Here is a 269,687-nt window from a genome sequence, read left to right as displayed (position 1 = left end):
TGCCTTACAAAACTATAGATTGAGCTTATTACTAGCTTAACGTTACAAGTGATAACAAAATAAAGTTTAAAACATTGTTAATTAATCAAGAACAACAACAATTACAAAAACATGAGTACAGCAAGCAATTCCCTGGAAAGAGAATACCACAAGAAAACAACCTACCAGTTTCACAATCGAAACCAAGCAGAAAATCACAAATTCAGTGCCCGTAATTTACAACTTTTACTTTTCACTTTACACAAACACTAATCGTCTTCTTAAATGACTTGATACCAGAAGGGAATCTATCAAAGACTGCTGCAGGTAATTTATTCCAATTCCTTATGGTCCTGTTGACGAAGTAAAACTTGCCCACGTCCGTATGCTGGTTTCAGGCCCTAATTTTATGCTTATGATAATTTCTCGATAAGTATGAGGGAGGTTCTAACCTATTCCTAATACAACTCCAAGCAGCCCTTCCCGTATAGCTCTTATAAAGACCACACAGGCGAGCTCTAGTCCTTCTAGATTCAAGACTTTCCCAATTAATGGTAATCCTCTATTCCCAGTTACGAAACGCATCGCTCTTCTTTGAACTTTCTCTAGGGAATTTATTTAACCCATCCTGTTCGCATCCCAGCGTGCAGATCCATATTCGAGAATGGGTCTTACGAAGCATTTAATTTAAACCTACTAGGGTGGTGAACACATAAATAAGAATTTCAATGAAAGTATTTTCCTTCTGGACCTTCATGCCGAACAGATGTTTTTTAAAACAAATTTTTATCACTATAATATGATTTATCTATAGAGCGAAACCGCTATGCAGTGTGCGTCTCATAGCTATCGAGATGGAATTTGTAATGTACTATGTATCTGTAGAGCCTATATATAAGACTTTTTACAATTACCTCTGAAGTGAATTTCAGCTGTGTGACAACGCTAAAAAGACTATGAACTTCGAGATTGGCATTCCTGAAGAGGGTTTTCTGCACTTTCCCATTTTCACACATTGATTCTAGAGTCTGTATTGGCTTGTGACAAAACCACTGTATTCTTCCGAAAACCACTGATAGGGACAGGTTTGTTTGTGATCCACCGAGAACAAATTAAAATGACCGGTTAGGTTGTGATCCACCAAAAACCACTGATTGTCGCAGAGTTAGGTTAGGTTCGAAAGGATTTGTAATTGAGCGACCGTTGACATTGAAAGCACTGTCGTGACGACTGAAGGCAATAAACATAAAACTGAATCCATTGGTCTACAAAGTTTTCATTCAGTAGATACGCTAGGAAGTGACGAACCAACACCGTACATACAAAGTTTACAGGAATCAACAAAACAGGATATTAATTCGTAGTACTCACTGTTCATTAAAGAAAAGAAATATCCAGTCAACAATAGCTTCAGTGAACGTGGTTTTTCACTATTATTGTCCGGCCCCATGGCTAAATGGTTAGCGTGCTGGCCTTTGGTCACAGTGTGTGGGTTTGATTCCCGACAGGGTGGGGAATTTGAACCACCGTTGGTTAATTTCTCTGGCACGGGGGCTGGCTGTATGTCGTCTTCATCAACATTAAACTATTATTGTGTAAAATAGAAACGTACTAGTTTTGACAAGTACAGAATGTTCAACAGCAACTCATGAATGATGACGGGCAGGATGTCCAACCTCACTAATCTATGTTCCAGACTATTTCTACTTAAAAAATTGTATTTGTCCTCTAATGTGATTTTGCAATTTTTGCTGAATATTTATGTGGGTGAAATGAAGGTGGATAAGCTACATGGTCATCTTTTTATCGGAGTAATGTATCGAGGAAATGAAACTCAATTTCGGTTTCATGTACATTACAGTTTCTCTAAAGGCCGGTCTCCACTGATTAACATTTAACAACAACATGTTAAATGTTAAAAGTGTTAAATGTTAACTGGTGACACCATTAGCATGTTAAATGTTAAATGTCAAAAACTGTTTCATTTAACATTGTGTCCACACTTAATAAACATGTTAAACTTGACATCCTTTGTTTATATACAGGTAGTTCATCATATCAGTTTATGGTAATACATTTAGATGGTGTCTAGTATTTTTAAATAAGGACAATGGACTCAGATGAAGAGGAATTGGCCTTTGTTATTGCCACTGTTGCTTCTTGTTATGATTTAGAAATGCAGTTTTATTAGGCACATTTTCTCCCCTCACTCTGCTCATTGCTTCAAAAGCAAACCACTTTGAAGTATAAACTTCGTCCGCTCCCGACTACCGTTTTTTCTGAACTTTCTGCAATTCTCGACTGTACTGGGAGCGGAGGGACGCTAGTTTTTTTTTTTTTTCGATTTACTCGCGGGAACAATTATAGATATTTTCGAGTTCCAGGAAACTGTCGGCTTTCTTCGCTTTATATCTGTATTCCTCTGATGAGATATCCCACAAATAAGGCCTTTCTATTATATCATTAATTAAGTCCAGAGTAATCTCCTTGCTCTACTCCATTTCTGACTATACATTTTAGTATAGTGCAGAGAGAACGACACACGTGCGTGTACTGTATTTGTAGCTTATAACAAAGAGAAGGAGTGTTGCGGAGTGTTGTAATTATAATCCTACTATATGAGGAGCACGTCGTTTGCGTCGTTTAGGTTATGTGTTGGTATGGAAACATCATGGAAGTTGCCGAAGCTGTGTCGACATCGCACGAACAACGAATTGACTTGACATGTTTTCCACTTGGAGCGGAAAACACGCCAACATGTTAAAAGTGTTAACTCAACATTCTGAGTTTACATGCAAAGTCAATTGGAAGACACAATCACAATATACATGTCAACTGTAACATGTTAAATTTAACATGTTAGTGTTAAATGTTAAACAGTGGAGACCGGCCTTAAGATATATTGATAGTAACTCAGTTATGTACGACGACGATGTATTTCGTAGTAAAGACAGCTGCCTCTGTGGATCACTGGTAGAGTGACGGCCTCTGGATCCCAAGATAGCGGGTTCAAACCCGGCAGAGGTAGTCGGATTTTTGAAGGGCGGAAAAAGTCCATTCGACACTTCATGTCGTATGATGTCGGCATGTAAAAGATCTCTGGTGACACATTTGGTGTTTACCCGACAAAAGTAATTAAATCTCAGCCATAGACGCCCAAGAGATTTTCGGTTTCCTCAGTCTGCCATCTAGTCGGCCCAGAGTAAAACGGAACATCAAAATTGACGAGCAGACAGTCCGATGGCGTCAACTTCAAATGTCTGCACACGGTAGCTGAGGCCATGCGATTATTATTATTATTATTATTATTATTATTATTATTATTATTATTATTATTATTATTATTATTATTATTATTATTATTATTATTATTATTATTATTATTATTATTATTATTATTGTAAAGGCGAATTACTTTGCAATGCTATCTATCTTAATGGTAATGTGCTATGTACCTGTACTAGTGTAGGCTACTTAGTGCATGATTCGAAGCAGTGTATCGATTCATTCAAGTGTCCGAGTGAATCGATTCACAGGAACGCCAAGCTCATGCACAATCACGGCTCACTGAGCCACACGACTCATATGTTTCAAATGTCATCAGTACCTGCGGTGCAGTGAACATCGTTCCTCAGCTGACGTGTGCTTCAGTGTAGTATAGTTAGTGGGGAGTGAAGTGTGTTAAATGGAGAAAGCAGTTGGAGGCGGTGGCACCAACCGTCCCCCGAATCTGGACATGGATTTGGAGGTCGACCACGAAGAAGAAATTCCTGCAAAGAATGAACAGGTAGCAGTGAACTCTAACGATGAAAGGCCTCCAGCTGACAAAACTCTCTCAAAAAGCGACAATACCTCATCACCTACAGAATTGTATCCACGTACTCATAGGGGTCCTTATTTGATTAATGTTGAACCTGTGGGTAATAATAATACAGGCAATTTGCATCCTATGGCCTTAGGTGACTTTTTATGACAATAAAATCAGTGGCATAAAAACTGTTAGTCGCAAAGGTGCTCGCCGGATTCAAATTGCATTTAAGTCTGGTCAACACGCCAATAGTTTTTTGCATCATCCAATCTTACCAGAAACGAAACTAAAAGCCTACATTCCATCTTCCAGCATTTATCGTATCGGAATTATTCGTGGTGTGGATAAAAATTTATCCAACGAAGACATACTGCAATTCATTGACTCTGCCGAACCCCTTAAACAAGTGCAGCGAATGAACAGAAGGATTAGTGTTGGTGATAAAATAGATTACGTGCCTACTGGTTCCGTGAAAGTAACCTTCAGATCTCAAAACCTACCGGATCATGTATCTATTTTTAATGTGCTCTTAGAGGTTGAAGTATTTATTTATAATCCTATTATATGTCAAAATTGTCAACGATATGGACACATTGATAAAAATTGTAGGGCCAGCAATTCTCGTTGTGGGAGATGTTCTCTATCCCATTCAACACGAGAATGTCAGCAAACAGCAATTTTAATCATTCAGTGGGATCACATTTATGCGAAGTTCATAACTAACAAGTTACTATTAAAAAATTATGTGGATTCAAAATATATCTTTCGAAGAGGCACAAAATCGAGTACAGCCGAAGGCATATAACCCACTTTCTGTAACGCAGCAATTTCCCACATTACACTCTTCCGAATCAAACCAAACAGTCGAGCTTCCTAAAAAAAGAAAATTTACGGAAGTTATCTATCGTGAACCTCGGGTCACACCTCCCCCTGGTTATGATAGGGTCGGTTACCTTCAAATAATTGGACCCACCAGAACAGAACATCGTACATCTCCCATAACTAATACTACCCACGCGCCGAGTGGTTCAGGGATTCGGTCTACAGTGTCATCCTCTAATAATGAACCAGGAAGTAGTTTCCAGAAGGATAATTCATTATCCTTTAACCCAAGTAAACTACAATCGGCACTACGTGCTGAGTTTTTAATACTCATGGAATTATTAGGTGGTAACCCACAATGGAGTCACTTGGTTAAGAGTATAAATGACAAAGTCAATAGTCTCATCGAACATGGCAATTTCGATTCTCCAGTGGAATTGTACAAGCATACTAGGTAAGAGACATGAGTTAGTTAAATTTATTAATGAATATCATCCCAATATAATATTAATTCAAGAATCCTGGTTGAAACCCATGTATACTTTTCGATTTGCGGGTTATAAAATGGAACGAATGGATGGTGGTGGATATGGCGGCGTACTAATGCTTATTGCCAATGGAATAACATATCAACGGTTGGAGGTTGCCCATCATATGACAGGCACCCTTTTTGTAGCAGTGAAAATTAATGAACTGGTCATTGTGAATCTTTATTGTCCCCCTCGTATACAGGGTACAGCTACACAATGGTATAATTTTTTCTCTCAGTGTACTCCTTATCCTCATTTTATAATTGGCGGAGATATGAATGCCCATCACACCGCATGGGTATCTCAGCACATTTCTGCTAAGGGTAGGAAAATTCTTAATGTAACGCAGACCCTAGACTTACTAATATTAAATGATGGATCTCCTACACGACTCACAGCACCGGGGCAAGCTAAAAGCGCTGTCGATCTTTCTATTTGTAGTATCTCATTGGGTCACCGTAGTTTTTGGCAAACAAATAAAGATACCTATCTCAGTGACAATTTCCCCATATTTCTTTCACTTAGTGGGAATATTAGCTCTATAAATTTCGATTCTTCTACAAATAACCAACACCGGCTCGACAGGTCACTCCATGATTTTGATTTTGATATGTTTCATAGCTATTTACATGCCAAGCTCAAACTCAGTTCTTCCCCTATCATGCAATATTCATCATTTCTTACTTCAATTACCGAATATCTCAATATGTACCATCCTATTCACCCAAAAACATTCACGTCCAAGCCTGAACAAATTGTAATAAGATGGTGGGATAAACAAGGTGATGCAATGGTCAAACGCCGCAAAATTTTCTTTCGACAACTTCGAACTAACTTCACATATTATCACTATATCCTTTACCAGAAGTATACTGCACTTATGAAATGCACCTTTAATCATAAATGAAAGGAATCCTGGAAAAAATTCATCTCTACTATTCATAGAAATACTAATCCACAAATTATTTGGTCTGCTATTCGATCCCTAGGTCGCATTCAACGACGACACAATACTGTTACCATTCATCCTGATAATCTACAGACATTTTATAATGAACTAACTCCAGATTTCGTGATACCCCAATTTCCGCTGTCTTCGTCCGTACATAATGTTCAATTTGAAACACTTATGCAACCCATTGAACTAACAATTTCTCACCGCTGTTGAAGGTAAGACTTCCACTTCCCCGGGTCCGGATTGCATTACTTACAAAATGATACAACGTCTTCCACATAGAGCTCAAAAAATTATAATCACGTACTTCAATTCGGTTTTAACGTCCGCCACAACTCCACAGGATTGGAATCAATTTCTCCTAGTGCCATTAGAGAAACCACCAACTGAAGGACATGTATATCCACGGTACCGAGGCATAACCTTGGGATCCTGTATTAGGAAGATTTTTCTTCGTATACTGCTCAGTCGCCTACTATGGTGCTTGGAATATTATAATTTATTGCCAAAATACCAATTTGCTTTTATCAAGGGAAGAAGTACTTTTGACGCTATAAACATTTTCTTAACGGATCATACTTTAGCTAGATTTCGAAAACAAGATACTCTTACCATTTTCATAGACATCAAACAGGCATATGATAATGTTAATATTCATGTATTACTCCAAAAATTAACGGATATGCAATTTCCTCCCAATTTTATAACTATCATAGGGCAACTTTTATACTATCAATGCCTACACGTTAAATCATCATGGCAGCCTCCTAACATTCGTTATAGTTCCAAGGGCTTACCTCAAGGTGACGTACTAAGTGTTATATTATTTGCAATATACCTAAAGGATCTAGAAACACTCATTAATGGTGATGCTCGCATAATTACGTACGCGGATGATGTCCTAATATACGTTACTAAAAGTACCGTATTGGAAGCCAGACAAACCATCTCGCAAGCACTAGACAACGCAAATAATTGGTTCAATAACCATGGATTCGAAGTTTCGGAGAATAAGTGTGCTACCATGGTAGTCACCAATAAACGAAGTTATGATCAATCACCAATACAAAGTAGTACTTTAATCATCCCGATTCGTACAACCTATAAATATTTAGGTATATATTTAGATAATAAGTTAACCTGGAAATATCATTTTAAATCCCTACACTATAAAACAAATAACTTTTCAAATATTCTCAAAGCTATCGTAAGGAGGAACTGGGGGGCGGACCCAGTCATGGCGTTGACAATTTATAAGAATACCATACGATCAAGGTTAGATTACGGATGCTTCTTTTTTAACATGGCATCTGCCACCCTTGTCCATAAATTAGACGTTATTCATTACAAAGTGATACGACTATGCATTGGTGCATTGCAATCAACCCCCACTAACGCGTTGCTGGTTGAAACTGGAGAAATGCCGTTGTTCTTACGGAGAAAGTTTCTAGCAAACAAGTTCTTACTAAGAAAAATCTCGCTTACCTCCTATTTGTTATTTCCTAAATTACAACTTTTCTCGGAATATTTTCAAAAATACCCTAATACTAAATTAAAACCGCCTGACCTCTTAACAGCCTCATTATTCCTTCCAATACTCTGTATCATTGTATAAACCACAACTTGGTATATCCCAATTCGGATTCAATACCAAACAAAGCATACAATCTTCTCATATTATTACCTTTCCATTCCCAGTATGCCTATCTCCTCATCAGGATACATTAAGTATTTACACGGATGGTTCTCGAAATGACCAAGGTGTCGGAGCAGCCTACTATATACCTTCATCTAAAACCTCCGGTAAATTCACACTACCAAAACATGCTTCTATCTCTACTGCAGAAGCATTCGCCATTCGGCAGGCCCTATTATATGTCAAACGTCATGCTATACCCAAAGCCATCATATTTTCAGATTCACAGAGTGTTCTAAAATGCATACAATCAACTCAAAGTCCAAGTTCGTGGTATGTCCTCAATATTAAAAACTATTATTTAACCTAGACCAGAACCATCAGGATATAACGTTGGTCTGGATTCCAGGCCATTCTAATATTAATGGCAATCTTAAAGCTGATTTACTTGCCAAAGACTCTGCTTTAGGAAATGGGTTCAACTGTAACATCGCTATTCCCGCTACCGATATTCAACCTCTCATAAAACATGCACTTTGTCAGGAATGGCAGGACGATTGGAAAGGATCTGCGATTTTAAAGGGTGGTTTTTATTTTAATGTGCAACCTTCTATCTGTTTACGGCCATGGTTTGCTAAAGGGAAATACACACGTCGGCATGTTACCACTATCATTCGCCTTCGTTTTAACCATGTACTCACACCTACCTATAAATTTAGATTTCAGTTAAATGACTCACCGTTATGTAATTGTGGCAACGCTATCGGGGATGCTAATCACATTATTCTCCAATGTAAAACATGTAACTCACAACGAAACATTCTCTTTCAACGTTTATTAGAACAACAGGTTGCCTTTCCCACATGTGTCTCTTGCCTAGTATCCATTCCACACCGGAAATTGTGCTGGCCATCACGGACTACTTAAATCAATGTAACATTTGTCTTTGAATACTCTCAACAATTGATATTACTCAATGTGATGTATCTAGTTCTTCGTAATTTCAACATATATTCTCCTGACAATAATGACGAATCGTTCTATACGCATACATGTGACATTCATATAATAAAAAATAGAGACTACAGTGTTCAAGCGAGTGTACATTTGGTGACTGGGTAAATTGCGTGTGTGCAGCGCCCAACAACACAAAAGCAGAAGGAGGAGAAGAAGAAGAAGCCACACGACTCCTTATCGGCACACTGGACACTGGCGGGGAGCCGAGCTTCCGCTGCAGCGAGACACAGTGAATCATAGCACACTGAAAGAATCGTACGCAGTCACGGATCAGTGAGACACAACACACACACAGTTCATTATCGGTACACTGGACATTGGCGGGGAGCCGAACTTCCTCTGAAGCAATACATACAGAGTCATGGTACACTGAAAAAAATCGTATGCTATAATGGACTCTCGAACTCAGATCATTTGAAAATAATACCCATTCGCATTCACTATTCTCTTCTTACAGGGAGTTTTAGATAATAGATGGATTTATTTGCAGTGTTAAAAAGATAGAACACAATTGCAAAGTACCTAGGTTGTAAGTAGGTAGGCAATTAGGTTATTCTAATTACCGCATTAGTTTAATCAATCAGTATTTTTATAACTAGTTGACGTTCGGCAATTACTTAAACTCAGCTCTCTAGCCTCCACGCCTGGCTGAGTGGCTCAGACAGTCGAGGCGATGGCCTTCTGAACCTAACTTGGCAGGGCCGAGCTCAGTGCGGTGGTATTTGAAAGTCCTCAGCCTCGTGTCAGTAGATTTACTGGCACATAAAAGAGCTCCTGCAGGACTAAATTCCAGCACTTCGACGTCTCGAAAAAAAAACATAAAAGTTGTTAGTGGGACATAAAGCCAATAACATTATTATTTAGCGTACCCTATGACTATGAGTTATGCTCGTGTCCACTCGAAATTGCCTGTTTTATATTTGGAAGACCTACTCGGTATTCTCTTAGTTTGTATGTCGCATCATTGCATAATACTTCAATAATCGAATCACGAGGTTACCGGTGTACGTGGACAGTGAGTATGTAAGAAGACTGATGCAAAAGCTTAAATAAATGATGTTTAATCAGAAAACCAGTAGGCTACTGTACATCTCCTTTAGCCTATACAAAATATGACGATATTAAAAAAGCCTCTGCTGATAGAAAAATACATTTTCAAAGATGACCGATTTAGTTGGCCGTGCGTTTAGGGTCGTGTAGCTATGAGCTTGCATTCGGGGAATGGTGGGTTCGAATCCTACCGTCGGCAGCCGTTAAAATGGTTTTCGGTGGTTTCCCATGTTCACACCAGACACATGCTTGTGCTGTACCTTAATTAAGACCACGGCCGCTTCCTTCGCGCTTCTAGCCCTTTCCTGTCTCTTCTATCCTCTTTTTCGCCATAAGACCTATCTGTGTTGTGCAACGTAAAGAAAATTATTTTATTTATATTTAATATGTGGGCTACTTATTGTGGACAAAGGTATTTTTATATGTAATTCTCTCTCTCTCTCTCTCTCTCTCTCTATATATATATATATATATATATATATATATATATATATATATTGTACCCGATGCATTTACTGGACGTATTCAAAATGGCGCCTACGGAAGGTAGAGGCTACCCAAGGCAAAGAAATGTATAACAAGATATCGATATTGATGTATGCTAGGAGGCCTTGACTAACTAGAACCTACCACTATGAAGGCGGTGTACAATGGTGCAGAATCGATAGAATTGTTTTTAAAAAAATAGGAAGGATAAACAGATTATTACTAAAACTGACTTGAAAAATTGACGTGGTGAGAACAAGACGTTCTGAACTTCGCACTCTAAGATAAGCAATATTAGCAACATTTTGCGAGAAGTATTACGCTGAAAACAAGGAAATTCTGAGCGAATCGTGTAGATAAGCGTTAAATTACTGGAAAGAGCAAGTAAAATCTTGAAGCTTAAAATAATACGTCCAGTTACTCAGACGCAAAGCCGTTTGAAAAAAGGAACTTGATTGAGACGAAAGAGCTCGAGATTAAGCCACTCTGAGTGAAAATAATTACTAGAAAAACAAAATAAGGAAGCAATCATCATAAAATATATATTCTACGCAGAGCTATGATGAGCTTATATTTTTCAGAGTCATCGCATTTTCTCTACTGTCTTGCTGAGCAGATGATGGCTTGCTAAATCGGCATAGACCAACCTGGAGGGAGATGTCGTCCTGGCCGTTAAAACCACCCGACCCGTGCGGAGGAGATCATTCTACCTGACATCCCACTGGTGGAATTTCTGCCCAGTTCCTGACCCAAGGACTACGACCGCACCGAGAAGCAACTAAGGCCCGAGATATTGAATGGCGAGCTAAGTAATAGTATTAAGTAATATAATTTCTTATGTGGAGTATTACCAGTATATACAGTAGATCTGAATAGCCTAAGCATGTGATAATTAAGTGTGCTTATGAATATAAGAAAGTGCAATGTGAAATACTTAAGTTGACATCTCGTTATGAGGTGATAGCGTGTTACTACATTATTTTATCCAAGGATGAAGGAATACCATTTAAAAATACGACATAGTGCAACAGCTATTTTCAAGGAATCCCGGTTAGTTAGGAAGGTCCATGCGTGATGTAGTAATAGTCGAACCCGGTTACGTCACAGAGGGACTCACGTTAAATTGATTAAGACTAGTTACCATATTCTTTGCTGTATGATTTTATTGAAAGGAAAGATATTGAATTTGGGGTTATATACGGAATTGCAAGATTAAGAAATGCGTTCTGAGGAACGAATTCTGCGCTATTCATGGGATACATATGATTGTATAATTAAGTATTGGAGGCTAAACGCGCTAGTTGTGAATGCTAAATGTGTTAAATAAGAATTGAATTGGAGGTTAATGGTGAGATAATAGAAGTATGTATAATATTTGAAATGATATATTGCGCAGAATAATAGGAAGGAAAGCGTATTTGATATGTTTAATATGTGATGTTGGAGCACATGCAGTGCCATTACAGAATATAAGTATACCCCAGCGAGGAACTACAGCAAGGTACGAACAATAATATTTCGTATATTTTAATGATGTGTGAAAGTGGTTTGACTGAAATAACAACCGGTGATGAATAAATGATACGTAATTATGTCATATACTGAATGAATGGATATTGCATGGTAGAATAAGCGTGTATGCATGTAATAACGTAATGTAGTATTGAAATATCCTTATGTTGGCATTGGCACATATATATATGGTAAATGCTTACTGGCTGTATGTATATTGAGTTGGTATACGATACATAAGAAATTATTAGCTAGAATAGGGAATTTATGTGACATTTACGTAGGATATCATCGATGTTTTGTTAATACGGAATATTATTAGAGCGAATACTTAGTTAGGAGCCGTAATTTAATTGGCAATAGGACCGAGGAACTTAGTGCGTCATTCAATATTTCATTTTCGTCACGCTAACCTGCAACAACGAACTCAGATACTTTTCAACATAACATAGGTCACTGATATTTGAACTCAAGACATATTATTCAAATTCAATTCTTTTTCGTAGAGTCTTGAACAACGTGATGGTTATATTTTTAATGAGCTATATAATTATACCGTGATTGATGGAATGATTTATTGGAATAATGAATTTCGACCGTCGCCAAAGGACTGTGATATGACATATTTAAGTAACCATATGTAATTTTTAGAAAGGAAGATAATTCATTTCAGGAATACGTTACTCAATGTATTCAGATGAAAGCTTAGTTTAGGGAATAGGCAGCGCTGACCTAACATATTTGATTCATTGATTAAAATATTAATTGATTAAGTTGATAATTGAAGATTATAAGTCATACCTGATTTTAACCATTTCTTTTGCGAAACTTGACAATTTAATAAATGTGTTTCTTGATTAGTTTCTTATATAAGGAAGTGAGTTTTCATTTATATTGGTAGTTAATAGTTTTATTTAGTATGTAAGATTCTCGTTATGCGAATATATACTTTTATTTCTAAATGGATGACTGAAACTTGCATTTACGAAACAACTACTGAGTGTTGGATATCGTTACTTTCTCTACACCGCACATGGCATCGTTACTTTTTCTGAGCTGCTTATGGTACCGGTATTTCTCCTCGGACACACGTAACACCAGACATAGAAAAATTAACCATTTTTCTGGAGGCAAGGAAACCCTGAGATGTGTTCTACTGACTAGTTGGGAATTACTGTGGTTACCCTGACCCGTAGGGTGCAATATATATATAATATATATACAGTATATGTGAGTTGTGCTTTCAGAGAACTGTGGAAAACCATTAGATAGTGTTTAAAATTTGAGTTATGTCAGTAATTATTATTATTATTAACTAAGTAAGTTTTGTGCTGTAATATAATAAGCAAGTGTAGTACTGAATCTGATAGTTAGATGACGCATAGGAAAGCAGTTCACAGAATGATGACCAGATGGCAGCAGCAAGCATTGAATGTTCTTGCTGCTGTCTTATCAGTTCACACTACAAAGATGTAATAGGATCGATGATTCTAATGAGCTGGGAATCGGCTCACTGTATCGATATGATATGTAAGTCCCAGGGCATAGGTTTTGGGTATTATGTATTGCAGATGTAATTGTGTGTATGATAACGAATTATGTATCATAAGTGCTACACCATCAAATCCTGGCCCGTCATGGCGTTCAATAGTATAAGCTGGAAAATAAAAGTAAGTTTTATGGGAAAGCCAAGTTCCTTGTAGAGCGACTATATGAGGAGATGTTTCCTGTATTAGAACTTCTAGTTCGTATTGTTTATTTCGTAGGCTCCTAGCATTTCGTTGAAGAATGCCTACTACCATTATAAAAGATAAGGTGTAAACTTTTTCGTAGTTGACTAATAACTGGTATAATATTGGGGTGATCTCCAGTTAGTTGTGTAAGTTGCATTAGAAGATTAAGAACACTCTGTTGAACATGTTCCCGCTGTGGGAGTGTGTTACCAGTTTGTTGTTGATGCTGTGCGGGTTGCATAGTGGTTAATTGGTTTTATATTGATGGAGCTGGCTGAATGTGTTGTATGGGGTACTGATGATACTGAGATTGTAAGGGGCGGGAGGATTGAGTGGGTTGCACGATTTGCAGATATCCAGCTCTATCATAGCTGGGAGGAGGCTTAGATGGCAAATCCTTGACGACCACTTGAGTGAATTTACGTTTGCCTGGCATTTCTGGTATTGGAGGGGAGTGTTGAATGGGTAGGGGAGGAAATTGTTGAATGCTACTATAATCAGAATAAATAGGTGGGAATAGTCTCGCGGAAGCTTCCGAAAAGGAGACATTATCAATGCACATGAGTTTCTTGATCTCTACTGTCTCTGATGGACAGCACAGTCAGATGAGCCCGTTTCATGCTCCCAATTTCAATGTAAACATAATTAGACATTGGCAAGGCATAGTTAAAACATATTTGCGACAACGAAAGTTTTTAGACTGGCAGTTGCGTATGGTGTGACAATAACGACTTAGGCGATGAACAGAGGTGAACTTTGACGTCACTCTTATGTAAAGTAAGAATATCTGATTCAGTTAACTCTTTGTCTACACCTCGTATAATGCTTACTCGGAAGATATTGGAGTGAGGTATAAATTCATGTAGCTTGTGTGTATCAAGAAACGTATTCTTCAAAAAGTCATTAGCATGATTAGGCTGAATCCGATTACGGCCTTTATATTGAATGGAATTGACAGGAAAGTTACGTTCATGTAGTAAACGCCCAATAGCCATAGGGTGAAGGTTACCATTGTTATTACCGTTTTTTGATGAAACAAAAACAATATACAGAACCAGGTGGTTAAATGGGTAAAAAATACATGTAATATTGTTAGTAGGCTGAGCAGAAGGTGTAGTGCTATTATTGCATTGGGTTGAGTTTTGCAAAGAAGATGTATTATGAGAACTCTCAGTCACACTTCTTATCGTTTAACAATATTATTTGATGTGGGATTAGAGTCCTCATCAACTCCACTGTCGGTACTCACGTCACCACTTCACAAAATCACACGCAAGCTATCACTCGAAACAAGGCGTAAGTTCTGGAAAGATCAAGACACGGAACACGATACCTCGAACACTTCCAACCGTACAATACGATGTCGCGAACGAGACTGATGATTAGGGATGTGCCACTCGATCGCCTGCTCGAGCAGGCTCGAGTGCTGACGTCACGAACATGTGTGTCGAGCTTGGTTGAGCAAGATCGAGCAGCACAGAATTCCCGCGTGACGTAGGCTTGCATGCGCTCTAAGCAGGACGTGTGTGTTGAGACTCAAACTACAATTCTATCTTCACTCATTCTCTTTGGTCTTCACATTCCAGCATTACACTATAGTAGAGTAATTAGCGACCATTCTACAGAAGTACGGACGAACAACAAGTCGCAGTGGATGCATCACTTTATTAAACCCATATATGCCCAGAATAAATTGTTGTTATCAAATTTAATTGACTATTCGACATGAAGATGAGCTCTGCATAGTGATAATATTTCTATGGTTTTCCTGTCGTTATTTGGTCTTTACTTCAATTTATGGTTCTTCTGATCATTGGATGTATCATTTTATTAACATATACTTTTCAGTTTTATTATAGTGTTATAATACTACTTCTCCTACACAAAGACTTGTTTATATAGAATACATCATTGCATTTTTTATTGCTATGACGGGACCTTCGATATTTAATTTGTACCAATTCAATTTATAAATATTTTGCTGCCGTATATGCTAATTAGGAAAACAAGAAGAAGAAGAAAACTTATTTTATTACCACGAACATGCTGTATTTGACATCAAAGAGCAAAGAAGATTGCCACGCAACTGACTTAGTGTAAGGAAATCACTCATAGGTGGCGGGCCTTCCTTCAGTTCGAGTACTGCTCGAACTGAATCGAGCTATGACGTCATCAGCTCGAGCTGCTCGAGCTACGCTCAAGCCCAACCCTACTGATGATGACTACGAGTAAAATGTAAACAGAACGCTGAAATGATCTTCAACTGTTATCTACACTCGTATAGCCAAGGCCTCACATCGCTCGCTGCGCAGAAGCGTGTGACTGGGGAAGATATGTCCATGCGCGTACCGCCATGTTGCGGGCGTTCCACAGCTTGACGCGGAGATAGTATGTAATTCATGTATATTATACTTACATTTCGCACACATGAAAACATTCGCCTTATAAAATTAATGACAGCCTACGCCGACTACCGTATACACGCGCAATAAATATACATAATAACAAAACTGTGGTAATATTAAAATATATCTCTGTATAAAAACTGAACAATCTACACAAATACTTTGGATAGCCTATAGGTGGCGCACCTAAAAAAAGAAACCTTTAGCAGACTGAATAAGACTGAAAAATACACTAGCGATACCTCGAAAATGATCGTGTCGCTCACTTTAATATAAGTTTTAGGCCCGGTTTCATCAACACATGTTAAATATATACTAACAAGTAGTTAGTTAATACGGAGTTAAAATTTTAACATCTTGCTAGGTTTCTTGCGTTTCATCAAACTTTTCTTGTGAAATGTTAACTAATCGACTGTTAACTCTCGCAATATTGCGAACTGGTGCGAATCAAGGAGGCAGTGGTACGAACATGCTGTTTTACAGCGCGCTCCGATGCGTTTTTGTTTGCGTACAGCTGTAAAATATGGCGCGAGAAGTGAAACGGAATCGTAGTTCTAATTTTTCCTCCTTCGAAAAAGAGTTGTTAATTTAATTAGTTAGTAAATGTATATAAGTTATTGAGTGCAAGCGCACGGATGGCTTGACGATAAAAGAAAAGGACGAGGCGTGGGAGAAAGTCCGCGATGGTTTCAGTGGGGTTAACAGATACTTTTTTAGCGGGTATCCACTGTCACCTAACAAAATCACTTCGTTAATTGTCCAACTTCAAACTGTGCTCCGATATGGGAGTTATTAAATATTGTAGTGTCGTGTGCAGAACCAGACCACCTAGCAAGTATTCGTCAACAACCTTAGCAACGACTGTTTTCGATAACCTGTACCTATGAAGAAATTTCGGATCCGTCAAATTTTGAAATTCATTACGTCGCTGAACTTTTCTTCGATCAGGACTGTTTTGTAAAAGATCTAAATAGAGCAATTCCGCCTCGAAAGCGAGATTCACAGCAGCCATTTTGGAACAGGTTGCTAAATCCTAATGTTAGCCATTTAACATTGGAAATGGCTGATGTTAACTTTAATATGCAGTTTAACATTTGTTAATGTTAACATTTGTTGATGAAACGCAAATTTTCTTAAATCGTATGTTAAAATGATTTAACACCTTGTTAAGTACTAACATGTGTTGATGAAACCGGGCCTAAGGGTCATATTTGTAACTGATGCGTTTGAACATTGTACTTATGGCAAGAAGGCCAGAATCAAAGGACGAGAATCACGTGGCAATCTGTCTCTTGAGAAACCTAGGATCAAATATTATTTAGCTTTATTGAAAATATGAAGACATGTTCAAAAAGCGGTCTACAACTTAGGTATGATTACTGATTACATATCGTGAGATAAACATTACCTGTCTCTCAGCAGCCTGGAGAACACATACATTTAATATTTACAAACTCCTGTACCGATAACAATAATCTTCAATATCAACAAAAAAGGAAATCTGTGAAAAAAAATCATTACAGCAAATTTCACTCAGTTATCTGAACAAATTGTTTAAAAGTACATGACTGCAGAAATCATTCTAAAATAATCAGATACATGTTTTATCATTTTCTGAATATGAAGGTGTAGGAGTAGCATGTCTTAGTGCTGGTTTGAGGTCCACTCAGCATACGTTATTACAATTTCGGACCTATCTGACGGTGACATAACGGCTGAGAGGATTCGCCGTGCTGACCACATGACACCTCGTAATCTGCAGGCCTTCAAGCTGGGCAGCGGTCGTTTGGTAGGCCATGGCCTTTCGGGCCTGTTGTGTCAAGGGGTTTGGTTTGGTTTGGATGTAAAATAACGTAATTGAAAGAGTAGAAGCTAAATTATAATGTTTACGTGATTTATATTTAGGTAAATGCTGGCTGACATTCGTTACACTTGTGCTAGTCTCTATTGTGTATTTTTTTAAAGGAAATTAATGTCTAGGGTTAGTTTGAGTTTCTCTGCGTGGTTCAGGCTTAAGTTTCATTTTTTACAATTTGCTTTACGTCACACCGGCACAGATAGGTCTTATGGCGACGATGGGATAGCAAAGGCCTAGGAATGGGAAGGAAGAGCCCGTGGTCTTAATTAAAAGTAGAGCCCCAGCACTTGCCTGGTGTGAAAATGGGAAAATACGGAAATCCATCTTCAGAGTTGCCGGCAGTGGGGTTCGAACCCACTATATCCCGGATGCTAGCTTACAGCTGCGCGGTCCTACCCGCACGGCCAAGTCGCCCGGTTAGGCGTAAGTAAGAATGTTATCATTTAATTTGTAAAACCCTCCTCATAATATTATCTTCTTAAATATTACTGCTTTTACAAACTCATTCTGAATTAACAACATCCGAGCACACAAAAATTGAAAGTGTGTTCTAATTTTTCTCTAATATGAGCACCATGATTTACACTAGAAATAAAATAAAATGAAATTGAAAGTAAAGCTCTTGCAAACAAATAAAATTAATATCATAGTGAAAATTTAATTTGGTTAGCGTTTTCTAATGCAGAATAAGATTGACAAGATTTTTATGAGATTTGTTTAGACTTTATATTGCCAGATATTTTGGAATAGCGTATTAACAATTGTATTCTTTTATAATAAAGCAAGTGGGAAAAATTGGAGAATTTAAGACATACCATAGTAATAAAACATTTTTCAGGTAATAGATAATTTGAAGCAATACCTTTCCCTAATATTAGAAGGTTTTGTCAATCACATTTTACGGATTCTAGGCCCAGGTTTATCAAATGTGTAATACCGTTACACAGTTTGTATGAAAAACATGTAGTCTTTTTCAGAACAGCTTTTCAGTTCTAAACAATTATCCCCGATGAATTGGAAAAAGGAAAACAAGAAAAAGAACCCTAAATATTCTAAATTTCATGTCCATACGTTCTCTGAATCAACCACCCTATAACCTGTTTAGTTCTCGATTATGGTAAATGAAAGTTATCTTTTAACAGTTCAATTTCTGCTCACGTGTGAAAAGAAATACCAGATCCCTTCTGATAACAGTCTGTACAAATGAGGGTTGCACACGAATTCACCCTCGTGAATATCTTTCCACTCCACAGGTAATGCCTAACTTTAGGCCTAATATTGCCGATTAATTTAACTAACGTAATGTATCAGCTAACACATTCCTTGAAAATATTTGACAATATATTATGACTCCGTCACATATAATACCAAACCGATCCACTATCGGGCATGATTCAAATCGAAAACATGCAAGGGTCTGTAAACATTACCACGTGCTAGCCATGCATTCGGAACTGAAGCGCCCGCAACATGGCCATGCGCGATAGTGTTCAATATTCCGCATAGCATCAGCGCGCTTTGTGAGTCTAGATAAGTAATATTAAAGTCTTTGCGTATAGCATCAGAGCATCGCCCTCTACTATGGCTGCGCTAATACGCCTTCCCAATACAGCGATATGAGCGATATGGGCCTAGTTCCCATTTTAACCGCGGAGCGCTGTCTCGCTGGCATTCAAACACGATTGTTCATTACAGCACATGTAAAGTAATTTTTATATATCTCTTTTTAAATATTTAGCCAATCACTCGGTGAACATATTTAAATCACACCTTACATCTTAATTAATAATTCAGTGAAGAGCCTGTCTCTCAGCAGCGAAAAAAGCCGTCAAAATAACGTCAACGGTACCACAGGAAAGATACAAACACCTGTCTGTATGATAGCTACAAACGCAGCATCTTTTTGTTTAATGGTTTTTTAGTTCAAGTATTTCGGTCTTTCAAAGATCTCTGTTGTTGATGTGGCTATGTTATTTAAAATACAGGAATAGCACACTCGCAAATAACTTCACTAATTAACTGTGAATGTGCGATTTCAGGACAAATGAAGTGAGGAGAATCCCGCAAAACAGGCACTGAAGATTCGCACTTAGACGCACCCAGGATTTTTATGCATAAACGGTTGTGCTTTCAATACAAAATCATTAATAATTTTCAAAATCGACAGCAGCCTGCTGTTTTCATCTCTTTTATAAATCAAGTCCATTAGCACTGATGAACACCTCGGTCTTGTCAAAAGAATCAAACAGAAGTCACACTTGATTTTTAGGAGTGCTTTTCGAACAATAAAACCTCCTATATACGACATCCATGCTAACTTCATAGATGGGTAGCCCAGATCTGAAAGAGAACATTTTCGGGTTTTAAATCGTGCCTCAGACCAACAATAAAGAAATAGTCATTGTACAATATAATTAAACATTAGCTACCGTAAGTATAGAAGTAACTTACCAGGGGACATGTGCATATCCTCAAGGATACGCGTAACTTGATCTGGTAAATGGACTACATTGCGTTGACCTTGGGACGTGTTTGGATCTCTCTCTTCCGCATTTCCGATCACAGAAGTGCCAGACTCCACCTCCACGTTACTGCTTGCAGGAATAGCTAAGATTCCCATTTTCAAAATTCGGTTCAGACTGAAAATGACAACTCTAGCATCCAGCATGTCATTGCTGCCTGAGATTTGCCGCAGAGCGCTAAAAACCATCTCAATAGGGTCACTGTTAAATGCTCGGGTCAGTACGAAATGAAATCCTGGCTGAAGAAGGTACTTGACACAACCCACTGTTGATGCTGTCGTTAATAGAATGGCCTCATACGTCTCCTTGCTGAGAAATTGCTTTCCGGTTTTCTCACTGGCGGTCTTAAGTTCCTTGAGGTATTGGGGAAAATCATTTTCCAGCCACTCCAATCTTTCGTCATCCAAGCTGAAGAAATGCATCTTGTCCGGCTGCAATGTTGCTACATGTGGGCTACTGGTATCATGTATATCAAACCATTTCTTGATTGATATCATGTATTTATTAGTGGCACCTGCGTTAACAAAATCGCACGCATCTTTATGATATGAATGGTCTTTTAAGTATTCTAGGGCTGTTATTACTTCAGTCGAAAAAATATCTTTCGCGCGCCGCACAATCATTTTTTCAAAGTTAGACGGCTCAATGTGCTTGCGAGTAAGGAAAAGAACTGATTTCTTCACAGTTTCTTTTGATTGAATCTCATACAGTTTCTTTATAAAATCACCCCTTATGTCTTGGAAACCATCAAACATAGATTTTTCAAGTAAAGAATTTCTTACGTCTTTTAGAATGTGTCATTGATCGAAAGCAAGAAAAAGAGGCCTTTCACAATCAACAGAATGACAGATATTCGGTTTGATTTCTTTTGAAGAAGAAATTCTTCTCATCATGCTGACATTTGTCTTATGATTATCACTCACAATGCACAACACGAAAAAGCCACAAGCTTCAACTTCCTTTATTGTTGTGAGTGTTAAAGTATGTAGCTCTGTACCTGAAAGCCTCTTAGAGAAGAAGAATGCTGCTGGTAGTCTGTATTTAGTAGTCACACCAGAAATAAAAAAACAGAGAAGGTTATTGGCCAGGGTAACTTGATTTCTCTTTTCACATGCATGACAGTCATACTGAGTGGTTTTTACTTGCTCAACATGGAATGAAGTGTCTTTCTGCCAAAAGAAGGTGTCGAGTTTCTTGTCGTATAACATCTGCTGCTTGATGGACATTTCATCGACTACCAAAGAACACAATCTCTCCGCTTCATTTAGGCGCTGGCTCTCAGCTAAGAGGCGCTCCTTTATTAAGGGTGTTATTCCAGTCTCACAGTTTATATCTCCTACATAGCGCGAAAATGTAGATTTACTCGGTATGGCGAGCATATAGTTTCTCGCAAATCTGTAGCCTTTAGGAGAGACAGATTGAAAAATCACGCATTGTTTTATCATATTCTCGGGCCATCTTGGTAGTTTTTTGCGAAAATTCTCCAGCATGTCTAGCAAAATGCATGCTTTGAGATCAGAGTTTTTGGCGTCATTTTGCTGTGCTTCAATTACGGAGGTTAAAGAATCGTAATACTTATTCTGATATTGTTGTAGCTTATTATGTGCTAACTTTAGTCTGTCCTCCGCCACAATTTCATTCGAAGGTTTGCTTTCTATTTACCCGCCTTATACAACCTACTCTCAATGTCAGAATTTGTCTGTGTCCCTACTGAACAATAACTGACAGTCAGCTGAATTTCATTTTCACGTAAATCCTCGCCCAGTCCGCCAGTGGATTCAGAGCCTTCATCACACTTCCTTTTCTTGCTTCTGTGAGTAATTGGTGACTTTTCAGCAGGAAACTTGTCAGGTGGATAGGCGGGGAAAAGCGCTAGGAACAACATTGGGTGTCAGACGCCTTACTTTTAAACCAGGACAAAAGCACTTTCCAGAAAGTGTACACTACAAACTATCGATGATCTTGGAGTGAAATTCAGCGAGAAATCCTTCCTTGAAATAATATTTAACCATTCTTGACGTTGTTGCTCGTTGAGAGGAAATTCATGAAATGAAATCCCATTTCCCGATGTGCTTTCTCTTTTACATAAAGGCACACAACAGTAAGCCATATTATGAACATAAGCATAAGGCGGTCCACGAACAAAGAAAACCACAAAGTAACATAAACACAGGCTCAAATTACTCCGGCACTTTTAGCAATGATCGCTGAAATAGTCTCGTAAAGCAGACTAATGCCAGCTTCTCAGCGCCCCAAGCGCCTTAACTGATAATTACGCCGTGTTCGCTCGTTTACATGTATAGCTGGGCGAATGAGAAGGCGTATTAGCCGTTGCCTACGCTATAATACAAGGCCTTGAAATTCACTCGTGGAAACGGGTTGCTTCCTAGTTCACCATTTAGCCGCTAGGATCTCGGTCTTGCCCCTTGTATTCGCATGGCCGTATATGTCAATAAGTAAAGTATATCCTAAATAAAAAGAACTGAATGCTTTTGCGAGTATTGACAGTACTTTATTTATAGAGAGGTGCTGCATTGGCTTGGATATGTCATTGAAGTTTCAAAACTTTCCTTCTGAGGGGCTTCTTATCAAGTTTCAAAACTTCCTCTCTTCTACTTGAGTGGCTAAAGGTAATGTTGTCTAACAGAGGTCCCAGAAATTTTCATAGTAGAAAAAGAGGTGGTTTGTCGCCTTTACACTTTCCACACTTAATTTCACTGTTGAACATGTCTTTCGAAAAAATAAACGTACACCATTTAGTAACTCTCTTCGGGACTAGTACTGCGTAGCGGAAGTGACAAATTCCGCCGTTCACTGCAGAAGTGTCACAGACGATTTTCGGTATCTGAGGGCTCCTCGATCTTGAAAACGAATAAGACACAATGTTGGACTTTGAGTAGCTGGAGAACAGATATGTTTTAAACAGCCTTTACAGTCTGTTTTTTCTTTTGCCACACGAACCATAATGTCATTTTATTCCGCTTGGCGTGTTAGGTACGTAGCTGAAGAAGAGCTCGATGTCATAGCTCGTTAGGTTCCTCATCAATGCATAATGCAAATGTATACTTATGAGGTATTTTACGCAGGCCACAGTGGACTGGGTAGTCAAGATCTATGCCTGATATATTTCTCTCATGATTCTTTTTTACTTTCTCTGAATGCATTTTAAGTTTCTTAATATATGGCAGGAAATCATTAATTAACCAACTGAGGAGTTCACCTTCAGTACTAAAAGATGCTTTATTTGCTAGTGACTTTACATCGCACCGACACAAGTAGGTATTATGGCGACGATGGGATAGGAAAGGCCTAGGAGTTGGAAGGAAGCGGCCGTGGCCTTAATTAAGGTACAGCCCCAGCATTCGCCTGGTGTCAAAATGGGAAACCACGGAAAACCATCTTTAGGGCTGCCGACAGTGGGATTCGAACCCACTATCTCCCGGATGCAAGCTCACAGCCGTGTGCCCCTAACCGTACGACCAACTCGCCCTGTTAAAAGATGCTCGTTTGTTCTCGTTCCTGAATATGTCCCATATTGTGAGGTGTTGCAGACGTTATGTGCATTGAACAATTTAATACAATACTCCATAAAACAAATGGCTTATTTTAAACTGTATTTTATGCTCTCGGGACAAAACCACCTCCATACTTTATAAACCGGAGATTGTTTCAGGGAATATATATATATATATATATATAGCTCTTGCTACACTCATTTTCGTGAAATTTGTTGGGCAAATTATTTTCCTCGTTGGTTTCCTAATTTAAGATTTCTGAGTTTGAAGATGCCTCTCAAATGATTGCCAGTCACGGTAGCATAGTTTAAAAAATGACCAGTGACAAATTTTGGTTTCGTCCGATTCTTATGACGTAACTCGGATCAAAACTTAGGAACAGAGGCCTACTTCGATCAGCTTGAAGTCGTAGCTAATGCGTAATACTTCCTCTGTATAATGTTTCGAACATTGAACATTCACTGGAAACTTGTGAAACGAAATTCCACTACCTTTATTTTCTCGTGAATAAACCATGACTGGAACTGCGAATGCTTAACATCAGACAAATACATAATACATTCACAACCAAATCAGTTAATGAACACGTTTAAAGGCGTGAGCCTGGTAGACAGGGGGCAAGATAGAGATCCTAGCGGCCCGCCATTGAACTTCAGTGTAACCACTTCCATAGCGTTTTACGGGCTCTATTTCCAGGCCTTGTATTATAACGTAGGCAACGCGTATTAGCGCAGTCCACTGCCCGCTCGATCTGCATCCGATGGCTGCTTATACTGCCTGCTCATTACAACATTTTAACATGGCACTAAATGAAACACTCCGTTTACAAATACCCACAGCAGGTGGCAGCACCAACCGGCTCCAGACCTGTCGGAATGAAATAGCGGGAAATAGGGTAGTACTGTACTTGTTTTCAGTGAAAATGGTGTACTGCTGCGTGCCTTTCTGCAAATCAAAGAAAGGGAAACCAGATGCCGTGGTGTTTCATAAATACCTTCAAGTACGGAATTGCGTCGAAAGTGGTTAAGTATTATATCCAGGGAAGGAAACAGCAAAGGAAATAAATGGACAGTATCCAGTATTCGGGAGATAGTAGGTTAGAACCACACTGAAAATGGTTTTCCTTGTTTTCCCATTTTCACACCAGGCAAATGCTGGGGCTGTACCTTAATTAAGGCCACGGCTGCTTCCTTCCCACTCCTAGCCCTCTCTTGTCCCATCGTCGTCATAAGACCTATCTGTGTCAGTGCGACGTAAAGCAACTAGCAAAAATAAAAAATTCTGGGGACAATTGCACTGTTAATATGAAGGTACAAAACAGAATAATATGCTGTCATATATTCCATTACAAGTCCTTTGTTAGTAGTATAAAATACCGGTCGAGTTGGCCGTGCGCGTAGTGGCGCGCGGCTGTGAGCTTGCATCCGGGAGATAGTAGGTTCGAATCCCACTATCGACAGCCGTGAAGATGGTTTTCCGTGGTTTCCCATTTTCACACCAGGCAAATGCTGGGGCTGTACCTTAATTAAGGCCACGGCCGGTTCCTTCCAAATCCTAGCCCTTTCCTATCCCATCTTCGCCATAAGACCTATCTGTGTCAGTGCGACGTAAAGCAACTAGCAAAAAAAAAATCTGGGGACAATTGCACTGTTAATATGAAGGTACAAAACAGAATAATATGCTGTCATATATTCCATTACAAGTCCTTTGTTAGTAGTATAAAATACCGGGCGAGTTGGCCGTGCGCGTAGTAGCGCGCGGCTGTGAGCTTGCATCCGGGAGATAGTAGGTTTGAATCCCACCATCGGCAGCCATGAAGATGGTTTACCGTTGTTTCCCATTTTCACACCAGGCAAATGCTTGGGCTGTACCTTAATTAAGGCCACGGCCGGTTCCTTCCAAATCCTAGGCCTTTCCTGTCCCATCGTCTCCATAAGACCTATCTGTGTCGGTGCGACGTAAAGCCCCTAGCAAAAAGAAACCAGTGTTGCTCCCTGAGTATGTACTTGATTTACTAGAAGATATTCGTGAGCCCCCTGAGTCAGTGTGTGTCACTTTGGAAACTGCATCCCAGGCATTGGTGTGTGGTTATTTAGTGCGGATAATCGAAGAAAAAACAGAATGCAGTACGTGCTTGAATAACGTTTCCACCTCAGTTAACGCTTCCCCATTGATGCACTTAATCAGACAGTCGGATAGAGGAGGCCTGCGCTATCCCCAGCAAAGATTTATTTGCCTAATTATAGGGCTACAGAATTTTGTTGAGGCGGCTCTACCGTACTGCAAGAAATCTGCAAGTCTGCTCCAGACTATAAAAACTATGTTCTACCTTCTTTGTGCCAGTGTAACATTTTAAAGTGTTTTAGTAACAATAAGCACCAGGAACTTGTGTCGGAAGCTGTGGTTGCCAAATTCGTGAAACCTCTACTTAGTAATGTAGGGAAGTACCATACAGAAAAAGTTTCAAGGTTTTCTTGTTCGTCAAAACCTCTTTCTCGAAAAGTCTTAAAGCTATAACTCTCTAGAGCAGCACTTTATACGGAAAATTCTTTAATTTTTCTGTTACTGTTGTACGCTTGTATGCTTATCTAGTTGCATTCACGCGATAATTGGGTACGGTTGGTGCTACCATCTAACTGCAGATCGATTGTAAGTCGTGTTACACGTTTGAACATGGAATGAGCAGGCAGTATAAGCAGCCATCGGATGCAGATCGAGCAGGCAGTGGCGCAGTCATAGTAGAGGGCGATGATCAGAGTAACCAACACAGACACACATTCCCGAGCGAGCGAGCGGAGAAGAAGGAGCTCAGAGAAGAGAAGAAGAGGTACGCTCTGATTGGAGCGCAGCCAGCAGCAACCAGCAGCGAGGACAAGGCCGCCCTAGCGCCTTTCCCCGCAGTGTCGCAGCAGTCAACGGAGCTGTAGGGTGGGCTTGCCTACCCTACATCCAAAAAGAGCAAATTGTCTGTCCCGCGGTGTTCTGTCGCAGTGTCCGCTTGCTTCTTGCCGGGGAGACACCCCTCAAAAAACTGTTGCCTGAAGCAACGGCTCTGAGCAGGCACACTCTCTTGCCTTGTCCGAGGTCCGCCTACGGGCGTTTGACCTGCCCTCCCCTGCTATCAGACCGGCCCCGTGCCCTTGGTCATATCGATAGCTCGTAGAGCGTGCAATCTAGGTAGGATTACACAACCTGGTGCACACCACTCACCTACACTGCTAAGCCATGTCAGGCCGCACTCACCAGAACAACACCTCCGGCAAACCTGGCCGGTCTGGGGTGGATCGAGTAGCCTCGGGCCGTTCTAGTTCTGTCGGAAATCCACCAACACCAGGCTCACACCTAGCCCGTAAACTCGAGGTACGCAATCAGTACTACAATCAGCCTCCGAGGGACCCCAGATTGAAATCTGCCCTGCTGACAGTAGATGAAGCACTAGGCTCGAGTATCGACCAGTTAGCCGAGTCATTGAAACCGTACTTCGAAATGGCGCCGCCGCACCCCAGGCTAAAACCTGCACCGCTGACCACTGACTCCCCCCAGTGGGAAGACGAGGACGACTACGAGTCTGTAGGCGAAGGATGCGAGGTTTATCTAGGGGATGAACCCTCGCACAACCTAGTCAACCTCATCCACGAGAAGAAGAAGAAGAAGAAGAAGAAATCAAGTACACCTGCACCTACGGCCGAAAGACAACAGCAGACCCCGGTATCAGAAGAAGTACCGAAGCCGAGAACAGAGACACAGGGCCCTACCACCTCGACCCAGGGTGAAGCAGGAACGCCCTCTACCATGAAGAAAAGGACCTTGGCCGACACGTCACCGGTCATCACCGAGGAATCTACACTTCAAACCAAAAGAGTCCATACCACTACGGACGCAGATGGATTCATAACGCCACCGAACAGAAAAACTGCCCAGCCGAAGGAAAAAACCGCTCCAAAGCCAGTACCCGTAAATAACAGGTACGAACAGTTAGAGAAAATGCCTGAAGAAATAAACATGGACACAACCAGTAGAACAGCAAGGCGAAAACCTCCTCCCATCATCATCAGAGAGGACGCCATGCCATACTCAGGCCGAAGAGACTTCATGAAATCGTGTATTAACGGACAATTCACTGCGCGGGTAGTCCGAAATAACGTAGTCAAATATCTGCTGTCTACTATGGAAGACTACCACGCGTTAGTGAAGGCACTAAAGGACCAAGGGGTGGCATTCTACACCCACCCAGTCGAACCGAGCGGCAAAATTCAGGCAATCATCAGAAACTTGCCACTTGACACGAAACCGGAAGACATAACTAGCGAGCTGACAGAAAAAGGATACCCAGTCTGTCAGACAGTACAACTGAGCAAAACCTATAATATAAGAAAACGTACAGAGAACGGCACAGAGGAAGAGGTAATTAGAGAGGGAAAGCCCATCCCACTGTTCGCCGTAACACTCCAATACTCCGAAAAATCCAGACAGATATTCAACGAGTATACACTGATGGATTTGATTATAAAAGTCGAAAGACCGAAAAAACCCGTAGGACCGCCACAGTGCAAACGCTGCCAGCGCACAGGGCACACGCACAAAAGCTGTAACCTTTTGCCGCGTTGTGTCAAGTGCCCGGGGGCACATAGCACTGCAGAATGTACCCTCACAGACAGTAAACAGTTTACCTGTGTCAACTGTAAGGGCAACCACACTGCTAACTACGGTGGCTGTCCCGTAATAATCCGAGCCAAGGAAGGGCAGACCCTCAGGAAGAAGAAGGAGAAAGAGGCTCCCGGCACATCCACCGCACAGACGTTCCAGCTGAGACTGACAGACTTCCCCCCACTACCTCAACCAGAAGAGGAGGAAAAGTCTCAGCCGGAGAAACAAATGCAAAGAAAGAAGAAACAGGCAGACTACGCCTACCAGACACGAACAATGCCCCCAACCCGAGAGGAGGCGCTAGAAATGCTATCTCAAGTACCGCCGGAGGAAAGGCACACAATACTAATGAACCACATCCAATCCAGCGGTATTGCAGACAGAATATCGAACATGTTACTAGACATAATATACCCGCCCAAAGGAATGACCCTGGAGGCAGTCGTCTATCGCCATCTGTTTACTCGTCAGTAAACGAAGGCGATCGAATCTGAAAAGGGCCGAATACGAACTACTTCAAGGAACATACATGTATATAGTTACCATGTCACATATACACACTGACAATTAATGTTAATTATTAAGCTAAATTTAATTCGTAGGCTTAGATTAATGTTAGGTTAGACTGTAAATATACCATAGAACACTCCTGAACTCCAGGAAAGAATTACTGTAGCAATTTAATTTAATATAAATTATTCTAATACCAAACACTATCATGAGTTGCACGCTCTACGAGCCTCATATTAAAATGGAATATAAGGACCCAATCGGTCGGGAATTCCAATAGAACCACAGAACGCGAGGCTCAGGCTCAGAGTAACCAACATGAAGAGCATTGGTCAAAGAATAAAAGAGTGCAAAGTCAAAGAATGTCTGCTGCGACCGCGATAAACACACGTGAAAGCACTACATACGTGCGAACTTTGTGAATGCTATCACGTACTTAAGTGTTAACTGAGAATATAATCCTTAATAAAATTCTGTACAGACGACTGCTCATAAGATTTTTTTTCCATGCACATTTGTGCGCAATAAAACATTTATTACTACAGACGACAGATGGGGGCCTGGCATACGTGTCGTTGTTTTGAAAATGTTCCCTCCTTCGTATGAGTATGCTGCAAACATGCAAAAACCCTATATATTTGTGTTCAGGAAGGACTGGGGTATAACTTAAAGCAATATATATATATATATTAATATTTCGACGGATTTTCACTTCCTCGTTCCCTTAAAGAGTTGGGTGGATGAGGAACATTTTTTGGGGATGGAATTTCACTTGAGTGCTTATGTCATTTCCCCTCTTCTATTCATACTACGGTTCATCAAAATGTTATCAGAAGAAGATACACAATGGAACCTACAAATAAAAAAATCTTTCAGGTAAACATATAATTCTTCAGGAATAATTTCATTGCAATAACTTAGTAACTTCGAATAAGGCGGAGTTATAAGTGAGTTGCCATTTATCACGTCTCTATTTTTTTGCTGAATTCACTGAGCCCACCATCGCCTATTACTAGGAGGCGAAGCACTCTAATCGTGCCAGTTGATTTTTTTCTCACAATTTGGTGTAGCAGAATATCCCACTTTTCTTAAGAATGCAAATATATTTCACATTATCACATAGGGTTCGCCCACTACATAAAGTTGCTTGAGACTCAATATGGCCACTTCAGTGAAGCATTGTTGTAGGGTGTCCAGACCTTACTACACTGACCTTGTTTCCCGTTTCAATCTACAAGAGGTCCTCATCTTCTTGGTTGTGGACAATTTGAGCTGTATACTTGAAGATCCTTGACGTACTTGTCATTCGTTCCTGACAGGTTTTCCCAATAATTTATTTTGGTTTGAAATCGAAGTGATTGTCTGGGCTGTTTATACGACAGCAGTGTATTTGTAAGTTTTTTTAATTGTTTTTAGTTTTTCTTTTATTCGAAATTCATTTGCGGCACACGTTCATCTGTGGGATTAGGGAATATTCTGGTCCTATGCAGTTCCGTAGGAGTCGTCATAACCTTTACAAATCACTTCTGACTTCCAATTTTTGTGTTATATTGTATATCTGTGTTTTACAGCAATCATAGTACTGTCATTTCCACATGATGTCCTACTCTGCTGTTTGGTGTTCACTTTTGGTTATGTTTTAGTCTAAAGTTGAGAGTATCTAATAAAGGATTTTTACCTTTTAAAATCGCATGATGTGCTTCGGTCGTAGCTGAGGTTTGAGAACCGCACATGCTAACTTAATTTGTGGAGAATATAGAAAATACAATGTCATGTTAACCATGATATCCCATAGCCTATCAGGTGAATAGATCATCAGCACTTGTCATGTTATTGGTTTTACCTGACAGTGCAGCCAATGTATTTTAGAGTTTATGATGATTCGGTCTGTGTCAAGTTTGGACAGTTTTATTTATTTTATAGCCTACATGATTATCTTAACTTATTGGATACAGTTCACAGTTTAGGTATATCTAATAACAAAATTGTAAGTGGTGATGGTGGTATTGTTTGGGATGTTAATCCATAGACTGGTGTGATGTAGCTGACCGGGTCACCCTGTCCTATGCTAACCTTTTCATTTCTATGTAACTACTACATCTTACATGTACTCTAATCTTAGTGTAATATTTATACCTTGGTCCACCCCTGACGTTTTTACCACCTACACTTCCCTCAAAAACTAACTTAACAAGTCCTGGGTGTCTTTAGATGTGTCCTATCTCTCTATCTCTTCTGGTGAAATTTTGTGAAATCATTCTCTTATCACCAATTCCATTCGGTATTTTTTTGTGTTTTGTTCTGCCGATCTCATCTTTAGCATTCTTCTGTAACACCACATGTCAAGAGGTTCTATTCTCTTTCTTTCTGAGCTAGTTATGGTCCACGTTTCATTTCCATACAGTGCTACGCACCAGACGAATGTTTTCAAAAATATTTTTTAATTCCTATAACAATGTTTGAAGTGACCAGATTTCTTTTAATTTTGTTTATTTTACATTAGCAGGAACTGTGTTTGTGTTAGATATCTAAAACCTTGCTGCATATTATTTAGTCATATATAATTGTATTGTTATGGATAAATTTGGCACTCTTGTGGTGAATATAGGCTATTATTTTGCAACTGTGATACTTCAGCTAAGTAACTCTTCCTTTCAGTGTGTTGCTATTATGCGCGTACTTTTTAGTGATAGATTTTTGTACTGGGTTGAGGAGTAAGGAGAGAGCACTGCTGGTTCCAGTAATACTGCCAACTGAATGGAAATGAAATCAGAATTGAATCGATAATATGGTCGATCAATATGAATTTTCTAAACCTTTATTATCTTAAGCCAAGAACTGTGTCACACACACACACACACACACACACACACACACACACACACACACACACACACACACATTATATAACATATGACATTTCTCGATGCAAATCTTGTTCCTAGCATGAATTCTATAGTTTGGCTTTGCTGTGTAATCGACAACAGTACGACTACGTAAAGTGAACGCCAGATGTCGCGTAGCGATGCATAAGCGATTCTTAGTTCGTGTTTCAAAGCTTGCCAATACGAATCCCGAAGATAACCGAGCTCGACGGATTCAGCACTAGGGTGTCCATCTATCACTAAAAGGTGCACGCACTATATGTATGTGACAATAATTTTTTTCCTTTAAGTTGTTTTGTTTCACCAACATACAGTAGATAGGTTTTGTGGCGTCGATGGGATAGGAAAGTGCTAGGAGTGGGAAGGAAGTGGGCGTGAGCTTAATTAAGGTACATCCCCAGCATTTGCCTGGTGTAAAAATGGGAAACCATGGATAACCATCTTGAGGGCTTCTGACAATGGGGCTTGAACCCATTCCCAAATACTCGCTCACTCCGTAGGCTTCTGAGGTGCGTAAAGTTCCTGTGCCAATCTCACAATCCTCTTCCATTCTTTTCGATCTTGAGCCTGCTCTTCCCAGTTATCAATTTGGAGGGTCCGGCATACCTTATTGATCTCCTTCTTCCAGGTGTTTCGGTGTCTTCCTGAAGGTCTTTTCCCATTGAGAGATCCCGTGTATAGATCTACTGGTGCTCTGTTATCCTGCCTCCTAAGTACATGTCCAGCCCAGCGCAGTCTCTTGGATTATTATACATTACATTATACATTATAGTGTGTTGTTGAGAGACGGTATAAATCTCATAATTAGATTTTTTCTGCCAGCTTTGAGAGATAGGATCGAACCATGGGCGAAATATTTTTCTATAAATTTTATTCTCAAACACTTGCAACTGCTGCTGCTCTTTCTTGGTTATACTCCATGCCTCGGAACCATACAGAAGTACTGGTTGAATGATTATATTGTAGATAATAATTTTTGTACTCCTTGTTACTTGGAGCCTAATATAGGGCTTGTAGAGTAAAATGCCTTATTTGCATTCTTAATTCTAGCTTTTTGTTCCTGTTGCCTTCGGTTTTGCTCATCGATTAATACACCAAGGAATTTAAACGCATTTACTCTTTTATATTTTTTTAAGCAATAGAGCCGTTTACCCTATGTGCAACCTCCAACCTGGAGGGCCAGAGGCTTTTCGTCAGGGTTGCCATACCTTAGCCGAGTAGTCCCAGTTTCAAGGCGCCAGGTACTCGCCCTCATCCCTTGTATTAGAATAGGATTTGTAGGTTATAATGTATAGCAGTTTTTAAGATATAAGTATTCTCATAAAAAGTAATTCAATTGTTTTTCACTTTTCACCCCTGTGAAGTGCTTTCTCCGAAAACAAAAACGTACAGGTTCCTGTATTTTTAAAGGACTTTTCATCCAAATACCAAGTTTCTTGTCTCTAACATTTAAAAAATTCACCCGCTTTTCCACTTCTTTTCATTCCCTTAACTGGATGTTCCAAAAACCAAAAAAGTCTCATTACTTTTAAAGGAGATTCCATATACCAGTTTTCATGTCTACATCTGTAACACCTTCAGTTTTTTAGATAAATGTATACTCGTAAGAATTCTTCTTCTTCTTCACTCCCCCGCCCTTCTCCTGCCTTAAGTGGACTTTCCGAAAATAAAAATGTGTGTTTATTTTGTTAGGAAACTCAAAATACCAACTTTCACGTCTGTAACAGCTTCAGTTTTTAAGATAAAGTATCCTCATAAACATATTTGAACTCCTTATTTACATATTTTTCAACCCCACACCCCTTACGTCGATTTTCCGAAAAAAAAACAACAAATGTGTGCTTCTTTATTTTTTTTTAAGGTGATTCCAAATACAAATTTTCACGTGTGTAACCTTACGTATTTGAGATATAAGTTTCTCCAGAAAAGGAAATTACATTTTTTACTTCCTTTCACCCTCCCCCCAAGTGAATTTCCCGAAAACCGTAAAAACTTGTTTCTTTATTTATAAAGGACCTTCCGAATGGCAATTATCAGGAATGTTATGTCTTCAGTTTTGAGATATATGTATCCTCATAAAAAGGAATTAAACTCCCTTTCCACTGCCCCCACCCCAAGTTCATTCCCTCCCCCCCAAATGCATGTTTATTTTTAAAGGAGATCCCAAACACGTTCGCAACATCTTTAGTTATTGAAATATAGGTATACTCATACAAAGAATTCAACTAATTTTCCAGTTATGAATCCCCTCCCTTAAGCAGATTTTCCAAAGACAAAAGATTACGTGTTTCTTTACAATGAAAGAAAATTCCAAATACAAATTTTCACGTCTGTAACATCTTATGGTTTTGAGATATAAGTATCCTCATGAAAAGAATTCAACTACTTTTTCACTCCACCCCCTCCCGTTAAGTTGATTTCCCCACACCCAAAAATGAGTGTTTCTTTATTTTTAAACGAGATTCCAAATACCAATTTCCACGTCCGTAACCTTCAGTTTTAAGATATAAGTTTCTCCTGAAAATGATTTTGTTTTTTTACTTTCACACTCCCCACTCAAGTGAATTTTCCAAAAAAAACAGTACCCGTTTCCTTAAAAGCGCTTCCAAATACCAATTATCACGACTGTAACATCTTCAGATTTTGAGATATAAGTATCCTCGTAAAAGGAATTCATCTCAGTTTTCATATCCCCCCCATACCAAGTTGATTGTCCCACCAAATGCGTGTTTCTTTATTTTTAAAAGAGATTCCAAATACCAGTTTCACGTTTGTAACATCTTTAGTTATTTTGGTGTATATATACATTCTCATACAAATAATTCAACTAATTTTTCAATTCTTTCACCTCCCCCCCCCCCCTCTTTAAGGGTTTTTTTCCCGAAAACGAAAGAATACGTGTTTCCTTATTTTTAAAGGAGATTCCAAATACCAACGTTCACGTCTGCAACATGTTAAGTTTTTGAGATATACTGTAGATACACTAATTTAAAAAAAAACGCCCCCTTCTTCACTTCTCTTTAAATGGATTTTCCTAAAAAATATTAATGTTTCTTTACTTTTACAGGAAATTCCAAATACCAGTTTTCAGATCTGTAATATGTTACGTGTCTGAGATAATTTGCGGATATAGTCTTTTTAAAACCATGCTGTTTGTCACTCCTGTTCCCTTATCCATCGGATTATCCAAAAATGCAAAAAAATACGTGTTACTTTATTTTCAAGGGAGATTCCAAATTTCAATTTTCATATCTGTAACATCTTCAGTTTTTGAGATATAAGTCTCCTCATAAAAGGTGTTGAACCACTTTTCTCCCTTTTTCACTCCACTTAATGGGATTTTCGGAAAACAAAAAAAATTACGCGTTTCCTTATTTTTAAAGGAGATTCCAAATACTAATTTTCATGTCAGTAACATCTTTAGTTTTTGAGATATATATATCCACATACAAAGAATTCAATTCATTTTTCAGTTAATTCACCCCCCCCCCCCCTTAAGTGGATTTTCCAAAGACGAAAGATTACGTGTTTCTTTACTTTGAAAGAAAATTCCAAGTACAAATTTTCATGTCTGTAACATCTTTCAGTTTTTGAGATATAAGTATCCTCATGAAAAGTATTAGACTCCTTTTTTCACTCCACCCCCACCCGTTAAGTTGGTTTCCCCCACCCAAAAATGCATGCTTCTTTATTTTTAAATGAGATTCTGAATGCCAGTTTTCACGTTTGTAACATCTTTATATATTTTATGTGTATATACATTCTCATACAAATAATTCGACTAATTTTTCAATTCTTTCACCCCACTCCCAGTTAAGTGTTTTACCGAAAACCAAAGAATACATATTTCCTTATTTTTAAAGGAGATTCCAAATACCAATGTTCACGTCTGCAACATGAGTGTTGAGATATACTGTAGATACTCTAATTTTAAAAATTCACCCCCCCCCCCCCCACTTTCAGTTCCCCTTAACTGGATTTTCCTAAAAAAATATTTGTTTCTTTACTTTTACGGGAAATTCCAAATACCAGTTTTCAAATCTGTAAAATGTTACATGTCTGAGATAATTCGCAGATAGTCTTTTAAAAATTCACCCCGTTTGTCCTGTTCACCCCCTATCTATCGGATTATCCAAAAAAGCAAAAATACGTGTTTATTTTCAAAGGAGATTCCAAATTTCAATTTTCATGTCTGTAACATCTTCAGTTTTTGAGATATAAGTCTCTTCATAAAAGGTGTTCAACCACTTTTCCCCCTTTTTTCACTCCCCTTAATAAGATTTTCCAAAAACAAAAACATACATGTTTCTTTATTTTTAAAGGAGATTCCAAACACCAATTTTTACGTCTGTAAACTTTTAAGTTTTTGAGATGTAGATGTCCTCATTTTAGAAATTCACCACCCTTTTTACCCCGTTAGTGATGGAATATCCAAAAATCCTCCCTTAGTGAGCACCTACATGTTAATATGAATGTATCCCAAAAATCCTTGAATGGAAAGGAGCTGCAAGTGAAGCCCATGAACAGAAACTGGCAAATAAGTTAATTTGGGAGGGAGGATTTACACAAGTAGTACAAGAACCGACTCGTCTCAATAACTTACTAGATGTATTCTTGGTTAAACCATGGGAAATTGTTGATAAAACTGAGGTAATTGAAGGAATAGGAGACCATAAGGCTGTAATAATGGATGTAGGACTCGTACCAAAAAGGCTTAATAAGAGGGTTACACAAGACAAGAAATTGTACAGAAATACTAAAGTTGATGAATTTGGGACTTACCTTAAATCACAATTCAGTTGTTGGATAAGTGAAGGGAGTAACGTGGATACACTTTGGGCTAAATTTAAAGGAATTATTTGGGAAGGAGAGAAGAGATTTGTACCTGTTAAGAAGGGTAAAATGACCTCAGACCCTGTTTATTATACAAGGGAAATAAGAAAATTAAAAAGAAAATGTAGAATAGTAAACAGGAAAATCAAAGAGGGTAGGGAGAGTAGAGAAACTAGAAAACAGCTAATGAGGGAACTGAATAGAGTGAAAAAGGAAGCAAAAGAGAATTATATGAATGGCATACTTCAAGAGGGTAATGACCACAAAGGGAAATGGAAAAAGCTGTATTCATATATCAGGAATCAAAAAGGAAAAGGAGTCCAAATTCCTACAATGGTGGGAGAAGGGGGTGAACACTATTTAACAGATACTGAGAAAGCAAACCTATTTAGTAGGGAATTTAGAGATTCAGTAGATGATTGTCAAGAGTTGGAAACTGAAACAGAAGATAGGGAGAGAGACAGAGGGAAACAAGAAGCTTCTCATTCACAAACGAAGATATTTTCAGAGAAATCCAACTGCTTCAGCAAGGAAAAGCTGCAGGAAGTGATCAAATTACTGGGGAGGTATTAAAGACAATGGGGTGGTACATAGTGCCTTATTTAAAATTTCTCTTTGACTATGTCATAAATAATAGTGTAATACCAAAGGAATGGAAGGAATCTATAATAATACCAATTTATAAAGGAAAGGGTGATAAAAGGAAACCAGAGAACTACAGACCAATCAGCCTGACCAGTATAGTTTGTAAAATTCTGGAGAGTTTAATATCGAAGTACATCAGAGGGATATGTGATGATAAAAATTGGTTCATGAGGAGCCAGTATGGATTTAGAAAGAAATTTTCTTGTGAGGCACAACTGGTGGGATTTCAGCAGGACATATCAGATCAGTTGGATTCAGGAGGTCAGTTAGATTGCATAGCCATAGATCTTTCCAAAGCCTTTGATAGAGTGGAACATGGAATATTATTAAAGAAATTGGAGGGAATAGGATTGGATGTAAGGGTTACACGTTGGATAAAAGCATTTCTAAATTCAAGGGTTCAGAAAGTCAAAGTAGGAAATAATGTATCGCAGGAAGAGAAAGTTTGGAAGGGAATTGCACAGGGTAGTATAATCGGTCCGTTACTTTTCTTAATATACGCAAATGATTTAGGGAACAATATAACATCAAAAATAAGATTGTATGCAGATGACATAATTGTTTATAGAGAAATAAACAACATTGAGGATTGTTCAGAATTACAAAGGGACCTTGAAAGTATCCAACAATGGGTTGAAGAAAATAATATGAAGGTTAATGGAGGCAAATCAACTGTTACAACTTTTACAAACAGGAGCTTTAAAACTGAATTTGAATATACTTTGGATGAGGTAGTTATCCCAAAAGATGGCAAGTGCAAATACTTAGGTGTGAGATTTGAAAGTAATTTGCACTGGAAGGGTCATATTGATGACATTGTTGGGAAAGCATACAGATCATTACATGTCATAATGAGGCTACTTAAAGGATGCAACAAAGAATTAAAAGAAAAAAGTTACTTGAGTATGGTTCGTCCATTATTGGAATATGCAAACAGTGTTTGGGATCCTCACCAAGAATACCTAATAAAAGAAATAGATAGTGTGCAGAGGAAAGCAGCAAGATTTGTAACAGGGGATTTCAGGAGAAAGAGTAGTGTATCAGAAATGTTAAAGGAACTTGGGTGGGAAACTTTAAGTAAGAGAAGGGAGAAAACTAGACTTACAGGATTATATAGAGCCTATACAGGAGAAGAAGCATGGGGAGATATCCGTGAGAGGCTTCAGTTGGAAAATAATTATATCGGCAGGACTGACCACAAATATAAAATTAGAAGGAATTTTAGCAGAAGCGATTGGGGTAAATTTTCATTCATTGGGAAGGGTGTGAAGGAGTGGAACAGTTTACCAGGGGTAGTGTTTGATCCTTTTCCAAAATCTGTACAGATATTCAAGAAGAGAATAAACAGCAACAGAGAAAATAAATGAAGTGTTAGAGGGCATTCGACCGGTGCAGGTTATTGTAAAAAAAAAAAAAAAATGTGTGTGAATAAATTAATTCCATCCCCTGGTCTAAGGAGTTTGGACAGCCAAAGTAGGGGACTGCCTGTAGGGGTGAAGTATAGTGGGGACTTCGAGGGCCCTGGGACCGCTACGGTAGCTGTGAAGGCCCTTCAGGAACTCTGAAAAGTGGTGGCAAAAGGGGCTCTGGTTAAGACGCAGCAGGTCGTTATGCTACTTAGGATCCAGAACGGGTAAAACAAAATAGTGAATAAATAAATGCAATATAAATATTAATGTTATACCAGTTTTATAGTATCATTTGAAGCAATTCCACATACTGTATATCAGTTGACTATATTTGTAAGTAGTACAGGAGATATTATAATTAGAATTTTGTAAACAATATAAATTTATTAAGGATGAGCTGTGTGTTTAATAGAAAACATTGTTAGCGTAAATTGTGTAATATTGTATTATAGGAAAAATTTTCTTCTCTTGTTAATTTAATATTTAGTGCTTGACAATAATGTATTTTAGTGTACCATTTGCCACCGAGGTAGACGCCTCATTTGCAAATAAAGAGATTTTGATTTGATTTGATTTGATTTGAAATTTCATTTCTTTATGTCCAGTAGTTTTGGCTCGGCGATGACGAATCAGTCAGTCGGGACATGTTATTTTATATTATATAGATACTGATTTTTAATGATGTGCTGCATTTCAGCCATGAGGAAGCTAGCGTTGTGTGCAGTAAATGTTTGGATTATTCTGAAACAGGAAGAGTTTCTGGTCATAAATTCCTATGTAGGTTACTCATTGCTTTTCTTTCTTTCTTTCTTTCTTTCTTTCTTATTTGCTCCATGTGTTTGTTACAAGTATGTAAGTAGTTGAATTATAGGCTGTGCCTAGATCTTTTATAATTGGGAAGTATGTTTGCTAAGTTATTCTAAAATTTATCACCTTCCAACTTTATTAAAATGAATCATGAAGAAAGTCTCTTATGTTGATGACTAGGTAGTGTTCATTGCTGGTTGTGAAACATTATTCAATCTAATCTGGATATTTTACAATCTTCCTACGTTTTGAAGTGATTCGAATTGAAATCTTTTGAAAATAAAATTAATGTGACATGTAAGTGAGTAGAGACAAAAGCTGGGAGTTTGAAGAAATTACTATTACTTACAGTTGCAAGCTACAGTTTCACATCAAATCTACGTCTGGCTCCATGGCTAAATGGTTAGCATGCTGGCCTTTGGTCACGGGTCCCGGGTTCGATTCCCGGCAGGGTCAGGAATTTTAACCATCATTGGTTAATTTCGCTGGCACTCGGGCTGGGTGTATTTTTTGTCTTGATCATCATTTCATCTTCATCACGACGCGCAGGTCACCTACGGCCGTCAAATCAAAAGACCTGCACCTGGCGAGCCGAACATGTCCTCGGACACTCCCAACACTAAAAGCCATACGCCATTTCATTTTACATCAAATCTACAAACTACTGGCATCTGACTTTTCATTCCAGAAATCGTGTTTGGTTTGGCTCGGATTTGAGCCACGGGCACCTTGCTGAGATGCCTCTTTGTCCGGAAGTGTAAAGTCTCTGCGTTTCTAATAAATGAAAGTTTTAGCAAAATATAACTTTAAAGCTTTTCAGTCTGTCAAAACCACTAATTGTAATGCATATAACACTATGATATGCCTGAAAAATTTGTTACAATCTATTAAAGAATGGCATGTTTCATTCTACAAGAACAGACTCAGACTCTATCAAATCACCTTAAGTCATGTTCATATATGTACTATATTGTTTATGTTGTGTAAACTTGTCAATGGTAATGAATTGGTGATGTCATGAACGAGTTAAAACAATAATGATTGTAATCATTGTTACATTAGTCCTCACTGTCACTCTAGTAACTTATAGAAATTTTTATCTACGTATCTCAGCTGCTATCGTCCATTTACCTTCAACCACATTGTTTGGACTGAAGCCAATTTCTTTGTTCTGGTCGTGTCTTGGTAGCTGAGTAGGATGGTGAAGGGAAATTCTGTAGTTAATGATTCAGTTTTGTGGACAGGGGAGGGGAAGTAGCGGTTTGAGGGGAATGTTGTGCGCTTCAACTCTGAAGAGTGGAGGGAAAGTGCTGCCTCTTCAAACTTATAATGTACACGCATTTTTGTGTATTAGGGAGTAAATGGTTTTGATGAAATGAAAGTATTGAATTGAATTAAAGAGTATCTTGTTAGACATTAGTTTTAGTGATAAAAATCTACCGGTACTTAGATGTCTTGAGTGGCGAGGATGCTGCATAAATTTAGAGAATTTACTACAGATAATAATATCCTAACCCACATTTCTGACATTTAATTCAGAGAAGCCTCCTGTGGGATTCATTAAGCTCTGAAGCAAACAGTGTGAAAGTTCGGCAAAAGTTGACACGTTATTGCCCAAGGTTTGTAACATTATAAGGAAGTATAAATTATGCAAATTTGAAATTTCTTTCAGAGGAGAGATATGTTCATTGCAATGTCTAGGAACCCACCAGCCCATCCCCAGAAGTACATTTAATTTATAACCTAATAAAAAGCAGCACCGCCATTCTGCATTGCTGAAGTAGCTACTTGCGTTCTTGTTGGATAACATGAAAAGGAATGTGGCATCATTCCCATCATTGATGTTTTTAAAAAAAATGCTATTTGTTCGGGGCGGCAACCCATGTGGATCTTTTGCCCCCTATCAGTGATGATAATTAGATTGTGTTATCAACCCCGACAGAATAAAAGCGCAGTGGAACCCTGTTTATCCAAAATAAAGGGGGCGGAGCCACTTCAGTTGACGTGGCTTTTCAGATGACACATGGTAAATATTTTGGAAGTCAAATGTAGAAATAAAAATGCATAAACTCTGTTATTAAAATTATAAAATTCTTTTATTAACAACCACCTACTCAATACAATATAATACACTCATTGAATTATAAAATAATCATGAGGTGTCTTAAAAATGGCTTAAATAACGGAACATGTTTCGTTCGGCATTGCGAACATCATCAGCCGTTAGTACAAAGACTAAGGTCAGGGCCCTGAACTTAAGTGATTAAAATTGTTAAAAGAATAACAATGTCGTAATAAAAAGTAATATGATAACATTAGACTTAATTAGTAACAGTATGTACAGATCAACAGCAAGAATTTATGGTGAAATACATTGAACGATGGCAGTCTGTGAAGTTAAAAACAATCATGGGGTTGTTAAAGTAAAAAACAAAAATAGATATTGTAGACAATTAAAATATACGTCAATGTGTGAAGCGTGGATTAATTATTGACGTTGGAGTTCTTACAATTGTGCGAAAACAAAAGTTGAATTAGAGTTAATTGAACAGTACGAGTCAAATAGAACCAGTCAAAAGGCGCATGACGACGTAACCAAGGATGATATGACGTGATCACCGGTAATTGCAAATTATGTAGGAGAGAGAATCATAATGCCAGAAGGAAATACAAGTTGAACTAGTCCACATTCACGCGCTAGCATAAAATTAAAAACGTATACAATGTAGAACATCAATGATGAACTCATTAAGGAGTAACTGTGATCTTGAATAAGGAAGAGTTCAGGCAATTCGTAGATGAATGAAGCAGATTATGGCACAATTGGAGTTTGAAATCTGGAATGAAAGAAAAGGGAGGAAAATGAAATTGTGTTATAATGGAAAATGAAGAAGGAGAAAAGAAAAAATTGAAAGAGGAGGCTTACCCTTGGGACTAGTGAGGTGTCCGCTAGTGTTAGCTGTGTGAAGTAAACTGGCGAGTAGCTTTATTGCTGCTTCTAGTGTTATATGTATGTATATGTAGAGGCGGGGAGTGAGGCGGAGGGGCGACCGATTCTTTGGGCGGGTCGAATGTTCGTGGAGGGGGTGTTGCATGAAGGGGCACTGGAGCAGTAGTTGTTGTTACAGAAGAAATATTATTAGCGGTTGTATACTTAAAGATTCTCGTAAAGTTATTATTATTTATATTGAAAAGAGAAGGTAGTTCTGGAATTTTTTCGATTATTGGACTTTTAATTTCTGAAGTATCATTTAGATTTTGATTTCTATTAAAATACTGGTCTAAGAATATATAAATGTTCTCAAACTCTGTCATAAGGTTACTTTTATTGACGTATTTCAAGATTTGAAGGTCTTTTTCAATTGTAAAACTGTGGCCAGTTTCTTCCATATGGGTGCTCATGGCGGAATACTTTTTATATTTCGAAGCGTTGTAGTGTTCAAGGTATCTGGTCAAAAAGCTACGTCCGGTCTGTCCGATATAAGAAAAACCACAATGGGTGCATTTAAGCCTATAGATACCAGAGTTTGAGAATTTATTGTGGTTAATGTTAACTATATTTGAATTGAAGAATATATTACGGTTCGTATATCGGGTTCTATAAGCGATATTAATATCGTATTTCTTTAGAGGGTTAGTAACTTGAAATAAGCCTGGGTTCGTGTAGGTAAAGGGAGCATATTTAGTTTTTTTAGTCTTGTCTGGAATCAGTTTCGTTGCGGTTTTTAATTTTATTTTGTTGATGATTTTATTAATCATCAAGGGATTATAGCCATTAATTCTGGCCAAATCCTTGATAAAGTTTAGTTCTCTTTTGCGATTTTCAGTTGTAAGCGGGATTTTTAATGCTCTATAGACAAGACTAAAAAATGCAGCCTGTTTATGAGATTGCGGATGTAAGGAATTGTTTCTTATAGTGATGGGGGCACAAGAAGGCTTTCTAAATATTTGAAAAATGAATTTATTATTCTCTCTTGAAACGTTTAAATCCAAAAAGTTTAGGGAACCATTGATCTCGTCTTCCTTAGTGAATTTGGCATCATTGTCAAGTTCATTAAGGGATGTTAGCACGCTGTGACTATCATTTTTCTGTGTATCTATAATGGCAAAAGTGTCATCCACATACCTTAACCATAATTGAAGACCGTTGATATTATTGATTATTTTGTACTAACGGCTGATGATGTTCGCAATGCCGAACAAAACATGTTCCGTTATTTAAGCCATTTTTAAGACACCTCATGATTATTTTATAATTCAATGAGTGTATTATATTGTATTGAGTAGGTGGTTGTTAATAAAAGAATTTTATAATTTTAATATATTATCCTCAATACGGTTCCATTATGAGATTAATTACATGTAAACTCTGTTAAGCAAAGGTGCATACTATATATTAACATTGAAATGTTTACATAATGTCACTCGTATAAAATCAGTAATTTTCTTCTGAATTTTCTCGGTGCAGCGCTGGTGCACAGCTATGTCGCACCACCGTTTAATCAACAATACATGAGCTGGTGTAGATTCATTGCTTTGTTCAACAAAGCGCAAAGCGATCTGAAATAATTTTAATTTTTTTTTTGTTACTACTGAACTGAATACTGTGTACAGTAATTTTATTACAGTAGGCCTACTGTAATTAAAGCATGTGGTACTGTATTTTAATAACAATTCAAAATCAATCTTACCTCCAATGCATTAAATCTGCTGTAACTCGATTCTCAGAACTGCTATTTTCAAGGTTGGAGTTGTCTGCATAATCTTCATGACTAATAATACAGTAATAATAATAATAATAATAATAATAATAATAATAATAATAATAATAATAATAATAATAATAATACAGTAATAATAATTCCTGCTTGTTCAAGAAAAATGTATCATGGAACAAACTCGAGGGTAAGAAACTGTTTTGTTTTATGCTACACGTACATTCTAGTATAAGACATAATATAGAGATAGGGTTTGCCTAGTAGCTCTCATGATATATAGCAAGAGAATTACTAATATCAATGGCTAAGAACGAGAGGATAAAAACAAAATATTAAAATACAATTTTGCCAGAGCATTTCGGTTAAGCCGGGTTTCGGTTAAGTGAAGTTCGGTTAAGCAGGGTTCTACTGTACAAATAAATAGAACCTGTAAAGGAAACAATTTGGAATACAGAACAGGAATCCAATCTGTCATGAGAACAGTGGCTCCTTTGGGGCCACACTCCTTTTGAGAGGCATTTGTCTATAGCTGTGGCGCACACTGTCCACACGGCAAGAAAAATAGTTGGAATTCACCTATGGAATTAGTGCTATTGCCCTATGCCAATTTCTGTCATGAGAACAGTGGCCCCTTTGAGTCCCTACTCCCTTTGAGAGGCTTTAATGAAATGAAAGTAATTAATTGAATTAAAGAGTATCTTGTTAGACATTATTTTTAGTGATATATAATAACCTACTAAGACGTCTTGAGTGGCGAAGATGCTGCATAACTTCAGAGAATTTACTACAGATAAGAATATCCTAACCCACATTGGTGACATTGGTGACCGCCCAACCACGTCCTCCACGAGAAGTAAACAAAGGATAGTCATTTCGTGCGTACCTTTAGACCTTGTTTTTTGGAAATATTAGCTATTTTGCATGTGTTCTCATTCATGTAGTTGAGGACAATGTACTTTCCTCTTTTGTGTGTGGTTTTTCTGGAGTTTTTCTTTAGTTTACATAATAGTTCTATCTACTGTGTCAGGAGGGTGGTGGTTTTCTTTTGTGATTTGTTTTATTTGTATTTCTTTATTGAAATCGTTGTGCTCATTGGTATGGAAATTGCTCTGTGTGTGATTGTATTCAGTCCTAATTTAAATGGCTGGCCTATGGGTTAGGAAATTCTTACCTGTAGTAAATTCTCTGAATTTATGCAGCATTTTTGCTACTCGAAATGTTTTAGTATGGCATTATTAGGGTTTGGATGTACAGGATGTGTCTAATCTTTCCTTTTCCTGTCTTTTGTTTTGACTATTTCTTGGAATTAAGCACGAATTGGGCATTTCTGAGCATATTCAGCCTTATTATGTAGGGCCTATAAATGCATATTTTACCATTTTTTAATTGTTTGGTCATCTTTGTCATTTTAGTTGTTTTTAGATCATAGTTTGATTCTATTTTGCACGAATAAAATGCTCTGCATTTTGAATGTTATGTCTGATGTTGCTCGTGTAAACGTGTTTGTGGAATTGTGGTGAAACTTGAAGCTTGGCTTCGAAAAGATGAATAGTTGACGCTTATTGTATCGCCTGAATTTATACCTCTAGATTTAAAATAACTTTCTTTACTGTGGGGTGGGTATTTATGTCCACTGGAATGTCACCCTGCAGTCCCTGTGGTGTAGCGATAGTATGCCTGCCTCTTACCCGGAGGCCCTGGGTTCGATTCCCGGCCAGGAGGGGATTTTTACCTGGATCTGAGGCCTGATTCGAGGTCCAGCCTTACGTGATTACAGTTGAGGAATTATTTGACGGTGAGATTTTGGCCCTGGTTTAGGAAGCCAAGAATAACAGCCAAGAGGATTTGCCGTGCTGACAACAAAACACTTCATGATCTGCAGGCCTTCAGGCTGAGCAGTGGTTGCTTGGTAGGCCATGGCCCTTTGGGGCTGTTGCGCCATGGGATTTGGTTTGGTTTTTGGAATGTCACCCTTGTTATGAGCCAAGACTGTACCATAAGGGTTTATCTTCCAATCTGTCTTATACTTGTGGCTGGTGACCACTTCAGGTAGTGCCTGAATTACCTTTTTCTCCTCACCTTTCTTTAAAATTTCAATGGAGACAATTTTCAAAGCTTCATAGTTGCATTAACAGTGATAAGAGCTAATATTAAGGATACATAAAAGAAAGTGGTACGTAAAGAGTTTGGGAAGGAATGCTTCTCTACCAAAAAAGTGTGCGAAGTTAAATTAATGCTATAAACCATTTTAATGTCCAGCAGCATTGCAAAAAAAAAAAAAAAAAAAAAAAAAAAAAACTGAGATGAGTAGGGAATAAGAGATACTTATTTCTTTGTATATTTTACTTCAATTAAATATTTTATGTCCTCGGCAATTGTTGGCGCATTCTGAATTCTGATAACTAAACCGATATTCAGTGGTTTGCAGGAACAGCGATGTGGTCTCTGTCACCATTGTGTAAGATGTACAATTGGCTTTGTGTTGCACCGGCACAGGTTTTATGGTGATGATGGAATAGGAAAGTCTAGGAGTAGGAAGGAAGTGGCTGTGGCCTTAATAAAGGTACAGCCCCAGCATTTGCCTGGTGTGAAAATGGGAAACCATGAAAAACCATCTTCAGGGCTGCTGACAATGGGGTTCAAAACCACTAGCTCCTGAATATAAGCTCACTGCTGCGCACCCCTAACTGCACGACCAACTCGCTCAGTTTGTGTAAGACTGCAGTATTGATTAAAATATATTCAGTACTGGCCACAGTTTAACGATTGATGTATTTATATTAGGGACGAGTGGAATTAAATTTAAAATCTACTAAGGAAATTAATCAGAGTAGTGCAATAAGTTTGCATAATTAATTTTACATTTAATAGAAATCGTTCATTGGATGTACATATGTTTGATCATATTTTCCATTTGTGGGTCATATTTGGCTTTGTTTAAGGGCATATTTGCCTGCATAATTGGGTGATTTTAGATCTTAAACATCCAGTCCCTCCTTATTCTTCTTTTCCTACCGCTTTTCCCATACCTGTGGGGTTGCGGGTGCGAGCTGCGTTGCACGTGTGGATTTGGCCCTGTTTTATTGACGGATGCCCTTCCTGACGCCGACCCTATATGGAGGGATGTAATCACTATTGCGTGCTTCTGTGGTTTGTCAAAAATTTCAGTTTTGGTCCGTATTGAAACTAAATTTACAATCAAAGATAAAGGTAGGGTTTTCCACCTGTTCAATACTACAAAATAGTGAAATTATTAAAACATCACATTTTTGTTATTTTTGGTACTGGTTTCGGCAACTTTATTTGGCATCATCAGCCTAGGAGATTGTGCAGGACATTTTGATAGCTACATTAAAATACATATGTATGTACAGTACATAAACAGAACCTTCTAAAATAAGTAGTATTATGTAGAATTGCGTGTATACCGTAAAACATATGTAGTTGAAAAAGAGAGACTAAATCACTCCTTATGAGGTTCTAGAAAAGTCATAAAAAATTTCTATATACAATCCTGTGAATGTACATCTTGCGTTGTCAACTGTTTGCGACTATACATAAAATTAATTATAACACCAAGTTTCAGATAAAATTTCCTTTTTATAAGTGTATCATATTCAGCTGTTAAAGATGTACAACTAGCCTTGAAGAGGTATAAAAACCTTTTTAAAACATTTTTGTCATGAGCGATCTTTACAATAATACATAGCAGCTGGTTTCATTCTAGGGTATTGTTGTAAAGTAGGTAGAAGACCATTTTCAGTGACCAATTTCTGTGGTGGTTGGTAGTATGGTATGTTGTCTGAATATGATGAGGAGAGTGTTGGGACGGACACATACACCCAGTCCCTGAGCCATAAGAATTAATCAGAAGCAGTTAAAATCCCCGTCCCAGCCGGGAATCGAACCGGGGATCCTCTGAACCGAAGGTCAGTACACTGACCATTCAGCCAATGAGTCGGGCCCAATCTCTGGTTATTATTCATCACTAAAAATAATATCTAACAAGATACTCTTTAATTCAATTCCTTACTTTCATTTCATCAAAATCATTAACTTACATTTACTCCCCAATTCACTAAAATACATTATAAGATTGAAGAAGCAGCATTTCCCCTCCACTCTCTAATGAACCATTTCTAAGCCCACAATATTCTCAACTCACTGCTTCCATTCCTTTCTCCACAAAACAGTATTCCCTCTCCCCCTCCTCACCCATTTCTTACCTACCGAGAACAAGACTGGAGCAAATAAACTGACTTCAATCCAGATGAAGTCGCTAAAGGTAACGGACGATAGGATCTTAGCTAAGTACATTGAATTTGCTCAAAGTTACTAAGGTGACAGTGGAGGACTACTACAATCATATTTTGTCTCACTTGTTCATAACATCACCAATTCACAATCATTGACATGTTTATGCAACGTAAACTATATTGTACATATATGCGCATAATTTAAAGTGATTTGATAGAATCTGAAGATGTTCTTATAGAAAGAAACATATTCTTTTTTAATAGCAAGGTATGTTAAATGTTATAATTAGTGTTTTTGACAGACTGAAAAGCTTTAAAGTTACATTAACTGAGTCATTACAGAAAAGTATGGCTTCCTTCTTGATAAATAATCTGATAATAGGCTTCAAATGCACAGAGAACTAAATTTAGCATGTAGGAATATTTTTAGATCAATAGTACACATACATTCTTTCAAGTAGTCGCAGTAGGAACGAGCTGCTGCAATCCACATACCTGCATCTGGTCAGTACAGGCTCAGGAAGCATGTCTTTAGGTGCTTTCAGAGACACTTCTTTTACAACCAAAATCAGATTGATTTTTGGAAATCAAAAATTCATTTCTTCTACTCTGTGTAATCCATAGGCTAAACAAGTTACATACACAAGATTTGGGTGAAGCTCTTCCAAAGCCTTACCTGCCATGATCATATAAGCTATGACATCCATTACCATAATCAGGAGTTTTTACTTTCTTCTGAATGCCACAGCAGTCCTAAAATAATAAGTGGGCCGATGACCTTCGATGTTAGGCCCCTTAAAACAACAAGCAAGCAACAACAAAATAATCAGTACTAAGTTGATTGAGTTGGTTTAAAAGTGTAGTTCCTAAATCACTGATGTGACATAAGAAAAAAGGAGTTCAATGACTCCAGTTTAAGCTTAAGTCATTAACCTCTTCAGTCCCGAACCTGTTTTTGCTTTTGATGTGTTATGTTTTACTGAAAAACTTTTAAAAATCCACCAAGGAAAATTAGTATGTTTCACTAAGTTGTTTCATGTCGTGTAGCATATATGCTACATATGGACTCAGAGTTGACTTTCCTACCATTATTATTTTTACTTTAAATTGTTTTGTATTATTGTAGGTAAACAAAACCAAGTGTAGAGCATATGCTACATATGGACTGAGGAGATCAATGAGGGGCAGTGACAAAAAAGTTTAAAAAGTTGAATATTAATAAATTAAAATCACTTACTTACTCCGTCCTAGCCCGCTTGGTGGCCATGTTCGTTACGGTGTGAGGTCAGTAAATGATCTGACACCATGGTTAGCTGGTTCGCTCCGTTGGTCGAAAAAATTGTCACCATCAGAATGTTGGCCGGCAGGGTAGGGGATGTGGTGGTATACAATTTCTAATTACTAGAGTGCGTGCCAAAAGCCTGGATTAAATTCCATACATCCCCACAGTGCTCATATTGTGTGATGGCATATGCTGTCGTTGATGGTGATTCGTCCATTGGATGGGGACGTAAAGCCTAGAGCAGACTCCTTGGTGCTATTCGACAGGAGTAGGCTATGTGGAAGCACCAGGTTTCACCCTCTCCCTTCTTACTATCATATATCATGTCATTCGTTTCATCTCATTAACTCCTGTTATGAGGTTGACATCAGGGAAGGCATCCTGTCCTAAAAACCAGCGACGAGGATTCATCTCGCTTCATATCCGAGCCTGAACAGAAGCGGGTTAGACATACTTAATTAATCCATCCCAAACAACCTTAGCAACAGTTCAGTGGTCTGTCTGTTGCAACTCTTTGGATAAAATTAAATGTGGAGTGCCTGGTTCACATTCATCTAACTTCACCATAGTGATATTGCAAATATATCTTGCACAAGGGTCAGTATTCATCAACTGATAACCAAATGTAAACATTTCCATTATCTGTCCTTATGCTTTCCAAACACTACATACTAGGCTGATTAGCTCAGGAGGTAGAGCGCTGGCCTTCTGAGCTCAAGTTGGCAAGATCGATCTGGCCCATTCTGGCAGTATTTGAAAATGCTCAAATCAGTCAGCATCATGTCGGTAGATTTACTGGTACGTTAAATAATTCCTGAAAATGAAAATGAAAACCTACAACCTGTGAAGTCGCTAAAGGTAACGGATGATAGGATCTTAGATAAGTACATTGAACTTGTTCAAAGTTAGTAAGGTGACAGTGGAGGACTACTACAAGGATATTTTGTCTCACTTGTTCATAACATCACAGCACAAATCTCACATGGAGTGACCAGGATTTGAACCACGGCATCCAGCGGTGAGAGGCCGACACTCTGCCGTCAGAGCCACGGAGGGTTGGTATTAACACTGAACCCATTCATAATGGCTATCTTCTGTGTATCGTAATTCCATTTTTCTTTCTGTATGAGATCAAGGTAAATTGAAGGCTCGATAAACCATACTGAATTAGGCAGTCCTCTTATGACTCCCAGGATGTAAAGAATAATTTTTAATGGTCACTGGAGTAGACGTATCCTTTCTGTATACTTTATAAGATAACTTGCCTGGTTACCTGTTAACGGTTACATCCAAGAAATTCAAAGCATTGTCCTTCTCATTTTCAAGTGTAAATTTTATTCTTTCATCTAATGAATTTAAAAACTGTAAGATATTGTTACTATTATTACAATGCTTATCTATTATTACAAAGGTATCATCCACAAATCGTGTCCAAAAATCCAAATCTGGAATATGTCCTATTATAAAACCATAAAGGTAGTTAGTGGAACTTAAAACCATTATTATTATTATTATTATTATTATTATTATTATTAAGTCTACAAAAGAATGCATGTTTAAAAACTTAACTTTGCTTTTTTGATGTGGTTATGTAGAAAGATAATAATTTTACTGTCTCAAGTAAGTATTATTTCAAAGTATTGTACTGAAAATGAAAACACAGCCTGCTTCCCCACATTCGACAGGGTCGGGAATGTAATGATGTCCTCATCTAGTGGCGAGGATAGGAATTGTGCCGCCTGCCAAAACCTGTCGCACTCCTGGGGCAATGATTATGAAATGATATTGGAGAATGTTGCTGGACTGAAATATGACAGGGAAAACCAGAGTTCCTGGAGGAAAAACTGTCCCACCTGTGCTTCGTACAGCACAAATCTCGCATGGATTGACTAGTATTTGAACTACGGAACCCAGTGGTGAGAAGCAGGCATTCTGCCATCTGAACCACGGAGGCTCTAAAGTATTGTAGTAAGATATGAAATATGTTTAAAACAATATGGATAAACTTAATAGTTAAATCATCAACCTGCCTCTAAATAAAGATAATTTAGATAATTTTTCTTTAAAGTTGATTAGTCAGGAATTTTTCTCTTGCATTACAGTAGAAACATGATTATCCAAGGTAATGTGTACCAATGGAACCTTGGATAACTGAAAACTCGGATAATATGGACGGCTGTGGCCATTTCAGATACAGATTACTTATGAGTTTATGAAACTTTGAAGGAATTCATATGATAAAGTATCTTTTTAGAGCCTCTTTTCATACCTTAGTGAATTTAATGTTGTATAAAAACAAAGAACAATACACATTCACACATGTTTGTATTATGGCTTTCTGTATACAGTACACTTATGTGTACGTAGATTTAAGTTACAGTAGGCAAACTGTTGTACAACAGTTACATTTTAGTATGAGTGATTTATCTCTCATTGAAGGTAAACATAAAATGACAAAAGGTAATCATTTTGGGCAGGCATACATGTTAATTTCCTTGCTTCTTTGCCGTGATGTTCTGTAGTTTCCTCAGTGTCACAATGTCGGCAAGTGTAGTGTCTTCCTCCTATTCATTGTATGATAGTGCTGTTTCGATGGCATTTGCAGATTATCCTTGGATTGTCGGGGTTCTACTGTACTTCTCTAGTACTTCTTGAAAATTCTTGTTATTTCTTTTAGTGCTGTATGTGAAGATCTTTTGTAAAAAGAAAAGACCTGTTGTCCTATTTTCTCTCATTGAGGCAGTAATTTCAAACATAGCCTATATTGTTTATATGTAATGGTTTTGGATACATTCCTCTGTTGCATTGACATTTCAACATGTTGCTTTATTTAGAATCATTTTTTACACAGTACCTACATTAATAGGAATAAGTATTGGTATTAATAAAACTAAATAATGATCGTAGAGACATAGACTTATTTATACAGATTGTAAATAAACCTGAATGTCATTAAAATTAAATTTTAATTTCATTATTTGAATAAGAGGCAAGATACTACCTACGTTTTTATTTCAGACATGACAAATAACAACCTGCCCATCAGTCGTTAAAGTTACATCTCTGCCAACCCATTGCTTAAGCAGTATACTTGATACATTTATCCTTGGGCACCATTGGAATACAAATTACTTGTAACTGTTCTAGAATGCACTCTACACACTGTTAACATTTCTCTGACCTGTCACCGCAATTAAATGAAATATTTTGATTTTCCATGTTAGGAAGCAAAAAGCAAAATATTTAGTTAGGAAGCCTGAATTTTTGTTCACAGGTGGCAGAATTTGGGTTTAATGATATAGAGAAGCGCGATGATCATATTCCAGTGTTCTTGTGACAACAATCAAACTCTTGCAAAGTAGATAATAAGGCGACTTCTTGCTTTAATTAGCTGTTCTTTTAATCTCAACTTTCATGGATGTTCAAACAAAATCTTGCTGATGACCAATTTATTTATTTATTTATTTATTTATTTATTTATTTATTTATTTATTTATTTATTTATTCACGAAGCACAAGATACTGCTACACTGAGCAAATTTCACTTGTACTGTCAACAGACTAATTAACAAGTTTAAACTTTCATGGTAAAATATACCAAACCTAACAAGAGATAACAAGATCAGGTACACAGCCTACTAATAACAACTGTTCAAATTGAAAACCATGAGAATGTCCATGTTCATAGCCAAGTCGTCGTGGGTCAAAATGGCGGTATAACCACTTCACAATCAACTTAGCCTTAAGGAACTGTTTACACACCTCTCAAATATACTTTTACTTGATGCTATATTAAGCTCTTGTCTCCTATTAATATTGTTAAAGAGAGTTGGGAGGTGCCTTAGGAAAGATCATTGAAGTATTGAGTGCTGTGTATGGGGAATGTGGAGAAGGTCTTTGTTTCTGGTGGAGCGTGAAGGAACACGGAGAGAGAAGTGTGAGACAAGATGTTCCGAGCAGTAATGCCCGTTTAAGACCCTGTGGGGGAAACTCAGGTCAGCTACCTGTCGCCTGATGTGCAGCGGTGACACATTTATTGACCCTAATACCTGCTGAGCTTGGGGTTTCTGTTCCTAACAGTTGCAGCAAAGGAGGACACTGCTCTGTCTAACTGGTTAATATTGGAGGGGGGGCTGTTGTCCAAATCAGGGAGCAGGAGTTCAAGAGAGGTTGAATGATCGTGAGGAAGAAGTGACGAAGAGCAGTAGGATCAGAAATTTCTGTGAAGCGGTAGAGAAGTCCTAGTAATTTCATTGCCTTGGTTTTATGTGCTTCTGTGTGTTTCTTGAATTGTAATTTTGTATTGAATATTACACATAAGTCACGCTATTGCATAATGACGGTGATGGGCTTGTCGAGTAGGTAATATGATTAAAAAATAATAAAGGTGTTCACTAATCCACCTATTCAATATTTTATTTCCACTTCAAGTGGTTACATAAACACAATAACACTTATTTGGGACATGTTTTGCCCTTAATTTAGGGCATCTTCAGCCTAAAGTACATATAATAATACAAATAGAAGCTAAAAGATTAGCTAGTTACTGAAATTTGGTACATACAATGTGAATATTGATACATTAATAAAAACATGTTAATGGAACACTGTCAATGATCATACTAAAACTATCTTGTCAGAGACTTAAAACTTCCTCCATTAAAAATACGTAGTTCTAATTAAAATGGTCCAAATAGAAATGTTTGTGGATTCACCAATGTGATAAAGCATATATTGCCAACAAAATGAGGGTGTAAACATAAGCACAAAAACGTATGCCATGTACACAATATGTTCAAGGCCTCTATTAAAGTCGTAAGCATGAAGGTATTAAAACATTCAAAGGTAGATATATGGAAAGGCAAAACTGAAACATCAGTTGAAACATTGTAGAAGAAGTGGCCCTTTGTACAGGTAGGAAATATTGTCAGAGACCTTTGTCGAGAATGCTGGTAGATTCTGGAATAATGTTCCGTGTTTGTAGTACGTTGTTACTTGTTATCTATCGTTGTGTTATTAACCGCCCTTCTGTTGGCTCTGAGTCTCGTTTTGTAACTATGCTGCAGAGGCAGTAGCGAACTCCAGGTTAGATTTTTATCTAACACGATACCTAGGTGCAGTGCCTCTTCTTCATATATATATCTTGCCCAAAGAGCTTTAGTGATCTCATTCCCTCTAATTTCCTCCTTCTTGTAAAAGGGACCAGGGTTATCTTGTTCGGGTTGACTGATAGTTGTTCTTCCCGACACCATTTCTCCACAAGGTTAAGTGATCTTTGCATGAGGTCCTGGATAACATCACCTTACCTCGTACCACAATCACTAGGACATCTGCGTATCCTTGTGTATAAAGACCTTGTTCGTTGAGCATAGCTATGATTTTGTTCACCACGAGGTTCCACAGCAGAGGAGAATGAACTCCTCCCTGAGCACAGCCTCGGTTGGCCCTAACCGTCACCGTTTCTTCAAACAGGGTTGCTTTTATCTTCCTTCCGTCTGACATGGATTTAATCCATTTGACGACTGTTTTACTCAGCTTGCTCTTTTCCAATGCTTTGATCATAGTCATAGGTTGTATTGCTGAAGACTCCTTCTGTATATAGAAATGCTGCCAGTGCAATTTCTTTATATTGTAGGATTTCCTCTAGTTTACAAACCGACTGGTGGAGTGCTACTTCAATGGATCTGCCAGGTCTATATGCAAACTGATTTTCATGTAACGTTGAGTTCAGTTGCACCGTTCTTCTGATATATTTATCCAGAATTTTCTCCATTGTTTTCAGCATGAAGGAAGTTAATGGTCTGTATGCTTTTGCTTGGACATAATTTGCCCTTCCAGTTTTAGGTATGAATACTGCTTTTGCTTCAGACCATGATTTCGGCACGTACCCTAAAGCTAGACTAGCTCTGAAAAGGTCCGTTAGGGCATTGACGAGTATCTCCCGTCCTTCCTGTAGGAGTATCAGAAGTATCTCATCTGGCCCCGGAGCCTTTATAGGATGAAACGTGTCGATTGCCCATTTTACATGGTTATGTTTTATTATTCTGTTGGCACAGTTCCAGTCTGTTCTTCGAGCTCTGGTCTCTGTTCCAACCGTTTCTTCTTCTGTCATCTCTCATCCTCAGGAAAGTTACATGCCATTAGTATCTCCAGCGTGTCCCTCCCCCCCTGAGTAAGTGACCCATCTGGTTTCTCCAGTGTCCCCACTTGATTTATATGGGTTGCTCTCAGAACCTTCTTGAGACTTGCTGTTTCAGTGTGTGATTCCACTTTCACACAGAACAGTCTCAAAGATTTTCTTTTAGCTTTCCGTATTTCTAGGTTATAATCGGTGAGTTTCCTGTGATATACGTCCCACATACGATTTCTAGATTATATTCTATACAACATCCTAACCTCTTTTTTCATTTTGGCTAGTTTGTTGTTCCACCACCTTACTTTTTTGGTGTTTTTCTTTTCTTTGAGAAGAGAGTTTTCATGGAATGAGTCTATAATGGCCTCTTCTAATAGTTACACTGCCTCATTCGAATCTTTGTCCTCTCACGTTAGTTGGGATTTTTTGTACAGCCTTCCCTAGAACTTCTCTGTATCTGTCCCAGTTAGTTCTTTTTGGGTCTCTGTACATCTCAATCCCACATAGTCTCGCATCTATTGCAAATTGGATGTGCTGGTGGTCTACCAATGATGGTTCCTCCAGCACCTTCCAGTCTTTAATAAATTTTGCAATATGCGTAATGCTTAGTGTAACGTCTGTTACCTCCCTACGATTTTTATTTATAAATGTAGGCTTGTTTCCTAGGTTTAGTATCGTCAGCTCAGTTCCAATAATAAACTCTAGTAAAGACTCACCTCTTGCATTGCAGTTTGTGCTGCCCCATGCCGTGTGGTGTAAATTTGCATCTGCTCCAAGGACTAGGTGTTTGTCTTTCCTCTTTGCATTGCAAATTAGGTTCTCAACTTCTGATGGGGGCAGATTAGTTGAGTCATATGGGGAGGTTTGCAGAGCCTATGTTTATTTCTATGGGTCCCTCCCTATTTCCAAGTAATCTTGGCCACGGTTAAGTCCCGTGAACAGTGTTCATGCAACATAAGACATTTTAATTTCCTGTTCACAAGAAGACATGTTCTGGGTATTTCCGATGTTGTATCGTACTTCAGCTTACCTCCAGATTCTGCCAGTCCTGCTATTCTGCCCTTGACTACCCATGGCTCTTGAATAAGGGCCACGTCAATAGCCTCTGCCTTGAACTTCCTGGAGTAATTGGCCACAGCTGCTTTTTTTTTGCTGAAGATTGGCCTGAAGGACCTTCAGTCCATCTTTATCAACATTGAGTTTCGTTTTTCCCTTGACGACTTGAAACTTGATCTGCCCAAGTCCGAGCTTAGCCTTAAGGCTTCTCTTTTTGAGCTCTTCAAAGTCTCTTTCACCAAGGGCTAAAACGACTGTCCTTCCTGTCTTATCGATTGAAGTGCCATTCAGCACTCTCCACTCTTATGTTAGAAGTTTGGTATCGTGCTGATTGATTCTGACAGCAGTCTGCTCTAATGGAGCTTCTGTTGCCATTTCTTGTTTTGAGTCGGTGACAGCCTGTCTTATTGAGACTTCTGTCTCCATTTTTTCATCTTGGGCTTGCTTCTGGATCTGCTCTACTGGAGCTTCCTTGGCTTCTCTTGATATCGAAACTTTTGAAATTGGTTCTTTATAAGCATTCATATTTCAGTCAATCATAGGGTTTTTGCCCCTTCTCGGGTCCTGAGCGTTGTTCTCACCATCCGTGGTGAGGCATACAGCCAGGCATTGTCCTCCCGCAACTCAGGCTCTACTTAGCAGAGACCACGCCCCTCAGTCGTCCATCCAGCGGTCCGCCCCTGGCCCAAACCTAGGCCTACTCACGTGGTCTCCACTTGGCATTATCATGACTTAGTTCACAGCCATGACTTTCCCCCTAGGTTGGGATCGCCCTTTTCCCAACCTGCGGCTCGTCCAGGCTACGTAGAGCAAAGTGATGTGTTGGTTCCAGCACCCCGCAGTGAGGCTTCCTGTCAATCACCGGCCCCACTTCACCTGAACCACCGTATCACCCATGTGGAGGAACCATGGATGCCTCTCTAGCATGTGTGGGCGAGGCCTCCACTTCCAAGCCTTGACTTGGACTAGTAACAAGGGGCTTCGCTTAATAAATTTCAAACATTTTACATTGTGCTGAATCGTGGAACATCCCTCAAGTCCTATTGTATTAGTTATTCGTCAACACAGAAAAGAAAATCATAACCTATGACAGTAAGGTTAACCATTGAACAATTTGCTGAGTATCAGATATCTTTGTATGTATTTTACACTGATTTTGAAATGGCCTTTGATTCTGTTAACCAGAGGAAAATTTTGAGGGCTATGGAAAAATTCGGAATCCCACAAAAGATAGTCCGCCTTACACAGGCTATGTACGATGGACGTACTTGTCAAGCAGAACATAAACGGAAGCTATCTGAACCTTTTGCTGTGAAATCTGGAGTAAGACTAGAATGTCTCCTGTTGCCAGTCTTGTTTATCATTACATTGGATTGTATGTTGACAGAGGCAACGAATAGAAAGTGGGTCATTCACTGAAGATTAAATAACCGATTGGAAGCACAGGATTATATGGATGACCTCCGTCATCTTGCAGAATGTTTTTGGGGCATGGAAATCATACTGAACAACTTAAAAAAAAAGTCTACCTCTGTTGTGCAACTGTTGACACAATTAGCTGCCATCCTCAGAGGCCTGGGTTGATTTCTGGTACTGTCAGAAACGTAAGAATGGCAGGAGGGTTGGTATGCGGGTAAAATGGTACTATATATGCAGCTCACTGCCATTGGGGGTGTGCCTAAAAAGAGCTGCACTACCTTGGGATGAGGACAAAAGTTTACTTGCTTAAAAATAGATGCTAAAGAAGTAGGCTTAAAGATAAATAAGAAAAAGGCTAAGGAAATGAGCATAGACCATCACAACAATTCTAGCATGACTAGATGGAATGGATATAGAAAGGGTACAGGAATGTTATTACTTAGGAAGCATGTTCAGCCAGAATGGAGGTGCTTTTAGAAATGTGGTGACTCGTATAATAAAAATGAGGCTACGAATATTCAGTTCACCGGGCGAGTTGGCCGTGCGGTTAGGAGCTTGCAGCTGTGAGCTTGTATCCGAGAGATAGTTTGTTTGAGCCCCACTGTTGGCAGCCCTGAAGGTGGTTTTCCGTGGTTTCCCATTTTCACACCAGGCAAATGCTGGGGCTGTACTTTAATTAAGGCCACAGCCGCTTCCTTCCCACTCCTAGTCCTTTCCTATCCCACCGTCGCCATGAGACCTATCTGTGTTGGTGCGATGTAAAGCAACTAGCAAAAAAAAAAAATCAGTTCAAACGTTAAATCTGTTTTACTGTATGGAAGTGAGACCTGGAAAGTGACCAAACACATTAAATGCAAGGTTACAGACTCTTATAAATTGTTGCTTGAGGTACATTCTGAGAATATGGTGGCCAAAGACCATCTCAAACAAAACTATATGGGAGGCCTCAAGTCAAAGTCCTGTATAGCAACAGATAATGAAGAGAAAATAGAGGTGGATCGGCCACATCCTGACAAGACCACAAGAAAGTATCACAGGCAGGCATTGAAATGGAATCCGCAAGGTTGTCACAGGCAAGGCAGACTGTTGATCATCTGGAAGAGAATGATAGATCGGTGGCTGGAGTCAACAAGACATGGAGGGAGGTAAATGCATTCCAGTAGATAGAACAGGCTGGAGAAATTTTGTCCATCCTATGCTCCATGTGGGAATTAAAGGAAAATGAATCAAATAATTTAATTAAGGCTACGGTTGCTTCCTTCCCACTCCTAGCTGTTTCCTATCCCATTGTTTCCATAAGATCTGTGTAAGTATGAAATATAGGAAATTGGGAAAATATTACTGTGTACGGTGGAGATAGCTGTGTATGAAAGACCTAAACATAGATTGGAATGAGGAACATAAATATTAATGACACTGAAAAAAATAAAGAAGCCAGAGATCTGGAAAGGACTCTGTCAGGGATCCTCTCCATAACCACACTTCTTTGAAATATTTTTAATTTACTAATTCAAGGAGCCCCAAATGAATGAGAATTAAAATTACAGGAATGAATATCAGTGGGCATTGATTCACTGTATCAGGTCTGAAGATTTCTCCCTGTAATTTGAAACAAGTGCTATTAAAATTAGAATATATCTTGCAATATATATGTATAAAATAGGAGTTTTTTCTGTATTGCTCAGAATTTAAAAAGTGATATTTCTGTATCGGTTATGTCCACAGTAACAAGGAATTGCATATTTTAATTTTCTCTCATCTCTGTATGTATTGTATGTACGTGTACGTACGCGTATCATGAGAAAATGGCTGAAGACAATTTCATGAAAATCGGCATGTAAAGTCAGGGAATGAGACACTACGATCTAGGCTTAAAATAATTGAAGTGATGCGTCAAATAGGGATCTAACCACCAAAATCTCTATTATGAGTTAATTGCGAAAAATGCCATCTTCGACTGGAGTTAGATCCCTTTACCTCGCGAGACAGAAGTTCTCCACCCACTAGCACAGCAACAAGTTCCGAATTCTTCCACATGGCTATGCCACTATGCAGGAACTTCCATGTAGATCCTTATTCTGATGAAACCTCACTTTCGGTAAAATTATCAGTTACATCCCTTTTCGGTGCATCGCTTCAATTTTATTCACGTTTAGTGAAATGGTAGTTCAGGGAAAGGCCTAACATTTAATTCTCAAATGTCTATATATTGGTGGTCCTCATATGATATAAACTTCATCATGATCCATACTGACAAACATTCATATTAATAAGAAACTCCAGTTTTTTCTTTTCAGATTTATTTGCTCAGCACGAAACTTTTTGACAAACAGCTGGGCAGTTATGATTTTGACTCCAGTCCTTTTGGTTTTGTAAGGTCCTTTCTATAATATAACTCAGTCGAACCATCTCAAGTCTACTCATTGGGTGAAGTGAATTAAAGGTAAAATCTCCCTAGTAGAATGTAATGCCTAGGCTTAACAACAACTAATTTTGAAGTGAGTAAACCTAAGCTAAATCTAGTTAGTTGGAAAAGAAGTAAGATACACCTTGGTTTCCGCTTGCGACCTGTCAACAACACTTCACCGTCCCTCTTTCCTCTGTCCCTGTCATATAATACAGCACAGCTGGTAGTTGATAGTTCATATGGCTGGGATAACACACAGCACGCAAATTCACAACTGCAGCATGTCCTCCAGTGAAGGTGAAGGTTGTGATAAAAACTATGGAATATTTGTTAAAATATTATCCAAACATATTGATGTTCTTGAAAAATCTAGAGTACCTAAGTTAGCGCAAGAAAAAAATAATGTATGGGATAGTATTGCGGAGCAATACGCCCATCCAGTGGGTAAAAACGTTAGTATATTGCTCAGTTGAATAAACTATTCATAAATATGAATAGCCAGGTAAAGAAGAAAACGGACATAAAGGCAACCAGCAATAAACCCAGTTTTTTCCCAGAAATGTTCGTCATCTGGGTGGCAGGAATGAGTAGCCAAGCGGGGTAAACAACGTAAAAAATAAATATGATAAAGTTCAAATGTATTCCCCTCTGGGCATTAACAGTATTATCAGGCAAGTAAACATTAACTACATAATTGAACTATTTTAGTGTTATCACGAACAAGACATAAAAGTATTTTGAACTTCTAGTGTTCCACAGCTCGTTTAGAATCATGTAACACTGGGGCTTACCACCCAGTTGCTGTGGAGTACCATACAGGTTTGAAAAGTCGTGCAGAATCGAGTGCTCACTTGCGATTCCACACTACTCCAGACATCTTTAGCGCACAACACAACATGATAGTCAAGTTAAAACTGATGCAGTTACACTGACAATAATGAAGAATTGTCATTTAAATAAACTGTTTTCCAGTATTTACGTTTTAATTTGGAACAGCCATTTATTCAATCATGCATTTATATTATGTAACTGCACATATCTAGGTTATGTTAGCCGGGCAGTCTGTAAAAGTGGCAGGGCGGTGCGCCCATTAAAAAGGTCCTAGGGAGAACACTGAAACCAATTAAGGTAAAGGACTGGGAAAAAGACCTTTTGTCATTACTTTCCAAAGAAGAAAACCCTGTGTTCAACAAAGTGCCAGGAAGTGCTTCATTAGGTGCCAAACAAGACTCAGCAACCGAAGTGATCAGTCCTGGTAATGCAAACAGGCAAAAGTGTTGGTAATTTATCAGTGAATACAACCAACCATAGCAACATCCAAAACCACACCTACAATAAACTCATATGATAGACCTGGTGTGAAAAAAGCTGATGTCCAATGAAACAGACAAAACAAAATACACTGACTGACAGAGCAAATGCAACACCAAGAAGGAGTGGTTCGAAAGGGATGAAAGTTGGGGAAAAAAACAGAGACGGCACGGACGAATAATTGATGTTTATTTCAAACCGATATGTAGGTTACACAATGCGCACGGCATCGACTCAGTAGGATGTAGGACCACCGCGAGCGGCGATGCACGCAGAAACACGTCGAGGTACAGATTCAATAAGAGTGCGGATGGTGTCCTGAGGGATGGTTCTCCATTCTCTGTCAACCATTTGCCACAGTTGGTCGTCCGTACGAGGCTGGGGCAGAGTTTGCAAACGGCGTCCAATGAGATCCCACACGTGTTCGATTGGTGAGAGATCCGGAGAGTACGCTGGCCACGGAAGCATCTGTACACCTCGTAGAGCCTGTTGGGAGATGCGAGCAGTGTGTGGGCGGGCATTATCCTGCTGAAACAGAGCATTGGGCAGCCCCTGAAGATACGGGAGTGCCACCGGCCGCAGCACATGCTGCACGTAGCGGTGGGCATTTAACGTGCCTTGAATACGCACTAGAGGTGACGTGGAATCATACGCAATAGCGCCCCAAACCATGATGCCGCGTTGTCTAGCGGTAGGGCGCTCCACAGTTACTGCCGGATTTGACCTTTCTCCACGTCGACGCCACACTCGTCTGCGGTGACTATCACTGACAGAACAGAAGCGTGACTCATCGGAGAACACGACGTTCCGCTATTCCCTCATCCAAGTCGCTCTAGCCCGGCACCATGCCAGGCGTGCACGTCTATGGTGTGGAGTCAATGGTAGTCTTCTGAGCGGATGCCGGGAGTGCAGGCCTCCTTCAACCAATCGACAGGAAATTGTTCTGGTCGATATTGGAACAGCCAGGGTGTCTTGCACATGCTGAAGAATGGCGGTTTTCGTGGCGTGCGGGGCTGCCACCGCTTGGCGGCGGATGCGCCGATCCTCGCGTGCTGACGTCACTCGGGCTGCGCCTGGACCCCTCGCACGTGCCACATGTCCCTGCGCCAACCATCTTCGCCACAGGCGCTGCACCGTGGACACATCCCTATGGGTATCGGCTGCGATTTGACGAAGCGACCAACCTGCCCTTCTCAGCCCGATCACCATACCCCTCGTAAAGTCGTCTGTCTGCTGGAAATGCCTCCGTTGACGGCGGCCTGGCATTCTTAGCTATACACGTGTCCTGTGGCACACGACAACACGTTCTATAATGACTGTCGGCTGAGAAATCACGGTACGAAGTGGGCCATTCGCCAACGCCGTGTCCCATTTATGGTTCGCTACGTGCGCAGCACAGCGGCGCATTTCACATCATGAGCATACCTCAGTGACGTCAGTCCACCCTGCAATTGGCATAAAGTTCTGACCACTCCTTCTTGGTGTTGCATTTGCTCTGTCAGTCAGTGTATTTGTCACTTCCTCAGCTGCAAAGGCTTGTGTTACTTCAGCAGTTGAAATTGCAGGAAATTGAAATTAAAAAAGAGACAAAAGATCTTCAGAAACTGAGCGAAACTTCAGTGGACAGTTCGAATGAAACAGATGACCATTACAACTACCAAGAATGATATCAAAATGTACAATATAATCATTCTCGTCCTCTGCTTCTTCTTTGTCTTCCAAGTCATCCTCAAATGGGTCATTCAAGTGCTTAGCAATGTTGTGTAGCACGGCACACGTGACAATTACTTCGGGGATTCTTTCCAGGGCAACTAGGACACAATTACCAAAGATCGGAAACCTTTATTTTAAATGACCAAAGATTCTTTCCACTATTACTCTCTTTCTCTCTGGCATGAGTCAATTTGAAACTGCATTTAATAGCATTTCGTGCTGGCTTAGACTGAGTGATAAGACATGGTGATATTCCATATCCCGAATCGTCAAGTAAGCAAGCGTTACTGTCGAACGCTTGAAATTGCAGGAAATTGAAATTAAAAAAGAGACAAAAGATCTTCAGAAACTGAGCGAAACTTCAGTGGACAGTTCGAATGAAACAGATGACCATTACATTTGCTCACATCTTTTCGAACACTGTGTTTTCTCTTGTTTAACCGGCATGAACGTTGCTATGTTGAGAACTGACAAGCAGCGAGGAAAAAGCTAGCATGCCCACCACTGTCTTTTAAAAATTAAGATGCATCTAAACAAAATAAGTAGAATTCACACTTTAATCACAACCAGAAAAAAGCAAGATACATCTAGGTGTACTAGTAGGTCCTATTCTTCTTATTTGCATGAAACAGAGATACATCTTTAAAAATGTTTAATCCTTAGCTTCAACTAGTTTTTATTCACTTCCACTCATTGTGTGTATACTTGTTTTAACACAACAGTGTTGCATTTGACACAACTCTCATCGATACATGTTACTCAACAAGACAGACTTTTACCAAGTAAGCACACAAGATGGTTATTTTAATCTTCAACACCAGTGTAAGAGCTCAGCTCCAATTTTAATATTGTGTGTGTAACAGTTCAGGTCCAATTTTAATATTTTTAATTGTACATGTACAGGTTTTTTTTATTTATTAGGAATTTTAGATTAATAACAGTGGCAATGTTATATATGACAAAATTCAACTATTGGACATTAGATTCACTAATTACAGTGTTGTAGACTGAGAATTTTTTTGCCTCTTTTGTAAAATAATTTGTAATATGTACATAATCTTTCTAAAGTGTTAACTTGATTGTATTTGCACTATTTTTTGTCAATTTTTAATCCATGGCTGAAGATGACCCATAATGGGGTTGAAACCGGTCCCATTGTATAAGTGATTTGACATCATATTAAATGGTATTGAATAGGTGGACCTTCATTTTCATTTCTTATTAATGCATATTAGTGGTCTTATTGATAAATACTACATAACTATAGTTCTAGAGAATTTAATGTCCAATCATTTGTGTTTCATACACTTTTTCCCTACCGGCTGTGATAACAGAGATATTCATGAATGTCGATATTTATTGCTAAGTACATATCAAGGCTGAACCATGAGAAAATAAGTGGACAGAATTTAATGAAAATCCGTATATAAAGTTGAGGAATAAGGCACTACAGTCTTGGCTATAAATAATGGCAGTTTAGGGGAAGGCACATAAAATTTAATTTTTAAATACCTACATTCTTGGTCTTATCAAAAAGTACTAAGTAACAAAAGTTATAAAGAATACAATTTCCGATCATTTATGTCTTGTAGAGTTTTACTTACTTTGATAATAGAATTGATGAATTTAGACTTTCGTTTCTTAGTCCATATCAAGTATTGCTAACATAGAAATAGCGTTCAATTGTGTTAACTGGAGATGGTTTTTGTCATGATTGTCTTAAGTTGTTAAACTGCATGGTCATCGGTACATATCAACAAGGGAAATTGTGAAGATGGTCATAAAAAATGAGAGAGAACCATGAACGATCAATCACTTGAAGAATAAAGCAAAAGGGAGTCATGAAAGAAGGAAGGACTTCACATTTGATGCCCTAATATCATTGTTTCCTATCCCATCGTTGCCATGAGACCTATCTGTGTAGGTTTGACTTATAGCAAATTGAGAAAAAAAAAAAAAATGACTGAACAGTGGAGATAGCAGTATATGAAAGACCTAAACATAGATTGGAATGAGGAGGATAAATATTAAAGACAGTGAAAATAATTTAAAAAACAGAGAACTGTAATGGAATCATTCAGAGATCCTCTCCATAACCACACTTCTTTAAACTATTGTTAATCTATTAATTCAAGGAGCTCCAAATGAATGAGGATTAAAATTACAGGAATGAACGTCAGTGAGCATTGATTCACTGCATCAAGTTTGAAGACTCAGTGTAATTTGAAACAAGTGCTATTAAAATTGGACCCTATTTTGCAAAATTGTTGTAGAAATACAAAGAAGAAAAATCATAGTTCTTAGCTAGAATACAACAGAGTAGAGTCGACAGTCAAATTCAGAAGCTTCCAGGTTGAACTAGTTGAAACTGAAGTTGTGAAGAAATAAGTTCACATCTGCCAAAATTTCATGTATCGTTACAAGAAACCTGAATGAAAATCTTGATCTGGAAAAAAATCAAAGCCTTAAAATGAAATAAAAACTTACATCTGGAGTGTTTCGCCTAACTTGGCAGATTTGATCATGGTATGGTGGTGTTTGAAGGTGCTCAAATACAGTAGCCTCGTGTCAATACGTGTACTGGCACTAAAAGAACTCCTGCAGGACAAAATTCCTTCACCTCGGTTTCTCCACAAACTGTAGAAGTAGCTAGTGGGACGTAAACTATCACTGTATTATTATCTATATATATAAAATAAGTTTTGTCTGTACATTGCTCAGAATTTGAAAAGAATGGTATTTCTGTATCGGTCATGTCCACAGTAACAAGAAAATGTTCTTTTTACTTTTCCGTAATTTCTGTCTGCCTGTCTGTATGTACAAGCATTCCTAGAAAACGGTTTAAGAGAATTTAATGAAAATCGGTATGCAAAGTCAAGGAATAAGTTGCTACAATCTAGGCTATAAATGATTTTTTTCATGCTGAGTGAAATGGTAGTTTAGGGGAAGGCCTAAAACTTGTTTCTTAAATATCTACCCTGCTTGAAAATTGGTATGCAAAGTTGGAGAATGATCCAATATAATCTAGGCTATAAATAATTTATTTCACGCTGAGTGAAATGGTAGTTTAGTGGAAGGCCTAAAATGTAATACTCAAATATTTATATTATTAGTGGTCGTATTGATAAATATACATCACCAAAGATATATAGAATTAAATTTCCAACCATTTATGTCTTACACCTTTTCACCGTACCAGCTATGATAACACAGATATTCATGAATTTGTATTTTTGTTGCTAAGTCCATACCAACGCCTAGCCACGAGAAAATGGGTTAACAGAATTTAATGAAAATCCGTATAAGTCGGGGAATAAGAAACTACAGTCCAAGCTATAAACAATTTTATTCACCCTGGATGAAATTGTAGCTTAGGGGAAGGCGCCTAAAATGTAATTTTTAAATACCTATGTTATTGGTCCTATCGAAAAGTACTACATAACAAAAGTTTTAGAGAATACAATTTCTGGTCATTTATGTTTTATTCAGTTTTAACGTACCGACTATGATAAGAGTGGTATTTTAGAGTCGGAAGAAAACTAAATGTGAAGGCCTACAATATCGAAAGCGCATAACATTGTTCAACAATAACATTATATTGACCATTGTTTGTTGTGATGTTCTTTGTCTCTTATGCTGCCTCTCAACTCCGATAGATGGGATTACTGCTGTGTACCGAGTATAATAGCCTGACTGAATATTGGCAGGAAATAGCCGGGGAATTAGCGTTCTTCTTTAGCATGCCATTCCTCTGGTTCATACATTTTCTGATACAGCTAGGCTGGTTCATCTTAGTAACACACTGGTTCATCTTAGTATTCTTAGTATTCGATCCCTATTCTGACACGCTGTTTTGAATGAGCAGTGGGCATACTTAAAGCAAAGGCTCACTTAGTATAGTAGTAGTAGTATGGCCTGGTCTAGAATAACAATTAGGACTATTCCAAACTATAGCTCGACAATTCACTAAATAACTCAAAATTCAACCCTGAAAAGAGACGTTTCTTAATAAAAGCTTCTTGCTCTTCATTTTTATTAAATTCTACATTCATTTTATTCCAAATTAGCAGTGAAGAGGGGTTTCTCCTCTGGCTTGGAGGGAAAATTTGCCTTCAAGTCAGATAGATTTTTCCGCCGCCAGTATAGTGAATTGATACTTTCCGACTTATCGCGTACTCCTTGGAAACAGATCAGTAAAAGAGCTTAGTTTTTACCCTGGGAGTCACCACTATTCGAACCCCCCCCGCCGTAAACGGATGAAGAGTGTTCACGGCTCACGGCAGTCTGCGGCTTCGTCATTCCAGCTCTGGAAATTTGGGCTGTTAGATTGGCAGCTTAGTCAAGTGAGAAAATGTGTGATTTTCCATTTGATCGAGTATTTCATATGAGAGCATTGCTTTTAATCGCGCCCTACCTACTGACGTCATTGTAATGTATGTTCATTTCAGTTGGGTAAACCACTAAGACAGTCTTTTTGAGGATGTAAAAAGGCAGGTGAAGAGTGAGTGTCTACCATTATAATGAAAGCTCCCCAACCTGATTGTGACTGATGGTATGCAAGCGGGTCTACCATTACAGTGAAAATTCCCTAACTCAGTCTTCATATGAGAAAAGATGTTTGGTGACTTCCCCGTTGTGTTTCTAGGATAACGTTAAGAGCTATGCTATTTCATACAGTCTTGCTCACAATGTGTACCGGTACACTACCTAACCTAGAATTCTGTATACATTGTAGAATTCCGTAGCGAAGCACGGGTACATCAGCTAGTTAATACTACATCTGGAGTGTCTGCTATATGACCGTGAAAACCGGATGGTCTTGAAATAAGACAAAAGTTCTGAGATGAGCGGGAAATATCTCTCGTGGACACAAGTGAGAAATGAAATGAATTTCACAAATTATTGAAGGGATGTAGAGAACAAAGATTATTCTGTTATCATTGTAGAAAGAAAAACACAGTGTGTTGTGTATGAGTGTATCCTGTGTTGATTAAATTATCAAGTACACTGAATAAATTTCAGTTATTGATCAAGTAAAAGTTGTGCAGTAAGTATATTAGTCAGGAATGAAGTGTTGCCTTTGATTGTAGTATTAGAATTTGGATACATTTCTTGTTTGAACATTAATATTTTCCATCAGTCAATCACTCATCATTGATCTGCATTTAAGACTGTTGGCCTGGTGGCAGATTCCATATCAGTTGTTTACCTAGTTTTTCTTAAATGATTCCAAAGGATTTGGAAATTTACCAAACATTTCCTTTGATAAAATGATTCCTCTTCCTATATAAATGTACGAGTATATTAGCCCTAATTTGACCTCCTTGAATTCCAAATTTATATGTATTATCTTACCTTCCTTTAAAAGCTCCACTCAAGCTTATTTGTCTACTAATACCATTCCATGCCATCTCTCCACTGACAGCTGTGAGCATGTTGCTTAGTCGAGTTGCTCGTCTCCTTACTCCCAAGTCTTCCCAGCCCAGAGTTTGCAACATTCTCGTAACAATACTCTTTTGTTGAAAATCGTCAGAAACAAATCTTGCTGCTTTCCTTTGTATCTTTTCCAGTTCTCATATCAAGAAATCATAGCGTAGGTCCCACACACTGGAGTCATACTCTTAATTGGGGTCTTACCAGTGACTTGCATGCTCTTTCTCCCTTCCTTACTAAAACCTCTAAATAACAAGTGAGGTGGCCATTCAGTTAGGGGCGCGCAGCTACGAGCTTGCATTCGGGAGATAGTGGGTTCAAACCCCCTGTCGGCAGCCCTGAAGGTGGTCTTCTGTGGTTTCCAATTTTCACACCAGGCAAATGTTGCGGCTGTATCTTAAGGCCACGGCTGCTTACTTCCAACTGCTAAGCCTTTCCCCCTCCTATTGTTGCCATAAGACCTATCTGTGTCAATGTGACGTAAAGCCAATTGTAAAAAAAAAAAAAAAAAAAAAAAAAAAAAAAAAAAAAAACCCTCATAACCATATGAAGAAAACTTTATTTTACAACCTTGTTAATGCGATTACCCTGATGAAGATCCTTCTATTAACCCCTTAAGCGGGGATCTCGGTACACACTAGCTCACTCTCAGGTGGGGAGCGATTTCTCTGATTAAAGAAAATATTTAATTACCTGATTAAAAACAATCTTAGACTAAAATGAACTATTGAAGGGCCAACAGAGAAATATTTACTTGAATATAATGTATTTAATTGTTGAAAAATTCGATTATTTTAATTTTTCAATACTTTGTGCAAAAACGTACTAAGTGCTTTCACACTGTGAAATCGAGATTGCTTCTTCCTAACAGCAAAGCTCTGGTTTTTGTTTATACAGTAACTTTCACCTGAATATTTTAGGCAGTTTGCTATCAATCTCTGCCTGTAAATAAATGTTTCTGTATATGTAAATTGTAGATTTACAAAGTTTACATGTACTTAAAAGATGTACAATTGAATAGATTATAACACTCTTGAAATTTTCTGTTATGTTGATTAGCGCTTACGAGGGATCAAGTTTATATCGCCTCCCTACAATTCATAAGTGACATACATGGACTACATTACACTACGATACAGGTAATACAGTATTTACAGTCTTCACAGTGTTACGTCTCTCACAGCTGTTCATTATGATACACAATGAAGCAGGTCATGTTATGCCTTCGCATAATTTATATAATTCCATTCCGAAACGCGATCGTTTTCTTATTATGTAAACCTTCCACCCTAGCCACCCTTTCCATAGCAAGAGGTTCTCATCAATTGACATTTTGCCATCAGGGGTATAAGCTTCCGAAAATTTTGCTAACAGGTGGTCAAATACTGGATTTATCTCGTATATTTTTGGAGGAAGTTGTGTATTATTCACCTCATTGTCAGAGATATGTATAAAGCTGTGGAGCAATATCTGATAATAATAATAATACTAATAATAATAATAATAATGTTATTGGCTTCACGTACCACTAACTATTTTTACAGTTTTCGGAGACACTGAGGTGCCGGAAATTAGTCCCGCAGGAGTTCTTTTGCATGCCAGTAAGTCTACTTACAAGAGGCCGACGTATTTGAGCACCCTCAAATACCACCGGTCTGAGCCAGAATCGAACCTGCTAAGTTGGGGTCAGGAGGCCGGCCAGGCCACTCATCTGGCGAGAAAAAATCTCTTCTGTGTCATCAGCTTATAGAAAATAGGCGTAGTGAACAAGCGATTGCAAGAAATAGTGTCCTAATTTAGGTTTCTGTACAATCCCCTGCGGCAACAGTATGGCGATAAGAAACTTTATTTTGTCCGTATTTGCCCGGACACGGTCTTGATCTCGATTCCTTCCTTTCGTCTTACTAAACTGGTTTTTATGTGCGATTTCCTGCTCGGCATCTTTTGTCTGTTCAGCTATGTTCTGGCATATCTCGTCATAAAAAGGTAATTAAAATATTTCACTCAGTTTTGTTTCCCCGAAAAACACTCTTTACATCACGATGGAAATTTGGATGAAAGCGGGAATTTCTTTGTCCATTTTCAGTATAAGTTGACGGAGAACTTGCACTGGTTGGATGGTTATCGGTATTATCGTCACAACTGTCACTGTCATGATCGCTACTTGAACTGGAATCGAACACGTGTCATCTCTTCTGCGACTGCTGAACATTCGCATCAGCTACGCCCAAACCCTGTATATTCGAGCTTGCAGTACATTTTCCATGAAAATTCCTGTCACTTACGAATTCCCCTTCGGCAGAACTTACTTCACTAATATCACAATTCTCCAAACTAAATTCCAACATTTCGTTTATCATGACCCGTAAATCATCTTTCTCTAACTGTGGGGGCCGGTAATTCGTTATAGATATTTTAGCGGAAAAATGTAAGAAAAAGGATCGAATAGAACCCTGGTCTCAGCAGTTTGGACGGAAATCATAAAATATGACTGTATTACGGACGCGTATGATAATAAAATGTTGTGTAACTTGCGGTAAACACACACTCCAGTCGTGAAGGAAGAACTCAAGACGGTATAATAAATCAGGTCACAGTTCTAAAATGTCATAAGGGAGGTCTGTTCAGTGTCATAATCTCTAGAAACCCCCTTCTACAGCAATATTATTACATCCAAGGGACGATTAGGCGATGAGCTAAAGCTTCAGCGCGGAGCTATTAAGCCTTAGGTCGTTCTTGCCCGGACGTCAGTTGCGTTCTTTATGTTGCAACTCTTGGCTGACACATTGGTACTGGGAGAACATAGTTGAAAAAATTCACATCAGAGGGCAGACTAATCCAGAATACGCTGCTGAAAAGGAAATAAACCCCTTTAGGCAGGCAACTGAGAAAAAAAATTATAATTTGAATCATCGGATATAACCGCGTTCCCCACCGAGCAAGCGACTTGTAGCCGCGGATCTCGCCGCATCGCCCACCGAACGGGTTAACACCTAGGTACTTCCAATCCCCATGAGGCACTACCAGCCCAACAACATTGTTATTAAATCTGAGGGGACTTTTCCTCTTGGTGAAACAATTTGAATTTTCATCCCATTTGCCATCATATCATTGGCTGCTGTCCATCTCACATTGTCGAGGTCATTTTCCAGTCGTTCACAATCCTTTAACTTACTTTAACATACAGTATAACATCATCATCTGCAAAAAGTCTTACCTGTAATTACTCAAATCATATATATACACTTATGAAGACATGAAAACTGAGCTGGATAACTGCAGTCGCTTAAGTGCGGCCAGTATCCAGTATTCGGGAGATAGTAGGTTCGAACCCCACTGTCAGCAGCCCTGAAAATGGTTTTCCATGGTTTCCCGTTTTCATAACAAGCAAATGCTGGGGCTGTACCTTAATTAAGGCCACGGCCGCTTCCTTCCCACTCCTAGCTCTTTTCTGTCACATTGTCGCCATAAGACCTATCTCTGTCGGTGCGACGTAAAGCAAAAAAAAAAAGACATGAATGTCCAGTAATACTGCCTTGTGTGACTCCCCACTCATGGCAGGATCAGACAATGCTTCGCCTACTATAATTCTGTGAGTTCTGCTTTCTAGAAGTTTAGCCACCCATTCAATCACTCTTTGTCTAGTCAAATAGCGCCCTAATATTTGTCAGAAGTCTCACATGATCGAACCTATCTAAAGTCTTGTATAGGTCACTAGCAATACAGTCCACTTGACCAGAATCTAAAATATCTGCTATATCTTGCTGGAATCCTGCAAGTTGTGCTTCACTGGAATAACCTTTCCTAATCCTGAACTGCCTTCTATCAAACCAGTTAGTACTTTTGCAGATGTGTCTTACTATTATCAGGAAGAATGCTACGCTTTGTACATGAGGGGCTATTGTAGCAACTCTCCATTCACATGGTATGTGCCCTTCATGCAGACAGTAAACAGTAATGTTTCCCCAGAAATCTTACCAATCCCAGCTGGTTTTCTAGCTTTCAGCTTGTGCATTTTTTAAAATGTGTTTATCATAGGTGAATTTCAGTACTTCACTAGTAGTAGTTACCACCTCAACTTGGATATTATTCTTATATCTAACTATCTCTACAGCCGGCCCCGTGATGTAGGGGTAGCGTGCCTGCCTCTTACCCGGAGGCCCCGGGTTCGATTCCCAGCCAGGTCAGGGATTTTTAACTGGACTTGAGGGCTGGTTCGAGGTCCACTCAGCCTACGTGATTAGAATTGAGGAGCTATCTGACGGTGAGATGGCGGCACCGGTCTAGAAAGCCAAGAATAACGGCCGAGAGGATTCATCGTGCTGACCACACGACACCTCGTAATCTGCAGGTCTTCAGGCTGAGCAGCGGTCGCTTGGTAGGCCAAGGCCCTTCAAGGGCTCTAGTGCCATGGGGTTAGTTTTTAGCTATCTCTTCATACTGCTTATTGATTACTCCTGCCTTCTTTAACTCCCCACAAACATACTACGCTGGCGTTGCAGGGGGAGAGGTGATACTCCCACGTGAGGTGTCCAAGGTGGTGGATAGGGGGGTCCTAACCGGCTTGCGTGGTGGACTTGAGCGAAATAAAATAGCTCTCGCAGACCAAACACACAACCCCCTGTGGGTGGGGCATGCCGACAAAGAATACACCTACGGTATCCCCTGCCTATCATAAGAGGCGACTAAAAGGGACGACAAAGGGATGATCGAATTAGAATCATGAGAATACTTGTAATTAGTACCATGGGTCACTTTTACTTGTGCGTAGTACCACTAAGTTACTGCAGGTACACAATAGGTTTGTGATTAGTAGTGACAGTGTGTGAATCAGGATGGGTTTTACAGTATCTGTGATTAGTACCAGTATCTGAGCGACACCATGGGTTTGCCTTGCCTGTGATTAGTACCCACTATGTGAGGAACACCACGGGATAGTATGAGTCCCTGTGGTTAGTACACCTATGTGAGGAACACCATAGGTTTGTGTTGCCTGTAAATGGTGCCGCAATGTGAGAAACGCCATAGGTCTTTGTTACATGTGCGCATTACATTACCTGTGAGTAGTACGATAATGTGTGGAATACTGTGAGTCTACGCTACTTTTGATTAGCACCACAACATGAGAAATACCATGGTTCTACTTTCCTAGCGATAAGTACGATTATGAGGGGCCGATGACCTGGATTTTAGACCCCTTTAGACTACAAGCATCATCGATTCAGTATTGTGCTTTAGAAGCAGCCCCTGGTCAGTAATGCTATTGTTTAACGCTAGTTACTGGGAGTGTGGGGTATTGCGGGTCGGATCCACTGATTGTTTTAAATTCATATCCGTCCATTCGTTCTTCGTCCTCAGGTTTTGAATTCCAGTCAGTGGATAATTTTGTACTTTTAAGTTGTCATTACATTTCGTACCATTAGGGGCTGATGACCTAGATGTTAGGCCCCTTTAAACAACAATCATTATCATTATCATCATCATCTTTAAGCCCTTACATACACTGATGAGCAATTGAATTAGAGATACCTGGATAGTAGCATGTAGCACTCCCTTTCGCCTTGATGATGGCAGTGACGAGGTATGACATGGACTCCACAGAGTACCCATGATCTGAACAGGACAGCTCCTCCAGGGTCTGAAACCTTCTCGATATATTCCTAGTTTTTTCTCAAGTTGTAAACTTATCCTGTTAAGGATGATTATTGAAAATATTTTGTATGTTATGCCTAAGAGCGAGATTCCCCTGTAGTTATTAGGGTCCGTTTTGTCTCTTTTTGTTGTGCAGTGGGTGAATGAGAGCTGTTGTCCAGTGTCTTGGTAGTTCTTCTTTAATCCAGTAGAGACAAGTTGTTGATGGATGGCAACTTTTGCTGATCTTCCTGCATATTTCCAGATTTCCACAAAGGTTTGATCTTCTCCTGGTACTTTGTAGTTTTTTAATTTATTCAGTGCTTGATAAACTTCCTTTATTTTGGGGGGATTGATGTACTCTGGCGGTGTTTTAATTGGGGTGTTGGTGTCCAAATGGAGTTCTGTAGGTTCCTCACAACTTATAAGCTTGTTGAAATATTTAGCCAGAATTTCTGCGTGGAAGATAGGGTTGAACCCCCACTGTCAGCAGCCCTAAAGATATTCTGTGGTTTCCCATTTTCACACCACGCAAATGCTGTGGCTGTACCTTAATTCAGGCCATAGCTGCCTTCTTCCCACTCCTAATCCTTTCCTATCCTATCATCGCCGAATGCAAGCTCACAACTGTGCACACGGCTAACTTACTTGGTAGAAAGTAAATTAAAATGTTATTCAATTATATAGTAATGACAGCTTACTTTTGATTTCAAAATATCCCCTTCTGATACGTAAGTCCAATCAGGTGGTCTGTGTTCCTATTATTACATGTTAGTTCAAGAATCTTGCTGATGATGATGATGCTTGTTGTTTAAAGGGGCCTATATCTAGGTCATCAGCCCCAAATTAGTTCAGGAATCATGGACAGAAGCTGATAATATTGACAAATAGTGTATCGGTCACTATGGAATAGTAGCAGTTACCTTTATTTTGAGTCATCATCTACTTTCTGCTCAGGAAGCTGTTACTACTTTATCTACTGTTGCCCCTGAACTGTTGGCATTAACCCGTTAACTGGGGAGCGCGCGATACGGTAACTCCGTTCTGGTGGGGACGAATTTTCGTAACTCGAAGAATAATCAAATAAATTCAAGAAACCTTCCAAATTTTGAAATACTTGATAATAAAATGCTACGTATATCCTATTTCTGATACAGAAAGTGATTTTTTTGCCTATTTGTTAATATCTGCGGGTGTTTTAGTTTTGGAGCAAAAACGACCTAAGTCTCGTACTAACTTCTGTATATTACAAATATAAATTTCTTTTCGGAATATCTACATTTTCATATTAATTTCAGGAAAATTAAAAGCCTATACACTGCAAATAAACTTTATCATTAACTAATCTACCATTTCTGAAATAAATACCGCAGTTGAGAAAAATACATTTCATGCAGGGTTTGCAATTGCAGTAATAAGTTGAGAGTAAGTACTTACAGTGGTAGCCTGGTTCTAATCGTCTTCTCACAATAATTACTTCTTTATCGAAATGAATTTACACATCAGGACTGATTTCACTAATCATATTATTTACACTAGTCACACAGTTTACATCTCACGCACTGTTTTTACACATCTTGCATGTGATAAGCACGGAAACACGGAGCTGCACAGAGAGCGACGTCACAGTCACTGCACCTGTAGATTGTTTCACGTCTCTTTCTTTTCGCCAGACACACCACGCACCTCTTCACACCATGCTGCCTTCTTCCCGATGGTGGATTCACATCAGGAAAATGCCTACCGCTGAATCTTTCTGTGGGAGCAGCGGGAAGTGGTCTAACTGAAAGGACAGGCATTGCTTCAGCGGGGGTTGAACCTGTGTACTTTACGAGGATTTTATCGATGAGGTGAATTCTGAACTGCAGGTGATTGCATTTTCCTCCATGTTGCCGGAAAATGATGAATGAATTGAATACCACGAGGTCCAGAAGATGCCGGAAAATTTTCTGGTAATATTTCTTCATTCGCTTCCTTGCTGTGGAGTACGTAACGACATACTGATCAGAAAGGTCAACTCCCCCCATAGAATCATTGTAGTCTATGCAAACTACAGGTTTTTCTTTAGTTTCGTCCTTTCCCCTGATAGGGACAGTTCGCATTTCAGCATCGTGGATACTACTGAGCATGCAAACATCTCTCTTGTCCTTCCATTTTAGAACCATGAGTTTCTTTCGATAAGCAGCCGTTACCTCTCCTTTCTTCAGCTTTTTACTCATAAGTTCCTTAGGGAGATTTTTCCGGTTGGTTCTTACTGTACCCACTGCGTTAGTATCGAGGTCATTTAGCAGGTCGTATAATTCAGGGCTGCTATAGTAGTTGTCTATTCCTATCAGGTATCCTTGTTTCAGTAGATTATCTGCCAGAGTACACACAATTCTCGTCGGCTTGGAAGACTGTGATAGATCAATGCCATGGACTTCACTGTTGAGTTCTGTTGATTTTCCCGTGTACCACAACATATTCCACACGTAACCCGTTTTTGCTTCGCAAATTTTGTAAGATTCCATTCCGAACCGGGACCTTTTCTTTGGAATGTATACCTTCCAACCAAGGCGACCTTTCCATAGAAGAAGGCTTTCGTCTATGGATAGCTGGTCATCCGGGATGTAAGCCTGTTGAAACATTTTCACAAAGTGATCGAAAACTGGCTTTACCTTGTATAGTTTAGGAGACATCTGCCCATCGTAGGCCTCATTGTCAGAAAAATGGAGAAATTTCAAGAGAAGGAAAAACCTCTTTTCCGTCATGGTCTCGTAAAATATGGGCGTGGCCAGTAACTTGTTACGAGAAAAATAATGCCCCATTGTAGGTTTGTGGATAATCCCTTGAAGAAGCAAAAGTCCGAATAAAAGTTTTATTTCATCCTTATTTGTAGGTATCCAGTCTTTTTCCCTACTCCTCCGTTTCATTTTGTGCACCAGTGTTTTCCCACGAATTTTCTGTTGCGCATAAATATTACGTTGCTCAGCAATATATTGACATATAGTATCGTCCACAAACAGTTCGTAAATATCCTCTGGAGTCTTTACATCCAAAAACTGTCCTTTTACTCCAGGAATAAACTTTGCTGGAAATCTACTCCTTTTATGTCCATCTTCTACCTACGTAATGGGCCCTGACATATCACTGCAGTTTGAATCTGCCTGTATCTCTCCATCGTCACTGTCGTCACCCGAGGTGTTACTTTCGAACCCGCGACCATTCGCAGTGATAGCACCAGAATGCTCTCCTGAACCACATATGCCTCCTTCTCCAGAGAACGAATTATCTTCACTATCTGAATGGAAGTCACTGAAGTCATTGTCCTCGTCGCTAAACTCCAACATTTCATGTACAAGTGAGCGCAAGCTGTCATCACGTAATTCTTCAACTCGATGTCGTTTAGAAGACATAATTATGACTGAAAAGTACTCTCATGAAATAACAGAAGTGCAACGCACCTATAAGTTCAAATTCACTCCTCCCCGAAATTACAGTACTCCTTTTCACACTGATATACTATATAGTTCCCAGTCTCATAAAACACTAAAGCATTCGAGTAAGCACATAGCAAGGACGCAGCTGATTAGCCTAGTTCCCATGCGAGGCGAACACATAGCGCGCTTTTGCACGGAAGCGAATTATGTTGAATGACATACAGCTCTCTCTGATCTGTTTCTGTTAAGCGGAAGTACTTACTAAAAATACCACTTGATGACAGGGGCATGCAGATAACGAGGACTGAATTTCATAACTCTGGTTAAGCTGAGAGCCGAGGAAAAAAATAAAATAGCAGCGTACGACTGAAGTCGCTCTCCCCACCTGGCTGGTTATTTCCTCGAGCGACTTAAGTCGCGCTCCCCAGTATACGGGTTAAAGCTTGATGGGATTGTGATGTGAAGATAAGACCAGCTCCCTGCTTTTGCAGATATTCATTTGACAAGGGAAGGCACCACCTGGGAAGTTGACTTTGGGAGCAGGCATTGTGGGGTGGTATTGTACCCTCAAGGTGAAATATTCTGGCACACTGGCCAGCCAGTCTCGATATAAAATGCTCTGATGTATTCATAACAGTTGGGTGGCTCATGCAGTAGCATTGTGGCTTTATGAGCACTATGTTTTGTATTCGATTTTTCCTTGATGCGTTTTTACCCCAGTGATTATTTCATGAATTTTATTCAGGATACTCTTAACAGGCCAGTGACCTAGGTAGATGTTAGGCTCCTTTTTAACAACAAGCATATTCTTTTAACACACCTGAAAATGCTCTTTCCTGAACTATATTTTCCAAAAAAATGTTTTAATATCTAACATTATTTTCCAAATGTGTTTTTAAATTGGAAGTATTTATGTGGTATGTTATGCGAAACAGTGTGTATGGAATCAGAATTTTGAAAATAAATGTAGTGACATCTAAGAAATATTCGTTATGGGGCTACGATTTTTACCTAACTTTCAATGTGTAGCTCTACAGTACATGAAAATAAAAGGCCTAAAGTGTCCCGGGTTTTTCCCAAATGGGGAGAAGTGGGAATATATTGGCCACCAAGTGATTAAAAATAAGGTGTACTTTAGTTTCTTGTTTGCTTTTGAAGTGGTTAAATTATGTTGTGGTTCTTGTGAAATAAAGTAGTTTGCAAAAACATTCTTCGAAAAAACATTTCAAGGAGAGAAGAAATTCCTGGCCCTTTGGGTGTTGTAGGGAAAACTCCTGGAGAATCTGTGTGTAGTGAAACATCAAAATTGTGTTTTAAACAACTCGGTAGACTTATTTTGAAACATTGAATGATGTATGATATTGGTCAACAGTTAAGGTATAATGCTAATGGGTGACTTCAGTATGAAGTAGAGGGACATTGCTGTGCACTGAAAACTTTCACCTTAAGAACGCTGCAAGGTATGTGTAGACTTAAAGAATTTTTCAATTGTACCAACCACTGTCTGACCTGCAGTGAACTGCGTATTGATAGCCCTAAGAGGCAGATTGAGTGTAAGTGTGCAAAGGGTTTAGAGTAATGATATTGGGTGGATATGTATGGTTGAAAGTTAGCCCTTCAGTGTAGGGGTAGCGTGCCTGCCCTGTACCCAGGGGCCCCGGGTTCGATTTCCAGCCAGGTCAGGGATTCTTGGCTGGATCTAGGGACTCGTATGAGGTCCACTCAGCCTACCTGATTACAGTTGAAAAGCTATCTGATGGTGAGATAGTGGACTCAATCTAGAAAGCCAAGAATAACTGCTGAGAGGATTTGACACACCAACCACACAACACCTCGTAATCTGCAGGCCTTCGAACTGAGCAGCGGTAGACTGTTAGGCCATGGCCCTTCAGGGCTGTTGCGCCGTGAGGTTTGGTTTCGTATGTTTGGAAAGGTATGAAGAGTAGAAGATAAAGAGGTCTAAACTTTTGATATGGAATGAAATAGATGACAAAACATTCTATTGTTGTATGTAAAAAAATATAAACAGGAAAAAAATTGTAAAATTTAAAGGATGAGAAAAAGTGAATATTTGTGATGTTTTTTTCGTATACTTTTGATGACTCAAGTAGAGAAGTTACAAGAAAATTAAGAAGTTTTGTTTTTATGCAGCAATTTATGACCCTTGCAGTAAAAAAAATGAACAATTTTTTTCACAGGTATATTTAATGTTTTCGACAGACTGTAAGACTGTAAAGTTGTATTCACTGAGTTGACACTGAAAAAGAAAGGCTTCCTGCTTAACAAATTTTTTCTTTCTGTTATAGGTTATTTAATCATTCTATACGAGTTGTTTCAATGCGGTCTGGCTACATGTCATCAGAGCAACGCATTTCTCATTTGTTGGCTCGAGAAGAGACAGAACTCGTTACACGCTTGTTAGGTCACAGATGTCAGGTAACAGACATGGTTCATGATTTAGTATTTTATTTATTTATATATTTATTTATAAATATATATGATGAATGTCACATTAAATTTGCATTATTCTGAGATCTTTGTATTTTATAGTTTAAAACTCTTTATTATCCATGCCAGGCACATTGGTAAAGAATACTCTCTATGAAAATACAGTTCTTATACAAGTTCTAACAAGGGCGTGGCATGTTTGTTACCATTGTTACTGGCAGTAACAATAAAATGTAAAAGAAATAATTGCTTATGTCATTTGTGGTGAATATATTACTTTAATACTGCAACATGTCACTGGAATAGGGCAAATTTAAGAATATGCTATGTTTTATGGTAATAAACCTAATGAAGTTTCACAGACTCACAATTCCAAACACACATTGGCTGGAAATGGGCCTTATGAAAAAGCTGGAGTAAATAAACTTCAGAAAGACGACTCAGATATCTCAGAGCGGTATGCACATTGGAAATGTTACTCGGAGCGGCCAAAATAATCATGTTAAAGATAGGAAGGGCCCAATTCAACAGAGGTGTCCGAGGATGGTACAGAGGGAAACATAAAATTAGGGTATAGAATACCATGCATAATATAACATTCAACAATTTGACTAAGCCAATGCACTAACAAACAATACGAAAGTATAACAGCTGAGCGGTTAGGGCCGCGCAGCTGTGAGCTTGCATCCGGTGGATAGTGGGTTCGAACCTGACTGTCAGCAACCCTTAAGATGGTTTTCCGTGGTTTCCTATTTTCACACCAGGCAAATGCTGGGGCTGTAACTTTATTAAGGCCACGGCCGCTTCCTTCCCACTCCTAGGCCTTTCCTATCACATCGTCGCCATAAGACCTATCTGTGCCGGTGTGACGTAACTGTAAGAAGAAATTATAACATACATTATAGACAGTTATGCCGTTCAGCGTTAGGCTGCAAGCTTCTCTGAATTTACTAAATACTGGCCCAACCCTTTATTTGTAACCAGCTCTGTGGCATCGTTTAGTTCTATACCTCTTATCTTTAAATCATTAGAAACTGAGTCTAACCATCGTCGTCTTGGTCTCCTCCTAGTTTTCTTACCATCCATAACAGAGTTCGTTATTCTCCTAGGAAACCTATCCTCCACCAGTCGCCTCACATTACCCCAACACTGAAGCCAGTTTATGCGTACACCTTCATCCATCGAGTTCATTCCTAACTGAGCCTTTATCTCCTCATTCCGAGTACCCACCTACCACTGTTCCCACATGTTTGTACCAGCGGTCATTCTTGCTACTTTCATGTCTGATACGTCTGACTTATGAACAAGATATCCTGAGTCTACCCAGATTTCACTCCCGTAAAGCAAAGTTGGTCAGAAAACAGACCGATGTAAAGATAGTGTCTTCCGGGAGCTGACTTCCTTCATACAAAATACTGTTGATCACAACTGCAAGCTCACTGCATTAGCTTTGCTGTAACTTGATTCAATCTCACTTACTATACTACCATCCTGGAAGAAAACACATCCTAAATACTTGAAATTATCTGTTCCAGCTTTGTATCCCCAATCTGACGTTGAATTCTCTATGATTTCTTACCTATTGACATCAGTTTAGTCTTGGAAAGGCTAATTCTCCTACCATACTCATTGCACCTATTTCCAAGTTCCAAGATATTAGACTACAGGCTTACAGCACAATCAACCATTAAGAGCAAGTTGTCAGCATAAGCCAGACTGCTTACTACATTTCCACCTTGCTGCATCCCTCCCTGCCACTTTATACCTTTCAGCGGATGATCCATGAAAACTATGAACAACAAAGTTGAAAGATAATAGCCTAGTTTAACCCCTGTAAGTAACTTGAACCAAGAACTCATTCTACCATTGATTCTCACTTCAGCCCAATTGTCAATATAAATGCCTTTTATTGATTTTAATCATCTGCCCTTAATCCCACAGTACAGTACGGCAAACATATTTTCCCTTGGTACTCTGGCATATGCTTTCTCCAGGCGTACAAAACATAAATATAACTGTCTGTTCCTCTTATAGAATTTTCCAAGATGCCAGTGAACGCTTTGCCTGTTATACTGATCAGTGGGATACCTCGATAGTTGTTGCAATACTTTATGTTCCCATGCTTATAGATGGGTGAAAATTACTCTTTTTGTACAATCAGAAGGTTATGAACATTAAAATAAGAATAATAGTTAACACCACCTTTCCAATACCTATCTTTCCTTATATTTAGGATATAAACATTACAACAGGCGTTGTAAGATGGGACATGTTTCGCTTAACTGTCATAAGCATCATCAGCCAAAATAAATCTTAGCCTAAAGTTAGGTCAGGGCCCCAGATCTAGTGTCCTTAAAATATACGGCACCCTAAGAATCAACATTTACATTTAGAAAATCAAATAGGCTTACAACTAGTGTGAAAAAAACATAGAATGTTACAACATGGCTAAGAGAAAAACACGCAATCGTGTTGAAACAGAGGTTAAAAACAGTAAGTACAATACAGAGCTGGTAGTGAAATAATTAAAATCATTAGGATATCATTGCTACCAGTCAGTCAGTGTGTTCAAACATAAAAACAAGAGTGAAGATATATAAGAGTGTTCATCATAGCTAAGTGAAAAAAACTCTTAATCGTGTTGCCAGAGGTTAAAAACATAAGGTACAACGAAGAACTGGCAGTGTAATAATCAACCTCATTGCTACTAGTCAGTTATTAAGAATGTTCATACGTAACAAAAAAAATTATTATATTCTTTTGAATGAAGAAATAATTAAATCCCTCTCTTGTATGGATACGTGAGTCGGGCAAGAGAAATCACATATTGTAGCAGACATCGAGTAGTAACACTTCAAGCAGGATTGATCACGTCTGAAGCCGCTTATGAGGTAGAGGCCAATATCCACTTCATCCAAAAACAGTGGTTAAAGCTGAATAACAGGTGTCTTCATTTTTACTGGGAGTTCAAGACTAAAACGGAATAAGATGCAAAGTGCGTGAACTGAAGTCTGAAAATGGAAAAAGGTAAAAGATGTACTCGGACCTTGAAAATAGGGTGTTCAAAATGAGAGTCTAAGATCGCTTACCTTATATGTTGGATGAGTGTTGACTGGAGACATTAGCCGTTCAAGGGGGTCTGTTAAACGTATGCCTGTTGCTGTGTGTGTTGTATCTGTGTGCTTGCTTAGGCGGAGAGTAAGTTGGGACGGGAGGGGTAGGCGCAACAGTGAGAGTACTGGAAGCTGGCGGCGGAGTTTTATTATGAGAAGGGGGCAAGGTGGAATCTGTTATGATGACCGGAGGGATATTTAAAGGTTTATAATTGAAGATTGAACTACAAACTAATTGACAAGGATCCCACTTTAAAGATCCAGCGTGGTTTAAAGAACTTGCTGAAAAATTCATCTTTTCTCTTTCAAGAGCATGAACAACAAAAACTCACCATTATGAATCCCACATTACCTACTGCTAAAGCCTTACCTAAAATACATAAAAAAGAGCTGCCAATGCACCCTATTATAAACTGTCAAAATAGTCCCACCTACAAGGTTTTCGAAATTTTTACACCATTTTTTAAATAGCCATTATAAGTTCAATAATGAAGCCTATGTCAAAAATCCAATTGATTTTTGTAATAAACTTTCTAAATTTAAGTTACATGACAATCATGTCATGGTTTCATATGATGTCACCAATATGTATACTAGTATACCAGTTAATGAAACCATTAGATTAATAGAAACTAACCTTTTGAAACATAACACTATAAGCAAATGTGAAACAGATGAACTGATCAACTTGCTAAATTTTGTAGTAAACAATAACTTCTTTACATTCAGTAACAAAATTTACCAACAGAAGGGGCTAGGGATGGGTGATCCGATATCTGGAATCCATGCTAACATTTTTATGGATCACCTTGAGACTAACAAGATAATCAATAAAATCAATGGTCTACAGCTTTGGCTAAGATACGTCGATGACACATTTGCCATCATCGACACACATCACAATAATAGTGATAACATTTTAAAGACACTTAATGACCTTGACCACAATATCAGGTTCACTAAGGAAGATGAAATCAACAAGTCTTTAAACTTAGTGGACTTAACCTCGACCAGAGCCAGTGATAATTTTATTTTCCAAATTTACAGAAAGCCCTCCCGCTGCTCCTTTGACAATAAAGAATGAGTCTTTACACCCTCAATCTCATAAACAAGCAACTTTCTACAATTTAGTTCATCGAGCATTAAATGTTCCACTATCCCCTTCTAACCGGAAAAGAGTTTGAATACATAAAAGAACTTGCAAAAGTTAACTGCTATAAACCTAACCTGATCAATAAGATTATTGGTAAAATAATATCAAAAAAATCTACAAATTTAATTCCAGATAAGCCCAAAAGAATAAACATTGCCACCTTCACCTTCAGTAACCCCGCCATACACAGCATTACTAACCCATTTAAAAAGCATAATATCAGAATCGCCTACCGAACTCTCAACACTAATCGGAATATATTCTTTTAATTCCCACTTGGTAAATACTTTCTCAGGACAAATTTATGAACTCTGGTATTTACAGACTCAAATGCCCCCAGTGTGAATTTTCTTATATCGGACAAACTGGCCGCAGTTTTAGAACTAGATACTTGGAATATTATAATGCCTTAAAGCATAAAAAAATACTCTGCCACGAGCAACCACATGGGGGATTCCGGCCACAATTATTCTACAATTAATCAGGACCTCCACATTATAAAATATGTAAATAAAAGCAGCTTAATGACTGGATTGGAAAATACGTACATTTTCTTGGATCAACATTTTAATAATAATAATAATAATAATAATTTGAATGATGTCCCTGAGAACAACAGCCCATTAATTGAACAAGTCCCCAAGTTACTCACTAATTTTAATATAAATCATAATAATTTCACAAAAATCTTCAATTATAAACCTTTAAATACCCCTCCGGTCGTCATAAGAGATTCCACCGTACCCCCTTCCCATAATACAACTCCGCCGCCAGCTTCCTGCACTCTCATTGTTGCGCCTACCCCTCCCGTCCCACCTTACTCTCCGCCTAAGCAAGCACACAGATACAACACACGCAGCAACGGGCATACGTTTAACAGACCCCCTCGAACGGCTAATGTTTCCAGTCAACGTTCATCCAACATAAAAGGTAAGCGATCTTTAGACTCTCATTTTGAATACCCTATTTTCAAGGCCCGAGTGCATCTTTTTCCTTTTTCCATTTTTAGACTTCAGTTAACGCACTTTGCATCTTATTCCGTTTTAGTCTTGAACTCCCAGTAAAAATGAAGACACCTGTTATTCGGCTGTAACCACTGTTTTTGGATGAAGTGGATATTGGCCTCTACCTCATAAGCGGCTTCAGACGTGATCAATCCTGCTTGAAGTGTTACTACTCGATGTCTGCTACAATATGTGATTTCTCTTGCCCGACTCACGTATCCATACAAGAGAGGGATTTAATTATTTCTTCATTCAAAAGAATATAATAATTTTTTTTGTTACGTATGAACATTCTTAATAACTGACTAGTAGCAATGAGGTTGATTATTACACTGCCAGTTCTTCGTTGTACCTTATGTTTTTAACCTCTGGCAACACGATTAAGAGTTTTTTTCACTTAGCTATGATGAACACTCTTATATATCTTCACTCTTGTTTTTATGTTTGAACACACTGACTGACTGGTAGCAATGATATCCTAATGATTTTAATTATTTCACTACCAGCTCTGTATTGTACTTACTGTTTTTAACCTCTGTTTCAACACGATTGTGTGTTTTTCTCTTAGCCATGTTGTAACATTCTATGTTTTTTTCACACTGGTTTTAAGCCTATTTGATTTTCTAAATGTAAATGTTGATTCTTAGGGTGCCGTATATTTTAAGGACACTAGATTTGAGGCCCTGACCTAACTTTAGGCTAAGATTTATTTTGGCTGATGATTCTTACGACAGTTAAGCGAAACATATCCCATCTTACAACTCCTGTTGTAATGTTTATATCCTAAATATAAGGAAAGATAGGTATTTGAAAGGTGGTGTTAACTATTATTCTTATTTTAATGTTCATAATCTGATGTCCAATACGGTCTACAATGAGATTTATTACTTGCAATCAGAAGGTGTTGTGTATTAAGAGAGTTATTTCACACACATGAAACAAAATTTTATTAAAGGAGAATTGCAATGATACAGTATTGCAAAATATGTGCCACTTGCACATTAAGCTCAAAGTCCAGCCTCTGCTGAAGAAAATGTATGTTCATGGAACGTACAGTTTTGACACAAACAGATTACCATAACAGATGAGATATATACAATATCTATTCGTTGCCAGTACACAAACTAAATGAAGACTCACTGAGGGAGAAATGTTGCATAGCAACTGACTTGCAAAGTTGAAGTGCTCGTTCAAGAGCTGAAGATTTGAGAATGTAAAGTTTGGAGAGATGTCAGCGAGTCTAAAGGTAGAGACCTCACGAGCTAGCTTCAGTCCACCTGTTCAGTAAGCTGCTTATACAGAGCATCCTCTGCACTTCTGAAGTAAGGTATAACTAGCCTTTGGACCACTGACCGCTTTCTCTCTCGGCCCACTCGCTTGTATAGGGTCTCGAGCTGTAACGTGGAGTGTGAGTTGGTCGCCTGGCCAGCTCTGCTGGTGAGAACTGGATACAAGCCGCGTTGCACGCTGGATTCAAATACCGGCACCGCAAGAGAAGTTATCTTACTAACACTCCTTGCTAATCTTATTAGTCTATGAAGCCATTTCATCCCTGCCTTTCCACAATATTTTATCATTTCAGGCCTATTTTAAACTATTCCTGCTGCTTTATGATAATGGAGTTTATTTACCATCCTTTCCGCTTCATTGGTTCTAATTTTGCCATCATTGTCCTCCTCCCCATGAGCTCGGTTATTCTTGACGTCACCAGGAAGATTTCCTTTTATGTTGAGAAGATTTTCAAAATATTCCCTCCACCTGTCTAACGATTCCCTGAGATCTATTATGAGTTCATCTGAATGACCCAATACGCAATTAATTTCCTTTATCTCTCCCTTCCTAAGATTCCTTATTACTGTCCAGAAAGGTTTCCCTGCCGCTTCACTTAGCCTTTCCAGGTTATTACCAAATTCTCCCTATGACTTCTGTTGGATTCAACAATTGTTTGTTTTGCTCTATTTCTTTCTTTCTTTCTGTCTGCATCAGTCCTTGTTTGGAGCCATTTCTGATACGTCTTCTTTCTACATTTACAAGCTGCTCTCACTTCATCATTCCACCAAGATGTTCGCTTTTTCCCATCTTTGCACACAGTTGTTCCTAGGCATTCCCTTGCTGTTTCTACTACAGCATCCCTGTATGCCACCCATTCTCTTTCTATATCCTGAACCTCTTTACTGTCCATTTTTTTGAACCTTTTGCTAATCATATCTATGTACTTCTGTATAACTTCCTCATCCTTGAGGTTTTGTACTCTTATTCATCTGCAGACAGATTTCACATTCTCTATCCTAGGCCTAGAGGTACTTAGTCCATTACAGATCGGATAGTGGTCTGTATCATCAAAAAATCCCCATAAAACCTGCATATTCATAACAGATTTCCTGAATCCAAAGTTGGTTAAGCCGGGCTGAGTGGCTCAGACGGTTAAGGCGCTGGCCTTCTGACCCCAACTTGGCAGGTTCGATCCTGGCTCAGTCCGGTGGTATTTGAAGGTGCTCAGATACGTCAGCCTCGTGTCGGTAGATTTACTGGCACGTAAAAGAACTCCTGCGGGACTAAATTCCAGCACCTCGGCATCTCCGAAAACCGTAAAAGAGTAGTTAGTGGGGCGTAAAACAAATAACATTATTATTATTATTATTATTATTGTTACGGAGTTTTCCGTGGTAGTTAGAGGTGAAAGAAGGTGCGGGGGGTGAACAGGTCTCAGGCTACGAAATTAAAGTGAATTTAAAATTTAACAAGGTTATATTTTCTTAGCAAAAAAACAAGAAATAACAATAATGGCAGGTACAGAGTAGCAAAACCACTAATCGAGAATGTACAATTACAGGATTTGGTGCTCCAAGAGCCAGACACACAATTCTTGAGCAATTAGCCCAACTTTACGATATACAGAATTCAACAAAGGGGCAGAAGACGCCCAATCAAGCCCAGGAGCACTTGCTCCCCATTACATCATAAAGCCTCCTCGAGGCGCGCAGAAACAAACTTCAAAAGAGCGATCTGCTCTCAAAGGTTAAGCCTATCAAAGGCCACACCAAACTCCACCTTCAAGTTGTCCTCTAAGGACATAAACACAGGGGTAAAGATACCCAACCTACTGAGGCCTATTAAGTGAGAAAATTTAATTACCTGGCCTCTAAAATACCAGTTTGAGAGGAGGCGAACTTGTGCTCCTAATACACTTTGTTTAAAACCTACTTGGCACTAGGCCGTTAATGCAAGGGCTAATCCCATACTAAAGAGGTGACTTTTAGAAGGAAACAATTTACATTACGTTAAGGAAGAAACGGTTGTGAAAATAAGTTCACCTCAATGCAATATGAGAGGGAGCTCGAGAGGGTTAAGCACTCTCTATCCCAATATGAAGCTTAAAAGATAGAATAAATACAAAGATTCTTTACATTTTAGGGAAAGTTACATGGTAGAAAAGCTTCGGACCCACCCCGAGAGTTAAACTGCTGAGCTAGCAAGAAAAGAAGTTATTATACGGCCATTACCTGTTGTTGAACTGCTGCCCGAAGAAAGAGGCGCTACCCGCCCCCTGCTATGTACTTTACACACTGAAAGACAGTACTGAAGTGGCGCAGAGACCCTAAAATCAGCAGTTTATATACTCTCGCAGAAAGTTCGAGGCGTTTCAGGAAGGAAAACACCCGCCCACAATCATTTTATTGGTGGATAAAGAAAACCCCTACACAAGATGAAGAAGAAACACATTATTGGTGGAAAATTAATTAAAGAAATTCGGGATTGGCTAAATTCAAAACAAGGGGAAAGAAAGGGTTAATATTGCCAACTTAAACAATGACTGAAAGAAATTTAGCAAAGAACAAACTTTTGAAATTAAATTTTCTCCAAAAAAAAACAGTTTTTTCACTTCGCACTAGGGTGCGCCGTTGTAGTTCTTCAGTAGTGTCCTCTAGAAGAGAATGTTCACACTTCTTACTACAAGCAAAACAAAAATACGTCGAAAACAACACAGTTCAGAAACTTCAAAATCTCCAAGTAGCGACATCTTCAGGATAACTTGAAAATTAACACATAAGACAAAGTTCAGACTTCTTCCAGTAGGGGGGGGGGGGGTTTCAACTGGCGCAAGGTTTGAATTAGCAGCATGGAGGTGTACCGCCCGGTACAATTTATTATTATTATTATTATTATTATTATTATTATTATTATTATTATTATTATTATTATTATTAAAGTTGGTTAAGATAGTCTTTTATGGATCTGGTGACCCTACCCTCCCAAGTTTAGCATTGTATAACCTTATACTTGGAGAATGTATTTGTAACTGCTACTAGAAGAACAACAAAAAGAATCATCTTTATTGTAGGTACAGGCTATAGTTAAATATTAATCCCTGAGACCTACTGAGCTATTAAAGCATATCAGCAACAACTTCTATACTTGGGGACAAAACATGGCGACCTCGCCTCGCACCACTACTCTCCAGTGGCAGCCCGGTGTCTATTAGCGGCTTACAGGATTTACTATGTCTACTGCAGCTAGAGTTGCCAAATCGTCTACTGCACTCTACATGAAGAAAGGGTAAAGACTAAAGAGAGTGTGGAAGAAAGTGGTTTGGCAACTTCTCCATAATAAAACAAGGATCTCTTAGAACTCGTTAACTCAGCAGGGTGCAGGGTGTGATTGACTGAAGTCTTCCAGCTCGCTTCTAGGAAGTAAGGCAGTCGTGTTTTGTCCTCAGGTATACTAGTGTAGGAACATTCTCAGTTTTCATAAATTACATGGTTAAATAACAATATTATGAATCGTCATCTTCTCCTTCCTAGTGTTTTCCCACTGGTGCAGGGTCCGCTGTTCTAATCTTGGCTCGCCATTTTGCACAGTCTTGGGCATCGTGTTGTCTTAAGTCCCGAGTCTTCATATCTGCATTCACTGTGTCATGCCAACGCTGCTTTGAACATCCTCGTGGTCGTTACCCATTAATTTCAAAGGTGTGGGTGAAATTGGCCACTGTTCTAGGTGCAGTACACAGGACATGACCATACCATTGGAGACGTTTTTCCAGTGCCTTCTCAGTGATGGGTGCAATGCCCATTTCTGGTGGATGGTGTCGTGTTTGACATGATGCTGGAGTGTGATGTCATCGATCAGCGGAGCATGTGCATTTCCATGGTGTGTAATTGGCACTCTATAGCTTTGTCAGCTGGTGGACATTCAACACTGTATAAAGCAACAGGGCGTACTACCATGCGGTATATTTTGGACTTCAGATGTAGTGGCATCCTTCTGTCGCAGAGTACGCCTGTGACTTCCCTCCATCTCATCCATGCTGCCTGTATCCTACTTCGCACTTCATCACGTATCCCACCATCAATCTGTAGGTGAGATCCTAGATACCTGAAGCCTACGTTGACAGCAAACTTCCAATTGTTCGGTTACCCTGGCAGAGCATGTAGTCTTGGTGTATTTCCAGGAAAAACATAATAAACACTCTTCCACAAAGTATAATTATAAAATTAGATTTTTAAAAACTAAACCCTTAGCTTGGCCAACCTTCATATTAAAGCTCCAACAGTTTTTGTTAAGGTGAGATAGCACCATTGGAGACAAAAAAGAGCATAACCCACCGAGTGAACTCTAAGATAAAATTGTCATAATTAATTAACAACAATTTAGAATACGTAAGACTATATCAAAATCAACTTTGAATTCAGGAAATCTGTTAAGAATATGTGGGTATTCTGGGGATTCTTTTGATGTTACTGACCACTATCTGATGTGTATTAAGTACTTCGAGGCCTGGGATAGAGAAAGTGAAATGTGTCTGCAGACGAATACGGTAGAAAATCTCCAAGACGAGGATATTAGACAGAAGTGCATTGATATGATTAGTGAAATATTCCCAACAATTGACAATAAGCAGGTTCAGCATATGAAAAGAGAATGAGTGTCATACAGGGATGCTGTAGTAGAAACAGCAAGGGAATGTAGGAAGAACTGTGGGGTGAAGATGGAGAAAAGGCAAACATCTTGGTGGAATAATAAAGTGAGAGCAGCTTAAACAACTAAAGAGAGAGAGAGAGAGAGAGAGAGAGAGAGAGAGAGAGAGAGAGAGAGAGAGAGAGAGAGAAGTGCATTAGAAATGAATCCAAGAAGACGTCATGGGAAGATTTTGCTAATAAACTAGAAAGGCTAGGTCAGAAGAGTAATAAAGAATCTTAGAAAGAAAGGAAAAAAGGAAATGAATATTGTTTTGGGTAAATCAAGTGAACTCGTAATAGATCACAGAGAATCGTTGGACAGGTGAAGGGAATATTTTGGAAATCTTCTCAACTTAAAACAAAATTGGTTCGGTGATATCGCAAACAACTGAGCTCATGGAGGAGGACATTATTTTGTGGAGTTACTGTATGTTTGAGGAAGTGGAAAGGATGGTAAATAAACCATTGTCATAAAGCACCTCCCCTGTGAACAATGTGACTGCTGCAGTGGGGAGGCTTGTGTGTCCCAATGAAGCAGATAGCCTAGCAGCAGCTGAAACCATAACAGATGGGTATCTGTTGAGAGACCAAACTAATGAATTGTTCATCGAAAGGTGGGTAGCGGCCTTTCGGATGTTGCAAGAGCAGCAGTCTGGATGATTGACTGATATGGCCTTGTAATAATACTCAACATGGCTTAGGTGTGTTGACACTGCTACATGGCTGAAATAAACGGGAAACTGCAGCTGTAACTAACTCCCGTGGATATGCAGCTCTCTCTGTATGAAAGATGTACTCACGATGGCTTCCTCCCGGTTAAAATATTTCTGAGGTAAAACAGACCCCCATTCAGATCTCTGGGTGGGGACTACATGAGAGGGGGCATTCATCGAGAAGATGGATACTGACATTCTGAGAGCCGGTGTGTGGAATGTCAGAAGTTTGAATCGTTGTGATAAGTTAGAGAATCTAAAAAGGGAGATGGATAGACTAAAGTTAGATGTAGTTGGTATAAGTGAAGTATGTTTTCAAGACAAGCAGGATTTTTGGTCAGGTGACTACAGGATTATCAACATAAAATCAAACGGAAAATGCGGGATTTGGTGTAATAATGAATAAGAAAATAGGGCAGCAGGTAAACTATTATGACCAGCATAGTGAATGAAAGGTTTGTTGTTGTCAGGATAGACAGCCAATGCCCACCACAATAGTGCAGGTCTGTATGCTTACTAGTTCAGCGGATGATGAAGGAATTGAAAGGATATATGAAGAGGTAGAAGATTTAATACAGTATGTAAAAGGTGACGAGACTCTAAATTTGATGGGAGACTGGAATGCAGTGGTAGGCCAAGGAAGTGAAGGTAACATAGTAGGAGAATTCGGATTGGGACAAAGGAATGAAAGAGGAAGCCAACTAGTTGAATTCTGCACAGATGTTATTTTAGAGCTTGGTAATACTTGGTGCAAACTCCGCAAACAACCCCTGTATACGTGGACAAGACCTGGAGACACTGGAAGGTATCAAATAGACTTCGTTATGATTAGGCAGAGATTCTGAAACCAGGTTTTGGGGTTTTGGATTGGAAAACTTTCCCAAGAGCAGGCGTGGAGTCCGACCATAACTTGTTGGTCATGAAATGCCATCTGAAATTGAAGAAAGGAAGGAATGCTAGGAGAAGTGATCCAGACAGGTTGAAAGAAAAGAGTGTGAGGGACTGTTTCATGGAACACGACGCACAAGGACTAAGTATAAGAATAATTTTGTGTGGCTATTTCTAGCAGAGTGCAGCCCTTGTAAGGCAGACCCTCCGATGAGGGTGGGCGGCATCTGATATTTGTAAGTAACTGCGTGTTATTGTGATAAGAACTAAGTGAAAAGGCTGAAGACAAACACAACAGCAGAAGAATGGACAGTCGTGAGGAATGAGGTCCCTAGGGCTGCTGAAGAAATGTTTGGAAGAAAGGAAAGGTCAACTAAGAATCAATGGATAACACAGCAGATACTAGACCTGATTGATGAACGAGGAAAGTACAAGAATGCAAAAATTCAAGAGGGCAGAAAGGAATACAGGCGATTAAGGAATGAAGTGGATAGAAAGTGCAGGGTAGCTAAGAAGTACAAGGATGTTCAAGGTTGTATGGTCCTAGGAAGGGTAGATGCCGCATACAGGAAAATCAAGGAAACCTTTGGAGAAAGGAAAACTGGGTGTATGAATATTAAGAGCTCAGGTGGGAAACCACTTCTAGGAAAAGAAGGCAAAGCAGAAAGATGGCAGCAACATGTCCAACAGTTGTATCAAGGTAAAGACGTAGATAATATGTTTCTGGAACAAGAAGAGGTTTGTTGATCCTGATGAAATGGAAGACCCAATTTTGAGGTCAGAATTTGACAGAGCTTTGAGAGACCTAAATAGGAACAAGGCATCTGCAATTGATGACATTCTCTCTGAATTACTGACTGCCTTAGGAGAAACCAGCATGGTGACGTTATTCCATTTAGTGTTTAAGATGTATGAGACAGGAGAAGTGCCATCTGATTTTTGGAAGTGATATAATTTATTTGTGTGATCTCTTTGACATGTCTTAATCTAGTTTTAAAGTTGCCTTATTTGTATATTTTCTCTGACACTTTCTAGTCAGATGTTACTGTTGCCACTGAATTTATTTATGCAGCAGTTGGTCGTCTTAAGTTTCATAAAACCTTCTAAAAGGTGATTACATGTTCCTTTACTTCAATTTATTAAACTTAAGAAGAAAGCAAGAGAATGGAAAAATTACTTCGTCCGGAACGTTTAAACATTGACCCAGAATCCAGTAACGCTCAACAAGAATGGAAACATTGGTACAGCACGTTCAAGAACTTCATTTTGGCGTATCAAGTAAGTGACGCTGACAAATTACGCATATTGATCAACCATGTTTCACCTACCGTTTACGAATATATCAATGAAGCCAAAACTTATAATGACGCTATTAGTATCTTGATTAGTATTTTTTCCAAGCCCGTGAACGAGATATTTGCTGGACACAAATTGGCAACTAGGAAGCAGCTATCTGGCGAAACTGTATCGATATATATACAGTCTTTACAGCTTCTGAGCAAGGATTGTAATTTTAAAGCTGTGACGGCAGAAGTGAACAGAGACGATTGTATTCGCGATGCTTTTATTGCCGGCCTTCTTGACTCAAGCATTCGTCAGAGGTTATTGGAGAATCCTAATCTTACTCTCGAGGAGGCTTCGATGAAAGCAAAGGCTTTAGAGTCGGCACTGGAACAATCTAGTCAGTACCAAGGACCTGCTTTAGTCAATACTGTCCAGGAGCATCGTTTCTCTAGTTCATCTCATTCAATCGGCGAATGACGTGAATGTAGTTCGGCGGGTGGTGAAATATCAGGTGAGGTTGTCGCCGCAACAACAAAGAAATACTACTTCTGTGGACTTAATTATCACAACAGAAACTCTTGTCCAGGAAGGGAGGCCATTTGCCGTGCCTGCTCAAAAATCGGCCACTACGCAAAGGTGTGTAAGAGCTCAAAATCTTAAAGCTCCAACAAATCTTGCCATTGTCATACCATACTTTTAGCTTCTATTTCTCCAATGGGTTGTTTATCTAAAGCTATAATACCCATCCGTTTGAATGGAATGAAGACCAACGCTCGAGTTGGTACGGGCAGTTCAACAAGTTTTATTTCCGAGAAGCTGGTCCAAAAGCTCAAAGTACCTATTTCTGCTAGTGGCCTTACTGTTACTATGGCTTCAACGTCGCTTAGCTCTTTCGTGAAAGGAGCCTGTTCTATAGATATAAAAATTGAAGACCACGTTTACAAAGATGTTGAACTTAACATTTTGACAGACCGTTGCTCTTGATGTCATTTTAGGACATGATATACTTGGCCATCATTCATCTGTAGAGATTAAGTTTGGGGGTCACAGAGAACCTCTGAGTATCTGCGGATTAACAGTAGCGAAGGTCGAACCTGTTCGACTTTTCCAAAATATACCTCCAGATTGCAAGCCAATCGCCATAAAGTCCAGATGCCACACAGCAACTGATATCAAATTCATTGAACAAGAAGTTCAACGACTTTTGAATGAGGATGTTATAGAAGAAAGCTTTTCTCCATGACGTGCTCAGGTTCTTGTTACCCAATCAGAAAACCACAAGCGCCGTATGGTAGTTGACTATTCATGAACAATAAATCAGTATACCGAGCTGGATGCTTACCCACTCCCACGTATCGAGGGTATAGTCAACAAAGTAGCAAATTATGAAGTGTTCAGTTCAGTTGACTTGAAAAACGCCTATCACCAGATCCCCATCTGTGAGGAGGATCGCCCTTACACAGCATTCAAGGCATGCTGTAAACTTTGGCAGTACAAACGGATTCCATTTGCCCCCACAAATGGAGTACCTTGTTTCCAAAGAACCATAGATACGATCCTAAAAAATGAAAGACTTAATGGGGTTACTACTTACCTAGACGATATCATTGTGGGTGGCAAGACCAAGGAAGAACACGACTTCAATTTGAAGAAGTTCCTGAAAGCCGTGGAAAAGTATGAATTCACGATCAACGAGAAGAAGTGTGTTTATTCGGTCAAAACAATAAAGCTACTAGGTTATATCATCTCCAATCATGAAATTCGTCCAGATCCCAACCGATTGACACCTTTACAAGAGCTCCCATTATCAACTGACACTGCTTCTCTTCGAAGAGCGATGGGCATGTTCGCTCATTTTGCCAACTTCATCCCAAGATTCTCCCAGAAAATACATAACCTTTGAAGTGGTAGTTTTCCATTAAATGACAAAGCTATTGAAGCATTTAAAGCGCTGAAAGATGATGTGAAAAATGCACTAGTATCAGCTATTGATGATAAAGCTATGTTCACTGTAGAGATTGATGCTTTAGAACACACCATTGGGGCAACACTAACAGAAAAAGGACGCCCCATTGCGTTCTTCTCTCGCACACTAAACCGATCTGAACGACGACATTCATCCAACCCTCCGGCGTAAAAGGCATATGCGTATCTGCGTACCGAACTCATTCGGCGTCTTTCCCTATCGGAAGAGCAACGTGTTTGTCAACTGCTCTTGGAGGAGGAGCTCGGTGACCGAAAGCCATCCCAGTTCTTACGAGACCTTAGGTCTCTCGCGGGCAGCACACAAGTACAAGATAACCTCTTAAGAAAGGTATGGATACAGCGCCTGCCGTCACAAGTACAGGCCATTTTACAAACTCAGAGTGAGATGCAGCTAGATAAGGTTGCCGGCTTGGCCGACAAAATTCGGAGGTTTCAACCGTGTCGCTTCCCGCCGCTGTTCACGCCGTGAGTACACCACCAGTTAGTGAGGTGAGCTAGCTCGCGAAGAGGATAGATGAACTTTCACATCAGATGGCAGCACTGCAAACTTCTTTCCGTGAACCCTCTCGTTCCTGGGATCGGCCAAGCCGTCCTAGCAACAAACGCAGGTCTTTCTCCGACAGCCAGTGCACAAGGTGTCTGCTGGTACCATCTCCGCTTTCGCGAAAAGGCGCAGAAATGCGAATCACCTTGTAGCTTTCCGTCAAACTCCAACGGCAACCAGTGAAGGCGGTAAATGGTTGCCCAACAGATGGAAACCGCCTCTTTATCACGGACAAGAACAGTAAACATCAATTTCTGATCGATACTGGGTCGGATTTGTGTTGCTTCCCGCATAAATTCCTGAAGGGGTGTCGCCATCAGACCAGTTATGAACTCGCAGCTGCCAATAATTCCACAATCCACACATGCGGGACTATGCATATGAAACTGAACCTCGGACTCCGACGAGAACTTTCATGGAAATTTGTTGTTGCCGACGTCGCACTTCCCATCATAGGATCAGACTTCCTTGCCTCTTATCTTCTGCCAGACTGTCGAAACAAACGCTTGGTCGACGGCATCACAGGCTTATCAGTGAACGTCCAAACTGCTAACTCTCTACAACCCAGTGTGAAGGCTCTCAATGTACCGACTACGTTTCATGAAATTTTAAAGGAATATCCTGACCTCACTCGTCCATCTGGAGCCCTGTGAGAAGTACGCCATTCTACGGTACATTTCATCCGCACTACACGAGGACCACCTGTTTCCTGCCGAGCTCGTCGTCTCGCCCCGGATCGTCTCCAGATTGCTAAGAAGGAGTTTGATGTCATGCTTCTGGAAGGTACAGCACGGCGCTCTGAGGGTCGTTGGTTGTTACCTCTCCATTTGGTACCGAAGAAGGACGAAGGCTGGCCGCCCTGCGGAGATTATCGTGCCTTAAACTCACGGACCATTCCTGACAAATATCCACCTCGGCATCTCCATGATTTCAGCCATCAGCTCCGCGGATGCACTATTTTCTCCATTATTGACCTAGTGAAGGCCTACACCCAGATTCCCGTGAACCCAAGTGACATTCCAAAGACCGCAATCATGATGCCCTTTGGACTGTTTGAGTTTCCTTTCATGACCTTCGGACTATGCAATGCTGGTCAGACCTTTCAAAGATTCATAGACGAAGTACTATCAGGTCTGGATTTCACGTTTGCGTACGTCGACGACATCTTGGTCTTCTCTAAGAGTTCTGAAGAATACAGGCGCCACTTGTGAGCTCTCTTCCACCGCCTCTCTGAGTATGGCATCCTCATCAATGCTACCAAGAGTGTCTTAGCATCTCCGAAAGTCACCTTCCTCAGATACGAAGTCTCCGCCGCAGGGACCCGACCACTGCCGGAACGCATCACAGCTATACAGAATTTTCCTCTCCCGAAAACTGCACGTGATAAACGTTTCCCGGGAATGATCAATTTCTATCGCCGATTCCTTCCCTCAGCATCGCAGTACCAGGCTCCACTCCACGCAGCTGTATCCAGTTTACGCGGCTCTCAACAGGTACCCTGGACACCAGAAATGGAACGCATCTTTGCCGCCTGTAAAGAAAGCGTCGCTCAAGCTACGCTCCTAGCGCATCCTGATCTGCAAGCACCATTGGGATTGTTCAGTGATGCATCCAACAGCGCTATTGGAGCTAGCCTCCAGCAATACGTGGACAATGCTTGGCAGCCTGTAGCCTTCTTCTCTAGCAAACTGTCTCCGAAGCAAACCGAATGGCCAGCCTACTAATGGGAGTTGCTTGCAGCTTGTGAAGCAGTGCAGCACTTCAGATACATTTTGGAAGCCCAGCAGTTTACAATTTATACAGACCACAAGCCCGTGACTTACGCCTTCCAGCAACGTCGCGACAAACTACCACCTGTGCAGCTGAACCAGTTATTGTTCATCGCTCAGTTCACAACGGACATTCAGCGCATTGAACGCTCCTCCAACGTAGTTGCAGATGCACTGTCTCGCGTCAACGGAGTTGCCAGTAGCATCTTGGACTTCTGCGCTTCGGCACGATCACAGGAAGGGGATGCAGAACTCCTTGATCTGTTGAACCGCAAATCAGCACTTCGGTTGCAGCAAATCCAGATACCAGGAACCAACTTCACTTTGTTCTGCGACACTTCAACGCGTTGACCCAGACCGTTTATCACTGCACCTTTTCGCAGACAAGCTTTTGATTCTCTTCACGGTCTAAGTCATCCTGGTGCCGGAGCGACCGCCCGTTTCCAGAATGCTTCGTATGGCCCCACATGCAAAAAGACTGCCGTACATGGGCACGAGCCTGCCAGGCATGTCAACGCTCGAAGGTCACGCGCCATAACAACGCTCCAATTGGCAACTTTACCCCAGCGTCTGCTCGCTTCCAGCATGTCCATCTGGATATCATCGGCCCACTCCCTCTTGCTGGAAATTACTCTTACTGTCTGACAGCAGTGGATCGATTCACCCGTTGGCCAGAAGTCTGGCCACTGGAATGCATCACAGCCAAAGACGTTGCCGAAGCTTTTGTAGCTTGCTGGATCTCTTGCTTTGGATCACCACATCGTATCACGACCGACCAAGGCAGACAGTTCGAATCTCAGTTGTTCCGAAACCTGGGGATTCTCACCGGAACATCGCGCTCCCGGGCAACCAGCTGGCATCCTTGTGCCAACGTTTCCACCGTCAACTCAAGGCAGCCATCATGTGCCATCCTGATATGTCTTGACTGCAAGCCTTACCAATTGTCTTACTTGGTATCCGAAGTGCGCATAAAGAAGATCTTGGCACTTCGTCGGTAGAGCTAGTCTACAGAGAACCAATTCGACTTACAGGAGAAATGCTTTGTGCCACGACAGACAACCGCCTTGAGGACACTTCAGGCTTTGTAGTCAGACTCCACCAACAAATGAATCGACTACGTCCTTTGCCAGCATCACGGCATGATCAACATTCCACCTTCATGTTCAGGGACTTGAGCACTTGTACTCATGTCTACCTATGTGATGACACGGCCCACATCGAGTGTTAGATCGAAGTGATAGGACACTGACTGTGCAGATAAGAGGCAAGCCTGTCCGCATCAGCATTGATCGCATAAAACCTGCTTTCCTCCTGGCTGATAACACACCATTACCTGGACAACATACCACTCAGGATCATTGCATCAGCCCAGAGAACACTCTCCACAATGACACAGCGGCAGCATCACCGGCACCTAAAAGTGCTCCACTATCCTGCGACTTGGCACCTAGAACTCGCATCGGCCGAAGAGTTTGGTTCCGGGATTACATTCAGCCGTGACTACCTCGACTCCGTGGGGGGCTGGTGTGGCGAAACTACGTCATCCCTCCGCCACAGGAACCTAGAGAGCAGCAGCTGGACCTCGTCACACTAGGCAACGCTGGTCAGAGCGTGTAGACTGCCCGTCTTCTTTATGATTTCTATGGCAGCATAATTGAAACAAGATATAGTAAACAAATACATTGAGTGCCTTTTTACATATTGTCATCTATGGATGGCGTTGTAGGAAACGACAATATAAAGCCCGTGTTAACTGTAGCTGGCAAGTCAGTAAGTGTAATGTTCCCCACAAACAGATGTTTTCAGTCTCATTCATATGTTGTGGAAATTAGTGTATTTAGCCGACACAGAAAATATATTAGCAGCAATAGAATCCCTTCGGCTTAATGAAAATGAAACTGACTCCAATTTAGAGACTAGGCTTACTGAAATGTGCAAGTCTTCAACATAGGCTCACTGAAAGCAATTCAAACTTAGAACGTAGGTTAATACAATCTGATAATTTTGGTAGACTTAATGAGTCTAATGCAAATCCAATAGTATTTTGCAAGTCTTGAACATTTTAACAGAATCAGTCACTCAGGTCAATAAAACGTTGAAGCTAAGTTTGTCGAGTCAAATGCAAACTTAGAATTAAGATTCAGCCAGTGTAGCACTTGTATTGGGAAAAGGTTTAAAGACACTAATCTTGAAATGGATAATAAGCTCACCAAAATCAACACTCGGTTATTACAGAGTGTGGAATCTCCGAGAGATTCTCTTAAAACACAGGTCATAGAAGCTGTGAGGGAAGACCTACAAAAAATTCTTCCAACTTCATAACAGCTAACAAATTGAAGGCACTGTTGACAACATTCAAATTGAAATGAGAAGGCAAATAGAAACCATAAATGACAAAGTAGTAAATTTATCATTAGTTCAGCCCGTGGACTGTTACGCCTAACGACTGTCATTTGTTTTCTCGCTCGCAGCCTTCTTGGAAAGGATGTTCTGCAGTAGTGCTCTGTGCTGCCAACCTCTCTACTTAGGAACTATGCTTCGAATTGTTCCCCGTTCTTGCCGTCCGCGAAGCGGCCTCAGGCCCCTAGTTTCGTATACGGTTAGGATAGGATCTAGACAAGATGATTGGTCTGGACGGTTAGGATTTCTGCCGTGGATAAGACCATTGGTCTGGACGGTTAGAAGTGGCGTTAGGTCTCTAGTTTCATATAGGTTTAGGATAGGATCTAGACTAGATGATTGGTCTGGACGGTTAGGATTCTTGCTGTGGACAAGACCATTGGTTTGGATGGTTAGGATTCTTGCCGTGGATAAGACCATTGGTCTGGACGGTTAGAAGCTGCGAAGCGGCGTTAGGCCCCTAGTTTCGTATACGGTTAGGATTCTTGCCGTGGACAAGACCATTGGTCTGGACAGCTGTTAGAAGCCGCGAAGCGCTTTTATTGTGCTGCGGTTGGCAACGGATTATCATCAGCATACTTACGTGAAGGAGGTCACGTGCCACTTTACATTGGCCAATAAGAATACAAGTAGCTACTTCAGAAATGAACATGGCGTATAACTTTCTTAATTAGGTCCTAAAAGTAAATGTGCTTCTTGGGGCAGGATGGTGGGTTCCTGAACATCGCAAGGAACACACATCTCCTCCGAGACGCTCTCCAAGTAAGATTTCACTAATTCCACTCACTTGTAACATTACAAATTATGCCGGTCTACGGGCTGAACTAATGCCGTAAATTTAGAAAGGAAAGAGATGTCGAGGTCATTTTCAAATTCATCCGGTATTACGGGAGAAAACCCCATCACAACTGTTATCTGGGTTCCAGATGAGAAACCGACTAAGTTTTCCGGTAAAGAGGAATACACAGCTAAAAAATATCTCCCCGACATAGAAGAATACTTTCATGAGACCAAGTTAGGGGAAGACAAACGACTTAAGAGTAGCCTCCAAATTGCTAGATTGCAGAGCAATGGCGTGGTTTTTCGCTTTCAAATTTAGAATGAAAACATGTTACTACTTTAAAGAAGCTTTACTGAAGCATTTTTTGAACACGGAGACTCGGTACATGATAAAGTTGCAGTTGTACTTAAAAACGTACAATGCCTCTGTAAATTCTTCTTGGTACTCTGATTTTTTTATCTCTCAGCTCAAGAAGATGCAATTAATGACCCTCCATTACCAGAAAAGGAATTAACTCAAGTCATCATTTTGCAATATCCTACACACGTGTAAGAAATTCTTGTCTGGGACAGTTGGATGGCATATTGCGCAGGCTAGATATGGCACACATCCAGACTGGAAATAAACTTAATAAACCAGAGGATGTGACAACACATTCGGTTCTATTTGCAGTACAAGATAAGGTCACCAAAGTACACGAGGGGAAGAAACAGAATCTCCAAGAGCTTTACTTTACAAAGGGTATGAGAGATGACCATATCGTGGGAAAAGACCTTACAACTACAGACCAACCTGGAGAACTCAGAGCAACCGGATGAAAGTTCAGATTCTCACCTAGCGGCGCTTGACAAGAGATGGAGAGAAACACAATAATACTTCCAGAAAGATTACCAGGACAGCAATCAAGCAGGTGCAATGTCTGTGGCATACCAAGAGTACAATAGAAGACACTTGAACACTGGACAACACCCTGGGCCAACAAGTTCTGTTTTAAAAAAATTAAAATTTTTAACAAGGATATCGCCTGAAAACGAGGTGGGAGAACCATGCGTTGTGACCAGTATTAACTACTGGCACATTGATGATTATGACCACCTCCATGAAGACGTGACATTATATAGCTCAAATATACAGCAAAACTTGCCAATAATTTCCATTGACATTGGACTTATCCAAGGTTCTTCATTAATTGATTTGGGTGCACAAGCATCTCTCATTTAGGATAAAATGTTAGACACTAGAAAGTCAGAATATGACGTACTTGTGAAACCAGTAGCTCAATTAAAGGTACGAGGTGTTATTCCTGACAAGAGTATCTGATGTACGAGGGTAGCCCAGAAACTAATGGACCACATTTTTTCCCTTCAACAATTATTTATTGAACACAATAAAACTTGGTACACAAGAAAGAATGATGTTTATTCTACACTCCCTATTTTTCCACGTAATCTCCTTCCTGTTCTATGGCCTTCCTGCAGCGAGACAAGAGCGTGTATGCCCTGGCGGTACGCCTCCTTGTCTGAGAGAGCTAGGTCAGGCTTATAGGGTGGGTGGGGTAACACTGTCCAACCCTGTTTTGTGATGTGTTCCAATGTCCTCAACTTGTGTGAGGGTTGGTGTCATCATGTTGAAGCAAACATTCATATGGGTTGTTATGGCGTCCAGGTTGCTGGAAGCGCTTCTTGAGTTTGGTTAATGTGTTCACATATGCCTCAGAATTAATGGTGGTGCCTCTCGGCATCACATCAATGAGTATGACACCATCACAGTCCCAAAACACAGTGATCATGACCTTACCAGGAGAAGCAGTTGCCTTGAGTTTTTTCTTCTGTGGAGAGACAGGATGGCACCATTCCATCGATTGCAGTTTTGTTTCGGGCTCAAAATGGTGAACCCAGGTTTCATCACCTGTCACAATCCGGGACAAGAAGGCTTCCCCCTCAGCTTCAGCAACTCAGAAGAAATGTTTTTTTCTGAGAGTTATGTGTTGCTTTGTAAGACGGCGCAGAACCTATCTTGAACACTTTTTTTGCTTAATCAAGAGCACTGATGATTACACCCACACTTCCTTTGCTGATTGACAGCTCCCATGCCAACTGCAGAGTCATTCTGCGTCGGTCCTCATGAATGATAACATCAGCACGCCGCATCGTGTCAGGTGACAGCCGTGGATGGCCTTCCCGACCACTGCAAATCCTGGAACATTACTGAACTGCTTTTAGATGGCCTCACCCTCTGTGCCCAGCAACTAACCGTACTTACATCGACTACTGATGCTCCTTTAATCTGCTCCTTCTTTAATCTTTAATTTGTGAATGTTTACAAGAGTTTCTTGCTCTACAGTGAGAAATTCAATGACTACACGCTACTTATACATCACTTACAGACACCATGTTGAACTATTGTTGCAAGTACGCTACCTGTCGGAAGAAATGGAAACTTCACGCGCACTCTGAAAACTTCAAAAAATTCATATCTAAAGTTTCGCATTCGTACAATTGTAGGGGGCTGAGAAAAAAATTGTGCATTATTTTCTGGCCCACCCTTGTAAATACCAAGCTTTCATCGAGTTTTGTTTTGACGGGATATCCTTTGAACAGGTATTCCTGGTGACATCCAATATGAAGTTTATCATCATTTTAGGCTCGGACTTTATAATCAAGTTTAAAGGGATTATAGATAATGCGGCTAATGTCATTAATTTATACAACTTGGGGTCTGTAGAATTGCAGCTAATTGGAGAGGATACCAGGATTCATGGGATTCATTCTCCTCTGATAGAAATTGATGGTAGGATCAGCGATGCTGCGTCAGTCAATGAAGAAGAAAATCCTGAAGAAGGACCTGTTGGATGTGATAAAAAGGGTGATCCCAATTTAGGGGAGCCCATTATAGAGGAATTCGACATGGGTCAAGCATACCTCACATCGGTAATTAGTACAGTTGAAAGCCCAGCACCCATTCCTGACTTAGCTATTGCAGAGCAAGAAATTTTTTCAAGCTTATCCTGATGTATTTGATAAGAAGCCCAGAGTAATTCGAAACTTCCAGCATCACTTTGAAGTTAAGGCTAAATCCCCTTATAAGAAGAAGCCATATCCAGTGCCTAACAAGTACCGTGATGAAGCAAGGAAATGAATTAAACAGATGGAAGCTGATGGAATTATTTCCAAATGTATTACATCCTACATCAATCCTCTGGCGATAGAGATGAACCCTGCTGGCAGCTTGCGAGTTTGCTCTAAATGAATGGCTTTTTCTCGAATATGACCCCCTTCCTCCACTACAAGATATCATCAGGCAATTGGATGGAAAAACTTTTTTTACTGGCATGGATATGACATCCTATTTCCATATTCTATTGGATGTGCAGAGTCGGCTTTTTACAGGGTTCCTATTTGATAATGGCGCATATCAGATTGAGAGAATAGATGGTTCAATTGAAGGAATCGTAAGAAATACTTTCGTAGAGTGGATAATTGAAAAGAAAATCCCTGACTTTTTTTTTTTTTTTTTTTTTTTTTTTTGTTATTTATGAGTTTCATGTCTATTGACTGATTACACATATATGGATAAGAAAGAAATTCCACCTTATCAATACTGTTTATTGTAAATGACTTGCACCAGTGCTGGTTTCGATCCTATTTGGTCATCATCAGCTGACATATCATGGTTTTACATCTATTAGGCATTGGTTTTTGTTACTTGTCTGAAAAGATGTCATCCATTAGCACATCCAGATGTCTAATGGGGGTATGAGTTGGATGTATGTTGTCATTACATTTGTAAGTTTGTAAAAGTAAAATTGTTTATGAGTTTTAAATATGATTGTAAAAGGTTAGCCTAAGCTTAAAAGCTAAATTGTGCATACACATTAAACACATTAAAAACACTAAACACCATATATTTGGGTTTAAAAGTTCATGTCTTGCATATTCCTTCTTCAGATTTCCATGTTAGAGTCTTGTAATCATGTATTTATATCGGTTGTTTTTTTGCTCGTAAACCAAGGTATAGGTTCTTGAGAATGTTCTATTTGACTGAAAGATGTATTCATGTATGCTTATGATAAAAACACATCATTAAATGATCCAGTAGTGTGGACAAAGACAGTATGTGGCTCCGCTGTAAACAAAATCTTGTTCTTAAAGGTTTGTAGCAGATGAAGAAGTCTTGGTTTTGTGGATTTGATTGAATTTGGATTTTGGTGGTAACTCCTTCCTTGTCTATATCTGTGTGCCGGTTCTATGGTTATCTGTGAAAGATAAACTGATATGAGTAAAGTGTTGTGAGTTTGAAGGAATGCCTAAGGATGTGTGCGAAATGAATTCTTACTTACTGCTGTTCTTGTGGTTGGGTGGCATTCTGTTTGAGAGCTCGCTGCGTACTGCTACACGTTTGCCTTAGGCTTATATTGGCTGTAGTCAGGGGTAGTGAGAGTGGCTGTTGTGGGGGGAGGGATGGAGCTGGGCATGTCGTTCGGCGGTTTTTTCAAACGTGCTGTGTTCTGTTTATTAACTATTTTGAGGTAATCATTTTGTAGGGTGGGAATAACTTTATTAAAGATAATATTGGTTTTTTCTGTAATGTCATTTATATTGTAGTTAGGATTAGCATATTGGTAGACATTCCATTTCTTTACTCATATAATTTATATATGTAAGAGAACATAAAATTCCAATTATACTGCGTTGAGCAATTCCCCTCTTAATTAGTACAGGGTCAGATAAAGCTTCGCCTACTCTAATTCTCTAAGATCTATTTTCTAGAAATATATCCACCCATTCAGTCACTCTTCTGTCTAGTCCAATTGCACTCATTTTTGCCAGTAATCTCCCATGATCTACCCTGTCAAATGCCTTACCTAGATCAGTTGCGATACAGTCCACTTGACCTCCTAAATCGAAGGTATCTGCTATACAGGGTTATTCACCTAACATGTTACACGCAAATAACTTCTAAACCATTAAAGATATCAGCATTCGGTTTTCATATTCGTAAATGGTACGCAGGGTCTTGTAAAATAACGTGCTGCTTAGTCTCATGGGGTGATTAACAACCGAGATATTGATACTAACTCCATATTTTTTAATAGAACAGCACAAATTTATACAACTGATTTAAAAGTTCATCTGCGTACAAGTTCAAATATGTAAGTATTTTCAAAATAGGACAATTACTTTTTGAGATATAAGTAAGAACAGCATGCACTGTTTTGCATGCCGCATCAGACGGCGTGAAGTCAGCCAAGGGCATATTGAGGCGCAAGCTGTTTCCTGGGAGTGAGTTCAGTCACAGAATGGGTACCATGCATGTAAGCACCCCGTACGCTTGTGATGGGTTTGCAAAGTGTGTATGACAGGCGAACACATGACAGGACAGAAAGGGTTGATGTGTTTAAAACGAATAAAATAAGTACTTTGCCTTGACGGGAACATAACGAAAGCTACAATTGTCACTGGTTTTAGTGTACAGTTCATACTACTCTGAGTTGAGAAATAAACATAACACAAAACACCGGAAGAGCTCCTTCTAGAAAAGCAAATGTTCAGAGCTGATCGTAGTGAGATGGCAGCAACAATATTATTTATGTTTTACTTTACACACATTAATCTCCGCAGAGCTCCAGCGCGACTGTAGTAGCGTACATTCGGGAGAGCGTAGACTCGAGTCCTGCCTCGCCCAACCTGACATTGGTTTTCATGGTGTCCCATGTTCAACACCAGGCAAATACCAGATAGGTACCTTTGTGATAGGCCACGGCCGACTTTCTTTCCAAATCCTTCGCATTCCCATCTGTCAGAAAAAACGCGAAACTGAGCGCAGCCTATTACATGTCAAAACAAAACAATACAACTTTAATCTCCCTTCCCCGTTGTGTGTTCGCCAGTCATACAATAACGTTTCACACCCAGGGTATGTTACGGTGCATCACATTATGTTTACAGTACATGCCTGGTATCCATTCTGTGGCTGGAATCAAGGCCAGGAAGCAGCTTGCGCCTCAATATGTCCTTGCCTGACTTCACGCCATCAGATGTGGCATGCAAAACAGCACATGCTGTTCTTATTTATATCTCAAAAAGTAATTGTCCGATTTTGAAAATACTTACTTATTTGAACTTGTACGCAGATGAACTTTTAAATCAGTTGTATAATTTTGTGCCGTTCCATTTAAAAATATGGAGTTAGTATCAATATCTCGGTTGTTAATCACCTCATGAGACTAAGTAGCACGTTATTTTACAAGACCCTGCGTACCATTTACGAATATGAAAACAGAATGCTGATATCTTTAATGGTTTAGAAGTTATTTGCGTGTAACATGTTAGGTAAATAACCCTGTATATTGCTGGAATCCTGCAAGTTGAGCTTCAGTGGAATAACCTTTCCTAAACCTGAACTGCCTTCTATCGAACCAGTTATTAATTTTGCAACTATGTCTAATATAATCAGAAAGATTGCTTTCCCAAAACTTACATCCAATGCATGTCAAACTGACTGGCCTGTAATTTTCAGCTTTATGTCTATCACCCTCTCCTTTATACATGGGGGCTACTATAGCAACTGTTCATTTGGTATAGCTCCTTCATGCAAACAATAATCAAAAGTACTTCAGATATGGTACTATAACCCAACCCATTGTCTTTAGTGTATCCCCTGAAATGTTATCAATTCCACTGCTTTTCTACTATTCAACTTTTGTTACTTATTGTAAATGTTGTTATCTTAGGTGAATTTTTAATACTTCTTTAGTATTAATCACCTCCCCAATCTGCACATTATCCTTGTGATCAAAAATCTTTACATACTGCTGACTGAATACTACTGCATTTTGAAGATCCTTGCATACACACTCCCCATGTTCATCAACGATTCCTGGACTGTCGTTCTTGGAACCTTTTTCTGCCTTAAAGCACCTAAACATACCCTTCCATTTTTCACTAAAATTTGTATGACTGCCAATTATTTGTCATGTTATCCTTAGCTGACTTCTTTGCTAGATTCAATTTCCTAATAAATTCCTTCAATTTCTCCTTACTACCACAGCCATTTCTAACTCTATTTCTTTCCAACCTGCACCTTCTTCTTAGTCTCTTTACTTCTCTGGTATAATACAGGGTGAAGCGAAATTCACGCACTCGAGCGTCGCAGCGCGACTTCACATGCCAGCAATAGAAAAATATCTCTCACAAAAGTTTGTCCTGCGAGTATATCCAGGAGAAAAAGGACGTTGAAGAGTGGCAATCTGGCAACACTGTAACCACATGTAAGGTAACTACCTCTGTCAGCACCCATTAGTCGTGCTGTACAGTTGGTGCAGTGGATAGAGTTTTCGGTTAGCATGCAGGAGGTCGAGGGGGTCGATCCTGGTTTGAGGCGTATGTTTTTTATTTCGTAAATGTAGTCCAGGTGGTATGGTATCTGGCATCTTAATCATCAACAGCGATTGCAGCGGGTCCTCTAGAAACGATTTGCACTTGCATATTACGATTCTAGAAATGCACGAACATTCGTTTTCATTGGTCAGCTTTCAAAGACGCCCTTTCCACATCGTGGGCGTGAATTTATTCGAACCACTTCATCTACTAGATGCGTTACGTGTTCAGCGTTACTATATTTTGTAATTGTAGGATACATGTGACCTAAGAAACGGTGTCTTACTGTATTACAGTGTGTAATGTCCGATGGAAATTAGCAAATAAAGAAGCGCCTCAACCCAGGATCGAACCTTCGACCTCCTGCATGCTAACCCAAAACTCTATCCACTGCACCAACTGTACAGCACGACTAGTATGTGCTGACAGAGGTAGTTACCCTACATGTGGTTACAGTGTTGCCAAGTTATCACTCTTCAACGTTCTTTTTCTGCAGGATATACTCGCAGGACGAACTTTTGTGAGAGACATTTTTTTATTGCTGACATGTGAAGAGTAGCGCTGCGACGCCCGAGTGCGTGAATTTCGCTTCACCCTGTATAGTGCGTCTTTACCATTCCTTACCACCTTTAAAGGTACAAACCTGTTTTCACATTCCTCAACAATTGCTTTAAACCATCCCAGATTCTCTACATTTTTATTTACCATTTTCCACTGATTATAGTGCGGTATCTATTGATTTCCCTCTTCTACCAGTAACAATAAAATTGAGTTCTGTTATATTTGATTTACTTGGTTCTACTTAGTAATGTCATGATCATGAGTATGTTAAGTGTACTGTATTTGTTGGGGAACAGCAAATTACTTGGGTATTAAGTGCTCCCGACTTGTCTGGGAAAGAACATGATGTATTTCTGGGAGGAATGTAATGGACCTAATACGAACTGGAGTATAGAAAGGGTTATTCAAGCTCCTTCCTCTGTGTTCTGAGTGTGAGTGCTAGTTTGGAGGCAGAAGTGAGAAAATTTTTATTTTGGGACATATTTATGTGATTGCTGGGTTTTTGCTATAATGTTAGAAATAGCTTTGTAATGCAGCTTTATGTTTTTGAGACTGTTATAGATAAGGTTATTAAAATGAATAAATGTAATTTTGTTAACTCTTCACAAATAATATATACTTGAAATCTGATGTTACTTTCAGGCTCTAGCGATGGGGATTGCCCAGCTGTTCCTTACCGATGGTCCCGACCATTCAACATGGCGGAAGCACGACGTTGGTGTGCTGTGCCTGGTCAAAGACAGTCAGCGTCGATCCTACTTTTTCCGCCTGTATTGTGTTATTAGACGTCAGATGGTGTGGGAGCATGAAGTGTACAACAGCCTTGACTATCAGTCTCCAAAACCTTTTCTTCATACATTTGAAGCAGAGGTAATTTGAATATTCTATTATAAATATTGATGTTCTGAAAATATTTTTCTGCATCATGTTTGTGTAGATGAAAACAAGCAGTGCAATTTTGTAGTACTAGATTGTTATGAATCGAAGAAGAGAATAACAAACGTTGCTAATGGTCAGTTTGCCAGTTGTGCAGGTAATGTTAACCTGTGAAATAAATACTTTTGTCCACTATCTCAAATGTGAACGGTCATTTTAACTAAATCCAACATGCTAAATTGAATGGTAAAGTTCATTTTTCTCTCTCATCAAGTAACTTTTTCTTACAAATCACAAAAATAATGCAAAAGTATGGATTTTTGGTATAATAAGGTGCATTAAAAATTGAATGCAAAATTTAGAATTTTTCTACTAAATAAAACTGACTACGGACTTTAAGAAAGATCAGTTACTGAAAGTTAGAACTTTTTCTTTGCACTTTAGGTGGACTATGTTGATTTATATTTTTGTTCTTTTGTATCTCCTCTTTTCAAGTACCAGTAACAGTCCACAGACATTCCTCTGTTCCTTTTTCCCTGGGTCCTTCTCGCCACCTCTTTTATTATGTGGTGAAATCTTTCACCTTGTTGGTAACTCAAGGTTATGAAATTATCAGGAAAGTATGCAAAGTAAGAGTACAAAAAGTAGAGTTTTAAACTCATATTGTACCCAAGTAATTGCAGTCTTCTCATCATATTTCTCACAGTTTCTTCGTATTGCACATTTTTTACATTTCCATAAACGTTACTGACTACACCTTTCAAAGCACACCATGCCTGACATTCTGTATTGTTCATTGTGTCCAAAAATGTAGTGTCCTAATTTGAGGCCTGTTGAACACTCCTCTCTTTATCTCAGCTTCAGACAATACTGCAAATTTACAGCTTAAATTCTTGAACCACAAATCACTCTTGTGTAGACCTTTTAAGAATTGTTTCATGATCCCATGTTTTACTGTAGGTACAAAGAAGGCTGTAATAGTTTTTTAGGATCAGCTAGACTGGTATGAATGACTTCATTTTGTCCTTGGGTTGAGCTTTCTCTTTTAGGGCCATTCTTCGTTTATCCAATGTTTATTCTTTATTTTACTGTCCGATGTGCATAAAAAAACAAATTTTCAGTACCCTCCTTGATGGCCTGTTTTTTTCTTCTTTTTTACAATTTGCTTTACATCGCACCAAGAGAGAGAAGTATAATTATTATGAACAAATACATCGCATTTGGGAAATATCCTGGTGGCAATAGTCACTTACAGTACTGTGATAATAAAGTTAAAACATAATTACCCAACAACAACAACATCAAGAATACAACAAGCAATTCCATGGAAACAAAATATTATAAGAAATACTACTAGTTTAACATCCTAAATCCATTCTAAAAACATTCTAAATCTTGACGCTGGGATAGAAAATGGCTAGGAGTGTGAAGGATGTGGCCGTGGCCTTAATTAAGGTACACATTTGCATGGTATGAAAGTGGGGAAACCATGGAAAAACCATCTTCAGGGTTGCCAACAGCAGAGGTGGATCCAGAATTCCCTAAATGGAGGGGCTAATTTAAAAATGCCATACCACAAAGCAAATATAAGTACTTGGGATATTTTACTTCCATAGTGATGAAATTTCCCTAGTAAATTTTTACAGTATAGGAAATGCTAGTTAAAGTAATTTATTGATATTTATTTCACCACAAAATTCCATTAAATAATGTTTAAAGTACTACATCAACATTACTATATACAGTTATGTAGTAGCAGTTCACATCAATCAACATTTGACCAGTTAGAAATATCCAGCCTTCGTGGTTTTGACTTAAGAGATCTTCAGCACTTATTGCCCTTTCATTCTGGTTGTTTGCGAATGCAAGGCCATTAAGCCGGTTCTCTTCGATTGTACAGTACTTGTAGGGTTTTAGCTTATGTAGGGCCGAGAAACTTCTCTCTGTAGATGATGTCATGATTGGCAGGGTGGCAAATATTTGTAGCTATAGTCTAATATTTGCGTATTTTTGGCCTATTTTCTTCTGGATGAGACGTTGTCCAATTATTTCTCCATAGTGATATTTCTGCTCTTCATTCAGCACATGTTGCTGTGCAGTTTGCTTCATACATCTCCGCTGCTTTAATAATTTTGTCTACTGAAAACTAAGAAAAATTACTAGGAATAACCCCTTCTAAAGGGGTCACTTTAACATTATCACAAAGGGGCGACAAAAGGTAAGAATAGCCTTCTACCATCCTGAAGTATTCCTCAGGTTCCTTAGTAGACACATTCATTATTTGAGTTTGCCTGCTGCAAATACTTGGGAGACAGATTTCTTCACCTGTTGAAGCAGCATGTCACTTGCTGCAATAAAAATGCCTTTACTCTTTTCATCGGTATTTTATCTCAATATATTCAACCTTCCTATTACAATGCCAATGTAAGACAATGCAGATGTTAGAATCTTGCAAGAACTTGCTTAGTTTCACAGCGTGGGATAAGGAGTGATCTGAAAGCTGTGTCTAAGGCAACAGCTTTACTTAATGTCTCCCTATCTGGATCTTCTTCTATTTGTTCAAGAAGCCTTACAACATGTAAATTAGTTCCTGAAATACAATGAAGCTTTCTACCCAATAAGTAGGAAAAAATGCTTTTTACTTGGTCTTTTATGACTCGCTGACTTCACGTTCGCTAATAAGTGATCGGAAATTTAATAACTACTACTAACTTACAACATAACTAAAGTAATGTTAATTATGTACTATTTATCGATACAACCACAAATAACATAAATAACTTATTTGAGAATTACATTTCAGGCCTTCCCTTAAACTACCATTTCACTCAGCGTGAATAAAATAAGTTATTGTGTAGATTGTAGTGGTTCATCACCCGACTTCACATACCGCTCTTCACTAAATTCCCTTCAGCCGCTTTCTCGTGATGCGTGTACATACAGACAGACAGACAGACAGACAGACAGACATTACGGAAAAGTAAAAAATGCATTTCCTTGTTATTGTGGACATGACCGATACAGAAATACCATTCCTTTCAAATTCTGAGCAATGTACAGACAAAACTCTTTTATATATATATTTTTTACCTTTCAGGCCTTCCCCTAAACTACCATTTCACTCAGTGTGAATAAAATTATTGATGGCCTAGATTATAGCGACTTATTCCCCAACTTTGCATACCAATTTTCGTGAAGATACCACCACTAATATAATAAATATTTGAGAATTAAATTTTAGGCCTTTCCCTAAACTACCATTTCACTCAGTGTGAATAAAATAATTTATAGCCTAGATTGTAGTGGTTCATCACCCGACTTTACATTCCGATTTTCATCAAATTCTCTTCAGCAGTTTTCTCGTGATGCGTATACATACATACATACATACATACATACATACATACATACATACATACACACACACAGACAGACAGACAGACAGAAGTTACGGAAAAGTAAAAAATGCATTTCCTTGTTACTGTAGACATGACCGATACAGAAATACCATTCTTTTCAAATTCTGAGCAATGTACAGACAAAACTCTTGTTTTATATATATATATATATATATACACACACACACACACATTGCCAACAGTAGTGAGCAACGAAAGGCAACTGAGAGTTTTGAGGTGTTATGGTAGGACATACTTTCCTTTACAGGCTCTCTTTTTTTTAACAACTTGCTGTACATCTCAACCAACACCGTCTTATGGCGACGATGGGATAGGAAAGGTCTAGGAGTGGGATGGAAGCGGGTGTGGCCTTAAGGTACAGCCCCAGCATTTGTCTGGTGTGAAAATGGGAAACCACCGAAAACCATCTTCAGGGCCGCCGACAGTGGGCTTTGAAACCACTATCTCCCAGATGCAAGCTCATAGCTGCACGCCTCTGACCGCATGGCCAACTCAACCAGTTTATCTTAACAAAGGTAAATATACAAGATCTGGCACTCTTCTCCAGAGTCAACAATGGCTGATTAATTCCTCGTTTTCTGGTTGTGCACTGACAACATAACAGGCACATTTGAAACTTTAAAAACATGACAAGTTAAAGATAATTCAGGGGTGTGCAAACAGATGAGGGGTGGTTTGATGTGTTTTGCTATAAAGATATTAGTTACCGCAGTAATGAAGAGCTGTGTATAGTATCCACCAAAATTAATTTAATATCAAATGACATAAAATCTGTATGTGCTAGGGCAAAATCGTTTACATTTTTAAAATCAACACATTTTCTCCAAGACAGCACAATAGTGTTACATGTGAGTGGTGATCAGTATGCAGCAATCTTGATCTTTGATGCCATACCTTTGTGAAGTGGGAACTTATTCCAAATACACTATAGAAAATACGTGCCACTTTGCGAGATATCGCAAGACAGTGATTGCCAGAGCACCTAGCGAGATGGCCTTGAAACTGAGTGTAGTAGTACACTATACATCACAAATTATGCCAAAAGTGTCAGGTTCCAAGTAGTCTTTAATTAAAAAGTGGTTACAGGAGTTTCCCCATTTCACATCGTTTGGTAAAATTATATTCTGTGATGTCTGCAACAAAGGGGTGAGTGAAACTTCTTTTATATAATATACCCCTAACGGGTTGTTGTCAATTTAGCAAAATAAACATTGTATTTTAATTTATGCCTATTAAAATACGTTGAATTGAAGCTGCCTAAAAATATTTCAGAACCAGTTTGAGTGTGTATTTTAAGCAGCTAAAATAACATTCAAGCACCTAAAAATTTGAGGTCTAGTAATAAGTATTGCATCTTTCTGTGGTGGTTAGAAGTGTAGTGTGTTGTCTGAATATGAAGATGTTTAAGGTCGGGGCGTCGGGTGGACCACTGTCAACATGTTTCTCAGTTTAGTACGGGAGAATATGGAAGTGTCCAGTATTGACTATATCTATTCTATCCTACTATTGACCTCCCTATCATTTGTAACATTGCATAGTACGTGCGTACCTGACATTGACCTTGCTTGCAATTGCATCGTCTCACCTCAGTTGCACATTGATTTACCGTGTGGGATGTAGCTGAATGATGAATCTTGGCTCCAGTTACTAAAGGAGGTTTGATTCCTTCCTGCATTGCTGGGCTGAGTAGGTCAGACGGTAGAACACTGACCTTCTGCGTTCAAGTTTATGGGTTCGATCGTGACTCAATCCAGTAGTATTTGAAGGTGCTCAAATGTTGTTAGATTTACTGGCACGTAAAGGAACTCCTGCGAGGCAAAGTTCCAGCAGGTCAGCATCTCCGTAAACCGTAAGGGTAGTTAGTGACGTAGAACCAATAACATAAATATACCTGTCTGCATTGGCCGTCTTTAAATTTGTTTCCTTTTTTAGGCATTTTATTGTTAATATCCGTATGAAAATATATTTTTTAAACTCAAGCTTCCGATTCCCATGTACACCATGTCGACCAAACTGTACTTGATAGCTGTTTTTGCTGTCTGTAATTGTTTTATGCATGTCCTTCAATTCTCTCACCTTGAGATCCTCTTGGGGTCGTCAGTTGACCAGTGCAGAGTTTTGTGAAGCACACTTTTTATCTCGTAACTTAACACATTTGGCTTTCACTTTATCTCCTCCACTGATCTCCCTCCCTGATGACGGTCCAAACTTGTAACCATCTGAACAGCTGCTCATCTTCATTCTTCCGCACTTGCCCTATGTACATTGGTTTATGTTATGTCGGCTGTATTTTTATGTGGTTGATCATTGTACTTCATGTGTGTCCTTAATTTGTTTTAATCATCTTCTCTACTTTTTGCTGTCTGAAAAGCTATGTAAATTTAAATCTCTTTGATTTAATTTCTTTTACCTAGAATTTTTTTATTCATTTTGAGCCGTCATTTTGAAGATACACAATTTTAGTTTCTCTGTACCTAAGCATCTGTATTCCTTTCAGCCTAACCTCTTCCTTTCTTAGATATCTTGCTACTTTTGTCGACATCACCTAAGACTTAAAACTTTTTTTTGTAATATGATTCTCAGGATATTCAGGAAGAATACAGTGGCCAGGACTATTTACAAAATTTACCTATTTTCACAGTAGATATCTGGTATGTAAGACTATGGGCCCAGTGGAGAAGGCTTGTTTATTTGTATTGTGAATAAGATGAGATCATTCCAAGAACAGATAAAGAGATGGTTACCATATATGCCATAACTTAGTTGTTATAGTGTTATCCCCTCATTAATTCAACAGATATGACATCTGTTTCATACTTTTTTTAACCTTTCATTCAGAAAGTTTCTTTTTAAATTTCTAGTTATTAATAGAAGTGTGTGATGAGTAAAACATACTCCGAGAGGAGAAAGTGTCTTAAATCAGCAGAGTAACTATTAGTGAATTTATGAACTAGCTTCTTATTGATAGATCATGTAGGCATTTAGTAGGCTAGCAGTATTAATTAACCTTTATATTGCTATGCTGGTGCGAAGAATGACCGCTACTCTACTGCACGCGTAATATTACAGTTGAGACCTACATCCAATCCTACAGTAACTATGCAACATTTGCAATGTTGATATCGGAAATTATTCAAACTCCATAGGTATATACTGCTGTCTTTCTGCAATAGATATAAAATTATGTAATGTTTATTATCTGCTGATTCCTTCATGAGTTATCATAAGAAATATGACTCTCTGGAGGCCTTTTTGTTGTGCAGCTCAAAAAAACTGTTTTGACGACCTCCACTTCACATTAATTTTTATAATGTTTTTTAAGGAAAACTTTTTAACAAGCACTTCATATTGTGTGTATAGGGTTTTTAGTGTGTTTTATATATATACCGTATTAACGCGAATAATCCCTGCACCCTAACTTTAGAAAGGCTGATTTTGAAAAATGCCACCCCGATTTCTTGCCTCAATTTTTTTCTTAAATATGCGGGTATTATTCGCGTAAATACGGTATATTTTACTGAGAATGACCATATGCTGGTTCAAAACATGTCTATTTAAAATTTCATCTTAATTGGATGTGATATTGCGTATTGACTAGGAGGATAATTAATACAATTTGTAAGAAGTTCAACCACCAGTACGGATCTAACATGAGATTTATAGTCTGTCCTATAAAAGTGAAACATGTTTTGATGCGTTCAAGTCCTCTTGTTGAAAGAATTTCTTCCTAAGCATTTACTGTTGGATTTTTTATTATATACTAGAGTTTAGGCTTTAATTAAAAATGAACCAATTGGTCTGTTGCAAAACGAGTTGCACAGATATTTTTCTTATTTAATTTTGCATTAGGCTATATAAGACACAGTTTTTGAAGTTCAGTAATTCAATAACTTTAACCTGCTTTTTTCACTGAAGATGGCTCAAACGAGTCGAAACATGTTTGACTTTTATTACTCCATCTAGTAACGGGGATATTTATGTATTGAATAGGAGGACACATTAACTATTCCTTTGTAAAGTAATACCACTATATTAGGTACACAATAGGTTTGTGATTAGTAGCAACAGTGGGTGCATCGCTATGGGTTTACAGTACCCGTGATTAGTATCACTATATGCAGAACACCACCGGCTTACATTACCTGTGATTAGTACCATTATGTGAGAAACACCCCGGGTCTGAGTGTTGTCTGTGATTAGTATACCTATGTGAGGAACACCAGGTTTGCGTTGCCTATGAGTGGCACCGCAAAGTGAGAAACTCCATAGGTCTGCGTTACCTGTGCGGCGTACATTGCTTGTGAGTAGTACCATAATGTGTGGAACACCGTGAGTCGACGTTACTTGTGATTAGTACTGCTACATGAAAAATACCATGGTTCTTACTTTCCTAGCGATAAGTACCATTATAAGGGGCCGTTGACCTGGATTTTGGACCCCTTTAGACAACAAGCATCATCGATTCAGGATTGTGCTTTGGAAGCAGCCCCTTGGTCAGTATATACTATTGTTGTAAGATAGTTTTTGGAAGGTGGGGTATTGCGGGTCTGATCCACTGATAGTTTGAAGATCATCGTCGTATTTTTGAATTCTAGTTGGTGGATTGATTTTGGAATTATTTTTAACTTTCAGTATTGTGAGTTGGATCCACTGATTATTTTACATAGGCTCATCAACAAAGACTGAGACTGATTTTCTCCTGTAGCTTCCGTGACAGTTTCCTATCTGTAACATAAATATTTGAAAAGAGCGGGTTTTTATGTATAATGTCCATAGGCAGCAGCACTCTCGTCTCGGTAGGTTGGTAGTAATGCTCTGTTGTGTAGACGCTACGTGTATTTCGCATACCGGACAGTGGAGGTGACCAGCATGCAGTTCCCTCTCACACTACTGTTACAGCAGCGTACTACACGTCAGTATTGGCTACACTGAGGAAGCACATTGCAAAGAAATGACCAGAGCTTTCTCGGACTGGGTGGCGACTTCATCATGACAATGCACGGCCTCACGTCGCAAATCAAGTCGTGCAGTTTCTGGCTCGATTCAACATTACCTGTGTACCGCATCCACCTCATAGCCCTGATCTTGCACCCTGTGATGATGTTTATTCCCATCACTAAAGGCAAAGTTTAGGGGCATTCAATTTGAGAATTCTGAAGCAGTGCTCAAGAAAAGTGAGGCGATTCTGAAGGATCTGACGGAGAATGGTCTGCAGCATGTGTTCAAGGACTGGCAGAGATGCTATAAAAAGTGCATTGAAGTAGGAGGGGACTACTTTGAAAAAGATCATGTAAACATTGAAATGGAGTAATAAATATCTGTGAAAAAAATCAGTCTCAGTTGTTGTTGATCAGCCCTTGTAAATTCATATGCATTCATTCATCATCACATTTTGAATTCTGGTCGGTGGATGAATTTTGGACTTTAAAATTGTCATTACATTTCGTCTCATTTCGTACCATTAGGGGCCAATTACCTAGCTGTTAGGCCCCTTTAAACAACAATAATCATCATCATCATCATCATTATCATCATCATCATCATCATCATCATCCTCATCATCATCCTCATCACAATTTTCACAAGGGTTACTTACATTATTTTACAATATTTAATTCTGTCAGTATTCTTTGTCTGAAAAATTACTATGTTCCGATTCATGGGAACCACTCTCATTCATGTTGATTATGACTGGTTCCAAATGAGGGACTGTTTGGACAGTCCATCTTTCTCCCAGTAGTGGGCTTCAATTTTCGTGGCATGTACAATACCTTTTTTTTCCAGAGTTCAGGAATTACAGTACTTAAAGCTTCTCGCATAAAGCATTAATTGCATTCGTGCATCTATAATTTTCTGTTGTGTTAGCCATATATGTGTTTTTGCTACTTCCCCTTTTTGAGAGAGCCCAAATGAGCTCGATTGGATTGTGCGCGTAGAGGCGCGCGGCTGTGAGCTTGCATCCGGGAGATAGTAGGTTCGAATCCCACTATCGGCAGCCCTGAAAATGGTTTTCCGTGGTTTCCCATTTTCACACCAGGCAAATGCTGGGGCTGTACCTTAATTAAGGCCACGGCCGCTTCCTTCCAACTCCTAGGCCTTTCCTATCCCATCGTCGCCATAAGACCTATCTGTGTTGGTGCGACATAAAGCCCCTAGCAAAAAAAAAAAAAAAAGCTCGATTGGATTATGCTGTCAGTGAGCGACTGGTAACCAAGCTTTACATCTGGGCAAAGTTGTTTAGTTAATTGTTACATCTTCTATACTGGTGTTTGAAAGTAAGGCCTGGCAAGGGCAATCAGCTCTGATTTAGTTTTGTTACAATTGTCAACTCCTGGTGATAGTGAAATATTCTTTGATGTTATCAAGATATAATTTCAGGTTTCAGCCATGATATATTAGGGTTTTTAGTCAATGAATTGACCATCATATGATATGGAGCTTGATCTATTACGATAGCCGACCTTTGAGGTGATAAACTCAGGACTTTCATAAACCATTCTTCATAATGAGTAGAGTTCATTTTGTTGTGGTAATCACAGCTCCCTTTCTTGCCAATAAAAGAAAGTCCTGTACCGTCAAGAAAACCTTCGTCACTTCCAACATGTAAAATTATTATGCATTTCCCAGCTCCAGATGGTGTCTTCAACTCTCCACAGTATCCGTAAATTTGCTGAATGTACTCTCCGCATTTATTATAGTTGTCAGAGTTGTTTTCTATGGCATCAACCACATTTCCTTGCCACCCGTACTTGGTGCGATTCTGTCCGCACCTAATGTAGTCTTTAAAAGTCCTTCAGCCCTGTGCTAATAGTCTTCTCATTCTTGTAAGGAAGGTACGTTGAAATGCAGCAACTGTCATAGACTCCATAATACTGGGTTTCACTTCAGCTTTTTGAATTGGAATCTGAAGGTTTTAACCACTTTCAAAAGTGTAGAAATTAACACATCAGAAAGATCTGATATATTTTCTAATGGTTTTCTGCAGTGGTTTTCAGTTATAGGGAATACCTTATTCATGTAAAAATCATGGTTGGTTCTTTGTATTGTGCCCAATGTAATATCATAGTTGGATTTTTGGATGCCCAGACTCTGGCCTTACTCACTCCTACTTTCTGGTACACAGGAAACCTCTTGTCACCTCCCCTTTCCCCTCACTTCAAAAGAAACAAATAACACTCAAAACCTTTGCAAGTTCGCCCTCTGACAGTGATGTTCTCTGAGATATCCTGAAATGCTGTGGCCAACACGTTGAACACAAGCAGACCGAAAATAGCTTGTGGAAGAAGCAAGGTCACCATCATTCCATTGCACAACTGCCCATAGTGAATGTACACAGCAATGTTGCACCTACTTTCACCATTGCGCCTGCTGTTAATCGCATGGTCCAGCATGCACACAACATCCCATCAGTATTACTCTTAAAAAGTCGGTATCACACGGTGCGGTTGTGGTGGTTTTTGATAATCTCCAATCAGAGATTCAAAACGAGCCCAAGTTTCCTATTATACATTTATCCTGGGCTGAGAAAAAGTTACATTAGAAAGACAACTATGTTTTGGGTGACTGAAAAAATTTGTAATTTGAATATTACATAGCTAATAAATGCATGTGCCTATAATGTATAAAAATGTTGTTACCCTCAGACAACTAGTTCTCCAGTTATATACTTTTAAATGAACTTTTCCTAGGGAAGCAGCCAATAACCCAGAAATATTTACTACAACCACCAAAAAACGAATGAACTTTGAAAACAGTTTGTCTGATATTGCCTAATTCAGAATTAAACAAGAAAATATTGGTATAACTCATTTTTTAATAGACCTGTTGGTTCGTTTGTAACTAAAGCCTAAACTCTAGTACGCATAATAAAAATCAGTAGTCAGCCAACCTTGACTAGATTTGAAGTCCTTACTTTTCATTTCCTGTACTGTAGCTAATACTTCTTTTTACTCATTTCTGTGGAAACTGCACAGTTAAATTGCCATTTCTGCTTGGTAGTCTACTGGCTTAATTCTTCTTCCACTTCCAGATACATTGCAGCTTGGGCCCGAAAAGTACTGTGACAACTGGTGGTTCCCAGTAAAAGTGTTTCCTACTTTGCCAGTCCCAAATTGCACCTTTCGCTAACATAGTATTTCCTACTTGCACCTCTCTTACCTTGTTTTTCGGCTTCTTCAATTATAAATTTTTCACTTACCATATAAAGTTATGATTTTTTGTCACACTCTTACTCACTAGCAAACTGTAAACACCAAAACTAATGAATACAGCTTACTTCTGTAACCGTCCAGGCAAGTGTGTGTGGAATCTTTGTACGGGAACACCAATGAAAGATTCGATTGTTGTTGCTGAGAAATAAGTTGTTGCAACCTCATCCCAAATTAATTAATTATTTATTTATTTATTTATTTATTTATTTATTTATTTATTTATTTATTTATTTATTTATTTATTTATTTATTTATTTATTTATTTATTTATTTATTTATTTATTTATTTATTTATTTATTTATTTATTTATTTATTTATTTATTTATTTATTTAATTTCTTTTTGAAAGTACACAGGCAGTAGGCCCAATACATTACCTTGTTAACACAACAGTACTTATAATGCATACATGTAAGTAAAGATAATACATAATAGTAATGCTGAAGATAGTAAAGACAAGGAAGTAGAATGAATGGAAAACACATATACAGAGAAAATGACAATCCAAGTAAATCAATGATTATTTCTACACTATGAAAAATACCGGAATTGAAACAAGGATATAACTAGAGTAGTAAGTGACTATAATAATAAATATGTTAAAGAGCACCTATTATATAGAAAAAGGCGTCTGAATTAATAAATTAGAAATTAGAAACACAGGCCTTTAAATGTGTATTAATGACAGTGTGTGATTCAGAAAATAAATTACTGTGTTCCGATTCATGGGAACCACTCTTATTCATGTTGATTATGACTGGTTCCAAATGAGGGACTGTTTGGACAGTCCATCTTTCTCCCAGTAGTGGGCTTCAATTTTCGTGGCATGTACAATACATTTTTTTGTCCAGAGTTCAGGAATTACAGTACTTAAAGCTTCTCGCATAAAGCATTAATTGCATCCATACATCTATAATTTTCTATTGTGTTAGCCATATATGTGTTTTTGCTACTTCCCCTTTGAGAGAGCCCAAATGAGCTCGATGAGCTCCTGCAGCAAATGTGTTGTAAAATCGTAGCATTTTAATAAATGGCGAGTTCAAGTGATGAGATGTTCTAGATCTTGGAACTTGAAATACTGTGTTCATGCGAGCTCCAGCTCATGGAACATGAAAGGAGATGAAATTGAGCAGTTCTATGGAATTAAATTTATTTCTTATGATTTTATTTAACGTGTTTAGAGAAATAATGATTCTTCTGTTGCGCAGCGACGTGAGGTTAAAGTTACTTCTTAAATACCGTGTTGATGTATCAAAAGGGCAAAATGTTTTATTTGTTTTATAATACAGATACCGCAAAAACTTGTTCTGAACAACCCCAATAGTATGTATTTGTTCTTTAGAACACGGGTCCCAAATTACAGGTGTGTATTCTGATTTACTCCTAATAAGGCTAGTAAATAACTGAATAACAGTCGATGATTGAGTAAATAATTTAGAACTCCTTATTATAAACCCGAGCATACGGTTGGCATCATTTGTTTTTTTTGTAATATTGGCGTTGAATGTTAATTTTTCATCAACTATTACTCCTAAGTCTCTTATTGCCAAAACTGTTTCTAGTTCGGTATCTTTTATATAGTACGACACAATCGTACCTTTCTTTTTCCTGGTAAAAGTTACTGATTTACAGTTCTTCACATTAAGAGACATATGATTCATATCGCACCATTGTACAACACGATCAATGTCCTGCTGTAGTTCATCCTCATCCTTCTTGTTATGTATAACCTTAAATAGTTTTACATCATCAGCAAACAACTGGCATGACGATTATTCGGCAAGTCGTTAATCAAAATTAAAAATAGAAGGTGACCCAAATTAGATCCTTGAGGAACACCAGAGTAACTATTGAAGTTGTCTGAGATTTCGCCTTTAAAAGACACAAACTGACGTCGATCTTTCAGGTAAGTACATAACATTCGAAGTAGTGGTTACGAGAACCAAACTGGTGCATTTTTTGGACAAGAATTTTATGATCTACCTTGTCGAATACTTTTTTTGAAGTCTGTAGAGACAACATCCGTTCTTCCGTTGTTATCCAATACATCATACAGTGTCTGAGTAAATCCTAGGTAAAAATCCATGCTGAAATCCTGAAATACCTGCCTTAATGTGATTATAGGTCTTAAAATATAGTATATGTTCGTATACTTTTGCAAAGGCGTCAATAATGGAAACAGGGCGGTAGTTAGATATATTTTCATGAGCTCCTGCCTTCGGAACTGGTGTAATTTGTGATATTTTCCACCTTTCAGGGTAGCAAGACTTTTAATGAAAGGTTGAAAATGATTTCAATGCGAGAGTTGGGAATAGAACTGAAGGATACGAAAGGGTGATTGGTAAATGTGGGGAAGATATGGAAGCTAATGGGAATGGGAAGCGTTTGCTGGACTTCTGTGCTAGTATGGGTTTAGCTGTTACGAATACATTCTTCAAGCATAAGGCTATTCACCGCTACACATGGGAGGCTAGGGGTACCAGATCCATAATAGATTATATCTTAACAGACTTTGAATTCAGGAAATCTGTTAGGAATGTACGAATAAGGGTACAAAATCTCCAGGACGAGGAAATTAGACAGAAGTACATGGATATGATTAGTAAGAAGTTTCGAACAGCAGGTTCAGGATATAGAAAGTGAATGGGTGGCATACAGGGATGCTGTAGTGGAAACAGCAAGGGAATGCCTAGGAACAACTGTGTGTAAAGATGGGAAAAGGCGAACATCTTGGTGGAATGATGAAGTGAGAGCAGCCTGTAAACATAAAAAGAAGGCTCATCAGAAATGGCTCCAAACAAGGACAGAGGCAGACAGGGATTTGTACATAGATGAAAGAAACAGAGCGAAACAAATAGTTGTTGAGTCCAAAAAGAAGTCATGGGAAGATTTTGGTAATAACCTGGAAAGGCTAGGTGAAGCAGCAGGGGAAACCTTTCTGAACAGTAATAAAGAATCTTAGGAAGGGGGGAAAAAAGGAAATGAACAGTGTTTTGAGTAATTCAGGTGAACTCATAATAGATCCCAGGGAATCACTGGAGAGGTGGAGGGAATATTTTAAACATCTTCTCAGTGTAAAAGGAAATCATCCTGGTGGTGTTGCAAACAGCCAAGCTCATGGGAAGAAGGAAAATGATGTTGGTGAAATTATGCTTGAGGAAGTGGAAAGGATGGTAAATAAACTCCATTGTCACAAAGCAGCAGGAATAAATGAAATTAGACCTGAAATGGTGAAGTATAGTGGGAAGGCTGGGATGAAATAGCTTCATAGAATAGTAAAATTTGCGTGGAGTGTTGGTAAGGTACCTTCATATTGGACAAAAGCAGTAATTGCACCTATCTATAAGCAAGGGAACAGGAAGGATTGCAACAACTATCGAGGTATCTCATTGATTAGTATACCAGCCAAAGTATTCACTGGCATCTTGGAAGGGAGGGTGCGATCAGTCGTTGAGAGGAAGTTGGATGAAAACCAGTGTGGGTTCAGACTACAGAGAGGCTGTCAGGATCAGATTTTCAGTGTGCGCTAGGTAATTGAAAAATGCTACGAGAGGAATAGGCAGTTGTGTTTGTTTCATAGATCTAGAGAAGGCATATGACAGGGTACCGAGGGAAAAGATGTTTGCTATACTGGGGGACTATGGAATTAAAGGTAGATTATTAAAATCAATCAAAGGCATTTATGTTGACAATTGGGCTGCAGTGAGAATTGATGATTGAATGAGTTCTTCGTTCAAGGTACTTACAGGGGTTAGACAAGGCTGTAATCGTCCACCTTTGTTGTTCATAGTTTACATGGATCATCTGCTGAAAGGTATAAAATGGCAGGGAGAGATTCAGTTAGGTGGAAATGTAGTAAGCAGTTTGGCCTATGCTAACGACTTGGTCTTAATGGCAGACTGTGCCGAAAGTCTGCAGTCTAATATCTTGGAACTTGAAAATAGGTGCAATGAGTATGGTATGAAAATTAGCATCTCGAAGACTAAATTGATGTCAGTAGGTAAGAAATTCAACAGAATCAAATGTCAGATTGGTGATACAAAGCTAGAACAGGTCGGTAATTTCAAGTATTTAGGTTGTGTGTTCTCCCAGGATGGTAATATAGTATGTGACATTGAATCTAGGTGTAGTAAAGCTAATGCAGTGAGCTCACAGTTGTGATCAGCAGTATTCTGTAAGAAGGAAGTCAGCTCCCAGACAAAACTGTCTTTACATCGGTCTGTTTTCAGGCCAACTTTGCTTTACGGAAGCAAAAGCTGGGTTGACTCAGGATATCTGATTCATAAGTTAGAAGGAACAGACATGAAAGTAGCAAGAATGATTGCTGGTACGAACAGGTGGGAACAATGGCAGGAGGGTACTTGGAATGAGGAGATAAAGGCTAATGATGGATGAAGCTGTATGCATAAACCGGCTTCGGTGGTGGGGTCATGTGAGGCGAGTGGAGGAGAATAGGTTACCTAGGAGAATAATGGACTCTGTTATGGAGGGTAAGAGAAGTAGAGGGAGACCAAGACGACGATGGTTAGACTCTGTTTCTAACGATTTAAAGATAAGAGGTATAGAACTAAATGGGGCCACAGCACTAGTTGCAAATCGAGGATTGTGGCGACATTTAGTAAATTCTCAGAAGCTTGCAGACTGAACACTGAAAGACATAACTGTCTATAATGATAATGTATGTTTGTTGAAAATGAAGGTTAGCTGTGGAACCTGTATTTCTGCACCCCGTTTAATTATATAAGGTGGGATGTTATCTGGACCGCTAGCCTTTTTATGTTTTAGTTTTCCATTTATGACTCTCTTTACCTCCTCTTCTGATATAGAAGTAATATCGATCACATCCATAGTTCGTAATATAGGAATCTCATCCAAATCCACGTTATCGATATTATAATTAAAGTCCGGGATGGTATTCACCAATGAGAAATATTGCGCAAATTCTTGCACAATATTTCCAGTTTCATACCTGTTGTCATTACAGAAATAGGCATTATCACCTATTCGCGTTACTCTTTTACTGCTAGTAAATGTCCAGAAATTATTAATATTGTGTTTCATTCCATTTTCTAAGTTGTGAATATATATTTTATATGCAATGTTTATTTTAGATTTTAGTTCACTTGTAAGCTGCCTAAATCGATCGTCATAATATTTTGAAAATTTCTCTTCCTGGCACATTTCTTTTTTCGCTTTAGAGTTTGGATAATATTGTGTGTAAACCATATGGGATATTTGGATTTTTGCATGAGATTCCTCTTGGGTATGCATACATCAAAACATTTGTAGAGTGAGGTGTAAATGATATCCACTGCAAGGTCAACCTTCTCAAAGGAATACAATGGGTTCCAGTCAAAGTCATGCACTTCACCGTAAAGTTTCATAAAATCTGCATTTTTGAAGTCATAATATTCACGGCATATGTTCTTAAAAATGGGAAGTTTCCTGGTTGGTAACAATAATAGAGAGAGAGCGGGATGATGCAAATCTTCTGGTACCAGTACGAATTCTTCATGTTATATATTAATTGGTATGTTGGCCAAAACCAAATCTAGTGTTCTAGAGTTAAAATTGTGAACATTGTTATACGATTTTAATCCTAAATACAACATGAAAGTTGCTAGACTACGACTGGCCGTTGATCCTTCAGTAAAATTATAATTTACCTCATTAATTTCAGCTAAATTAAAATCACCCATAATGATGCAATCGGACATTATAAGGTGATCAATGTTTTTGACATAGTTAATGTAATCCTGATATACAGAGTAGCTAGAAGGAGTTATATAGACAAAATTTATAAATAACTCGCTTGTTACCGAGAATTTGAAGAGTAAGAGATTCACATTGTTGACTATTGTAAACAGAGGATAGCTTTACACGGTATCCCTTTTTAATAGCTATTAATACTCCACCTTCATGTGACTTTCCTGTTAGTGATGTGTCCCTATAGTTTCTAAATACTACATATCGATCATCAAATAATTCACTATCAAATACACCATTCGCCAAGAACGTTTCAGTTAACACTAGTACATCAAATGAACTGCAAAGAAGATTTTGAAGAAATAACTCGCGCTTGGTTCGAAGTCCTCTAACGTTTTGGTAATAAATTGACAAATTGTTCACAGACATTTAATAATAATAACAATAATAATAATAATAATAATAATAATAATAATAATAATAATAATATTTGCTTTACGTCCCACTAACTACTTTTTATGGTCTTCGGAGACACCGAGGTGCCGGAATTTAGCCCCGCAGGAGTTCTTTTACGTACCAGTAAATCTACCGACACGAGGCTGTCGTATTTGAGCACCTTCAAATACCACCGGACTGAGCCAGGATCGAACCTGCCAAGTTGGGTTTAGAAGGCCAGCGCCTTAACCGTCTGAGCCACTCAGCCCGGCCACAGACATTTAAAAGGTAATAAAAATGTTAAATAAATGTAGAAGTTTACAAATGACTGATCATTGGAAAATATTCATACATTAAGGGTATTAAAGGAAACCGAAACGCATTACAGTTTACCTAAATCTTCGACGCTACAAAGGACATGAACAGGACTTCCGCCTTCTTTCCTGATCATTATTTTTCCGCTGTTGTTAACCCATAGATATTTATAATCTTTGTCGTGCTGCAGCTGTTTTGCCTTAGCGAACAGAATTCTCCTCCCTTAGCAACTGTAAAGCCCAGGTGAGAAGTGGATAAGTTTCTTTTGATTTTTCGCCTCTCAAGGAGCTGTTCCTTATGACATCTGCGAACGAACTTCACAATAATGCCTGCAGTTGGACGATTGTTGACCTTTTTTTAATCTATGGCAAGCATCAATCATGTCCTCTTTAAGCTCAACATCTAAGACCCTAGCGACATTTATGACTGTCTGAATAACGTTTTCATTTGGAACCTCGGGAACACCATATATTTCAAGAGTATTTACCCTAGAATATTGTTCAGAATATTGTTCACTGTCATCACATTGGATCGAAAGGTCATTTACTGTTTTCTGGAGCCGCTGATTTTCAGATAACAGATTGTCGATTATTGTTTGCGGTCTTGCGATTATTGCTTGCTGATTATCAAGAAGTTTTTGATGCTCATCTAATCTCTCGTGGCAGACATTAATTGAGTTACCTAGCTGTCTTTCAATATCAGTAGTTGATTTTCTTAGAGCTGTCATATCCTCCTTCAAGAGTAACCAGAAGTTCATAGATGTCACCAACAGATGGCATCTCAGCTACTGACATTTCATCACTCACAGTACTCGATCTTTTATTACTATGACAAGTTTTGCACCTCCATTTATGATCACTAGATGAGAGTAACTTCAAGTCTCTATCTTGGAGATCACATTTAGAATGAAACTATTTACTGCAATTAGAACACTGTATTTTAGCAGTGGTATCCTGCCTGGATACAGATTTTCCACACTCCAAACAGGTGCTCATTGCAAGCGTAGGCAAGGTCGATATCTCGAACAAACAGTGAAGAGCGTACTCCGGTGTTTTGAATTCGTTGGGTTTGCAGCACTGACTGCCCAATGTTTACATACAATATCCTTTATAAAGAATTCAAGTTAAACCAGTATTACAGTTATCTACCAGCGAATCTTAGTGTTATTACTGTTCATTGAAACTTACTACATCGGTAGACACGCCTCCAAGTCAGGAAACCAGCATAATCAGCAAAAATAACACATTTACACCAGAGCACTATTCACACACGTCCTCACTCAACCGCCATCTTATCTTATCCAAATTTTAATATAATATATATTATATATAATATTATATATAATATTTTTAGAAAAAAATTGTGGATGATTAGAGCAAATACAGTATTTTTGACTGCTGTTGAAGACACCTTTATATTTAATTTATAAACTTCCCAAGATACTGTTTAAATGATTCCTGTGATCAGATTAGGGTTTGGTTTGCTATTAAGTCATGTTATGCAGTGTTTTTGATGGAGACAACAGGGAAAAGTGAATGTGTCAGGAACATTAACTTCTGCTTCTCAATTATTTATAGGGTAGTCAAATATTTGAAGTAATACTTAAGATGAAGTGGTCAGGTTGGAAAATATTCATCATGTTAAAACAATATTCAGGGCTGAATTTCATATAGGAAAGTTTAGAATGCACATCTTGCTCTGTAAATGTGCAAATCTTACCCTGTGACCTTGGTCAGTCCCTCATGCTCGCATCCAACTGTTGCTTCACTGTTTAGGAGGAAGGCTGTGAATGTAATAGGGATATTAGATTATGCTGTATTAGAATTTTAATGTTACATTCATAATTGAAGAAATATTAAGACAAAGTAGTGTTGCTAATATTTAAATTTGTGCATAATAATGGAATATTTAAATGTTTTTCTGAAAGTTTTACTTTTATTACCGTGGTTTAATAAAATATGAACTGAACTCAAATTCAGTCATTATGATGTCCAAATACCATAGTATTCTCTAATCAAAAGCACCTGTGACTCTCAAGCTCCTTAACATCCAAACCCAGAGTAGATAGGTTTTATTGCATTTTGGTGTGGAATGTTCCAGGGCTCCATTTGATTAGTGAAATATATTGAAATAAAGTGGTGGTTGAAATTTTCATAAGCTTTAATCTGGAATCTTGCAAATGCCTATTTTATTTGTATTGGACTGCATTTGTACTAAGTACCATACCAGAGTTCTTTATTCCTGATGAGTAGCTCTGTTAATATTTTACTCGATATACCATAATATTGCAACAGAATTTGTTCACTATACTAGCATGGATTTTAAGCTTTTGGTATATAGAGTGTGGTTTTTGAATGTCTTGGCTCACTATTCTATTTTACTGGGTATTTGGGATATATACTTTTCTCTGATTTATATAAAACCTTGGACATCAGAGCATTGTGGAGTAGAATTGTAAAATATTATTCAATAACACCAGAAAGTGACAGTACCAATGTGTCAACTACTTTTCATGTATTCTTCCATGTAGCACTTAACAAGAAAAGTACTTTTCACAGTTTTATCAACATTTTATTGTCACTCGTAAGAGTAAATAAATAAGTAAATAAATAAATTTAAAAAATGTAAAAAACCTTAGGTACCGGTACAAATAATTTAGTTGTCCTTAGATACCAAATCATGATGTACTTGGATGGTATGTGGACACACAGTTCACCATTATTGGCGAGCTCTGAATCTTTTTTTCTTTTTTGAGACGTTTCACAATAATTAGTCATTCATTACTGTTCAGCTGTTCTGGTTCCTGGAAGGTGATCATCCATGGAAAGCTGACTGTGACCTGGATGTGGAAACTATGAAAGGAATGTCTGAGTGCTTATAAGCCATGCTTTTCAGTGTCAGCTTTTGGATGAGAATGTGGAAAATATTTCCAGTCAATCAAACACAATTTTAATATAAACAAAATATTGAGGAATGGGTTAGAAATAAACTTTCTGGTATTTCTTTGGCTGTTTGGATATGTCCAGTAATAGTTACCTTTTTGTAATTAGTTAGGGGATAATTTTTTATTTCTGCTTAAAGTAATTATTTCTGCCTCCAGCAGCACGATTTTAAAGGATATATTGAAAGATTACAAAAAAGAAAGATGAAGATGCACACCATTTTTGTTACCTTTGGAAATGGTATGGCTAGTCTAGGGAAGGCAATAACTGATTCTTGTATGCAGACCATGTATTTTACATTGGCCTTAGTGGAGACTGTTGGAATTTGTTTACAATACCTGTAACTGAAACATCACAAGATATATCATATCTTAAAATATATTTTAGAATTCTCTGAACAAACACTCTCCACCACATTCGTTATCATTACGGGAGAAGTAAGAAGGGTTTTCTGCAAATAAGAAAGAAGGAGAGGTTTGCAAAAGACCACATATTTATTACTCATGAGTTGTTCTGGTTTTAAGTGATGTGATCATCCACAGAAACTTACTTCTGTCCTAGACATTGGTGCTGATCGAGTAGGTCTCTGAATGATGCAGTTCCTCACTCCACCTGAGTTACAGAAATTGGTTCACAGTGTGATACCAAAGCCTTAATTGCTCTCTGGACTACAAACTTTCAAACTTTGCTCTTACAGTATGTTTTAAATAACTGGCTGTTGTTGTAACTCTGTTCGTAAAATTTTAAAAGATGTACTTGAAATATCTGTGGTTCAGATCTTTTAGAGGACTTCTTTTCCATATTAATGATAAAATATTACTATCTGCTTTTAATTCCTGATAATATATATTTCTACAGAGATTGGAGGCATATCCTGTCTTACATTTTTCTTTTAGTATTACTTCTTCTTTTCATACCGCTTTTCCCACACATCTGGGGTCGCGGGTGCGAACTGCGTCGCACATGTGGATTTTGCCCTGTTTTATGGCTGGATGCCCTTCCTGCCGCCAACCCTATATGGAGAGATGTTTTCTTTTAGTATTACTATCCTGTATTATTCAGATCATTATAGCTAGTTTTCACTAATTATTCCTTCTTTATCATTTACTTTTGTTCACTTCTGCTTGGGCTTAAGCTGAAATGTGTGAGAGTTGTTGATTTTGAGAAATTTCTGAATTGGGATCATTTCCTGGTTTTACTCTTTTCTCTGTCCTTAGGTCTTCTTTTTCTGCAAGGGTTTAGGGCATTTTTATTCCTTTTGTTGCATTGTTTTATTATTATCCTTATCATAAGCCTATAACAAAACAACAAGCTTGTAAAACAGTAACTATTGGAACTTGTTAACACTTAGATGCATTCATATTTGTTATTTGAAGGAGTTAGTTGGCCAGGAGAAAAGGGAGATGTATAAACTTAAAAAAAAATCAAAAGTTCACAGCATGCTCGTAACCCTAGAACTGGCAACTGTTGACTATTCAACACTTTGGTTCAAGCTGTAGTGGTGCTGTTGAATATTCTACACGTTTGTATTTCTGCACTAATTTCCTCAGTTCGTTAACATATGTCATGACAGTCTGCTTTTTGTCGTTCTTGATGTCCACAGCCGGGCTGAGTGGCTCAGACGGTTAAGGTGCTGACCTTCTAACCCCAACTTGGCAGGTTCGATCCTGGCTCAGTCCGGTGGTATTTGAAGGTGCTCAAATACGACAGCCTCGTGTCGGTAGATTTACTGGCACGTAAAAGAACTCCTGCGGGACTAAATTCCGGCACCTCGGCGTCTCCGAAGACCGTAAAAAGTAGTTAGTGGGACGTAAAGCAAAATAACATTATTATTATTATTATTAATGTCCACAGCAGCTGTGAGTTCACTTTCATTCCTAGTTACAACCTCTTTGGGTGCAATTTCACAGAAATAAATGCAGTTTTCCATCCGCCTGTTTGAGCGCCATTGCCTTTACTGTTTGTAAACAAACCTTCGTGCATTCTGCTTTACTATTCTATTTTGTAGGTTTCCATTCGGTGGAAGTTATTCACTTTTGTACATATATATGCTTTTTGCATATTTAGTACAGTGTGTGTCTAAATATGGTATCTTCATTACGGAAAACTAGTGATGAGGTGGTGCAAAATTTGTTGGAAGATAAGTGACTGATCTGACCTTGAGGATATTGGGATTGAACCAACAGATTCCAAGTCTGATTTGGATCATGCATTAGCTATTTCTTTGCATTAAATGTCAGAAAGTGATGACGAGCCTGTCATACAGCAACTTATTGTAACAATGAGGTCTAAGGTCACGCCTCTTTAGCAACTTTCCTTAATATTTTCAAGAATATACTTCTCAAAGAGCTAAAACTTTTGCTGGTGTATTACAGATACATTATTGACCATCTGTATATCTCAGTTTGTTTGTGAAATGTTTTATTTTTGTGTACATATGATTAAAAGTTGTATTATTATTTTGAATTTAGGAATTACATTTTTTGAACTGACTGTACATTTCTCTAGTCAAAACATTTATTTTGTTTTGTCTCAATACGGCAATCCTCAGTACACTGAAAATACTTTGTGGATATTTTGTATTTTAGGTAGGCAAGTAAAAGCTGCCAAATAGGGCTGCCACAACAAGATCTAACATTGCCAGTTCTAGTGTTAAGCCAGAGGTAGCATAACAAAGTTTTTCCACATGATACTGATAGAACAAAATGTTAGCATGATCTCTACTTCTAGGTCTCACTCAGTTTATCAATTACATTTGGATTTGGAAATAGTTATTGGAACTTCAAGATTACTCTATTTGTAATAGCAACCATTTTAAACTGTGTCAACCTTATGTAGCACATAATTTGGTATTCTGGATCTTTGTCATCAGCTGTAATTCCGGACAGATAAAATTAGAATGTATTTCTGTATATTGTTTGACATTACTGAGAATAAATAAATTCAAATGCAGTCAAGCTTGAGGAACTACGAAGATATTGAGTATAAGTACACACAGCTGATGACAGCATTGTCCCTAGCTGTAGTACTGTGGTGGTGGTGGTGGTGGTGGTGGTGGTGGTGGTGATTACAGTTTTAAGAGGAAGTACAAATAGGCAACTATCTTCTATTAACACTTAATCAGAAGGAAAATGGAAGTGGTTTGACACTTCAAAGAATGAAGGCATCAGCATAAGTAAGGGAAGGGCCATGAAGGACATGAAAATGAGACTCCCTAGGATTTGTAAACCTAATACCATAGAGTCAGAAGAGAGCAGGAGTTGGCCAAGGGAGGCCAGACAGAAAAGATGAAAGTAAGGAGCCTCAGCTAGGGGAACCATTGTCGCTAAACCACACTCTCATGTCAAGAGTTCCTAGTCCCCCCCTTTTTAGTTGCCTCTTACAACAGGCAAGAGATACTGTGATTTCAGTAGTGGTTTCTTTCATAGAGCATTAATGCAAAGAACCTCCATTCTCTTTGCTCATTCATTTGTTCTTTTTATTGATTCCTTCCCCTGGTAAGAAACACACTTGACATTTGGGGTCAAGTAACTTGTGATGTGTGTTCACAACACACAGTAGGAACCACGCATTAGCTTATCTGAGACTGAACACCCACAGATGTGCATTAGTTTGTAGGTTGTGGATTAAGCAGGGTGAAGAGAGAGTGCTCAGCGGGAGTCAAGAAATAATAATTGTTTGAGATTTTTTCATTTAGGTTATGTGTTATTACTTCTCCAAGATATTTAAATTGAGTTACTATTTCGATTTTATTACCATTTATGGTAACTTCTTTTAGTTGTGTTGGTTTTTAGGACATTATTTCTGTTTTTTTTTCAAATGATATTTTGAGGCCAATTTTATTTGCAATGTTTTGAAGTTCTGATGATATCTGGGTTTTTGCTTCTTTTATGTCCACTGCTAGTAATGCTATATCGTCTGCGAAACCCAGGCAATTTGTTTTGATTTTTCGGCCAATCTTTATTTTTGGGGGACATTTCCTAAACAATTCCCTCATTACCACTTCTAGAGCACAATTATATAATAGTGGTGAGAGCCCATCTCCCTGCCGTAGTCCAGTTTTAATTTCAAATGACTCTGATGTTTCACCCCAAAATTTCACTTTTGATTTGGTGTTAGTGAGAATCAGTTTTATCATGTTTATAAATTTTTGGGGTGTAGTCCAAGGTGTCTTAAAATTTTAAACATAGATTGTCTATGGATGCAATCATAAGCTTTCCTGAAATCTACAAATGTTATCACCATATCTCTGTTTGTTCTCCTGTTATAGTCCATTATCAACTTACAACTCATGATCTGATCAGGACCGTTCCTCCAGGGTCTGAAACCTCCTTGATATTCTCCTAGTTCTTTCTCAAGTTGTAAACTTATCCTATTAAGGATGATTATTGAAAATATTTTGTATGTTATGTCTAGGAGTGAGATTCCCCTGTAGTTATTAGGGTCGGTTTTGTCTCCTTTTTTGTGCAGTGGGTGAATGAGGGCTGTAGTAGTCGAGTGTTCTGGCAGTTCTTCTTTAATCCAGATAGTCAAGTTATTGATGGAGGGCAACTTTTGCTGATCTTCCAGCATATTTCCAGATTTCCGTAAAGGTCTGATCTTCTCCTGGCACTTTGTGTAGTTTTTTTAATTTATTCAGTGCTTGGTAGACTTCCTTTATTGTGGGGGGGATTGATGTTTTCTGGTGGTGTTTTTATTGGGGTGTTGGTGTCCAAATGAACGAGTTCTGTAGGTTCCTCACAATTTAGAAGCTTCTTAAAATATTTAGTACCGGGCGAGTTGGCCATGCGGTTAGGGGCACGTGGCTGTGAGCTTGCATCCAGGAGATAGTGGGTTCAAATCCCATTGTCGACAACCCTGAAGATGGTTTTCCGTGGTTTCCCATTTTCACACCAGGCAAATGCTAATTTGGTGTTAGTGAGAGTCAGTTTTATCATGTTTATAAATTTGGGGTGTAGTCCAAGGGGTCTTAAAATTTTAAACAGAGATTGTCTATGGATGCGGCCACGGCCGCTTCCTTCAAACTCCCAGGCCTTTCCTATCCCATCGTCGCCAAAAGACCTATCTGGGTCGGTGCAACTTCTGTTGTTAATGATAAGCATAGTTGTGTTCTGCCTAGAAGCACCCTGAACAATTTTATCGTCAAGGTTGAAGCTATAATCTATCAGCTTCATTGTCCGTATTGATGAATTAAGAATGCAAGTATGAAGAATGAGATTTCCACCTAATCAATACTTTATTACAAAATGTTTAAAGTTATCTACATTGAAACAGGTCGAAACCAGTACTGTTTCAATGTAGATAACTTTAAACATTTTGTAATAAAGTATTGATTAGGTGGAAATCTCAATCTTAATACTTGCAAGGTTCAAGCTATTACTGCATAAATATTGTGGGCTATTACTCAAGTTGTGACTCATTCTTCTGCTAAAAGTTTTGGCATTTGTAGTGATCTTTTTAAAATCATGTTTCCTGACAGCAAAATTGCGAAGAAGTTCAAGTTGCACAAGGATAAACTTGGATACCTAGTTACATATGGACTGGGTTCCTACTTCCAGAAAGAATTGACAAACTTAGTTAAAGTGTGTCCTTGCTTTTGTATATCTTTTGATGAAAATCCACAGCCTGTTTCCAGTCATTTGACCAGGTCATGAATGGAATGAATGAAGCCCCCATCTAGTGGCGAGGATAGGAATTGTGCCAGCTGCTGAAGCCTGTCACACTCCTCGTGGGCAATTATTAATGAATAACAGATGAAATGATAGTGGAGAGTGTTGCTGGAATGAAAGCTGACAGGGAAAACTGGAGTACCCGGGGAAAAACATGTCCTGCCTCCACTTTGTCCAGCACAAATCTCACATGGAGAGTGATCAGAATTTGAACCACAGAACTAAGCGGTGAGACGCTGATGTGCTGCCACCTGAGCCACGGAGGCTACCTGTATTTCTTTTGATGAAAGTTTAAATTCTGTCGCTCAGAAGATTTTGGGATGGAAACTTAATTCAAACAAGATATCGTACATCTGCATTTTTAGGTCATGCTACTGTGATGAGGACCTTCTGATGACATTTTTGCAAATTTTGAAAGACACTGGTTTGGATGCAAAAAAGATGCTGCAAATATCAATGGATGGACCAAATGTAAACCTGAAGTTTTTGAAAGAACTAAAGAAGTACATAGGTGATTCACCTTCAGATCCGGAGCTGTTGGGTTTTGGTACCTGCTCCTTGCATACTATTCATGGTGCATATAAAATTGCACACAACAAATCTGAATGGAACATTCACAGATTTTTGCGCTCTCTATATTACTTCTTCAAGGAATTTCCAAGTAGACGTGGAGATTACAAACGCATAACAGGCTCTCATCTCTTTCCTCTGAAGTTCTGCTATATCAGATGGGTCAAAAACTCAAAAATTACTGAAAGAGCTGTAGAAATGCTACCACATATTGAGAAGTATGTTGATGCTTTTGAGGAAAAACCTCCTGCATCAGAAAACTTTGGAATTGTAAAAAGTTTTGTAAGAAATCATCTGCTCCCAGCATAATTTGGATTCATGCATTCTGTTTCCCTTGAACTGGAACAGTATCTCTCTAAGTATCAGAGTAATGATCTTCTTTTGCCTTTTATGTTCTCTGATCTGAGTACTATGCTTGAACACCTATTGGAAGAAGTGTAAAGAACCAGGTTTTAGAGTCAGCAAGTACTAATAAGAAACTTATCTCGATTGATTTGAAGAAAACAGGAAACCTCAAGCCCTGCCATGCTGTTGACATTGGATTTGCAGCCTCAGCAGCTTTAAAAGGTAAGGGAATAAAAGATGTGAAAGTTCTATGGAGACTGCAGCAAATATCTTTTTGATATTTGTATGAAGATTTTTGTCAAAAGCCCTCTTCCTTTCAAGTTTGTTAGAGGTGCCAGCTGCTTCAATCCTGCAATTATGACCAATTCGTCTATTGGGACCTGCAGGGTAGCTGCTGCATTAGAAGTTCTTGTTGAGACAAAACAATGATCTCCTATGGAAGATGATATTGCAAAACGAGACTACTTAGATTACTCATCAAAGGAAGAAGTAGTGAATTATCTCAAGAAGTTTTATCCCAAAACCTATCGATTGGACGATTTTCGTAGCACTACCTATTTTCAACACAATGTTTCAAAAGAACTGATGCACTTCACACAAAAAGTGCTTCTTTTGCTTCATGGCAACACTATTGTAGAAAGAGGTTTTTCAATAAAAAAGAATGCCTAGTAGAGAATCTTCATGAAATTAGCTTGATTGCACAGCGTCTCGTGTATGATGCAGTATCTGCAGCTGGTAGATTATTAGCTGTCATTGTTTCGAAAAAGATTATCCCTGGAGCCAAAAATGCATCAATATTGATAAATGAAGCTTTAGAAAAGTATAAAAAGAGTACCGATAACATCACAGCCAAAAGAAAGTTAGCAGCAGAAGAAAGAAAACATATAGACATGAAGAAACAATGTATTTTGCAGAGTGCTAAAGAAGAGACAGTAGAACTGGAGAAAGTGGTGAAAATACTGAAAAAAAATTAGTCATAAGAGAGAGAGATGTGTGTGTGTGTTTTTAGTAAAAGGTATAGTCATTGTGAATTGATGATTAAATACATATGATAATAATTCACAAATTTGTTATGAAATGTATAAACTTAGCATAGCACACAACTTTTTGTACATACCATATTCTATGTTTTTTTCTGTGATGCATATTAATTGATTTAATATATGTCTTTCTTGTGACTTATTATCTAGAACAAGTTTTTATTTAGAATAACCCTGGTACAGAATTTATTCAAGAACAGTTTGCTTCCACACTGTGTGTGTTATGTGATACTCTTTCTTTGGCTGTGTTTATTGGGTGTAAGTGTTAACGAAGTGTTCCAAACAGCCAAAAGTGCATTGTCATGGTAAGCAGTGATGTTAGGTAGCACTTTTCAAGTATATTTTGTATGTGTATAATACAGCATTGTAAATTGGAAACAGTTATAGTATGAAGCTATAAATACAACAATTTTTTTCGTTTATATAAAACTGGCAGTTTGTCAACTTTTTGTCTTGTAATTGTTTTAATAGTTTTACAAACAATTTTTGTATTCATTGGGATTGTAATTTTTTTCTGAAGCAAGAGTTGTATGAATTTTCTAATTAAAGAGATTTAAAGGCAATGGGTGGAGTGGAGGGCTGTGAGGGGAGTTGGAAGGCCCTTTAAAAAATGTTAATAAATTGTTTGTATTTATAAAATCAAGGCTAAATGAATTTACTAACACAAAATAGGCACTTGTTGGCAAAAAATTACAAACCTGAAATTATCAAGGGTGTAATTCTTCCTAAAGGACTTTAAAAAATTCATAGCATTAGGTACTGGAATGTTGCTGATAGTTATACTGAATATACTGGAATTTTGAAAATGGAACTCAGTAGACACCCTGATATACTTCCCACCCATTATTGTGAAAGGCTTATGCAATAAGACCGCGAATTGTGTGATGCTAAGTAGTCCTAAGCAATGAGCCGAATGGACAGTAGCCGAGAACATGTCCCAAAATTTTAATCTTACCACTGGCACGCCTGGAGTGGTTGTTCTCCTGGCTACTACCATACAAGCTTCTTACAGAAGCCATGTCTGCCATAATTTTGATGCCTTCAGTACACTCTAATGTTGAAAGGCCTACCTTTTCTGCAAAACACTTATTTCCTTGAGGGTGCTGTGCAAAGAGGTCATTTTTTTTTTTTTAGGAAGAGTGCCATTTTTTGAGCTCCTCCTTTCCCTGGTAGCTTTGTTATTCATTTTCTTTGTTGTTTTTCCTGCAGTAATGTTCAAATGTTCAGTTTTGCTTCCACAGAATGCATATACGTTGTTTGATTTTTCCAGAATGTTTACCACATTAAGGTATTGAATAAATGATTAATCCATCACCTTCTTCCCAGATTATCTTATTTACCACTTGTTGGTCATGCTTTGTCATTTGCTTTTCTTTTCCAGATTGCCCACTCATTCCTTTCTGTGCCATTTCCTACATAACTGATTATCTTATCAACTGATACTGTGTCAGCACCTGTTCTGTAACACCCCAAAAGCATCAGGTTGCTTATCTTTAGAGATGAGCCTTATACCTAGGATGTCACGTTTCTCATCCGTAACTTTTGCATAGCTTACAAATTATTCTTTCACCATTGTGAATACTACCCCTGCTTTCGATTCTAGCCTGTGCCTTCAATAAATGCTTCATTTCTGGGAGAACATTTTTGCTAGTATAATATCACTTCTCAGTTTTGTTTTAACTCCTTTTACAATATCAGGTAAATATATATCTATTAAATTAATTCCTTTCCTTACAATACTTCTACACTAACATCTTTATCGTCCTTACTTTCCTCCATCTCCCTGTACTCTCATCACTGTTCTCTAGCCCATGCAGTTTCCATTAATGTACCTCCCTGTAACCATTCCAAACAAGCTCCCATACTTATACATACCCATACATAAGTGAAGGCCATCTAAACACGGATTCCTGTCTCTTACCTACCCATTCTGTCTGTTAGGTCATCAGCCCAGAGGCTGGTTGGATCCTCAAATAGCACCACCAAAGGTTATGCGGTTATAAGGAAACCCCAAAAACCAATGGCAGCACCAAAATGAGGCGTACTAGGCAAGACGAGGAGTGAGGTAGTTTTCCATTGCTTTCCTCACTGGGTCAGAAAGTGGTATTGCAGCACGACTGACCCTATGAGCAACACCTTTCATAACAATCAGATGCACTAGTTGTGCTCTGAATGTCATTACTCAGCACCACCCATACCCCAGCAGCTTCCATATTGTCACAGCCATGGATGAGACTGGGACTTCGGTGGAAGCTACACTTTACTCTGGCCTGTGCTAAGAGATGGATACAAAAGTACTGTATCCATCAAGAAATGGCAACAAGCAAACCTACCCATTATGATTTACAAATTGCACTCCCAGTTTCCCTTATATCCCACTCCATAGTCTCATTTAATTCCCCGATCACCCGCATCCTGGTTTATGATATGAGGTTACTTCTGGGATCTCCTGGTTTTCTGTTGTTATCTGGATTTCTGTAAACTTCTTAACACTTTCAGCACTACCATATTTTAACATGGTTCCTGGCTGTGAACTGGGTCTTTTTGCTCATTTTTAACACGTTATTATGGAACAGCGAAACATATTACATGCCTGATTTTTGTACCGTGTGAAGGTGTCAACCATCCAAAATGAAGATGTTAGTCAACAAGTAAATATCTGAAGTAATTTAATTATACTAGTCTTATGAAAAACATGAAAAAATAGTACAGAAAAATGTTTTTACATTGAGGTTATACCAATAAGCTTGCTCAAACAATAAAATAAAATAAAAAATCATTTAATGCGACTACTTAGGCCACAACTAAACACAGATGCAGTGGAATAAAATATTTACCTATTTAGGAATAGTTTGTTTTCGTATGGTAGTCCTGAAAACAGTCCTACTTTACACTCCTTGCACCACCATCTACTCTCTTTTCTGACGCGCTTACGACTTTCCTTCTTGCCCCTGTCTGAGCATACCTTGCAATAATGAGTAGCATTCACTTTATTGTTTGTTGGAGGAACCTTTTCTGGAAAATTGCGAGCAAAAGTCCTGTCAACACTGGGGGAGGGAGTAGGTTCCAGCCTTGAGATGTCTCCTCCTCCTTTAGCTGCTAACCGCGAACTGATCACTCTCATGTAATCCACAAGAGATATCTTTGATTTTGAGATCTCTTTATATAGAATGAAACCATTCACAACAGACATAAGGAACAAATGGAAGAAGAGCTTTTTCCACCATTTCATTGTCTTCCTTGCAAATGGGTAATAACTGTTCAGTTGATCTGCTCTATCAACACCAGTTTTATTTATATTGTAATCGATGACTACGTCAGGCTTTAGTTTCTGTACGACACCACCCTTCGATCTACCAGAAACAAGTGTAGTGGAAGCCTTATGTTTTGTTGAAAGGCATAAAACATCCCACTTGCTCTTCCACTTCACAGCAAGAAGGTGCCCTTTCCTCAAAAATATCATCTTGTCCTTCAATTTCTTTGTCTTGAACGTTGGTGGTAAACTCTTCATGCTTTTTATGACAGTTCCAACAGCCAGGGTTTTCCTTTGCCACAGCATATTCAGTAGGGAGGGGCTAGTATAGTACCTGTCCATATAAATACAGTGGCCCTTACTGAAAAACTGTGAGCATAATCTATCTACAAGAGCCTGAATGCTGTTGTCAACGTTCCCTGCGGATCCCATATATATTTCACAATTCAGTACATAGCCTGCTGCCGCATCGCAAAGTACATACATTTTCATACAGTACTTATTAGGCGTATTTTTCATATAAACCCTAAACCCTACACGACCACGGAAGGGACATATAGTCTCATCTATTGTTAGGTTCTCATACGGCTGAAAACTGGCAATGCATTTGTGCACCAAAAAAATCAAAGAAAGGCCTGAGTTTATGTAGTGGGTCATAATTAGGTTCCCCCTTCTTGATGAAGGTGGCATTGTCATTTAGGTGCAACATAAATAAAATTCCTGAAAATCTATCACGACTCAACAATCGACTGGCAAATCCTAAGTTTGGGTACCTTCACTACACACATATGCAAAATTGTCGCAAAAAACCAATAAATTTAATGAAGTTTTACTTTAGACCACCGGTGCCACGTGGAATTTTCCTTCAGTTTGCCCTGACATTTCATTGCCTCAATTGTCGTACCTGCATATCTGTTAGTTTTTGTTTTTATATTTTTGATCACATCGTCACTAAAAAAATTAGAAACAATCCATTTCGTTACTCCCCGCGCAAAACTGAGTAGAACCAGATGCCGACTGGAAGACAGGTAGCTGTGGTTGGTCATCTGTTTCTGACCATTCATCATCAGGTTCAGATGATCTAGTAGATGTTCCCGGCACAGGTGAATCATCAGCCTACGTCTCTTCGTCTAAACGAAAAAATAAACCGAAATTTCTGTAGGCGAAGTATTTTTATCGTTTGTATTCAGAGTAAAATAATACAGCTAAACGCTTACGTTCCAAAGTGACATAATAAATAAAAATCTTACCTGAACTATCACTTGATACGTTATCCGGTTCGTAAGCAAGGTCGTCATCACTTTCATCCATCTCTGAATCCGCTTCTCCCGATAAAATATCCAAAATATCACTATCATTGAGCCGGCGTGAAGACATGTTTACACAGTAACACAGCTGACAGCGTGACAGATTTGGCGTGCGCAGCACACGGCACAAAGAGTGCTTCGGTAGAGGTCACGGCAAGGAGAAAATACCCTGTTTATCATTTCAGTTCGAAATTCCTGGTAACTGCTGCATTCTAACGGTCACTAGATGAACTATTACCTCCAACCAAGGGACGGAAACTGTACGTGATATGTGCAGCTGGATATAAACACACGAGAAAAATCACGCCCGTATCACGCCCGTATCACATACGGGCGCCGTCCAGAAGCAGGAAAGCAGCACGCCCGTATCCCGTACGGGAATAGTGTTGAAAGTGTTAATAGTACAGAATAGCAGTGAGCCAACCACCTCCATAAGCCTCTATTAGCAACCAGCATTGTCACGTCTTTTTGTCGCATTGGAGGTATCGATTAATATATATATATTTTTTTTTTTTTTTTTTTAATTCTCAGTTTCGTTGCTTAGCCTTTAGAGATTATATTCCCAAAGTTTGGAATGTGAATTAAGTCTCTAAGTCTATTAAATAACTTAGAGGGCCGATGATCTGCGATGTTGGGCCCCTTAAAACAAGCAAAAAACTTATTGTCGCGGCCACCAAATTAGGCGGGTCAGAGAAATTACGCCGTTGCCAAAGTTATGTAGCAACTGGCGAAAAAATGTCTAACTGAACACATCATTTCGGAGTGCGAGGCAAGTTGTTCTCTCTCAAGATCCGGAGGTTACTTTCATATAATGTTTCAAAACAAATTATACTACAAGCTTGGGAAAAGAGTGCTGATTTCAGTGGTATAACTATTTTCCATATAAACCAGTTTAAATAATTATTAAAAATAAAATCTTGAATGAGTAAATTTAAATCTGCAGGATCATGTATTGAAAATTTCAGTAAGCGGCCAAATTTTTATTTCTTCAGCCAATAAAATTTTGTCTGCAGGAAAAATGTAAACAGTCGCCTGACTTATATTTTTTATCTGAAACATATTTCCGTGAGTCTTGTAATTTTCCTGGAAAATGGCCCGGAAAGCGATCATGTAAATGTTGCTAGCTGAGGCAGTTCGGGACGCACACACCAGCACAGGCTGCAGGACGCCGCAAATACTTTTGGATTACATATTAATCTATATCAGTTTTATTACATTATAACTTTAAATATTTGAATACTGTATATTGTACTGAGTAATATAGAAAAAGAACTATTTTAAAGAATAGGTTTACATTAATTTACAATGAATTAAGAATTAGTTTCTAGCTTCAAGGCAGTCTTAAGATTTCTTAGTCACTTTCATCACTCATCTCACTATCTGTTGAGTCGTCATTTACACTGAGGATGAATGGCTCCATTCCTTCGTCCCTTACTATTTCCTTGGCCCAATCGTCTGTTTGAAGATTTTCTGCGCGATTGACGCACTTTTCCCAATTTGCAGCAGTCACACGGTCGATGGCTTCTGACGTCATTTTTTCTACGTCCTTTATTTTGAATGTCTTGTTCCTCTCTGCCACTTCTCTCTTAGCCCAAATTAATTCACTTTCACTATCCATCTTTAAGTGCACTTACGGTGCGAGCTCAACAGCTGCATGACAGGGAATGACTCGGTAAGGTGGCCTGGAGCGGGTGGGCTTCAACTAGACAGCACTGCACGATCAGCGTTGCCAATCCGTGCTCAGAGGTAAGCAACTCTCGACCATTTGTAGCTTCACCGTTCCCATATCTGACGACAGCGCAGTTTTCCTCGCCCGCCTAATTTGGTGGCCGCGACTATAGAGCTCTTGATAATGCACATAGGCCACGCCCATTTTTCACAACATGCAGTCGTACCAGTTCAAGTCGTCTTGTATTTATTTCTATTTATCCTTGCATATTAGCAGAATTCTGTACTGGAAGGCGTACTATAAGTACAACGTGACCGATAAACTTCACAACAACCATGTTTATGATTTAATAGGCTGTGAAATTGGCGCGAGTATTGCTTTAGTTGACATCTCTGTGGTTGCCATGTGACTTGTTATGTATTGTTGATTGTTTTTCTGAGCGGTGTTCATGGTAACAGCTTATATGCCTAGAAGTAACAGAATTTTTAGGGAACACAATAAATCTCCGATCAATGATTTCAGGATGAAATGTGAACGTGGCAAAAGTGACGTAAATAATGTCGTAGCTAGAATCTCCGCACCTCCAAGTGCGTCTAAATCTAAGGTGAAGAAATGCTTGAAAAGTGAAATTATTACAGTGAATAACTGGGGGAAGACAGTGGGTTTAGGTTAATTGATATCCAGTCACACAGTCTACCTGAACCAGTTTTATTGGCAATAAAGCCAGTCTACCGAGCCCTTTTGAAATCCTGACTTTCTCCGCCGATATCTCCATGGGAAAATACAAAATTCCAATGTATCCCTGAACTCACCGATATGTCCAAAAATCACGTTTTGCTCCTTCACCACTGTCAATATAACCAAAAATGATGCCTTTCTTGTCTACAATGATGGAAACGAAGGAAGAATTAATACTATTCTAAATGTGGGCTTTACCAGGCGAGTTGGCCATGCAGTTAGGGGCGCGCAGCTGTGAGCTTGCATCCGGGTGATAGAGGGTTCGAACCCCGTCAGTAGCCCTGAAGATGGTTTTCCGTGGTTTCTCATTTTCACACCAGGCAAATGCTGGGGCTGTACCTTAATTAAGGCCACAGCTGCTTCCTTTCCATTCTTAGGCCTTTCCTCTCCCATCGTCGCCATAAGACCTATGTGTGTTGGTACGACGTAAAACAAATAGCAAGGAAAAAAGGGCTTCAAGACTGGAGTCTGCACATGCTGCGCATTCTCAGAATTATCGACCAAAATCGTATTGCTGCAGCTGAAACTGAAGTTCTGGCTGGAATGAAACTAAGAAGGCAACGAAAGAGGGGTGAAAGGAGAAGAGCAGAAGATGAGAAGATCGGCCACGATAAAGGTTCATAACTTCCTAAATCTCATGAATCTAACCTCTAGAAATATTATCTTGAATACATTTGGATACAGTTTATTTTTTATTCTGGCCTCTACAACAGAACAAGTTCACATTGAGGCAGATGATACTGATACCACTGATCTGCATTTAGGGCAGTTGCCCAGGTGGCAGATTCCCTATCTGTTGTTTTCCTAGCCTTTTCTTGAATGATTTCAAAGAAATTGGAAATTTATTGAACATCTCCCTTGGTAAGTTATTCCAGTCCCTAAATCCCCATCCTATAAACGAATATTTGCCCCAATTAGTCCTCTTGAATTTCAACTTTATCTTCATATTGTGATCTTTTCTACTTTTCTTCTTCTTCTTCTTCTTTTATGACCACATAGGATCACTTTAGTCAGTCCGTCGTTCAGGTCTCTTTGAAGGGATTGTTCGGGCTTTGCGGTCCTCCCAGTACTTCTTCAGACGCTCCGATCTTCGTGCCCTTTCCTCAGTTGAAAATGTGCGTGTTGTTGGTTTGTTTTGTGTAAGGGTAAAGCGGAGGTTTGTATTCTTGAGTTTTGTATTCAATTTTATCTTATTTTTGGTGTCTTCTGTTGTAAGGCCTATTTCCTTCAGATCTTCTCTTACTTCTCTGATCCATTTACATCCTGTTGTGGTATTTTTTGAGACGAGATTGTGTTGTACTAGTTGTTTCAGAAGTCTCGAGTCCTGCATCCTCATGATATGTCCAAAGAATCCCAGTCTCCTCTTACGCATAGTATCTGTAATGGGTTCTAGCTCTTTGTACACGACTTTGTTAGGTATTAACCGCCACTGTCCATCTTTCTGATATTTTTTGTTGATACAGGTTCTTCCAATCCTCCTTTCAATTTTCTGAAGTCTGTCAGTCTTTGATTGTTTATTCAGGTAAAAGAGTGTTTCTGCTGCATATGTAGCTTCCGGTTTTATAACTGTGTTGTAGTGTTTTATTTTTGTATTTATTGATAGACATTTCTTTTTGTAGATATCCCATGTTAATTTTTGTGCTTTAGCTAATCTAAATGTTCTTACTTGGATTGAGATTTTTTCATTTAAGTTATGTGTTATTACTTCTCCAAGATATTTAAACTGAGTTACTATTTTGATTTTATTACCATTTATGGTGACTTCTTTTAGCTGTGTTGGTTTTTGGGGCATAATTTCTGTTTTTTCAAATGATATTTTGAGGCCAATTTTATTTGCAATGTTTTGAAGTTCTGATATCTGGGTTTTTGCTTCTTTTATGTCCACTGCTAGTAATGCTAAATCGTCAGCAAAACCCAGGCAATTTGTTTTGATTTTTCGGCCAATCTTTATTTTGGGGGGACATTTTCTAAACCATTCCCTCATTACCATTTCTAGAGCACAGTTAAATAATAGTGGTGAGAGCCCATCTCCCTGCCGTAGTCCAGTTTTAATTTCAAATGTCTCTGATGTTTCACCCCTAAACTTCACTTTTGACTTGGTATTGGTGAGAGTCAATTTTATCATGTTTATTAATTTGGGGTGTAGTCCAAGGTGTCTTAAAATTTTAAACAGAGATTCTCTATGGATGCAATCATAAGCTTTCTTGAAATCTACAAATGTTATCACCATATCTCTGTTTCTTCTCCTGTTATAGTCCATTATCAACTTAAGACTCATGATCTGATCAGGACAGCTCCTCCAGGGTCTGAAACCTCCTTGATATTCTCCTAGTTCTTTCTCAAGTTGTAAACTTATCCTATTAAGGATGATTATTGAAAATATTTTGTATGTTATATCTAGGAGAGAGATTCCCCTGTAGTTATTAGGGTCGGTTTTGTCCCCTTTTTTGTGCAGAGGATGAATGAGGGCTGTTGTCCAGTGTTCTGGTAGTTCTTCTTTAATCCAGATAGAGACAAGTTGTTGATGGAGGGCAACTTTTGCTGAGTTTCCTGCATATTTCCAGATTTCCGCAAAGGTCTGATCTTCTCCTGGCGCTTTGTAGTTTTTTAATTTATTCAGAGCCTGGTAGACTTCCTTTATTGTGGGGGGATTGATGTTTTCTGGTGATGTTTTTATCGGGGTGTTGGTGTCCAAATGAAGGAGTTCTGTAGGTTCCTCACAATTTAAAAGCTTGTTGAAATGTTTAGCCAGAATTTCTGCATTGTCTTTATTGTTATGGGCCAGCTTACCATCTTCATCCTTCATCAGTAGGGTCGGGGGTTCATATTTTTGGAGCTGCTTTCTGAAGGTTTTGTAGTAGTCCCTTGATTTAGTTTTACTGAACTGTTCTTCAATTAACTGCAGGGTGTCCTTATGATGTTGTCTTTTTATTCTTCTTAAGACTTGGGTAGTTTCTTTTCTCTGTTTTACTAGCTTTTGATAGGATATTTCTGTCTTTTGGGACTGATGTAATAGCCATGCCTGATGTCTTTTCTCCACTGTTTCATCACATTCACTGTTCCACCATTGGTGTTTTTTACGTGGTTTAATTGGAGCTAGGTCTTCTGCAATTTGTTTAAGGTTGTGTACTAAGTCTTCAAGTTTGTCTGTGATTTTTATTTTTTCAGTTGCTTTCTGGTAATTTTTGTTGTTGATTAGCTGGGTAGGATCTATTTTTCTTTTAGTTTTAAGGGCTTGCTTTTGTTGTCTCCTCTGGGGAGTGAGTTTAATTTTAATTTTAACTACGTAGTGATCTGAACCTGTGTCTATTCCTCGGAGGACTTTGACGTTATAGATCTCTTTGTGGTGGTATTTGTCCATGCAGACGTGGTCCAGTTGCCATTCTCCTTTAGTGTAGTCAGGGTGTTTCCATGTTTTGAGTTTTTGAGGTTTCCTCTTAAAACATGTAGATTTTGAGATTAAATTATGGTTTCTACACAGGTCAACTAGTCTCTCTCCATTTTTATTTGTTTTCTTGTGTGCTGGCCATTTTCCGATGATGTCACGGTATTTTCTTTCTCTGCCTAGTTGAGCGTTGAAGTCGCCTATTAATAATTTTATATGGTGTTTGGGGATGTTATCTATGGTCTGGTCCAATAGGTCCCAAAATTCTCCTGTTTCCTCCTGGTCTTTTGAGGAGTTGTTTTTATCATTAGTGGGAGCATGGGCACTTTTAAAGACACCACTCAAACTTATTCTTCTACTGATATCATTCCACGCCATATCTCCACTTATGATATAGAAGTTGATTCCCATAGGGAACGTGAAATATTTGTCCCGAATGAGTAAATTTATAATACCAATATAAATGGTCCGTTATGGACATTATAAATTTTCCAGCTAACTCATCCTTAGTTTTCAGCATTTCTCCCCAGTGTGCTAAGTTGGGCTCATCAGTTGGTAAATAGCACACCCACCAATGCGCATGCATACCGTGGAGGCCACTGCGTAGGCTACATGGAGCCACCGGCAGTGCCAGTGCACTATGAGAGACTTTGTCTTATTACCAAAAATTGATGCCTGCCTGGCTTATCAGGAATGGTTCCAAACAAGGACCGAGGCAGACAGGGATTTGTACGTAGATGAAAGAAACAGAGTGAAACAAATAATTGTCGAATCCAAAAAGAAGTCTTGGGAAGATTTTGGTAATAACCTGGAAAGGCTAGGTGAAGCAGCAGGGAAACCTTTCTGGACAGTAATAAAGAATCTTAGGAAGGGAGGGAAAAAGGAAATGAACAGTGTTTTGAGTAATTCAGGTGAACTCATAATAGATCCCAGGGAATTACTGGAGAGGTGGAGGGAATATTTCAAACATCTTCTCAGTGTAAAAGGAAATCATCCTGGTGGTGTTGCAAACAGCCAAGCTCATGGGGAGGAGGAAAATGATATTGGTGAAATTATGCTTGAGGAAGTGGAAAGGATGGTAAATAAACTCCATTGTCATAAAGCAGCAGGAATAGATGAAATTAGACCTGAAATGGTGAAGTATAGTGGGAAGGCAGGGATGAAATGGCTTCATAGAGTAGTAAAATTAGTACAGAGTGTTGGTAAGGTACCTTCAGATTGGACTAAAGCAGTAATTGCACCTATCTATAAGCAAGGGAACAGGAAGGATTACAACAACTATCGAGGTATCTCATTGATTAGTATACCCGCCAAAGTATTCACTGGCATCTTGGAAGGAAGGGTGCGATCAGTCATTGAGAGGAAGTTGGATGAAAACCAGTGTGGTTTCAGACCACAGAGAGGCTGTCAGGATCAGATTTTCAGTATGTGCCAGGTAATTGAAAAATGCTACGAGAGGAATAGGCAGTTGTTTGTTTCGTAGATCTAGAGAAAGCATATGACAGGGTACCGAGGAAAAATATGTTTGCTATACTGGGGGACTATGGAATTAAAGGTAGATTATTAAAATCAATCAAAGGCATTTATGTTGACAATTGGGCTTCAGTGAAAATTGATGGTAGAGTGAGTTCTTGGTTCAGGATACTTACAGGAGTTAGACAAGGCTGTAATCTTTCACCTTTGTTGTTCGTAGTTTACATGGATCATCTGCTGAAGGGTATAAAATGGCAGGGAGGGATTCAGTTAGGTGGAAATGTAGTAAGCAGTCTGGCCTATGCTGATGACTTGGTCTTAATGGCAGATTGTCCTGAAAGCCTGCAGTCTAATATCTTGGAACTTCAAAATAGGTGCAATGAGTATGGTATGAAAATTAGCCTCTCGAAGACTAAATTGATGTCAGTAGGTAAGAAATTCAACAGAATCAAATGTCAGATTGGTGATACAAAGCTAGAACAGGTCGATAATTTCAAGTATTTAGGTTGTGTGTTCTCCCAGGATGGTAATATAGTGAGATTGAATCAAGGTGTCGTAAAGCTAATGCAGTGAGCTCGCAGTTGTGATCAACAGTATTCTGTAAGAAGGAAGTTGGCTCCCAGATGAAACTATCTTTACATCGGTCTGTTTTCAGACCAACTTTGCTTTACGGGAGCGAAAGCTGGGTTGACTCAGGATATCTTATTCATAAGTTAGAAGTACCAGACATGAAAGTAGCAAGAATGATTGCTGGTACAAACAGGTGGGAACAATGGCAGGACGGTACTGGGAATGAGGAGTAAAGGCTAATTTAGGAATGAACTCTGATGAAGCTGTACACATAAACCGGCTTCGGTGGTGGGGTCATGTGAGGCGAATAGAGGAGGATAGGTTACCTAGGAGAATAATGGACTCTGTTATGGAGGGTAAGAGAAGCAGAGGGAGACAAAGACGACGATGGTTAGACTCAGTTTCTAACGATTTAAAGATAAGAGGTATAGAACTAAGTGAGGCCACAACACTAGTTGCAAATCGAGGATTGTGGCGACGTTTAGTAAATTCACAGAGGCTTGCAGACTGAACGCTGAAAGGCATAGCAATCTATAATTATGTATGTATCCCTGGCCATCAGATGATATAGATGTTGATTCCCGTAGGGAACCTGAAATATTTGTTCCGAATGAGTAAATTTATAATACCAATATAAATGGTCCGTTATTGGACATTATAAATTTTCCAGTGAACTCGTTCTTGGTTGCCAGTGTTTCGCCCCAGTGTGCAAATTGGGCTCATCAGTTGGTAAATAGCACACCCACCAATACGCATGGCTAGTGTATACTGTGGAGACCACTGCGTAGGCTACTTGGAGCCACCGGCAGTGCCAATGCACTATGAGAGATCAACATCTCTATCATCTGATGGCCAGGCAGGCATGAATTTTTGGTAATGAGACAAATTCGGCCAGTATCCAGTAATCGGGAGATAGTGGGTTCGAACCCCACTCTCGGCAGCCCTAAAGATGGTTTTCCGTGGTTTCCCATTTTCACACCAGGCAAATGCTGGGGCTGTACCTTAAGGCCATGGCCGTTTCCTTCCCATTCCTAGGCCTTTCCTGTCCCATCGTTGCCAAAAGACCTATCTGTGGCGGTGCGACGTAAAGCAAGTAGCAAAAAAAAAAGAAAAAAAAAAGCAATACATGTGAAACTTACTGGCCTGTAATTTTCAGCTTTATGTCTATCATTTGCTTTGGACACAGGGACTACTATAGCAACTCTCCACTCATTTGGCATAGCTCCTTCATGCAAATAATAATCGAATAAGTAGTTCAGATATGGTACTTTATGCCAACCCATTGTCTTTAGCATATCCCCAGAAATCTTATCAATTCCAGCCGCTTTTCTTTTTTTTCAACTTTTGTATCTTATTGTAAATGTCATTGTTATCATAGGTAAATTTTAGTACTTCTTTAGCTTTAGTCACCTCCTCTGCCTGGACATTATCCTTGTAACTGCTGACTGAATACTTCTGCCCTTTGAAGATCCTCATATACACACTCACCTTGTTCATTAACCCTCTTAGTGCCGGCTCCCTTACTGCCGTGGTTGCTAAGATTGCCAGAGAGGAAATGCCTATTATACAGCACCGAAGATAAAAGCATATTCTCATGGTTTCCCAATTTCACATCAGGCAAATGCTGGGGCTGTACCTTAATTAAGGCCACGGCTGCTTCCTTCCCACTCCTAGCTCTTTCCTGTGACATCGTCGCCATAAGACCTATCTGTGTCGATGCGACGTAAAGCAACTAGCAAAAAAAAAAAAGCATATTCTATCATCACTTTTCAAGATATCTCATTGTAGTTTACATTTTCTTGTAGCTAAGTGATCCCTCTCTTCACTCATTACATTAACATCACAAAAATAATTCACATTGCCAAGTAAAAAAATTTTAATTTGTTCATGCAATTTTTGAAAAGGTTTGAAATTCAAATTTGGATTTCATTACATCTTAGTATTTCTGTGCACATTGATGCATTGTTTACTAGTTTGTAAAATATCCATCTTTTATAATAGTTCTTCTGGGCTGATGACTTTCGATGTTAGGCCCCTTAAAACAACAAGCATCATAATCATCAATAGTTCTTCTAAAAACAGATTAAAATACTGACTTGGTCTAGCATCAGGACGAGGTGCATGTTTAGGGCCAGGGCCAGGCGTCTCAAGGAATGCAGGAGAGGGTTGAAATTGTACGTCGTGATCAGACTGAATTTCACGGAAATCGGGAATCTGATCATCGTTACTGTCTCCGTCAACTCCATAATTTTTCCCATAACTATCATTACCATCTGAATCGGAAATTTCATGCATCAGTGTCACACAAGTAAGTTGGATAACATCACCACTATCGTCATTGTTTAAAACGTTACCGGCATTATCATCACTCTCAGTATCATCTGAATCATTGCCTGACTCGATATAATCATAATCATCACTCAATTAATTAGCATACTGTACCAAATCGTCATCAATTTCAAACACAGTACGAGAACTAGTCGCCATTATTACGAACACATGGTCTACAGGTATGCGCCAAACAGCTGAAATAGAAAAAATCATAACATCAACACAACATGTCGCACAGAGATTCTGGTGGTAGATTTAGAAGCTATGTAGTATCTGCTACAGAGTGATGCTGACTGGAGCTGCCTTCTGTCAGATATGTGCAAACTATGACGACTTACATAGACAGCTGCAACATGGAGCGCAATGGTTCTCCTGGCACTTTTCCACTAGCCTACAGAGGAGCGCGATCGCGCTCTCCAGCACTCTAAGAATGAATTATTCCTGGAAGTGCTGGGTATGCAATATCCACATAACAGATGCCTGACTGATGTTCACCTCCTGTGCAGTGGCCCGTGTGCTAGAGTGAGTGTTATGCTGGATAGCATCCAACACAACCTGTAATGTCTTCTAGCCCATAACCACACATCTCGTTATATTAGCCAATATGACTCGGATCCAGGTAAAAATTACTGACCTGGCTAGGAATCGAACCTCAGGCCTCTGGATATGAGGCAGGCACACTACCCCTACACCACGGGGCCAGCTAATACATATTACATTAATACTAAAACACAACACTGAAAGCTGCTTTTTTAGTATAAATCATTTCACTTAAACCGAGTGATCCACCTGCCCCTCGTGATGTAGTTTTATGCAACACACCATGTTTATTACAATTCTGAAATACATCTGATAAATGAGAGTTTCTCATAGTATAGCAGTGCTTGAAGAAAACATTTGAGAGACAAATACAGAGATGATGGTTAAAGTACAATATCAACATGGAAGAAACAATAAATTGGCAAAATAGTGTGCTGCTCCAATTAACAATCTACAGATAAGGAGAATAAAGAATTGGAGAATTGCATAGAATATAATGAAACGGGGAAAGAGCAAATTATAAAAGGAAAGAAATGTGACTTCATGTGGCATGTTGAAACTGAAAGCAAAGATGTAAACTACTGTGCGTTGCAGTCAGAACTAACAGACTGCTAAGTAGGTCAGCTGTAAGCTGCAGGAAGTGGAGGGAAGGGAGATAGTGGAATCGTTAGAAGGGGAATCTTATTGGGAGATTTGTGAATAACGGGATGAGTTTTGACTTTATCAAGAATAAATGTTAATGCCTAAAAAGAATGTTGGTCTGCATGGAAATTTTGTTCCAACAACATTCCATACATTTAGATTAGATGAATAACCTTACTTTCTTCTGTGTCCTGGTTGTATGCATGGCCCTCTCCATTATCTAAACTCTTGATGTACTGCATTCAAATAGCTTATCTGAATATCTTGCCCATCATCCTATAAATCCTGTTACTTGCTAGCATTGTTCATTATCTTACAAATTTATCTTGTGCAATTTTTTTTTCCTTTAACAACCAAATCCTCCCCACTGTCTCTTAATCCGAGATGGTCTTACTGCACTGAACCGATTTATCAACTCTACATTTCTTCTGATACCCTTGGGGTTCCCCTTCTTCCAAAGTTTTGCTGGGTATTCTGTTATGCCTCATTACTTCTTCATAGTATACACCATCAAACCATTACTCTTCTCTCTTCTATTTCTTTTCTACACCAAGAATATCACTCATTACTCTATTGATGGTTACATCACATTTTCCCCAGTTATCTTCTACACTATCGTCATCAGTGAGTGATACATGCTCAAGAAGTTTTCATTTCCCAGGTTGTGCTGTTCAGCCAGTATATGAAGTTTGAACTGGGTTGTATATCATGTCATTTTATGTACAATCTATTAAAGAAACTGTTTAAAATGGTTTATGTTGGGTCTACCTTGTCAATACACTTTTAATGATAGAAAATTATTTATTTTAACATGTTTCTGGAAAAATATCCATTCCCTTCATCAGTGATCTCAATAATAAAATAATATAACACTATCTTTTGCTTTTCTTACAGTTTAAAGGAGTATTGTATCTTAATTCACCATATCAGTGAATAAAGAAACTAATGAAATATTATGAAAATGATCATGACATAAAACTTAATATTTTGATAAATTGAAATGAGAATACCTATATAAATTTAAGATCTTTAAGTTTTTCTTCTGTTTTTCTTCCTTAAATTATCAAACACTAGTCTATACAATGGGTTCCCTTCTGTATTTCTTTCATTTAAACTTGATCTAAGTCATTTTTTGTGCAAGATAAATTTCTAAATTTTCCAAAACATTAATAAATTTTCCTGTTTTGTCCAAATGTATTAACTCCATGTCATTAGAAATGTCTGTAAATGTATGACTCATTTCAATCATATGCTCTCCCATTGCCTAAAATCTTTTATGTTTGACTGCATTAACATGTTCTTTGTACCTTATAGCGAAACTTCTTCCAGACTGTCCTATGTATCGTTGTCTACATGTTTGGCATGTCAATTTGTAAATTCATGATTTATTAATTATACATTTATTCTCTATTTTATCTGAATTGAAAATTATCTTATTAGTTTTGTTTATGACATTGATGTTCCTTTTCTGAAAATTTTAGCCAGTTGATAAGAGTGCTTATTTCAAAAGGTTAGAACTGCAAATTTCTTTTTCTCCTTTCACTCTTTAATTAAAGTTATTTTTGGTTTATTTTTCATTTTATTTATCATTCTATTAATAAATTTTCTGGAATATCCGTTGTTACGAGCAATTTGGTGAATTATATTTATCTCTCTATTATAATTCTTCCTAGATATAGGTATGTTCATAGCTATATTAAGCTGTAAAATGTTGCCCGTTTATGTTGACCTGGAGTGTTGGAGTTGTTTCTGGTAATAGTATCTGTTTGAGTAGCTTGTGTTGGAGTTGTTTCTGGTAATAGTATCTGTTTGAGTAGCTTTTCTGACACTTTGGAAATTGAAATGACCAGGATTTTAGTAATTTTTAAATTTAAATAACTTAAAGTTCCATCATTTTCAGATTCCATCATAAAATGTACTTGTTTATCCAAAGTATTTAAATACTCTAATAGACCATCAGGTTTAACCTTTTGTTCATCGATAATAACAAATATATCATTGACGTATCTTAACCATATAATCAATCCATCTATTTTATCCACTATTTTATTATATTCCATGTAATCCATGAATATGTTTGCTAAAATACCTGAAGCCGGCGAACCCCTTGCTAGGCCGTTAGATTGTTTGTAAATTTTGTCAAAAACGAAATAGTTATTTTCCAAAGTAAATTCTAGTAATGTTAAAAATTCTTCAGTTCCCACGTTCCTTAATTTGTTGTATTGCATTAAATTCTACTATAGGAATGTTGGAGTACATATCTTTGATATCCAAAATATATCGTGTAGTAACCTGTCAGCTCAATGTTTTTGATCCTGTAACAATAGTTAATAGTATTAATTAAGTGCCTCTGGCTCTTAAACTTATAATGTTCTTTTAAAAATCCTTGTATAAATTTGGCCGTCTTATATACCGGACTATTTCTAAAATTAACTATTGGTCTAATAGGAATTTCTTGTTTATGAATTTTTGGTAGCAACCTTAAAGTAGGTATTTCTGGGCTCATGTTAACTAGACAGTATCTTTGGAGTCTAATGAAAAGGTCATGCTATTGAGAATTCGTTTAAGTTTTTTGTGCGTAGATGATGTGGGATCCTTTTTTTATCAAATCAAAATTATTGCTCATTAGAATATTCTTAGTCTTTTCAATATAATCTTGTCTTTCTACAAGCACCTATATCAGCTTTTGTCACAACAATATTATTATCTGTCTTCTCCTTCAATAATTTGATGTTCTTATTCAACTCCTTATGGTTCTCTACATTACATTCTATCATATTGGATATTATTGTACTAACTCATATTTAAGAGTAACTTGCTCATCAAGTGGTAGGTTCGCTATGGCCACTTCAGTTTCAGCTATTAATATGACCAAATCTTTTCCATTATTATAATTCTCCTTTTCCCAATTGAATTTAGGCCCTTTACTTAAAATGTTCATTTCATTAACATCAAATTTAACTTGAGTGAGATTTCTAACAGGTTCAAAGAACTTGTGTTCATTATCATCCAGAATATTTATCTTCTTATTACTCTTAAAGTGTTTTACTTTATTACCAAGTAAATTTTGGAACTTCTTATCCAATATCACTTGTTTCTTGCTCAAAAAGGTTAGAACTGCAAATTTCTTTTTCTCCTTTCACTCTTTAATTAAAGTTATTTTTGGTTTATTTTTCATTTTATTTATCATTCTATTAATAAATTTTCTGGAATATCCGTTGTTACGAGCAATTTGGTAGATTATATTTATCTCTCTATTATAATTCTTCCTAGATATAGGTATGTTCATTGCTATATTAAGCTGTAAAATGTTGCCCTTTTATGTTGACCTGGAGTGTTGTTGTATTGCATTAAATTCTACTATAGGAATGTTGGAGTACATATCTTTGATATCCAAAATGTTGCCCTTTTATGTTGACCTGGAGTGTTGTTGTATTGAAGTTTCTATGTTCGTCTGTAACCAGTCCCACTCTATTTTCAATGCTGTTTTGGCTATCATTAGATTTAACTCATATAACTCATTATTAAGTCTGGTTGTTTTAAGAAAAAGAAACTTAATTTCATTCCTGAGCCATACTTGATTAACCTCATTCTGTGTTTTTATGTCATTGTGATGTAACCTTCCTCCTTTTTGCAAGGATATCAAATGTTTTGGCACCAGCTTATAAGATAAACATTTTTTAAGGAAAACTATGTCTTTAGAGATTTTGGAAATTTTAATTTTTAAGTTCTTAAATCTGTGAAACAATTTCTTAGCCTGGCTGGCATACTCACTGTTGATAAACTTAACCATAATAGGTATTTATTTGATCCTGTATTGTGGACCCAACATAAACTATTTTAAATAGTTTCTTCAGTAGATTCAGGCAAGTTAATACAGGATCAAATAAATACCTATTATGGTTAAGTTTATCAACAATTTTATGTACAGTCGCTCAAGGAAAAAAGAATGAGCCCAAGGTACTGTATAAGTTCCTCACTGTCTCATCTGTCCATGTGGTAGTCCGTTGAGCGTGGTTCATACACACCTAAAACAGTTTGGCTGTATGGCTAATGTTATTCAGTTATTCTGGGGAATGGCATGACAGAATGTAAGGAATTCTAGTTCACATTAACTCTTATTAATCCAGTAAATGAAGAAATACACATGTCGTTTGTAATTAAGTTCTGTCCATCCAGGTACAGTAGTATGATGCTGACTAGACTGCTCTGTACCTGTGCCAGATGGTGTGGACAGCCAAAATATAAGTAGATATAGACATAAAAATCCAAATGTAAGTTTGATTCCCCTACAGGACGTATTTTTTTAAAATTTGTTGATTTTAAAGATATGTTTTGCCATTCACCTCATAGGTGTCATTGCTAGTTAAATTGTATTTTTTATGAAACATGAACTTATTTCTTGTCCATTCTTGCAGTGTCCAAGGGAATATCATGATGTATTTTACCGCCTACAGTCTTATATCCTTGCATTCCCCGACCCCGTAGAGAAAAGAGATAAGGATTAGACATACAGTCTTATATCCTTGCATATCAGTATGTGGTCCCCATAGTGCATTTACAACAGTCATTCTTATTGTGGTGGAGCTTGTATACTGTCAGCTATGTTGATGTTGGTGAAGGCTGGTTTCTGGGCAACAGAAGCTGGTCATAGGGAAGGCAGTCCCACTCTTACTGCTAAGCAGTGGGCCAAACTTTATTGGGAACATGCTTATAGGCAAAGAGACATTCCATAGGCCATCCATGCATCTCTTTTAGAGAGCAAGATGAGGCTCTCCTGGCAGCACTAGAGAAGAACCTCTTCCTCTCAGCGGTTTCACTCAGGGTTTTTCTTCCTTTCCTGGTGCAGTGCAGACTGCACATAACCGAATTACAGATGTGGAACTCGGAAATTACGTTGTCACTAAGAAGGTCAATTTGACTGAGGACCGAATACTTGATTGCCTCACTTATGCCATGAGAATGCTGATCTGGGAAGCGATGAAGTGCCATTTTCCTGTGGAGATGTGAGGCAGATCTGTGTGTATCATGAACCCAATGTCAGGCACGATGCCAAATACATTGCCACCTCTCACAGAAGCTTTCATTGCAGGGGGTGGTTTATTTCACATGGTACCAGAATGCTGTTGAGAATTCTGGGAACTCTCACTGCCCAGATTTACAAACAATTTTCGAGCCTCTGTTTGATTCCAGCATTGGATATAATTTGTTTCAAACGACAGCATGTTAGCTTCCAGCAGGATAATCACCCAGTTCATACCACAAAGACAGGTCAATGATGGTTTGCTTCATAGGCAAGAATCGAGGCTATACCTGGGCCTCCAAATAGTCCTGGCTGTCTTCTGTACCCAGTTGACTTTGAGTGGTCATACAGCACAAGGGCCAGCAGACTTTTATAATTGATTTGTGTCTGTCTGTTTTGGGTTTATTTGTAGTGACTGACGTTGATACATACAGTATGCTCTTATCAGTACCGTACCTCTGTCAAATCCAAGTGTTTTTGCAGTCTTTTTAGAGATTTGGAGTTCATTCTTCTCTTCACATTTGCATACAGAATTAAGGTGGCTTTCCTAGATTCAAGTTTTAACTTGCCAGGCTGAGTGGCTCAGATGGTTGAGGCGCTGGGCACATCAGATCCTGGCTCAGTCCGGTGGTATTTGAAGGTGCTCAAATACATCAGCCTTGTATCAGTAGATTTACTGGCATGTAAAAGAACTCTGCAGGAAAAAATTCTGTCACCTCGGTGTCTCCAAAAGCTGAAAAAAGTATTTCAGTGGGGTGTAAAGCCAATAACATTATTATTAGTTTTATTTCGACTATTCCACTTGGCAGTCATTAGTGTTCGTTTCTGAATATTTTTGACTTCCATTTATCATCAAAATTTTCTGATTGAGTTTGGTTACAACATTTAGTATACCTGGCAGAATGTTTTCATGATTCTATGAATTATACCTTGTTGGGTCAGGGAAGTTCCATTGATATGAATCCAGCACATGATAAAATAGATTCACCTCTTTAAAAGGTACGTGTTCTGGGAAACGTGCTTGTACAGAAATGTCACAAATTGTTTTAAACACTTCAATTTTATTTCAAAATTAGATATTCCTGTAGGTGCAGTTTTGTCATCAAAAATCACTTACAGCATAGCATGACTTGTGCAAATTTTCCAGAGAATATTTCCCTACCAAACAAGTTGACTGCATAGTACAGGCTGCGTAACTGTGAGTGTGCATTTGGGAGATGGAGAGTTTGAACCCCACCGTTGGCAGCCCTGAAGATAGCTCTCTGTGGTTTCCTATTTTGACACCACAGCTGCTTCCTTTCCTGTTCTAATCCTTTCTCATCACATCATCACCAAAATCTTGAGTTAGGACTGCATTAAACCATGAGCAAAAAAAGAAATATCTCCCTAATCTTGAAGATATCAGTTGGTTCAGAGATCTCTTCATAGTTTCTCAGTTGCAGTTAATTTCACCAATGAAAGAATGTGAAAATCTTATTGATATTCCAATTTGAAAGCCACTTTTAAAACTTAACAATAATAAATTTATGAACTCTTGGAAGGATAGGTGGAAAATTCAATTCAGGCTGTAAAAAAATTGTGTCCTTGTGTTTCAATATATACACTAGTGTCAAGAAGTTTAAATTCACCTTAAGAAAAGAAGACAAAGACAAATCATGAAATGCAAAAGATCAAGGATCTACATCTTCAGATAGATAAGCTCTCTGCTTGTCAGTCTCTTCTCTTCTGCATTTCTTCTCAGCTCCTAACAGGCTCATGTCTGTTTCCCAGCTTCCTAGGAGGGCGGGCTTCAACACTCTTTGAGGGGCCATGTTGACAGACCATCAGTCCTGATGCAGGAAGTGTGGGATAAGGAAAAAGCCAGATAAACACAGGAAATGGAGGGAGACAAAAATATGAAGATGAGCACAGGTGGTAAAAACTAAGATCATGGGGCAAACCAATGAGGATAAAAGGATTTGTCATGTGATTGTTCTTTTCTGTTACTTATATACTGACCTGTTGGGTTCTTTTTCTCCAGTGACCTTTCAGTAGCTCTTCGATCAGGCTGTAGTTTCCTGTAACTTACCAACCCTTTTGCCTCACCCTTATAAGAGTAGTATTTGTGTTCGAACGCTCCAAATTGCATGAAAATAGCTAGCAAAGGTTATTAATTTGATCTAATGGGCAACTTCAAGTGGTTGTAGTTATTAACATATGCTGTTATGTTTGGTCGCAACATTGAAGATAACCAGAAAGCACCCTATCAAAAATATAATTATATTATTAATATAAGTGTAATATATAAAAGGCTTTATTATGTACACCCAAGTGTTGATACAAGCGAGATGCGTCTCTATACATTTTCAGTCAATATCAAACTGAAGACGGGGCTTTTCAATGAAGTGCTCAACACAGAATACTACATAACATTGAGCACATTAGCCAATAGCCACTTACCTGCCCAAATATAACATAATGTTACTAACTGCAATTATTTAATCAAATTCATAATTTTAAACCGAAATGTAACTTGCAGCCATTTTCAGTGACCACATTTGAGTTGTCCTTCCAATGGAATGTTCAAACTCAAAGACTTCCCTTGTTAGTTCTAGAAAAGAACTAATGACCTTCATTGATATACTGTTGATATTTCATGAGAGATACAACTGCATAGTGAACTTCAGAATGCGTCTTACTACTCTCTCTATGTCTTTTAGGAGGGGATAGCTGCCTTCAATTTTGCCAGTGAAGAGGAAGCTTATGCTGTTAGGACAGCTTTGTTGGAGAAGTTGGAAGCCAAAAAACAACGCCGATTAGGTATGTAAGGGGCATTACTGTTGTGTTTACAATTGTCTTTTGCCATTTGCGTCGGCTGTTAACATCTCTTTGAGTATTCAGCCGGAAGATTGGTTTCATCGTGAACAGCTCTGCCATCAGCTGCCGTAGATGGCCTAAGCATCACTGAACAGGCATTCTTGGGAAATAAGGAGTGAGGTAGTTTCCCCCTTGCTTTCCTCACAGAGCCAGAAGTTGCTATTACATATCAGTCTACCAAGCTCACTGATATGCCCACACCAACTGATCTTATTAGCGTTGTTTTCACACCATTCATTTCAAGGACTGGCTACTTAAGGAATGGCACTACCAGCACCGCTCATACCCGAGTCTGGCCATGCGGTTAGAGTCATGCAGCTGTGAGCTTGCATCAGGGAGATAGTGGGTTCGAATCCCACTGTCGGCAACCCTGAAGATGGTTTTCCGTAGTTTTCCATTTTTCACTCCAGGCAAATGCTGGGGCTGTACCTTGATTAAGGCCACGGCCGCTTCCTTCCCACTCCTGGGCCTTCCCTATCCCATTGTCGCCATAAGACCTATCTGTGTCAGTGCGATGTAAAGTAAGTAGCATACCTCAGTCACTTTCACATTGTCAAAGCCAAAAATGAGACCAAGACAGATAAGTGAAAGTAGCAAGTTTGATCTAGCCCATACCAGGAGACTTAGTGAATCGTAAATACTAGATCTTGCCAGCAAATGCAAGTTGTTAATATATACAAGGTGGTCGGAAACAACGTGAACCGGATATATGAGCGTTAGAGGGTTGGTCATACAGATAAATAATTAGAAAAAAATAATTAGATATCTTGGGCCGTTGTTGTAATTTTATCAGCTTCTGAAGTTAGCCAATCGGATCGCTTCGCGGGCAACTTCAGATGGTCTATGCGAAGCGGTGTTGTTAAATCTGCACATGGCTTATGAACGGCTTGAGAGCACAAATAGAAGAAATAAAGTTCTCCAGGGGAGGGACTTGAACAAGGACCTCCCTGCTGATAGGCTTGGCCCATAGCAAGCACATTACGGTGGCATTGGCTGAAACCCATGGTGTGTTAGTGTTTGATGCTTATTTCTTGGCATGGCTCTCAAGCCTGACCAAGCCACGTACAAATTTAGCCAGACCACCTCATAAAGTCCCATTAGCATTCGCCCGCGAAGTGATCTGATTGCCTAATTTCAGCAGCTGATAAAATGACAAGGGCGTGAGATATCAACATAATTTTTTCAAATTACTTATCAGTATGACCAATGGTCTGTTGCTCATATACTCGGTTCATGTTGTTTCCGACCACCCTGTATATGAAAAAGAATGTATGCTATACTGTAGCCGAGGCAGCGAGATGAAAAATGGAATGGGCCTGATAATTTCTTAACAGCTGAAGGAGTATGTAGATATAGTAAGTACATTAGTGACAGGATAATGAAAATTAGACAGAGAATGAGAAACAGAGTCAAGGACTCCATACAAGGGTATGCACCACAGACAGGGAACAAAGAAGAGGATATTGAGGAATTTCTGGAGAAACCAGAAAGGCGATAACTGATGTGGAAGTGATTATAATGGGAGACAGGGAATGGGAATGCATAGGTGTGAAACAAAATACAGGGAAAGGAAGAAGTAATTGGACCATGTGGATATGGGAAAAGGAATGGAGGGAGAGAAAATAGTTGAGTTTTGTGACAAGAATGGAATAATTGTCAGCAACACATGGTTTCGGAAGAAAAACAGCAGAAAAATTACAAGATGTTGCTGGGATGACAGAAGAATAACATCAGTTATTGAATACTGCCTCAGAACACCAACGGGTTACTAGCTCCACCTGTGTGCTGTCGTCTTTAGTCTGGGGTTCTGCCTTGATTTGCACCTGGGTGATGTGCCCTTCCTGGGTAGCCCGTGCAGGTGGCGTTCGTTCCTGGTTGGCAGCTGTAGTATTCTGTGTCCACTTCAAAAAGCAGGGCAGTACAACCTATGTTGTACCATCGCGGGGCTGACAGAAGAATACAATCAATAATTTATTACTTTCTGATGGAAAGGACAAATCACAGACAGTTGATGGATGTAACAGCTTTACCAGGAGAAGCATTCAATGGTGACCATAGAGTTGTGATAGTAAAATTGAGAGTGGGGAGAATGGAAAAATTAGAGGAGGTAAGAGATAGTAAAATAAAAGTGTGAAAATTAAAAGATAAGAATGTACAGGAAGAATTTCTGGAGAGACTGAAACAACAAATTCCGGTTACTGAAGTAGGCAATGTGGAAGATGAATAGGGCATTTGTAAGTGAGACAGTGTGTGTCTGTGATAGAACATAGACGAGAGTGAAGGAAAAGGAGACACCGTAGCAGAATGTGAAGGTGAGAGAAGCAGTGAAAGAAAAGAACAAAGCATGGCAAGAATGGAATAGAGATAAAAGAAAAGAAAACAAAAGGATAATAAAAGGAAATATAAGAAATTGGTAAGAGACGAAAAAGAGACTAATTTACACAAAAGATGGAAACAGATGGAGTTGGCAGTAAAAGAATTCTGTGTGGAATTATATGAAGTAACTTGCTGTAGAACACATCATTGACGGGAAATCATATAACAAGTCCCAAGTTTTCTAACTCTCCAGCTACTTTCTGCCAATATTCAGTCATGCTCTTTTACTCGGGACGCAACAGTAAACTAACCTATTGGAAATGAGTGGCAGCAGAAGAGACTAATCATGTCACATAATGGTCAGTGTAATGTTGTTGTTGATCATTTTTATGATTTTTTTGTTATTGTAGGTCTTAACATTTTGTTTTCTTCTGACTCTGTGATATTAGGACATCTAATGTATGCAGAGTCCTTCCTTCTTTCATGACTCCCTCTTGTCTTAATCTGTAAGTGTTCATTCCTTTATGATTTTTTCTCATTTTTATAAAAATCTTCACAATTATCCTTGTTGATATGTACCGATGACTTACACGTTAAGACAATCATGACCAAAACCATCGCCATTTAAAATGATTGAACAGTATTTCCCCATTAGCGATGCTCGGCGTTGGTATGTAGTAAACAACAAAAGTCTAAATTCATAGTCGGTGTGGTAAAACTATTAGACATAAATGATTGGAAATTGTATTCTCCATAATTTTTATTATGTAGTAGTTTTTGATAAGACCAATAACATATATATTTAAGAATTAAATTTTAGGCGACTACCCCTAAACTACCATTTCATCCAGTGTGAATAAAATAATGTTTAGCCTCGACTTTAGTGACGTATTCCCTGACTTAACATATCGATTTTCATTCAATTCTGTCCACCTATTTTCTTGTGGTTCGGTGTTGACATGGACTTAGCAACAAAAATTAAAGTTCATTAATATCTCCGTTATTATAGCCCGTAAGGTATGTATAAGACATAAATGACCGTACATTTATTTCTATATAACTTTAGTTATGTAGTGGTTATCAGTATGACTACTATTAATGTAGATATTAATGTAGACTTTACCTACCGATTTTCATTAAATTCTCTTTGGTCATTTTCTCGTGATCCGTGTACTTACATACACACAGATAGAGAAAAAGACAGACAGACAGACAGACAGACAGACAGACAGACAGACAGACAGACAAAGATGACAGAAAGTTAGAGGCATTTCTTGTTACTGTGGACATGATCGATACAGAAATACCAATATTTTAAAATTCTGAGCAATGTACAGACAAAACTCTTTATCTGGATACAGTCTATAAAATAACTTGTTCTGACTGACTGACTGACTGATTCATCGTCGCCGAGCCAAAACTACTGGATATAAAGAAATGAAATTTCGGGGATACATTTATATTACAGTGTAGGTGCTCAATAAGGAAGGATTTTTGGCTATTCCATTGCTAAGGGAGCGAAAATGGGATTGAATTTTAAAACGAGTATATCCACATCTCAAAAACTTTACAGGTTAAAGATGTGAAAATTGGTATTTGGAATCTCCTTTAAAAATAAAGAAACAAATATTTTTTTGTTTTTGCAAAATCTACTTAAGGGGCTAAAAAAGGGAAAAGGGGTTGAATATTTTAATGAGGATACTTATATCTCAAAAACTGAAGATGTTATAGACGTAAAAATTGGTACATGAAATCTCCTTTAAAAATAAACATATTTTTGTTTTGTTTTTGGAACATTCACTTCAATGGGGGTTAAAAGAGGTGAAAATGGGGTGAGGTTTTATAATTAGTATATCTCGAAAACTAGCTGTTACCTGCAGATACGCTCGCGTGAATTTTGTAATTTGATCAAAATAATCATTTCTCCGTACTGCACTAAGACAGTATCTGAACATCTCTAAAGTATAAAAACAGACGTAGAATTTGGTATTTGGAATCCCCTTTAAAAATAAAGCAGCACGTATTTTTTGTTTTTGTTTTGGAAAATGCACTTGGGAGGGGAGGGGAGATGGCAGGAGGAGTTGGAAAGAAGTAAAGGAGGAGTTGAATTACTTTTATAGGGTTACTTATATCTTAAAAACTGAAGATATTACAAACGTGGAAATAGGTATTTGAAACCTACTTTCAAAATAAAGATTCCCCCCGACTTGAGAGAGGACTGTTTCTCACATGTACAGTTCTATGTCGCATGTTTCAGAGTTTGCTTTGAGAGTAGCCTGGTCATCTTAGCCCCAAAACGCAATACCACAACGTGGTTTACAAAGAGGTTCTGAGGTAAAAGAAGCTAAGTTTTTTGGCGAGTTTTTATACTTTAGGGATATTCAGATACTGTCCTAGTGCAGTAAGGGGGAATGATTACTTTGATCAAATCACAAAATTCACGCGAGCAAAGCCGCAGGTAACAGCTAGTTTTTAATATACATACATAAACGTAGGCCAGAAAACTGAGAAAAAGGAATAATAATACCAGTCTATAAGAAGGGGGACAAAAAAGTATGTGATAACTATAGAGGAATCACACACGTATCGCAAGTGGTGAAAATACTGGGAAGGATATTAGAGAGGAGAATTAGAAGAAGGTAGGAGGAGAGTTGCAAGAGGAGCAGTGTGGGTTTTTTAAGTGGGAAATCTATAGTGGACTCGTTCTTCAAATACTTGATGTCTTGGGAGTGTACAGACCGGGAAAGGGTAGCACTGGCGCTGATTCAGAATTATTTGATAAGATAATCAGCTATGTGGGAAACGATAAGGAAAGGAATGTGATTGTAGCGGGTGATCTCAATTTACCAAATGTCAATTGGGAAGCTAATACGAACGACAGGAAGCATGACCAACAAATGGCAAATAAGTTAATATGGGAAGGGCATCTGATTCAGAAAGTGATGGAACCAACTAGAGGGAAGAATGTTGTGGATGTGGTGCTGGTAAAACCAGATGAGCTCTGTAGAGATATTGAAGTAATAGATGGTATTAGTGATCACGAAGCTGTTTTTGTGGTAGTTAAACATAGATGTGAAAGAAAGGAAGATATTAAAATTAGGACTATTAGGCAGTAGCATATGGCTGATAAGAGGCATGGGTTTTTTTTTTTTAAAAGTAACTATGATCGGTGGAAAACGGTAAATAAAGATGTAAACAGACTCTGGGATGGATTTAAAGTAATTGTTGAGGAATGTGAAAATAGGTTTGTATCTTTAAAGGTGGTAAGGAATGGTAAAGATCCACTATATTATAATAGAGAAATAAAGAGACTAAGGAGGAGGTGCAGATGGAAAGAAATAGAAATGGCTGTGGAAGTAAGGAGAAATTGAAGGAACTTAATAGGAAATTGAATCTAGCAAAGAAGTCAGGTAAGGATAATATGATGGCAAGCATAATTGGTGGTCATACAAATTTTTAGTGAAAAATGGAAGGGTATGTATAAGTACCTTAAGACAGAAAGAGGTTCCAAGAAGGACATTCCAGGAATCATAAATGAACAAGGGGAGTGTGTGTATGCAATGATCTTCAAAAGGCAGAAGTATTCAGTCAGCAGTATGTAAAGATTGTTGGTTACAAGGATAATGTCCAGATAGAGGAGGTGACTAATACTAAAGAAGTATTATAATTTACCTATGACAACAATGACATTTACAGTAAGATACAAAAGTTGAAAACTGGAAAAGCAGCTGGAATCGATACTAAAGACCGTGGGTTGGGATAGAGTACCATATCTGAAGTATTTATTTGAATATTGTTTGCAAGAAGGAGCTATACCAAATGAATAGAGAGTTGCTATAGTAGCCCCTGTGTATAAAGGAAAGGGTGGTAGACATAAAGCTGAAAATTACAGGCTAGTCAGTTTGACATGCATTGCATGTAAGCTTTGGGAAAGCATTCTTTCTGATTATATTAGACATGTTTGTGAAATTAATAACAGGTTTGATAGAAGGCAATTTGGGTTTAGGAAATGTTATTCCACTGAAGCTCAACATGTAGGATTCCAGCAAGATATAGCAAATATCGTGGATTCAGGAGGTCAGATGGACTGTATTGCGATTGACCTATCTAAGGCATATGACAGGGTAGATCATGGGAGACAACTGGCAAAAATGAGTGCAATTGGACTTGACAAAAGAGTGACTGAATGGGTGGCTATGGTTCTAGAAAATAGAACTCAGAGAATTAGCGCAGGCGAAGCTTTATCTGTCCCTGTAATAATTAAGAAGGTAATTCCTCAGGACAGTATTATTGGACCTTTATGTTTTCTTATATATATATCAATGATATGTGTAAAGAAGTGGAATCAGAGATAAGACTTTTTGTGGACGATGTTATTCTGTACAGAGTAATACGTAAGTTACAAGATTGTGACCAACTGCAAAATGACCTCAATAATGTTGTGATATAGACAGTAGGCAATGGTATGATGATAAACAGTGTTAAAAGTCAGGTTGTGAGTTTCACAAATAGAAAAATTCCTCTCATTTTTATTTATTGCATTGATGGGGGAGAAAGTTCCATTTGGGGATCATTGTAAGTACCTTGGTGTTAATATAAGGAAAGATCTTCATTGGGGTAATCACACAAATATGGTTGTAAATGAAGGATACAGATCTCTGCACATGGTTATGAGGGTATTTAGGGGTTGTAGTAAGGATGTAAAGGAGAGGGCATATAAGTCTGAGGTAAGACCCCAACTAGAGTATGGTCCCAGTGTATGGGGCCCTCACCAGGATTGCTTGATTCAAGAACTTGAAAAAATCCAAAGAAAAGCAGTTTGATTTGTTCTGGGTGATTTCCGACAAAAGAGTAGCGTTACAAAAATGTTGTAAAGTTTGGGTTGGGGAGGCTTGGGAGAAAGGAGATGAGCTGTTCGACTAAGTGGTATGTATGTCTCAAATATTATTACAATATTATAAGTCCACCTATTCAATACAATACAATATGATCCACTATTTCATATGGTCAAAATTTTTATACATATAATACATAAAAGTCAATGGTACATGTTTACCCTCCGTACGGGCATCATCAGCCTATATCAATCTTAAAAATAATACATATGGAGTCATTCTAATCTTATAAATTATAGGTTAAAATGTTGAAAAATGATTTCGTAAAACATTATACAATAACATCTAAAACAACGATAATGCACCAAAGTATGTTAAAAGGGAGTAAATTAACTGTTTTTGAAGATTAAAACGTGGTTAAACATGAATTTTTAGAGTTTAAAACTAAAATGGATCCTTTTTTTTTTTATATATCATTAAGACTGTGATGGCCTTGAGTGTAAAAACAATCATCAAAGGGGGATGTTTCTTCAATTCCCATAGTTTGAATCCAAGATGGTAAAATCACTGTCAGTGATTTAAAACAGAAGTGTGAACGTAATAAACATGTTAAAATGTATACGGTTGGTATATCTGAAAGTAGAAAAGAAAATGGAACTTCTTGTCGAGGCGTTGCTAATGATAAAACGTATGTCAGTAATTATGTTGGTAGTCGATTACTTTCAGATATACCAACCGTATACATTTTAACATGTTTATTACATTCACACTTCCGTTTCAAATAACTGACAGTGATTTTACCATCTTGGTTTCAAACTATGGGAATTGAAGAAACATCCCCCTTTGATGATTGTGTTTACACTCAAGGCCATCACAGTCTTAATGATATTATAAAAAAAGGATCCATTTTAGTTTTAAACTCTCAAAATTCATGTTTAACCACATTTTAATCTTCAAAAACAGTTAATTTACTCTCTTTTAACATACTTTGGTGCATTATCGTTGTTTTAGATGTTATTGTATAATGTTTTATGAAATCATTTTTCAACATTTTAACCTATAATTTATAAGATTAGAATGACTCCATATGTATTATTTTTAAGATTGATATAGGCTGATGATGCCCGTACGGAGGGTAAACATGTACCATTGACTTTTATGTATTATATGTATAAAATTTTTGACCATATGAAATAGTGGATCATATTGTATTGTATTGAATAGGTGGACTTATAATATTGTAATAATATTTGAGACATACGTCAACTTCAATACGGAACCAAAATGAGAATAGTTACTTGTAAGTGGTATGTTCCAAGCTGTCAGTGGACAGATGGCGTGGAATGACATCTGTAGATGAATAAGTTTGAGTAGTGTTTTCAAAAGTAGGAAAGATACAATATGAAGATAAAGTTGGAATTCAAGAGGACAAATTGGGGCAAATATTCATTTATAGGAAGGGGAGTTAGGGATTGGAATAACTTACCAAGGGAGATGTACAATAAATTTCCAATTTCTTTGAAATCATTTAAGAAAAGGCTAGGAAAACAACAGATAGAAAATTTGCCACCTGGGTGACTGCCCTAAATGCATATCAGTATTGATTGATTGATTGATTGATTGATTGATTGATTGATTGATTGATTGATTGATTGATTGATTGATTGAATGAATGGAGAATGAAGAGAAGGTAAAAGGAGAGTTGGAAGAGGAACAGTATGGCTTTAGAAGTGGAAGATCTACAGTGGACTCATTCTTCAACATGAGGCAATTAATGGAAAAGAATTGGAAATATGGGTAGGATCTGGTCATGTTATTCATAGATGTAGGAAAGGCATACGATAGTGTACCCAGGGAGGAGGTTTGGGAAACCATGGTCAAAAAGAGACCGTGTGCACAAACTGTAGAATTGGTGCAAGCAATGTACAACAACTGCATCAGTAGCATACAGTCTCTGATTGGAAGGATGTAATAGTTTAGAAATGAAACTGGACTAACGCAGGGGAGTGTGCTGTCACCTCTTTTGTTTCTGATGGTTATGGATGAAATTATAAAGGAAACATAGGAAGCATAAATGGAATAGCAAGATGATGATATTACTATTTGCAGATGATATTGATGTCTGGGGAACGAACAGCAAAGAAGTTGAACAACTTGATGTACTGTACAAGATAATTGAAGAGAATGGGATGAAAATCAGTGCAAAGAAAAGCAAGATCATGCTGATATCAATTGGACAAAGACAAGGGAAAGGCAGTGTGAAAATTGGTGGTTAAAGCCTTTAAATTGTTGACAGTTTCAAATATGTAGGGAGTGATTTAATGCAGAATTCAAGGCTGGGCATGGAGATTAGCAAGAGGGCAATGCATTCTACAAGAGTGTAAGAAACCTTGTCTGGAATAAGGAAGTGTAAAGAGATAATGTATAAAATGTACTATGCACCCATATTGACTTAAGTAGCTAGGACCTGGACAGTGACAAGTAGGGAGGAGAGTAGAATTGGTGCCAGCAATTTGAAGTACTTAAGAAGTATGATAGGAAAGACAAGGAAAGACAGATTGAGTAACGAAGATGTAAGAAACAAATTTGGAATGGAAAACCTAAATGAGAGAATTGATAGGTGTAAATTAATATGGTTTAGACATGTGAAGAGGATGGAGGAGAAAAGAATACAAAACAGATGGTTAAGTTTGAGGAAAAGAGGGAGACAGTGAACAAGGTTGGTCATTTCATGAGGAGGAGGGGGAGGAGGAGGACGGTGGGAAGAAGAAGAGGAAGAAGAAGAAGAAGAAGCCTGGACTGGGACAAAATTATGGAAGAGGAATGGTGGAAGGAGAGAGGAAGGTGAAGAAGTGGCATAAATGCGCCGACCCAGCAGGAATTGGATAACAGGAAAGGAGGAGGATGATAATGAATGTCCAAATACTGGCTCAGATTCTGTGAATAAACTGAGAGCTCTCCTTGGCCATGCTGTCAGTCTTCTCATTGCCCTGAATTCTTTCATGTCCCTGCTCCCACATCACCTTAACTTAGTTGTGTTTAGCTAGTTTAACGATTGTATCTAGGCATTTAAGTACCAGTTTAGATTAAATGGTCAAGACTCCAGAACCTTCAGAGCCGCCTGACTGCTGGAGAGTATTCAGAATGTTCCTTTTGTTATGGCTGTTCTTGATGCTTGAAATACCTTGGCATACATGCCAAGACTAAAGGAGGAGGATACCGGGCGAGTTGGCCGTGCTCGTAGAGGCACGCGGCTGTGAGCTTGCATCCGGGAGATAGTAGGTTCGAATCCCACTATCGGCAGCCCTGAAGATGGTTTTCCGTGGTTTCCCATTTTCACACCAGGCAAATGCTGGGGCTGTACCTTAATTAAGGCCACGGCCGCTTCCTTCCAACTCCTAGGCCTTTCCTATCCCATTGTCGCCATAAGACCTATCTGTGTCGGTGCGACGTAAAGCCCCTAGCAAAAAAAAAAAAAAACTAAAGGATAAAGGATGGTCCTTGATTTAATTTTACAAATTCCTTTGCTTTCCAATTGTTATGATCAGGATAGGATACTGCAAAGTTTGTTTCAAATTAATACTGTTACGTGCCAGCCTCATGGTAGCCCCTTTCGGTACTTCCAGGAAGGGACTAGCGACTCCAGACGACCTGGGATCTCCTAACCGGCCTGTGGGGTGGGGCCGGCCTTTCCGTGTATTGTTCTCGTCGGCCGGCTTACGTATGAGTTTCTTGGAGATTCAACGGGAGTGTTCTCCCTCTAGCCATCTCATGAAAATTCTGGCTCAAATCACCCGAGCTATAAAAAGGGAGTCTAGCCGCAGACATTCAGGCACAGTGTTGGGCTCTATGGTGGAGTCAGTGTGTTGGGGTTCTGTGGCTGGCTTGAGGGCAACAGGTGTTCGTTGTTTCTAGTGTCCCACCGAGGTATGAATGAAGAGCTGTTTTTTTTTGTGGTGTCGGAGAGACCAGTGAGTAGGTGGGCTGGAGACGACAGAATGGAACACTGTACTGTGTGTTCGTGTATTTCTGTGGACTGAATCTCAGCGTGAGTCATTGAGGGAATCCGTTACCGTGAGTGTGGGCTTATGTTGATGTACACTGTTGTGAGTATCCTCCTGCTGTTGTGCTGTTTAGTTGTTCACTGCATGTGACTGTATGAATTACTGCACTGTCTGTGGAGTCGAACCAACGAACAGGCATCGTGTGTCGAGTGGCCCATAGCCCTATGTTTAGATCCAGCGGTCTACACACAGCTGCTGCATGAGGTGACCGGACTTGAGGAAGTGAAAGTAAGGATTAAATTTCCGCAGGTATAACAGCGGGCTGGACCGCCTGCTGTGCCGTAAGAAAGAGGGACTTGTAAATAGACAGCAAGCAGTTTGTACCTGTGGCCATTGAAAGCTGATTAGAATTGCATCTGTGTGTGTGTGTGTGCGCGTGCGTGCGTGCATGCATTTATTGGGTCATCATGAAATAAATTAGAGTAATGAAACAGAGTTTTATTTGTAACAGTAAGATGGTGCCTTTTGTCAGGTCTCATGTTGGGCACATGATCTAACGTTTCGTCCCGGATAAATTTGAGATGTTTTGGATTCCCTTAAAATGGGTCATCAACTTTACTGGAGTCTATAGTGGGCCAATCTAGTTTCCGTCTCTAACCAGATGTTAGGAGGTGGAAGGCCCAGCAATGCATCCAGTGCTGTTGTAGTAGTGGTACGAAAGGCTTGCATTATACAAATGCAGGACAATCTTTGTAACATGTTAAGATTCTTCCTGTACCACCAAACCAATGCAGCGCAAGAGTTTTTGGGTCTTATTATAGTGATGTAAATCCAATACATCACAATAGGTTACAGTAGCTGTACGCTTTATTTATGAGGCATTCCGTATGATTTTTCCAAGTTGATCTCTTGTATAAAATATGTCCAAGATATTTGACATGGTTAGAAAATGGCAACCGTACACCAAACAGAAGTACTTTCTTAAGAGCCCCTAATTTGTTTGTTACACCAATTTTCCATCCTTTACATTGCTAATTGGAACACTTCTGAGGCTGTTGAGGGTAATTTCCCTTTGATAATTGTGATATCATTTGCAAATCCTATTGAGTAATATCCATGCTTGTTCAACTCCCGCAGAAGGTCATCCACCACCAGGCACCACAAGAGAGGCAGGTAAAACTAGTAGTAAAGGTGGTTTTTTTTGCTTACATCCCTGTGAGAGACAATACCATACAGGTATGATAATGTCATTTTAACAATGATTGTCTAATTTTCATGTGATTCACTCGAATCGTTGGCAGGTGAAGTTAATTTTTTTGTTTTTTTACATGATATTATGCATGAACTGAGTGTAATGAATAAATCTACAGGTGAGAGACTTATACGAATTTAAATTCAGTCATTTTGTTAACTAATTCAGATCACGGTGGTCATTTTAGCTAGTGATTTTGACCCAAGTACAGATAGCAAAATACCGGGAGTTAGTAACAATTATAAAAGCACGAGAGTGGAAGGGAGGGTGTTACTTCAAACCAGGATACAGACACAACACAAGTGTAACTGACAAATGGGACCCTTCTGCTGGCAGTAAGGCTGATATTCCTTCCACAGGAGCTGAAACTAGGCTGGGTTCATAGACATACGAGGTTTTCTAAAGTGATATTTGTGGTTTGTTTATTGAGGATGAAGTTACCAGTTTAATGGTATCAGAAGCAAACCATAATGCCGAGCAATTTCTATTATCCGACAAATTAAGCAGATCAAGTTGTTTCAGTGAGAAGAAGTGAGGAAATTCCTTTGTTTTCTTGTGGACAGTACTTTGTTCAGGTAGATAATATCAAGTATTTAGGATGCGTCTTCTCCCAGGATGGTAATATATTAAGTGAGATTGAATCAAGGTGCAGTAAAGCTAATGAATGCAGTGAGTTTGCAGTTGCGATCAACAGTATTCTCTAAGAAGGAAGTCAGCTCCTGGACGAAACTATCTTTACATTGGCCTGTTTTCAGACCAACTTTGCTTTATGGGAGCAAAAGCTGAGTGGATTCAGGATATCTTCTTCGTAAGTTAGAAGTAACAGACATGAAAGTAGTGAGAATGATTGCTTTTACAAACAGGTGGGAACAATGTCAGGAGGGTACTCGGAATGAGGGATGAAGCTGTACGCATAAACTGGCTTTGATGGTGCGGTCATGTGAGGCGAATGGAGGAGGATAGGTTACCTAGGAGAAAAATGGACTGTGTTACAGAGGGTAAGAGAAGTAGAGGGAGACCAAGACGACGATGGTTAGGCTCAGTTTCTAATGATTTAAGGATTAGAGGTATAGAACTAAATGAGGCTACAGCACTACTTGCAAATAGAGAATTGTGGCGACATTTAGTAAATTCACAGAGGCTTGCAGACTGAACGCTGAAAGGCATAACGGTCTATAATGATGTATATATGTATGTATGTATGTATGTATGTATGTATGTATGTATGTACTTAGTTCAGTAGTCATTTTCAAGTTTTTACACTAAAGTTACTCAAGAAGTAATGAGTAGGAATAGATTCCAGTTACTCTGGAGACTCTGACTCTTTGCCAATGACAAAACATTAGCCAAACTATAGGAAATACTGTTTCATCTTTGTATGATAGCAAACTTAATTTCATGAAATCAGACTCCTAGCTGTTAAATGGTTATACAGTACATGAATCTCACCAAGGTGGCTCAAATCCCAGCCTGTGCATGTACAACTTTTTAAAACATCACGACCCTGCAGTTCGGATTCCACATAAAACTGGAGGTCCTGTGGCTATGAAAACAGTATCAACAGCCACACAAAACTGTAAGCTTGCTTAACGTTGCACTAAATGAGAAAGGTTTTCAGTGATAATGGGATAGGAAAGTGCTCGGACATGGAAGGAAATGATCATGGCCTTCATTTCCTGGTGAAGAAATGGGAAACCACAAAAAACCATCTGCATAGCTGCTGATGATAGGGCTCGAGCTAATCATCTCCTGAACGCAAGCTTACAGCTATGCGGCCCTTACCAATTCGCTTGGAAGGGAGGTTATCATTCAAGCACAATCCCCTAGGGAATTCTTGCTTGTATGGCTCTATAGTGTTCAAATTTTGTAAAACTTCTAGTTATACATAAAGGATAATTATTCATGCTGGGCAAGGAATGGTTCCAACCAAGAATAATCACTCTGTGGTAGCAAGAATCGTACTTGAAATGATGGTTCTGTACTTGGATTAAAGACTATTTTTATCTACAGATTATGATTACACTTCACCTGAGCTGGTGAATATGCATCTTTGGAAAACTCATTTTGTTTGTACAGTGTGGAAGAAAAGTAAAGACCAGGCGAGTTGGCCATGCAGTTAGGGGTGCCCAGCTGTGAGCTTACATCCGGGAGATAGTGGGTTTGAATCCCACTGTTGGCAGCCCTGAAGACTGTTTTCCGTGATTTCCCATTTTCACACCAGGTAAATGCTGTGGCTGTTCCCTAATTAAGGCCATGGCCGCTTCCTTCCCAATCCTAGGCCTTTCCTATCCCATAGTTGCCATAAGACCTATTTGTGTCGGTGCAATGTAAAGCAAATTGAAATAAAAAGAAGGCAAAAGAGAAAGGAAAAGTGAAGGTTTACCAAATGTAGTGATTCAAGCAAAGGTAAAACAAAATGATACTAAAGCAATGTAAAATGGAAAGGAAACAATTATTATGAACTGTCAAGACATCTAAGCTTGTATTATTACCAAACACACCAAGTCAGTTCATGCTGCAGTTACAGCACAATTAAGAGAAGGGGGCAAAATGTTAGGAAGTTCTTGATAGCTGTCAACTAGAATGCTATGGAAAGCAGTACAGATTTATTCTAGTATTCTGTTACCACAAGATCACCAAGAAGATCCAGCTCTGCAACTTACGTGAGAAAGTGGCGATGAGAATGTCCTGTCCCTCCCTACCCCCAAAACAGAATCTATGGGCAGGACATCTGTTGCAGATACACAGATGAATAATTGATTGCAGGGTAAACTACTGTTTAAAACGACATAAAATTGTCTTCTGGGAAAGGTAGTGGACGCTGTGGACAATACGAACGAAACTGGGTAAAAATGAAGCTTGTAAGAAAGCAACAAATGTAAGCATTTGCAAGTCACATCCTGGCAAGCTGTAGTTGTACACTGACTCAGCAAATGTCGTGGGATAGTCACCTAATAGCGTGTGGGGCTTCTTCTGGCCCTGCGAACTGCAGTGAGACGCCGTGGAAGTGAGTTGACAAGTCTCTGGTAGTCCTCTGGACGCAGCTGACACCAAATCATTTGCAGACCGGCCGCCAATGCTGGTCTGTTCGTGGGTGCAGGATCCATGGCACGGAGCCTGCGTTCCAGGACATTCCAGATATGCTCGATAGGGTTCATATCGGGGCTCCTGGGTGGCATGGCAGTCGTTGAACCTCCGCTGCATGTTCCTGGAACCATTCCCAGGCGACGTGGGAGCAGTGTGGTGGCGCGTTATCATCTTGAAACACCGCAGAACCATCTGGGCGCTGGAAGGCCAAAAATGGGTGGAGATGGTCTCCGAGCAGCTCAACATACCGCGTACCATTCAAAGTCTCTTCCAGAACAACTAAGGGGCCCATTCTATATCAGGAAAATGCACCTCAGATCATAACAGAGACACCAGCGCCCTGGACCACACCTTCGAGGCAAGCGGGATCCATCGCTTCATGTGGTCTGCGCCATACATGGTGCCTCCCATCGGCATGGTACAGTTGAAATCGTGATTCGTCCGACCATATCACGTTACGCCATTGTTCCAGTGTCCATCCCTGGTGACTGGCGACAAATGCGCGTCGTTGTGCCGATGATGTTGGGTTAACAGTGGCACCCGTGTGCGGCGCCTGCTCCCATACCCCATAGAACCCATGTTCCTACGGATTGTCCACTGAGAGACGTGTCTAGCATGGCCTGTGTTGAATTGAGCCGTGATTTGTTGCACGGTTGCCTGTCTGTCACTATTGACAATCCGTCTCAGATGTCGCCGGTCACGGTCATCGAGGGTGGCTGGACGGCCGGTCGTTCATCTGTTGTGGACGGTGACACCCGCATTTAACCATTCACGTAACACCCTGGACACGGTTGATCGTGTGAAGCCGAATTCCCGGACCACTTCCCAAATCGCACTTCCCATCCGTCGGGCACCGACCACCATACTCCGTTCGAACGGTGTCAGCTCACGACGATGTTCCATGTTACACCTGTCACATGCACAGCCACTGCTCACAAGGTTTCCTATACAACTGCCGCTGGCACAGGGGGCGTGTGGTGCGCAGAGAACACACCTGCGCATCAGTGCTCCACTATCCCATGATGGGGTATGAAGGAAATCTCTCCTATGTGAAATAAAATCGAAGAAATAGGCTAATATAAATTTATTAAATCGAAAATTAAAATCTGTGCAAATTAAGGATGTGAAGCATCAACAAACAAAAGAAAATTTACAACACAAAATATAATGAACCTCTATCTTACTTCTTATATTTGTTAAACATAAACTGCCATGATTAGAAAGGAGAAGCAAAGGACGTTAAAACCTGAAAATTATTACATTGAATTTTAAGTAACACTGTTGGTTGATTCACTTGACCTGTGAAAATTCAGTTTCCATGACCAAACTCTGAATTTTTTTTAACTGAGTTTATCCACCGATTGTAATAGCACGTAGCACAACCACCGAATGGACCCTTAATTGAATCTAAGCAGCCTCCGGTCATACTTGAGTCAATCATTAATGAGACAAGACTTCATTTACTGATTTAACTTGCTCTTCAGCAAGGCATGGTGCTCCAAAATTCAATTGCAAGTAATTGTCAAATAATGAAAATGAAAACCTACAACCTGTTTTCCAGTCATTGACAGAGTCAGTGATGTAATGAATGAAGCAGATATAGGCTATTAGTACGATGGAGTCGCCACTCCCAAAGTGATTTATTAATGACTGATAGATGTTATGAAATGAGAATGGAGAGTGTTGCTGGAATGAAAGATGACAGGGAAAACAAGAGTACCCAGAGAAAAACCTGTCCCGCCTCCGCTTTGTCCAGCACAAATCTCCCATGGAGTGACCGGGATTTGAACCACGGTATCCAGCGGTGAGAGGCCAACGCGCTGCCGTCTGAACCACGGAGGCTCCCCATTGCCAAATAATATAAAATAAAATTATCGCACCATGTTGTGTCACAACCTGACATCATGAAAATATTTTGTGCTAAAAATACTTAAATATGCATCTAAATTGAAACGTTCCACTGAACCAGAAATTATGGTAATAAATACTATAATTGACATTTAAATAAATGGATAACTTACTTTCAGGTTACAATTAAAATAGAACCTCAAAATTGATGTCAATCTTCTATGAATGGTAAAATGAAATAGAATGAACTAATGATCTCTCTGTTCACATGGATGTCACATGTCAGCTGCTCGCAAGGTCTGGAATAAGTGGCATATAAAATATACATTGTCATGTTAATTAATCCTACACAATATAATTCAAAGTTGAATGAACAATCGCATGTGGTTTCCTAAAATTGGTAATCATCACCATCGCAAAAGAATCTAACCTGCACTCGAATAATGCATGGTGAGTAATACCACTAACATTAACAAAGTTCAACCATCACGTTAATAAATGTTGAACACCGGAAAACACATACATAGTACACGAGGTGCTCCCTAACTCTACACATTCGACCAGTCAACAGTATTATATCACTGCATGTCCAACAACAAAACCACAAAGAGGGAGCATCTGCACCTACTCAATATCTTTTAACGAGATTAGTACCAAGAAAACTAATGACACACCATAATATTTTGATGTTCATCATCCAACATTCTTAATCATATGAACTTGAAAGAAAAACAATATACATCATTGAACATTGTAGAATGCTTGGTACAAACATGCCTGTGAACGTACAAATTAATATAATTCCAAAGCGTACCACAAGAATACTGTGAACATTTTATCGTATTTTAGTGTATTATGTGATGATGATAATTTTTATTACATCCACATCATAGAATGTTCCAGAATGCTTAGCATAAACATACCAATGAATGTGTATAACGATTCACCAATATGAACTGAATTTCAAAGTGTATCTCAAGAATGCCATAAACCATTTTACGTATAGAAATTCTATTTCACCAAATTATCTATTACTCGCGAACAGTACACTAGAATTTTATGTAACATATACATGTCATAGAATCTTGATGCTTGTTTTTTAAACCAGAAGATACATCATATCATTGTATATTTTATATATTGTATATTTTAATATTATCACATCATGTGACATTCTTCATTAGATTTAGTAATGTTTTAAAATTATATATTAAGTTAGCTTTAGATCTCATGACCAGCTGAGGATGACCTCTGTGAAGGTCGAAACTGGTACTGCTTAGTAATAAGATATAATAAAGTATTGATTAGGTGGACGGTACCCATTCTTTGTGATTGTAAATACAAAGTATCAATACGGACATGAAACTGATAGATTACAATTATTGTTGTCATATTAAATGACACAAAAGTTTATGCACGAGTTATATGACTTAAATTTGTATTTGACTGATTTTTATCTGACACCTGCACAAATACAAATATTCAAGAAAGGAGATAAGATGTGCAATAACTACCGATGATTCACCATCCTCTCCCATGTCGCCAAGATAATGAAGAGGATAATGGAAAGAAGAACTATAGTAAAGGTGGAAAGTCCGTTACAAGAAGAACATTTTGGATTCAGAAGTGGAAGGTCAACAGTAGAACCCATTTTCATTCAGAGATAGATCATGGAAAAGTGGGAAGTATATAGTAGGGACGTTTATAGACTTAGGAAAGGCATAAAACAGCATCCCCAGATGAGATGTTTGGGAAAGACAGACACACTGGCATTGGCAAAGAAGTAATAACAATGATAAAAGCAATATATGATAACTGTTACAGCTGTGTGAAGATAACACTAGGTAGAACAGAATGGTTTGAAATTGACAGCGGGCTAAAATAAAGGAGTGTGTTGTCACCTTTGCTGTTCATAATGGCAGAGGGGAAAGAAAGAATGTAATGAATGATGTTTGAAGATGATAATGTGACCTGGAGAGAAGATGAGGTGGTTCACAACAGCTGAATGTACGGAATAGAAGGATTAAACAACGGGGATTGAGGATCAACGGGAAGAAGAGCAAGACTGTGATGATGAGTAGAGGAAGTAAAGAAGGAAAAGGAGCTATCGTAATTGGAGACAAGGAACTGGTAATAGTAGAACACTTCAATACTTGGGAAGTGAACCAACAAAAAAAGGGAAGAATGTACAAGGGCTGTAAATAAAGTAGCAGCAATATTGACAGAATGAAATATTTAATGAACTAAAAAGTACAATTGCATTACATTCCTTCACTGTAGTCATCTGGTAAATGCCAAAAGTCGGGAAGCCGTTGGGGATCGTTGTTAAGGCGGTCTCTGTTGATGACAGCGACGGAGTGCCCTGCTGTGCAGAGTGCAAGTGCCATGTCAAGAAATCGGCAGCCTCAGAGGGGTTCCTTCAACTTCTGAAATAGGCCGACGTCACGACGACTTGTGTCTGGTTAGTATGGAGGGTATTCCAACACTTCCCAATGCCATAGTTGCAATAAGAGCTTGACATTGTTTGCAACAAGATAAGGCAATTGTCTTGCAATTAACGTGGACGTTTGCGCTGCATAGCCGGACTTACATGTCGCTCCAGAAATTGGCAAAAGTAGTCACCGTTGACAGTTTGTCCCTCAGGTACAGCATGCATAACACCCTCATAGTCATATGCTACAATCAGCATAAGCTTATCAGAAAGGGTTCCTGTCAAAATGTTTGTGGACATGGCCAACCTGGGTGACGCCATTCATTCATTCATTCATTCATTCATTCATTCATTCTTTCTTTCTTTCGATTGGCACTTTAATTCAGCCCATGTTTCAGCAATGGCGAGAATACGCTGCAGAAATGTGTCTTCTTTGTTGCGGTATCTGTCCAGGTGGATGCCAACCAGTGCATACCGGTGCCATTTCTGTACATCACTAAGTTGATGTGGAACCCAACGGGATGCAATTTTCCTCATGTTAACACATTTCGTCACTTTGCTATACTGTTTGATGACTGAGACCAACCTCCTTCGCACCTTCATAATATGAGTTCCATATCAGATTTAAAAAAAAATCCTTCTCTTCTGTGCTTTTCTCTCTTTCCTGCCACTCTACCGCATGTTTTTGGCTGCCAGTGAATGTGGAATTATAGAACTGAAAAGTGGTTTGAATTCCACATTAAACTGGAGGTCCCATGGTTGTGATCATGTTGTCAACAGTTGTTTAAAAATACAAGCATGCTTGATTTTCTATCTCATGTTTCTGTGTGTTACTGTAGTTTTTTGGACAAAATGTTTATTTGCTGGTAGTATCTAGATTTATTGACATTTCTTTATTGCTGTTTAAAATTTGTTTCCTTCTGATTTTCTAGAGCGTCGGAATCGCCATAGTGCCTCTGGAATGAACCAGCATCCACATTCTCAGATTTCTAGTAACTCTGGTATTGACAGTGATATTGCAAATGGCACAGTATCTACTGTGCCTAAGCCGAGACAACAAATCACTTCAGGTGAGTGTTGTGTGGAAAGGTCAAAAAATATTCAATCTTTTTGTGAGACTAGTTGGTAATTGGTACTGGTAGAGTGTCGGCCTTTGTATCCCAAGAATGCGGGTTCAAACCCGGCAGAGGTAGTCGGATTTTTGAAGGGTGGAAAAAAGTCCATTCGACACTCCATGTCATACGATGTCGGCATGTAAAAGATCTCTGGTGACACATTTGGTGTTTACCCGACAAAATTCAGTACATTTCAGCGATAGACGCCTAAGAGAGTTTTGGTTTACTCGGTCTGCCATCTAGTGGGCCTAGAGTAAAACGGAATGTCGAAATTGAGGAGCAGACAGCCAGATTGTGTCAAATTGAAATGTCTGCACACGGTAGCTGAGCCCATACGATTGTTTGTTGTTGTTGTTGTTATTATTTATTATTATTTATTATTATTATTATTATTATTATTATTATTATTATTATTATTATTATTATTATTATTATTATTATTATTATTATTATTATTATTATCATCATGAAAAGTCAGCAGGAGTTATCTTTTGCTGCAGTAGATAGTTTTAATTTGCATTGTGCAACCACATTCAGTCTTTCAGCATTTAAAGTTGCACATTGAAGGGAGGTGGGGGTGAGCATTATTGAAATGAAAGTGAGAGGGGGGGGGGGGAATTAGAGAATCTGGGGATAACCTATCCCACCTCCACTTTTTCCAACTCTAATTATACATGGTGATGGAGATTTGGAAGCTTGATACAGCTAGGGTTGCCAAGTGCCCCATATTGAACAGGATTCATAGTCAGCACTTATACATAAGTGGAACCCTTAAGTAATAAGGGATTGTGCGACGTAAAGCCCCTAGCAAAAAAGAAAAAAAAAGTAATAAGGGATCCCGTATAATAAGTATTCACTTATGAGTTTACATTTCATAGACAGCACTTAAAGAGCACACTCATTGCTACAGTAAGTATTCACTGGAGATGTGGCAATGCTGTATATTATGCCCATGCTTCCTGGATCGTGTAGTTCTGGCTACCAAATAGTGGGATGATCCATCGTGTTTTGTTTATCGAAGGATAACTCGCGACCGCGGGCGACATTTTTGAGGTTGAAAGATCGTCTATATTGTATTTGGTTATCAGAATGGATAACAAAACAGCGAGCTGAGTCGACACCTGCAAGAACTTGTGTCGAAGTACATGCACATAATATGGAACAAGCAGACCGTCGCAGTTTCTTATCACAATATGGATGACGTGGGAAAACTTGTTGTGGACAATGCAAACTACGAAAATGCCCAGAGTCAAATTTTCTTCTTAATATAATATGTTTATAGTTATCCAGGTACTCGAACCTATACAAACATTCATCCAAATGTAGAATAGCTAGTGGCTTTACGTCGCACTGACACAGATAGGTCTTATGACGACGATGTGATAGGGAAGGCCTAGGAGTTGGAAGATAGCGTCTGTGGTCTTAATTAAGGTACAGCTCCAGCATTTGCCTGATGTGAAAATGGGAAACCACGGAATACCATCTTAAGGGCTGCTGACAGTAGGATTCGAACCCTCTGTCTCCCGGATGCAAGCTCACAGCCGCGCGCCTCTAACCGCACGGCCAACTCGCCCGGTAAATGTAGAATATGTAACCTTACAACACTTTTAACGATTTGCCAAATTTATCCATAGCCGTTACGTTGTAATAGGCCTACTTACTTCCCCAATAAAATGTAAATAGTATGTTTTGATGGGTGATGCCATAATTTCAGAAACTTCTGATATAATCCAGCAAACGATTGCTTGACTAACCTGATATAATTAGCACAAATCAACTTTAATACAAATGGTGGTAGTGAAACACGTTCATTTTACTTATAACACAGTGTAGTTCTTTACTATTCCATAGGCCTACAGGCTTGATAACTTATCAACTTGTAACACGTTTCCAATTAATTAAGCGAAATACCCGTAATGATGATGGTGGTGGTGGTGGTGGTGATGATGATGATGATGATGATGATAATAATAATAATAATAATAATAATAATAATAATAATGATAACCTGAAATTAAGAGGTGGCATAAAATGTCTAAACAATATCTTCATTAATGGTGAGATAGTAAGTCCTCTAGAGGTTATGTTCACTCTCTCACACAAAGGAACAAGAATATTCATAACTCTCACTTTACTAATACAGAACCTTTAAATTGTTGGCCACATTACATTTCAACAGGATTTTCCATCTCTACTGTGTGCACGGAAAGCATTCTGTGAATGAAATGCTTCAGCAAAATCATTTATCCTCCATCTTGCCACAACATAAGTGAGTCACTTAAGTGTGTGTAGCAGGTCCACTTAAGTGGGGCACTTAAGTAGGTGATATAAAATGAAACCTGGCTTATAAGGGGCACTTTTGTATAAGTGCTGTATATGAATTCGGCCCCTATATTTGAAACTAAAACCACTTGTCCCATACATAAGGACCACTAAAGTCCAACCATTTTCTTTTATTTCCTTATTTCATTTACTGAAGTCAGAGACACTGTCATGTATAAATGTCGCTTCGAAGATGCAATACAATGTAGAGCATACCATATTATTTATACACAACCTTGACCAACACGTTCTTCAAAAGTTTCATTTGTACTTGTTTGTGACTGGACAATGTAGAACAAATACATTAGAATCAACTGCAACAATAAAAAATACCAAACTGACAAAAATGAGAAAGAATTTGAATTTTTTTGATTTTAACAATTATTATTGGTCTGTCCATTAATCGATCTCAAATTTCGGCCATAGTGTTTGTGAAGATGTTAAGATGAGTGATTCTCATCCACATAAAATAGAGCCTGTGTTTTTATCTTGCATCTGCTGGGATAGTTCCTGTAAAGCCAAATGAACAGTTTGTAACAGAATAAATTTTCTTGTACTCACAGAGAAGAAAAACAACCTGTAAGCTGTTTGTAATTTCCTTGTTCCTAAGGTATCAAGTCAGGGTTTTGGTGCCAGATGTGTTTGGTCCTGCAGCCAGGGGGGTGATAAGGGGATCAGAATTGCCGTAGTTCAATAAATTAATCGGATAGTAGAATACACACTTCCTCTCTATGTAGTAATTTTAGTTTTAAGGACCCCGATAACCTGCCACACTGGTGTTGGAAGAGAGATTTAATCAGCAGCGTGTTTAAGACGAGAAAATTTCTAGAAGAATTGATGAGCGAGTTCCAATCACTTTTAGATAAGATCTGTGAACTTAAGGTAGAGTTGCAAGCCAGTGACGACGAATGTGAGTTGCAACTTCAATCCAGCCATGATGAACTTAGTCAGGGTGAACTTAATCAGATAGCAGGTGAGGACCATCTTCGGTGGCAGCCCTGCCCGGGGAGTTGTGCCCCTGCCTGTGTGAGTCAAAGAGCCCACTGACCCGGTGTGTAGCATCTGGTAAGGGTCCCAGCTCAGGGTTACGAGCAAAGACCTCAACAGAATCTATAGCACAGAAGATGGACTTGGGAACGTTGCAGATTGCAGAACAGGCAGAACGGGTAATAGTATGAATACACTATTCGTCAGCAGCGTTTGTTTCCCATGTTAGGGGCAGTTGCAAGGGTGCCTGTTCTCTATGTAAGGGGTGGCGTGAATAAGTACTAGCAGTAGCTCTAAAATGCCTTTGGGTGTGGCGACCCCATCGTAGCGATAGCCTAAAATGAGTGGTGATATTATCAACCTCGGAAAAGGTTAGGGCGTACTGTCCCAGGTTCTACCATCAAGATAATTTGCCCCAGGCTAGCCAGCCGCTCCCAGGGGTGCTCAGTTCGAACTATGATAAGAAAAATGTCCTAAAAATGCATACACCCTGGATTTTGATGGGAAACGTAACTAATATGGACACGGTGAGGTCAACTAAAAGCTATAAATAAAGTAAGGTGAAGCATGACGTCAGTTTTGGAGGAAAATCTGTTTATAAAAATAAACAGGAAAATATGAAAAAATAGCAAAAAGTGTATGCCGACACACATACATAACATTACAAATCAAATTCTTGAAGTTTATTAATTTTAACACATTGGCTTTCGCGCTCGCACCACGCACCTGACTTTACATTTGTTAACTCTTTCTACTGTAGATGAGTACGTTCCCCTTTCCTGTACATTTGACATTGCAGTGGGGTCCCTAACCTTAAGGAAAGACGTGCTTTAATGTGCAAAAAGCGGAGACAAAAAAAACGAATCTGTCTGTACAAAATATAACATGCTGAGAGGTAAAACATCCTACGATCGGGCGAGTTGTCCATGCGGTTAGGGGCGCGAGGCTGTGAGCTTGCATACGGGAGATAGTGGGTTCGAATCCCACTGTCGGCAGCTTGTGAATGGTCGGCTGTTGAGAGTGCTCTTGCATTATTGTAGTGATGAAGTAATTAAAACCTATTGAAATTGTTTAATTTTGCGTGTGTTTTTTGTTTATATATTGGTGTTTAGTGCTTGTTGGTAGAAATTGGGAGTAGTGATATTTACTTGGAAGTTGATATCAAGTAGTTCAGTTGCTGTTCAGTAGATTGTTTTCTAGGTTAAGTAGGATAGCGAGGTGTACTTTGTTTTGAATTTAGGTTTAGGAAATTATTTATGTAATATGAACTTTTTAGCTTTTATTAAATTTCTGTAGGCTTGTTGGTATAATACTTACAAAGGCAGATTATCAAAAGGAGATGTAACTTCCGTAGCTTTCACATTCCAGCAGACAATAGACCCGGTATTTCGTATAGATATCCGTTCAAACTATCACGAAGTTAATAATTTCTTCAATTTAATTTTTTAATTTCGTGTGGCTATTACTAGCGGAGTGCAGCCCTTGTAAGGCAGACCCTCCAATGAGGGTGGCGGAATCTGGCATGTGTAGGTAACTGCGTGTTATTGTGGTGGAGGATAGTGTTATGTGTGGTGTTTGAGTTGCAGTGATGTTGGGGATAGCACCAATACCCAGCTCCCGGGCCACTGGAATTAACCAATGAAGGTTAAAATCTCCGCCCCGGCCGGGAATCGAACTCGGGATCCTCTGAACCAAAGGCCAGTACGTTGACCATTCAGCCAACGAGTCGGATATTTCTTCAATTAAATAACACGATACACATGTAAACTTTGATTTTAAAGAAGTTAAAGAGAATACACGGTATTTCACTGGAAAATTACTCAACCGGACCGGAACATGCCCTCCTCATGTACCTTATTTTTTTTATTTTTAAGACATATTATCATTCCAAATAACATAATTTTATCCAATACGACAGTCAAGAGTCTGTGCTACGAAGAATACCACCAGTTAGTGTGTCATACTGATTATTAGAACTACATATTTGCCTTAAAATGTGGATTTTCATTAATTGTACTTTAAATTTTTAAATTTGTGATTTATTTTAATTTGAACTATAAATAGTTTTAGGTATACACTGCCATTAATTCAAAGGGACATTCCTTCTATATAACAGAAAAAAAATTCACTGAGAATGGGTGTAAATTGAGAGAGAGGTGAATTTTTTTCCAGAGATTTGCAAATCGGACAAAAAGTGGGTGGCACTCTTGACTAGTACCTAACAAACACATGTGGCACTGAGAGGGTTAAATGTAATTGGGGGGATGTACAAACAATAACATTATCATTATTCTTTTAAAATAACGACTGTTCTCAGCCTTGGCATCTCAGGCATACTGGACGAGCTTCCACAATTCATAAGGATGCCCTGGAGGGTAATTGGGCTAAATTTTCTGCATGTGCTTCTTTACTTGCACCTACATGTTCTCACTTGGGTTCAAGTCCGGCGAGCGACGAGGCTAGTCTATCACTTCGATATCCTGTCTCCTCACAAGCCAGTCTCGAATCAGTTGAGATGTGTGGACTGGATAATCATCATGCTGAAATGAAGAATTCTGGCAGGATATAAACAACCTAGCCTAATGAACCATATAGCATTCCAGCAACAGTTGATATTTCTTCTGGATCAGTTTCATTTTCAGCGTTCCATCATGACGTTTTCTTAATTAGAAGCACTCTGTCGGATACCAAGGACAACTGCATAAGAAAAGTTCTTTCAGCCTGTTATGACCTTTTAACTAGCACTGGTTCTGCTTGTTATAATATGAGCCTTTCACACTGTCACCACTGACCAGTTGACGTTGTACTCAAGACAAAGAAAGACACTCCATGTTGTTTTCTAAAAATCATTTTTGTGTTAATGTCTTCAAACTTTCATTTGATCATGTTTCTTGTCTAACATATTTTATGAATTTTAAGATGTCTTCCTTAATCATTTGTTAGCTGAAGGTGACCCAAACGTGTACTTATTTTAACATGACTGTATATACTTACATTTTACTTGTATTGAATAGGTGGACCATTATGAATACATTCCTACAAAGAATTGTCATAAATTGTCAGTTTGTTAAGAAGGAAGCCATATTTTCTAGTGTTGACTTAGTTAATGTCACTTTAAAGCTTTGCAGTCTAAGAGACTAACTATATCACATAACACATCTGTAAAAGAAAATTTAGAGTGTGTACAATGATCACATTTGAACATAATAACAAGGGCTGGAAGGTAGATCGTTCAAATTATTATAGAAAATCTAATCATCCTATAAGTTAATAACTTCACAGGCTTCCATAATGACTGCCTATATTAACACACAGAATGAATGTTCATAAGCCTCCATACACCATTAGATTTGTATCAACATTGAACTTTTACAAGTGTGTGTTGTCTTCAACCACATAACTAATTCAATGAAGATCATTTTAAATGTTTTATAAGGGCCTTACATTGTGTTTTAATGTATCATTACTCAACATTTTATAACATGCCACAATCATTGGCCATCATGGAGGTGGAGGTCAGCATCAAGCAAAGTGAGAGAAGTGGGGAGCTCTGCCTACTGAAATGGGCATTGTAATTAGAGTTAAAGGGATACAAGAATGAATCAAGTAGGTTTTCTTTCTGGTGCCACAGGGAAAAAGATATCGTCAGTGAACCTCCATCAGATTGGACCTGGTAAGGCTCAGTGGTGAGAAAATTCTTCCAGAGTGTTCCCATATGAGGAGGTTGGTATAGGAGGAGGCCATCCTAATTTCCGTAAGGGTGTTCTGGTGGGGAAGGATATTATTGTAGATTGTTGCACTTCCAACACTCTATCAGTTTGCTAAATTATAGTGTTTCCCACTTCAGTCTAGTTCCTTAAATTATATAACATTTTTCAATTAACGGTAATGTTTTGTGCTTTCATTTTACCGAGGTTGGGATTGTTCAAACCACATTTAAAACACTTGTTTTTATAATGGAAGCCATTTCTTTCCATTTTTGATGTAGTTAATCTATGCTGTGAGGCTCTTCAGTGTGTCAAAACTAATTCAGGATAATATCTTTTTAATTAAATAATTTTTTCCAGGCACAATCTGTTATTAAATTTTTTCTTTTTTAGTTATTTTTCTAATTTTCTTCATCCTGAATTAGTTTTGGCAGACTGAAGAACCTCACGGTTATAAATTAACACTCATATGAAAATGCACAGCTGAACAAGGAACAGAGAACCGTAGCATACAGTACATGTAACAATAATCCAGGAGAGTGGCAACAAAGAAGACAATGGATGGTTTTGAAGGCTGCCCTACAAGAAATCTCATTTCAAATGCAGTATTTCAACACAGTATACCAGACAGAAAAAAAAGGCTAGATAATAGGGGTTTGATGGGCAGGAGAAAGCTACTTGCATTCTGGACGGGACAAAGAGAGTTGTTACACTGTAAGGAGAAAAGGACGGAAAGACCAATACTATCAGTCTGTGTTGCCTCTGGTCTAGTTTTAACACATTAACAGAAGCAGCATCATCGTATAGTTTTGTATTCAGCTTTATTTTTTACAAATTGTTGCAGGTGCTGGCAGGAGAAAGGAGAGGGACAGTAAACGCCGCTTAACCAAGGCAGACATTGGACTACCCCAGCATTTCAGACACATTTCTCACGTTGGCTGGGATCCAAACAAAGGCTTTGACTTAGATAATGTGGAAGATCCTCAGTTAAAACAGTTTTTTGTAAAGGTGGGTATTGTATAATTATTACAGCATAGTTGAGTGGTCAGCATCTTGGCCTTCAGATTTTGGGGCCCTGGGTTCCTTTCCTGTCTGGGTCAAAGGATTTTAATCTTTAATATTTAAATCTCTTAGATTGGGGCGCTGGGTGTTCGTAATGTCCTCAACATTCCTGCAATTTGTACTTCACATACAACATTATCCTCCACCACACCACACTACACTAACATGCAGTTTCCCCATGCTCGGTGGAATCCGCCTACCCTTGTCGGAGAGTCTGCTGTACGTGGGCTGCACCAGGCTAGCAATAACCACACAGCTCTTTTTTTTTTTTTTTTTAGCATAGAAATTGGTACACAAGAACCTCGTTTATCCGGCCCTCATTAATCTGGATCTCTGGTTTATCCGGATTGAAAATAATAAACATTTATTTTTACTTGTACAGTATTTCTTTTACTGGGCCAATACTTCTTGAATGTCTTTTCCACCAAGGATAGTTAAGGACAGGAATTGGAAGTAAGTCGGCTGTGGTTTATCAAAGGTACCGTCCCGGCATTCGCCTGGAATTAAGAATGGGAAACCGTGTACTCTTCTGAGTTCTTTGACACATTTGCACGCACTCCCGGATGCTTGTACATAGATGTGAACGATGTAAATGACTGGTTGAAAAATGACTGTAATTCAGGCTACGGCAGAAAGACAGATGAATAAATAATTGCCTCTTCTTCCTCGGCAGGTAATGACGAGAGTGATGGTGAATTCGAAAATGAAACCAGCGCTCCATCGGAAGAAACAATGACTCGTGGAGATGTAACAATGCTGCTGAACAAACTGATGGCCTATTTAGAATCCTAGACTGAAACCACACCGGCAGAACTGATGTTAGTAAAAAGTCTTTGTGATCGTGCTGTGCGCAAACACTACACAGACGTAAAAGAGAAAAAGCTCGCACATTATTGTAGTGCATTAATCTGGATCTCTGGTTTATCCGGATTGAAAATAATAAACATTTATTTTTACTTGTACAGTATTTCTTTTACTGGGCCAATACTTCTTGAATGTCTTTTCCACCAAGGATAGTTAAGGACAGGAATTGGAAGTAAGTCGGCTGTGGTTTATCAAAGGTACCGTCCCGGCATTCGCCTGGAATTAAGAATGGGAAACCGTGTACTCTTCTGAGTTCTTTGACACATTTGCACGCACTCCCGGATGCTTGTACATAGATGTGAACAACGTAAATGACTGGTTGAAAAATGACTGTAATTCAGGCTACGGCAGAAAGACAGATGAATAAATAATTGCCTCTTCTTCCTCGGCAGGTAATGACGAGAGTGATGGTGAATTCGAAAATGAAACCAGCGCTCCATCGGAAGAAACAATGACTCGTGGAGATGTAACAATGCTGCTGAACAAACTGATGGCCTATTTAGAATCCTAGACTGAAACCACACCGGCAGAACTGATGTTAGTAAAAAGTCTTTGTGATCGTGCTGTGCGCAAACACTACACAGACGTAAAAGAGAAAAAGCTCGCACATTATTGTAGTGCATAAAGCAGAGTCGTAAGTGTAAGAAAAGTGTTTTTATATTTTTTGTACAATGATAAATGGTAATACTGTACAATGTATGTTAATATATTATATAACATGTACTGTAATTTTTTTTTTTTTTTTCTTTTTGTAGTTTTTCCTGATTATCCGAATTTTCAATAACCCAGATCAGTTTCGGTCCCCCTTAATCTGGATAAATGAGGTTCTTGTGTATCGTTAAAGTATTAATAACTTAAGAGCTGATAGTTCTCTATTTCTTCTGAACTGTGAATTACAGTGTTAAGAGTATTAGATTTGTTGGTAAATGTGAGGGTCAGTCATTTAAAAATTGAACACTTGATGCAAAAGCATTGTGACTTTGAGTCAGTTATACATACTGTAGTCACAGCACCTGTCGAGACTCTTATTAAACACAAAGCAAAAAATGCTTTTGCGGAAGATGTCCGGGGGTTACTGCTAGAACCATTCTTAAAACTGTTGACTCCATATCATTGTTTGATTACCGAGCTCGATAGCTGCAGTCGCTTAAGTGCGGCCAGTATCCAGTATTCGGGAGATAGTAGGTTCGAACCCCACTTTCGGCAGCCCTGAAAATGGTTTTCCGTGGTTTCCCATTTTCACACCAGGCAAATGCTGGGGCTGTACCTTAATTAAGGCCACGGCCGCTTCCCACCCACTCCTAGCCCTTTCCTGTCCCATCGTCGCCATAAGACCTATCTGTGTCGGTGCGACGTAAAGCAACTAGCAAAAAAAAAAAAATTGTTTGATTTGGGCACATATCTACTCCTCAAATATACGAAAATCGCACAGGCACAAATCAGTACTATAGAGATGATGCATGAGCACTTCGACACCTTCCAGGAGCAATCTAGGCAATCTTGCCTTTCTCACCGAAACTTCCTGAACGTTTCACCATTGCGTGCAACATTCACAGATGCTTCTTTCTCCAGGAATTCCAATAGGAATGGCCCGTGTTGATTGCAAATTATCATCATTATTGCATTACCTGCACTGTTCTGTATGGGCTTCAACTTCTTTGTTACAGGAGAATTAAGATGTAGGTCACTAGCAATACAGTCCATTTGACCGGAATCTAAAATATCTGCTATATCTTGCTGGAATCCTACAAGTTGTGCCTCACTGGAATAACCTTTCCTAATCCTAAACTGCCTTCTATCAAACCAGTTAGTACTTTCGCAGACGTGTCTTACTATAATCAGAAAGAATGCTACGCTATGTACACGGGGGCTATTGTAGCAACTCTCCGCTCACTTGCAGAAAGTAAACAATAATGTTTCCCCAGAAATCTTATCAATCCCAGCTGGTTTTCTAGCTTTCAACTTCTGCATTTGTTGTAAATGTGTTTATCATCATAGGTGAATTTCAATTCTTCACTAGTATTAGTCGCCATCTCAACTTGGATATTATTCTTATATCCAGCTATCTCTACATACTGCTTACTGAATACTCCTACCTTCTTTAATTCTCCACAAACCTGCTACGCTGGTGTAGCAGGGGGAGAAGTAATACTCCCAAGTGAGGCGTCCAAGATGGCGGATAGGGGGGTGCTAACCGGCTTGCCGGCCGACTTGAGCAAAATAAAATAGCTCTCGCGGACCAAACACACAACCCCCTTTGGGTGGGGGAGGCAGATGAAGAATACATCCACGGTATCCCCTGCCTGCCGTAAGAGGCGACTAAAAGGTAATAATAATAATCATATGGCCTCCAGAAGGTGTGACCAAGGGATGATCGAATTAGAACCTCGAGACTACTTGTAATTAGTATCATCACGCAGGGAACACCATGGCTCACTTTTACTTGTGTGTAGTACCACAATGTTAGGTACACAATAGGTTTCTGATTAGTAGCGACAGTGTGAGCTTCCGGCTGGGTTTTACAGTACCTGTGATTAGTACCACTATATGAGCGACACCATGGGTCTGCCTTGCCTATGGTTAGTACCCACTATGTGAGGAACACCACAGGATAGTAAGAGTCCCTGTGGTTGGTACACTTATGTGCGGAACACCGTAGGTTTACGTTGCCTGTAAATGGTGCCGCAATTTGAGAACACCATAGGTTGGTGTTACATGTGCGCATTGCATTACCTGTGAGTAGTACCATAATGTGTGGAATACCGCAAGTCTACACTACCTTTGATTAGTACCGCAACATGAGAAATACCATGGTTCTACTTTCCTAGCGGTAAGTACGATTATGAGGGGCCGATGACCTGGATTTTAGACCCCTATAGACTACAAGCATCATAGATTCAGTATTGTGGTTTAGAAGCAGTCCCTTGGTCAGTAATACTATTGTTTAACACTAGTATCTGGTAATGTGGGGCATTGCGGGTCGATCCAATGATTGTTTTAAATTTATCCATCCATTCATTCTTCGTCCTCACGTTTTGAATTCTGGTCAGTGGAGGATTTTGGACTTTTAAATTGTCATTACATTTCATCTCATTTCGTACCACTAGGGCTGATGTCCTAGATGTTAGGCCCCGTTAAACAACAAGCATCATCATCATCATCATCATCATCATCACCATCACCTTACCTGTAGCAATGAACAGATCACCCTGTAGTCACTACTGAAGAACAATAGTTGTGGAATAGCTCTTTTTGACCATCTTCAATTTTACATGGAACCACTGAACTCAGATTTTCCAGAATCTCAGCACTAGAACCATGCACTACTTGGGGTCTTACAAGAGACGTATTTGCCCTCTCCCTTATGTCTTCACTCCAACCCTTAACACGTTCACTCCTGTATCAGACTTAAAGCGGATAACATTTTGCCAGTGTCGTAAGGCATTTGATGAGAAAATATTTCCAGCTTCAAAGTTCAGTATGCATCTTGTGTCTTAGGTTTACCAATAATTCTTAATGGACCTAATACCTCAGCAGTCATGTCATGTGGTTTGCCATAATGGAGTATACACTGGCAGACAAAAAATGTGGAATCACTTTAATTTACGAGCAAAAACTGTATTTATTTATCTTAAGCGTTGCTTTCTCTTCATTCTTCCAACATATTATCAAATGAAGTTAACCTGTGCTCTGTATACTTCATACTGATTATTGAAGTTTTTTTAAGTTTAAAAAGTTCTTAGATGCTGTGATTTATGAAAATTTTCATTACCTTTGAATAAACTTATGAACATACCACTGAAAGTTTTCCTGATGACACACTACACTTATCTTGCCTTAGTATTGGGTAGTTACCACCCCTGGAGATGATTTCAGCCTCCATCCTTTGCAGCATGCTAGCTAGAAGGTCCTGGATCATTTCATGGAAGATGAGCGCCCGCTCTTCCAGTAGTATTGCCTGCATTTTGTTGAGGGTGTCAAAATTGTGATGCCGGACATTTTGGCGAAGTATGTCCTACACGTGTTCTGTGGGACTGAGGTCTGGACCTGCAACTAGTCCACAGCTTACCTCCCAGCACAGAGCAGCTTGATTACAGTTTGCGCGTCAACATCGGAATTGGATTGTGGAGCAGTGGTCAATGGTACTGTTCACAGATGAGTCACGATTATGCCTCCGGTCACCTAATGGTAGAGAGAGAGAGAGTGTGGGGAAAGCGTGGGGAGTGATATTCGACTTGCAATATCTCTGAGAAGTCACCATTTGAGGGTGGCTCCATCATGGTATGGGCTGGTATCAGATTTGATGTCCAGAAGGAAATAATTTCTTTTGATAGAGGTGCTCTAAATGCACACACTTACATCATAGAGGTGTTAACAGAGCTTGTAATTACTTATGATACCTTAGTTGGTGAAAATTTCATCCTGATGCGTGATAATGCACGCCCCTATGCCGCTCGCCGCATAATGGAATATTTACTTGATGTCAGATATGAACCTTTGACTGACCATTGACTAGCAATAACACCTTTTAAGTTTTATGGTACTGTGGCGGAAGCTATTGATGGATTATCAGTGCGCGAACACTTTCCTTTGGTTTCGAAGTCTCAGTCGGTACAACAGTATCGTACGGAAAGCACAGGAGATTTTGAATAGGTATGTCAACCTTAGTTCTAAGTCCTCTCACATTTTGATAATAAATGGAAAACTCATCATGGCTCATGAAAAATCAAAGTTGAAAGAGTAACAAGGTTACAATTAAAAAATTACAATTTATCCAAAACTCGCTCACAACGAATAGCATGCACTTGACTTCCATCAGTTTCCTCATCAAAATTTTGCCACTCCTGTTGACCCATAGATAATTATATTCCCTATCACGTTTCAGTTATTTTGCTTTAATGAATGGAATTCACCTAAATGGAGCTAATGACTGATTAATATATATATAGGACTAGGGATGGAAAGACCAAGATGTGGACAAATTCTTTTTGATCTTATGTTTTTCTAAGATCTGTTCCTTATAATATCTTCTTACAAATTCTACAATCAATCAATAAATCAATACTGATCTGCATTTAGGGGAGTCGCCCAGGTGGCAGATTCCCTATCTGTTGCTTTCCTAGCCTTTTCCGAAATGATTTCAAAGAAATTGGAAATTTATTGAACATCTCCCTTGGTAAGTTATTCCAATCCCTAACTCCCCTTCCTATAAATGAATATTTGCCCCAGTTTGTCCTCTTGAATTCCAACTTTATCTTCATATTGTGATCTTTCCTACTTTTATAAACGCCATTCAATAATAATGCCACTAGTTAGATGATTATTAACTTTTTCTCCAGCCTATGACATGCATCAATCATATCATCTTTTAGTTCTACATCCAGCACCTTGGCAACATTGGTGACCGTCTGATCGACATTTTCATTTGGTACTTCCAGAACACCATATATCGCAAGTGTGTTAATCCTAGAATATTGCTCGTTGTCATAAGTTCACTAAATGCTTTTGCTAGCCAATTGTTTTCAGAAAATAAGTTGTCAGTAATATTTTGCTACCGGGCGAGTTGGCCATGCTGTTAGAGGCACGCGGCTGTGAGCTTGCATCCGGGAGATAGTGGGTTCGAATCCCACTGTCGGCAGACCTGAAGATGGTTTTCCGTGGTTTCCCATTTTCACACCAGGCAAGTGCTGGGGCTGTACCTTAGTTAAGGCCATGGCCGCTTCCTCCCAACTCCTAGGCCTTTCCTATCCCATCGTCGCCATAAGACCTATCTGTGTCGGAACGACGTAAAGCCTCTAGCAAAAAAGAAGAAGAAGAAAACTTACAGAATCTGTGGGTCCAGATTCTAATCATTAAATTTACATTCTTTTATAAAATAACTCAATTTACCAGAGCTCTATTCACACACAACCTTAGGCAACCATTGCCAACCTACAGAACTTGATGGTGTCACTGCTAAGGCAGTATTTGACTCTTTGTAGTTTCAGTTTCAGAAGTTGATAGATTTAAAACCTTCATCAACACACATTGTTTTGTATCATGATTCACCAAAGAACAGCTGGGATCTGCGAACCTGTGCAAGTTTACTTGAGACCGTAGCCTACTTACAAAATTGGAAGAATTTTGAGCCTACATTGGGTTGCGTCTAATTTCAGATCTTTTTTTAGCTGTTTGGAGGTCTTATGAAGCACTAGTCAATCACTTTAAAGAAGCTTCAAATGACCCAACCAGAGGCAGCAAAGAAAAAGAAAAAACGTTCGAAGGCCTCCTCAAAAGATTACTGAAACTAATTTCATTCTAGACTTGGGCTCGATGGCTGATGCATTGGAAGACCTCTCTGAGTTAAGTGAAGCTTTGCAACATCACAACGTTGATCTAAGCTGTGCTAACAGAAAGTTGAAAATTTCAACTGCTTCCTTTGAGGAAAGAAAATTATTTCCAAGATTTTACTCATTGATGGTTCAAGAAGCAGTAAACAACTGGTCTTTTTTCTGAGTTCCTCTCCACAAAAAAGAAGGTAGGAAAGACAACCAGCCTTTGAACTCTGAAAAGTCCTACGAGGAACTTAAAAATGACATGTATTAGAAGTCATATTTAGCCCGTATTGTGAACATTGAACAGTTTTGTGATTTTTTGAAGAAAAAGTTCCACCTTTACAATACTTAAAAATGTTTATTCTTTAAAATAAAGTTAAAGGACCCCGTTTTGTCCCTTTTGGGGACATCTTAAGCTGTACAATGAACAAAAGTTATATGGTAAAGATACATGCATATTTAAAATGTTGTTAAAATACAATACCTTCAATAAACTTAAAATCTATAAAGATCTATTCAGTGTTGTGTCTTTGTGTATCATTAAACAAAGTGGCAACATGCAATTAAAATTCCACTTGAAAAGCTTAGCCATTGATCAAACTATGATGAAGTCTTATGATTGCCAATACAGATATGTTATTATTAAAGCAGTGAATTGTTGTACAGTCTTGATTTTCCTGCTACTATTTATACTAGAATACATTCCATTGATGGGTTGATAAATTTGAATAAAATTGAACTTAGTCACACAGGGGGAACTTCTCATATAGTGTTGTTGAAAGTTGAAATGCCGGGCATGGGTTGTAAGATGGTGTCATGTGTAAAGTAATCTAGAAAAAAAATATAGTTTTGTAAAGTTTGTACGTGTAAATGAACAAGAAAGGAAAAATAAGAAGAGTATAAGGCACATCTGAACATTTACTTCCTCGCCAGTCAATACATTTTTTTTTGACAAGCCGTTGTGCGGCCTTGTGCTGTACTGAGTATGGTTTACTCTTTGCTTGAAGTAGGACCAAGTACGGGAAATGTTGTGGGGGTCGAGATAAATGAAAAGGAGGGGAAGGGGTAGGGCAGGCTTATATTCTCATTGGAGTCTTTTTTCCGAAGAGCATATTAATTATCTCTTTGAATAGGTTGTTAAGGTTTTAATCAACCCATCAATGGAACGTATTCTAATATAAATAGTAGCAGGAAAATTAAGACTGTACAACAATTTATTGTTTTATTAATAACCTATCTGTATTGGCAATCATAAGATGTCATCACAGTTTGAACAGTGACTGAGCTTTTCAAATGGAATTTTAATTGCATGTTGCCAATTTGTTTAATGATACACAAAGACACAACATTGAATAGATCTATATAGATTTTAAGTTTATCAAAGACATATGTATTGTAACAACTTTTTAAATATGCTTGTATCTTTACCATATAACTTTTGTTCATTGTAAGGCTTAAGATGTCCCCAGAAGGGACAAAACATGTTCCTTTACCTTTATTTAAAGAATAAACTTTTGAAGTATTGTAATGGTGAAACTATTTCTTGATAAAAGCATAAAGGCACTTAAAAAGTCTATTGAAACTAACCTGCTCAGTGAGAAAGACTTTCAGCTTGCTGACACCACCAAAGTAATGGAGGGAAAAACCTGGCCACAAATTGTTTGAACGTTGGGGAAAATGAAATGAGGAAACTTGCCTCCAAGTTCAAGCTCAATGAAAGGCAACTAATTACAGGATTCTGAGAGTATCTCCACTCCAGAGTGTTCCCGGTAAGTCTCATCCCATTGAGACAGTTGGTCTATTCAGTAGCCATATCGTTGAGTGAATGTGAAAAATAAACAGACGAACCTCATTATCACACCATTGAGATCATCACTGAATATTTCAGCAGTTTCTGACCCATTGTTTGTTAAGATCAATGAACCTCCTCTTTGGCTCTTTAACCTCGCTAAGTATGTTGACTCTTGGCTTGTGTCTGGGCATTATTCAGCATTAATTGTCAGGAGTAAGGAGAGGTCAAGAGACAAGAAGTATGATGAAAACATGTTGTATCTTTCAGGATGGGCAGATAACTTAAACAATCATGAAACTGTGCTTTTTTTTTCTTTATTTAACTGCTTTTATTACTTTACAACACATTTTTGTACTTGTTTTGTAAAATAAAATTTGGAATTAAATAAAATGTTTAAGTTTTTGTATAACCAAACATTTCTTGTTTTCAGGCCAATAATTTGGAATACCCCCTCCTGAAAGGTTACAGTTCTGGCACCTCCATTTCCAGAAATCGAGCAGCTAGTGCATGTGTGTGCATGTAAATAAGGAAACATAAAGGTCCAGTAATACTGCCTTGTGAAATTCCCCTCTTAATGATTGCAGGACTAGATAATGCTTCACCTACTCTAATTCTTGTTTTATTTTCTAGAAATATAGCCAGACATTCAGTCTTTCTTCTGTCTAGTCCAATTGCACTACATTTTGTCAGTAGTCTCACATGATCTACCCTATCAAAAGCCTTAGATAGGTCAAGCACGATGCACTTCATTTGATTGGAATCTAAAAATCTGCTATATCATGCTGAAATCCTACAAGTCGAGCTTCAATGGAATAACTTTTCCAAAACCCAAACTGCCTTCTATCAAATCAGGTAGTAGTTACACAAACATGTCTAATATAATCAGAAAGAATGCTTTTCCAAAGCTTACATGCAACTCATCAAGCTGACCGGCCTCTAATTATCGCCTTAATGTTTATCACCCTTTTCTTTAGACACTGTGGCTGCTATAGCAACTCTCCATTCATTTGGTATAGCTCCTTCATGCAAATAGTAATAAAATAAGTACTTCAGATATGATACTGTATCCCAACTTATTGCCTTAAGTATATCTCCAGAAATCATATCAATTCTAGTTGCTTTTCTACTTTTTCAGCATTCCTATTCAGGCAGTTTTAGTTATCTGTTTAGCTTACTTTGCCTGTTGTCATTTTATTTGTTTGCAGGCTGGTGTGTCAGACAGTCAGTTGCAGGATAAGGAGACTCGTGAATTCATCTACGATTTTATTAATCGCCACGGTGGCATCGATGCTGTTAAGGAGGAGTTTGTCTATCCTACTGCAACACATGGTCAGCCTACGAGTGTTCCTCCACCTGTACCAGCTCGAACTACTCCCAGTAGCACAAGTGCCTATCCGTATCAGACGAGGTCAGCTCCACCGCCGCCTCCACCACCATCTCGTACTGGTCCCCTGCCTCCACCACCACCACCCTCACAACCACCTGCAACGGCTGGACCTCCACCGCCAACTCAGTCTCGACCACCTCAGAATATTCCTGGGCCACAGACCACAGGTAAGGAACACAACCTCTTTAGTCGAAAATAATTTTCTTACAACAATGTAACCATTCTTCACTAATGCAGGTTGTGGTTGGGGACTGTTAAAATAATATATCATGATTTTTGAGTTGTCGTATAGAGTTATAGAGATACCTCTATGAGGACAGTAGACTAAAAATAAAAGAAATTTAAATTAGAACCTGAATATCAATGTTTCTTCAACCTTGAGATCAACTTTGCATGAGTTTACAAAGCTTGGGGGAATTAATTACCATGTCAGTGATATTACTGGCATGTTAAAGAATTTCCTTAAAGTCAAAGCATTGTAAATTATCAGTTATAAATGAACTGTATACCGTGTTTATTTGTGTATTGGCCTTATCTTTGTAATTGGCCCATTCGTACTTTAAAGATATTCTGGAAAAGAGGTTAAGGCTCTACTGCCTTACCGACTCTCAGCAGTAGAAATCAAATGTAGACAAGAAAATATAAATACCAAGAACCAAAATAACAAGTTAAAACCCTTAACACTTGCCTTAAGCAAGACAATTATTACCCAGAGACCATGAATCGAAATAAATCTTGCTACGACAATAAATTGCTAATCTACAATTAAAGGAAACTAGTTTTTCATAGTAAACATAATTTACGTATTTATTTTATTAAATTAGAATAAAACCATTTCTAGCAGGGAAAACGTCCAAGGAAAGAAAAACCACCCAAAACTAAGTTACAATAAATTAATTCAGGAGATTAAACCTTAATGTATCGAGCTCGATAGCTGCAGTCGCTTAAGTGTGGCCAGTATCCAGTATTCGGGAGATAGTAGGTTCGAACCCCACTGTCGGCAGCCCTGAAAATGGTTTTCCGTGGTTTCCCGTTTTCACACCAGGCAAATGCTAGGGGCTGTACCTTAATTAAGGCCATGGCCGCTTCCTTCCCACTCCCAGCCCTTTCCTGTCCCATCGTCGCCGTAAGACCTATCTGTGTCGGTGCGACGTAAAGAAAAAAAAAAAACTTAACGTACTGTCCAGACGGAGAAATAAAATTAAATGATATATTTGCATAACTTCCAAGCAACCAAAAACTCGTGTGAAATTTTTAACATGGTTCATGCATCTCATCTTCCAGTAATATGTTCCTTACCGAGCTCGATAGCTGCAGTCGCTTAAGTGCGGCCAGTATTCAGGAGATAGTGGGTTCGAACCCCACTGTCGGCAGCCCTGAAGATGGTTTTCCGTGGTTTCCCATTTTCACACCAGGCAAATGCTGGGGCTGTACCTTAATTAAGGCCACGGCCGCTTCCTTCCTATTCCTAGGCCTTTCCTATCCCATCGTCGCCATAAGACCTATCTGTGTCGGTGTGACGTAAAACAAATAGTAAAATGTTCTTTTGACAGTATTTCTGTAACTTATACCAACATTTTTATGACTCTGAAAACACCTAGGCAGAATAAATGATCACCACGGAGATTCCACACGGCCTCCAGTACTTGCCTCGTGAATCAGAAAATGGCAGGCTTAAACTGATAGAAGGCCAGAAAAATATAAGCACCAAAGAGGAAGAGGGATAAATAAAATTACATTAAAGTAAGGATAGCTAGACGAAAAATCACCAAGAAGCAGGACAATATCCGCACACATCATTAAAAATCACAACTCCACTAAACAATATGAAACAATCACTATCACCAAGGCAACCAGTTACCATGGTGACGTAAACACGCCAAGAGAACTTGTCAACCACAAAAACATGAACCAAAACAAGTATGGTCCAACAAGAAAGGTATTAAGGGAAAAAGAATAAATTTACAACTACTTGGTAAAAATAAAATAAGGAGAAACAGAAGTTGACAAGAAATAAAAACGAATCAAGACTGGTACCGAAGTGAAATCTCACGTAGTTTTAAAAATTATACACAGAGTAGTTTCATAGAATTGCTCAAAAGTATTAATCTGTAACTTATTTCAATTAATCACACACTTTCCTTTACGAAATGGTTTGGAGGTATAACTAAGTACAATTTGGAAACCCAACTTACAGAAAACCAAGATAACCTAAAATGGAATAGTGGGACGACCTAACACATTCAAGACTCACGACGATTCTGATGATGACTGACTTTCAACTCATTTTTCTTCATGCAGTGGGAAGCAGATGCAAGATAGAAATGAAGAAGAGGCTTACTGCAGTGTTGGAGTTTGCAGAAGCATGTTAACATCCATTACTCACATAAATGGAATATACTTGAAGTTACTAAATTCATAATGAAAAAATTGAGACGTTCCCCGAGTCTAATAAGGCAGCACTAAGGACGAAATCCTTATGCAGAACTCTGTTATCCTGTATCCATGTGGTAGATCGGAACCCGATCTAGAAGTGAGAGCGAAACACGTCTTGACTCCATCGTGCTCCAGCGAGTACTCATTGCGTCCCATGCCTATAATCAGCACGGACCTCCAACAAGGAAGGGTCCATGCTCCGTGTTTGACCGAAGAAGGAGAGGAAAGGGAGAGACTCGTTCTCAGCGTTACACCACAAGTTAGGGCAATAGAACATACAAGAGGCAATTTTAAGAATTACAGGACCGGGCGAGTTGGCTGTGCGCGTAGAGGCGCGTGGCTGTGAGCTTGCATCCGGGAGATAGTAGGTTCAAATCCCACTATCGGCAGCCCTAAAAATGGTTTTCCGTGGTTTCCCATTTTCACACCAGGTAAATGCTGGGGCTGTACCTTAATTAAGGCCACGGCCGCTTCCTTCCAACTCCTAGGCCTTTCCTATCCCATCGTCGCCATAAGACCTATCTGTGTCGGTGCGACGTATAGCCCATAGCAAAAAAAAAAAAAAAAAAAAAAAAAAGAATTACAGGAGAAAACATTAAAGCAATATAAGAGCATAGCCTCAATGACGAAACCAAATAAATATTGTGAGCAAAGCTACGCAGGAAGTAATAGTGGAATACAAGTCAATAATTTCCGAATTATATCAATTTCTACAGCACAAATGCCGTTTCAAAAGTATGTCTCAGAAAAGCAATAAACACGTCACCAACGTGTCAAGGCAGTGGTTCCCCAGACCTTGTCAGTTCATGACATCCTTGCCAAATACAGATTATCCTATGGCGCTGTAAGTCAAAGCATCTTTAACATTTACACTTTATTACAGAAGTTTGGTAATGTGGGTAAAATAAATGAAAACTATATTTAACCCTACAAAATAATATATTAAATTTACAGGGAACAGTTGCATATCTGAACAAATCCAACCAATCGTAATCATTGCGCCAGATGAACCTGCTGATCAGTGCACATTTTCTCAGATCTTGAAATCAAATTGGACAAAGCTAACCTCATTTCCCTTTCCACATTAGTTTTCAGTTGATACATACTCTTTATGATAGCAGTGGCAAAAATAAACCAGCTTCACACACAAATATGAAGTTGCAAATCGAATTAAAATTGCTGAGTTTTGCTTATAGGAAGGGAATATTAATCTTTTCTTGATATTTGAAATTCAGTTTATTCCATGCTGCTGAATTTTACTGTCAATATGTTTTCACAAAACAAGCCTGTAAAGCTATCTTCTTATGCAGATGTAAATTCAGATACAGCACTGGTGTTGAATAATCTTAAAAGATATACACACTTATTTATATTATTATTTTGATTTTTCTCAAACCAGGTGACAAGTTGTAAGTTATCTTCAAAAACAAATTCTATTTCACGAAAGAAATTTCCATGGTGGGGGGGTGAAAGGCTGATGCAACAGAGTGAAACAATGTTTGCCTCATCCTTCATTTTCCTCTTCCATAGTTTTTAAAAACTAATAAATTAATTTATTCTTTCTTTCTTTCCTTCTTTCTTTCTTTCTTTCTTTCTTTCTTTCTTTCTTTCTTTCTTTCTTTCTTAATATTTTCCCAACAAACATCAAAAGAAAAAGAAGACTGGAGTACAATTATTGAAGAGGATAGGTGGAAGGAGAGGCAAAGGTGGAGAAGTGCCCCTGTATGGGGGTGATTTAAAGCATTCAGTTTTTCAAAGATACCAAAAGAATTTGCAGAATTATCTGCATAGTTGCATTCTTCCTCTTCATATCATCCATCATCATTTTCATTTCCCCTTGTACAGCTCCTGCCAGGTCAGGGTGTTGATGGCACTTCTCCATTGTTGCCTCTCCTTCCACCACTCATCTTCTTTTGTATTCCAGTCCAGTCTTCTATTTCTTATACTGTTCTTGTCAGAGACCATCCATCTTGCTCTGGATCTCCCTCTTGCCCTCTTTCCTTCTATCTTAGCCTCCAGCATTTGTTTTGGTATCCTTTCCCCCTCCATGTTCATAACATGTCCAAACCATCTCAATTTATTCTTTTCCATCCTCTCAATCAGTTTTTCTACCCCTATCTCTTTTCTGACCTCAACATTTCTTACGCTGTCTCTCCTTGTCTTCCCTACCATACTCCTCAGTAACTTCATCTCACTGGCCTCAATTTTACTCTCATTTCTTGCTGTCAAAGTCCAATTCTCTGATGCATACGTTAATATAGGGGTATAGTACATCTTGTATGTTATCTCTTTACATTTCATAGGAACTTCTCTGTTCCCCACCAGGTTTCTTACATTCTGGTAGAACATATTTTTCCACTTGTACCCTTCTACTGAACTTACCCAACCTTGCATTATGCATTATTTCACTTCCTAAATATTTGAAGTAATTCAACAACTCAAGGTTTTGTCCCCTGATCTAATGATTCCATGCTGATTTTCATACCATATCTCTCAATATTGTCATCTACAGATAACAGTCATCTGCAAACAACAATATTAACATATCCCCTCCATATCTTGCCTTTGTTTCCTTTAGAATTTCATCCATAACCTTTGTAAACATACGTGGAGACAAATTCCTTTAGAATTTCATCCATAACATTTATAAGCATACGTGGAGACAATACCTATCGCTGTCTTAGTCCGGTTTGGTTTCTAAACCAATCTGTTCTCCCCACTGGAGTGTGGACACAACTGAAACAATTCTTATACATTGCTTTCACTATTTCCCTTGACTTCCTTCCACATCGTTTTCTTTCCAGGGTTTCCCTACACCTTTTCTCTATTAGCACTACCTAATGCCTTCTCTATATCAAGGGAAACCATCGCCAGATCTTTTCCATATTCCCACTGATCTGGTGGAGGTGTTTAGGAAATTCACAGAGGCTTGCAGACTGAATGTCAAAAGGTACAATGACCTGTAATGAAGTAGTACAGTATGTATGGATGCACATTGTGGTGTCTCTGCAGACTATGCTCAATCAAAGTCTGTCTGTTATGCAGGAATACAAGCCTTTGGAAAAAAGCCTGTAGTGGACTCATTGTATTATGTAATCTCAGAGAGGCAACCGCTTCCTCTTCCTAATGAAAGTAAATTTCTTTGTCACAGTTCAGACGTACATAATACTTTGTACACAACGCTGGTGACTACATTGAATGACAGTAAAGGTTGCTAACATTTAACTCTTTTGTATCTGTCGTTCCCACTATTTAAGTTCCAACCTTCGTAATTCATGGGTAGTAAGAGCAGAATGGGTTAAAAAAGGAGCATCAATCACTTCTGTTACTAACAAATAATGTATTGATCACACTTTGTAAATCATTAATAATAATAATAATAATAATAATAATAATAATAATAATAATAATAATAATAATAATAATAATAATAAAAGTACTTGTAGGCCTACATTGACAAAACCAAAAATTTGGTTGCTTGTGATCCTTTGAAACACTGAGGAATAATTTTGTGTCTTTTTTTTTTTTTTAATACCTGAAGCCTCGACCAAATTTCCTTAGTGTTAAATAAGTAGTGACACTTCAGATAAAGGGAAATAAATTTAGAAACTAAAGTAAAGTGCTGGTAAACCACTCCTTAAGTGATTGTGCTTTAACCATGTATTATTGCGACTACGTATTAAGCAGTAGACTACAAGATACAGTGTAATAGATACAAAATGTGTTAGGTTTTTAGCATTTTTATTGAAAGACTAGCAAGATACCCGTGCTTCGCTACGGTATTATACTGAAATTTATAATTGAATGCTTATTGTTTAAGATATATAATCCGCCGAAATTCGCGGTCTGGCTTGTTTTCTGCGAGAACCCACCAAAATTCCCGATCTGACTCGTTTTCTATTAGATTACGGCATGTTTCCTCCCATTTTTCAATATTCTTTTCCAGCAATCGATTTCGTACTTCCCGGGCTAGGCTCAGGTATTCCTCCCGGTCAGTTGGGTCCGTAAATCTTTGCCATCTTTTCCTATAATCATTTTTAATATGGATAAAATCCTTCAGGAGATCCGGCGTGGTGTCATATTGGTTGCCTAGAAGGCACTGAACCCGCGGCCGGACTGCATTCTTAGTCATTACCCGTCCAGGAGCCGTTTCCAGCGCGGTCCGCACATTTGACGACGGTCCGGAACATTATTATTATTATTATTATTATTATTATTATTATTATTATTATTATTATTATTATGTGTTGCTGGAATGGATGATGACAGGAAAACCGGAGTATCCGGAGAAAAACCTGTCCCGCCTCCGTTTTGTCCAGCACGAATGTCACATGGAGTGAACGGGATTTGAACCATGGAACCCAGCTGTGAGAGGCCGGCGCGCTGCCGAGGATCCTTATAAGTACATTAAGAACAGTAAAATCAATTGGTCTCACCTCCTTCTACACCCCACCGCCGTTAAGTTTATTTACCGGCACCCCCCCCCCCCCAAACAAATTAAAAGAAGGCTTGTTTCTTATGTTTAAAGAAGATTTCAAACACCAATGTTCACGTCTATTACCTTCAGTTTTGAGATATAAGTATCCCCATAAAAATAATTTACTTTTTTCACTTCATTTCACACTACTCCCCCCCCCCCCAAGTGAATTTTCCGGCAAAAAATACTTGTTTCTTTAATAGTAAAGGATCTTCTAAATACCAATTATCACGACTCTAACTTCTTCAGTTTTTGATTTATGTGTCCTCATGAAAGGAATTCAACTCCTTTACACTCCCGCCCTCCAAAATGGTTTCCCCCCAAAACGCGTTTTTCTTTGTTTTTAAAGGAGATCCAAATACAAATTTTCACGTCTGTAACAACTTTAGTTTTTATTAGATGTATGTATTCTCATTCAATTAATTCAATTAATTTTTCAATTTTTTCACCCCTCCCCCCCCCCCCTTCATTGGATTGTCCGAGAATACGTGTTTCTTTATTTTTAAAGCAGATTGCAAATATCAAATTTCACGTTTGTAACATCTTCATTTTTGAGATATCAGTAGCCTAATTAAAATAATTCAACACCATTTTCAGTCACTTTTACCCCCCCCTCCACCCAAGTGGTATTTCCGAAAGCTAAAAATACACGTTTCTTTATGTTTAATAGAGATAAAAAATACCATTTTTCACTTCTGTAACATGTTAAGTTTTTTGAGATACACTGTAAAAATTCTCATTTTAAAATCTCACCCCTTTTGAGTTCCCCTTAAGTGGAGTTTCCAAACACCTATGTTTCTTTAGATTTACAGGAGATTACAAACACCCACTTTTTACGTCTGTAACATTTTACGTTTCCAAGATATTCTGTAGATATAGTCTTTCAAAAATTCACCCAATTTGTCACTCCTGTTTAACCGCCATTAATTGGATTTTCCAAAACTAAAAAATACGTGTTTCTTTATTTTTAAAGGAGATCCCATATACAAATTTTCAGTTCTGTAATATCTTTTGTTTCTGAGATATATGTATCCTCATTAAAGGCATTCAACCCATTTTTCACCCTTTTACACCCCTCCTATTGGGATTTACAGGAAAAAAAAATACGTTTTCCTTTATTTTTAGAGGAGATTCTAACTACCAATTTTTACATCTGTAAATTTTAAAGTTTTAAGATGTATACACACTCATTTTAAAAAATTTACCCTCCCCCCTTTTTACCCCCCAATATTTGGATTTTCCAAAAACGAAAAAATACGTGTGTTTATTTATTTTTAAAGGAGATTCTAAATACCAATTTTCACATATATAACCTTTAAAAATTTTGAGATAGATACACTCATTTTAAAATATTACTCCCTTTTCACACCCCCCCCCCCCCCCAAATTAGATTTTCCAGAAACAAAAAAAAATACGTGTTTCTTTATTTTTAACGGAGATCGCAAACACCAATTTTCAGGTCTGTAATATCTTCAGTTTCTGATATATAAGTAGCCTCATTAAAGGCATTCAACCACTTTTTAGCCCCTTTTCACTCCTCCTATTGCGATTTTCCGAAAACAAAGAAATACGTGTTCCTTTATTTTTAATGAAGGTTCTAAATACCAATGTTTACATCTGCAAACTTTAAAAGTTTGGAGATATAGATTCACTCATTTTAAAAATTCACCCCCTTTTCACCCTCCCATTAATTGGATTTTCCAAAAACAAAAAATTACGTGTTTCTTTATTTTTAAAAGAGATCAAAAGTACCAATTTTCAGGTCTGTAATATCTTCAGTTTCTGAGATATAGTCACCGGTATCCTGATTAAAGGCATTCAACCCATTTTTCCCCCATTTTCACCCTTTTTCACCCCTCCTATTGGGATTTTCTGAAAACAAAAAATACGTGTTTCCTTATTTTTAAAGAAGATTCTAAATACCAATTTTTACATCTGTAAACTTTTAAAGTTTTGAGATATAGAGCAACTCATTTTAAAATTTCACCCCTGTTTTCACCCCCTTAGCGAAGGAATATCCAAAAATCCTCTCTTAGCGAGCACCTACGTCTTAATATGAATATATCCCCAAAATTTCATCTCTTTATGTCCAGTAGTTTTGGCTCGGCGATGATGAATCAGTCAGTCAGTCAGTCAGTCAGGACAAGTTATTTTATATATATAGATTGCATATGCTACATGTACAGCATCCCAAGATATTATACAGTATTGATGTTTAGAATACTGGATCTGTTAACAATATAATGACTACACTTAATGTTGATGGGAACAAAAATTCATTGATCTGTATCATGCACGAACCTTCTTCATTCGGCTAACCTCCACTCGATAGAAACCATTGTCGAAAGAACTGACATGATCTTCCTTCGAAAATCACTCGCCGGCTCCATTAACCTTGACCCTTTTCACTGCCTTTCCCCATCCTTTTGCTCTGTCCGCAGAGGCGTTCATCTTGTCCCCCCATTTACCCCTACTACCTCCTACCAACTTGGTTGCTATGGCCGCTCCTCACATATCTGGTGGTTAATCTCTGTGTGTACATGAACAGGACTGAAAGTTAGTGTGTTATCGAGTGAATAAATTACTGTACGAGTGTAGATATGTAATTATTGTAAATATTAGCTTAGTGGGTCTGTGAAGCAGCTAATGTTTGTGGGGCTTGCCCTTTTTCACTAGACCATCCATGAAGTCTGTATGATGTGTGGTAAATAATAATAATAATAATAATAATAATAATAATAATAATACAGGAGACTAGTGGGTTGGATAATAGTTTTCTGTGGTATCCCATTTGCATTTCCAGGCAAATGCCAGTACAGTTTCTATTCATAGGCCCCAGCTTATTCCTTCCAGCTCTTTATGCAATTTCATTCACTATCATTTATTTCATCTTCATTTGCTTGTCAACTCAGGTTGGCATCAGGTTGAGCATCCATCCATGAAAAGCATGCTGTATCATTTCATCTTGCATCATCCCTGATTCCATATCTGGACATGTGACTACATGCATATGTACATACATGCACATATGGGATATGCATGGACCTGAGAAAAATAACTTGTACTATGCAGTATAGTGTATTAAGAGGCGGCCGTAGTCAGCTCCAGATCCATCTTTTATTTCAAAATATCGCCACTAGTCTCGTTGATGTCGACAACTAACTGATAGTTACATCGTGGGTGCATAGATGGCAGTAAGAAAGGCCAAGGCCGAACGAGCGATTCCCCTCTCACCCTCCAGCGTCACATAGTCTGTCACCAGGAAGTTGTGATACAGTACTTGCAAGGAGCTGATGGTGTTGACATTTGTACGGAATGCGAAACATTCCAGGAAATTATTGAGAATCGGTTAGTGCTGAGCAAAGCAGTCAAAATAAGGTACTGTTTCCGACAAAAATAAATGAAATGGCTTATGGCTTTTAGTGCCGGGAGTGTCCGAAGACAAGTTCGGCTCGCCAGATGCAGGTAGGTCTTTTGATTTAACTCCCGTAGGCGACGACCTTTGCGTCGTGATGAGGATGAAATGATGATGGAGACGACACATACACCCAGCCCCCATGCCAGAGAAATTGACCAATTATGGTTAAAATTCCCGACCTTGCCGGGAATCGAACCTGGGACCCTTGTGACCAACGGCCAGCACGCCGGATACTGTTTCCGATGCTGAAATGAAGTAGTGTATAAACCCCGTCCCCGCCTCACGTCTTTCCCTGTACCCGCCAGTAAGTGATACGTAATATAATTCTATCCAATGAAAATACAAACTGATATAACAGATGAATTCACTTACGCATTTTTTAGTCACACAGTGATACTTTGGACATGCGATAAAGATTGTAACGCGACCCAGAACGGAATTTTCCAACAACCCTGAGTAAAAAAAAAAGCCTTGCAAATTTATAACAGTTTTTTTTCCCTTGAAAACAAACAGTTCTGAAATATATAAACAATGTATAAAACATCCCATTGCATATTGTGTTAAAATTTGAATTCGATAAAATAACTTGTTTTCGGAGACGCAGAGGTGGCGGAATGTTGTCCCGCAAGAGTTCTTTAACGTATCGACCTTCCAATACCACCACACTGAGCCAGGATCGAACCTGCCAAGGGGCAGAAGGCCTGCGTTCCAACCTTCGAGCCGTTGTGAGAGTCTCTTTGTCTTTACAAAGACGGATTTGAAGTCGTATGTTTTCGTATAAGTTTTAAATAATAAATGTTACAGCATCTAAATATCTATCTTATCCAACCACATTTAGTCAACTCTTGTTCTTTTCCGACCCCGACGGTATTACGTAAGGAGACCTATGGAGTCTTTCATTTTCACGCCCTTCGTGGCCCTTGTCTTTCCTAGGCCAATACCTTCATTTTTCGAAGTGTCGGACGCCTTCCATTTTTTCTCTCTGATTAGAGTTATATAGCGGATGGTTGCCTAGTTGTACTTCCTCTTAAAACAATAATCGCGACGTAAAGCCCCTAGCAAAAAACCAAACAATAATCACCACCACCTCACTGCAACTGAAAAACGGTTATATTCTTGATTGTATTTTCATAAACATGGTTACTTTTCTTTTGAATTCAGTTACCAAGACTTTCAATTCCAAACAGCCCCCCCCCCCCCCCAATTTAATTTTTTTTGCTAGTTGCTTTACGTCGCACCGACACGATGGGAGAGGGAAGGGCTAGGAGTGGGAAGGAAGCGGCCGTGGCCTTAATTAAGGTACAGCCCCGGCATTTGCCTCGTGTGAAAATAGGAAACCACGGAAAACCATCTTCAGGGCTGCAAGTGGGGTTTGAACCTACTATTTCCCGAATACTGAATACTGGCTGCACTTAAGCGACTGCAGCTATCCAGCTCGGTTTTTAAGTATCTAGAACCGCCACTGCCCATATTGTAATAGGCTACAACTGAAAGAGGAACAACGTATATTTATAGCAATTTATTCTTATTCTACTAGCAACTACTAACTTATTCAGTATGCGGATTCTCAACCATTACTGCATCTCTTTCTGTAACGTTATGCCATTTAGCCATTCTTTTAGTAAGATATGTTGTAGCTTATTCGAACTGACGATTCACCTCCGACCTACAATTACCAATAAAAATAAGTTAATTGTCTTATTTTGAATAGTAAGCATCATTGCGTCACTAATATAACAAAGACAATTCATTAAAGTCAGGTAACATCTACCTCAGATAAGGCATTCGCATAAGTTCATTCGCAATTTCATGGTGTTCTTCACCAACATATTTGTCATATTCTTCGGCGTGTTTTAAAGAATAATGTCGATGAATGTTAATATTTTTTGCTAGTGGTTTTACGTCGCACCGACACAGATAGGTCTTATGGCGACGATGGGATAGGAAAGGCCTAGGAGTTGGAAGGAAGCGGCCGTGGCCTTAATTAAGGTACAGCCACAGCATTTGCCTGGTGTGAAAATGGGAAACCACGTAAAACAATCTTCAGGGCTACCGACAGTGGGTTTCGAACCCACTATCTCCCGGATGCAAGCTCACAGCCGCACGGCCAACTCGCCCAGTGTTAAAAGTTTTAATAAAGTTTAATGTCTTATTACAAATCAAGCATTTTGCCATTCCATTGCACTCGGTAAAAAATATAACGTGCTATTGAAAGGTCATACCACAACTAGCGAGTAACGAAGTATTGTCAGCGTGTCCACTGCCGCTTGTTATGAAGCAAGGGTGAGGAAGCAACTGATAGCAGCTGAAGATCTCACTCACCACATCCCTGCATGGGTAAGAACTAATCTGTCATCATCCCTCTTCAAGGACAAGGCTTTGTGATGCTGCGGCATCTGACGGAAACTGGCTGCTGAACTACCAGCACTAGAATTCGGCCGACACTCGGAAGTCAATAAGCAGAGCTTTATTAAAATCACGATTAAATATATAAAGAATCCATAATTTTGAAGTATGTTAAAGTAGCCGCTTAGAGAAAAAAATTAACTTCCCTACGGTATAGTTTGCTTCTAATTCGAACACCATCTTGACTTAAAACAAGTTTAGGAAAACCGCGGTTCAGAGCTCAATTTCATATGGAGATTCGTTATTTTAACTACCATTTTATAACTATACTTGCATTTCTTTTTAAAATGATTTTACACTAATGAGAAGTGTATCACAGACTACCGTACGCTATAAAAACAAATAATTTTACCTTGTTCCGTTTCCTTATAGAAACTCTTACAAACTTTTGACCCATGTTACAACAACTACTGAGCTGGTGGCCGGCCGTTCCAGCTCCGGCCGCCTCTTAAGCAGCTGTACTTCTTCAATATATTCCTCATATCATAAGGTTGCCATTGGAAGTCTGTAAATGGGATACCTGTCCACGTAACAAACTACTAGTGGATGATATCTTCACACAAACTATAGCCCCTCTCCTTCTTCCACTGAGCACGATAGCTGGAGTCGCTTAAGTGCAGCCAGTATCCAGTATTCGGGAGATAGTGGGTTCGAACCCCACTGTTGGCAGTCCTGAAGATGGTTTTCTGTGGTTTCCCATTTTCACACCAGGCAAATGCTGGGGCTATACCTTATTAAGGCCATGGCCGATTCCTTCCCACTCCTAACCCTTTCCTGTCATATCATCGCCAAAAGACCAATCTGTGTCGGTGCGACGTGAGAAAACTTGTAAAAAAGAAAAATCTTCTTCCTGGCCTTTTCACAATTGCCTGAGGTAAGCACTTTGTACGGATTTTGTTCTGTTTTATGGCTGAAAGCCTTTCCTGATGCCAGCCCTATGTGGGGGGGATGTATTCGCTATTGTGTTCCCACGGTGGCCAAACTGTAGTTCGTATTTATGCTAATGAGTTCATAATGCCTTCAGAAAGGTAAACGCAATTAGGGTCTGAGTTTTTGTAATACTCTATTATAATGAAAGCTTATGACTTACATTTTTGCTCAGAAATTTGCTGTATATTTACAACTGTTATCACATTTCTTAATTTCATAATGTTCTTTCTTTAACTAAGGAGCATCTCTTACCTACAAACACAGAGTTCAAGTCTTCGCTCATCCTGGAATTTCATTTATGATCTGCATGATAACTCAGCCTAGTGTGGTCCACTGAAAAACTGTTTGATATGAGAGACAGCATACCGTAACTCAATCGTAAAAGCCAGGCAAAACATTGATGTACTCCAATCTGGGTGGACAGCAGTAGTCTTGGCAAGGCCAAGGCCCTTACTGGGCTGTATGGTTTATGGGTTCTGTTCTCACCTACTCGTGTGTAATTAGTGTATGACTACCCCTGTCACTGTGGTTCTGGTTAAACTTTTATTTACCATAATTTTTATCTAAATTACTTTTTTTTTAACCCTGGACAGGTGGCATTGTCGGTGCAATGTGAGAGGTGGCGTGGGGTACTTTCTCACCACTATGATGGAACTTCCTCTGATAACAAAATTACTAATTTTTATGCATCATATATGATCTATTAGGTTTACTAAATGAACAGCATGATATTTTATCAGGAAAAAAAAGTATATATCCAATACTTCACAGCATATAAAAATAAAAATTAGTCACACACAGAGATAATCTTTATTAAACACCTTATCTTGCATAATTCAGCTGACAGGCTTAGATTCTGCTAGCTACACAATGCTGTTCCTGCAGTATATCCGTGAGTGGTGTGGAGGGGTTCTTCCAAAATAATCACTCTACGGGAAATAATTGCTCCGTAATTGAGTGACAATGTTGCGGATTCAAGTACAGGAGTCTTTAGGAGGAGGAGTTTATAACATATCCTTTCCTGTTATGGTCCAAAACCATTGAAAAAGAGGTAAATCATCATGACTAATATTTACTACTTCATTAGTGCTCTTTCGCATATCACTGTTAGAGTCTACTCCTCACTCTCATCCTCATCCTCACTCTCACTAAAACTTCTTCCTCTTCCACAGACTGTCAAAGACATAACGCACTTGCCTCACACCCTTCATAAATCATTTCAGCGATAAGGGATTGACTGAATGAATTCCTAACATGATTACACAAGTAATAAACACTGCTACTGTGGTACTTCCGACGAATGGGACTGGTGAGATTTATATAATGGGAATTAATTGAGGGATGTTACCATTTAACACAATATATAAAGCATGACATTTGAGTGAAAACCGGTTTAGATTCCCCTGGAATCATCATCAGTTCGCGATAAATAAAGAAATTCGAAGGACCATAATAACAATCAACATGAAAACTGCCTTAAATACATTTACAATGGTTGACATAAAATACATATGACCATAAAACATATTACTATTTACAGAAAGTTCTTGGAACAGGTCACAGATAACTGCAGACACATATGACAAAAAAACACATTACTATTTACAGAAAGTTCTTGGATCTAGGTCACAGATAATAGCAGTGTGTTTGTACACTGTTGAACAGAGCTTTAGGAAAATGTGTAAAAACTTGAAGTTGCAGAATACTGTGAGGTTCTTATTTATAACAGTGGGTATAAAAGACATATGTTAAATTATTCAAATATTCTTAGTTGAAACGTTGGTGGGTGGTAAAAACATGTATTAAATTTGACGGTCTTTTGAAGTGCCTGTGCTTGCAGTTACAACGATTAGGTGAGGGGTTGGGGGAACATCCATCGTTGTTACATAACTTCTGCTTTGTTGCTGAAACTGTCAACTGTTATTGTTGTTGAAGTAAAAGTTGAATGATGGTATGGCCTAGGTTGTATGGCATAGTATCTTAAAAGGAGGAAGTCTGAGGAAAAAGAAAAAGGAAAAGGAATGAGAACTAATGTGTGTGTTCGGATATATTGAAAAGTGGTTTGATAGTACTTACTCCCTTGTCCCTCGTTCTCGTTAAACTGCCACTAGAAGGGTAGGAGGCACACTGCTCGTTTGTGTTTGCGTGGAGCTTATTGCTGGCTTTGAAAGGTGGGGGGGAGGGGGGACTTTCTTTGGACTGGCTGTGTTGTGGATGGAGTGTGAGAGAGTGGGGGAGTGATTCGTTGTTGTGCTGTTCTACCTAGATACGTTTGATGTACCTGGTGTTAAAGCTCCTCCCTGTCTGTCCAATATAGCTTGCTAAACAAGACTGGCACTGTAATCTGTAAATACTGATTTACCAAACTTGTTCGATTTATTCACGGTTCCTGGATTGTGGAAGTGAAATATATTAATGCAGTCAAACATAACAGGCATTCTGCCATGGGAATACACATGCATGAATCCAATCACAATTTGTCCGATATAGACAAGGACTTACAAATCATTCAAATTATGGAAAAGGGACCTCTGTTCAATATCATGGAAATGTTTTATATATCTTTGGATCAGCAAGTCAACTTTAATCACAATCTGAATGAATCCACCAAGAAAACTAACATACTTTACGAGACCATCCATCCCCTTATTATCAAGGCTTATCTAGTTAGAACAACACGACAACGAATCACTCCCCCACTCTCTCACCACCCCTCCCCCCACCTTTCAAAGCCAGCAATAAGCTTCACGCAAGCACAAACGAGCAGTGTGCCTCCTACACTCCTAGCGGCAGTTTAACGAGAGCGAGGGACAAGGGAGTAAGTACTATCAAACCACTTTTCAATAATTATATCTGAACACACACATTAGTTCTCATTTCTTTTTCTTTTTCCTCAGACTTCCACCTTTTAAGATACTAGGCCATACAACCTAGGCCATACCATCATTCAACTCTTACTTCAACAACAATAACAGTTGACAGTTTCAGCAACAAAGCAGAAGTTATATAACAACGAAGGATGTTCCCCAACCCTTCAGCTAATCATTTTAACTGCAAGCACTGGCACTTCACAAGACCGTCAAATTTAATACATGTTTTTACCATCTACCAACGTTTCGACTAAGAATATCTGAACATTTTAACATATGTCTTTTATACCCACTGTAATAAATAAGAACCTCACAGTATTCTGCAACTTCAAGTTTTTACACATTTTCCTAAAGCTCTGTTCAACAGTGTACAAACGCACTGCAGTTTATCTGTGACCTGTTCCAAGAACTTTCTGTAAATAGTAATGTGTTTTATGGTCATATGTATTTTATGTCAACCAATGTAAATATATTTAGGGCAGTTTTCATGTTGATTGTTATTAGGATCCTTTTATTTTTTTAGTTTCATTATCACGAACTGATGATGATCCCAACGGAATCGAAACCGGTTTTCGCTCAATAAATGTCATGTTTTATACATTGTGTTGAATGGTGGAACATCCCTCAATTAATTCCCATTATATGAGTTATGCATCAACATGGAAATGAAAATCATAACTTATGATGGGACTGGTGACGCAGGGTCCAACGAGACTCTTTATTTCAGCGCTAGACAGTAATCCCTCCTTAGAAAGAACACCCTTCTCAATAATGCAACTGACCTCGGACAAAAGGCAAGAATGTGGGGAGAGATGTGGCAGCCGAGGTCTCTAAGTTTAAAATTAAGTGCAATAGAACAAAACAAATGTGTGCCAGGTCACAAAAGACCCTGCGCCACCACTCCCAGGTTAACATATTGAGTCCCAACCTGTTTTTCACCCCACGGTTCCACAAACCATTACCATATTCTGAAAGAATGAGGATCAAGGATGATTTAGAAGATAAGAATTGTCAACACCAGTATTTATATATTTTTTAATTTGAGAAATGTCAAATTGTTATTAGAAAAAAATATGCATGATAACCATAATCAGGATTCTTCTTCTTCTTGTTCCGCCTTTTTCTACACTGGTGGGGTCGCGGGTGTGAACTTTTAAAGATAAAAATTTCATTGTTCCGTATTGAAAGTATTAACGTTAAAAATTAAATAATTGAAAAAGAGGTTCAACCTATTCAATACATAAGAGAAAGAAATGTAGTGATTACATTCTTATTTAATAGTAATTAGAGATGGGACCGGTTTCGACCTATTCATAATTACTATTAAATAAGAATGTAATCACTACATTTCTTTCTCTTATGTATTGAATAGGTTGAACCTCTTTTTCAATTATTTAATTTTTAACGGTGTAAACTTTGTCACGCATGTATATCTGGCTTGGTTTTACGGCCGGGTGCCCTTCCTGGCGCCAAGCCTATGAGGAAGGATGCATTCACTGTTGCATGTTTTTGTCATTTTAGGTAGTATGATGTGTTGTGTGAATATGAAGAGGAATGTGTTGGGACAAATACAAACGCCCAGTCCATAAGCCGTAGGAATTAACCATATGCAGTTATAATCTCCAGGCCACCCAGGAATCAAACCCGAGCCTCTCTGAACCGAAGGCCAGCACACTGATCATTCAGTCAGGGAGTCGGACATAAGCATAAAGAGGATTATCATTCATTTATCCTATGGCATCCTCAATTTCATAATAATTTTGAGCAACTCATGGTATTTGTGACATTTCTGAGAATGAATACAGGTGAATAACTTGAGAACTCGTGAAAAACAGTTCTGTCCCACTAAATGCTAGCTTAAGTAATCATTTTTAAGTAGTGTTATAATTAAATCCTTTCTTTTGGTGGCCACAGTAGTTAAGATGTCAGGTTTCTATGTCTGATACTGTGGTTAGCTGGTTCATGTCCTGTTGGTGGAAAAAAATAATTTGTGATCAGAGTGTTGGCTGGCACGGTAGGAGAGGTGGTGGTATACAATTTCGTATAACTAGATTGTGTGCCAAATGTTTGGATTAAACTTCAAACATCGACAGCTGCAGTCGCTTAAGCGCGGCCAGTATCCAGTATTCAGGTGATAGTAGGTTCGAACCCCACTATCGGCAGCCCTGAAGATGGTTTTCCGTGGTTTTCCATTTTCACACCAGGCGAATGCTGGGGCTGTACCATAATTAAGGCCACGGCCGCTTCCTTCCCACTCCTAGCCCTTTCCTGTCCCATCGTCGCCATAAGACCTATCTGTGTCGGTGCGACGTAAAGCAGCTAACAAAAAAAAACTTCAAACCTCTCTACAGTTATCATATGAAGTGAGGGCGTACAATGCTGTTGATAGGGATTCATCCGTCAGATGAGGACGTCAAGCTTTGAGCAGACCCTTTGGTGTTATTCGACAGGAGTAGTCTATGTGCTGAGACGGGTTTTCACCCTTTCTCTACCTCATTATCATCTCCGTCACACAGTCAGGTGTGCAGGTTGCCTATGGGTGTCAACTAGAAAGACCTACACCAGTCCTCTCTGGAGGCCACACATCATTATCTACATAGCAAGTTGGATTTTAATCTTTTTCCTCTCACAGGTTCTGTTTGAATTATCCACAATTTTGGATCTTCAAGGTTTAAATTACTGGGGTTCTACTGTGGTGCAAACAATTTTCTGTCTTTCCACAAATTGCTTTATATCTTCTCTGATAAATAGTCCTTTTCTTCAGGGGAAAGAAAGGAAGGAAATGTCTTTCATCATTACAAGTCTTCTATGCTGGGAAAATGAATTGAAAATATTCCATGAATTAAGTGTAATATGCAGGATTTGAGTGCATTATATGGGGTTAATTTGAAATGTTATGTACGTATGACTTGAACACTGTATACTCAAAATAGATGTAAATAAGTCTCAAATAACAAGAATACTGTACCACCTTCCCTGCATTGTGTGAAGAAGGAAACAATGGTCTTGAAGCAAGAGTTGCACCAAGCATTCATTTGCTCTGTGGCAACAGTAACATGAGATTCTTTCATGTCATCATGCTTCCTCTTCTGTTCACAATGCTCGCAGGATCTGGTACTTAGTGATTAATGGATAGGAATGAGGAGGAGCTGTGAAAAGGTGTTCTGATTTTTCAAGGGAAGAATTGAACAAAGTGAATTAAGGAATGATTAAAATGTTCTTTAGTTCTGTTAAAAATGCAGTGGGTGACAAGCATGTTTTTTACTGTAGCACTGCAGTGGAGGAACCATGCACAAGAAGAGAAGTGCTTGTTCCTGTCCTATATATTGGGTTTGAAAACCTGGCAACTCGGATCACATTATTGACTGGCTAGTTTGAATAGGGAACATGACTATACAGAAGTCTCAATCTTCATATTGTATATGAAAGGTCTGTATAGAAAATGTGAATTATGAAAGACCTATACCGGAAATGTGAAATCAAATTATAGCAAATTATATATGCACCAGCACTATACACTATCCCACATAAAATTGTTTTTTCTTCCTCAAATTCCTTAACATGACACATTTATAACATTTCACATTTACCCCATATACTGCACTCGGATCCTGCATATTATGCTAAATTCATGGAATATTTTCATTTCATTTTCAGCAACACTCAGAAGAAAAGTTAATATTTTGTTACTAGTTCTCGTTAGGGTCATTAATCTGTAAAGTATTCCACCCCTTACTTGCTGGCTTTGCAAAGTATTGGTCCCATTTACCGGTGCTCTTTAAGCCTAGATCCCTGTACCTAATAATACTGTGACCGCTGTTTTGTTACCTCTTCTCTCTTGCACTCACATTCCATAATTCTGGAAAATTTTGCTTCAGTCTGATGTTGTTCTTGGTGTGTTGAAGTTCTGTGTGACTAAGATTAGTGACAGATGGAAAAAACTCTCTTTTTGTCGGATAAATTAGAAATCTCAAGGAAGTGTGATGAAGACACCAATCTTAATAGAAAACAACTTGCTGATTCATTAGGCATCCCGGCATCAACATTAAGAACAATAAAGTATCATCATTCAGTCACAATTGCATCACTGGGACGATGCAGGAGAGGAAACTAAAATTCAGAAATATGCAGATTTGGAGAAAATTGCAATTGAATGCTTCATCAGTACCTTGTATATCTGTTATACTCTACTTACAGTGGCTTATCCTCTGCCTAATACATGGTTAACATACATGATCCCTTGAAGAGCATTTTAGCAGGATTTTACTCTGAGTACTGGTGGTAAATTATATGGAATATTATGACTGGAGCCAGCTAAATGCTGTGTTCATCATTGCCATGTTATATGCTAGTGAGGGAATAGGTAGTATTGAAGTGTCTATGTTTCTCTGTTACAGACCATTGTCACAGCCATTCATTCCAGCTGTTGTCCAGTTTTGGACTTTTGTGCTTAATAGTAGCTCTAACAAGTAAATTGTTTGGTTTAAACCAGACAATATTATAATTTATTGCTGAACAATAGCTGAGTGGGTTGGAGCAGTTAGCTGATGATGGCATAAATGGGACATAAACACTTTCCAGTCTGTCAAACACACACTTTATCCCTTCTCAGATACATGCTGACTCCTTCCCTCCTGAAGTCTAATTGTTGTGGTGTGTTCTAATTCCTGGATTTCTTATACAGTAGCCACCTATTTCGTATAGCTACATCCAATAGCCACGTAAACAGGGACCAGTACCATTTCTTGCCTCGAATCCTGTCCCGATAATAGCCAACATTTCGGTCCATTGTATCTACACCGCCCATGCCAGAATTGTACAACCTGTGGCAATAAAGTTTGGTGAAAAGTCCTGTACTATCAACATATATGAACAATGCATGATAGTGACCTTACTGTCCTTCGAAATAGTTCCCTCCCATAACTATGACCTTGCATATACACTGTTGAATTATACCAACAGTTCTATTTTAAAGTTACATAGAACACTTTATACCAAAAATGAGGTTTTGACAACACAAATAGAATTTCATCCTGTAGAAATCCATTTTACTAGCATGCACAGTATATGAACATACCAAAAAATTACGGTTTTAATTCTTCTGTATCATTTATAGTGAAGTCTAAAATATTATGTAGTATGAAATCTTGGATATCTATGTACTTACAAATGTATAGGCTAATAACCCATTAGTGCTGCAGTTAACTTTTTCTGATATTATTATATTTTGCCACATGTTTGAGATCAAAATAAACTAACAAAACAAGTTTCAGAATGTTGGGACCGCTAGGTCATAAGATATTTGCGTTGTCATATGGCAACGCTAAGCGCTTGCACTACCAATTTCTTAACAATGATTTTTGGAAGAAGAATTTTGGTTACAAAGTAGTTTTTGTTTGTAATAAAACAACAGTGTAGAAATATATTAGTAATATTTATTGTAAGAGTATGGAATATCACTTTTTATTCACACAACAGCTAAACAATAAATTATTGAACAAAGGAAAAAATATTTGTTTGCAGTACAGGGAGACATGTGTATCGTTTGATGCCTGACTCTCTGGAACAATAGAATAATATGAAGGAGTACAGATGCAGTTACACACTATAGAGTAAGTACAGTACCGGTAGTCAATATTTTCTGAGGCAGATGGAAGCCTACCTTCAATACTCACGCGTTAGTAGGCACAGGGATAGAGAATGACAGTCTCTTACTGTCTTGTATGGAAGGGAACGAAGCAGTCAATGCAGAGCCCAACTTCACACTTGGAACACATTGTTATGACAATAGAAGAACAAGAATGGTTTGCACACCTCCTCTTTTTCTTTTCTGTTGTGTGCTGGACAAGTTGATCAGTCCTATCGTACTTTATGCTGTCTGAAACATGGTAGTGTGATGGAGATCCTACACAAGATGATGGCCTTCCAGAATCTGTAGGCAACATTTTATACCTTCTCATATACATACTGACTCCTTCCCTCCTGAAGGCTAATTGTTGTGGTGTGTTCTGATTCCTGGATTTCTTATACAGTAGCCACCTATTTTGCATAGCTACATCCAATAGCCACGTAAACAGGGACCAGTACCATTTTTTGCCTCGAATCCTGTCCCGATAATAGCCAACAATTTGGTTCATTGTATCTATACCGCCCATGCCAGAATTGTACAACCTGTGGCAATAAAGTTCGGTGAAAAGTCCTGTACTATCAACATAGATGAACAATGCATTACAGTGACCTTACTGTCCTTCGAAATAGTCCCCTCCCATAACTATGCACTGCTGAGATCGGCTATACATGTCCTGGAAACTTTGCAAGAAGGTTTCCTTTGGGATGGTGTTCAAAAGCCTCGTCATGTTTCGTTGGATGTCAGGAATATCGTCAAATCTCTTTCCTTTCAAAGCGAGATTGAGTCGTGGGAATAGGAAGAAGCTGGAGAATTGAGATCTGGCGAGTATGGGGGATGTTCATGTTGCACCACCCCCTTTTTGCCATGAACTGTTTGAAGATATTGGCTGTGAATGGGCGAGCGTTGTCATGGATAAAAAACCATGAACCTTGTTGTGCTTACTGGGGTCGTACCCTGCGTAGACGTTTCATGAAACGGGTCAAAATTTCAATGTACCATGCAGCATTCAACGTTGTTCCCTCGGGTAGAAATTCCTGGTGGATGATGCCTTGAATGTCAAAAAAGGTGATGAGAATTGTTTTGATGCGTGACTTTTTGGCTCTGACCTTTTTCCGACAAGGGGATTCCAGAGAACACCATGCCATGCTTTGTCGTTTTGTTTCAGGGCTTTACCTGCGACACCAGGTTTATCCTCAGTGACAGTACAGTTCAAGAAATTTTGTGTCGCATCTGCCGTTTCAACGAAATCCTGTGAAGCCTCTAAATATGCCTGCTTCTGATCATCAGTCAGGTGATGTGGCACAAGCCGATAACATGTTTTCCTCTTCCCTAAATTCTGGGTAACGATTTGTCACACGGATTCACGGTTAATCTGCAGTTCATCCGCTATCATGTGGACAGTTAATCGCTGATCGATCGTGATTCCTGTCCTCACCTTCTCAGTGTTTTTGTCACTGATGGCGGTCGCCGGTCTTCCGCTACGGGGGTTGTCAGAAACACTTTCCCGGCCTCCTCAAAAACAGGTGAACCATTCGTACACACACTTCAAGGACAGGATCTTCATAAACACGTACCAGCATTGCATGCGTTTCTTTTGGTGTCTTGCCAAGCCTAAAACAAAACTGTACATTGATCTTTTGGTAATTCATGTTCCTGTTCGCAGTTCAGAACCAACTCACTAAACACACACTGTGTCAAACAGGTCTTACACGGCACACACACACTGCTCAACTGAACAACGTTGGGAGCAGGTGGTCAAAACCTGCTGCTACGCAGATGCAGCGTTGTGTTTCGCCAGTATTGCCGGATCAACCGTTCTGACTTCATTCACCAAATTTTATTGTCATAGGTTGTATTTGGAAATCAACTTAGGTCTTTCAAACCATTACCGTTTGTTTCAGATGCTTAGAAAACCTCTTCACTGGAATCACTTCTTGGGTGCCAAATGATGTAGTCAGCATTGTGACAACTGTATTGTCCTTCCACCTTATCTAGAGGTGGCCAACGTTTGTAGCCATAGCTGTTTCAAATGAACTCAATTCTCTTTTTTGGAAAACAAGCTTTGCTTCTCATTGGGCATTCCTTAGGAATTCTATTTTCTCTAATAGTCCCAATAGCAGAATATCCAAGAAAGTTCAGATATGAGAACAGTGTTGCACCACTCAATAAATTGTCCATGTGTACATTGTATTTTAGATTCATTTTCTCCTCTGGAATCTCATCTAGTAGCACCAGAAGAGGGCTTGCAGCTTTACCGAACACGCCTTCATAATCTTGTTCAGATTTAGGCCCCTTGCCTTGGTTTAATACAAAATTGACCAAGTAACCATCTTTTGAATTTAGACACCAAAGTTTAAAACCAAACCGTATTGGCTTACCGCGAATAAATTGTTTGGAGCTGTGCCAGCCGAAATATTGAACCATGCACTCATCATATGACAAATCTTGCTCTGGCACGAAATACTTGACATATTTCTGTCTACATTTCCATTACTGGCTGCATTTTCCAAGCTTGGCCCTTTTCATTGGCCTGTACTGTCATTGTATTATTTACAAAGTGGAGAAATTGACATATCTGGAGAATCTGTCCCCCCTCATCAACTGGCACTCCACAAAGTTTTTCATATCATCCTGCTTGTCCCAATAAGAATGCTCGGATGGCAACTTTTTGAATCGAGAAATGAAAAGTATGGCGATGAAGCAGTGAATTTGATCAGAAGTTATTTTATGTGGTTCTGTACAATTTAAAAACATTGCATTACTTTTTGTCTCTTCGCTCGATCAGCTGGTTATCCACAAACAATTAAAAAATGTCAACAATAGTCATGGATTTGTACTCGCTATCAGTGAATAATGATCTGCATTTAGGGCAGTCGCCCAGGTGGCAGATTCCCTATCTGTTGTTTTCCTAGCCTTTTCTTAAATGATTTCAAAGAAATTGGAAAGTTATTGAACATCTCCAATGGGAGGCTACTCCAATCTGTAACTCACCTTCTTATATATGAATATTTGCTCCAATTTGTCCTCTTGAATACCAACTTTATCTTCATATTGTGATCTCTCCTACTTTTAAAGATGCCACTCAAACTTATTCATCTACTAATGTCATTCCACGCCATTTCTCCGCTGACAGCTCGGAACATACCACTTAGGTTTTTTTTTTTGCTAGTTGCTTTACGTCGCATCGACACAGATAGGTCTTATGGCGACGATGGGACAGGAAAGGCCTAGGAACGGGAAGGAAGCGGCCATGGCCTTAATTAAGGTACAGACCCAGCATTTGCCTGATGTGAAAATGGGGAAACCACGGAAAACAATCTTCAGGGCTGCCGACAGTGGGGTTCAAACCCACTATCTCCCGGATGCGAGCTCACAGCTGCGTGCTCCTAACTGCACGTCCAGCTCACCCGGTATACCACTTAGTCGAGCAACTCTTCTTCTTTCTCCCGATCCTTCCCAGCCCAAACTTTGCAACATTTTTGTAACGCTACTCTTTTGTCAGAAATCACCCAAAACAAATCGAGCTGCTTTTCTTTGAATTTTTTTCCAGTTTTTGAATCAGGTAATCCTGGTGAGGGTCCCATGCACTGGAACCATACTCTAGTTGGGGTCTTACCAGAGACTTATATGCCCTCTCCTTTACATCCTTACTACAACCCCTAAACACCCTCATAACCATGTGCAGAGATCTGTACCCTTTATTTACAATCCCATTTATGTGATTACCCCAATGAAGATCTTCCTTATATTAACACCTAGATACTTACAATCATCCCCAAAAAGAACTTTCACCCCATCAGCGCAGTAATTAAAACTGAGAGGACTTTCCCTATTTGTGAAACTCACAACTTCACTTTGAACTCTGTTTATCAACATACCATTGCCTGCTGTCCATCGCCCAACATTATTGAGGTCACATTGCAGTTGCTCACAGTCTTGTAACTTATTTATTACTCTATACAGAATAACATCATCCGCAAAAAGCCTTACCTCTGATTCCACTTCTTTACTCATATCATTTATATATATATATATAGGAAAACATAAAGGTCGGATAATACTGCCTTGAGGAATTCCCCTCTTAATTATTACAGGGTCAGACAAAGCTTTGCCTACCCTAATTCTCTGAGATCTGTTTTCTAGAAGTATAGCAACCCATTCAATCACTCTTTTGTCTAGTCCAGTTGCACTTCGGGATGCAAGAAATATTTGTAATACATGTCTCATAGTAAATTTGGTATTCCTGTTTTTGTACAATGTCTTTTACATGTGACCATATAAGCTCAAAAGGGTTAAATTTACATTGGTACAGACATATTAGCTCTGCCCAATTTCACCTGCAATTTAATCCATTTTCCAACATTCTGAATCACAGATTATATAACTGTACAAATTCATATCATTTAGGCTTACAATATGCTCATCGAAGTGAATGGATTTTTCTCTTAACGATGTCTGCATTTGCACTCCAGAGCTGCTTGATGTGGGTGCTTTGTCCAGTTAGTGGGAGCGATAACTTGCATTGTCCATCACGATAAAAGACTTAGGTGGTATATTGGGGATTAACTGTTCTTTGAACCACTTCAAGAATTTGTCACAATCCATTTCCTTGAGGTAGTCTTTGGTAGAATTAGACAGAAAAATTAAAATTTACATATGATAACAATGACATTTACAATAAGATACAAAAGTTGAAAACTAGAAAACCAGCTGGAATTGATAAGATTTCTGGGGATTTACTATAGACAATGGGTTGGGATATAGTACCATATCTGAAGTACTTATTTGATTATTGTTTGGTTGAAGGAGCTATACTAAATGAATGGAGAGTTGCTATAGTAGCCCCTATGTATAAAGGAAAGGATGATAGAAATAAAGCTGAAAATTACAGGCCAGTCAGTTTGACATGTGTTGCATATAAGGTTTGGGAAGGCATTTTTCCTGATTATATTAGACATGTTTGCAGAATGAAATACTGGTTCAATAGAAGGCAGTTCGGTTTTAGGAAAGATTATTCCACTGAAGCTCAATTAGGCTACAGAAATGTCGACAGTCTCCCCATTACGAAATCAGCCCCTTCGGTCCAACTTGGTATATAATTTCATTTATTCTTTTCTCTATCAGTTATCTGCTCTTTTGCAGTTTTGGGTATTGAATCAGATCTTGCATCAGTAGACACAAAAGGCACTTCGTCCTCTGGTAACACACCTTCACCATCGTAACTAATCCCAATAGGGAACATGCATGATCCGGGGTTTTAATTAAAAATATGCTAATCTGATTCAAAATTTCATGCAGAATTCAAAAATGTGATCAGAATGTACAAATAATAACTCCAAACATGATAAAAATCTACGAAAATGTCACGTCACGCAAGTACGCGATCTCATTGGTCTGACGTCATCGTACAGGTTGACTGAATTAGCAGACGAAATAACACGTAGTGCGCTGTGAGAAGCAGGATACACTTCGCGTATTTCTACTTTACGTTAGTGTCTAGTATTATTAAATTCGAGGTCTATACATCGGATAATAATCTGCGTGGTATATTTTAGACTTAAAATGAATCCTGCGCAGACAGTGAGGCAGAAAACTTATAAATGGTGTAGAGTTCCGATGTGCAATAGCACATCGCATACCATACCAAACAAATTGTTTATACATGTTCCAAAGACGCTAAAACTAGGGAGAAATGGATTTTGGCGAGCCGGAGAAATGCTGGTGATATATCGGGAAAGTCTACAGTTTATTTTTTTGAAGATTTTAACGTAAGATGAATTTGTTTGAATTTTCAAATCACTTTTCCATGTCCGCTGTTCTAGTGGTAAAACTTTAAATTTTAATGTATGATGCTTTATTTAAATGCTTCAATTACATCTTGGAATATGAAAGTAATAAACAGTGCATTAAATAATGCTGATTATTAAAGTATTCTCCAAACCTAACCTATGTTTTGGGTGATCCATGTCAAGATAATAAATCAAAGGGGTTATGAACCATTTTGACAGCTCTAATTCTACCAATATATCTTGGCATGGGACAGTTATGTATGTCTTTAATGAGCTTAATTGGTAAAGAAATTTAGGCTATATCTAAATACTCTATAAAGCAACAAAGAATAGGCGTGTACATCATGAAAGGAAACAACGTGAATTTAACAAATGTATAACTCTACACAAAACCAATGCTTGTTTGTTGGGGTCTTATAAGTTAACAATGCTCAATTATAATAATTATCATAATATTAATGAAATAAATACCATAATTGCACACAGGTGAAAATAGTGATGTAGGTGTTTAAAATATTATCCAACTTAGCCTAAGTTTTAGGTTATACAAGCCAAGTCAATAAACCGAAGGGTAAAAATACCGCGCGAGTTGGCCGTGCGGTTAGGAGCGCGCAGCTGTGAGCTCGCATCAGGGAGATAGAAGGTTTTGAACCCCACTTCTGGCAGTCCTGAAGATGGTTTTCCGTGGTTTCCCATTTTCACACCAGACAAATGCTGAGGCTGTACCTAAGGCCACGGCCGCTTTGTTCCCATTCCTAGGCCTTTCCTGTCCCATCGTCGCCATAAGACCTATATGTGACGGTGTGACGTAAAGCAAACAGCAAAAACAAAAAAAAAAGTAAAAGTCACAGCACCCAAAGACATTCCTGTATTGAGCGACTAAAATGTCACCAGGACACTTTTCTTTCCTGATATGCTCAGCTTGTTAAAAGCCAAATGCAATTAATGTTATTGGCTTCACGCCCCGCTAACTACTTCTACGATTTTTGGAGACGCCGATGTGCAGGAATTTAGTCCGGCAGGAGTTCTTTTACGTGCCAGTAAATCTACCGACACGAGGCTGACGTATTTGAGCACCTTCAACTACCACCGGACTGAAGCAGGATCGAACCTGCCAAGTTGGGGTCAGAAGGCCAGCACCTCAACCGTCTGAACCACTCAGCCCAACTTGTGAAAACTAGATGAAGTCATATTTATCTTTATCATGTTTAACTTTTTCCTTCCACAAAGATATTTAATTCTCTTTCATGGGCCCCGGAAGTGGGTAGGCCAGTTGCCCCAACCATAAATATATATTTTTTTTTCAGAAATGATAGGTTATAGACCTACAGTACTATGATCTTTCTTTCTTTCCTTCTTTCTTTCTTTCTTAATCAGTTTATCCTTCAGGGTTGGTTTTCTCTCGGACTCAGCGAGGGATTTCACCTCTACCACTTCAAGGGCAGTGTCCTGGAACGTGAGACTTTGAGTATGGTGATGAAACTGGTGAGGAGGGCCATTACCTCGCCCAGGCGGCCTCACCTGTTATGCTCAACAGGGGTCTTGTTGGAGGATGGGAGGATCGGAAGGGATAGACAAGGAAGTGGGAAGGAAACGGCCGTGGCCTTAGGTGCCTGGAGGAGAAGTAGGAAAATACGAAAAACCACTTCGAGGATGGCTGAGGTGCGATTCGAAACCCTTCTACTAAGTTGACCTCCCGAGGCTGAGTAGACCCCGTTCCAACCCTCGTACTATTTGTTTTCAACTTTCATGGCAGAGCCGGGAATCGAAACCGGGCCTCCGGGAGTGGCACACATTAACCACTACATCACAGAAGCGGAGGACTAGTACTATAATGCTACCTGTATGTTTATGTTAGTGCTGAAATCCGATTTCTTACTTTACTAATGCTGAAAGCCCGAAAATGTAATGTTATTCTTTAATAGGGGAATCAGTCTAGAAGGAAATGTTGAAAGTGATGTGATATCTATCCAGGTTCGTTGTTATCCTAATACTATGGGTTACAGTACATTGCACGTATATAAAAGACGCCACTTACAAACTTGCTTGTTATCCGCTAATTTCTGCGGCCACAAAAGTCACATTTTTCAAGAATGATGACATCTACACATGGTAGATTGTCTGACTGTGCTGTTTTGAACCTTTCTTCTGACATTTCGAAGTTATTCGCGATCATGAATAATAAACAATCGGCTTTTAGCAACGGCTGATGCACAACGGCTGGTAGAGCTCCATGCGGTACTGGATCGTGACGTCACAGCGCGCCGCTTACGTCAGAGGCCGTTTCACTCGCCTAGCGGAAAGGCACTATTAAATATTTTTTTAATGGTATAAAACAAGGCAACATACCACAATGTAATACGTTTACGTACTATTTCATTGGTGTACTTTTCAAAAAAAATATTTTTGAAATTGATGCATGTTCCCAATTCTTTCACTATTTACAAGCTTTATTTCAGTACTGGTATGTAACTGTCAATAGCTGAGATAATCAATAAGCTCACTATAGTTTTCATCACCAGAGTCCTCGTCTGTAAGTACACTTGCATTGTGCGGTTTCACTTAAATATCACCATCGAGATCTTCCGTCAGTAGCATATCGAGTGTTTCTGAAAAGGAAAATCCCTTCCTGCAAAGTTGATGTATGAATTGGGATAAAATAACAAGTACTACTACGGCATTGTGCTCCTTTACTATTTCAGATGCTCCACAATGTATATAATGAAGTGTGCACAACACTATTGTAAACATAATCTAATGAAACAACGTCATTTATAAATTTTATATCCTCCTTACGCAAAGCCGACAGCCATTTCACGGGAATCTGAAAATAACCAACAGTCCACCACTCCTTCTGTCACAACAATAGATTTTAAAATTAAGTAAATATGATTACTTGATTCTACAAATACTTCTCTGTCGAATGACACCACAGCCTTTCAGATTCTTCCTTGTTGCCAACAGTACTAAATTTATAATTTACAAAAAAAGAAAAGAGAATTACTGGAAGAAAAATGCATGAAAATCATTGCCACATGGCAACACATAGCGCTAATGGGTTATATATAGTCTTTTATCAACACAAACAAAGAAACTGCCAGATTCCTGATGATGCAGTGATAGAGAATATGCCACCTGGACAACATCCCTAATTGCAGAGTGGAGATGATTTTGATCATCCTACCAAGTTTCATTGCAGTAGATGCCTTTGGTACACCAAGTTTCATTTTTATTACGTAAATATTATTTTATGGCAAAACGACTGTTGCTGTAACGTATATGATGTTTTAACTGATCCCCGTACAAAGTTCCATTGCAATCAGTCTAGCCCAGCCCAAAATGTTACTTTGTAAGATTTCTTTTGTAACTTAGTATGTATTCAGTTATGTTGTTGGTGGTGACTAATATGTGCTTTGATTTATTTTAGACAAATCTTTCAGCATGATAATTTTTTTTCTTTCTTATTCTGTAAGGTATAACTAATGGTGGTGATACTCATTCAGGTATTCCGGCTCCACCACCAGCTCCACCAGTAGCAGTAAATGCTCCACCTCCCCCTCCTCCACCACCATCGTTTCCTATATGTGACTCTGCTTCCACAACATCAGTAACCAGCAGTATTTCTTCCACCACCTCCGTTGGCCAGCCAGATACACGTTCTGCCCTTATGGACGCAATTCGCTCTGGTACATCACTCAAGGTAAGGAAGGGTCTATGGTTGATTGTACTTTTGTGCACCAATTTTTGGTGATTTGAAATTGATTTAAAATGGACTTTTATGAGCATGGATTAAAATGCAGAGTTACAAACTATATCTGAAAGTAAGTTTTAGTTGGTTACTTTAAAAATATGTATACATATTTTAAATTATTTTTTCTGGTGTCCTTTAGGTTCTATAGACATTAACAGACCTGCTTTACAACATAATTGCTGCTACTATTTTCTCGTAAATATCTTCCCAACTTCAGTCTCAGAAATATAGTCTTATATAGACATGATATAGGCTATTGGGCTTATGCCATGTCAAGAAAATAAGGTGAATTTTTTATTTCGTTTCGGTGATTTCCAAATACGTACGTTCCTCATCGCCAGATGTTTCATTCCTGGTTTGTGTCAATGTCGTACCCTCATGTGCGTACACCTGTTATGTGACCCTCTCAGACTGAATCTGATGGTTCTGTCAGCGTCTGCTTCGAACGCTAGCGCTATACCGCATCTGGGGAGCCATCTGGTATCGAATGAGCGTACCTCTTCCACTTCTATTATAACGTCTAAATTCAAACCTCATTGTTTGAGAAGCCTTTCTCATGGACAGTCAAGATTTCCTTCTGAAGATGCAGAGCAAAGTTCTCTGCGAAACGTAAAGAATTTCACCTTAATTTGACATGGCATAAGCCAAAAAGCCTATATCTTGTCTATAAGTACGGGCCGTGAAAGCATCAATGGCAACATTAAAAATCTCTATGGGGTGGATACTTTCAAGAAGGCTTCAAAATTGAGCAAATTAAGGAGGAAGAAATATATTCTTCTTTCTTCTGTATGCTTTCTTCTGAGATGCCGGGACCATAACATCATTCCCAACTGTGTGAAGCTGAAGCACATGTTAAATACTCCGAAGGCCAGGAGAATATATGAACGCGCTAGCAAGGCTCTTGTGATCGAGAGAGTGCATTACACTCGTAATGAACTGGACTCAGTCTCCCGACAGTTGTTTCGTTTACACCTGCGGTTAAGCAACACTCTCTCGCAGGAATTGTGGTTGTCTTTCAATCGCATTACTGCTATCCAGGCTGAACCCAAATTCAACCAGGTGTCATTCAGACAGAAATCTAAGTTCCTCCGACTAGCTCAGAAACAGGCAGTCTCTGACATGAACCCGGATGTTAGTAAAACTGTCATCAATCTTTGTGAGAAATCCTTGGACGAGAACCAAACGGCAGTTTCTAGCTAGGGGTCTTAATTTTCGCTGTCGCTCCCCCTAAAATTCCCACCGATGTGTTAATTACTTCCCTTGAGGCAGCCATCCACAAACTACGTACGGATGAGGCTGAGGAGTTAAGAAAGAAATGTGCGAGACTCATAAGGTCCACTGTTGTACCCATGCCCAATTTAACAAGAGGTGAGAGGAGAGCTATGATGGAACTTAGAGATGATTGTGAACTGACCATTCTCTCAGTTGATAAGGGTAATTGCGACAGAGGTTACGGACACTGACGAGTATAAGAATAAGATCTCGGCTATATTGTCAGAGCCTGTTACAGACTGAGATCACGTAACCCTACCACTCGTGTGTTCAACGCCACTGTGTAGCTCTTAAGGCAGTCTTCATTTCCAAAAGAGGAGGCTAAACATCTGTCCCCAGGGGACGCAGTGCCACCTAGATTATATGGACTTCCTAAGATTCATAAAGGTGATCCCCTCAGACCTATTGTTAGTGGGATAGGTTCTCCTACGTATGCTCTGGCTAAATACCTAAGCAAATTGCTACACATAGGATGTACTGAATCATACATCAAGGACTCTCGGTATTTCGTCAACAAGTTGTCAACCATAGACATTCAATGTAATGCACTTTTGGTGAGTTTCGATGTGGAGTCTTTGTTCACTAAAGTGCCAATTGACTCGGTCATGTCTCTCATTGAACATCTGTATCCTGAGGACATTACTAAGCTGTTTTACCACTGCATGACGTTCAGCTGTTTCTTGTGGGGAGGGAATTTTTTTTAGGATACAATCATTACAACTGGTGTTATAAGTTGGGACATGTTTTGCTTAACTGTCATAAGCATCTTCCACAATAAACTTAACCTAAAGTTTGGTCAGGGCCCCGAACCTAGTGATCTCAAAGTATAGTAGTTCTCTAAAATCTAATGTTCACATTCAATTTCTCAAGCGAATACAGTTTTAACCGGACAAATATCACAAGCGTACACGCAGGTTTACAAAGTAGAACAGGGCCTAGAATTGAATATTTCAACCGTGGATGACAAAATTTCATCCCATATTAGCGACGTCACCAATTGATTAACGCAGCATACCGGACATCAGGTCAAAACTGTGACAGGTTCAACAGATCGATAGTAGGGTAAGCCAGCTGGAAGGGGGCATCTCGAACCTCAAGGAGGTGGAAATCCATAAAGCAAAAGGTTGAAGGGAGAATTTCTACCGTCGAGGTAAATTTTGGAGGCCTTATTTCTGCTGTTGAAGGAAGGTTGGAAAACAGGTTTTCAAGGGTGACATGCAGAATATAAGAGAAAGCATGCTTCATGCGGTAGAAGAGAGATTAACTCAAACAGGCCCTAGCACCACACCTTCAATCCTCTCAAACCTAACCGGCAACAAAGGACACCTAGACCCAAAGGTGATTATAGAGAGCCTTCTGGAATTCCACGGATGACTGGAGGAGAACCCAACTAGCTTCATCGAGGGATCGGTCAGTCTATTCGGAAGGACTAATCTACCAGAGGACACCTTCGTGCAACTCATCACACCATGATTAAAGGGGCAAGCCGCTACTTGGTGGAATAACATGAAGGGCTTAAATTTAAACTGGACAGACTTCAAGAGGAAATTCCTTGTCAGGTTTAATTCTGAAGGGGTAAAGAGCTCTGTGAAAAGGAAGCTACTGACTGAGGCACAACCTACCGGCATGAGAGCTAGTGCATTCATCCTACAGAAGTACCAGCTCTTCAGGCATCTGCACCCAGAAGGAAGCGAGAACAAGATCTTACCAGACATCACAGAGCTACTCCACGATAAGATTCGACCCCCAGTGAAAGTATCACAACCGAGATCCTTTGATGATCTACGTAGAATTATCGCCCAGTTGGAGGAGGAACACAAGAGCAAAGCTACGGAAGAGACCAGCTCGGTTAGGAAGTGCTACCAGTGTGGAAGAACGGGACACCTGAAGAACAAGTGCCCAAACTTGACGTCGGAAAACTATGTCCGGCTCATTCTGGATTGAGGGCGAATGGGACCGGGAACAGGAATGCGCCTCAAGACACAACAGGCAAGCAACCGTGGTCAAGTAGGAGAGGGATTGGTCAGATTGTGAACAGAATAGGCCAACCCCGCCCAGCTGTCATTTTGCGGATAGGCAACAAGAATTTTTCAGCCATACTCGACAGCCAAGCAAGCCTTTCATTTGTTAACGGAACTGTTGCCAGATTACTACTGTCTATGAAGTCTCACCATCTTGGAAGGGTAGTAGGAGCAGTGGACGGTGCATCCAAGCACAGACTAACCTAGCCGCTAAATGCATGGACCTGCCTATGTGATTGACGTTGCAGTGATTCAGAACGTAATATGTGATATCATATTAGGTTATGACTTTCTGGTGGAATACAAGGTGATCCTAGACTATGCAGCTCATGAAGTCTTTTTGGAAAAAGACACACGTCTGAGGGTCGCCTGGCACGATGGAAATCTCCAGACTCGGAAGGATGCGAAAGTTGATGTAGAACTGGGAGATATCCAGTTAGCACATATTCAACTTAGTGAGGAAGAGGAGCTGAGATGTGCCTTAAGACACTTTCCGGAAGTCATCACCAATAAAATAGGACAGACTACCACGGTAACGCACACCGTTGAATGCAACACTTCCTCACCCATCAAGCAACCTCCATATCCAATCAACCCGGATAAGCGCAATTTCGTCATTCAGAAGATTCAAGAGATAAGGACAAGGTCTCTTCGAGCCCTCTACATCCTGTTGGGCTTCGCCTATCGTCCTACTGAAAAAGAAGAATGGGGGTGTGTGGACCTCCGCAAGTTGAACAAGAAGACCGTGAGTGACGCCTACCTTATGCCTAACCTGAAAGACTCGCTGAAGCAAGTAAGTGGGTCTAGGATTTTCAGCACGCTGGATCTCAACTCCGGATACTGGCAAGTGGAGGTTGAGGACTAGACCACTGACCGCCTTCATGACACCGAGAGGATTGTACCAGTTTACAGTAATGCCTTTTGGATTGAAGAATGCCCCTGCCACCTTCATGCGACTGATTGATAAGGTATTGTCAGGATATGTTGGAGATTTCTGCCAAGTGTATCTCAATGATATTTTCATTCACAGCAAGAATATTCAAGAACACCTTGTACATCTGAAGAAAAATGCTGGAACGACTGAAAATTCATTGACTGACTTGTCAACTGGAGAAGTGCCACTTCGCCCAGTCCCGCGTAGAATATCCTGGCCATGTCCTAACATGTAAAGGCCTAGAAAGGCAACCGGAGAAGAATCGAGCTATCGAAGAAGCATAACGCCCGCGGACCAAGTGACAAGTACGTCAGTTCCTTGGTTTGTGTGGAAGGTATAGCAGCTTCGTGCCACACTTTGAAGAGAAGGCAATACCACTCGCTGATCTACTCCATAACAACTGCCTGTTCCGATGGACCAGCAATGGAGAGGCAGCATTCCAAGGCATCAAGGCTGCGATATGCAACGCTCCCGATCTAGCCCATCCCGACCCTCAACAGAACATGTGCCTGCAGACGGATGCCAGCGACTCCGGACTACAATTAGTGTTATTCAAGTAGAGGAGTGACAGCGGGACATTATTGAGTATGCCAGCAGAAAGCTATCTCCCCTACTACACTGCTGAGAAGGAAGCCTTTGCCTTGGTGTGGGCCATGGGCAAATTCTGAGGCTTCTTAGAGGGAAGGAAGTTCCAGCTCTACACCGATAACGCCGTTCTCAAATGGTTGAACTCTGTCTCTGGCTCAAAAGCTAAATTGATGCAATGCGCTCTGTTAATCGCAGAATTTGATTTCAATGTGTGTCACAACCCAGGTTCGAAAAACATAGGAGCAGACAGTTTATCTAGGCACCCGGCGATGGAACCTGAAACTAGGAGCACCATTGTCGAGAGGGAGTTCCCATGAAAATACCAGAGTGAGCCCAAGGAACCTGTCCTTATGACCATCAAGAAGGAACTTGATCTGGAAGTTATTGTTCTCAAATGCGATTTTATTTGACGGAAATACATATCACACGAGAACACGTTCACTTCCTTGTGTAAATTACTTTATTGTCACTGTAAGTCACAACCCACAATTATACACTGTAGCAAGCGACACTACAACACTTAATAGTGGAGTACCTTGAAGTCAACTCTGACAAGTACAGATATCAACAACACTGACTCGCGCACAGTAACATATGCTGCCTTGAACTCACCGACTCCACCTCGGAGCCCAGCAGTCACTCGCAGTCCATCACTTGCCTTCGAGTCCAGCCTGACTGACTTACTGACAGCTCGAGCTATATTTCTAGAAAATAGGTCTCTGAGAATTAGATTAGACGAAGCTTTATCTGACCCTGTAATAATTAAGAGGGGAATTCCTCAAGGCAGTATTATTGGACCTTTGTTTTCTTATATATATAAATGGTGTGAATAAAGAAGTGGAATCAGAGATAAGGCTTTTTGCAGATGATTTTATTCTGTGTAGAATAATAAATAATTTGCAAGTTTGTTAGCAACTGCAAAACGACCTCGATAATGTTGTGAGGTGGGCAGTTCGCAAGGATATGATGATAAACTGTATTAAAAGTCAGGTTGCGAGTTTCACAAATAGCAGTCCTCTGTTTTAATTACTGCATTGATGGAGTGAAAGTTCCTTATGGGAAAACACTGCAAGTACCTACGTGTTTATATAAGGGAAGATCTTCATTGGGGTTATCACATAAATGGGATTGTAAATAATAGGTATAGATCTCTGCACATGGTTATTGAGGGTGTTTAGGGGTTGTAGTAAGAATGCAAAGGAGAGGGCAGATAAGTCTCTGGTAAGACTCCAACTAGAGTATCATTCCAGTGTATAGGACCCTCACCAGGATTACTTGATTTGAGAACTGGAAATAATCCAAAGAAAAGCAGCTTGATTTGTTCTGGGTGATTTCCGAGAAAAGAGTAGTGTTACATAATGTTTGTAATGTTTGGGCTGGGAAGACTTGGGAGAAAGGAGACAAGCTGTCCGACAAAGTGATATGTTACATGTTATGTTATGTGTGTCAGTGGAGAGATGGTGTTGAACGACATTAGTAGACAAATAAGTTTAAGTGGTGTCTTTAAAAGTAGGAAAGATCACAATATGAAGATAAAGTTAGAATTCAAGTGGACAAATATTCATTCAGAGGAAGGGGAATTAGGGATTGGAATAACTTGCCAAGGGAGATGTTCAATAAATTTCCAATGTCTTTGAAATCATTTGAGAAAAGGCTAGGAAAACAACAGATAGGGAATCTGCCACCTGGGCAACTGCCCTAAATGCAGATCAGTATTGATTGATTGATACACATGGAAATTTCTCCAACATTCCTAATGTCTCTGTATGTATCTGGATAATAAACCTTATAGTAAGTTTCTAGAACCCTTCATGTATACCAGATTATAGTAGAATAAATCTAATACACGAACATTACAGAGTTTTCTAGCGCTTTCAACTATATAGATTTTGAGGTTAAACTTATACACAATACGTATTTGAGGTTATACAGATTTATAATACATATTTACAGGGAAACCATATACTAGTCATATTTAACATTTAATAAACGATAATTTAGCATTTAATAAAATATAATTAAAATACCCTAAACATAATAATTGAGGTTTTACACCAGTTATGATGTCGTACCTACAACAGTTATCCTCCCTAAAACCTTCAATATCTGTCCTGTACATTCCTTACTCTACGTCTTAAATTATATCTAGGTGTTCTTATATCTATATATTCGTCTCTCTTAGTCCTCACTATTTAATTACACTTAGACTACCTCAATCACACTGTCTTCTCGTTGGCACTGTTGTAGTACACATTTCGCAGCCAGATAGTTCGATCGGTGGCCACCACCTTTCCATGGGGAATCCACTTGGTCTGGCCGACGGTGTCCCTGTTCCTGGTAGCAATGATTTGCAAGTCCTCGCGTGGCAGTCGAAGCTCCACTTGTTCGCACCTTTGTGTTCTGTCAGGGCCCACGCGTCTTCATAGTCCACCCCTGTGATGCATGGGTGAGGCTCGCACGTCGCGGACTTGGCCCCGTTGAGCCTCCTCTTTTTCCGGGGTGCTGAATTCAATGTTCCTACCAGCATATGGTTTCGTGCTGGGACTAGTGTCCTGGTGAGGTGGCACCCTTTTTGGTTGTTTGTTCAGACCCCATTGGTTCTCCATTTCCTTGAGGGGTCCCCCGGCTGTGTTGTTGCCATCGCCACAATGATCCCGTCGTCCCATGGAGTTGCCATCTTCACAACTTCGGAGCCGCCTTCACTGCTTGCAGGCTTCACCCGTGTCTCCAGAGCTGTTGTACTTTCAAACAGGGCACTCTCTTTTTCCGCTGGGCCTTAAACTACAGCCTCCACCATCGCTACGGTGATCCTGTCGTCCTGTGGAGTTGCCATCTTCACAACGCCGGAGCCGCCATCACTGCTTGCAGGCTTCACCCATGTCTCCAGAGCTGTCGTACTTTCACACAACTCTCTCGCCTTTTCCACTGGGCCTTGAACTATGGACTCCACAACCACAAGCATCACTTCGGACCACTTCCTGTCCGGTTCGTTGTTGGCCTGCACAACGTCAGTGATCACCTCGATTCTGAGGGAGCGCACTTCGTTGCCCAAAGAATTAATTTGGTCCTTATTTCTTGAGACTGGGCCTCAGTTTTCCACTTGAGTTTTTCGGATTGGGCCTTGATTTTTTCAGTCTGGGCTTTAATCAAAGCAGTTAGTTGTACGAACATTATGCTTACCCGTTCGTTGGTTTCTTCCTCCGAGGTGACTTCGAAGTCGAAACTGCCTGGGTCCTCCTTGTTGTCTATCAAATCCTGGCACAGCCTCTCTTGTAGGTCCGCTTTGCTTCCAGCTGTCGGTAAACCTCAGGATGCCAGCGCTTTCCGTAAAATCGCCACGGTCATTTGGTCGATCTTCATTGCCGAGTCTCGAAGTGTCCTGTCCTGTCCTGTCCCATCACAGTCGCCAATTTATCGTTCTCAAATGCGATTTTATTTGACGGAAATAAATATCACACGAGAACATGTTCACTTTCTTGTGTAAATTACTTTATTGTCACTGTAAGTCACAATGTACAGTTATACACAGTAGCAAGTGACACTCAACACTTAATAGCAGAGTACCCTGAAGCCGATTCTGACCACACTGACTCGCGCACTATAACATACACTCTCTTGAACTCACCAACTCCACCTCAGAGCCCAACAGTCACTCGCAATCCATCACTTGCCTTCGAATCCAACCTGACTGACTCATTGAATGACAGTTCGATATATATATATATATATATATATATATATACTGTTCGATCAGCCGTCTAGAATTACCGATTTCTGGAATATACGGGAAACCATATACTAGTCATATTTAACATTTAATAAAAGATAATTTAGCATTTAATAAAATATAATTAAAATATATTAAATATAATAATTGGAGGCTTTACACCAGTTACGATGTCATACCTATGACAAAGTAATTAAACAATGGCAAGAACAAGACAAGCCTGTAGGACCATAACGCAGTGCATCAGGAAACAGAACACTGATAGTCGACTTGTCCCAAGGGAATTGAACACGCTACAAGAACTTCTGGGTCGACAGTGGACTCTTAATATACAGGTCACACCTCTCCAACATGCCTGCAGTAGTGGTGATCCATAGACAGCACACATTAGACAGCCTCAAGAAGAGGAGAGAATTGATACCTTGACACCTATCAATTCTCTCCTTTAGGTTTTCCATTCCAACCCCCTTTCTCACATCTTCAACTCTCAATCTGTCTTTCCTTGTCTTTCCCATCATACTTCTTAGGTATTTCATTTCACTGGCTTGAATTCTACTCTCCTTCCTACTTGTCGTTATCCTGGTCTCAGGAGCATAGGTCAATGTTGGTGCAGAATACATTTTGTACACTATCTCCTTACACTTCCTTGGTACGTACTTATTCCAGTCAAGGTTTCTTATGTTATGGTAGAATGCATTGCCCTGTTGCACCCTCTTGCTAATCTCCATGTCCATATTCTCTGCATTAATTCACTCCCTAGGTATTTGTAACTGTCTACAATTACAAGGCATTGACCACCAATTTTCACAGCGTCTTTCTCTTGTATTTCTCCTCTTGATATCACCATGGTCTTACTTTTCTCTCTGCAGATTTTCATACCATACCTCTTAATTTTATTTTCAGTGCAACAAGTTGTTCTTGTACTTTATCTGCTGGTCATTTCCCAGACCGTTGTTCTTGTACTTTTTCTGCTGTTCATTTCCCAGACCACAATATCATCTGCAAATAGTAATAACTTCATCTCCCTCTTCTCATACACCTCCTCTGTCTCCTTAACCATTTTTCCCATAACCATCAGAAACAAAAGAAATGACAGCACACTCCCCTGTCTTGGTCAAATGAGTCCATTTTCATTTCTAAACCATTCTGTCTTTCCAACCGGAGTCTGTACACTGCTGATGCAGTTGTATATTGCTTGCACCGTTTCTACAGTCCGTGTACCCAGTCTCTTTTTGACCCTGGTTTCCCTAACCTTTTCCCTGGGAACACTATCACATGCCTCGATTAGATCTGTGAACGTCATGGCCAGATCCTTTCCATACTCCCAACTCTTTTCCATTAACAACTTTTAACAACTTCATCAGTTTTGTATTAATGATGTTGATCAAAAATGCCAATATTCCTTCCTACAGTGTCATAATTTCTTATGTATATGTATCAAAATTCATTTGTTGACAGCACGTGGAAGTGGAAAACAAACGTACAAGTGGTGGCGATACTCGGGGTGAATTACTAGATCAAATACGTCAAGGTGTTGAACTGAAGTCGGTAAGTAAAAATGATCAGCTATTGCCAATAAAGGTGGACATTTTTAACATTTCTCTTTTAGAAGCTTGTTAACAAACTGACTTAGACTCATTAAAAGGATGGGTTAATGTTTCAAAATGTTTTTCCTTGGTGCAAATATTCTATTCTCCTGCCATGCAATTAAACACAAGCTAACAAGCCCCATTTCTAATGCTCCTGTGAACATCTTAATGCCTTTCCACCTTCTTTTTTTTCCCTCCTAAACCTTGCCACTATGATTTAGGAATGTATCACAAAGTTTGCTTGAATATATCTCTAAGTAGCTGGTGTTTGATAATGCATGATACAGATACGATGAAACATTGACATTATATTCAGAAGTGGAACTTTTTATTTTATGCTTCTTGGAAAGACTGCAGAAAATTATGAAATCAGTGCAATGTAAGGAAACAATTTTTCACTCAACCATATATCTCAGTTGATTTTGAAAAAATAATCAAATTTTAAAATACTAGAAAAATCCCTACTTCGTTCTTCCAGCAGTTGCGGAGAAAATTGACAAGTCAGTAATGCATGTGTTTCAGGAGAACTCTGTAAAGTTTTCAGGACACCTTGAATGAGCATAATCAATGCTATTTCAAGAAATATAACACTTAACACGTTGAGTGCCAGACCGATTTTCATAGGATTGCCGTCTAGTGCCGTGAGCTAGTAACATCAAGTTACTCCCTGGTGCCAAAACGTTTACAGGCTTAACCAAGCAAATGATCGCTGAAATAAGGATGTATTTAGGTTAACTTATTATGTTAGGTAAAATATTGCGACCCCATATGAGGCCGTACTTATATAGTAGTTACTGTCCCGACGCTCGGTCATATTTACCTTTTCCTGTGAAGGGATGCGTTATGTGCTGTTGTTATGAGAGATGTGTTAGCTTGTTCATACTGGAGCCGTAAAAAAGTACGATCCCCAATTTTAGGTCAGGAAATGTTTGTAAATGACTATCTTCCAATTTTAGGTTAGGAAATTTTCGTATAAAATGTACTTATATAAAGTAGTGAAAATCATGTGAATTTGGTAAATTAAGATATAACATAATAATATTATAAGAATTAGTAGTTACGGAATATTGAATAAGTGTATAATTTTGTTTGTATAACTTTTAATTTGAGTAAGAGAACCTAGCAGCGATGATTGTGCAACATGGAAAACCAGTGACTATATCGCTGAAGATGGTCATAATTGTTGCAACAGCTGGCTTGGAAACCTGGAGTACAGTGCGGATGTGTATGCTGAAGACTGTAATTCATCAATGTGGATGAACATGCGAGATCGCTATTTGCTCTGTACTGGGTTCAAAATCACTGTAACTATATACTTTGTCTACATCATCATTGTCCGAATTGTTTGATATATCGTCCAGACTATCTGCACTAAGTCTTTTACTGCTCAATTTACTCGTAACAACTTAAAAAAGAAAAGGAAACTCACAGCAGTGCACACTTACATAAACAATTTGTGCGTGACATAGACAATGACTTTGTCACCCTACAAAGCACTCTTGACGTACCCATATGGGGTCGTGCCAAAACAGAAATTGAGGAATGGAAGGTGGACTATGCACGTACTTAAATAGACGACCAGCAGATGGCAGAAAGACTCTTTATACAGCTTCGAAACACATACTTACTGCGCACCCAAATGGGTTCGCACAGTTCTCGATTTAGAACGAACGTACGACCCCATATGTGGACGTGAAGTTCAAAAACTTGAATACTCTCACATACCCAAATGGAGTCGCGTGGCTCTCAACATATTAATTGACAATATATGGCTTAGAAAAGAGTTACTTGAATATGAAAAGAGTTTTTTAATAACATCTTTATTTAAAATGTTAAAATGACATATCATTTTCAGTAGTGACACATCATTTTTTACGTTAGGAGATTGATGGTCGTCAGGGACAAAGACTAGAGAATAGGTAAACATGATTTGAAAATACTGGAAATATATATTCTTCCCACTGGCTCTCTGAAGTCTGTCGGGCTAAGTGGCTCTACCTATGGGTGGTGTGTTGTAATTTGCGCTCAAAAGATTTTCTTTTGCTTCTTCATTTATATCTACGTGTGAGGATACAAAGTTATCATTCAGTTCATCAAGAAAAATCTCCAAATCGTCTATCTTGTCTGGTTTATTTCGTCCAAATTGGCGGATTGACTTCCGCAAAGTAGTGGGTCCCATATCAGCTTTTATAAGGTCATGGGTATAGCGTAGTCGAGCATTTTTTACTCACCGAGTCATTTTATTACGTAGGCTATTTTAGTAGATAAAATTTTTCTCGGTCAGGTAATGTTTATATTTCCGATTAGATGCATCCCGCTTAACCATCATTGCTCTAATATTCCATTTAACCACGGGGAGAGTCTTTCACTGACACGTGCTGTTCGTAGAGGGACGTGTATGTAAAAAATATTTAGTACCGTGCATGTCTCTGTCTCTCTCTGTCTCTCTCTCTCTCTCTCTCTCTCTCTCTCTCTCTCTCGCACACACACACACTCACATACACACAGAGAGAGAGAGAGAGAGAGAGAGAAGTAGAAGGATCATCATACTGCATCCCTGAAACATATTCAGTAGATGAGTGGTTTCAGAAGATAAGGTCAAGAAAGTTTGCATTGAAGCTTCAGGGCTGACATTGCAGAACAACTTTAGGAACAGGTTGTTCTGCCTGATTACCATATCAGGGGTATGCCAAGTGCTGCACGTACACCCCTGAAATTGGAAGCTAAACATTGGTGGCACTTTCTTGTGAAGATAGAACCCACTGCAAACAAGAAGAGCCCATCCAGAAGGTGCAAGGTTTGCTTTGACAGTCACTGAAAAAATCCCAGTAGAAGGAATCGGGGTGAATCTCGCTATGAATGTGATAAGTGCAAGGTGGCATTGAATATTGATGACTGCTTTTAAGCTCTTCCGTACTGTGTTGTACTATAGTCATCTGTAGTTCTGTACATTGTTGAGATAATTTGTTACAGGTGTAGTGATAGTTTTCAATGTAAATTAAATTGCAATGCGTGGCCAGTTTGCCCTGTAAAAAACTGCATCTGAATGGGTTAATCAACTGGTATGAAAGTATATTTGGCCTTTTTGTAATACTGATTTCCAAAAATACTGCCACAGTAACCTCTGTTTGTCACAGTAACAGGTCTCCATTGTCGAGCTGTTGAATGGGGCGACAGTTGCTTAAGGGTAGACAAGAACTGATTTGCGTACCTGTTCATTTCTTTCACAGTTAAATTCAAAATGTGTAATGTAAAAATTGGGTTGAAATACTGCACAGGCTCTGCATCAGCAGAAAGGGCATGTTTAGGAATCTGTACAACTGTCATTTTCACTAATTAAAATATGAGGCTTACAATAACTTCCTATCTCAGAAATAACAATAATATCAACATCATTACTACATGACCCTGATATTGCTACATTCTTATCAGACTCATTGTAGTCATCAATGGCACAGACTATTAATATACCCAGCTAAATCGTCATCATTTTTTAATACATCCTGCATGGTTGAGGCCAGTTTCCTACTCACAACCTTGCATGGTGTACAAAATTTGGGTGCTCTGAAACAAATCACATCTCTGCAAAGAAAGTGATAAGCACAATAATTGTGGTAGATTTAGAAACTATACACTTTGTGGATTCTGAATTGTCTGACTTGTGCTGCTACATATCAGAAAACTGAGAACTACAAGCATATACAAAACTACTTGTGTAAGGAGCATTATTACGTTCCTGGCAATTTACACTAGCATGCCGAGGAATGCTTTTGCGCTCTCGGGTATTCTAAGAGTTAACTTCATAATGTCTCTTCATCTGTGTGTACCTGCCATGGCGGTTTTTCTTCAGTCGAAACTCGCTTCCTTTTAGGCTTCATAATATTCACAGAACTGTATTCTCGGCCATCCAGGCAAAAGATTGAAAAAGCAACAAATGAATAACATGCTGTGGGCATAAATTATTATTTCAGGTTCTGGCATTTTACTGAACTGTTAGCAATAATGATATAAAAATGATTTATTAAATTAAAATATCAGTGCCACTTAACACTTTTGATCTTAACATTGTAGCATCACTTTATACTGCCATTAGCATTGCACATTGTGAAAGACTCCAAAGTGCTGACAAAATTTGATGTTTCCATGCTGCTAGTGAAAATCCATGTTTCTTACTTTGCAGCACATTCAGGTCTAACAGTGGCACATGCCACTGTGTCATTGTTCACAGGCAAAATTCAAATTAATGGGAGAGATAGAAGAATGCAATTCAGAAACTTTTACTTTAATGACATGCTCATGGTTGAAAAGGTGGGTGCAGTTCCAGAATAATTAGATCCTATTTCATATAAGTATGTTTTTCTTTTAGAAAAAGAAAAAAGCCACATTAAACTGTGTTGATTGATTAATCTCTAATAAAGCTAACATTCAATCAGCCAATCGATACTATTTATGACATGTTTCGCCATATTTTGCGGGATTTTTTGGTACATAACTTGAATTCTTTAGATCAACATTGTAAATATTATTCAATGACTAGTACACTGCCGGAAAAAAAAATAATAATTAGTACACCTGGAAAGATGACACAAATTTTGATCTGATGACGGCAGATGCCACCTGGGGGATAGTAGATGTACTGATAGTGGTTTCAATATCGTCTGCCAACAGATAGCGTAGTGTCGTAGCTGCCAGAGTGCCATCTGCGCGTAACCTTTAATAGGGAATGTTTACAGTCATAAGGCTCAATGTGATGTAAACGTGTGAAGCAAACAGGTGCCATGCAACGGAGACAGACTCGTGCTTCCTACAGCCAACAGAGCAAGTTTGACAGTTGGTCAAATTGTGGCCTTCCGAGTGGCGGGGTGGTCCTTTCGAAGAATTGCCACACAAGTTGGACATGCAGCATCAGTTGTGCAACGATGCTGGTTGCAATGGTCACTTGAACACTTTCACACCCGTCGACGAGGTTCTGGACGTCCACGCAGCACAGACGTCCGTCAAGATTGTCGTATTGCAAGGGCAGCAGTGTCAGATTGTACAGCTACTACAGCACAGATAAGAGGGTTTATGGGCCCAGAAGTGTCAACACGAACTGTTGCCAAACGATTACTAGCAGTGGGACTATGGGCACGCACACCTTTAGTCCATCTTCCACTCACGCCACAGCATCGATATGCACGACTCGACTGGTGCCATCAGAGGATCACTTGAAAGATGGAAGGGCGGACCATGGTCTTCAGCGATGAAAGCAGATTCTGCCTGCATGCAAGTGATGGTCATTTGTGTGTACGACGTAGACCTTGCGAGAGCTGTCTCGTAGAGTGCATTCGTCTAAGACACACTGGCCCCACCCCAGACCATAAGGCAATAAGCTACAACTCTCGTTCACCTCTGGTGTTTGTGGAGGGAATGCTGATCAGCGCTCGGTATGTGCAGAATGTTGTAAGACCCGTTCCTTTGCCATTCTTGCAACAGAAAGGTGATGGGTTGTTCCAACAGGATAATGCTTTCCCAAACACTGTGTGTGCAGCTCAACGTGCTCTGCAAGACGTGCAGCAACTTCCCTGGCCAGCATGATCTCCTGACTTGTTTCCCATCGAGCACGTGTGGGATATGATGGGACGACAACTGACACGTGCTACTTGTCAACACACAACTCTTGCAGAACTACGTGAACCGGTCGAACAGACATCGAATAATGTATCCCAAGACAGTATTCACCATCTGTATGATAGAACGGATGCCAGAATCAACACCTGCATTGCCGCCCATAGAGGATACACCACGTAATAATATGGGTGTTCGGCATGGATCGACAGCTGGTACCTCGGTACCGCTTGAGCTATTGATCTGTAAATGTAATCATTCCATGTACTCCATATGCACTGTTTTAACAATGAATCTTGAATGAATTGGAAAATTCTAAGAAGGTGTACTAATTTTTATTTTTCCATCAGTGTATTTAAGCCTGTCTTCGACAGCCAAAATTACTGTGTGAAAAGTAATTTAAAATTTGAAATGAACATGTTAGCGCATCTTACAAAAAAAAATCTTACACAGGGTTGACAGTCATAATTACTGCAGTAGATGGTGTTGATGTTGCTACTTGCCCCAAGATGACTATGTAACCTCATGAATGAGAGACGTTTTACTGAGAAATAATCAAATGTGCGAAATTCCTTCTAGCCCATGGAATTACCTACAACGAAACGAAACATCCACCATTAAAATTTGTGGATGTCACTCCACAGATTCGGCAGCAAGAGTTTCGTCTCATGATTGTAGATAGAGGTACTGCAGTTTCATGTGCCAGAATGGTCAAGATATTTATAATTAATACTGTTAGGTTCTTCAATCTGTTGAAACTAATTTATTATTAAATGAAATTTAGAAAATTCCTGAAAACAAAACTCTAACTTTCGTTTTCTGTTTACTAATACACATAAAAATTTCTCCAACATTCCTAATGTCTCTCCATGTGTCTGGATAATAAAACCTTACAGTAAGTTTCCAGAACCCTTCATATATACCAAATTATAGTACAAAAAGTCTAACATACGAACATTATGGAATTTTCTACCGCTTTTGACTATCTAGATTTTGAGGTTAAACTTATACATAATACGTATTTGAGGCTATACAAATTTATACTACATATTTACAGGGAAACCCTGTACTAGTCATATTTAACATTTAATCCGCCAGTGGTCGCTAAGACAAAAGTAACGCGAGTGGTCGCGCGTTGAGCAAAATGCTCACGGTATGATATGACGTGTTTACATAATACATACCAACCTATTTCAAGCATAAATGTACAGGGTAACCGACGGGTATCTGACGTTTTTGGCATGGCTAGTACTCTCTCGGTAGGAGGAGTGGGGAGCGGAATTGTCAAGCAGGACACTCGCCATGCGTTGCCGTTTCAGTAGCTATGGAGCAGTGGTCATTTGAACATCATATGTTTGCGTACGACCCATTTGTGCAGAATGGCGGGTCTGTTATAACAGTGCAGCGACTTTTTCGTGTGCGTTTCAACCGTGGGCGTCGTGGTGCCATTCCCAGTCGCAACACAATTCTCAGTTGGGCTCATTACGAGTTTGAGTGCATGTTTACGTGCTGAGTGCTCAGGGCTACGCGTCACCGCGTCTCGCACACGCTCGATGTTTTCTGGTGTTCTTGCTGTCTTAGTCGGACCTGGTGGCGTCTTTTTAACAATAGATCCTGTTGTCCGTACATTATTAACTGACCACTGCTCCATAGCTACTGAAACAGCAACACATGGCGAGTGTCCTGCTTGACAATTCCGCTCCCCACTCCTCATACTGAGAGAGTACTAGCCATGCCAAAAACGTCACGTTTCCATCGGTCACCCTGTATTAACACATTAAATGAACATAAGAATAAATCTCAAATGGTCGTAAAGAATATTAAAATTTACAAATAAAATTACAAATAGTAATAAATCTCAGATGGTTATAACTGTATCTGGGATAAACAATTCCCAACTTTTTAAAGTAGTGTGTGCGTCTTTCGCAATGCCCTTTACACAAGGAGAATGAGTCACTACATTTTCGTATAAGTACATGAGCATGGATTTCTTCATGGTGGGTGTCTGCCCCACTTTGTCACCTTATTTTTCCCGATATAAACATTGTCACTAAAATGTTGTTCGCCAGCTACAGATTGCTCTCCAGGTTCTGTTCCATCAACAAGTTCTTCTGGCTCGGACTTTTCAGTATCCGTATTATGTTCGCTGTGTTCACTTTCACAGTCCGAGTCACTGTTTTCGCCCTCGAGTTGATCACTAGGAATTTCATCAAACCAAGCTAAAATGTAATGACTTGAAGACATCGTCACGCACTAATTATACAACACATTAATACAATAAGGTGCAAAGAACTGTTTCACCTATGAAACAACATACAACAATAGTGAAACTATCACACACACACACACACACACACACACACACAGAGAGAGAGAGAAATTAGCGCCAACTTGACTGGTCGCACGTAAAGCAAAATGCTCACCGTTGACGGTCGCTGATAATTCCCCACTCCCTCCCTCCCTGTCCCTTCTTTAGGTGACAGATGTGCATTTCAGTGCATCCATCCTTCTCACAAAACTGCAGTGCGAAGGTACAACAGGGCTCAAGTTCGAAACTATATGCTGTATAAAAGTGCAGGTGATTTTCAATTACCATGAACATTTTGCTCATATAGCGACCACTGGCGGGTTAATAAAAGATAATTTAGCAGTAAATAAACTATAATTAAAATATATTAAACATAATAATTGAAGGTTTTATGTTTGTTACGATGTCGTACCTACGACAGCTCTGTAATTGGCATTGTATCAGCTGGCTTTTTTACCATAACTTTTCGTTATGTCACGTTCCAGTGACATCAGCGACCTTTGTGGAATTGTAATTTATAATCATCATCATCATCATCATAATTTTGAATTGTTTTGAATCACTGAGGGGTTATTTAATGACCATTAATGACTTATATAATTTAACAAGTTTAAATTTTTGTACGTACCTGTTATGTGATTTAATTTATTATAGTACAGTTTGGGAAAGCTGGGCTGAGTGGCTCAGACGGTTGAGGCACTGGCCTTCTGATCCCAACTTGGCAGGTTCGATCCAGGCTCAGTCCGGTGGTATTTGAAGGTGCTCAAATACGTTAGCTTTGTGTCGGTAGATTTACTGGCATGTAAAAGAATGCCTGCAGGACTAAATTCCACCACCTCTGCCTCTCCAAAAACCGTAAAAGTAGTTAGTGAGACTTAAAGCAAATAACATTTTCAGTGATCACATGCACCTAAAAGATTTCCCATTCTTTAAATTAAATCACATAAAAGGAAAGCACAACATTTCAAACTCCAAAGTTATAACATTTCAACATTTATTAGAAGAGTGGACACAGATTTTAACATAAATGCTTTAACACTTCTTAATAATGTTCATTGATTCATAATATTTTAATTCAGTTGTTTCTTTTTCAGGTATATGTTAAATGTTTTCTTTCTCAAATATTTTCTAAATTGTATTTAATCATAAATTTTTTTGATGGATTGAAGAACCCAACAGTTATATATTAACTAAGTCTAAATGGAAAGGAAATGCCTTTTCACTACAACAAAGAATGGTCATTTCACTTATAGAAGATATTTTTCTCTAAACTTCAAATTTGATGATCATCATTGTACTATATTGTTCTTGTTACCCATCTTATACCAGATGCTAATTTCAGTAATAATAATAATAATAATAATAATAATAATAATAATAATAATAATAATAATAATAATAATAATAGTTTTATGTCCCACTAACTACTTTTATGGTTTTCGGAGACGCCGAGGTGGCAGTATTTAGTTTTGTAGGCGTTCTTTTATGTGCCAGTAGATCTACCGATACAAGGCTGTCGTATTTGAGCACCTTCAAATACCATTGGACTGAGCCGGGATCAAACCTGCCAAGTTGGGGTCAGAAGGCCAGTGCCCCAACCATCTGAGCCACTCAGCCTGGCGGTGCTAATTTCTGCCTTCTAAATATTTTCTTTGTATCTCTGTGGAAGACAGTGCAACTCAGAGCACGGCTAAATTAATGCATCACTCCAGTTAGGTCATTGTAGATCTAGCTGGCCATGTTAATACATGGAGCTGTGCAAAGCTGTGCATGTCAACCTGGTGAAGGTGATACAGTGACTTTGCTGAAAGAAATGTGTTTTTCTTTAACAAGTTCAGAAGTTTTGGTCATGAGTAGTTTGTTGTATTTTTTTTGTAATGGGGAAGTAATCAGCTACATCTGGTGGCTATTTCAACTCTTGGAACATTTTCTCAATATCACTGTAAAAGACAGGAGAAATAAGAATGTTATATAAATATAGGTAACTTAGGCTCAGATGTTGACATTGTAAATATTTAGAAATGCAAAAAATGACTGTATTAAATGGCCTAAAATTAAAAATATATATTATAGAATGTAAAAATGATATAATGAATCTTCAAAAAATCCTCAGAAAATACTAGGTTAGACAAACAAACCACATAATATAGGCCTTTAATACTGAGTTATGTTCTTTTAATTCACTTTAGTCTGAGTTGCACTGGACTACAAACATTACTCTTAGGTTATTGAAAATGAAGGATCTGAGGTTTGACACAGTTTTATATCCTGTATTTTCTTTCAGCACTTTTCTCAGTTTAAATGCAATAGCTGTACCAATTTTACCACAGGTGTTGTTAACACCAGACTCCAGCTGTTTAAGTAGTGAAATAGAAACTACCATTGCCTCACTTTTTTCCAGTGATGTGATAGCTGACTACAGTAATGCAAAGTTTGGTGTAATAAATGTCAAACTGCCCTCCATGTTTGGTTCAGAGAGCTTATCTTGGGCAGTCTGTTGAAGCAGCTTCCTGACAATCAAAACCCTGTACTTTTTTTACTACCTGAAAATTTTCACAATATACAAGCACGCATTTTTAACCTCGTGCTCTAGCATGTGATGGTAGTTGCATGATATCAGCTTCATATCCATATTGACAGTATCAGTTATACAATAATGTAGGTTTTAATACAGTCCTCCATATTCAATACAATGCTACCTCTTGTATGAGGGAGTCAAATTTTCATTTTTGACCATAAATGTTCGACCTTTGGTATGGGCCATCTTCAGTGGATTTGACTTTGGAAAGTACGTATGAATAGGAGGACTGTATTAAAACCTACATTATTGTATAATGTGGTAGTAGGTTGTGGTGGAAATGTGATGTCCAGAGCTTCTGCTTTGAATTATGTAACTCATGAGATTTTTTTTAAGAAAGCCTTTTTAATGTTTGCCACAAGCCTGTCTACACTGGGATAATTTGCTCATCTTTGTTTACAAACCCTGCCAAGCACATGACATGTACCATTTGAAAGTTAAGGGCCTTAATTGAATTAATGACCTGCTCAAACTATATGTGGTGCTCAGTTATGTATTCAGCTGAAATGTAGAAGAATATGATATATTTCAATAGGCCTATTTGATAAAAATAGTGCTCAGAATATTGTGTTAAATTGTTTTGAATCTTTTAATCTGAAATATTTAGACATTTTGTATGTTATATTTCTGTATGCTCTATCTGCCCAGATCAATCTCCAGTGAGATACAGTGGATTGAGTGCACTGTCTCTCCCTGTATGGGCTAGATCAAGTTTTTTTACTTTAAGTTTTCTGTCTGCTTTGTCCTTGGCTTTGATAGTATGAAGTGACTGAGGTATGAACGATGCTAGTCATACCATTCATTATGCAGTCAGTCAGTCAGTCAGTCAGTCAGTCAGTCTGTGTAATGAATGGTGTGAAAGTGTTGTTCATAGGTTCAGTTGGTGTATACATTTCGGTGGGTTTGGCAGAATGACAGCTTCTTCTGGCTCACTGAGGGAAGTGATGGGAAACTACCTCGCTCTTCATTTCCCTAGTACACCTCTTCATTGACACCTAGACTACTTATGACAGCTGGTGGTGGATCTGTTGAGGTTCCAGCTAGCTTTGGGCTGAAGATTTAACATACTATACATATGCTCTAAGCTAAAATGGTTAATTTCTGAGCAGAACTGTTAGTGTAGCAATGTTAGTTTTCTAGAATTCTCTGTCACACGTGTTACTAGTATTAGTATTGTAATTGCTATTAGGCCTGCATAAACTTATGACATGTACTTTATGATGCATATACCATATTATTAAATAACTTTATTTACCACTTTACACCTTCTTGTCTTACTTTTACCACTTTTTTAAACCACCATTTAAGTACTTTTTCCACTGGTAATGAAGCATTTTATTCACCATATTCTCAGGTCTCTAGAAAGGAGGTACTCTTCTGTTTGTTTGGCTGTTGTAGACTCTGTCCTGTTTTGGGTAGCTTGGCAGGATCTTATATGTGGCCGCAACTGGGGAGATTTCAATTGTTTACATAAGTTTTATCATGCATCACCAATGCAACTATGATAATGGCATCTAAATTCTAGAATACCCCACACTATCCATTTAGTTGTTGATTTTTTCAATTCCATAAGAACATATTTTTAGTGCTGATGATTGATATAACTTCTAAGCAGCAAAGGTTTTAATTATCTTGTGTTTTATCTTTTTGTTGTTTTTGTTGAATATGTTGAGATCCCATATTACAACATTAATTTATATGTTTATAGGTTCAGCAAAAAGCAAAACCTGCTCCAAGTTCCACTCCTCAGAATGGCCTTGCAGGTGCTCTGGCTAGAGCCTTGGCAGAACGATCACGTGTCATCCATTCTGATAGCAGTGCTTCAAGTGATGATGATGAAGAAGATGATGAGTGGGAGGACTAGTTTATTGTTGAAATTTGAAACCTGAATTATTTAGTTGTCATATTCATAATTGTTTGTATATTTATGAAGAGAAATGCTTCCTATTTTAATATACCTAATATCTACTTTATAAAGTATGTATACAAATAAATGTTGCTGTTTACACTAATGTTGTGCCATGTTTTATTTCTGTTACAAGTAATGAACTTCATTCTGGTTCTGTATTGACTTTTGATATCCAAGATAAAATTCTAACAAGAATTTAATTGTATTAAGTCCACCTATTCAATACAAATTTGCCATTTAATAAATGGTTTCTCTAAAAAGCTACATGGGACATGTGTCAACCTAGCCTAGAGGTCATCTTCAGCTTAAAATAACACAAGGATGAAAAACATACAAAAACAGTGATACGTAAAAAACTTAATGATATAAAATATAATCAGCAATTGCAATAAAAATCCATTTTTAGAATATTCATAGCTTCAATCTTGTAAGACAAATCTATTTGTAACAGGAGTGGGTCCAACCGTGTTTACCACGACTATTGATTGTCTGGAGGAACACTTTAAAATTATGAAGACTGTCAAATGTTATGTTTGGAAAATTCTAAATTCCCATGGAGGGAATTAGATATTTTTCACCAATAGAGCATGTCAAAAACATATCGGATGTAAGGCTTTTCAGGCGTCTGCTCTATTAACCAGCGTTTCGTCTTAGGTCTGACACTAGACTCTAGACTATACAAGCACAGGGCTGGAGAAAAGAGGAAGTGAGTAATGTTTTGCGACTTTTCATTAACTTTCATTGTCCGACTTGTTGGCTGAATGGTCAGCGTACTCGCCTTCGGTTCAGAAGGTCCCGGGTTCGATTCTCAGCCGGGTCTGGGATTTTAATCTTCATTGGTTAATTCCAGTGGCTCGGAGGCTGGGTGTTTGTGCTGTCCCCAAAATCCCTGCAACTCACACATCACACCTAACACTATCCTCCACCACAATAACATGCAGTTACCTACACATGGCAGATGCCGCCCACCCTCATCGGAGGGTCTGCCTTACAAGGGCTGCACTCGGCTAGAAATAGCAACACAAAATTATTATTATTATCATTAACTTTTATTTCTGTTAGGTCATCAGCCCAGAGTCTGGTTGAATCCTCAAATAGCACCACCAAATGCTATGCAATAGGGAACATGCATGATCCGGGGTTTTAATTAAAAATATGCTAATCTGATTCAAACTTTCATGCAGAATTCAAAAATGTGATCAGAATGTACAAATAATAACTCCAAACATGATAAAAATCTACGAAAATGTCACGTCACGCAAGTACGCGATCTCATTGGTCTGACGTCATCGTACAGGTTGACTGAATTAGCAGACGAAATAACACATAGTGAGCTGTGAGAAGCAGGATACACTTCGCGTATTTCTACTTTACGTTAGTGTCTATTATGGTTAAATTCGAGGTCTATACATTGGATAATAATCTGAGTGGTATATTTTAGACTTAAAATGAATCCTGCGCAGACAGTGAGGCAGAAAACGTATAAATGGTGTAGAGTTCCGATGTGCAATAGCACATCGCATACCATACCAAACAAATTGTTTATAAATGTTCCAAAGACGCTAAAACTAGGGAGAAATGGATTTTGGCGAGCCGGAGAAATGCTGGTGATATATCGGAAAAGTCTACAGTTTATTTTTTCGAAGATTTTAACGTAAGATGAATTTGAATTTTCAAATCACTTTTCCATGTCAGCTGTTCTAGTGGTAAAACTTTAAATTTTAATGTATGATGCTTTATTTAAATGCTTCAATTACATCCTATGTTTTGAGTGATCCATGTCAAGATAATAAATCAAAGGGGTTATGAACCATTTTGACAGCTCTAATTCTACCAATATATCTTGGCATGGGACAGTTATGTATGTCTTTATTGAAGAGCTTAATTGGTAAAGAAATTTAGGCTATATCTAAATACTCTATAATATAACAAAGAATAGGCATGTACATCATGAAAGGAAACAACGTGAATTTAACAAATGTATAACTCTACACAAAACCAATGCTTGTCTGTTGGGGTCTTATAAGTTAACAATGCTCAATTATAATAATTATCATAATATTAATGAAATAAATAACATAATTGCACACAGGTGAAAATACTGATGTAGGTGTTTAAAATATTATCCAACTTATCCTAAGTTTTAGGTTATACAAGCCAAGTCAATAAACCGAAGGGTAAAAATACCGCGCGAGTTGGCCGTGCGGTTAGGAGCGCGCAGCTGTGAGCTCGCATCCGGGAGATAGTGGGTTTTGAACCCCACTGCCGGCAGCCCTGAAGATGGTTTTCCGTGGTTTCCCATTTTCACACCAGGCAAATGCTGAGGCTGTACCTAAGGCCACGGCCGCTTTGTTCCCATTCCTAGGCCTTCCCTGTCCCATCGTCGCCATAAGACCTATATGTGACGGTGTGACGTAAAGCAAACAGAAAAAAAAAAAGTAAAAGTCACAGCATCCAAAGACATTCCTGTATTGAGTGACTAAAATGTCACCAGGACACTTATCTTTCCTGATATGCTCAGCTTGTTAAAAGCCAAATGTAATTAATGTTATTGGCTTCACGCCCCGCTAACTACTTCTACGATTTTCGGAGACGCCGATGTGCAGGAATTTAGTCCTGCAGGAGTTCTTTTACGTGCCAGTAAATCTACCGACACGAGGCTGACGTATTTGAGCACCTTCAACTACCACCGGACTGAACCAGGATCGAACCTGCCAAGTTGGGGTCAGAAGGCCAGCACCTCAACAGTCTGAACCACTCAGCCCGACTTGTGAAAACTAGATGAAGTCATATTTATCTTTATCATGTTTAACTTTTTCCCTCCACAAAGATATTTAATTCTCTTTCATGGGCCCCGGAAGTGGGTAGGCCAGTTGTCCCAACCATAAATATATATTTTTTGGGGGAATGATAGATTATAGCCCTATAGTACTATGATATTTCTTTCTTTCCTGCTTTCTTTCTTTCTTTCTTAATCAGTTTATCCTTCAGGGTTGGTTTTCTCTCGGACTCAGCGAGGGATTTCACCTCTACCACTTCAAGGGCAGTGTCCTGGAACGTGAGACTTTAAGTATGGTGATGAAACTGGTGAGGAGGGCCATTACCTCGCCCAGGCGGCCTCACCTGTTATGCTCAACAGGGGCGTTGTTGGAGGATGGGAGGATCGGAAGGGATAGACAAGGAAGAGGGAAGGAAATGGCCGTGGCCTTAGGTGCCTGGAGGAGAAGTAGGAAAATATGAAAAACCTCTTCGAGGATGGCTGAGGTGGGATTCGAAACCCTTCTACTCAGTTGACCTCCCGAGGCTTAGTTTACCCCGTTCCAGCCCTCGTACTATTTGTTTTCAACTTTCATGGCAGAGCCGGGAATCGAAACCGGGCCTCCGGGAGTGGCAGCTAATCACATTAACCACTACACCACAGAGGCGGACTAGTACTATAATACTACCTATATGTTTATGTTAGTGCTAAAATCCGATTTCTTACTTTACTAATGCTGAAAGCCCGAAAATGTAATGTTATTCTTTAATAGGGGAATCAGTCTAGAAGGAAATGTTGAAAGTGATGTGATATCTATCCAGGTTCGTTGTTATCCTAATACTATGGGTTACAGTACATTGCACGTATATAAAAGACGCCACTTACAAACTTGCTTGTTATCCGCGAATTTCTGCGGCCACAAAAGTCACATTTTTCAAGAATGATGACATCTACACATGGTAGATTGTCTGACTGTGCTGTTTTGAACCTTTCTTCTGTCATTTCGAAGTTATTCGCGATCATGAATAATAAACAATCGGCTTTTAGCAACGGCTGATGCACAACGGCTGGTAGAGCTGCGTGCGGTACTGGATCGTGACGTCACAGCGCGCCGCTTACGTCAGAGGCCGTTTCACTCGCCTTGCGGAAAGGCACTATTAAATATTTTTTTAATGGTAGAAAACAAGGCAACATACCACAATGTAATACGTTTACGTACTATTTCATTCGTGTACTTTTCAAAAAAAATATTTTTGAAAATGATGCATGTTCCCAATTATAGTGAAACAGCAAAAACCAATGGCAGAGACCAAATGAGGTGTACTAGGCAAGATGAGGAGTGAGGTAGTTTGCCATTGCTTTCCTCACTGGGCCAGAATGTGCCACTGCAGCACGACTGATCCTATGAGCAACACCTTTTATAACACTCTGACACTATTTGTGCTCCGAATGTCATTATTCAGCACCACCTATACCCCAGTAAGTTCCTTATTGTCATAGCCATGAATGAGACTGGGACTTCAGTGGAAGCTACACTTTGCTCTGGTCTGTGCCGAGAGACGGATACAAAAGTACTGCATCCATCAAGAAATGGCAACAGGCCGGAACTTTTATTTCAACCTTTTTTTTTTTTCACACTCTGCTTTTTGGTTTCACTTTTAGATCCTGGTTATACTTTTATTCTCCGTTGAAGCAATTTACGGGTTTCAAAATTTCAGTCCATTCCAGAAGCATGACAAACAGATAGCATTTAACAGAGTTCATAATTTTAAAGGATTCCTCCAGCCAATCAATAGTTATGGTAAATACAGTTCGACCCACACCTGTTACAACTAGACTGAATCTATGAATATTTTAAACATGGATTTTTATTGCAAGTTCTTTACGTATCACTGTTTTTGCATGTTTTTTTTCATCCTTGTGTTATTTTAAGCTGAAGATGACTTCTAGGCTAGGCCAGAACATGTCCTACTATGTAGCTTTTTAGAGAGTATTTATTAAATGTCAAATTTGTATTGAATAGGTGAACTTAATACAATTAAATTCTTGTTAGAACTTTGTCTTAGATATGTTTTATTTCAGTCACTTGAATAGTTGGCTGTGTAGTTTATTCTTCTCAAATCATAGTACATCATGTCCTAAGTAAAAGCTTGTATTACTTGTGGTTCTTTTGTCTCACATTTTATACCGAACACTTGGTTTATCATCTCTGCTGTTTAATTACCTCTAACATGAATGTGCCTTGTAGAACCTCACCCTGTTAGTAGCAAAAGAAAGCAAAGCCATCTCTGTACACATAAATACGTTCCACTCGACTGTTACCAATCAGATTTTAAGAAAAACTTAGTACCATGACAGCTCTGCTGAAAGTGTCAGATGACATTATATATGCAATGGACAACAAACAAGTGACAATACTTTTTATTTTAGATTTCAGTAGTGTTAACACTGTCGATACAAGATTGCTTATTTCCAAATTACAGTCCTAAAACTTTAGCCAGAGAGTGCTGGAATTGTTCTATTCTTACCTTAAAAACCACTGGCAGTGTTTAGTTGTAAATAATAATAATAATAATAATAATAATAATAATAATAATAATTCAACGTGGCAGACAAAAAATATTGGTGTCACACAAGGGTCCTGGGTCCTCCCCTGTTCACTTTATATATAAATGATTCAGGTCAATTAAGCACTGCAAGTATCATCTTTATGCTGATGATATGGAAATTTATTACCTCACTAGAACTAACAGTACACAACAAGCAATGTGTAATGTAAATGCTGACCTTGAACTAATTAATGACTATTCAGTTAAAAATAACCTTAAATGAAACCTGCTTAAAACACATGCCATTATCATCGGTACATCAAAGAATCTTCATATTTTAAAACAAAATTGCATTCCTTCCAATTTTTAAATAATACTGTTATACCTTACTGTGTATCAGCTACTAACCTTAGAGTTATTATAACAGAAACTCTAAATTGGTCAGCGCAAGTTATGAATATTTGTGTAAAGGTGTATTGTGACTTTCGCCCCTTGAAATGGTTCAGAAATATATTCCCTCGATCACTAAAAATTCACCTTGTTCAGTCATTAATTCCCATTTTCGAATACTGTAATATAATTCTTACAGATATAACAAACGAATAAGCTTGAAGCTACAACGCACTCAATATGCTTGCCTTATATATGCTATGGACTTACGGTATGACACTCGAGTTTCTCCCTACTATAAACAATATTATCTTGGCTACAACTTGACGACAGTCATAAACTACATTCAACTACTCTTGTGTACACAGTGCTTTCGGAAGATATCCCTGCTTACCTCTCCAGCAATTTTCATCACATTAGTTCTTTACATCTCCATGACACTCGCTCAGTGTTCACCGAACAACCACATACCATCGATGATTCACTATCACCGCCTCGGCATGGTAAAATGCTCTCCCCCAAAGACATCAACGAAGCTGCATCAAAAAGTATATTTAAAACCTCTTACTAGCAGTTCCTCGTTAAATGCTTCCAGCAACGTACCTGTATGAGTGGAACAAGTGATTGTATGTGAAAATGATGTTATGAGATTATTGTACACTTAAAGAAAATATTGGGTTAATACGATAACTGAAATTCAGTTTAGTTCTCGGGTAGTAGTAAATTAGCTGAAGTCTGTAATTTTCATCCTAACTAGATTGATTAAGCTCTTTTTCTGACTTAATTACTTTCTGACTTAACAGTGTATATCAACAATTTAATTAAATTAAAAGTATCGCTATCTACCAATTAGAAGTAAACATAGTAGTAATTACAGTATTTAAATCTAGTACTGCAAGAAATAGTTACTTTTTACATAATATTTTTATGATTAGGATTTTTACTTTTGCATTTCTTTGAGTTGTTGCATTGAAGTTAGTATTTTTCAAATCTGTAATATGGAGGCAGTTCATTTTTTTCGCGAGCATGTGTGTGCGCATGCGCGCGTGTGTGTGTATTTTCATATTTTTGTCTTAAATATTAGTGTTATTTGTAGTTCTTCGTATTTTAATTTTGTTAGTTTCATAGTACAGGGTCTTTCACTCACAGTGGGGCTGGTTGCCACAGCACAGCGCAGCAGGTAGATGGGCCAGCTGAAGGTCAGACAAGCACAAGGCATGTTGCTGAGCTTGGGGCCGGGAGAGCACCCGTATGAATCACATGTAAATAACAAACACACATAATAATGCAAAGTCAAAGTAAAATAATTTCTCACCTTGTCACAGAAGATGTTGAAAATGTCCTCCACCTGCATCTACACATTTCTGGCTTCATCTAAGAAAATTTTAATTCATACGCATTAGTTCATCTACCAAGATAGCCTCAATTTCTCTCATGGTATTTTGTTTGAGTTCATCTAGACCAGGGCCATCCAGTCAATGCGCTCCGAGAGTGCGCCTGCACTCGGGGAGCACTGGGCAGTCAGACTAGCGCTCCTTCCCCTACCACCACTACAGTGTGGCAGCGAGGAGACCTGAGACAGACGGATGACATTCGGACCACGCTGAGTAGATACGTACGCACAGTCATGCGGCCGACGGCTTTTGTGGGTTTGTTGACATCATATTGATAGGGCTGTTTTGCCATAACACATATACTGCATATACAAATCGAAAGGTACTCCGATGTATGGAATATGCAGGAAACAAAATCAAGTGTTATGTAAAGAATAATGTGAATTATTCAAAACAAATTTGAACATATCCGATTGAGTTTTGCTCAGTCGTTTTTATGAACTTTTAGTTTTGGAGCAAACAGTCTTCTCCAAATTGGGTACAATATTTCTGAACACAGCTATTCTTAAACAATTGCGCAAGTTTCTATCGCTCATCGTTGCAGGATGTTTACTTTTGGTAAGCTTAAGAACCAAAAAGAAATGCTCACAAATGTACGTTGAGCCGAACATTAACAGAACTTTTCATGCATGTTTATACAAAAGGGGGTATTCTTGCAGAAAGCCACTGTAAAATTCTCCTAAACTTCGTGACATTAGAAAGTGGTCTTTAAGAAGAACATTGCACTGCAGTTCACTCAACTCTTAATTGTACAGCACTGTCTGCTCTAAGAGAAAATGGTCGAACAAATACATCTAACACCGCTTGGAGTTCTGATAATTCCTAAAATCTCTTTTCAAACTCTTCTTGTAATTGGCGAATTACCTACAAGTACTCATCAAAGTCGACACCTTCTTTCACTGTTTCAAGCAATGGAAAATGTCCTGTGTTCCTTGCACGCAACTGGTTTTCCCACAAAATCAACTTTCTTTAGAACACTTGAATTTTTTCCAGCAAATCGCCTTGAAGCGAAGTGTTCAAGGTATTCAGATGGGCATTAATGTCACTTGAAAGTGTCAAGTCCACCACCCACTTAGGATCGCGTAAAAGAACTTCAGGCTGCCCTTTCATGTCACAAAAGGTATCTCTAGGGTTCCGCAAGCAAAAAACACAATGAAGTACCTTTGCCTTGCTCAGCCACCTTACTTCTGCTTGTTACGATATATCTGGATACTCCGCTTCGATGTCATCCAAGAACTCTCCATGGGAGAAAATTTACCATTCGCACTACTGTTCCCATTACGTCTTTAAGCTTGGCGACTTTTGCACATATTGCCTCCTGGTGTATCAAGCAATGGATCGCTGCCATTAGGGTACTACCACTCTCAGCAATTTTTAATTTTACATCGCTGAGGAACTCCGTACGTAGACCACGTAGAGCAGGAGCTCCATCCATCGCTACACTCTTCAACCGCTCCCATTTTAATCCCATTGACTCAAAAACACCCTCCACAGCTTGGAAAATATCGAAACCGTAGTGGTGTCTTTGAGAACTACCAAGTCTTAGGTGACCCGCAGATCGTCATGCACCCCTTGAATGAAAATAACGAGCTGAGCTGTGTCCGCAAAGTTGGTTGATTCGTCGAGGGCGATGGAAAAGGATACAAAATTTGCTGCCTTCTCCATTAATTGCTGTTCCATATCAACGGCCGTATCGTCTATTCTGCGAGCCACACTTTGAGGAGAAAGAGAGATTTTGTCAAATTTCTCAACTAGCTCCTTAGGACAAATACATGCCGCCGCATCCATTAGGCACTCCTTGATTAAATTATGTTCCATGAAGGATTTCCCAGCTTTGGCAATTCGCATCGAACATTTTGTAGCTTGCCCGTAAAATGGGTCCACCAACCTCACTCTCCGCAATCTCCTGTCAGACAAAAATATGACAAGTCACAATGTTAGTGTTCTTCAGATAATTCAATCATTTCTTCATTCCTGTTTGTAAACAAGCATTTTAAAATTACAACAATAATACTTACAGAATAGTGCTGCTTGAAATTTTCTTTCAATAATTCTTCCAACTTCAGTTGGCGTCTGTCAAATCACCGTAATCATCCCTGTAGTGTGCACTGTAGTGCCATTCCAAATTGTGTTTTTTAAACGCATGAAATCTCAGTGGCACACTAAATATTTGGCATGCCCTTTATAAGTTGTACCGAAAAATGAAATTTCCCATGCTGCTGCTTCACCTCTCCTTTTTTTATGATGTTCAGTCATGACAACTGCGAAACTGATTTAGTTACACACTGTCAACAAAGCGCATTGGACCAGACCAGCGACTGATGGATCGGTAGCTCGCTTGAGAGCAGCGGGCAGACCGCTCGCTCAGCCAGCCAAGCTCCTCTCACCACTACCGCAACTACCTTCCCCCAAAGCGCTCAGAGCACGGCCAGAGCGCTGTTTGGATGGCCCTGATCTAGACTGTAAGGGTTTGTTACATAAACCTTATTTTTCAATTTTCTCCATAAATAAAAATCGCAAACTGTAAGATCTGGGGATGTTGCGGGCCACAATGGTTTACTAATTACCCTGTTGTCAAAAATTTCCTCAATTAAACTAAATGAATCGTTAGCCTATGCACGGTTGCCAAGTCTTGCTGGAAATATCCACATTGGCATTTATTGTCCGTCGACTGTTAAAGAATGGTACGAGAATGTCATTCGTATATCTCTGCCCAGTGATTGTGGTTTCAGAACCTATAGGCCGTATTATCCTGTCTGCAGTTACTGCCGCCAAAACTCCCTTTTTCACACTCTAGATGAACTCACAATATCACGAGAGAAATTGAGGCTATCTCGGTAGATCGACTAATGTGTATGAATGAAAATTATTATTATTAATAATAATAATAATGTTATCAAAAAAGGCTTTCACGGCCGCAGATCTTATCACAGCAATAGAACCAGATTTTGGGTGGTTAGGCCGTGTGCATTATGCAGAGTTTCGTCCAGACGTGCCATTTGGACTCATCAGCTGGAATGGCACGCCCCTCCAGGACTCTGCTTAGCAGTGTCAGACCAAACTGTGTGGCCCCGCCGTGTTAGCAAATCAAGTTTGCTAACCTGCTAAAGGAGAAATGACTTCTCCGTTTAAAAAATGCTCCCCCATTGGAGATACAATATCAAAAAAGGCTTTCACGGCCGCAGATCTTATAATCACAGCAATAGAACCAGATTTTGGGTGGTTAGGCCGTGTGCATTATGCAGAGTTTCATCCAGACGTGCCATTTGGACTCATCAGCTGGAATGGCACGCCCCTCCAGGACTCTGCTTAGCAGTGGCAGACCAAACTGTGTGGCCCCGCCGTGTTAGCAAATCAAGTTTGCTAACCTGCTAAAGGAGAAATGACTTCTCCATTTAAAAAATGCTCCCCCATTGGAGATACAATATCAAAAAAGGCTTTCACGGCTGCAGATCTTATAATCACAGCAATAGAACCAGATTTTGGGTGGTTAGGCTGTGTGCATTATGCAGAGTTTCGTCCAGACGTTCCATTTGGACTCATTAGCTGGAATGGCACGCCCCTCCAGGACTCTGCTTAGCAGTGGCAGACCAAACTGTGTGGCCCCGCTGTGTTAAGCAGAGTCCTGGAGGGGCGTGCCATTCCAGCTGATGAGTCCAAATGGCACGTCTGGACGAAACTCTGCATAATGCACACGGCCTAACCACCCAAAATCTGGTTCTATTGCTGTGATTATAAGATCTGCGGCCGTGAAAGCCTTTTTTGATATTGTATCTCCAATGGGGGAGCATTTTTTAAATGGAGAAGTCATTTCTCCTTTAGCAGGTTAGCAAACTTGATTTGCTAACACGGCGGGGCCACACAGTTTGGTCTGCCACTGCTAAGCAGAGGCCTGGAGGGGCGTGCCATTCCAGCTGATGAGTCCAAATGGCACGTCTGGACGAAACTCTGCATAATGCACACGGCCTACCCACCCAAAATCTGGATCTATTGCTGTGATTATAATAATAATGTTATTTGCTTTACATCCCACTAACTACTTTTACAGTTTCTGGAGACGCTGAGGTGCCTGAATTTAGTCCTGCAGGAGTTCTTTTATGTGCAGGTAAATCTACCAACACGAGGTTGACATATTTTAGCACCTTCAAATACCACCGGACTGAGCCAGGATCAGAAGTGTCAAGTTAGGGTCAGAAGGCCACGGCCTCAACCGTTTGAGCCACTCAGCCTGGCTGAATGAAAATTTCCTTAGATGAAGCTAGAAATGTGACAAGGTGAGAAATTATTTTACTTTGATTATGCGTTATTATGTGTGCTTGTTATTTACATGCAATTCATATGGGCACTCTCCCGGCTCAAAGCTCAGAGAGTTGCCATGTGCTCGTCTGACCTTCAGCTCGCCCATCCACCCGCTGCGCTGCACCGGCCCCACTTTGAGTGAATGACCCTGTATTAATAAGTAATATGTGTGTGATTAAATGTAAGAAAGGGCCAGGAGCCCTAACTTCACCACAGATAACATGAAGGCCATTGGGTAAAGTCTTCAACTATCCATGACCTTGGCATTAAATGGGATAGAGCGGCTTGCTCTATGCTTGGCCGGCTTTGGCTCCTGATACCAACTTATATTGTGTTATTTTATTAAGAAGGAAGCCATACTTTCCAGTGAGACTCGGTTAAATGTAACTTGGAGCTTTTCAGTCTGTTGAACACAAATTAAATACAGCTATTACCCTATAACATACCTGTAAGAAAAACACATTATTAAACAAGGAAAAGAAACACACACTATTAAACCAAATTCATTAATTCGTTGTTCATGAAGTCATGAATTGATATTTTGGTCATTTTGGTAAAATTTTAATGACTGAAATTGAAAGGATTGTGTTTCTTTTTTCTTATCACAAAGTTATTCCGTTGAATTCGAACAATTTATCACTGTAATAATGCTTTGTTTGCCCATTGTAATTTTACATTTAAATTCCATTTTTCTCCCATAATATTCTGCCAAATGTAACAAAATTTGTATGGTATATATATCACAGCTATATAAAGAAACTTGCGTATGGAATTTTTGATTGCAGAATTTTTTCAAGTAGTAAGGATTTTTAAGTCCAAAATTTTAGAACATAAAAATTACACAAACATTAGTATGATATATCTCCTTATATAAATTATGTACAGAAAAATCGATATGTAGTGCTTTTAAAAGAAGTTTTAACTACCTAATTACGAATTTACATTAACATGTCAGATATATTTCATGAAAAAAGTGGAATTAATTTTTTTTTTTTAATTTGGAAAAACTATTAATTGTATGTATGACAGAACTGTTTGTGATATCTCTACTTTCATGTGTTTCGTTAAAATCCATGCATTAGGTAAATATATCTATATA

The 269,687-nt window shown here is 38.9% G+C and overlaps 1 protein-coding gene across 4 annotated transcripts; it reads left to right on the top strand.

Moving 5' to 3' along the window:
* Positions 1–30,195: 30,195 nt before the first annotated feature.
* Positions 30,196–257,293, top strand: LOC136863022 (actin nucleation-promoting factor WASL). Of its 4 annotated transcripts, none has more exons than XM_067139336.2 (10): positions 30,196–30,377; positions 80,649–80,778; positions 110,965–111,192; positions 163,480–163,579; positions 184,342–184,479; positions 192,385–192,548; positions 202,778–203,126; positions 234,418–234,614; positions 244,666–244,755; positions 256,998–257,293. In XM_067139336.2, exons 2-10 carry the CDS (start codon positions 80,680–80,682, stop codon positions 257,151–257,153), a joined length of 1,521 nt encoding a protein of 506 aa, XP_066995437.1. In that variant the 5' UTR covers positions 30,196–30,377; positions 80,649–80,679; the 3' UTR covers positions 257,154–257,293. The 4 variants fall into 4 exon arrangements, with proteins under 4 accessions (XP_066995437.1, XP_066995434.1, XP_066995438.1 ...); XM_067139333.2 differs by having other exon boundaries at positions 234,388–234,614; XM_067139335.2 differs by lacking the exon at positions 30,196–30,377 and adding an exon at positions 75,177–75,200 and having other exon boundaries at positions 234,388–234,614.
* Positions 257,294–269,687: the final 12,394 nt, after the last annotated feature.

This window comes from Anabrus simplex, chromosome 2, assembly GCF_040414725.1.
Source record: "Anabrus simplex isolate iqAnaSimp1 chromosome 2, ASM4041472v1, whole genome shotgun sequence".
Taxonomy (NCBI): Eukaryota; Metazoa; Arthropoda; class Insecta; order Orthoptera; family Tettigoniidae; genus Anabrus; species Anabrus simplex.
Note: the sequence above shows the minus strand (reverse complement) of the source record. Positions and strands in the feature narration are given on the sequence as shown.

What these genes read in the sequence shown, in the direction of transcription:
- LOC136863022 (XM_067139333.2), top strand. Translation starts at nt 80,680, where the DNA reads ATGCGGTCTGGCTACATGTCATCAGAGCAACGCATTTCTCATTTGTTG. An exon ending in TCCTGGGCCACAGACCACAG is followed by an intron (nt 203,127 to 234,387) that starts GTAAGGAACACA and finishes TTATTCTGTAAG; the next exon opens with GTATAACTAATGGTGGTGAT. An exon ending in GCTCTGGTACATCACTCAAG is followed by an intron (nt 234,615 to 244,665) that starts GTAAGGAAGGGT and finishes ATTTGTTGACAG; the next exon opens with CACGTGGAAGTGGAAAACAA.